Source organism: Zosterops lateralis (assembly GCF_965231275.1).
Source record: "Zosterops lateralis genome assembly, chromosome: 26".
In the NCBI taxonomy this organism is placed as follows: domain Eukaryota; kingdom Metazoa; phylum Chordata; class Aves; order Passeriformes; family Zosteropidae; genus Zosterops; species Zosterops lateralis.
The window spans coordinates 4,975,802-5,252,642 of NC_139786.1; the positions used below are offsets into that span (position 1 = coordinate 4,975,802).

A 276,841-nucleotide genomic window follows, 5' to 3' on the forward strand; every position below is an offset into this window, starting at 1 on the left:
TGTCCGGCCCGGGGAGCCGCTCCCGGCCCGTGAATTGGCCCTTTGTCGGTGTCTGTGGGCGGTTTCTGGCCGGGCCGGGCGCTCGGAGCATCCTCCCCGCCCGCCCCGCACAAGGCGCTCCTTGTGCCCGCAGCTGCCCCGGGGCCGGGACACGGAACATGGACCATCGCTGCCTCCCGGGGCGGTGCCGGGGGGGTCTGACCTCGGGCTGCGGGAAACGGGCCCGGCTCAGCCATCCCGGGGTGCCCAAGGCCCGGGGGCGGCCGGGGCCAGTAGGAGCCGCAGGGCAGAGCCAGGACGGGCATTTCCCACCGCAGCACGGGCTGCACCCCCAGCTCTGCCCCCACTTGGCCAAAATTCCTCCCAAATGATTTCAACTGCCTCCGGTGCTGCTCCATCTGAGGATGATCCCACTGGGGGTGAGGGATGGAGGGTCCAGGACAGTCAGACACTGGGCTGCCTCTCACCACGGCAGGAACGAGCAGAGTTTCCCCGTGTGCAGCTTCCTGCAAAGTGAGGAGAAAAGGCTGGGTCAGTCCCAGGATAATACAAACAGGGTTCCCCCAGTTCCCTGGAATTAGGAGGGAACGGAGCAGGAGCAGCCACAGGGGCAGAGCTGGGAGGCTGCAGCATTGGCTAATTAATCCTGGCTGGGGGCTACTGAGCCCAGAGCCCCCCACTCCTGCTCCTCTTCCTCCTCCTGCACCGGGTTTGTCTCCAAATTTGGGGAGTTTCCTTCCAGGAGGAAAGACAGAGCTGTGGCTGAAAGCCAGAGCATTGACCAGCTGCTGCAGGGGAGGCAGAGCCAGATCCCAGCCCCAGCCAGGAGGGTGGGAAGGATGCTCAGCCCCAGCCAGGAGGGTGGGAAGGATGCTCAGCCCCAGCCAGGGGGGTGGGAAGGATGCTCAGCCCCAGCCAGGAGGGTGGGAAGGATGCTCAGCCCCAGCCAGGAGGGTGGGAAGGATGCTCAGCCCCAGCCAGGAGGGTGGGAAGGATGCTCAGCCCCAGCCAGGGGGGTGGGAAGGATGCTCAGCCCCAGCCAGGAGGGTTAACACATGCTGGTTATTCACCAAGGGGCACCTGGCATCCTTTGGAAAATCCAATTTCATTCCTCGGCGCCTGCTCCTGGCAAAAGAAAGAAAACATTCATTAGTTTTGGTGATTTTGCAAAGGTTAATGGTGAATTTAATGTGAATTTTCAAGTTTCTCTGGTGGCTGCAGGATGCAGGACCTCCCACATCAGCCCCTGCAATGGCAGGAATGCAGCTCAGAGCAGGACAAACCTGGCTTTGAGCAGCCTGGGAAGGTCTCCCTGTCACTTGTTGTGGATCAACACCAGAGCCTGCAATTAAAACCTCCCAGTGATGCAGGACGTGTGGGAGCATCTGATCCAACCCACACTGGAGGGGAAAACACGACTTAAAATAACCCTCAGAAAACACTGGGAATAGATAAATACAGGCTGGAAGTGTGAGAGCAGAACATTCACAGAGATGGCCGGGAATCTCCTTGGGGGAGTTTGTGCACAGCTCAGAGGAGCTGGATGGCTCCAGGGGCTCCAGGGGAATTTGAAATGTGCCCCTTTGCTCACAGCAAAATGCCACCGTGCTCGGCTGGTTCTGGTCAAAAAGCAGCGGCCTGGGACTTCTGAGAGGTTTTTCTTCTCCCCTTTCTTGAGGACATTCTGCAGTGAAGTGATTTTTAACCCGGTGAGACATTAACCACCAAATGCTGCAGGACATTTCTGTGTGACACGGAACTGCAGCGGCTCAAGCGTGTCCCAGGGCGCAGCTGAGGCTATTGTGCTAAAATCCATTAGACAAGAACTTTCTTTTTATCCAGTGAGAAAACGAGCGCCTGGTGGGAGGCAGAGAGAGAGGAGAGGGGCGGGAATATCCCGAATTAGAGCGATGGCAGCGGGGCCCTGCGCCTCTCCCACACTCCCATCTAGCGGCAGCCTCGGCTCGGAGCGCTCCTGCCGCGCCGCCCTCCTCATCCTCATCCTCATCCTCATCCTCATCCTCATCCTCATCCTCATCCTCATCCTCATCCTCATCCTCATCCTCATCCTCATCCTCATCCTCATCCTCATCCTCCCCATTCACCGCCCGCTCCACGCCCCAGTTAATACAAGAGATGCCCAGCGATCATTGAAATGATTTTATTACTAAAATATTTTTACATTTCGTAAGGGTAACGAGCCTGCTTCTGCTCCTCCTGCAAAAGGACAAGCAGAGCAGCAGCTGCAGGAACTGTGCTTGTCCCAGGGCTTGGCAGCAGGCAGATGTTGTCACACCATCCAGATGTTTGCATCCAGTCTTGTTTGGGCTGCATTTGGAGACTGGGATCTCTATAATCCAACAGCTGCACCAGGAACAGAGTTTTAGAAAAACCCTTTTACAAAACCTACTTGCCCTGGTCTCCAATAAACTCCACAGTGGGTGCAGGAACAGGTCACACTTTAATTCCCCATTGGAAGCAGCAGGACAAGGCCTGTGCTGAGTTTTCCCTGTGAAGACACATCTCTGCTCTCACTCAGGAGGGGCAGGAGCAGATCCCACAGCCCTGGGGGGGATCCTGCAGATCCTGGGGGGTCCCAGAAGATCCTTCAGCCCTGGGGGGGATCCAGCAGATCCTGGGGGGTCCCAGCAGATCCCACAGCCCTGGGGGGATCCAGCAGATCCTGGGGGGGTCTCAGCAGATCCCACAGCCCTGGGGGGATCCAGCAGATCCTGGGGGGTCTCAGCAGATCCCACAGCCCTGGGGGGATCCAGCAGATCCTGGGGGGTCTCAGCAGATCCCACAGCCCTGGGGGGGATCCAGCAGATCCTGGGGGGTCCCAGCAGATCCCACAGCCCTGGGGGGATCCAGCAGATCCTGGGGGGTCTCAGCAGATCCCACAGCCCTGGGGGGATCCAGCAGATCCCCCAGGAGGGCCCAGGGTCCCAGGGGGGCTGTGACCTGCACTCACAGGAGGATGCAGCACCCACAGGGGTCTCTTCATTTCCTGCTCTTTGGAACTTCATGAAACCAACAGGTATTAAAAAACCACAAGGAACAAACGCAAAATGAAACAAATTCACCCCTTCAGCTGATCAGGGACCACCAGCCAAAACCTGCTTTGAAACCAAGATCATCCTCCAAGCCAGACAGAGCTTGGAATGAAACCAGACTTGTGCAGGTCAGAGTCACTGGACAAGGAAATATTTGCAGGAATAGAACCTTTAAAAAGCCAAGAGAAATCCCAAGAGCGGCCTCTGTCCTTTGAGAGGGGAACATCACACCCAGAACACGGAGGGGGCACCTCAGGAAAACCCCTAAGCCACCAGGGTGGGAGAGGAACTCCCAGAACGTGGAGCAAACCCAAAGGCTGTAAAGAGTAACAAAAACACAGAAACAAAAATGAAAATGTACTAAAATTTAATCATTCATAAAAGCTGTAATTTAATCTGTGACAGTAAAACACAAGAAGCAATATTAGAGTTGGTTTAGTATATTATATATTTTTGCTTTTAAAGCCATAGAAATCAGTTATCCCAGTTTTTTTCCTATAAAAGACCCATTTTTCCAAAGCATTATGCACAAACATTTTTAATTAGAATACAATGGCTGAATGAAAATAATGATATTCCGTAACTTTTAAATATAAAATGAAGTCAATGACTCAAAAAGTTATTTGTTGCAGTGAGTTCAAAGGGAAATTTTGGATAATATATATCTATAGTTATAGATATAAAATATAACAGCGGAACATTTTTAGTGCTTGATGGGGAAAAATTATGATAAAATGGTCAATATGAATTTTAATTATAGTAGCAATCTCTAACATTTGAAATGCATCCATGCTCCTTGGGATAATCATATGCTAGAGTCAATTATATTTATTTTCACATCTGTTAATTGCTATTGCAAAGGAGGAGGAATATTGGCTTAAATTTCCAAGAGATATACACAGAGCAACTGCTTTTTCTGGGGACTGTGTGCAAACCATTTCTCAGATCTAAATTCTTCCCGCAGTATATAAAAAACAGGAGAAGCTTCTTCCGATATGTTTCTCATTTCCATAAGGTTCTGAAGTTGGGAAATGCTGGCACTTTCCATGTAGGCAACAGTTCTTCATTCCTGCAATCTGGAGAAAGTAAAACAAAACACAAACAGAAGATGATGGAGGGACATTTCTCACTCTGGTGATGGGATCCATGACCCCAAGGGCCCGTGCCCACAGCAGCACAAGGGCTCCCTCTTCCCAGAATTCAGGGCTGGTTCCAGGTACAGAAAAGCAGGAGATTGTGGAAAGTGGAACTCTCCAAGTGTTGTGTTTTATCAGGGCCACAGAGCAGTGCCAGACAACTGCCACCCTCCTGTCCCTGCCTGATACCACCAGTGCCCACAGCCCCCACAGCCTCCAGAGCCTCCAGAGCTCACCCTGGAGCAGCAGCCCAGGGCAGGGGATTTATTTCATCTTTTCTGTTTGGGGATAATAAAACTCCTCTCAAGGCTGAGCAGTCAGAGACCTCCCGAGCCATGATCCAGCTGTGGCCATCAGGCCTTCACTCAGAGGGGCTTTAGGAGGTGCTGGAGGGTGGGAGGAGAAGGGCTCAAGGTCCCTGCCAGCCCAACCCCTGCCATGGCCCTGTGGCTCCAGGGGGCTGAGCACAGCAACTCCTGCAGCAGGTCCCAGAGCTCCAGTGCTGCTGCACACGGGAGGGAGGGACAGGGCACAGATTGTTTCCTCCCAGGCTGGGGAATCCCAATTTCATCCTGCCTGAGCAGGAGGATCACCTGAGCAACAGGAAAAGCCACTTAAGGCTCTTCAGTTCCCTTTCCCAAAGCCATTGTTCCCCACTGCCCTGAGCTGTTATTTTCTGGCACGCAAAGCCCGGGTTAAGAGCCTCATCCATCAGGGCAGCCCAGAACAGCCTGTGAAGTGCCCTGACCCTCCTGAGCCACACCTGGGCAGCCTCAGGGCCAAGGAGAGCCGGGCTCCAGGCCTGGCAGAGTCCCTGTCCTCAGGAATTCAGCCCTCAGAGCCCTCAGGGCCAGGAGGTTCTCTGCAGAGCTGCAGGGCAGGGGCAGCTGGGCTGCTCTGCTCCAGCAGCAGGACACAGCACAGGCTCTGGGGGCCCCAGGAACCCTCTGGGGGGTGACAAAGACAGGTGGCAGAGCTGGGCCATCTCCTAGCGCCCTCCTCTGCCTCCAAATTTCTGTCCCAAACCTGGAGCCACAGAGCTGCTGTTTCCTCCCAGGAGCAGGACAGAGCAGCTGTGAGCACACAGAGTTCCCTGCCAAGATACACAGGAAGGTTATTTATAGCTGTGTCCAGCCTTGGAGTGGTTTTTTGGTTGGTTTGGGGGTTTTTATGCTTGTTTTTGTTTGTTTGTTTGTTTTGGTGGGCAGATTTTTATTTCTGTGCCACTGAAACCCATGTCCCACCCAAAGCAATCTGGAATTGCCCCCAAAGCTCCCAGCACGGGGCCAGCAGTGGCAGCAGCAACACCAACATTTATCAGAGGATAAAAAGGAAGGAGAAATGAGCTCAGAGCTCACAGGCCAGAGGGAGAACCCAGAGGAGTCAAAACAAATCTCCAGGAGGAGCAGCAGAGGGAAGGGGGCTCTGTCAGGAGCTGCTCTGCTCACCTGGCCCAGGCAGGAGTCACACACCTCTTACCTGGCTCAGAGCTGCTGCATGGTGGGAGTCTAAAGCAGCAGACATGATTTCTTTTTAGGCTTCTTCTTTTCCACTGGTGTTTTTCTATTTATCTGTCTGACCAGGTCATAAAAGATCTGCAAATGTAAAACACAAGCTGAAAAATCCAAGTGATAAAACACAAGCTGTCAAAGCTGAGGCAGGCTGGGGAGTTGACAATTCTTTCCTGGTGGCTGCGGTTGTGTAAATTCAATTAAATTGCTTGAATTTATTACATGTTTCTCAAGCAGCTGCTAGTGGAAGAAGAAACCCAAAGCTCCCATCAGTGTGCAGAACATAAGAGAGCTGGAATTTCAGTTTATCAGCACCAAAGCCTTCAGAAGAGCACAGCAATGAAATGGCAACAATTTCCCTGCTTTGAAAAAGTGGGAGAAAACTCAGGATTAATGAAGGATTTTCTAAGACAGGGATAAATATCCTCCAGGATCACCCTGGCAGTGGTGCCCAGGGCTGGGGCTGCCTGCAGAGCCTTGGAGTGTCCCCTGCAGGGAGGGGACACCAGCCGTGTCCCTGCTGTCCCTCCCAACAGCTGAACTCTAACATTTCCACCAGGGGACCTTCCCAGGGCCCTCGGCTCCTCTCTCAGCTGTGCAGCTTTTGGGAACTCTGCTGCTGGGAGTTGTTTTCCCAGAAAGGCTCAACCCATTTATAGCAAAATGAGCTTTGCAAAAATGCTTGGAGCTGGGTCACAGCATTGAGGAGAAATATTTCAACCTTCAGAGGGCTCCACCCTTGTCCTTGTTTATTTTTTCCCCTTCCTGGAGTGGCTGACAGCTCACAAATTCTTGTTGATTCCAAAGAAATTCCAAAGACAAAGGAACAGTTTATAACACACTGTAACAACTGAAATTTAAGATTTTCTTTTCTCTTGAGTTAGATTATTTAGCTGCTAGTACTGACTGTGAGTACAGACGTCTGCAACAAGGTTTCAGGAATGCCACCATCCCTAAAAAGAGTCAGGGTGCTCCAAGAGCATCCCAGAGGTCACCAGAAGGACACTCCTGATTCACTCTGGATTAAAAGCTTATCATCTGAAAGGTCTGATTCACATTCAGCAAATGCATGGAGGAGTTTATCACTCTTTACTTAGATTTTAACCAATTTAGAAACCCCAAAAGCAGTGAGAAAGCAGGAATAGGCCCCAAAAGAATGAAATGCTCCCCCAGGCCAGGAGCCAGCGGGACAAACTCCCAATGCCGGGACAAACTCCCAATGCACTGAGCTGCTCATTCACAGTTTCTCTCTTTGATTTCCTCAGCTTTTGTACTTTCCACAACTAGGAAATACCAACTGGCAGGAAAGCAGAAACTCAGCTCCCACATAACCACGTTCTTCTCTCTGCTGTGACCTCCCTGGAGGCTGCAGATGCAGGGGCAGGGGGAGACCCCCAGGTGAGGGATGAGGGGTGCCCCACCAGGCTCTGCCCCCACAGAACCCCCTTCCCACGGGGTGAGGGTCAGTCTGTACACCCCAAATGTGGGAATGCACCAGCCCAGGATCTGCCACACTCCTGGGGACCTGCTGGGTGACTGAGCTGCTCCTCCTTGCCTCATCACCAGCCCAGACACACAAACAAATCCCTGCTGGCAGCAGCTCTGCTGGGTGCTGAGCACTGCACCAGGCTAATCCCAGCCAGAGCAGCTGCAATTCCCAGAGCCTGGAGCTCCCTTCCCTCTCCAGCAGCCCCGTGCAGCACATCCTGCTGCCTGCCAGGCCAGCCCTGGGCCCGGGCCAGGATCCTGCTGCTCCTGCTTATCACACCCCCTAAACGGTCCCACTTATCAGCTGGCACCAGCCCAGCCCTGCTGCACGGGGTCACCTCGGCTTTTGTGCCTGGAAACTTGGCCTCTGGCACAGGCAGATAATTCCCAGCACAGAATGAAAACTTGGTGCCTGATGTGGAGCAGAGCTCCCTCAGCACCACCCCAGGGCCCCAGGCAGCAGCAGAAGGCACCCCAGAGCAAAGGGGGTCTCATTAAACTCGGGGAACTGCTCAGATCTGGGTTTGGGCATGGTTTTAGCCAGCTGGGGGCTTACTGAGGGCTGTGATGAGGCATCTGCAGCCAGAAATGCAAACGCTTCAAAAGCAGCAGCCAGGCCTACACAAGACAAGGAGTACAATGGGGCATCACCCATGTTTGGAATGGCAGCAGTGATCTGGACAAAATATTCCCTCCAGGTAAAGTTCATCTAAGCTGAGAGTCACCCAGCCCACTGGGCCTGCTCAGGACCCTCTGCTGCCCCTGGCCCCTGAGAGAGGCTCCAGAAACACCTGCCTGGGAGTCACCCCACCTTTGCAGAGACAAGGAAGAAAATCTCCTTAAAGCAGACAGAAAATACCCAAATCCACAACACGGCAACCCCTGCCCAGGCTGGGAATGCCGGATCATCCTGAACCTCCCCACTCAGACACACAGGCTGGTTTAGTGTCCTGTTCATGCTGGGACACGGGAGCAGGGGGTGCTTACCTCGTTTACGTTGATTTTGGACTTTGCAGACGATTCTAGAAAGGCACAGTTACACCACTGTCGTGCTAAGTTCTGCCCCTGCTCTTTGCCCACCACTCGTTCTTCCTCCAGGTCACATTTATTGCCAACCAGAATCATGGGAACCTGCAGAGGAGCAGCAGGAGGAGAGATCCATCAGCAAGTTCATGGATAGAGAGCTCTGTGCTGCTGTGGCTCTCAAACTGAGGAGGGGGAAATAAATATGAAAAATGCAGCACAAAAAATGCAGCATGAAAACTGCAATATAAAAAATGCAGCACAAAGTATGAAAACCAATAAACATCAGGAGACAATGATGAAGTGGCACCTGCCCCTCTCCAGTGCCTGTCACAGCTGTGGCCCTCCAAGATGTCCCCAAGAGGTACAAAAGGAGGTATCCCAGGCTGGGAGCACCCTGGGGTGGTGCCAGCTGTCCCTGCCCAGGGATGAGCTTTAAGGACCCTTCTCATCCAAACCACTCTGGGATTCTGTAACACCTTCAACAAGGGAATAGAAACCACCCCAAAACCTCTCCTAACAACCCCAAGTCTCAGCTGCAGGTGACGGGGTGGCCCCAGAGGCCCCCCAGCCCCATTTCCCCTGGCAGAGCTCAGGGCACAGCTGGTTCTGTCCCCCTGGTGAGCTGTGACAGCTCAGGGGATGGCACTGCTGAGGGCGGAGCAGGACCTGCCACAGCCCAGCACCATTTCCTGTTTCCCTCACACTGCGGAGAACCACAAAAAAACCCCTAAAGAGCTGCTGATCAGGGTGTGCATCCGCTCTGTTTCCTCAAACATTTAATTCTTTGAGCAGAAATTGAGTCCTTTCCAGCTGGAAAATAAATCACTGCCCGCTTCATTTGGTAATTCACTACACACTGTGTGTTTTTAATCTACGTCAGTGTTAATATTTGTGGCCTCTTCCTGACTCAACTACACTCAAGATTAATTTTTTGCTTTAAAACTCCCAGCCATGACCATTAGAAAATGATCATATTTTTATTTTTGAGACATAAATTTTCCTTATTACATCAGGAACCTGAAGTCACAGTACAGATGAAGCAAATGCAAAAATAGCTCGTTTGAAATCAGATCTACATGATATTTACAACTCTGTCTAAGCTGATAGAGTTGTAAATATCCTGTTCTTTACAGTTTTCTAGATAATTAACAGATATTTTCTCATACTGAAACATGAAAATGCGTTTTGAAAATGTTCAGCAAAAAACTAAAGTGTATGAGGCTGAGAAACAATAGAGCAAAAAGTGATACTGAGATGAGTAAGCAGCACAGGTTTGCAAGACATGAAACCCTGTGTAAGGTTATTTCAAAAGGTATTAATGGTTTATCCAAAAATGGAGCTCGGTGAGCAACAACCTTTGATCATTTACTGTTAGAAGACTGGAATTTAAACTCTTGCAGATAGATATAATGTAATGATTTCTGTACTGGGACTTTAGACACGTTCTGATACGAAAGACAGAAAGGAGCACTTTTTCCAACTCACCAAAAGCGGCTTAAACATTCAAACTGTTCTCAAGCTTGGATTCAACACGTAACACACAAAATAAATAAATGTATTTTAACAAAGCAGTGAGATCCTGAAGTCCAGAGGAAAGCAGCAGTGTCTGCTGAGGGCTGAAGCTGCCCAGCTCAGGCACAAACTCCTCCTGTGAGCACTGTGAGCTCCCAGCACAGGGCCCTGCCAGCAGGGATTGACCCCAGAGCAATCCCTGCCCCAAGGAAAAGAGTTTGGCACAAATAGAAGCTCAGCTTGTTAAAGCAAGGAGGGGACAGGAGCACTGCAGCCAGGAGAGCAGCACAGGACAGGACCAGGCTCCAGGGGATGATAGTCTGGGCCTGCCCCATCTCCTGTCAGACAAACTCCCCACAGCTGACTCTTCCTCATTTTAAAAAGAGCTTTAAACAACCAAAACAAGAACCCAGACTCTAGCAGGCCCTCCATGGTTTAGCTCATGCCACTGTGTGACCTCCTTGGGTGACAGATTTTTGCCGAGTGAGTTGAGGAGCTGCTCCAGGGCTGCAGAGAACTCCCAGCTGAGCCCTGGAAATGCCACAGCTTTGAACCTCAACTTCCCCTTCACACCTTTGGAATAACCCCTGGCAGTCCCCAGTGCAAGGCAGCTGCAGAGCCACCAAGAATATCCTTACCCTCCTTTTTCCTTAACTCTGAGGGAAATAAAGCACAGCTAAAGCACTGAGAAAGAAGAAAATGCAAATCCTGGAAAGGAGTTTAAAGGGAAAAAAGTTAACTGATGTTGTTTTCAATCAACTCCCACCATTTCAAGACTGTGGCTTCCAGGACATGGGAAAATCTGTTTTTGTGATGCCCCTTGGCAGATGCTGTGCCTCAAACAACACTGAAAACTACAAGGCTCTGAAAACTCACACCACAGTACCCAGGAACATCTTTGAAAGTAGCTTTGTTTGTAAACATACAGGCATTTGAGAGCAAACACTTCTTATCCATTGGCAGAAATAAAAACAAACATATTCTACTCACATCTTCAGTGTCCTTAACCCGTAAAATCTGTTCCCTCAGGTCCTGTAGGTCGTTAAACGTGGACTGTGCTGTAATAGAATATACTAGTGCAAACCCCTGCCCGTTCTTCATGTACAGATCCCTCATGGCTGTGAATTGCTCCTGCAAGCAGATATTTTTTAAAGTAATTAGCTGGTGAATGCAGCTAATGAATAGTTCCAAAGGAATACTTCTATTGTACTGGAGACAAGAATTCAGTGCCACACAGCATGGATTTACATATTTACCCTGCACAGAAACCCACTGAAGCATGGAAATTGAATAAAAGCATTAACACTTCTTCCCTTTGGGTTTTTTTTTTTTTCCCTTAATAAAGGGCTTCTTGAAAAAATGGGGAAAAGATGAAGGGCAGCAATAAAACCATCTCTGCAGACAGACTGAAATGCCAGAGCAGGGCTGGACAACTGTGCCAGCAGGGACAGGACCTTCACCAGACCCACACAGCAACAATTTCTGCTCCTGCTGGTGAGAATTTCCAACTTCCAGGGAGCAGCACCTGCCTGGGCTGTGCTGGCAGCCCCCAGAGGGTTTGTTTGCTCGGGGACAAGGCAGGTGACATCCCCAGCAGGAGGACAGTGCCAGGGAGGTGCAGGGGAGGCTCCTGGCAGTGCAGGGTTTGCTGAGCTCCCCACACAGCTGAGGGCACTGGCAGGGAAAGCAGCTCCTGTGCCTGGCACAGGCTGCAGGCTGTGGCCTTGTGTCCACTTGCAAAGGTCACGTTTAAAATCCTCCCACAGCAGAATGTTGGGATGGGGATGGCACAGGGGACACCGAGCTCTGTGTCCCAGCACTGACAGAGCTCACAGGCCACTGGCACTCACCACGCTGGGCTGGGGTTATTGAACAAAATCCTCCCATTTAAATTACTGCAGCTGATTTACTGCTTTTGCTGGGGCAGGATTAGCATTCTCAACAAAGGAACTGCAATTAGATAAAGAAATGCCACTTACTGTCCCTGCTGTGTCGAGGATCTCCAGCATACACTGTTGACAGTCTACTTCCACTTGCTGGGGAAAAAGGGGAACAAACAGCTCAGAATGAATTGTCTGCAGTGGGACAGGCAAGAGGGATCTCAGCTCAGTTTGCACTTGTGCACAAAGGGCTCTCAGCAGAGCAGCACCTGCACTCCCCCAGGGCTGAGCAGCACTGCTGTTAGAGGATTAATTGTGCCCCAGGCCAGGCATTTGGGGCAGCTCACATGCTCCAGGACTCCCTTCATTAGCAAGGCTTAAATGAGCAGCTCACTGTAAACATCTCAACTTAAGTGAGATTGTAAATATCTCGACTTAATCCACTCTTACAAATCAAAGCACCTTAAAACTTTAATATTTCTTTGCTGCTGGGAGAGAAGGGAATAAGGAAGAGAAGAAAATGTAAAATATTTCAGGATCCTCACAGTGAGATTTTGCAAGTCTTCCACTCACCGAGAAATGTCTTGGATCTAACAAGGGCAATTCTAGGCAAGTCAAGTAAATTTAACAGCAGAACTCATGCTACAATTTAATTTAATTATCACAGGCACAAATGTCACAAGTTCTCAGTGTATGTTTTGGTGCCTTTCACGCTGGTGACATTTCTGCTAATCCGTGGAACAATGGGTCACTTGACATCCACCCAGGGAAGAAAGCAGCTCTGTGCCTGGGATTACGTAACAGCCCAGGGATCCTGCAAGGACTCCTGCTCACAGCCCCAGCCCTGCGTCCAAAAGAGCCCCAAGAACTTCATATTTATTCTCTGTGGGACTTGAAAGAAATAAAAATGATGGTGTTTTACCTTTCTGTATGAATCTTCTATTGTTGGGTCATATTTTTCAACAAAAATTCCCTGAACGAACTGTACAGTCTGGGGAGGAAGGAAAGAAGAAAAAGCTAAGTCAGCTGAACACAACCAGCAACATTCACCAAGAAGCACTTTAGGAAAAAGTAACAACAGTAAAACTTCCCTGCTGTTAAAAGTCAATAGTGAGGACCAAAGAAAAAGACAAAATTTCAATTTAGAAATTAAAATTTGTGTATTTTCTGTTAAAATCACATTATTCAATCATGTCCTCAAAACTTTTTTGCACGTCAACTGTTTGCTTGCTTATTTCAGAAAAGATGATACACTCAAAAATGCCTTTACCCCATTGCCTGTGACCTTAGAAGGGTAAAAATCACCAAATATGGAAGCCTTGAGATGTCAGCAGAAGCACTGACAACCTGTGCAGTGTGGAAAATCCACATTTCAGACCAGACCAGCCACTGCAGGGCAGGGAGTGCAGCCTGCAGCCACTCCCTGTGCACAAACCACTGAAGGAGGAGCCCTCACTCCATTCACAGGGGAAGGTTTCCTTCCCTGCACTTATTCACAGTAAATCTGCTCAGCAATTCCCACCGAGCTGTCACAGGGATGGGGACAGCCCTGACAGCCCAGCTCTGTGTCCTGGCTCCTCCCAGGACAGAGCTTTCCTTCCCCTCTGGGAGGCAAAGCTCCTTTTCCCTTTTCAGCCACAATAATCTGCAGTAAAACAGCACAGGAAGGTCTGAAGATTCGGGTGATATTTGTAAAATAAGGTGGTGTTCGTTTGTGAAACTGAGAGCTGAGATCCCAGCACATACTTTTGTCCCTTGAAAATCAACAAACACACCAAATATCTTTTACCAACTGAACCTTTCACAAGTTCTATATACAAATTCTGCAAATTTGTGAGGAAAGTCTGAGAAGCCACAACTCCTTCATTTCAAAATCGTTCTGTATCACTAAATTAGTGCACTTTACACTCTAATGAACGAAGTCTCTGCTCCTCCAGTATTTTCTTGTCACACTGAACAGTGTCCCAGCCTGCTTGAGTAACAGATCTCAGCAAACCCTTCCAGTAAGACCCCCATGAACGTGGCTCACAGAGTTACACCAACACTAAACTCAGCAGGCAGCACTGGAAGGCACAGATTGGGTTTTAGGATTGTTCCTGTGGATTTCAGCACGGTCAGGTTCGCACAGCTGCTCCCCACAGAGGCCCAGAGAAGGCAGCTCTTGGCCAGAGGCTCACACATGAGCACTGTCACATCTGTCCCCTCTTTGGGGAACTCTGGGAAGCAGAAGTGTGAGAATCTGACAAACCCCTGCTGACATGGGACACTCTTGATCTCTGATGGGCTTTATTTTCATTTGTTACAGGTGAAAAGAAAGGGAGAGGCTACAAATCTGAGTGTGTTTTTGGATTATGTGTAGATCCAAGACTTTTAGAATTTTCCCTCTGTTTGGGTTGTGCAGCCCACATTCAGTTCCCAGCTCTCTGTAAGACTTTGCACCGCTGGGCACCGTTGGAAATCGTGTCACCCACTGCCACTGCAGGGGAGTTCTGGCCTCAGAAATGGGATAAAACTGCTGCACAGGAAACGAAAGTTGCTAAACAACTGTGGCTTTACAACTGTGAAGGTTTTCTGCTACTCCATCACTGTTACAGAAGCACCATCAGCCCTGTGCTGGCACAGAAGAGTTAAAACAAGGAGGATCTGCAGTGGAACAACCCCATATTGTCATCGAGTGCAAACAGAGCTGGAAATGAACACCAGGCTCTTTGTTGCACAGGTCAGTTTATACAGTTGGAAGAATGAAATTTAAAGTGACCCCCATATTATTTGAAATCCCACCTTGTGACTTCTCCTTGCTAACGCTTGTAAATAAGCACACAGACTCTTTGAGAGCTGAATATTATCCACTCCTGGCTGCTAACTGGTACTCACTGTGTGCTCCTATAAACATCATGGATCTATGCTGCATCTGAATTACCAGATGTGCTGACTTAGCAGCCAGCCGTCAAAAAGAATTTAACTTTTGTTTACCAGACTGTTTGAGTATTTGCATTTCAGCTGTTAAAAAGGTCAGTGATGGTGCTGACTCAGACTTCCAATCGCAAAGAAGGAAATTCAAGTGTGTCAGATGCTGAGTAATTTTTATTTACAGCGTACTACTAAGTGCCCTGTTTCACCTAGTGAGTCTCTCAGTGTTACATAAGAAAATTAAGATAATCAGGGAAGTGCTGGTGGAAAAAGTTAATACAGATTGCTTAAATTGCTGTGGAAGAACAGAGCTTGTAAAAAAAAAATTACACCTTGTAAACATCTTGTAGTGATTAGGATGGCATTGCTGAAAGAGTGCATCGAATTTGATATACAGCTGAATAATCCCTCCTCCTGTTCACTGGGGTTCTGAGGTGATTTACCAGGATTATTACCTGCTTGTAGCAGCAGAATAAACAACGAGGCAGGGCAGGAAAGGCTGCTCAGCCATTATCATGTCTGTGACAAGGAACACTGCAGTTCCTTGTTGTAGATAACTCCACACTTGACCAGTTCTTTGCCTCTCTGTTGGAGAGAGCTGCTTGACTGGTGAGTGATAAATGGGTGACACAAGTCTCCCTCTCAGTGCTCTGCTATCAACTCTGCTGTGTAAACCCCTCCTTAGGAACAAGACAAGCACTTAAGGAGTGCAAAGTGTCATCAGCCTGCTCCTCCCTCTCTGCACAGGCTGCAGATGGATTCTCAGCATGGTGTTTTGAGCACTCAGGATGGAAAACAGGTGGCTTTTGAGGTGGGCCAGGCTGAACCCCCTAATTCTGTGTCTGATTCCAGCCAGACTCCTCCTGCTGTGCCAGTGCTGGTTGGGCTTTTAACACTCACACAGATATTGAGCCACGTACACCACCACACCCATGCAGGAAGCAGACATGACACACTAACTACCAGCAATTAATCACCTCTCCAAAACCATGACACCCCTACACTCAGCAGAGTCACAGTGGCTACGTGGAGGTCCTGGCGCATATTAAAATCAACACCAATTCCCCAAAGCATCAGTAACCTGGTCTGCAGGGAGCCAGGCAGGTGGAGGGCTGGGAATGGGCTCCACAGTTGCTTCCCCAAACTCACCAGAGCAGACTTGCCCACACCTCCTGAACCAAGGACCACCAGCTTGTACTCACGCATGGTGTGGGCTGTTCAGAGAGCGACCACCTGCAGGGCAGGAGAAAAGGCAGCAGTTAGAACACACAGCTGTGTGAAACACTGAACTGAACTGAAACAGCAGCACTCCCCCCTCACCCAACCCTCCCCAGAACGAGAATGCCTTTATTGACAGCTCTGGGTTTCATTTCACCACCTCAACACTCAGGTTGAGGAGGCCACTCCAACAGCCCAGGTTACAGGAAATGGCCAAAGCTGGATCCTGGCAGTGCTGGGAGAGGAAGAGGATGGACACGCCATGGGACAAACACCATGGGACAAACACAGAGCCTGCCCCAGCTGTGCCGGGCACCACGAGCTGTCACTGCCTGTCCTCTGCTTCCTCAGCATTTCATGGCACAAACCAGAGCACGAGACAAGAAAATTAGATCAGAAAGAAGCAAGTCAAGAGGTTTCCTTCTTCTCCCCTCCACCCCCAGCAGGGAGGGATTTAGGTCAGTGTTTTCTCTCTGGAAAAGGTCAGGCTCAGCACACGGCTGCCAAGGCAGAGCTCTGCTCGCCCAGCACAGACTCTGCCTTTTTATGGAAATCTTGCAACTCCCTCCAGTCACTACGCAGCACCAGAAAACTTCTCGTTCTCCTCGAGATTCCCTGACAAATAAGGCCAATGACAAGGCTGGTGATAAACACTTTTCAGGGTGTTTACATTAGCAGCCAGGCTGGGCTGTCCCGCTCCCAAACAATGAGCTCAGCACGAATCCCCCCTTCCGCAGGGCCGCGCTTCCTTCCCAAGTAAGGCTGCACACACCAGGGCTGGGAGCCTGGGCAGCCTCCACTCCTCCCAGGCATTTCAAACTATCCTTTGCCACAGGATTTATGGGCTCGCTGGCCACAGCCTTCAAAAATAAGAATGTCTTCCAAGGGGTTCGATAGAGAAATGCATCACCTTGTGGATTGCCATGAACATGCCTGCGAGGAACAGGGGTTGTATTTTTAGCTTTGCAACGTGGACAACTCCCTGACAATCTGTCCCAAGTTTATGTAATCATTGAATCGGGACAGGATCTCTTCTGTCACTTCAGCTCCCAAGGGGAAGGTGTAAAGCAGAGGCAAGAGGAGTCCCATGTGCTGCTGCTCACCCATCACTGGTCTGAGCTGAACCCACTGCCCAACAGGGAGCTGGGGACCCTCCCCAAACATCCCCCCTCAGCCTCAGCCTGTTCCCTGGGCTGAATGTCACCCAGGTCTGGCTTTAAATAAGAATCTGAAAATCCCACGTGCAGCTGGAGAGAGACACACAAATTTCTGTGCTCAGTTTAGCACAAGTTTAAACTCATTTTTAAGCCAGAATAACAGAAATAAAGGACTTGCCTGTGCTGAGGCTCTCTGCAGTTACACAGCCAAGCTGCCCTGCCCTCATCCAGGCCTTGGAGAGGGAGGAAGGCTCAAACAACCAGTGCAGCTCATCATTTTAAGCACCTGGAGGAGGCTTTTCTTCAACTCTTGAAACCCATAGGAGCTGCAGTTGCCTAACTGCAAATTGTGAAATCCAGTCAAACTGAAAGGGGTTTTCCAGAAACTGCCTAAAAGCAGAGCAGGCGATGTCTGTGCACTCCAGGACACTGACAACAGTTCTGGCTAAATTCTGGGAACTGTAACCTCTCCTGCTTGAACATTTCCCTGAGAAGTAACATTCACTTCCTTTCTTTCAAAAATCGTAACTTTTAATAGGAAGGAGAGGGGAATTCCAATTAACAATTATTTTCCCCTTGATAATCCCTAGAATTAAAAGTTGATGCATTTTTTATAAAGCATAAATGCAACTCATTGATCCAGCTTGTCTTCATTTTCCTACAGTCCCACAGTCAATTCCACTGAAGAAAACTCAGAATGCAATCAACCTAAGGGTTAAATTTAGCTGTGAACTATTTCACTTCTTATTTATAGTAGAAAATACTTGTGGGAAAGTTTAAGCTGGGAGCAGTACAAGACTAACTTCTCATTTCTTCTCTACAGTATTTGCTGATTTTTTTTTTTTCAGGTGCAACAGGAAACCAAGATCCTGAAAGGCACGAGTCTTATTACTGTAAACCCCACATGCCTTAATTATCTTGTAGCTCTTTCACAAGTATATTAATGTTATCTGTTTATACAACATGAATAGAGTGCTCAAGAAATTACTATGCTGCATCCCAGCCAACTTTTCATTTGGCAACTGTTGAAGCCCACCTAAATACAGGCAGACACAGCAGCATTCATTTCCATCCAGAGCTCTCTGGAGTGGAATCACATGCTGTGAAACAACGGCTCCATTTCCAAACAGAATTAAATTATGGGTGTTAAGTGTTCCTTTAGAGTCAAGAGAAGAGTATGATCACCAAAGAAGTGTAAAAAAAATTTACTATAAATGTTTTGAACTGGTTTCATTAGCTCTGAATGCTGTGGTGCAGAAATAAAGCAAAAGCTGAGTGTGTCTCCCATGTCTCCTCTCCCCAGGCACGGCCACGGAGCTCCAGCAGGACAAGCAGGGGCACAGAGCACGAGCCACACTCCCAGCACTGCCCTGAGCTGCAGCTCCCTCTGCCCGTTCCATCACTCTCCAAACCACCTGCACCACCTACAGGGTAATAAATCATAGGGTTCTTTCACCTATGATCACAAAAAACCCTTTGCTTCTACACCATCAAACACCTGATATGTCAGAGTTCTGTGCTCCTCAACAGGAGCATCTCTTCTCTGCTGCTGTCACCAGCACTGCCCAGGAGGAGACAGAAATGGACATTGATCCACCCACAGCAGCAGCCCCAAGCTGCTCAGCTCCTTCCTGCCCTGGGACAGATGGAGAGGTGCCAAAAGCTGCAGGATATTTGTGTCAATAGGCAAAGGCAGCGCAGGCAGAGGATCCTGCAAAGGACCACAGGTGGATGCAAACACAGCAGAAGCTCCAACCTGAAACGTGGCTCCCACTCACCTGCACCTTTGCTCAGCCAAGCCCTGGTGCACTCTCTAAAGTGCAAAGTCCTCCTTACCCTGGTGCAGCCCAGGGGCTGGATCAGGGCAGGGAGAAGCAAAACTTGAGGGTATTTCCCAAGCAGCGGAAGCAGCGGGGCAGAGCTGGGGGAGGTGTGGGGACAAGGGCTGAGGCCCTTCAGGACAGAAACCTGATGCAAAAACGAGCTGCCTCTGTTTCAAAAGTTTCAGCAGCTTATCAAGAAGTTCATAATTTCAGTGGTGGCGAGAGAGAAGCATGAACCAAAATAAGCAAACACAGCACTGAAGGAGAGTGAGTGCAAGAACTTATCAATTACCCACTCTAATGATCACAGAAATTTCAAATAGAATATGAGAACACTAAAAAATTCTTACCTTGGCATAAAAGATCTCTCATCAGTGTTAGCAGCTCTACTGAAGGTTCTTCCAGGCTCCCCCAAAGGAACTGAAAAAAGAATTTAAAAAGGAGTTAGTTTTTTTTCAAGTGTCAGGATTTGTGAAGCATCTCTGTAGTGCCTAAGCCAAAGCACCCTGTTCCTGTGGACTTCTACCCAGAATGCCCCAAGAAAGACTTCACTGACAAAAGACAAGCTCTAACTACGTTTGAGGTACATCAAGTTCTTAATTAATTTTAGAAGATGAAAACAGTAGAGAAAGTCCTACCAGGAACATGGGAGAAAGACTGAGAGCAGCCCAATGTCCTGATGATGTTACAGTTGGGAAAACCATCCCAAGCAGCACTGCCATGGTAAAATCCAATGCAACACCTACACAGTGCAATTATTTTAGGGAATCCATCAGGATTTTGGCAGGGCGGGCAAAAACAAGATGAGCTTTGAGGTCCCTTCCAACTCAAACCATTCTGGGACTCTGTGACAGTCTGGAGAGCAGAACAACTCCCAGCAGCACTATCTCCCCGCCCCAGGAACCTGCTGGCTCCTTGCCCATGAGTTTTAGAAAAGCTCTAACATCTCCAGTACCCCAGTCCTTTGTTCAGTACCACTGAACAGCAGCAGTACTGAGACTTCAGACAGTAATCACAGCACTGGCTACACCCTGCTGCTCTGACAGGCAAAGGGTCCTGCCTTCTGTAAGTTCAGCACTTTATCCTTTCAAGGGATAAAAAAAGAATCAATTATTCCTCTGGAATCATGGGAAGTTTAAATGAAAACCCAGTGTGCTAGGTTTTTGAAAATATTTCTTTTTAGCAGTTCTGGAGTCACCTTGGAGTCACAGAAATCAAAACTGTTTCGAAACAGATAATGGAAGCTCTCCTAATCCTTGTCAAATACTTTTGCAAGTATAAGAGAAAGTGAGTCTAGAGGGCAGGGTTAGATGGGATATTGGGAAGAAATCCTTCCCTGGGAGGGTGGGCAGGCCCTGGCACAGAGCAGCTGTGGCTGCCCCAGGATCTCTGGCAGTACCCAAGGCCAGGCTGGACATTGGAGCAGCCTGGGACAGTGGGAGGTGTCCCTGCCATGGCAGGGGTGGCACTGGATGGGCTTTGAAGTCCCGTCCACCCCAAAGCATCCCAGGATTTTTCCCAGTGCAGCCCCAGGGCTGCAGACAGACCATGGCTCAGCAGCACTGGCTGCACTTGCACCCAGAGAGCAGAGCACGAGTTTAAATGAGGGCGAGAGAAAAGGAACAGAAAGAAGTGAGGCACAGAAAGGAGCAGCACAGAAACCACAGCATCAGTTCCTAGAGACAATGTGAGGTGGCCTCTCGAGGTGCAGCTTCTACAGCCACTGCACTGAGCCTCGGGGGTTTTGCTCTGTGCTCTGCCCCAGGAAGACACAATGGGACAGAGGAACCCTGGCTGAGAGGAGAGGGGCAGGGAGCAAGGACCACTCACCTGGCTTTAAGGAAGAAAAAGGAGAATAACTCTTTGCCTGCTCATCCCTCACACCTCCCTTTCTCTCATTTTCACCAGCGGAAACTGGAATATTGAACATTTCCAAGGGAAAAGAGGTGTCAGCACTGTGCACACTTGGGAGAGAGGCACAGATGTCTCTGGGAACTCCAGTACCTCCACTCAAGGCTGGCTGTGCCACTCCTGTGGCCATGCCCTCCCCATTTCCCCAATGAGAGGCAGATTCTTGGGATGCTGCAGCCACACGTCCAGGTTATTTTTATCCTGGCAGTCAAATACTGAATCGTGGCTACTATAAACAAACCTGTTTAATTTCCAACTTGTAAATGTTCTCCGTGCCAGTTTTTTTCACTTACTATAAACTAGGCCATGGAAAGGAGTGGATTTTCTTTTTTTAAAAGTGTCAACTAAACATTGCTCAACACTCCACCAAAACCCCTCCATTACTCAGAGCCGTGTTGGCAAAACAAACCCAAACCCAGCACTTCTGCAAGGGGAAGATTTACAGCGATCAAAACCACACTTAAACTGACAGATTTCCTCCACGGTACTGAAAGAATCCAAACAAACAGAGAAAAGGATCCAGCAGGGAAGGCTGGGAACACCAGGATCTCCAAGGATCTCCCCTTGGCTTGAGCCAGCCCAGCGACAGCTCCACTCAGCACCTGCTCCCTGGGCTGCTCCACACCATCTTCAGAGATATTCAATTACTCAATGAAGTCCAAAGCACATGAAACACTTCCCTAATGCTCATCAAAGCTGTCATCAATTACGCAATGGCTCCACGAGCTGTGCTGGGAACAGGGATGTGCATCCCAAATGAAAGGGGGTTTGGCTGGAAATCCCACAGCTCATTAGCAGATACAGCCCCTGAACAGCAGCAAGACAAACACTGTCATAGATTACCCTGTTAGTTAGCAAGGAGTCTGTTTAATTAATAAAAATCACTGCCATGGACTCACTCATTCACAAAACAAGCCCTCTCTCCAAGGCAGCCAAACTCCCTGGCTTCAGGGTACAGGGAAAACTTCCTCCACCTTTCCTGAGGCCAACACCAGAAAAATGAGAGGGAAGAGAAAAACAAAAGACTTAAAAGACCAGACTAAGCAAAATGCAAGATTTCGATGTGACTTCAAAAGCAGTTTGACAAACTTCCGTTCACAGCCTCTGCAGTTATTTTCTCTACTCGTTATCACTGTGGTATCTGACACTAAAGCAAGTGTTTTAGATATTAACATTACATAAGAGGTAACATTTTATAATTTGTGCCAGGAGCCTCAGCCTCAGTTTTGTAATTTTAACACCAAAATCATTATTTCCACTGACTGCTTTCAGCATCAAATCAAATACCAATCAAGGCAACGAATGTGTAATTAGCTATGCACAAGCCTGCTGTAGGATGAGTCATGACCCCACTGTGGTGCACTCCTGATGCTGGAACATACATGCTGTCCCTTGTCCAAACCATCAGTAATCCAAATCAAAATATATTTTCCTTTTGTTTTTCAGGTAACAACCCCAAAAAGACACAGCAAGAAGCACGCACAGAAAATAAAGCTGGTGACAAGCCAAGTAACCAAACAGGTATGTGAAAATACAGAAAAATTACACTGGCCAGAGGTGCTATCTGAAAAGTTCCATCAGAAAAGGCAGGAGAGCAGCCTTCCAATCTTGCCTGCATTCTCAAAATGTATGGATGTGTGCTCCTCAGAGCCGCATCCCAGGCAGCACCTCCTGTCCCACTGAGCATCCTCCACGGTGCACTGGCTGCTCCTGAGCCACGGCCAAGGCCAGGAAAGCCAAGAGTAAAGTCCTGAGCCCTCCCCACTCCAGTGTTGTGCTGAGCTGGAGCTTTCAGCAAATTAACTGCAGCCCACACAAACAAGGGAGAGAAACAAACTTCTTGGAAAACAGCAATAATTCTGTCATTGGAAATAGTCATTTTGTGCACAAACGCTCTGGGATTGATCCTCCTCAGCCTGTAATCTTTTGTGCAATCAGCTTCACGCTGAACCTGCAATTTCAAATAACATAATGTTAACTTCTATGGAAGTGACTGGCTAATTATTCATTGGGAATTGCTTTGCTATAGAAGCCCTCCAGGCAAGGAACAAGGGCTCTGGGCAGCTAAAGCCTGCCATGCTGAAATGGCTAATTTATTTTTTGTCCTATTGGTCTGCACTTGCAGAAAGTTGCTAGGGACATGTGCCAGCCAGACAAAGGCAGGGGAAAGGAAGCCAGCAGCACAACTCAAAGACCAACACACACTGCATCCCCAAATTAGAACAAAGCTCTACGTCAGTGGCTGGAGTTGGCAGCCTCCCCTCCGGCCGGACTGCGGCACTCTGCAAATTCGTACCAACGAGCCCGAGCTGCAGGCAGGACACAGCCACCCCAGCTGAGCACAGCCAGGGCAAAACACACTCTGCTCCATTAAAACATCTGAAACACTTTGATAGGAGGGACTGTGAGGTCACAGGTCCTCCCAAGCAACACCACGGCCCATTCGCCATTTCTCCTTTTCCCATCTAGCCCTGTTGGAGTAGCTTAGGAGAGGGCTTTGCACCATTCAGGAATTCCCCACAGCTTTTTTTGGGGAAAAAAATGAAAAAAGTATTTCCTTTCCTCCTTCCTCATCAGCCATTTAGACACAGCAGCCGTTCAGGGGACTTCCTCTATTTGCTGCCTATCACATCCACAACTTGCCACTGATTTTTAAGCCCTATAAAGTTTTTCATTCCTCTCCATTTCCTCCAGTGGAAAAAATACCCTGACCTTTTCTAAAACAGATTAAATTCCAGACAGACCCGAGGAGGCTCAATCGTAGCAAAAGACCAGCTCCACTCTACTTGGTAGGAATAATTTGTTGTGCTGATAGTAGCTTGGCAACGTTCGCCACTAGTCTTCCTGGTTTATATAATTAAGAGTAAATAAGTGACATGAGGTAGATAGATTGCCACTGAAATTTCAGCTTGCGCTTTAATTATTTCATTTCTGCAGTAGCAGTGACCAGAAATTGGCAATAAAGCCCAGTTTGAGCTTACTTGGTCTCCAGCGTAAAAAAATTTAATGGCGAGACGAAGCTTCCAGGCCACTAAGGGTTCTGTGAAACTTCTCAATAAAATTGAAGAGGTTTAAACTCTCTTCCCATGCATTTCAAACTGATGTTGGGTAGGTTAAGATCAGGTATGGGGAAGAAAGTCTTTACTCAAAGGGTAGGGAGGCCCTGGCATTCCCATCCTGGCACAGGGGAAGGTGTCCCTGCCATGGCAGGGGTGGCACTGGGTGAGCTTTAAGGTCCTTTCAACCAAAACCATTCTCTGATTCACACCCTCCAGTGATAAATCCTAAGCCTAATACCAAGCCTCTAAACATGGGGCACATCCCACTCTTCAGGAGACTGGGCTAACTCACCAATTCCAGAAAATACTGAGATTCTGCAGATCTCCCTGGCAGGGCTGCAATAACCCGTGTGAGTGTTTGCACACTGGATGTGACCATGCAGCCCGTTCTAAAGGTCAGCTCTGCACGCACAGCCCAGAGACTTTCACTCGCCTGGTGTGTGTGTGTGGCAGCCACGAGCAACCAAACCCCCCCTGATCCCACGCAACTGCCGCTCATTAAACGCCTCTTTTAACAACGATTTTCAGAATGAAAAGCCCCACTGACCATATGGCCACTTATTAATACTACATTTGTTTATCAGTTTAAATAAACCCCCCGCAGCAATGAGTATCCGTGTAATGAGGACTTAAACACAGCTCACAACGGATGTGTTTCAGCCCTGCCAAGTAGGACTGCACCTCCTGAATGCTTTTCATGGCAGATTTTGAGGCTTGATAGGAACCTGAATAGCAGTAAGTGCACAGAATTAACTTCAAACAGAGGGGAAAGTAACAGTTTCATTACGTTTCGTAAAGAAATTAAGTTATTTAATGTGGTGCTTAATCCTTCAGTATTTAGCTCAGCCCCTTAATGCTGCTTCCTGGAAACTTGGGGCAGAGTGGGGGTGGAAACTGAATTTTCTTCTACAGCGAAAATGAAACTTCCTTCTGCGTGAAGGTTTTAACTGAAGGAATATTCAAACAGTTATTAACACTTCAGTGGCAGAGTGAGAGCTTCGAGGCCAGTGGGGTTTTAACCAAACCACTGCCAGACCTGGCCTCTGCACCGGGGCCTCTCTGAAGATTTTTAATCCTCCTGAACCTGCTTAAAAGGGCAAAACCCCTTTGACAATTCCTCCTGGAATTTCCTTTATGGTGAATAAAAGGTGACATTAAAGGAAACAGCTCTGATGGTTTAATCAGTTTTATACGAGCCGTTACAGCATTTATAGGTCAAGCTTGATTACAACCAAAATAGACAATTATAGAGCTGCCTTTGAAGGGCAGGGAGCCCAAGGCCAGGGGCAGCTGCAGCCCTGCTCGCAGCAGAGGGGCTGCTTTGACTCACACGGAAGGGAGAGCACATCCTACCCCTGAGCAGCACTGCCAGCAGCCAGGCCTTCCCCTCCGCCTCATCAGCACCATTCAAACTGCAACAAAAAAAACAGTCTTATATTTAGGACGCGTCTTTGAAATGATAAGACGTAGGGCAAAAGGGAAATAATCATTTCTCCTGCGTTAGTATGTAAATTTGTCAAACACACGGCCCGGGGACAGGCGGTTCTGCACTCTGGGCAGGACCTGAGAACACAGCACACTCCACTTGAGTGTTAATTGCCAGCTCCCACAACTTCTGTGCCTTCCCACCAAAGTCAAAACTCCCACTCATCTGGTTTTTTCTGGAGTAAATCTGCAAATACAGCAGCAGCCCAAGCCCTGCCCTCAGCACAGTACTACCCTCACCGGTTTTAAAAAGTTCCTGAATCTATTTCAACTTCTGCCCACAGAGCTGCAGTGGATGCGAACTCGAACAGGACCAGGGCAGTTCCAGCATCCCAGCTCTGGAACTCAGCTTCATTCTTCTGACACCTCCTCGGCCACCCAGCTCAAGTTTGCTCTGCTGCTACATGGACTTGGACTCGATATTGTGTTTATGACAAGGGTTTGGGCAAACAGTTCATTTAACAGAGGCTGCAAAGCACTGAAATTACAGAAAAAAGGACAAGAGCCACTTTCTCAGAATCACACCACCGAGGAAAGTGCCCTGGAGCACTACAACATCTGTTGGATCATTTCAAATGGGATTCCTGAAAAAGCTTTGACTGCATTCTAGTGATCAATATGCCAATGCAGTGTATTCACCAAACAAGGCAAAGCCACAATAATATGGTAATCTCCACAACTTCGTAAGTGATCTGATGAGTTAAAAGCCCTAAAAGCATAAATATTTAATGAGAAAGGAGGTCTGGAACCACTTCAGTCTGTATCTTTAATCCTAATGTTATTTTCAGCTACAATTAGTGTTATAATCTAAAGCAGAAAGCAACAATTGGCTAAATTTATTTTATCTTCACCCATATTTACTTCATAAATCCAACAAGATTTCTGTTCTTCAGGCCTGATACCCAGTAGCTGTTCCTCAGCACAGGACTAACAAACACATCAAATCTCAGGGTAAAGCAAGATGTGCTGGAATGAGACTGTTACACAAAAAAAAGAGAGTTGCACCAGAAATAGCCTTACCCAGTGACCTATGAGTTACTTTTAACTATCACGTGGTGAGTGGCATATAAAAAGATATTATTCTGCATGTCAGCTGTCTGTAATGAAAGTTTTCCTCTCCTCAGCTGCCCCTCCCTACAACTTCAAATTTATTTGCATGAGAGAAAAGAATATTACATAAAAATACAACATGAAAGGCACTGCAACCAATCCATCCAGCTGAAGTGCTCCTCCCACGTCCTCCGTGCTTTCCAGATTAAGGGTCTATTTCCAGCTGAAGATGTGAGAAATGCCTGATTCCACACAGATTCTTCCCTTGGACAAAAAGCTGCAGCAGCTTTCCATCCTTGCAGAGGCAGAGCAGCCCCAGCTGCAGCCAGCGATGCTCAGACCCATCACCAGCAGCCTGCACTGCCCTGAGCTCACACGCAATACCCCCATTTAAACATGACAAGTTCACATTTTTTCACTATTACAACACTGCAGAACACAACATCACATCGAATCCAGCAAATATTTCGACTAAAAAAAAAAAAAAAAAACAACAAACCAAACCCTCCAAAACATTCCAGCCGGCCTTGAATCCGCAGTCACTGACAAGTGAAATGCAAGTGTCTGTTTTCCTGCAATGCTCCAGCAAGCAGCAGTTATGCAACACAGCCCATTGACACACACACTCCTAGTTGCAGTACATTCCCAAAAAGCAGGGTTTTGACAAAGCCACAATCACCTGTTACAGAAATGCTCATCCTGCTCCTTACACTGAGCATATTTCTGAGTGTTTTTTGCCTCACTGAAGTGATGAATAAAGATTTGTTTCAGCAGCCCCAACACAGCCACTGCTGTGGGCACATCCAGACCTCCTGCTTCAGTGTCCCAGATGGATTTAACTATTTTCCATCTTATCAATATTCAAAATAAATAACAAACCACAATGCCTCGGGCCACCTGCTCAACAGGCCTGCCATTGCCTGGCTCCCCACATTTTAAGTTAAACAAAGTCAAATAGGTGAAACAGCCAAGCCAACCACCTGCAGCCACGGGCTGTGAGCAGCCCTGGGGATTCCTTTTCGGCTGTTTGTCCTGTTACCTGCTTCCTCCCCCATATAAAAGCCCTGTGCAGGGTCAGACTTCCCCCTCAGACTGATGATTTTGTTCAAAAGAAAGTGACCAGCAGTTTTCAAACCACACCAACTCTTCTTCTGTCAGCATCTCGGTTTCTCCACCAGAAAAAAAACCCAATCTGTGCCTTTGCCTGGGTTCAGGTCAAGGCAGTGCAGCTGCGGTGAGGAAGTGCCTGTTCAGGTATAGCAGGTCTTTCCCAACTCCCAATTCCTGCCGGAGCACTCGCAGCAGGGAGCACAACACACATCAAAACATCAAAACACCGTCTTTATGTGGCCACGGCGGGGTTCGGCACAGCCACCCGACCTGCTCCAGCAGCTGACACGGTGAGAAAGAGCCCCAGCCCTGCCCTGGGCTCTGCTGCCACAGGAGAAACCGAAACAGGCACTTCTGAGCTCACCTTCACCCAGGTGTGCTGCCTGCCATGAGGCTTTGGGCACAGCCTGCCAATACTGCGGTTACAGACCCCAAAGTGACTGGAGATGCACATGAGGGACGGGTCCTGGTGTCCCATCTCCTCCCACACACATCCCAAAGGATCTTCCCACAGCACATGAATGCAATTTAAGTACAAACACACCATTTCTGATCAGGAATGTAACGCTCAGTGGCTGCTCCTTGAGCACCACCCTTCTTCCCACAGCATCATCATTTTAATATCGTTAAATGGATTAAACCTTAATTATTGCAGTATTTGCAAGGGAAGAAGTGATCTCTCAGTAACCTGTTCCTGTCCCTCTGCAGATCAAAACTTGTTTCATAGCAAATCTGGGAGTGAAATGGCATTAGAGGTGCAGCACCAAGTGCTTCAGTGCAGAAAGCAGATACCAAGAGCTGAGCAGGCCCAGGTGTGCCCTGACTGATGCTCTGCTGTCACTGGAGCCCCTTTTCTTCAGAGGGGAGCTCAGAAAACAAGCATTAATTAACAAAATTATGCTATCACAGGAAATAACAGGAAGCTTCTAATAATGAGCCATTTATCTCCGAAGGCTTTCAGTCAGACATGTCAAACCAGCTCACAGAGGATGTCAACAGTCACAGCAACAAGCACAGCCAGCTGAAAAACAACCAGCAGAGACCCTCAAGCTGTTGCAGCAGAAAGGCAGCTCCATGTAACTCTCATATATGCAGGCTGGTCCTTGCAAATAACAACCTGGTACCACTGAGGACAGAGACCAAATGTCACCCACTGGGTGTTATTCTGGCAGGCAGAACAAGGCACGGGTCACCTGTGGCTGTCCAGGCAGACAGGGTCACCACATCACCCCTGCTGCAGCACAAGGCTGAGGGACACTGCCCTGGCTCAGATGTGTCAGCAACTGCAGGTTCTTGTTCTCTCCTCAACTCCTTCCCTCTACCAGCAGTGGTACTGGCACAATTAAAGTCCATCATCTTCACACTTACTTTAATCCTTTATCTTCTGGTGTAACAGCTCAACAAGTCTTCACTTAACCAACACAGATGGTTTTTCACTCTAATGTTCGTGCTGGAGGCACTAAACTGCATCCCTTGGATTCCCACAGGGTTCTTGCTTCCAAGAGCTTCTGAATGCTCAACAATAAAGGTTCAACAATGGGAAAGCAAAGGAGTTCAGTCTCTGCTCTGCCTTCCTCACCCCACAGGACATGAGGAACCCACTACTGCTCCAACTGCAGGATAAAACCACTAAGAGAAATTCTCACCCACAAAAACTGGGCTCCCTCCCTGGCCTGACTACTGCCATCCATCACCTGCACAGGGAGCACTGGCATAAACTCATCTCCATAACTCAGTGCTCTATTTCACCATTGCCACTCACTGAAACATCCTGAGCCTGATTCCACCTTCCAGGACCTGCAGGGAGCCCACGGGAAGGGTGGAGAGGGGCTGTTTACATCCCACACAAGTTTTAACATCGGAGCAAGACAGGCTGGACCAAGTAAGAGAGCTCAGCAAGATGAACAGCTCTTCCAGAGAACTTTGGGACATCCTTACTTATCTCTGCCATTAAGTGTCATGTTTCCAGCAGCAGCACCTTTCCTGAAGTGCAAACACAAATGCCTACAGGAAAATTTGACCCTGGGATTTAGAAGCACCCTTTTAAGAAGGTGCTGCTTCCATCAAAATTCTGTTTAATTTCCAATTAACTATTAATTAAAAGAGTAAAAGAAAATCAGTAACAACTTCAGAGCTCAACATAAAATGAATTGAGGCTATACTTTAACCACCATCCTCACTACCTCATCTTCAAAAAATAACCCAACATCCCCCCAAATCAAGGCCAAAAAATCCAAACATCACCCTAGGACTGGACTAAGTTTTAAAAGTTGTCTCTCATGAATCTGTTTCTGCAGAATTAAATACACAAAACTATAAGAAATGATTGATGTTCAACAATAATGTGGCTCATCAGAAATTAAAAGAAAGTGATAAAATAGGAAATCTCCCATATCACCCTAACCCCCAAAAGTTTTGATCAGGATCCACAGCCAGAGCCAGCTGAGCTGATTTTGGCAAGGTTGAAAGTAACACTGGATCAAGGATAATCCTGAACTTCAAACAGCTACACATAAAAAACACTTCAAATGTAAAGCCTAAAGGTTTGAACTTACGTATGTTCAAAAGATTCACTTTGTTTTCTCTGGGAAAACAGATAACACGTTCCTGTTGTCAGAGCATTAGGATTCCTCTTGAAGACGATTTTTTTAAGTCTGCAAAGCTGCACAGAAGCAATCTGTTCTCTAAACACTGAGCACAAGTTCAAAGTGCCACCGAGTGCGCTGTGCACGTGCAGGGTACAAGAAAAAGCACTGCAATATAAAGTACAAACAAATGCTTGGAGTTGTTTATGCCCGGGACGATGATTCAATATACAATTAAAACTTTAATGTTCAAGTACCTCCACATGTTACACTCCTGCCATTTAATTACTTTTCAGTTTTTTTTAAGAACAGTCCTCAGACTGGCTGAGCAGCCACGATATGTATCACTAATAACCCATGTCTGTATATTTGCAGCTTATGGTTTCAAATATAAACTGTCCTGATGCTCAGTGTAAACACGAGTCTCCAAATAAAAGCATTAACCTGTCACTGGCCTTGTGCTGTGCGAGTAATTCAGCCTGTTTGGCAGGAGATCCTCTCAAAACCTTCAGCAAAGCTCCTTACCCTAAAAACAGCCACGCCACAGCAGGACACGTGATGGCAGCCAGCGCTCAGCTCCCTGGGGTGACAATGACACTGCCAGGCCCGGGCTGCCACCAAGGGAGGCTTCCTCAGCCCTGCAGCCTCCTGGGCATCCCCACACACAGCCTGGGAGCAGGAGCTGCTTTGGAGGGGGATAACTCAGCTCCCTGAGAGGATCCAGGGAAGGCACACGCCGCGCTGCAAACACTGCGCATGAAAACAGATTATTTTTAGAAGCGGTGCGAGCACAGCACTTCCTGCCGGCTCCACCTTGAAGAACGGCAGACGCTCTGTCACCCTCCATTCCAAAACCAGGATTTCACAACTTCTGCTACCTGCCACAACACAGAGAGAGGCAAGGGACAATCTGCCGAGAACGGCAAGTGACAATTTCCCAGTTTGTAACTTGGCACTGAGAACTTCTGTTGGAGTATGTTGCCAGTCTTCACTCACGTCAATAAATCGATGCTTTTTTTCCTGCCACGGGGATGAACAGAACATTAAATGTTTTTATTTATGACACTGATTTTTTCCATAGCAACCGGATGTGAACATGGCATTCCCAGCGTAATGAAGTCACTATAGCAACGTGATAATGATGTCAGAATAATCAGACAGCATTTCATACTTGTGAAATACATCGCTTCTGTGAATTCAGAAACTTGCAGAGACCACAAAAGCAAGGGGGCTCCATCTGGAACTTCCCTTTAACTGGCATGGTTTTGGATAACTTCTCATTAAAGGCACAGAGCTTTGCTAACGCACCATTTTCTGTTTCTTCAAGCTTCATCCATTACTTCCCGAACGTCTCAGAAATTCCCACATTGAAACCCTTCCAGATCCGAGGATCCGCTACACCAGGGAGAATTACTGACACACCATTCCAGCATGGAAAAGGCAATGACACAAATCACAACACTGAAACATTTCACAGCAGACAGGCACTGTCAACTGAACAGACGCTTTCCTCAACTCTTCAGAGAATCTGGTGTCTCTCTTTACGTGGAGCAACACAACTACTCAGAGAGAATTCCAACAGCAACAGAAATTACAGAGTGCTGATACAATACTCCGAAGGCAGACAGGCGTTTTCAAGTCAGACAACTATTTTAAGAAATATTATCTCCCCTGTTAAGCTACTGAAAGGAAAAAACCCAGTTTTTATGGTTTGCCCTTCCTGTTTGCAGCTCTTTCCAAGCTGTGAGCAAAGCAAGACCCAGTTCCAGCTCTGTGTCAGTGGGAATTGACTCGCTGTGTCCAAACCCCAACCCTCCCACTGAGGCAGCTTCACAGGAACCCCTGCACCAAACCCACACCTTCTGCACCTCAAATATCGCAAGCAAAGACACCAATTAACGAGAAGTAGCCAAACACCAAAGTTTCCTTACGCAGAGAAGAGTTTCTCTTTAAAGCGACCGAAGGAAGTGCAAGAAACCCTTTCAGAGCTGAGGTGGTCTGAGACAACCAGTCCTTGGGAGAGGAGGGTGGGGATGGGCCGGAGGATGAGGATACACCGGAGGATGAGGAGGGGCCGGAGGATGAAGATACACCAGAGGATGGGGATGGGCCAGCCCGCTGCTCCACGTGGCCCACATGGGGCTCCCCCTCGCCTTGTCCCACCTGCCCAAACCTCCTGCTCCATCCGGGCTGGCGAAGCGGCACGGCTACTGAAGCCTGGCCCTCGTCCTGCCCGTCCCTGTCCCTCGTCCCGCCTGTCCCTGTCCCAGCGCACCCTCCGTGCCTCCCCTCGCTGTCCCTTTTCCCCGGGCCCCGCACAAGCCCCGCTGCCCGTTGCCCGTTGCCCGGTGCGGGGAGCAGCGCGCTCGGCCCGGCCCGGCCCGCACACACCGGCCCCGGGAACACCGCAGGGATCCCGCTCATCCCCGGGCCCGGCCACAGCCCCGGCCGCGCAGCCCGCCCGGTGCGGCACAAGATGGATGTCCGGCGGGGCCGGGACGGGACGGGCCGGGCCGGTAACGGGGACAGGGCCGGGCCCGAGCCGCCTCCCCTCGCCGCCGGCCGGGCCGCGGGCACGGAGGGCACGGAGCTCCCGGCTCGGCCCCGCCGCCCCCGCCCGGCCCCGCCGGACTCCGGGCCGGCCCCTGCCCCGCTCCGCCCGCCCCGCGGCCTCGCCAGGCCCCGCCGGAGCCGCCGCTTCCCCCGCCGCTCCCCGGCCCGGCCCGGCCCGGCCCCCGCCGCTCTCCCCGCTCACCGCCGCCCCCGGGCCGCCTCCCGCCGCCGCTCGGCTCCCCCGCCGCGGGCTCGGGGCTCGGCTGCCGCCGCTGCTGCTGCTCCTGCTGCTGCTGCTCCGCTCTGCTCTGCGCCGCTCCGCTCCGCCCTCCGCGGCCCGGCCCGGGGAGGAGCCAGCGGGGCGGGCGGGGAGGGACCAACGGGGCCCGAAAAGTTCCGGGAGGGCCGGGCCGGGTGAGGGGAGCCCGGCGGGGCCGGGCCGTGTCGGGGCCGGGCCGGGTGAGGGGAGCCCGGCGGGGCTGGGCCGGGTAAGGCCGGGTTCCCGCGGGGCCTGCCCGGGGCCGGGCCTCTCCTGCCGGGGCTGGAGCATCGGGAGCAGCTGGGAAAGGGGCTCAGCCTGGAGAAAAGGGGGCTCAGGGGGAATTTCTGGCTCTGTACAGCTCTCCCTGACAGGAGGGGACAGCCGGGGATGGGTTTGGGATCTCATCCCGGGGAGCAGGGACAGGAGGAGAGGGAAGGGCCCCAGGCCGGGCAGGGCGGACACCGGGGGGTTCCCCATGGCAGGGTGGGCACCGAGCGGTGACTGCGCTGGGGATGTTTCCGTACGGGGATGATGATGATGTGCTGTCACACGGGATGATGATGGTGGGGCTGTCACACGGGATGATGGTGGGGCTGTCGCACGGGATGATGATGGTGGGGCTGTCGCACGGGACAGGACCAGAGTCACCCAGAGGTCCCCAAGCACCACCACAGCACAGGCTCAGCACCAGCCCCGCATCGCCTTCACCCCTTAAAGACCTCTGCCTGAAACACAGCGCTTCAGAGTGTGTGGCGTTTTGTTTAGAAAAGCATGAAAAAAAAGAACTGTAACGCTGAAGGGAAGACACGTGTAATTGACAAGAAACTGGCAAAAGCGGGAAGAGGAAATGACACTGAGGGTGTTTTTGTCTCTGAGGGTTTGTAAAAGCCGGTGGGGATCAGGTCACAGGTGCAGAGCAGTCACTGCCAGGGTCTCTGATCTGGGAGATCACTTCATCAGCCCCAACTTAAACCATCATTCAGCTCTAAACTACACACTCCAGAAAAGCTAATGTCAGCGGTCAATAAGTTTCAGGGGCTTTTTTTTTCCTGGTTAAGAATGTATAATTACCCGAGGAGGAGCTGTAGTTGCTGCCATGATTGCAGTGCCCAGCTCTCCATGGGATGCAGAGGGATCTCTCGTGTTCCCAAGCACTGACACCTCTTTACACAGGCAGGGACAGGACAGGACTGCAGCCTCTGTCCCTGGGGATGCTCCTGCTGAGGCTGCAGAGGACGGTGCCAGCAACACACCCACAGGCCTCCCCACACTCCTCTATCACACTTACAAAACTTCAGGGACACGAGCAGATTTATTGAGGTTTGAGGCTACAGCAACAATATTTTAGCAGCCATGCTGCCTTTCATCCAGAATTCCAATAAAAAAATACTAAATATTACTTGTCTGGCTGTTCAGATGAGAAAAGAAAGATTAAATGACTTATCCAAAATCCCCAGCAACTGAGTGGCCAGGAGACACACAGAGCTGAGTCCCCACTCACCCTCTGTAATTGAAACTGCTCCAGTTCTCCCTCTCACAGCTTTGTGTGTGCAGCAGAAATAAACACACAGCGCAGAATTTTGCTTCCAGGTACAACTTGTGGCGGCTGATAGTGATCTTTAAATCCCTGTTTTTATGGCTTAAGAAGTGTCTCCTTCCCTGGGGACCACCGTGCTGGGAGAGCAGGTGAATCACTGCTTGATTTGAATGGCTGGAGGCAGGGAGATGTCAGCAGAGGATTTCCACACTTTCTGTCTCTGCAGGACTTGGCAGTGAGAGGATCAGTCGCAGTGGGACGGTCGGGGTGGCAAAAGCATCTGCCTTGAAGGATGCTCAGCACCCGTGGTTGAGCAACTTGTTTCTTCAGAGTACAAATGTTCCTGTGAAATCTGTGAACTTAGGAAGTCACTAGCTCAATGTTTAAAAACATGAGTCTGTGTCTGGAAAACAGGCAAGGGCAAAATATCAGCAGCAGGCTTCTATTTAAAAGGCTGTGCAAAAATATATTCCTATGGGCAGAAACTGCAAGGGGTGCAATTCCTTTAACAGGCTCGGTGTATATGGAAATGTTTGAGCGTTCTGCAAGGCTTTACTCCAAATTTCCTTTGAAATTAAAGCTTTAACAAACTTTGTCCCAGATATCAACGTACTTGCAGCTTTTCCCACTGAGCACTGACTGAAGAGTTTTATTGTATCCAAGGAATCACACACGTATCTATTTCATGGGTTGTGGACCATCTTCCAAGTTTGAGAACAGTGAGGGTCCAGGCACACTGAGGGCCTGACTCAGCAGGACTGAACTCCTGTTTGATGTGTGTTCTGGGAGGGTTGACTTTCCCTCCCATTTTCTGCAGGTTTGAGTGGAAGCTGGTAACATTTATTGCTGAGTCAGACTTTGCAAGTACACAAGATGAGATCTGGATGGATGGGAACCTGGTATGAAATGATGAGAAGGGGAGAAGCAGGTCCAAGTTCAGCTGAAATCAGAGGCACTTTTCCCGGTGACTCCGGCAGGGAATAAATCTGGGTGTCTGTTTCTCCCAGCCCCAAATCCTGCCCTCCTTCAGGCAGGAGGGTGCAGCCCCTCAGCCAGAGCTGTTTCACTCCTGCTGCTGCTCCTTGTCTCTGGTGCAGCAGTGGATTGCTTGTCAGCAAAGCCAGTCTGTCAGCAGGGTGCCACATCCCATGTCCACACCTTGTCTCTCCCCCAGCATTTCCCCATCTCTAACAAACCCCATTATTGCAGGGACAGCCCTGACACCTGCCTGGAGGGCTGGAACCTGCTGACAACCCCAAACCAGGGGTTTCTACTCCACACCAACTCAGCAATAACACAAGGTTATGAGGCAAAGAGAATCGATTCTCTGCATCCTGTCACACACAGGACACAGCCTGTGATGTCCTGGACACAGCCCAGGAAATCCAGTGACCTTTCACACTGCAGTTTTATTTAAAAATGGTGTCATTTATCACAGCCCATCTATTGATACAAAACAGGAGTTGCCACAATAACAACTTTCCCAAACTCTGCAGTCTAAATCCATTAATATTAAATTATGCCAAGATTTCACTCCTCCTTTCCTGCGATATGGCAGCAGTGAAAGACTGGAAGGAAAACATTTATTTATCCCAGAACCTGCAACAGGATTGCAAATTTTCACCTGCTTTTGCAGCTGAGTTGTAGTGGTTGCACTGAATCTTCTGCAGGCAAATTAATATGAAGCAGAATCCCTCAGGACTTCTTTCATTCCAAAATAATAATTGCCCAATTGGATAAATTATCACAAGTTCAGCTGATGTAAATATGTAGCTAAGGCCCATTTGTTGATTTAATGAAATTCAGAAACAATTTGTGATTGCATAATGACCTTGGATTCCTGACTGATAGAATCAGAGGGCTGGAGAGTAAATGAAAGTGGGTTTGACACCATGCAGGCTAATAACACATTATCCTTTCGCTCTGGCTGTCAGAAGGAAAGGTGCTGACTGCATCCTGCTCCTGAACTTAAACTGCACAAGAAAGGAGCTGGTGCTCTCTACACTAACAATAATCATTCTTTAAACTCTAGTCAGGGGAGAATGAAGAAAAAAAAAATGCTCATTCCAAAGAGCTCAACACAAGCCTTTGAAGTGCAAGCATAATATTTTCTTTACAGATGAGATCGCAGTGTATCATTATGAATAATGACTTAATGATGTAATTAACAGTGAGCACCCACATGGCTGCCAGCAGCTGCCCTGGCTGCGGGTCACCGAGCTCACACCTCACCTCCCACGCTGTCCTTGCCAAGGACCTGACCATGAGGGATCATTTAACACAGCCCAGCACCCCAAACTCTGCAGGGGCAGGAGAGCTCCAGGCCCTGAGCCTGTTCCCTGAGAAGCCCATCCTGCTCCCGGTGCATCCCTGGGTTGTTCCATGCCCACAGTCTGGCTGGGTGAAGCTCCCAGGTAATTAGGCAGATGAGCCGGGAGCTGTGGGAGCTGGGGAGGGATGGCTGATCCCGAGCAGGGCTCTGCCAAAGCTCCAGCGGGTCTCCAGAGGGGAAGCCTGGACTGGGTTTTCCATCCACCACAGCCCTGGGGCAGCAATGCTCCTCCCCCAGCTCATCCAGTGTCCTTAAAGTGCCTGAAATCCCAGGAGAGGCTGGATCCCAGTGCAAACACGGAGGTGTTTTCCAGGTTTGAGCACGAAGGGTGTGAGCACAGGGACTGCAGAAAGGGGGAGGAGGCAGGAACAAGGCTTCCCCCACCAAAAACACCAGCAAGCCTGGCCTTTCCTTCTTTGTGACTGTCATTCTGAAAGGGACACGGGATGGGCGTTTTTCTGCAGCTTTCCAAACATTTCCTACCTTGTGAGCACGCCAGAAAAGCCCAGGGTCAGTCTGGTGTCTGCAGCTCTGCAGAGTCAGGAGAAAGGCTGACACTGAGAGGGGTTTCTGGTTCAAGGGGTTTATAAATACCATCAGAGGCTGAGGAACTCACTGGGGAAGGAAGCACAAATCCTGCTTCCCGTGCTCAGCCGCGGCGGGGAGCTGCCAATTATCATCACAGGGATTCCCATGTCTCAGTCCAACAGCAGCACAATGGGCTGCTCCGACTCTTGGCTTTCTTCAAGCAACAATTGCCTTGTCCAAAGCTGTAGCAGCCTGGAATTCCCTACCAGAGGAGCCTGTGAAGGAAAGGATGCTCGGAGAGCTAAACATGAGCTGAGCCAGCAGCCTGGGCACCTCTCCTGGCTTCAATCCCAGGTGCTGGAGCTGTGTTTGGGTGAGTGTCCCCCGCAATGTGCCACCTGTGCATGTCCCCACTCACAGCCAGCCTGGCCGTGGCACAGAGCTGCTCCCAGCAGTTTGCTGGGGCTGCTTCAGGATGGGAGGGGTGAATTTGTCTTTGCTGGGACACACGATGGGACATGGTCCCAGCTTAGGGTGGGGTCTGACCCAGCAGCTCCTCGTGCTGAGAGTTTGTAGGACACTTCACAAATGCCCTGGGTAGGGATGGTGGCACCTCCACAGAGACCCCAGAACACAGCCCAGGGCCTGGCTCTGCCCTCACTGACCCCATCCAGTTTGCAATGTGGCTTGGGCACAGCTGCTGGATTTGCACAAGAAAAAGCCAAAGCAGAGGGGGCTGGAGTGACCTCTGCACAGCCACAGCCAGGAGAGCCCAGACTCAGGAAGGAAAAACTGGGGCAGCTGAGCTCAACATGAGCAATAAGAAGTGTGATTCTCTCAGTGACAAACTGTGGTCCCTGCTCACAGGCAGCTGCAATCACACATTTTCTATTTACCCAGCCCTTCCTGTGCGCAGGCACCCGCTCACCCCGTGGCCAGGCAGTGCCTCCTGTCCCCGGGTACCAAAACCTCCTCCACAGCTGCTTTCACCCATTGCTGGGGCAGATGCAGCTGCCATTTTCCTCCTTCTATTTTGTAAAATTCAGGCAGTAGAGTATGGGGAAGTTGGGGGAAAGGAAGGAAAAGAACAAAGATAAAATGAAAGTTAAAATGTAACTGCCACAGGAAGTCACAGACATCCTTTGGAGGTTTGGTGGAACCCACACAATGAGACAAACATTGCCTTGAAATGAAATGCCATATATATATTGAAATGAGAGAATGTCTAATGCAGTAAGTATTCCTTCCCATGTTTTCTTTCATGGGGTTTAAACACTTGTTTTCTTTAAGCATAGTCACACAATGACTGTACTGCAGCCAAGGGGCAATTTTCCATTAGCAGGTAAAAGCACCAATCCAGGTATTTGTCTGTCACCTCCTGGGAGCCCTGTAAGATCCACGGAGTATCTTCATCACCTGTCCCTGCCCTCTCCCAGCTGATAACTGGTTCCATTCAGGGTCAGTATCCAGGATCTGACGCTCCTGGTGCCCTCAGCCCAGCCCCAGGCCAGCAGCACACACTGGCACAGGGCTGCAGGACAGGGTTTATAGAGACATCAGAGGTGATAATGAACTGCCCTGTACCTGGAGAAGAGATGTGTGTCTCCAATTACTGCTGCTCTGCTGTCCTAAGTGGACTTTCTGATCCCACAGCCTTAGAGACCCTCCAGCCCCTTCACTCCTCCTTCTTCCAGGGGTTAGCAGGAGCTTGTCCTAAACCAGCTGTGTCAGAGGCAGTTCCTCACCTCCCTTTCATAGCTGCTCCACTGTAATTATGATCACAGTAACACTTTTGACAGCACTCTTTGTTTTCTGATTGCTTCCTGAGCACAAGTGAATAACCCTGGCTTTGAGCCTCTTTCTGGGGAAGAGCAGGTATTTTCCTTTGGGAAGGCTGAAAAGGGGAAAGAAAAGCTGGCCAGGAGGGAGCACGAGGCACCTGTGTGTCCTCACAGCCAGTGCTGAGCTCCCCCTCCCAGCACAGTCACCCTGGGTTCCTTTGGGCAGCAGTGAGTGTCACAGACATCATGCAAGGCCGTGGATCCAGCTCTGCACTCAGCTGTCGCCTCCTTAGTGCATCATGAGTCACTTCCACTCCTATGACTCAGAAACTTTGACTGGAAGCTGCCTGAGGAAGGCCTGGATGTGCCGTGTCTCTCCCACCCTGCCCTGTTTCCCCCCTGGGCTGGGGGCTGTGGTGGCACTGCCTCCCCAGGGCCGGGCAGGTCACCCCGGGACACCTCGGGGCACACACGGATCTCCTCGTGCCCCCCAAGGCCGTGGGAGGTGGGAGCTCCCCAAAGCTGAGCTCTGCTGTCTGTGTGTGGCTGCAGCTCCACTGAAAACCCCAGTGACACCCTGAAAACGTTTGGCTTTGGTGCTTTGGTTCCCAACACTTCCCCCTGTTGCCCTTTGCAAAGAAAGTGTTTGCATAAATAACAGCAGATGAGTTTGAAAATAGCTCGTGTCCCCGGCCGAGTTCAGCGGTGATAGTGAGCAGAGATAAATCCTGGCACCTGCAGTGAGAAATGCCCCAGCCGGGTCTGCCGGGAGCCCCCGGCCCGGCCACAGGGGGCTGCGGGCTGAAGTGGTCTCAGCATTCCTGCAGGGACTGGGGAAAAGCTGAGCCACTGACAGCACAGCAATGACCGGGGCAGGGTGGGGACAAGAGGGACAAGCTGCCGGGTGTGAGGGCAGCTCCAGCCGTGGCTCCCCGCGGACACACGGCTGGGTGTGGGACCGATCCTGCCCCGCTCGGTGGGAGGGCAGGGCTGCAGCTCCCGGGGCTGTTTTCCCGAGGAACAGGCACGCCAGGGATCAGGGTGTTTATCTGCCAGATCTCGCTTTTACCCTCGACAGGCAAAAAGTGTCCCAGGAGCTGCTGTCCCGTTTGATAAGGCAGGATGGGAGCCGAGCTCCTGTGCTGATGGGGGCTGGCGCTTAAGGTTGCCTTAATGACAGAAACCTCCACTTGTCTTTCCAGAGTTACAGGAACCGCAGAGGTATCAGAGCATTTAATCGCTTGTTTTACTGCCTGCGCTGTGTGTTGTGGTGAGGAGCTGCATTCCTGACTGACGGCTGCTCCTGACGGCTCCTGTCACCGCCGTGCTGCGCTCAGTGCTCTGTGCCCTGTGCCCTGTGCTCTGTGCCCTGTGCTCTGTGCTCTGTGCTCTGTGCTCTGTGCCCTGTGCTCTGTGCCCTGTGCCCTGTGCTCTGAGCTCTGTTCCCTGTGCCCTGTGCTCTGTGCCCTGTGCCCTGTGCTCTGTGCCCTGTGCTCTGTGCTCTGTGCTCTGTGCCCTGTGCTCTGTGCCCTGTGCCCTGTGCCCTGTGCCCTGCTCTCTGTGCCCTGTGCCCTGTGCTCTGTGCCCTGTGCTCTGTGCTCTGTGCTCTGTGCCCTGTGCTCTGTGCCCTGTGCCCTGTGCCCTGTGCCCTGCTCTCTGTGCTCTGTGCTCTGTGCCCTGTGCTCTGTGCCCTGTGCTCTGTGCCCTGTGCCCTGTGCCCTGCTCTCTGTGCTCTGTGCTCTGTGCCCTGTGCCCCGTGCCCTGTGCTCTGTGCCCTGTGCCCTGTGCCCTGTGCCCTGTGCCCTGCTCTCTGTGCCCTGTGCCCTGTGCTCTGTGCTCTGTGCTCTGTGCCCTGTGCTCTGTGCTCTGTGCCCTGTGCTCTGTGCTCTGTGCTCTGTGCTCTGTGCTCTGCTCTCTGTGCTCTGTGCCCTGAGCCCTGTGCCCTGTGCTCTGTGCTTTGTGCCCTGAGCCCTGTGCCCTGTGCTCTGTGCCCCGTGCTCTGTGCCCTGTGCTCTGTGCTTTGTGCCCTGAGCCCTGTGCCCTGTGCTCTGTGCCCTGTGCCCCGTGCCCTGTGCCCTGTACCCTGTGCCCCGTGCTCTGTGCCCTGTGCCCTGTGCCCTGTGCCCCGTGCCCTGTGCCCTGTGCCCTGTGCTCTGTGCCCACAGCTCTGCCCCATCCCTGGGCGGGACAATGGGGAGCACAGCACGGGCTCCATCCACGGGTGGGATGAAGGGCAGCTCAGCCCGGGCTGCAGCCACTCCCGGCCGGGCTGGTCGAGGGCCACAGGCTGCTCTCCACTCTCCTGAGATTTCCACACGCGCTGCCGGCTCTGCTGGGACAGCCGGGGGGCTCTGTGTGTGCTGGGGAGGGGGTCACTCATTCCCCTGCCAGCCGTGCCAGCCCTGCCCTGCTCACAGGGGTCCTGCTGTGCTGTCCCTGCTGTCCCTGCCCTGTCCCTGCTCTGTCCCTGCCCTCTCCCTGCTGTCCCTGCTGTCCCTGCCCTGTCCCTGCCCTGTCCCTGCCCTGTCCCTGCTGTCCCTGCCCTGTCCCTGCCCTGTCCCTGCTGTCCCTGCTCTCTCCCTGCCCTGTCCCTGCTCTCTCCCTGCACTCTCTCGGCTCCAGCCCCGCATGGAAACCTTGAGCTTGCAGAGTTTTCCCTTCCCGGCTGCCAGATCAGCAAATCCCAACTCAGCAGTTTCGTCCCACACGTGTTTGGATCGGAGTGGAAGTGACGAGGAGCTGAGGAGATGGAAACAATAACAAACAAAAACACTTTATCTGCCCTGTCCTTCCAGGGCTGCCTTTCCCAGGCTGCTGCTCCAGCCAAACCCGCAGGGCCGGTGCCAGCCCAGAGGGGCAGCCCAGCCCCTGGCAGGGCTCACAAGGGCAGGGCTGGTCTCCTCTCACACCACCAGCAGGGCTCTGCTGTTACTGTTGATTTACCCGGGAACACGCTCAGTTTAAATTCCCTTCCACTGCAGTGTTGTGATCCCTTCAGACAAATCTGAGGGGCAAACTCCAGGTACATTGCTGGAAGGTTCCAAAGTTTGCAGGAGTATTTAAGAATACTTTATTTCCCCCAAATCAGGGCAGCCATCCTGGCGATAAGTGGCATTAACAAAACGGTTTCCTACAGCAATGAGAGCTCTGTGTGTGTTTTGTTGTAAGGAAAAATAAATTCCTTTTTTTTCACTAAGGAACCAAAAAACATCTCTGAGTTAATTGTAGAACAAAAGAGGCCTTGATTTCTGCCATCCATCATGGAAAAGGTTGGATCCAAATATACATACATGAAAAATAAAAAGGTATAAACAGTGCTTCCTTCCTAAAGAGCTTCCCTGGCAAACCTGGGCTGTGCTGGCCCCCAGAGCCTGCAGCTCATCTTCCTGTTGGTGGAGCTGAGCTCCTGGGGACACTCCTGGCTCCTCTCAGGACCACTTCCCTGGAAAATGGTTTGTTTTCAGTCCATCTTTGATCAAAGAAAGGCCCAAAGGCTTTCCTTCCTGGCCACACACTTTGTGTGTGAGTGTCCTTGGTGCTGTCGCAGTGTGAGGTGGGACCTGAGCCTTCCTCCTTCCTGCTCGGCCCCAAGGAACATCAGCAACCCCTGAACTTCCCTGCAGAGCCCAGGCCACGGGCACCAAGCAGCTGTGGAAGCCTGTGTGGGATCAGCTGGGGATTGGTGATGCTCTTGTACACTACAACGACACAGACTTTGAGTTTTAGAAGGTTGAAAATTGCTTTTTTATTTTTGGGATGTGTCTCTCTTATACACTCTTTTACACAGACCAATCTGATTGGTGACAAAAAGACAAACCCCTTCACTCACATTGGTCAGAGCAGAGGGACATCAAGAAGAAGTTCCTTCTAGGAAAAAGAATGAATAACAAAGTTATAAAAACATTTCTCCTGTTTACAGAAAATTCCCTGGGAAAAGAATTTCAGAAAACCAAAACACCTCAGGCACAGAACCAGGGCTACAGTTTGGGACCCCTCACCTCTCTGGTTTGGAGCCCTCAGCTCCTTCCCCCTCCCCTCCAAGGCGCTTCATTTGTTCATTTGGAATTATTGTTCCTCAGGGGAAAGGCTCTGCCTCCACCTCGGAGAGGATTAGAGCAGCCACAGGACCAAATCCCTCTGTTCATTACACCGGGTAAAGCTGCAGTAAATAAATCCTGTTAAGCCATTGGGGCCACTCTGGGCTTACCCAGACAGAAACGGCAACACTATAAATAAGATCCTGGTTTGATTAGGGAAATAAAGGCAGGAAAAAAGCACTTAGAAGATATCCAGAGGAAATACAAGCTCCCCCCACCCCAGTCATGCTGACAATGATGAATAAGTCCGTGAATGGCAGTCAGAGAGTGAGTCATGATTCATAAATAAATTACAGCAAGATGTTCTTAGAATATCCTGAGCTGGGAGGGACCCACAAGGATCAGCAATCCAGCTCCTGGCCCTGCACAGGATAACCCAAAATCTCAGGATTCTTAGGAAATATCTTGGGAATATTCATTTAATCTGGGATATCTGTAGTCTGAGATACCATTAAACACTCAAAATTCAGAGTAATTCTGTGACCCTGTATCAAGCACATATTTATTGTAGTTGATGGAGCCTCACATTTCTGGCAGTGTCTACTCAACCCTTGTTGGAGACAAATTGATTTGGAGAAGCTGCTCAATGGGTTTTACACCCTGTGCTCCCAAGACCTGGGGACAAGCAGGGCAGTGGCTGCTGCCTGTGCCAGGTGACTTGTCCCCTCCTGAGGATGCTCCTCAGTGAGATAATGGCACTTTCCTCCCTTTCTTTTCAGAGAAAAGCTGCTTTTGCAGTGCTTTGCAGTTAAATGATTTGCTGGTGTGCAAAAATAAGAGTTGGGAAGGGAGCTCAGGGCCTTGGCTTTGTTGTTTCACCTCGTCCTGCCTCCCCCAGCCTTGCTGTACTGAGATGCAAAATTATCAGCGGAAGAGTTTATAAAATGTCACAACAGTTTCTCTCCTGTCAGGCAGACAATTTGTGTAAATAGAGCCTCTCCAAAGAACCTCCTGCCAGCTCAAACCTCCCTTTCATCTCCCCAGGATTTATTGTCTGCCATTTTCATGGAATTTTAAAACAGCCTCTAATGAAGAGCGGGCATGGAAAGTTCTGTGCTGTGCAGAGGAGTCTCCAATGGATCTGCTGTCACCTCCCCGGGCCTGGCAGCAGAGGCTGTGAAACACAACCCGAGGTGATTTCCTCTCCTCACAGGCAGGAGGTGACTCTCCACACCGCTGGGTGATGTCTCTGCATCGCTCTGAACAGGCTGGGAAGGCAGGTCTGGGAATAAAATATCCCAAAAAGCTGCATTTCCTTGGTCAGTGAGAAGAGCTGGTGTGACACTGCTCATCCCCTGCCCTGGCTGAGGAGGGACAGGGACAGTCTGGGGCAGGAGGAACTGGATAACCCAGGGCTGGCTGTTCCCAGGGCTCATCCCTGTGTGCAGGAGTGCAGCTGCCATCAAACTGGGCTGCTGTGCCAGCTGCCATCAAACTGGGCTCCTGTGCCAGCTGCCCTGCCCGGGCTGCAGAGCACCCACTGCACAGCCACACCCAGAGAAAACCAAAAACCTCCACTTATAACAGAATTCATTTTTAAAACACACAGAAATATGATTTGTTGAAGCCCCTGTCCCAGTGCTCCTGCCCTGTCTGTACCTGGAATTCCAGTGCTCCTGCCCTGTCTGTACCTGGAATTCCAGAGGTGGAAAGTGGGAGCAGTTTCGGGAGCTGCGGCTGCCGCATCCCGCCCGTCTGCCCAGCAAAGCCACCGGGCCCTACTGGTTTGGCAGCCCCAGCTTCTCCTACACCAGCCCTGCGCTGCCCGACGAGCTCGGCAGGACCAGCAAACACTCGGCAGGACCAGCAAACACTCGGCAGGACCAGCAAACACAGCTCACTGCTGGATTTCAGGGGTTTGAAACCCAAAGGCTCAGGAGAATCCCAGCCCAGCACAGTTGAAGCTCAGGGAATGTGGTGTGGAAGGGAGGAAGAGCTTTCCAGATCTGATTCTCCTCTGACAATGTGCTCTTGACAGCAGTTGAAGTCATCTTTGGAACCAGCCCTGCATTCTGAGGACAAGTGAACTTTGCCTTTCAGCACAGCTCTGTGTGTGCCAGAGGAGGGGTTTCTTCAGGTTTTTGCATCTGTGAGAAACACCAGCAGTGGTTTTCCAACATCACTGTGCCTCCATTGGAGGGGAAGGGGAAAAAATCCCAACTGGGGAGTTTCAGAGGGAAACCAAAAGGGTCCTGCTCCTGTCCAGCCCTTCCCAGCTCTGTGCAGACCACATTAATCCTCCTTTTACCGTGGCTGGGGACACTGAGGCACAGGGACAGGACTGTCCCCCGCACCAGGCTGCATCCTCTCACTCTGGGTCATAATTCACCAGCCCACAATCTCTGTGTCACAGCAGATGTGATTCTGCTCCACATTCACATCCTCTCTCTGCTTTGCTTTCACTTCCTTCCCCGGCAGGGAAGAGCCAGGACAGAACTCACCACTCATCACCCCTTGGTTTATGGGTAGCTTGGGGGTTTTTTTTCCTACAAAGTAAACATGAAATTTTGAAATCCAGAAAAAGCCCCCTCCACAGCTCCTGGCACAGGAGCAGAAGCTGCTGGGATGTAACATCAGAGGGGACACTGATGTCCCAGAGCCCCCCTGGGCTGCCAGGCAGGAGAATTTGCCTTCGAGGAGCTGCTCTGTCCTCCCTGCGAGGCTTTTACAGCCCCACCACAACAAAGGCAGACTCGCACGATAAGATCATTGTTGTGGGATAGTTTTTTCTTTCCTGTGTGTCACTTAGAAATAATTTTTCTCTAGCAAATTTGTTCTCCTCCCCTCCACCCCCGAAGTGAAAAGGGAATCTGTGCTCAAAGCCGCAGCTGAGATTGCAGAGACCTTCCCTTCCTGATCCTTATCTCACCAGGATGTAGGAGGATCCCTCGGGGATGGCTGGAAGCCTTTCGCCGGAGCCATCCAAGGAACGAGCACAGCCTTTAAATGGCAAAACCATCAGGGCTCGGGGCGCGGGATCCGAGAGCCTTTAACCCTCTCTCGCTGTGCCATCCCCGGGGTCCGTCACACAATCCCGACCTGCTCCTGGATTCAGCCCCTCCTCCGGCTCCTCAGCACCTGAAAACACACCTTGGGGACCCCGACCTGCCCCAAAGCCCAGCCCCGCCCGCCCCTCTCCCGGGGCTGCCCCACCCCGGGCGGCTCCCGAGCCCCCGCTGCGGCCCGGCCTCGCTGCGGGGAGGGTCTAATGGGGTTTAATGGCTTTGCCAGCTGGGAAAACCTCCGGCCCCGCGTTTCCTGAGCCTGCGGCCGAAGGAGAGCCCTGGGAGGAGGATGCAGGGCCCGGGGAAGGGATGCGGCACCCAGGGCACCCCAGGGCGCAGGGAAAGCCGAGCGGGGCAGGGACAGCAAAGGGCACAGGCCCGTCCTCCTGTGCTGACAGAGCCTCGCTGTGCCGTGTTTGGGACAGGAAACAGATGCTGCCTGGTGAGGAAACACCTGAGGAGTATCAGAGCACCTTGTGCCTGCCCCGGCAGGAACCTGCTGAGAACGGGGGGGACCGGGAGGAACCTCCCCCCCGGATTTGACCGCAGCTGGGCTCGGTGGCATCGCCCTGGGACACGGTGTCCCCACGGAAAAACACCTGCCCTTGGAGGAAAAGGGATGGGCAGATGCAGAGCTGTTAACTCTGAGTCCTGCTGCAAATCCCCCCTTGCACAGGGGCTGCTCCAGCTCCAGCTCCAGCTCCATCCTCCAGCTCCATCCTCCAGCTCCAGCTCCAGCCCCAGCTCCAGCTGTCCAGTCTGGTCCGCTCCGGTCCGGGCGGGCAGGGCGCTCTCACAGGGTGCAGCCTCTGCTCCAGCCCCCGCCCTCTGCCTTTACAACTTGGTTTTCTTTCTCGTGATCCTGCTCAGATTTGATCGGGAATTAATTTTCCCCGAGTCAGGTCTACTTTGCCCAAGTTGGTGATGGCAGAGTGACCTCACCCTGTCCTCACCTTCGCCCGGAAGCCTTTGGTTTTTGAATTCAGCTCTCTTAAACACCCCTGAGCCGCCTCAGTGTTGATAATGATGAACTAGACTGATAAGACTTTGCAGCAAACTGTTGTTGACATTTTGCACTTCTAAAACGCCTTGAAAGAGGAACCTGTAGAACTATTTCTTTATAAGTTGCTGGTAAGAAGGACTGTGACAGCTTTCCCACGTTTTCCCGTCAGAACAGCTTCCCAAGGCACTTTGGTGACTGGAGGCTGCTGAAGGGGTGCAGTGAGCTCCAGGAGGGGTCTCCAGGGAGGGGAACGGCTCCTGGCTGCTGAGATATCAGTGCTGAGGATATGGAATAGCACAGAGGTTTGGATGCTGGAGAATCTCTGGAGGAGGCAAGCAGACACTGCAGATCCCACGCGTGCCCATCGATGCCCACATTTCCTTCCGCAGCTGCAGGCGGGGCAGGAGCAGCTGCAGCAGCTCAGGATGCCAAACAGCAGCCTGGCCCTGGGCAGCCTGGCCCTGAGCAGCCTGGACGGGATCTACATCGGCATCGAGTGCCTGGTGGCTTTGTTTGCCACGCTGGGCAACGTCCTGGTGATGTGGGTGGTGAGGCTGAACGCGGCGTTCCAGAACACGACGCTCTATTTCATCGCCTCCCTGGCGCTGGCCGACGTCGCCGTGGGGCTGCTGGTGGTGCCCTTGGCCATCGTGGTGAGCCTGGGCATCGCCCTGCCTGCCCACAGCTGCCTCTTCATGTGCTGCCTGATGCTGGTGTTCACCAACGCCTCCATCCTGTCCCTGCTGGCCATTGCCATCGACAGGTACCTGCGGGTCAAGCTGACCACAAGGTGAGGCCGCCCCACTCTGGGCCTGATATTTCTGGGGCTGAGAGATTTTAGCCTGCTAGCAGCTGCTGACTTTTTCCCAAGGAGAAATTTCTCCAGAAAGCTTCTTCTCAAAACAGTCTTGGCAAACAACTCTCATTTCTCAAAACAATCTTTCTCCAGGTGGGGTTTTGCTGTTTCTCTGGTTTAACCAATGGGATCAGAGAGGTGTCGTTCCTATTCACCCCAATCATGTTCAGTCTGTATGGGAACACCTTATAAAAGGTAGTAAGAATTAGACAAAAAAGCCATTTTTCTATTCTCTTTGTCTTCTGAAATATTTGGAGTATCTCATCTTTCTTTTGTGTCCTACAGTGACACCCCACCTCTGCCCAGGTTCTGCCTCACCTCCTCTGCCCTCCATTCTAACCTTTAATTATTTGGATGCTTGTGCCTCAAAGCTCACCTGAGATGAGTTTTCCAGAGATCCAGGGGTGCTTGTGAACAGCTCACTGTCCTGAGGTGTCATCACTGATAAGAGTCTGAGCACAGGATGTGTCTGTGGGCAAACTGCTGATTTTCATCACTCTGGTTAATTGCACAGGATGCTGATGTTTTATAGGGTTTCTTTTTTTTAGATTTCTGAGACCTGTCTTTCAAATAAAATTCCTTTTTCACATATTTGCTGAAGATACAGAAGTAGTAACAAACTTATTAACAGTTAACTGAAATTACTCACTGTTTACATTTAAATGAGAAGTACACAGGCTAGAAAAGCAAAGCATAACCTCAAGCATCCAAGAAGTCATATTTTATAATGACCTATGAAGCTGGAGAATGAGTTTGAGTTTTAGCCCTACAAATGGCATAAACCAAATAAAAAGAGGAAGAAACACCCAAGGAAGCAAAGAAATGAGATAGGAGTTCCAGAAGCAGCAAAGCAATATCCTGATAAGAAGAGAACTAAGATCATAATGAAACAAGAAACAAAATAGATTAGACATCCAATTTTAAACAAGGGAACTTAAGCACAGTTCTTACTGATGCCCAAAGTAACTGTTACAAATGAAGAGTTGGGGCTTGTCCCAAGATAAAATTTGGCTTCCCCACCAAAAAAAAAAAGTTAACTCTTCATTTTCTAACAATGATCCTGCAGTTCCTGAACAAGTACCTGTCCCTTAGCTACTTTAAAACACTTCTCTTTAACACGACCTGGCTCTCTTCCCCTACAGGTATAAAATAATCACTACAGAGAGGAGAGTCTGGTGGGCGCTGGGGCTGTGCTGGTCCCTGTCCCTGCTGGGAGGGCTCATCCCCATGTTTGGCTGGAACAAGGCTGACCCCAGGAGCTCCCTCAGGTGCCGGTTCATGGCCGTGATGAGGATGGATTACATGGTGTATTTCTGTTTCTTCACGTGCACCCTGGTGCCCCTGCTCATCATGTGTGCCCTGTACGCCGAGATCTTCCACATCATCCGCACAAAGCTCAGCCAAGGCACTGCGAGAGGGGCCGGGGCTTTCTATGGCCAGGAGTTGAAGGCAGCCAAATCTCTCGCACTTGTTCTCCTCCTGTTCGCAATCTCCTGGCTGCCTCTGTGCATCATAAACTGCATCCTCTATTTTCACCCTGACTCTCACATCCCCTCACCTTTGATCTACTTGGCAATCCTCTTATCCCATGCCAATTCTGCCATGAACCCCATTGTCTATGCCTACAAGATAAAGAAGTTCAAAACCACGTACCTTTTGATTTTAAGGACTTATATCCTGTGCAAAAAACCAGACCCAGCTCCTACAGAGCAAACAACAGACCCACAGTCATGAATAAAGGCTGAAGCTGCCAGTGGGTACCAGACCATGGATAAACCACCTGGCTTTGCTAAGAAACTCTTGGGAAACTGCAGCAACCCCTGGATCTGAGGCTGCTCTAAAGCTGTATGTGAATATATGTCTTGATGTAATATAATTTTTAAACACAGAAGATGGAAATTTTGCCTAGTTGGGGGTTTGGGGTTTTTTTAACATGAGGATTGGCTGAGGTGATTGAAAACCAGGATGTGTTCTTTGCTGTTCATAATCCAGCAGCTCATGAGCTCACTGACTGTTCTCACACCATTTGTCTTGTCTGTCCATTCAAACTAAACTTGAGTCTGGTCAGCTTGTTCTTCAGCCGGTGTTGTCACATTTTCATGAGTAATAATAAATAGTAGATGGGTTTTACATTAATTTGTCCTCCTGTGACAATCAAAAACCCTGCCCAGTTTCAGTCTGTCCTACCTGGGGTGGCACAGGAGTTGCAGCAATTGTTACACCACAGCTGACACAGCCCGTATTTGGGGAACATGGGTCAAACTGAAAAGAGGCTGTTAAAGGCCAGGCTCTTTTCTTCTCCATCTTTGAATAATAAAAGTGGCCTAGAAGAAGCAGAAAAGGGAGTGCATCATCCTGTTCCTTGTCTTAGAGAGTGCTGGCATCTGCTCCTCCTGCTGAGATCAGGCATCTCATTTCTTATCTGAGCTAACCCTTGTCCCAGGCCAAAGCTCTGCGCAGTTACACAGCTCAGCTCCATCAATAAACAAGCCAAAGGAAGCCACACCACAATAAGGAGACACTCCCCTGTTCTCTCTATTAGAGCTTGAAGGAGCTGTCATGACTGAGGTGAGAGCAGAGAACAGCAAAACAAAAACACAAGTGGTTCTGCTGATCCCGTGCAAGTCTGTAGCAGCAGCAGCCCTTCTGTGGTCAAACCCACAGCACCAAATTTTCAGAGCATCAGAGCGTCTGGTCGCACGTTTCCGTGGTCCCTCGAGGTTCCAGAGCTGCCGGGAGGAGGAGGAGGAGGCAGGAAAGCCCAGAGCAGGAGGTAGCACAGCCCAGAGGAGGAGGAAGGAGAGCCAAGTGGAGGAGGAAGGAGAGCCAAGTGGAGGAGGAAGGAGAGCCCAGAGGAGGAAGCAGCACAGCCCGGTGGAAGGGGCAGCACAGCCCGGAGGAGCAGGCAGCACAGCCCGGTACAGGAGGCAGCACAGCCCAGGGCAGGAGGCAGCACAGCCCGGTGCAGGGGGCAGCGCAGCCCGGTGGAAGGGGCAGCACAGCCTGGTGGAAGGGGCAGCACAGCCTGGTGGAAAAGGCAGCACAGCCCGGTGGAAAAGGCAGCACAGCCCGGTGGAAGGGGCAGCACAGCCCGGTGCAGGGGGCAGCACAGCCCGGTACAGGAGGCAGCACAGCCCGGTGGAAGGGGCAGCACAGCCTGGTGCAGGGGGCAGCACAGCCCGGTACAGGAGGCAGCACAGCCCGGTGGAAGGGGCAGCACAGCCCAGTACAAGGAGCCCCGCGGGGCCGGCACAGCCGGAGCCCTGCCCGGTAGGCGCGGCTGGAACGCCCCGCAGCAGCAGCAGCAGCACAAGGAGCTCAGCCCGTCCCATCCCCGGCTTGGTGCTGCCATCGGGCGGCACCTCCAGCCCTGCTCCTCCAGAGCTCTGACACAGCCACCGTGGTAAATTCTCCCCGTTCATGAAAAGGGAACGATTTTGCACTGTACTTAGAACACTGTGGGTAATAACGAGTGAATGAACATTTCCAGAGATTTTGGCTGTCACACTGTGATTGTGCATTTCTTTTATGGGACCCAACCAGGAGAGATTTGCATACAAACATTTCATTATCATCACTTCAATAACAGAAAATAACTAAGCAGTGCACTTGGCAATCAAAAAAAGAAAAAAAAAAAAAAGGAAAATATTGGAGTTGGTGACAGAAAAGGGTAACACAAGGGCACAGATGTGGATAGATGCAAAATAAACATTTTCTTTCTCAATTCTCTCTGGTAGTTCTCACAAACAGAAACTTTACAAGGGCAGGAAAATTTCTGCGGATGAGGAAATCCTGTATAGAGGCTCTCCATTTGCCCACAGCCGTTGGCAGCCAGTTTGGAACAGGAGACAATTTCCCACCATAACTACAAAAAGAGCTGCGTTACAGAGGGCACGGGGGCATTCCCAGGGCAGGCCCTGGTGGAACATCCTTGTGCCTTTTGATGTCCAGAAAGTGGGAACATTTTTATTTCATTTGGAACTTCCCCATCACACAGGCAGTGGAGTGTGGCCCCGCTGGAAGACCAGAGTGCTGTAGGTCACTTCATTCTGGGGGTGTGAGAGAAGCCACAGACATTAGAGAGTGCACAAGCACTGCAGCTCAGCAGGAATTTCCCACTTCTAACTCATCCTCAACACTCCATACCATAAGCAGCCTGTCCCTGCATGGGGGAAATTGGTAAATGCTGGTTCATCCCACTGCCCAGTCTGGCTCAAGGTTCTGGCTCAAGTCTCCTTCACTGGCTTCTAAAGAATTAATATCACAGAGGGAAACTCCAGAAATGCTTCCCCTTTAAAAGATTTCTCCCAACCTGCCTAGTCAGTGGTTTAGATAAGCCTCAGAACTCCTGAAGTTCCTTCTCAAAAGAACTGCTGAGTAACAGTCGAGTCTCAAAGGTGACTTTTCTCCCTCCCTCCCCAAATTTATATTTACCACAGTCAATAATGTGAAATATCTCCATAAAGCATTACAAATGACAGTTGTGACATTTACCTGGCTGTTCCTAAAAGATTCCTCAGCTGCCATATGGGAGAAAGTTTCCTCTTGTAAATTTTGGTGGGCTCTCTTATAACCTAGGAAGGAAAGGGATCCCAGTCTCAGCTCTTGCCCTGTGTTTGGGGACATCAATGCAGGGGAGGCTGCACAGGGGTGACAGACAGGTGATGGGTGACCTCTGGCACAGCAAAGTGGCAGTTTGGGCTGCCCAATCTCTGCCCACCTGTTGGAAATGGCCAGGATGAAAGGGACTGAGGAACTCAGTGCAGCCAGGACTAGGATGAGAAAAGCTCAGAACCAACAAAATCCCCCACAACTCATCAGTGGCAAAGTTAATTCTCTCCTGAAAACACCAGTGGGATGATTCATGAGGAGTTACTGCCAGGGATGGGCTGTTCATCAACACAGAATTATTCGAGGCAGACATTATTTGAGCCACTTTCTAAGTAACTTCTGCAGTCACCATCACTCTGATGTTACACCCTTGACTGCGTCACTCACTTTTCCTGAAGAGGAAGATGATTGCAAAAACCAGGACAGACAGGAGGATGCCAGAAATGAAGGCCAGCGACATGTACAGTATTTCATGGCTGTTGATACACAGAAAATCCTGTCAGAATCCCCAGTTTCAACAGAGAGATTGAAGCATCAGTAGTGCTCAAATTCACCAAACTTTATGGAGTGTAACATTTATCCCCAATGAGACTGACGTCTGTATCTGCATTGAGCATCTCTAGGAATCACCCATCCAGTGCACAGGCTAGGAAATTCTAACCAAATTTTAACCCCCCAAGATGTTAAATATGTGATGTATAACCCTTCCCTTGCAGAAGGAGGCTGCAGTCTCAGGGAACTCTGGGTTTGAACTCAGGAAATAAAGGTGCAGCATTTACTCATTGATCCGGCATCTGACTTCTGCATCTTCGAAATGAGGGGTGTGGACAGTGGCAGGGACAGTGCTGGGGACAGTGGTGGTAGTGGAAATGCGTTCTGAGTCAACTGCAACAGAAAAAAAAATCATAAGCTTGTTTCAAAATGTGCAAATTTCTGCGGTAGTACTACCAGCAAGTAGAACCACATGGGGGGCTGTGTCTGTATGGTCTGTCTGAAAGTGGAACCACCAGACAGGAAAATGCTGCTGTTCAGAGGATGTCTGTGCTAGGCAGTTCTTCCCCAAACAGCCCCAGTGCTGAACCTCCCCCAGAGCAGCCCCTGGGCCATCACCTCTGTCAGCAACACTGCAGCAAAGGAAATTCCTTAAAAAAATAAAATACCTGTATCTGATTTTGAGGAGGAGCCTCCCATTCTCTCAGAGCATTAACTGACAGGAAGAGAAGCTGAAAGAAAGGGACAAGAGTTATAAACATATACACATAAGCAAAAACAAACCTCTCATCCTCTTCTAACTTAAAAGACTTGATTTATTTTTATCCATTTATTGGAAATCTTATAAGTGGCCCAAAGCCACTCAAACCTGGCAGTTCCTCAGCATCAACCCCTCTCCAGTGTCTTGTTCCTGAACACGAGTTCACTGCTCCCTGATGGGCCTTCTCCACCAGAAAACGGAGGATATTTAATAACTAAAAAGCAACTACAGGATTATTTTTTGCAGCAGCTAAAAGCCTACAAACATTTCCATAATCAGAAGCAGCTTTGAAAAGTTCCTTGATGTTTAAGTTAAATTGACTTTTCCCACCAAAAGAGGAACAGTAACATTCTTCTCAAATTTGGGTGTGAAATCTTAGATAGGGATTCTTAAAGATATTGTACTACAGAATCCCCACAATGGCATTTCTCACCACATGCTTTGCAAACTGCAGATTATGAATAATGCAAAAATATTACAACATGAAAATAAACACCCTGTTCTCTGCTGCTGCCACTTTTCCAACTGCATCCCATTGTTGCCACATTCCAGAGGAGTCAAACCATGAAACCTCCCAGTTTTCCCACACCAAACCTCACAGGGTGCCGTGTTTGCAGTAACAAAAGAAACGAGAAATGATACAGAGCTCCATCTTACCTCCCACCATAGAAATGCTGCTGGAAAACTCCCCAAGTGTCAGCACACCAGTTTAACCACTTGCTTTGTGAGAATAATTTGTCACACGAGCCAAAAGCTCACATGTCAATCTGATGTGGGTTTACACAATTGTGGAAGTTAAGCAACTTCACTTTTTTTTATTTAAATTGACAAAAAACAGGAAACCGTGAAAGACACCTGCATTCTCTGGAACCGATATTCTATAAAAAAGCAGATTCAGTTTATGTCGGCTTGAAGGAAGGTTCTTGCCTCTAAAGAACACTTTGGTGAACTGGTGCACCAGAAGTGTAAGAAAACCCCACTTTTGGTGGTGTTTCTTAACCCCACTGAGAAATGGGATTGCAGGTACCCCGCAGGCTGCCCACTTGGGTTTATGGACTACATAAATCACACCTCAGCACACAAAGGAGGAGTTTATTTGTGTGTGTGCTTTGCTGGGACTTTTGAGTTTTAGTAACTCCTTCAGGGAAAGCCTCCTAAACAGAAAACAAAGGGACTTAGGAAAGTCCAGAAAATCTCCTCTGGAATAAATTCACCCATTTCTGTGTTTTTAAACTGAGAAACAGCTGAGGGCAAGCTTTTGAGGGGATTTTGACACATTTCCTGTCCAATGACTTCTCCCAGAACCCAAACCCTTTCAACACTACACGAGGCTTTATGGTGAAAGAGCATTTCCAGCTCCTTTAGAGAACAAGAACATTCACCCAGAGCCCCTCCATGCACAGGGCCAAGTGAATGGGAACACAAATCATCCTGATTTTAGACCATGTGTTAAAGGACAGCAGGTGTCTGGGGTTGCTATCACTCAGAATTTAACACAGGGATCAGTTTCAGCACCAGAAGTTTTCTCTGTGAAGTTCTGTATCTTTGGAAGTGTCTGTGACCAAACAGGGGATCCAACAGGATCTCACACACTGTGGATTCAACTCATCCCCCCATAAACCAGCTGTAGTGGTTGGTGTGACCATCCAGTGACTTCAAACACAAACAGGCAGGGACTGTTGGTAGTGAGAGACAGCAGAGGGGTTTTTTTTGTCTGTTTAATGATATTTTAGAGTCATACAGTTTCCAAGAGGAGGTATTGGGGCCCATCAGTGGGCTCAGACTGCTCACACGGCTGCGTGGGCGCTCTTGGACAGCGCCTTCAGGTCCAGGATGCACTTGGCAATACTTTCCTTTTGCTGCAAGAGATAGGAAACAGCCTTCAGGAGACATTTCAACAAGCAAAACAGACATTTAAGTGCATTTTAGATAAATCTTTTTAGACCTATAAATTACTGATTAAGGGGGATGCAATTATAGCCCATGAAGTCGGAGATTCAGATCCAATAAAGCACAGATGTGGATGCTGAATGTGAGAAATCAGGCAGCAGCGCAGTGTCTGTGGGAGACTAAGTCACAGATTTCTCATTCTGGCCTGAGAAGTTGGAAGGAGGAATTTAAACAGTCCTTGGAGAAAGTAAAACAGTCCTTGCAGGTGTTGTCTCCCTGTTGTTTACTTGCAAGAAATGATTGAGGGGTGTTGTTCCTGACTGTCCAATGATGGTAATGTATTGGTTTGCTGTTCAATCAAGTTTTACTCAATTGGAACCGTCTATAAAAGATTTCAAAGAGTAAAGATCGCTCTCACTTGCTAATAAGCCTGAGAGCCTGTGTGTCATTTTCTACTGCTGTTTCTACTCAGATCCACACACAGATCCATGGAACCCCAGAAGGGACCTCAAAGCTCTCCCACCCCTGGCCAAGGTTTACCCATCACTTCGTGAGCCAGGATCCCTGAACAGCAAACCTTTGTGCAGGCTAAAACATAAAGCAGGTAAACCCCAGCGAGTACCTGCTGAGGTGTGATGCTCTGAACAACGTTCTTCTCCACCCACTGGATCATGTGTTCCTGCTCCTTCTGCCTCTTCAAGGTCTGCATGGCCACCTGGTAGTCCAGCCTCTTCTTCACCTCATTGTACACCATCAGCAAGCGCTCCCGGTAGTTGGTTTCCAGCAGCATTGCAATGTTGTTCTGCACACAGAGCAGGAGACAAGAGGTTCATGCCTGGCAGCAGAGTGTGTTCTGTGCCCCGGCAGGGCAGGCTGTGTGCCCCAGCAGAGTGTGTTCTGTGCCCCGGCAGGGCAGGCTGTGTGCCCCAGCAGAGTGTGTTCTGTGCCCTGGCAGGGCAGGCTGTGTGCCCCAGTGCCCCAGCAGTGTGTTCTGTGCCCCAGCAGGGCAGGCTGTGTGCCCCAGTGCCCCAGCAGTGTGTTCTGTGCCCCAGCAGGGCAGGCTGTGTGCCCCAGTGCCCCAGCAGTGTGTTCTGTGCCCCAGCAGGGCAGACTCTGTGCCCCAGTGCCCCAGAAGAGTGTGTTCTGTGCCCCAGCAGGGCAGGCTCTGTGCCCCAGTGCCCCAGCAGAGTGCGTTCTGTGCCCCAGCAGGGCAGGCTGCCCTGGGCTGGGCAGCAGGGCCCTGCTCACCCGCTTGGCATCGAAGAGGTACGTGCGACCCTCCACCCGCCACTGCTCCTTCTTCTCCTCATCGATGGCCTTCTGCAGAGACTCTATGGCCTCGTTCTTCATGGCCAACGCTGAGGCCATCTTCTCCTGCGGGAAGGAAACAACTCCATGCTTCAGAATCAGAGCCAGATGCAAGGAAAACAAATGATCTGCGATTAATCCTGAAATGCTGCACTGAGCTGTGAGAAATGTCTGTGAACTGCCCTGTGCCAGGGCTGAGGTTATGGTAACAGAGAAGAATGAGGGCTCACAATCATCCGTGGAATCCCAGACTGGTGTGGGTTGGAAAGGAACTTAAATCCCATCCAATCCCACCCCTGCCACAGGCAGGGACACCTCCCACTGTCCCAGGCTGCTCCCAGCCCTGTCCAACCTGGCCTGGGGCACTGCCAGGGATCCAGGGGCAGCCACAGCTTCTCCTTCCCCTGTGCCAGGGCCTCCCCACCCTACAGGGAACAATTCCTTCCCAACACTCCAGCTAACCCTGTCCCCTGCCAGTTTGAAGCAATTTGTACTTGAACAGAACCATTCCTTACTAATGATTGCAAAGCCCAATTACAGTTTCTTCATTACCTCATTGAGTTTGTCAGCAAAAGCTGCGACATTCGGCCCAAACTTCTTGATGGCATAAACAATGACTGACAGGATGCAGGCAGCTGCTGCTGTCTCGTGGTTAACAACGTAGATCTCCTTGGAAAGAAAGTAGAGCAGGAGGCCAGTACCCAACATGTAGGGCCCTACAGGGAAAATAAAGCAGCATTACTTGTATAAGGCATAACAAGGCTCAGGAAACTCAAGTACCTAAGAGGGAGCTACTTTAAAGGTCAGGGAGAAGTGTTCTGTTTCACCAGGACAACAAGCAGAGCCGCAATCCCACCTGGGAAAGGTATCACAAGGAATCTCACTAGGAGTGGAAGCAGCTTGCACCTGACATTGTCCCTGCTGCTTCTGCTTGTTCAGAATCACGCAGAATTCCCTGTTTAAATGTTCTAAGGACCAACAGGCAAACAAATCTTTTATAAAATCAAGCTCATGGAATTTTTTCAACCATTAGGTGTCTAACTTTAAAGCCAGAAGTCCTGCACTGGCTTGTTCTTCTCAACTTGCACATACAAAATATTAATTTTCAATACTATTTTACCTTTCCAGCAGCCAGAACCTGTGAACAGAACTACATAAACATAGCTAAAAATGGTAAAAGTCTGTATTAACCTGTAACTCCTGTTTTAGGGTAGAGAAACTGGAAAAACTCCTCAGGGATCACACCATGGCGAACTTCTCCTCCCTTCTCAGGCAGAGGTGGCACAGGAGCCAAACTCTGCTGAGTTGTGTGCAGTGGTCTTGTGGTGTGTAACACCCTGTGAACAAGGAGAACAATTCAATTATGATTCTTATTTTAAAAATAGACAGAGCCAGTCTCCCAAAGCACCATTAGAAGAGGCTCAAATACATTTCCAATTAAATAAGAAGGTAACTGGTGAGGTTCAGGCACAGGGTGCCCAGAGAAGTTTGGCTGCCCCGTCCCTGGCAGTGTCCAAGGGCAGGCTGGACCTGCTCTAGGAAAGGTGTCCTTGTCCACGGCAGGCGGTGGACCTGGATGAGCTTTTAGGTCCTGTCCAACCCAAACTACTCCGTGATTCGAAAAAGGTGGCACTTACTGGACACACCTCTTCCAGGAAGTGGGTGGGACTAGATAACCTCCAGAAACTCCTTCCCACAGTCCCTATTTTATACTCCCACAATATGAATGAGGAAAATAAAAGACAAAACCCCAGAACGATGCTGTTTAAGCACAAATCCCGGCCGGTGTCCCCCGGTACTCACCCCACGGCGACGGGCGGCGGCAGCGCCCTCAGCGCGGCGGGGGCTGAGGGGACAAGAGGGCAGAGAGCGCGTCAGGGCAGAGCTCGGCCAGCACCCCCCACAGCCACCCCGCTCCCCCCCAGAGAAGCGGCATTCCCCGCGGCTCACCGGCGCGGAGGACGAGGCGGGAGAGCATGGCAGGGCAGGGCTGTGCAGGGCGGGGAATGCCGTGAGGAGCGGCGGTGGGAACCCTCGTCCCGCTGGGTGACCGCCGCCGGCGGGCGCTGAGATGGCGGCGCGGCTCTCGCGAGAGCGCGGGGAAGGCGGGCGGGGGGCGGGCGCTCTCGCGAGAGGAGGCGGCGGCGGGAGACACGTGGGGGCGCCGCCGGCCCCGCCGCCGCCGCCATGGAGGAGCCGCTGCCGCCGCCGCCGCTGCCGCTGCCCCAGGCGGCCCCGCCGCCCGCCCCGCCCGACACCGCGGCGCCCGCGGCCTCGCTGGATGGGGATTCCGCGGCCGAGGCCGCCCCCGAGTGGAACATCCCGCCCAACGCGCCCGCCTGCATGGAGCGGCACCTGGAGCGCGCGCAGTACCGCGCAGGTAGCGGGGCGGCAGCGTGAGGGGCCCGGCGGGGCCCGGGGGCCTGGGGCGCGCCCCGGGGGCCCCCGCGCTTCTCCCCGCGCCTCCCTTCGTGTCTCTCCCGCAGACGGGGCCCTGCTGCTGGGCGCCTCCGGGCTGAACGGGCGCTGCTGGACCGGCTCGCTGTGGGTGTTCGCCGAGCCCCGGCGCGCCCCCAGCGAGGGTTTCTGCACGGCCGGCGTGCAGACCGAGGCGGGCATCGCCGACCTGTGCTGGCTGGCGGACAGGGGCATCCTGGTGGCCTCCGACTCCGGTAAGCGATGGGCATGTCCCGTATCCTTCACTGGGTGTGTCTGTCCCCTCTGCTGAGCTGAGTGTCCCCCCAGTTCCCTCCTCTGAGGTGCGTGGCCCCTTCCCCTTCTCATAGGTGGGTGTTCCCCTGCATCCCCCAGGTGCAGTGGAGCTGTGGGAGCTGGAGGAGGACGAGAGCCTCATCGTGAACAAGTTCTGTAAATACGAGCACGATGACATCGTGACGTCGGTGTCTGTCCTGGCTGGCAGCAGCCAGGCTGTCAGCGGGGGCCGGGATTTCTGGTGAGTGTCCCCAGAGCACACACAGCGTGTGCCCGGGCTGTGCTGGGCGCTCACCGCTCGCTCTTGTCCGCAGCGTGAAGGTCTGGGACATCCCGGAGCAAACGGTGCTGCACTCCTACAGAGGTGAGTGCCAACCCACCCTCTCTGTCCTTTATAAGCCCCTTTACATCCCACTTTGACCCTTTCCCCCTGACCCCTTGTCTGGCTCCCTCAAGCCCTCACAAGGACTTGTGGCCATGGTTGGATTGGGCAGCTCATCACTTTGGTAGGGAGCAGTTGGCTCCTGCTGAGCAGAAGTTATCCCGTGTCTGGGCATAACTGTTAAACTGCTGTGCCTCTGGAGGTCCTTGGGAATACGTGGGGAAGTTGGATACAATCTTTGAGGCTCTTTATCCTTTTGTGCTTTTGGTAGCTCACTCCGATGCAGTGACATGTGTGGCTTCCTGTCCTGGTAAGGACACTGTGTTCCTGTCCTGTGCTGAGGTAAAGCTCACTCTATTGTCTAAATCCACCCCATTACGCTGAGATTTAACTTTAGGTATTTATGGTTTAATGTAGTTAGAAACCACCTCTTGTGTTGCAGCCTGGCTACCTGTGTTATTGCAGTGTTCTAGTCTGATAAATTTATAATCAGTTTACCAAACTGATTCCTACAGGTTGGTATCAGATTTTGGGAGCTCTTAGTCCTGTCCTGGGGATGACTGGAGGCTGCACTTAATGACAACATCATTTTAAACCAGAGGAAAAGGCAGGGTCATTTTCCCTGTGAGTCAACAGTGAACCTGAATTTATGCCACAAAGAAATTGTAAAATTCTTCTCATTCCTTTTGGATTTGTAGGACAACAGAATTTTACTCTGGGACACCAGATGCCCCAAACCAGCTACCCGAATTGGTACGTCTCTGTGTGTGCAGTCACTGCTTCTGCATGAGCTTGTCTTGGAAGAAATAAATTATTTTATGCTTGACTTCTAACTCCAAATTTAGTGATGTGCTTGTTAAAACCTAAGGAGGTCTAACACTGTCACAGAAGTTCAATAAATTTAAAACACTTGTCTTGATGCAGTAGCAGTGCTAAATGAGATGGATGAGGAATATTTTTGTGCTGTCTCCTTCCACACTCACCCCAGTTTCTTTCCTTGCAGTTTGCAGTGCCTGTAATTACCTCCCTACCTCAATCATGTGGCATCCACAGAAAAGTGACATCTTTGTCTTGGGTAAGAATCTGGACTCTCACTAGGCAAATCAAGGTCCTTATTTTCCCAGGACTGTTTTTGCAGGTGACTTCAATCCCCCTGTCTCTCAGGTGATGAAAGTGGAACAGTTGCACTGGTGGACACAAAGAATCCTGACTCTGCCCTCAGCAGCACTGTGCACACCCGAGGCATCACAGGCTTTGCCTTCTCTGCACACAGGTATGAATGATTCTGGCACAGAATGTGGGGCTGCATCCTCTTAAAAGCCTTAGTTATTTTTGAGTAAAACCCATTAGAGTGCCAGTTTTTGCCTTCTTATCAAGGAGATTGTAGCAGAGAATAGAATAAACCAAGCAATGTCTCACTCCTGACATGTGGGAATGTCCACGAAAAGAATTCAGCAGTTCCAGAATTACTGACCCACACTGAGAGGATTTTTCTAATTACAGTCACCTCTGATTAAAGAAGGATCACTTCCTTTCAGACTGTGATAGAATATTTTCACTCAGTGTACTGGCACTCTGCCAAATGCTGATGAAAACATTTTTGTCAGATTTTTGTGAGTTAATTCACTGTATCCTGGGTCAGGACCACTTGGGATCCTGCTGTTCACAAGTTTATCCCTAAAAACTCTTGTATTTGCTTGTTCTAACTGTGCTCTCATCTCTCTCTAGTTCACCCTTACTGGCTTCCATCAGTGAAGACTGTTCAGTTGCTGTTCTTGACTCAGACCTCTCAGAGGTGTAAGTACAGACAGAATGTACTCACTGCTGTTGTCTTCTTGAGTTAATTATTAATACAGAGGATGGTTTGGGGTGGAGGGGCCCTCAAAGCCCATCCAGTGCCACCCCTGCCCTGGGCAGGGACACTTTCCACTGTCCCAGGCTGCTCCAAGCCCTGTCCAGCCTGGACTGGGACACTTCCAGAGATCCAGGGGCAGCCACAGCTTCTCTGGGCAACCTGGGGTTAAAAATGTTCCTAAGCAGAGGAGCATCATCCTAACAAACCAGCAGTTAGGGGTTGCAGCGGCCCACATCTCTCTAATGATGGCTCATGGAGTCTTGGTGTTTTGCAGGTTCAGAAACCGTTCTCATCGAGACTTTGTAAAAGGCTTGTCCTGGTCTCCTTCAGACGATGCCTTGCTCACTACAGTTGGATGGGATCATCAGGTTTTACATCACACTGTTCCTCTACCAGCTGGTGAAGCTTCTGGAATCAACTGTGTAAAAGAATAGTTTTATAAACTCGTGGTCCAAGTTCCTTGCTGGCATCACTTTGATTCTGCTGAAGTCGCAGGTGTGTGAGCTGGACTGGGGTCTCTTTTCTGCCTCGAAGCTCATGGCTAAGAAGGTTCCTGTAGAAATTTTGAATTAGGTGTAAGTTAGTTACAAAACAAGCTTTACCTTCTCCTCAGGAGTGGCTTCTCCTGTAATAAAAGACTTTGGTTTTACTCAGAAAAAAATTGACTTCAGACACAGAGGAGACTTGGAAAGACAGAGACTTAGGTGTAATGAAAAAAGAAATAAAGTCAAAAAGACTTGATTCTTTGCTCAGTTCTCTAGACTACCCATGGAATTAATAGAAGCTTCTGGGGGAGGTGAGCAACATGCCTGTTGTTGGGTAGATGTGAGAGCCTCACCCTTGAGCAAATTTCTTTGCTCTCCAAGTCAGATGGAATGAAAAGACCTGTTGGGATTCAAGGGCTAGAAAGGTTCCAGTGTTGTCCTTAATGCAGCCTGTGATGGAGAGGATTCAGCCTCAGTACCAGTGTGGAGCCTCTGGTGAGCACTGGTTGTGCACTGGTATAAAATCCCAGTGCTGGGTGTCAGGATGTAGAGTGAGGATCCCAGGTGGAGCCCTGCAGTAAAACCTTTGGGATGGTGCTGGAATCCTTGGGATGGTGCTGGAATCCTGGGATGCCCAGCATGAGCTGGGCCCCAAGGGCAGTTCAGAACCCTGTCAGGGGCTGGCAGCCAGGAGGGAGCAGGTGCTGTGCTCTTTGACACCACAGTTCATCTCCTCTGTGCTGAAGGCAACTTACTCAAGGATAAGACCTGTGAACAAAAGGTTTATGTGAGGGAAAAACTGGACTAAGGACTTCAGTTGTCATTTGCTTGCTCCTGTACCAGACTCTGCTTAGTGATAACCCAGATCCACGCACTTGTGACAAGTGACTTCTTGTGCTGGCACTGAGGGGACAGGACATTCCCCTACCCCCCAAACCAGGCTCCATAGAACCTGTAGAGGTGTTTTTGTCAAATACCACATACATTTCTAACTGAGCTGTTTCCCTGGAACATGTTTACCTGGAACGTGGACAGAGTCACTGCTGTGCATGCATTGCTGCTGCTCTAGGTATGGCTTGGTCTGGCCTTAATTCCTAGGCAGAATTAAGCCAGTCCTGATTGATGAAACAAAAATACCATTGAAATGAATGTTACCCCCGGTTCTTTAGCATGATAGCAGCACTTAAATGTACACTGCTTCCAGTTTCTATCTCTGCATACACATAGGTTTAGTTGTGCAAAGCCCACAGTTAATTTTTAGGCAGGCTAGGCTTTCCCAGGCTCTGTACTTTTCTCATACCCTTTGTAAACCTCACTTGCTGCTTTTTAAATTCCAGTGTCGTACAGGTGTTCACAGCAACTTCCTGTTCTAGAGCAGTGTATGACCAGAAATGGTAAATGGTTATAAAAACTGACACATTTCCTCAGAAATATCCCTTGAACCACAAAGTTCCCTGTTAGGGACCTGTGATGCTGTACTGAAACAGGTCTTGTGCTGGTTCTGAAAAAGTTGTCTTGGAAGATGGTTTTCATTTGTAACTGGGTTTAAGTTTCACTGGGCCACTTCTGTAGCACTCAAGAGCCAGCTGAGATATCCACACAGTTCAAGTTGTGATTTCAGTCCCTGATATTAAAACTGTTCTTAAATAAATGTTCACCGTATTCCTGTTCAATGCCAGGGTACTGCAGTTCTTCAGCACCGGTGCAAGGCAGGCTCTGGGTCCTGCGGCTTTTCACGAAGCTTTTCTTTCCAAAACTCTGAACTTGGGGTTCCATCGTGCACAGCTAAAAAGAGAAGTTCAAATGTCAGACCTTAAACCACAGTAGGTTCCTCATATTGCCACACCTGAGCAAAATACAAGAGTCCATGGCAAAAGACTAACGGTGGATGGTGAAGCCTGTAGGGAGAGAGGTCATTGGTGATGTATTAACACTTTTTTTACAATTAAAGACTAAACAACCCTCAATGCTTCAGCTTCTGGCAGGTGTTTTTGGTGCCACAGGATGGCAGCAGCTGCCTTTGACAAGGGCAAGGCGGTGCTGCCCCAGCTCTGCACGTTGCCTTAAGGAGTATCTGCTTTTGGGGTTTCCAGCACTGCACTTGGGGATTTTCACTCTCAGAAGAGGAGCACAGAAGAGCAGCAGTTCAGGAGTCACTGCTGGGGTGCAGCTTGCCTCAGAGTTGTACGAGTGTGGGCAAGGCTGCAGTGAAGTCCCAGGGACACGTGGGCAGCAACACCAGCAATCCCACATCAATCCTTGCTGGCTCTGCAGGTCCTGCCAAGGGATGGAGAGAGTTCTCTGGGGTCTGTGGCTTGCTCAGCTGTCCCTGCACCACACACCATTCAGGTTTGGGGACACTTAGGGACATCTACTGTGGATCCAGTAAAAGCTTCAAGGCACACATTGCACTCCTTCCTCACCCAGAGCTGCTTCTGTAGCCAGAGTTGGATGAAGGAGGTGAGAATGCAAATCAGTTTAATTCTGAGTGGAGCAAAGCAGCTGCTCTGCAGACAAGCCTTTTATGTTGCTGCTTGCATTGCTCACACTGTGCTTGCAGTTTTGGGCACAGCATTCGAGTTGGGACTTGTAACAGGTATGAGAGTTTCGCCCCTAATGAACAGCTCCAGCCCAAGGACTATTTATAGAAGCTGCTCCAGCTCCTCTGCCATCCTGCCCAACCAGCTGGGTGTGAGTGACAGAGCTGCTGGGGCTCAGCTGCCCCTTCATACCTTCATTGGGCTTCTAAAACACTGAAATGGCCACAGGCTTTGATTGAGTGCTCAGAGAAATTGGACCAAGCCCTGGGTAAACTGAAATGAAATTCATTTCCCCATCCTTTCAAGGACGTGCAAAATTCTCAATCCTGCAGCAGACAGACCACGTAAGCAACAACAACAACAACAAACAAAACCAAAAACAAAACAAACAAACAAACAAACAAACAAAAAAAGTCAGACCACACATGTAATAAAACATCCAGAAATGTTTAATGCAAGAAGGTTGACGTTCAATGGCACTCATAAATAAGAGACTTTGTTCAATACTTTACAGCTAAAGCTCTGTTACACTTCCCAAGCAGGAACTTGTGAGGAAGAGGCAGCTGCAGGGGATAATTTAAGTTGTATCACGACTTGAATTACCACACTGCATCAGAGAGGGTGAAGTGAGAATAATTCCAGACTCAGGCTCCAGGACTGCTCTCAGCACTGGGCTGAGGCCCGGTGCTTTGCTCCATTAACACCCCTCATTTTGTTTCTTCTTACTCTTGCTAAACTTGTATAGTGAAGGAGCTGGGAGGAGCAGGACCAGGAACCTGAGGACAGTTTATCCATGTACCTGGCAGAGTTACCTGCCCCAGGAACAGGGAGGGGGCTCCTCTCCACCCCTGCAGTCCTCACTCGTGACAGATCTCACCCTGTCCCCAAGTGCTTTGGCTGCCAACAGCTCTGACAGTGGTTCCTTTGTCACAACGGCCCCAGAATCAATGGTGAGCTGTTACTGAAATACCAGAATTTGCTGAATGCATTCAAAAGAAGCAGGGGTAGTGCAAAGTGTCTGAAGAATAGAAGTGTTCCACTGCTGAAAACCCGCATGCTAACCAGTCCTACAACTGGGAGCAGAGTCCAATCTGATTTAGTGAGAGCTCAGGCCCCTGTGCAGTCCCAGGATGGTGTTCTTGAATGAAGAATGGCTATTTTATAAAGCTGACTTACATTATCATTCTTATAATACTAAATTAAAACAACTATGTCTGCTAGAAATGGGACACTCCATGGTGTCGAAGATCATATTTCAACTACACCTGAATTGTGGGTCTGGGTGAAGTAGTAAATGTGACATTTAAAGCAGGTGCCAACATTGGAGTGTCACTTTTTTTCTCTAAGAAGAAAGAAAAAAACCCACTTGTGTTGGGGAGATTCCAATTTGGAAAAATTCTTGAGGTGGAAAATTGCACACATACCCCCTGCCCTCCCCACTTCTGAGCAAAGTCAGTATCAAAAGCTAAAACTGTCCAACCAGCCTTAAAACTGTTTTTGAGAGCTCATTCGCAATTATAGCTTATTATTTTGAAAAAAACCCAAAACAGTATCAGGAAGAAAAAAAAAAGCATTAGGCTGCAATGTTATCAAAGAGACTTCTTTGTTTCCTTTCAAGTTAAACTAGTGAAACTTCATCCAATACCAAAACATGACCCTGAAGCCCCTCAAGGAGGATCACAGATTTACTTCTACACATGGATGAGAATGCTCAGGATGCTCCTTGCATGGAGAAAATTCCATGTTTTGGGGCAGGTGGTATTCCACACTTAAATGTCCTTATAGTTACTCCATAACTTTTCTCCCTACTTTTTTTTTTTTTTTTTTTTAAAAACCCACACAGATATTTAAAGCCTATTATTTCAATATTGGCTGGGGTGAGCAATGGAAATCTTCCAAGTCACTGCGACTTACTGGCATAAAAATGCCCTTTGAATTAGTTATTAGGCTGATTATTGTATTTGCATTTTCATTTTATTCACAGCAAAGTAAAGTTCAGAATACTTTAAAGCTGCTGCAATGTCTGAAAGGGCTGTTAAATTATTAGGTAAAGCTGGAAATAATACAAAACAGAGAATGTCAATGGCATGACTCGAATATCAAGATAACTTTTGAGAATTCCACTGTGAATGGAAGTTTATCCCTGATTTTGAGCTGAATTGTAGAGCAAGATCTGCTTGCAGGACACATCCAGGCGTGTGCCAGGCAGAGTAAGCCGGAGTGGAACCAGTGGTATTTTTAGCATTGAAAATAGAAAGTGCTTTCCACAAAAACAGACTCATGTCTCAAAGTGCTTTTAGTTTGTCAGTGATTAGGAAAATATTCTCTACACGTTTTTTACAGTTATCTTACAGTGATTTTCAGCAGATTTACTTAGGAGGAAGATTCTGTTTCTAGTTTCAGGAGGTTGGCTATTCACAACTCAGGTCAGCTGTCGTGAGGCCCCACTGCTCATTCTGGAAGCTCTTTGAGGCTACTCACAGCTCCCACCACCAGCAGGAAGCAGGGGCAGGTCTGCACATCCAGCACCTGGAACAGCACTGAGGGGAACAATGGGAGCCAGCTCCCTCTGGGGTGTCCCTGCAGACACCCCACCAGCATAAATACACGCTGAAATTCAGCTTCTGGGTCCCCAGGTCACACTCATGGAAGCCAAGTCTCAGCAGAACAGTTAATAAGGACACTTTGGGGCTCACATGGGTGTGAAGTGGCAAGAGACCCCTCGGGGAGAGCACCAGCAGCACCTGGGCGAGTCGCTGGCACCCACCAGCCCAAGGAAAAGGATTGCTCCATGTCCTACATCCCCAAAGTGCTTTACAGCCATCCAGCCAGGCCTCACAGCCTCCTTCCACGAGGAATAATTACCAACAGAATCATTTACAGTGACCAAAAGGCACAGCAAAGCAAGGCCCCTGCTCCCGAAGCTGCTCCTGGAGAAGGGTCAGAGCCCAGCTCAGCAGGACAGGCACTGACTGGGTTTAAGGCAGAATTAATTTGCTCCAAACTCTTGAAGGACAGAAAGGGTCAGGATCTAGGCATCCTAAACTCTCCTCCTATCCCACTGGCCTCACATTCTTATTTTAATCCCTGGCATTTAGTTATACACTGCTTTGCTTCCATTGTGCACATCTCTCACTTGGTTTCTCTCTGCTCCCAAACATGCTAGAGTTAAACCAATTAAAAAACAAACTGAAATCAATCTTTCCAGTGGTGATGCTCTTTAGAGAGAGCTGAGGATGCTCTTTGACTTTCCTAGATGGCCTAACAGGCTGCAATTCTGAAAATAATCCAGGAGGGAAAATGGGAAAAAGGGAAACCACGTTTGCTCATGTAACAAGGCAGTGGCCTCTGCAGTAACTACTCTCCATGACAGTCTTTTGAGAAAAGTCCAAGTCTCAGGCTCATTCCCCACCTTCTATGTCAGCAGTTTGAAGCAAGTGCACTTTCAGGCTGGGTTGGGACCATCCCTGGTGCCTGTGGAGAAGGAAAGGACCGACCCAGGCACCTTCCTGCCCCTTCCCAGCGGGACCCCGGCGGGGCAGCCCCAAGGCCCGGCTACCGGTGGCTCTGGTAGGCGTAGGAGATGGGCTGGCGCGTCCCAGGCCTGACTGTGAAGGTGTTGGAGGGTCCCCCGTAGTGTGCAGGCCTGCAGGGAGAACAGAGGGCAAGTCACTGAAAGCCCTTGGCATTCAGTCAGTACGGCAATGATGTGTTTTATCGCTTCCTGTCTCCACTCAGGGAGGTGGGGAGGGGAGGGAGATGGGCACTGAGGTCACAGCCGGCACCAGGGAGGAGCCAGGGAACAGTCACTGCCCTCGGACTGTGGCAGCAGCAGGAGCCAGGAGCGAGCAGGAGCCAAGGGGCAGCGACTCCTCTGCAGCCCCAGTGCTGCTCTGGGGCCAAGGGACACCGAGGGCAGGGCGGGGTGGGCTCAGTGGGGCACGTACCTGCTGGCTGTCAGCACGCTGGCCGGAGAGAAGTCCCCGTTCTGCCCCTTGTACTTGCTCTCAGCCCCGGCGCCGCCGTAGGCCAGGGGCTTCCCAGCAGCGTCCGTGGACGGCCGCCGGCCCTGGGCACCCGAGGGGCCGTTCCTGTGGGCAGAGCCCAGGCGGCGAGAGCCCTCCCCGGCCGTGGAGCTGAACCCCCCGGGGCCGTAGGAGGACAGGGTGCCCGAGGCCCGGGGGGCTGCGGCGGCCCGGGGGTAGGAGCTGTCGGGCTCGGACATGTACAGGCGCTTCTTGATCAGCGGGCGTGGGGTGGGGCCGTGGCTGGGGAAACTCGTGGAGCTGCCGTAATCCGAGTACTGCGGTGTGAAGTCGCCGTTCCTCCAGCTTTTCTCCAAGGGCAGAGGAGCTGCTGGCTCCTGGCCGCCCCCGTAGCTGCGGCTGTAGCCAGACCACCTGAAGTATCGCGGCTCCCCCGAGCCCCGGCTGCTGTCAGGGACACTGGGGCATTTGCGGCTCTCCTCCCGACTGGGGAGGGGCCCCGTGTCCACATCGTTGCTGAATTCGGGGGGTGGGGGGATAATCCCGAAGTCCAGCGCCGTGTCCCCGTTCTCCTCCTCCCTGGGCCCTCCGAGGCGGGCCGGGCAGGGCTGCCCCGAGTCCAGCAGGCCCCGGAGCAGGCTGGAGGCCGCGGCCCGCCGGGGCCCGGGGGGCTGCGCCTCGCCCGCCGCCCGCAGGGCCCGGCCCTGCTCCGAGGAGCTGGAGAAGGAGGGCGGCTTGTTCCAGCCGGGCCCCGCCGCGCTGGCCGCAGCCGGCCGAGGCACCACGGTGAAGGAGCAGGGCTTGGACTCGTGGCGGATGAAGCTGGTACACGTGGTGTCCGACGAGGCGCTGCTGAGTTTCAGGGGCGGCTTCGCCCTCAGTGCGGCCGCCCCGTCCGCGGCCTGGCGGCCCCGCTGTGCGCGCTGCCGGGCCGCCAGCAGCAGCGCCATGGGCGAGCCCCGCTCCACACGCTCCCCCGTCACAGGGTGGATCAGAACCTCCTCCTCCTCCTGCCCCGCTCCCGACGTGTCCGGGGGGCTCCTGGCCGAGCTCCTGGGGCAGGGGGGTTCAGCCGAGCCTGGGGCACAGGGAGGCTCGGCCGAGCCCGCCCCAGCCCGGTGCACTTTGTACTGGAAGACGGCCGGGCCGGGCTGTGGGGCCGGGCCGGGCTGTGGGGCCGGGCCGGGCTGTGGGGCCGAGCTGAGCTGTGGGGCCGGGCCGGGCTGTGGGGCCGGGCCGGGCTGTGGGGCCGGGCTGGGCTGTGGTGCTGGGCTGAGCTGTGGGGCCGAGCCGGGCTGTGGGGCCGGGCCGGGCTGTGGGGCCGGGCCGGGCTGTGGGGCCGGGCCGGGCTGTGGGGCCAGGCCGGGCTGTGGGGCCGGGCTGAGCTGTGGGGCCGGGCCGGGCTGTGGGGCCGGGCTCTGTGCGGGGGACACAGCCGGTGAGGAGGGGGTGGCAGCAGGGGGCTCCTCTGCCGGGCCCTGAGGTGGGTCTGGGGGACTCACGCTGCTGTTGAGGGACCCAGGAGCAGGGCTGACATCCTCAGTGACCTTTCCAGCAGCAGCAGCAGGATGATCCTTGTGATCTGTCTCAGCCTTCTCCACAGCTGCCACCGGGGCTGGGAGCGGGCTGGGCACCGGTTTTGGCACCACCGAGTCATTCGTGTCAGGGAGGCTCTTCCTCACCTGTGGGGTGCTGATGCCATTCTCCACACCCTGCTTCTGGCTGCTGAGCCCCGGGGCAGGTTTCCCCTCTTTCTTCAGGGACAGCACAGCCTCCAGCTCATTCCTGATGGTCATCACACTGCGGGGCTGCGTGCCAGGGCTGCTCTCCGGGGCGGTGACTGCAATGCTGGGAGAGCCCCCATTGCTGCTGCGGGGGCTGCTGGGCACCTCTTTCTTTCCACTCTCCCCTCCCTTGGATAACCCCATGTCCTTCCTGGTGAGTTGGGGCTCGCTGAGCCTCGGCTCATGGCTGCCAGCACGGCTGGGAGTGCTGTCCATGGGCTGGGGAGCACCCGGCCTCTCCAGCGGCCTCTCCTCCCGGCGTGGGGAGCGCAGCAGCGCCGACAGCTCGTCCCGCAGCTTGTTCAGGTTGTTGGCATCCTTCCAGTCATCCTCGGGGGTCGGGTAGTCCGGAGGAGGGAGGTCCAGGTCGTTCGCAGTGAGAGGTTCAGATTTTGGAGGGGAGTCTCTCCCGGCTGTTTTCAGCTGGGGAATCTTCTCCCCCTCGGAGCCTGGCAGTGGGGACCAGCGGCCAGCAGGATTTGCCCCTTGGCTGAGGCCTGGGCCCGGCTTGGGGCTCAGTGCAGGGGGTCCAGCCGGCTTCCCATCGCCCTGTCTGAGCCCGGAATTTCTCTGCTCGGTTTCTCCCAGCCGCGCCTTGGCCGCGGGTCTGATGGTGAAGCAGGGTGGGAGCGGTGGCCGGGCGTGGGGCTGCCTGGGGACAGGCTCCTGCCGGCTGGGCTGTCCTTCCTGCACTGGGATGGACGAGGTGCGCGCAGGGGCCGGCGGCGGCACCTTGAACGACCTGGGGAAGGTGAGGTGGGGCTCAGGCTTGGGCTGCAGGCTCTCCTTGGGGCTGGGGGCTGCAGGCACCCCGGCCTCGGCAGGGCAGAGCGGCCCCTCGGCATCCGCCTGCCTCGTGTTCAGCACCGTCTCAGATTTCCACTTGGAGATGCCGGGGGCGAAGGGCGCGGGGTCCCGGGTGCCTGGCGGGGCTGGTGGGATGAAGTCTGGAGGAGCCGGAGTGCCGGGCGGGGACAGGGCAGAGGCGGGAGGCGGCGGGGCTGCCATGGCTGGAGGTGGTGGCACCACCTCGGGTGGTGACAGTGACACTGCCTCGGGTGGCGGTGGTGGTGGCACCATCTCAGGTGGCGGTGGGGGCGGCGGTGGTGGCAGCATTTCAGGGGGTGGAGGGACTGGTGAGGCCAGAGGGGGTGGCACAGGAGCTGCCGGAGGGGGTGGTGGGGGTACCGATGGCGGTGGGGGGATGTCTTCATCCAGGTCATCGCCATCGAGGGCCTGTGGGCGCAGGTCCCCCACCGAGCTGTACATCCGATAATTGCCATTGAGCTGGGAGCCAGAGCCTGCAAGAGCAGCGAGAGCACAGCCTGTGAGCCCCCCTCCATCAGTGCTGGCCTGTGCCAGTGGCCTGCACAGGGAGCCAGCCCCTTGCCAGGCTTGTCTAAAACTTCCTGAGCTGTAATAGCCACTCTGCCTCACCCCTTAGGAATTAATTAATTTTCAATGACTTCAAAATCTAATTAATAGCAGGCTCTATTTTAGCATGAAAATATATGAGCAGACTGTCTGCTCCAGAGCTCGGTACACACACACACATTTCCTGCCCTGAGGGCTTGCTGAGCACTTTGTGCTGGCCAGGGCTCCACAGAGAACATCTCTTACCAGGAGCTGCCTTTTCCTCAAAGTCTTTTGGCACCGACGGCGTTGGCACAGCCACCCCATGGGATTCTTGGGCGTTCTGCAAGGGTTGAGAAAACAAGAGCTGTCAGTCTTACACCCAGGGATCAGAGCAAAGGACTGACAAGCAGCTGGTAATTTGTCCACACAAGCCCTGATGGGATCCAGGGCAGTGTCCCTGATATGGAGGTCTCTCTGGAAGCTGCTGTTGACAGGGTAACAGGGTTTGAGGGGATGACTGAAGTGATCAAGGCTGCCCAGGCCATGAACACAATTCCCACGAGAGCTGGAGAGGAGTTCAGCTAATTCACATTCCCCTCAGGGCTCACTGGTTCCTCATCGTTCATGTACCAGTGGACTGAGCAGCTCCCCTGGGTTTGGTGGGTGTTTTCCTGCAGCCAGCACTGCCACAGTCACGTACGCACCGCACTGAGGTCACAGACAGACCTCCAGCTTTTTGGGAAACTGGCACCGGCATATCTGAGCACTCTGGGGAAAACTGCTCCCTGTGTGGTTTGTGTTCCACTCACAATTACTCCCTTCACGCTCATGCTGAGAACTCAGCAGTGCCTTCAGCTGGTACAGGACCAGCAATTTAGCAGCCTACACATCTGGGAGGACGCCTGAAGGGAAGGCACTGCAGGTAATTACAGCCACCCAGCGTGAGACATTGGGGCAGGCTGACTCACCTGGAGCGCTGGCCGGGGCTCTGCCAGCAGCACAAAGCCTCTGCTGTCCCTGTGACTCAGGCTGGGGTGGCTCCCGGGGGCTGGGGTGGCTCAGGGACACACCTGGGCACCCATGTGCAGGGCACAGCCGCTGCTGAGCCGGGCACGGCCAGGGGGGACCAGCACGGCCGGGCTGTCACACACCAGCCGCGAGGGTGGCAGGGTCTGGGGGCAGCCTGGGGTGCCTCAATGTCACAGAGATACAAAGCTCTGAGGGAGCATCCAACGAGCGACACGACATGGGCAGCGGCCAGGGACACACCGTCCATTCCCAGGCTCCACATCCACCCTGCTGCATTCCTGCTCAGCCCAGGCAGCCGTTTGCGCTGTTAACAGCCCTTGACAAAGGAAATGTTATCCTGCCATCAGCCTGCGCCTCTCCCCGAGCCATTTCCTGCGCACAAAAGCCTGGATAATGATTGAGCCCCTGCCCTTTGCCTTTAACTGCCGTTATCACCATTTCTACATCAGATTGCTACGGAATTCCAAAGTCTCCTGGATCAGAGGTCAGTTGGATTTGTTCATGCAGCCCCATCCAGGCTCAGACAGAACATTACAGTTACACACGGCCCTGTCTGGGGAGCTCAGGAGCTGCTGGGGCGGGGCTGATTCAACAGCAGCACCTGGGCTCCTGTGGAAGAGCCCTGGAATTCTTTGGCCAAAATAATATGGAAATACACATATTTCACTTGCTGCATCCATCACCCTGCAGATGACCAAAGATCCCCTAGAACCACAAGAGAATGAGCTGGTTACTGGTGACCCAGGAGTGAGGGAACCCAGAGCCCTGGGAGTGCACAAGGAGCAGACAGCTCCGTGCTGATGGAGAAACCAAAGGCTGCCAAGGCATGAGGGCAGATCCTGAACTTCATCTGAGAGCCAGAGGGAAGACAAAGGCCAAGAGAGGCACTTCAAGAGCTGATAGTTCAATTGTCCAGAACAATTTAGATACCAAAACCACAAAGAAAGAACCTCGGCAGTTCCCATTTGCTATGGAAATCCATTGCTGCTGGTTTCCGGAGCACCCCAGGGGACCTGCTCGCTCCCAAGGAAACTGAGATGTCTGAGCTCCAATAGCAGCATATGCATCACCTGTTTGGAGGGGAGGGAAAGGGACTGGCAGTCAGAAGAGCTATGCAAAGCTGGAGGACACAGTCTGCACTTCATAAAGGAGCAGCAATTTTGGATGTGTCATTTCAAACTGGGCAAGCCTGTTCATCACCAAATCTTCTGCGGTGGTTGCTAATGCTCAGCATCTCCCAAAAACCACCCGTCCCCACGTCATGGGCTGGCTTCTGAAATGGAAAGCATCCCCAGCACGCTGCCAGTCTGCAGAGATGGTTGGGAAGATCGTTCCTGGTGTTTGCTCGGGGTGTGGCCAGCCCAGAAAACCTCCAGCTGATTCAGAGCAGGCTCTGGGTGCTGTGCCAGGAACCTGCATTTCCAGTTTGTGGTACCTGAATCACATTTGTGCCTGCTGAGGATCCCGTGGGGGGAAGCTTTCACTGTAACCACCAGGAATCACTTTTCATCCCTGAACAGTCAGATGTCCCCAGTGAAGGGAGCCTGCCTGTCCCCATGGTCCTCCCTGGGCTTTCAGGAGCCCACCCAGGAAATGGCCAAGGTTTGAGGCTGCCCATTATAAAAGCCACCCCAAAATACAACTGCTGAGCACCCTGGGGTCTCAGAGAGGCCAAGGATTTCTCTGAATATGAAGCTCTGCTCCCAAACTCCCAGTTTGTGAGCTGGGGCAGTGTGGTGGTTTGCTGAAGGAATTTATTTCCCCAGGATGCCAAAGCTCTCCCTGCACCTGCAGTGGGCAGGGGGCCGTGGGGGGACCCCTCTCACAGTGATTGCTGTGATTGCTGTGGGGCAGCCCAGGGCCGGGCGGGCCGGGGGAAGGAAGCTGCTCCTGTGGGAAGAGCTGCCAGGTGCAGAGGCACAGGAGCTGCGGGGCAGGGCGTGTGCATCCTCCTGACTCACTGCGAGCTGCTCCCTCTGGGTGGGGGGAAAGGGTTAAGGCAGGAGCTGCAGAACAGCCCCGTGCAGGTGTGTACCTGGTGCAGGTATGTGCGTGGCAGCAGAAGAGTCTGTGCCAGATCAAATCATGATCAAACCTCACCAAAAGAGTGCAAACATCCAACACAGAGCGATCCTTCAGAATGCTGCCTTTTCCAACTAACTGCATTAGTGAAAGCTGTTACTGTCAGAGAGGCCCAGGTTTGTGAGGGAACCTCACAAAGGAAAAAGAGCCCCAGGGCGAGCTGTGCCTCTTTGGGCAGCAGCAGCACCAGGGCTTGGGTGACAGCCCTTAGGATCTGTCCCGGGGACATTCCTGCTGTTAATCCCTGTACCACACACACTTCCATTAGCAGAGATCACCTCCTTGTCAAGACCAAAGGATTTAAGCATTTTATTGTCTTCACTGATTTGGTGACCTGCGGGTGTCACTTCAATTTAACCACCGACATCTCCAGAGCCTCTCTGAGCACCCTGCTTTAGTGGAAGGGGGTGGAATAAGATGAGCTTTAAGGTCCCCTCCAACCCAGACCCTGGGATTCTGTGAATCCTGAGCCTCACTGTGCTCTTCAGGGAATGAGACCTCTGGGAAGTGCTGCACAGGGTTCCTCAAAGCCAGCCACAAGCAAACATGGCTTTGGGAGTTACAGCCACCTCCAGGCCCTCTGCTCTGGCTGTTTTGGCCCTTGCTGCTCCAGGCCCTGCTCCCAGCTGCTGCTGCAGCACTGGTAGCTCTGTGAGGAATGTTTTTTTCATACAGAGATTGAAAAGAATCATCCCCTGCACACCCACAGCATCACCTCATTCCTCTGCTGCAGCAGCTTCAGCACTGCTGGCTCCAGCAACACACCTGATGCTGGGACAGATCCTGCCAGCAGTGGTGAGATAAACTGCAGTGCAAGCCTGATCTACCATCTCTGTGCTCAGCAGTTATTTTTAATTGAAAATACAAGTCTGACAGTGCTCACGCCTCTCCCCCAAGTGCCTCATCTGTGCCCCACACCAGCCCCAAACTCAGATCACCTCCTAATGCCTCGTACCCAGAGTCATTACAGAGTGGTTTTGCTGTTCATTTCTGTCTCCCTTGGGTGGGGGCTGAGAGCAGCAGCCAGCCTGGCTGGCTCTGGGGCCCAGTTCCAGCCCAGCAGTGACTCGGGCACTCACCAGGGGCAGGAACGTCAGCAGCGGCCGGACCCTCGGACGGGGTTTGAGTGTGGCTGTGCCAGAGTCTGTCACTGTCCCAAAGCGATTGTCACCGTAATACACCTCGATCACATCACCTGCAGGGAGAGAACACTGTTAGCAGCAGCACTGACCTTGGGCACTGGTGAAAACAACACTGAACATCGTGGGAGTTTAAAGAGACCTGTGGAGAATTTGCTGCACCCCAGGAGTGGGCAAAGCCCAGCAGATCCTGAGGGAAACCTGGGTGTCCTGGAGGTGAGTGGAAGACAGGGAGAGAAGGGTCCCCTGTGTGCAGGACAGGCACTCACAACACTGTCACACACCTGCAGAGCACGGAGAGCCTTCCCTGAGCTCCAGAGGATGGAACTGAAGCAGCTCAGAAGGAACAGGATGCAATCCTGGCTGATCTGAGCAGCTGGAATTGAGGGGGAGGCAGCAGCAGAACTGACCAGGAGGAGGGACAGCTTCTGCCCTGCCAAGCACTCTGTGGGCAGAGCACTGACATCCCACAGAGGTAATTCCTGGTGCTTCATAACACTTCCACACTCCAGCCTGCTTTAGGTGACTACCCACCAAATACTGCCGTGGAGGGAGGGAGACAGCAGGGCAGGAAGTCACAGAGCCTGGTGTGACAGGCAGGAGAAGCCATCAAGAATTCCTGGTTCCCAGCCTTGTGCTTTCACCTTGAGCCACACCTCTTGGGCTAGTTTATTTCTGACAGTGAATAAAGCTCATAAAATTAATTTAATTACGTTCTTTGTGTCTGATTAGCAGCATGAATTAACAAGCAGAAATACTGAAGCACGTAAACCCCACCTTGGCTGGAAGGAGATACACAAATAACTTGTAGCCAAGGAGACCGACATTAAAGAAAATCTGAGAGTTTGAGGAAGGAGGGGGAAGCAACAAAATGGCTGTGATTGAAGGGAAAGCTGCAGGAGTGTTCACAACAACAGACTTTGATAGTAAGGAAGGGAGGAGAAGAAGAAGGATGGGCAGAAATCAGGAGGAAGCTCCCAAGGAAACAGCCGTACACCAAGTCTGGTGAAAAAGGAGGAGGGCAAATGCCTCTGTGTGCATCCCACAGAAGGAAAGCACTTCCATGAACATCTGGAATGAAGAACCTGACCACACCAGGGGCTGGGCATGAGGCAGCACAGCCTCTGCTGAGGGGCTGGAGGCAGATGAATTCCACACGACCTTCAAACACACCACAGAGTCCAGAAGCACGTCAGCTTTTCCCTTCTCCCACCCACTACTCCCAGGTTACCCCAGGGTAGCTCCAGGAGTATCTGCCCTGCTACCACTGATTGATATTGATATCACCATTGCCTGATTCCAGGCAATCACAGCTTCCCCTCCCTCACACCAAACTTCTCCCACTACATCTCATATATTCTAAAATACTACTTGGAATACATTCTAACTTCCAGTATACGTTCTTTAATCTGCTATAAAGGATCACTACAGGTGATTCTTTACACAAAGGACATTTTCTCCAGCTTTCAAATCACCAATCAGCCTGTGCTTCAGCCAGCCTGGTCCTACCAAGACTTTACCACTTCCTTGCCTGGGAGGGGCCCAAGCACTCAGGAGGAGCTGCTGGAGTCCCAGGGAGGACAGAGGTGCCAGCAAATTGCCCGGAAGTTTTCAAGGCCAGGCTGGATGGGACTTGGAGCAGCCTGACCCAGTGGAAGGTGTCCCTGCCCATGACAGGGAGTGGAATGAGATGAGTTTTAAGGTCCCTTTCCACCCAAACCACTCTGTGATTCTCTGATGATTAATTTTGTGGGTGACCCTGCATTCAGTGAGTAAAGAGCAGGAATTAAGGCCAAGACAACAGGAGAGTTTGGACTCAGCATGAGCAGCGACAGAGTAGTTCTGAGACTTGAAACGTGAGTTTTATATTTAACAAGTCACTAGGTAAACCCAGCGAGAAACTGGATTAAAGATCACAAGGACTTTGATCCTAGATTACTAAGCATTGCTACCCTGAATGCTTTAATTAAAGGAAAATGAAGTGCTTGTAGTTGTGTTTTCTTTGCTAGATAAACAGGACTTGCCTGCTGGGAGCCCATCACCAGCAAGACCTGAGCTCTGCCAGCCTCGTTTCCTGGAAGGAGGGATCAGGAAATGCACCCTTGGAAGCTGTGGGAAGCAGCTGGCTCAAAGCACTGGCCTTGCTTCGGCCACTTTTTGACATTCAGCCTGTCCTGGAGACATTTGTGTTTGCTCAGCCATGGGAAATTAAATAAACAATTTGCCACGCATGTAATGGAACGTCTTCCTCCCCGGGGGTTGCATCACCTGGAGGAGGTGCAGCAGGTTTGAGCCGGGGTATCCACAGCTCCCAGGAGGAGGAGGAGGTGGCATCAGTCACTATATTCAGGAATCTCTGAGTCAGGGACATGCAAACCTACACCCAATTCCACATTGCTTAACTTGTGTTTACTCTGTGTGAGAAACCAAGGTGGGGATCGGCAGTGGACTCCTCCTGGCACGGAGCTCTGCAGGAAACGTCCCAGAAACCGGGCCAGGACCGTGCTGTGTACAACAGAGCTGTCCCTGGAGCTGCTGTCCCCGGAGCTGCTGTCCCCGGAGCTGCTGTCCCCTCCTCACCTGCCCCACACACCGCTGTGAAGGCGACCCCTCTGCTGTGTCACACTGCTGGTGTCACACACTGCTGGTGTCACACACTGCTGTGTCACACTGCTGGTGTCACACACTGCTGGTGTCACACACTGCTGGTGTCACACACTGCTGGTGTCACACTGCCGTGTCACGGTGCCACTGCCACACTGCTGGTGTCACACTGCCGGTGTCACACACTGCCAGTGTCACACTGCCACTGCACCCTCCACAAGCCAAATCCGGGGCAGAGATGCCACGAGGATGCCAAGGAGTGATCCAACAGCTGCTCCTCAGGCTCGGCTTTCAGGATTCCCGGCTTTCTTTCCCCGTGCAGTCCGACCCACACCTGAGCAGAAAGCTCCTGTACTGCCACTGCAGAACTGCAGCCACGGAAATCAGGCTTGTAATAAGCAGACACAGCAACTTCTTTTCTTTTCTTTTTTGTTTTTAATCCAAACCACATCAGAGAGAAGCTTGAATCCTCCTCAGATTTACGACAGTTAGAAATCAGCAATTTTCCTTCTAGGTTGCAGAGTTGCACGAAACTCCCTGTCACATTCTCATTTTATCTTGGTTTCAGCAGCTTGGCCTTTGGGGTGTAACCACCTCGCAGTTGCTTTCAGTGACAATACTTCACCCTGCACAGCTCAGCAGGCAGCACTTCCATTTTGTTAATCTTGGAAGTTTGTTGGGCTCTTCCAGCCACCAAACTTCGTCCACAAACTGCTATCGTCTATCTACCTGGCTCCATTACTATTAATTTGGCTCCCTCCTACATGAGCCTCCAGGGCACCGTATTGCAATTAAAACCACAAAGAAACACAAATAAATCCCGAGGAATATGCAACCCTCAGCTCCCTCCCCGCTCGCAGCCCTGCGAGAAACAGGTTTAGGAGTAAATAACTCCAACCTGGGAAGGCGCGGATCAAACATGGCGTGGGAAAGCGCGACGGGAAGCAATAAAACAGATTCACAGCCACTCATCAGGCTCTTTTAGCAGAGTTTACCCTGCCCTGAGCGGCCGAGGTGCGGACCCGCTCGGGGCACAGCTTTGGGAGCGGCGCCGCCGCATCCCGGTGTCACCGAGCGCCCCCCGAGCCCATCCCAGCCTTGTCCCCCCGGTGCCACCCCCGAGCCCATCCCAGCCTTGTCCCCTCGGTGTCACCGAGCGCCCCCCGAGCCCATCCCAGCCTTGTCCCCCCGGGCCCGCCCGGTGCCGGCCCCGCACGGCCCGCGGTGTCACTGACCGGTGCCACCCGCGCTGTCCGAGGTCACCTCCTGCGTGAAGATCCAGGGCGGGTTGGTGGCGAACAGGGACGTGGCGGTGGGGCTGGAGTGGCGCTTTCCGAAGAGGCGGCTGAAGGTGCCCTGCACCGAGTGCGGCTGGTGCTTCTTCATGGTGGCCGAGCCGGGCGCTGCCGCCGCGCTCCGGGCCGGGCATCCCCCGGCACCGGCGGGGGACGGCACCGAGCGGCCCCGGAGGGGCGGGGACAACCCCACCCCCGGGCCCGCCCTCTGCCAGGTGCTGCTGCTCCGGGATCACCGCAGGTACGGGCAACCCTCGGCTGGGAGAGCCCCCGAGCGGCCTGAACCGCAGCGGGACAGTCCCGGTGCTGCTGGGGCTGCACAGACACCCCAAACCCTGCCTGTCTGACCCTCTGTCCGAGCGCTGCTGGCCCTGCACAGACACCCCAAACCCTGCCTGTCTGACCCCTCTGTCCGAGCGCTGCTGGGGCTGCACAGACACCCCAACCCCAGCAGTGTCTGACCCTCTGTCCGAGCGCTGCTGGGGCTGCACAGACACCCCAAACCTGCCTGTGTCTGACCCTCTGTCCAAGCGCTGCTGGCCCTGCACAGACACCCCAACCCCAGCAGTGTCTGACCCTCTGTCCGAGCGCTGCTGGGGCTGCACAGACACCCCAAACCTGCCTGTGTCTGACCCTCTGTCCAAGCGCTGCTGGCCCTGCACAGACACCCCAAACCCTGCCTGTCTGACCCCTCTGTCCGAGCACTGCTGGCCCTGCACAGACACCCCAACCCCAGCTGTGTCTGACCCCTCTGTCCGAGCGCCGCTGGGGCTGCACAGACACCCCAACCCCAGCTGTGTCTGACCCTCTGCCCGAGAGCCGCTGGGGCTGCAGAGCCTCTCCAGTGCCCAGCCGCGCCCTTCCTGAGGAGCCTTTCCCTGATATCCAGCCCTGACTGGGCTCCGGCCATTCCTCCGGCCCTGCAGAGCTTTGCTCTTTCCCTCCCTGCCGTGTTTATCTGTCCCGTCACCTTCACCCCAAAACAGCCGGTGGCACCGGGGTGCCTGCAGGGTCTGGGTGCTTTTCATGCAAAACCTTGAGAGCGATGGGACTTGACCCCAAAGCATTTCTATTTTCAGGCACAAAAGCAAATTTCAGGCACTGGTAACGATTTTTTGGGCCATGCAAGTGAAAATTGAGAGTTAATGAGTAACGTTGGCTACTAATAAATGCGGGGAAATCTGGAGAACTTTAAACCCAAAATAGTTGTCAGAACATTAACTCTGAAACACGGCTTCCAGCTTCAGGTTAAGATCTTACACCTCTTTCTATCTCTGCCGAGTTTTGAGAGTCAGAACAATAGAGATTTGTTATCAGTGCTAAGTATCACTTATTTAATCACTTTGAAATGATGCTTTTCTCGTGAAAAGCATCTTCCTGATTGCTTTAAAGAACAAATTAAAGCAACACATTAAATCCCCTGTGAAGAATGAGAAGTGAGCACTGTCATGATGTTCCAAAAGGGGAGTCTCATCGTGGCACAGATGATGGGGCAACACTTTAAAAAAAGTGAATTATAGACGGGAACTGGGGAAGGGAAAGGAGAATGGAAATGTTAAACTTCAATGCCGAGGCTGTGGTAGAGGAGCTCTAGTCACTGCCAGCAGTTCAGAATCACAGAAATACAGAGTCACAGAATCACAGGGTCACAGGATCACACGATCACAGAAACACAGAATCAGAGAAACGCAGAATAACAGGATCAGAAAACACAGGATAACAGAAACACAGAAAAGCAGGATCACAGAATCACAGGATAACAGAAACACATGGTCTCAGAACCACAGAAACTCAAAATCACAGAAACACAGGATCACAGAATCAAAAAAACCCAGGAACACAAGATCTCAGAATCACAGATCACAGGGTCACTGGATTGTTGGAATAAATCAGCTGAGACTCCATTTACTTCATCCTGAAAGGCAATTCCTTATTTACAAAGCTCACATTTATTGGAAATATCAGAAGCTGTTCTTCATTGCAGCTGTTTTAGTTGGAGTCATTTTATATCTTAAAACAAAACAACAATATATCTTACAATGTAAAAGAGTAATTTTTGACTGTCTTAGGCTGCAATGCAAGATGTAACTGGGATTATGTATTCTATCACCATCTGTTCAAACCATGTGAAGCAATGTCTTTATCTCTTCCAGGACCCCTCCCTCCTAACTCCGGGGTGGGGATCGTCTGTTAATGGGCCAGTTGTTAAAACCAAGTGGGGCAGTTTCCTTTATCTCTTGCACTATCCTCCCTCCAGGCGATATCTCCTGTTAATGGGCCATCAATGCTTGCTCATCCCATTGTGAGATGCTCCGCCCAGGGGGAGGAGCCAAGCATTCCTACCTGGATAAAAGCTGAGCTGTGGAGCAGCAGAGCAGCCTGTTTCCACTGGATTCCCAGAGGAAAGCTGCTCCCTTCTACAGGGTCACTGCACCAACGGAAGACTGCAGCCACCATTGCATTGGACTGCTCCCAGCACCCTGATCAACAGGGGATATTCTGACCTTGTCTGCTAGAGGAGAAACACCTTCGTTCCATCAGCTGATTATTTCTGAACTTGGAAGAACTGCTGCAGATAGAATTCAAGGTTATAGGACTCAGTTAAGTACTTCAAATTAACTGCAGCAGATAATCTTGGGAAGAGGGGAGAGCGGCAGGATGGACGTGGGGAAGGTGATGGCAGCGGCTCCACAGCAGCAGTGGCAGAGGGACATGGGCAGCACCATGGCAGGGGAAGTCCAGAAGCATTCTGTGCACACACTTGTGCTCAGGTCTGTGAAGAGAACCTGTGATATGTTTGTAGCTGACTATGCCAAGCCTATCCCACTGGATGAAGAAAGCCACAGGGTGAAAAGGGCAGTCAAGCTGCGCACGGACTACGGAGCAGTGCTGCACATGGCCACACTCGAAGAGAACTTGAGAGAAAAAGGAGGCCCCAGCACACCGTGGGATCCCCATGGACACAAACAGCATCCTGGAAACCAAGGACGAGCAGCTGAGTATTTGATAACTGCTACACAACCATGCCCATCTGGACCAGGTGTGCCTTGGACAGCATATTGTATGGAGTGGAGGATGCCAAGTGAATCTGCAGTACAGTCCTCAGCTGTAGCACCTCCTGCTTCCCAGGAAATGGATGCAAACTGGACAGCTGCTGGTGTGGGGGACATTTACAGGCACCCTGGAGTATCTGAGCGTTCCCAGCCTGCTGGTATGTCTGTGCCTATGGGGGAAGCTGGTGGATACAGAAATTCTGCATTCACGCCAAAGGAGGCTCTGACCATGCCCAAACCTCAGTGGCATCCACCTTGGAAACTGCACAGAGTTATCAGTGGTCATGTGGGCTGGGTGAGATGTGTTGCAGTGGAACCAGGAAATCAGTGGTTTGCTACTGGCTCTGCTGACAGAACCATCAAGATTTGGGACCTTGCTAGTGGCAAATTGAAATTGTCTTTGACGGGACACATCGGTGCTGTACGAGGGGTGATAGTCAGTGCAAGAAGTCCATACCTCTTTTCTTGTGGAGAATGCACAGAAGTGAAATGCTGGGATCTTGAATACAATAAGGTTATCAGACATTACCATGGTCATCTAAGTGCTGTCTATGGCTTAGACTTGCATCCAACAATCGATGTGCTGGTGACATGTGGCAGAGATTCCACAGCACGAGTTTGGGATATAAGGACAAAAGGCAGTGTGCACACACTGCTTGGACACACAGATTCAGTAGCAGCTGTGAAGTGCCAAGCTGCAGAACCACAAATTATTACAGGCAGTCATGATTCCACCATACGGCTCTGGGACTTGGTGGCAGCAAAAACTCGTGTTACTTTAACAAATCACAAGAAATCTTCAAGAGCAGTAGTGCTACATCCGAGATACTACACATTTGCATCTGGTTCTCCAGATAATATTAAGCAGTGGAAATTCCCAGATGGAAGCTTCATTCAGAACCTCTCTGGTCACAATGCTATTATAAACACACTGGCTGTAAATTCCGATGGTGTTCTGGTCTCGGGAGCCTGGGATGGTTCTATGCACTTTTGGGACTGGAGAACTGGATACAATTTCCAGAGGGTACGGGCAGCTGCACAGCCAGGTTCTTTGCACAGTGATTCAGGAATATTTGCTTGTGCTTTTGACCAGTCAGGAAGCAGACTGCTAACAGCTGAAGCTGATAAAACCATCAAGATATACAAAGAAGATGATACTGCGAATGAAGAAACACATCCTGTCATCTGGGAACAAAAAATTCACAAGAGAAAGCAATTTTAGTGGAACATCCGCACTATTTGTTGCTATTTCAGTATGATTTATAATAAATTTCATTTCTCTTTACAAAAACAATAATGATTTCATAAGCCTTTATTTTATAATTTCTCTACCTGTTTATGGCACAAGATCTGTTCAAAGAGGTTTGAAAAGATGCCTGAAATTACTGAGTCTGACCTGTGTCATTTAAAGAAAATTCCCTGGCACCTCTCGAAAGCAGAAATCAGGTGGAAGGAAGAACGCATTATCTGCTGGGAAGACAAAGGACACAGTATCTCTCTACAAAACAGGCAAGACAAAAGTGCTCACTGATACCCAGTCCTTGAGCGAAAAAATGGAGTAGCACACACACAGACAGTCATGGAAAAGGGAAGGAGAAGAGGAACTATTTGAAGAAGCGAAGCCAATAAAACCCTGTGGGATGGGAGAGCCTGGGCTCGTGCACAGAGCTGTCCCACAAAATCTCCTTACAGGAACGAGGCTTCAGAGGGGCTTCAGCACTGCCCTGTGGGAGCAGGAGGGGTGACTCAGCTCCCTGACACTGCCCCGGGCTGTCCCTGAGCCCCGGGGCTGGGGGTGCCACAGCCCGGCCCTGCCACCCCACCAGCCACACTCCTGCCTCGCCCTGGGTGGCCAGAGCAGGAAAACATCACCCTCACAACATGAAGGGATTTTGAGGTGAATGTATTACCCCACTGAACACAAGCAGCTCAATAATTCTGGCAGGGCTCCTGTGCACGCTCCCAGTTGTTTGTTCCAAATGAAAGATGTTTGTTCTTTACCTTCCACCTCCCAGCAAAGCGCAGACCTCCCTTCAGGAGGAGAGGAAAAGCTCAGAGCAGCATGAGGAGCAGGCTGGGTGTGCTGCTGGGCACGGTGGCTCCTGTGAAGTGCAAACTCCAGAGACACAGGGAAGTTGTCAGGCTGGGTGGCTGGGCTGTATTTTTAAGGAAGGACAACTGTCACTCCTGAGTGATCGAGGCCACACAGCAAAAGGAACTGGTGGGCTGGGCTGGGCACAAAGCTCAGAAAAGTGTTTGGAAGATCTCCAGCACATTTTATGGCATAGAAAGAGCCATGTGAGCACTGCTGTGATGTAACACACCGCAGTGTGAGGCTGCCTTTGATCCCAATTCGGGTAAACACCCCAGAACAATCTGCTTTCGCATCAGGGTGAGGAGCTGCACCCTCAGATGTGGATAGTTCCTGCTGCACTCGCAGGTGTGAGAAGGGTTTGTGCAGTGAGGGCAGCGACCTGCAGGAGGGAGGGATGGGAGGAAAAACCCTCAGGTGTGTCTGCAGAGCAGCAAACAGCTCCCAGGGACAGAGAACCAGCTAGTGGCAGTGGGGCAGGGGCCCAGGCTGCAGCTGGGGTGGCAGGGCCAGCACAGTGTCCTGCAGAGCCTGGCTGTGCCCCAGCTGCACCGGCAGCACCGGAGGCTCCCAGGGTTGCAAATCCTGGTCCCCATGTCCCCTCAGCAACCCCTGCCCTGCTCAGCCCCCCACCTCTGTGACACCCAGCACCCCGGTGACACTCTGTGGTCACAGTGGCCCCTGTGGTCACAATGACCCCCAGAGCTCAGACATCCAGCCCTGCCCACGCCCACAGTGCTGTCTCCTGCCTCCACCCCACACAGAGTCACACTCCAGGGCCTCCTCCACTGAGGAAACCTCACAGGTGTGTGTCCAGGGTCACAGCTGGGCAGGAGGGACACTGTCTCAGCGTGTCCCCTTCCTGTGGGCTGCAGATCCTTGCCCTGAGGGTGACCAGCCCGACAAAGTCCCAGTGATGTCAGTGAGATTCTTGATCCCATCCCTGCTGTGCAAATCCCACTGCTGCCGTCAGCCGGCTTTGCCCCCGTGGTGCTGCGAGATCAGAGCAGAACACACGTGGCGGTCCTGGGTGGCTCCTGGGATGGATCCTGGGGTGGCTCCGGGGCACAGGCGAGGAGCTGCCAGCATGGGGACAGCCCCTGAGCAGGGGCAGGGTGGGCAGTGCTGCCATGGGGACAGTCCCTGAGCAGGGGCAGGATGGGCAGTGCTGACATGGGGACAATCCCTGAGCAGGGGCAGGATGGGCAGTGCTGACATGGGGACAGTCCCTGAGCAGGGGCAGGATGGGCAGTGCTGACATGGGGACAGTCCCTGAGCAGGGGCAGGATGGGCAGTGCTGACATGGGGACAATCCCTGAGCAGGGGCAGGATGGGCAGTGCTGACATGGGGACAGTCCCTGAGCAGGGGCAGGATGGGCAGTGCTGACATGGGGACAGTCCCTGAGCAGGGGCAGGATGGGCAGTGCTCTACCAGGCTCCAGGAGCTGCCCAGTGAGCTCCTCCCAAGGGAACATCACTGAACCCTTCCCTGATTACCGAGCCAGCCTTTCCCTGGGACCCAGCAGAGGGATTTGCTGAAGCAGACATCAGGCAGTTTGGGAGGGATTAGGGATCTCTCCACGTAGGAACGGGTGCAATAGGATTATGTGTGACTCTTCATTCAAGCACGGAGTGCTGGCAGTGCCATAAATAGCACCAGGACCTTAAGCTGGTGCTTCCCCTCCAAGGCAGGGATCACGCAGGCAGGTGCCTTCACCCGGGCAGGGAGGAGGTACCTGCAGAGCTCCAGGTGCCCCAGAGAGGAGCAGGAGCCGTGGAGCTCAAAGCAGCAGCAGAGCCCAGAGCTCAGCACGCCCTGGTTTGGTGCCTGCCCATCACTGCAGTGACTGCTCAGGGCTCCAGCCAACCTTGCTCATCTTGAAGACATCTGCATGACTTAGCAATTGGGCTGCCAAGGCAGCTCCAGCCTCCCCTCCACGCCCCAAATACAGGGAATTAATGACTTTAGTGCTCCTTCTGGGTGGGTGCAGAGGCATCAGCACAGTCCTGTGTGTACTTGTCTCTTCCAAAGTGAGGGTGGCCAGGAGCTGCCAGCAAACACCTGTGTGAAAAACAGCAGTTTCTGAATAATCTAAGTCCAGAGCAGGGGGGCACAACCTCACTGAAATGGCTGTGGCAGTACAAGATCTGCTTTTCAGGAGTCAAAATTCCATTATTTTATCCCCTGGGGAAAAATGGGCTGATGTTTCCTTGTGGCAGCAACTGCTGAAATGACCCCTGTGTGCTGAGGTCCAGCCTGTCACGCTTTTGGCATCTGCCCTGGAGAAATGAGTAACAAAAAGAGGTGGTGAACCTGAAGGGATGTGGTGATTACCCTCAAAGGCTTTAAGGAGATTTCTAAACAATCTGCAGGCATTCCCCTTCTAATAGATTTAGAAGCGCGGGAACAGAAATAGCACCAAGTACGTCAAGGAAAGTAGGAAACATCTTTACAAGGTTAAAAATAAGCAAAGAGCAAAGCATTTATTTAGGACAGGCAGGAGGAGGGTGGCTAATTGCTGAGGGAAGAGCCAATTTCCATTGACACGGAGGTGTCGTCAATGAAAACAAGATAACTGAGTCATGCTTAGGTAACAGCAGCAGAAATATCTCTGCAATCAAGCACAGCCCTGGGTCACAGGTCACCCCTGTGTGTCTTGGGGGTCACGTCCACCCTGTCCTCTACAAAGGGTTCTTGCAGATGCTCAGTCCAAATGGGCTCTTTCCCTGGTCCTGGTGCCCTGCGTGGGGCCTGCACATTTCTGGGGGGAAAACCCACTTGGAGATTGGCTGAGAGCAATTCCCAGAGCAGGAGGAGGCTCAGGGAGCTGTGGGGTCCCTGCAGAGGGACCCAGAGCTGCTGAGCTGCTGCTCCAAAGGACAGTGTCAGGTTCTGCCATCACTGCTATGTCCTCTCGGATCAGACTGTGTTGAACAATCTGGTTTTCAAGGCTGCTTTGCCATGGCTGTGGCTGGTAACAGCTTTACCAGGGGCGTGTGGTGCCGGCATTTATCAGCGTTGTAATCCAGAATAAAGAGACGATCAAATCCTTTGTATCATTCGTATTTTCTCAGCTTTTGCTTAAAGTCACTTCCATATTTCCAGAGCATCATTTGAATTTAAATTCATTTCCCTTTAAGAAATTTAAATTCATTTCCACCTCAGATTTTTGGCTAAGGATGTGCAAACCCCTGGCTCCTCAGCACTGACACTGCCCTGAGTGCCCTTGCACCTTCCCAGGCTCTCCTGGAGGGGATGCTGAGCAGTGGGGACAATTGCCACCCATTTTTCTTGCTCTTTTTCTCCACAGATGGATAAACCACCAGAAACCCCGGGCAAAGACGACACCAGAACTGAGGGAATGGAGGAGACCAAGGCAACACCAGAGCTCACCAACCCGCCCCCAGGCTGGAGGAACCAGCCGCCCCCGGCTGCTGCCCTGAGCTCTCGCTTTGTGCCGGTGATCGCCCACCCCGCGGGCCGCCCCCTGGGCTCGCTGGAGTTCGTGTTCTACCGGCGCGAGTGGCCCAACTCGCTGGCCCCGTTCTGCACGGCGCAGAAGGCGGTTTGCGGCTGCCGCTTCCAGGAGAGCGCCCGGCACGGGCGGCACCGCCTGGACCTGCAGAGCAGCGAGCCCGGCAAGTGGAGACCCTTCTGCCGCCGCAAGCCATAGACAGCACAGCACGGGCAATAAAGCCCCGAGACAGCGCCCGGGTGGCTTTAAATAGTATTGCTTTCCAAGGTTTGAATCTTTGCAGTGAAGATTCTCACGCAGCTTAATGTAAACTATGTGTGTTTTTAAAACTTAGCTGTTTGTTTACATATTTCTTCTCTGGGAGAAGAAATGTGATTGATAGTAGTGTTCACCAGTGAGGCCAGAGAGGTAGGGACCTGTGTATAGCTAATCCTTTGCCTTCTGACCAAAGTTTATATAAAATAAATTCAGAAAATAAAGATAGAGCTTTCCCTGCCTAACCTTGTGCTGCCTGCCTCGTTCCTGGTGTGTCCTGAACAGCGACAGCTGTGAGACATTAATTTTGAAGAATTAAGGACTTTAGTTAAACAAGATATTGCTGAGGTAAGATAGATAAGCTTCCTTTTGTTAACAGAAGCTGGATTTAAGGAACTGATGAATCATGAGGCCTGTCAAAAAAAGTCAGAGTGAAGAAGACCCATCTTACTTCATCATTTTGAGACCCCACCCCATAAAAAGGACCACCGACCCATTTCAAAAACAAAGTACTCATGCTTAATGGCTATTTGGCTAATTACCATACAAAGGGGGAATGGGCTGTACCAGATTTATGAATATGCATTTGTGTTTTGGGTATTCCATACTCCTGTACATAAAAAGACCCTGTGATCATCTGTGGATTGCAGTGTGTATTTGGGAGTGGCACACTGCCCAGTGTCATAATAAACATACACTTTCTAACTTTAAACTGTTAGCGAGTCTTTGTCTGTCATAGTTGGATATTGGTATTAGATCAATATCCGTATTTTTAATAATTCAGCTGCAGTGTCCCATCAGAGTGTGAGACACGGCCAGCAGTGAGTGCTGGGCTCAGGGAGGGGTGGGGAGGCTCTGCCACTGCTCCCCAGGAAAATATGCAGAGTGGATTTTGCTGTAAAAAGCCTGTCCAACTTGTCCTGTCAGGTGCTGCCAGCTGCCCTGGGTGTCACAGCACAGGGCACCCAGTGAGTGCCCACCCAGCCCAGCTCACTGGGCCGGAGCTCAGGGCAGCACTGAGGGCTCACCTTGCACAACAGGGGCCTGCCAGGGAGCACAGAATTAGCACATCCAATTAGTGTTCCTCAGCTTAATTCCTTTTCCGTAAGTGTTTTATGATTGTGTAATGCTGCTTTTTTTAGCAGAGTTTTTTCCTAATTTACTGTGGTGCAGAGGCAATACTGGGCTCTGTTAGTTGTTAGATAACTGCAGTTGTTAGATATAAACTGTGTGTTATGGATAAACTCTCTGTGGGACAGACCCTGGAGTCACATCCATTCACTTCTAGCCGAGGATCTGGCCCATGATGCTTTCTGAGGGCATTTTATTCCTGAGTACTTCTCAGAATGCTGTGTGTCCAAGTCAAAACAACATTGGATTTGGTTGTATTTACATGGGGAATTTTTCATGGTAATCCATCATAAGTGGAAATCGAAGCTGCATTTAACTCCACTGGTGTGAGATGAGTTTGTAATGCAGCAGCCAGGACAGCCTGCCGGGGTGGGCAGAGTGTGGGACAATATTGAGGAAAAACCACTCAATTAGCAGGACCAAAACAGGACACAGAACCCCTGGAGCTGGGGGAGAGGGCCCTTCCCCTTCCTCCTGTCTGCAATTAAAGCACTTAAACCCTTACCATTCAAAGCAATTATGTTTCTATATTTGTCTCCTCACACCAAATTTACCCTCCTGGTGCGTCTCTTCCAGAAGCTGAAGAGGCACTTCCCCCTCCCTGAATTCCAGGCTCTAGAGCCCCTCTGGAATCCTCTGGCAGAGTGAGGTGAAGGGACAGCAAAAAGCAATAACAGCACAGGGAATTCAGAGTGGTTTTCTCTCATTCTTCTCACTCTGGTTCTGGTGCAAACGTTGTTGCTCATGTGACACCAGCCCCCCCCCAAAAAAAAAAAAAAAAGGTAAGTGAAGTGGATTAAGAGATTAGCTCATCACAGAGAAAATTCCACCCTCCTAATCTCCTACTGGGCTTGTAATCTGCAAGACTTCCCCATTTTACCCCTTTTCTATTTTAACCCCGAACTCTTAATGCCTGGCAGGAGGCAACCACCACTCATTGGCTGGGGAGGGATTTGCTGGGTACTTAAATGTCACCGTCCTGTCCAAAGAGGGTTTTGTGCTTTTGGATTCTCCCGGGAAGACGAGTCTCCCGTGTCCATCACCACTGGAATCTGTACAGCACCAGGCACTGCGGCTTTTCCTGATGCCCTGACCCCTGCAGTGCTGGGCACCTCTGGACTCTGAAGGCAAGAAGCAGAATTGTGAGATTTTTTTTTTTTCCCCCTAAATTTCACAAACTCTCCGTTTTTGGCTGCAAAGGGACCAACACTTGGCGTGGAGATGGGGAACATGGATGGGAAAACCGTGGAGGAGCTGAGCACCACTGAGTGCCACCAGTGGTATAAGAAGTTCATGACAGAGTGTCCTTCTGGCCAGCTCACCCTCTACGAGTTCAAACAGTTTTTTGGCTTGAAGAACCTGAGTCCGGCAGCGAACAAATACGTTGAGCAAATGTTTGAGACGTTTGACTTTAATAAGGTAAATATTGTCCTTCCCACTCGGCCGTGCTCTGATCCCGTGTGCTGGGGCTGGGTGGGTGTGAGAGAGAAACTGCTCTGAGTATGCACAGCCCGATTGACTGCGGCCTCATAAATTGTAGAATCAGTTCTGGAACGTGAAAAATGCCAGCATAAACTCTTCACCCACTGCCTGCTCTGCGAGGAGGCAGAGAATTCTCCCAGAACTGATATTTTCCTTTTCAAACAGTGGGGTTTTATCTGGCAGTCTTTGATCCCTTTAAAATGAAGTGCCCTTTAATGGTTAGACACTGGATGTTGTGACAGTCGCTGTGAGGACAAGGGCTGCATTCATGAGTCCCCAGCACGGGCCGGGGCTGTTGGCATTGCTTGGAACTGTCAATGGATTGCACTGGCATTGATTTTATTCCATGGGGTAAGGAGCTCGGGCTCCCTGTGGAGAGGCTTTGAGCCCAGGCTGTGCCTGTGCTGGACCCCAGGGCGGGGCAGTCCTGGAGCAGAGATTTGGGAATGCAGTCCCAGAACAGATATTTGGGATTGCAGTCCTGGAACAGGGATTTGGGAATGCAGTCCTGGAGCAGGGATTTGGGAATGCTGCTCTCCCAGCTCAGGAGCTGTGCCAGGGAAGCAGATGGATGCTGTGTTTCCAACAGGAAGCTGCATCCTCCTCTACTTGCAAATGACCTGAAATTGCACCTCCTTCGAGATGAGGAGTTTATTTTATGGCAACCCAAAGGGCTTAGTGGCACTAATCCCATTGACAAAAATGCAAATCAGGCCCTAAATCCTTCAGGTCTTGGGTTTGTGCCTTGGCCTTTCCCTTGCTCACTGCCCCGTGTTTGAATGTGTGCCTGAAAAGGGAATTGATGCACAGGAAATCCTGCTGGGAATGGGGTTTAGGAGCTATTTGTACCTAATCTGGCTCCTGCAGCAGCGGGATAAAGCAGATCATCTCCTCTGGAACCGGCCCTGGGGCGGTGCCTTCGTTCATTGACAAAACCCTGGCGTATGCTCTGCCCCTGGTTTGTGGAGGGAATCATGGAATCCCTGAGGTTGGGAAGGGCCCCTGAGATCACTGAGCCCTGCTGCTAACCCAGCTGGTGTCCCCAGAGCCACATCCACTTCAGGGCAGTGCCCCAAACCTCAGCAAGAACCATTTCCCTTCAAACCACCATGGGAACGCGCTGTGATGGACAGGAGGCATTTCAACAACCTTCTGGAAGCTGTGAGCACCACGGGCAGGGTCTGGGGGCAGTTTGGTGGCTGTGAGCTGATGCCAGCAGCTTTGCAGTGGTGCCACCACCCTGGCTCCAGCTGGACTCTTGAACACCGTGGTGTGAGCTGGGGTGGGCAAACACTCGGGAGGAAAGTCAAAGATAAAAGTGTTTGTGCTCCAGATGTGGAGCAGGTACAGGAATGGCACAGGGACAGAGAAATGCCTTCCCAGCCTGAGATGTCAGCAGCGTGCTGGGGAGACTCCTGAATTTACTCCTCTCCTGGAAATGAGACCCCCTGGCAGGAGAAAGGAGCTGTAGGTGTGTGCAGGCAGGATGGGGTTGGGTAATTTATCAGGGTTCATCTGCATAAACCTCTCTGGCCTCTGAGTTCCCGCTGCTTTGGGCTGGTAATTAATGCCTGGTGTGTTAATTCCCTGAGCACAGGCCAGCTCTCAGTCCCCAAGCCAGATCCACCCACCCAGTCCGTGTCTTCCCAACATGTAACGGTCCAAGGCGGGACTTGATGATCTTGGAGGCCTATCCCAGGTGAAATGATTTTATAATTCTATGATTCTACAGCATTTTTGCACAGATTCAGATGGAACCTTGGTTTTCACCACTGCCCTCCATGAGCCCCTGGTCTCAGGTGGAGGGACCAGGCCAAGAAAATCCTTTCCTGCCTGACTCTCTGCTTTTAATCTCACCTTAGCTTCTAACCTTCTGCTTTTAGGATGGCTACATAGATTTTATGGAGTATGTGGCAGCTCTGAGCCTGGTGCTGAAGGGGAAGGTGGATCAGAAGCTGAGGTGGTATTTCAAGCTCTACGATGTGGACGGGAACGGCTGCATCGACCGGGCTGAGCTGCTGAACATCATCAAAGTGAGTGGGCTCAGCTCTTCCCTTCCTGCCACAGATGGGTACTGGGTGCAGGGACACAGAGAGGCTGGCACAGGAACTCCAGCCCAGTGAATTCCATGGTCGATTAGCAGGCGCTGCCCAAACCTGCTGCTGCCCAAACCCGCTGCTGTCCTCTGCCAGTGCTCCCAGCTGGTGCCTCCCACACCCCTGGGACACACAGCAGCCCCTGGTCCTCCCCTGGCAGCTTGCTTAACCCTGGTCACTGAAACTGGGGCTAAGATAAGGATTTGAATTTAATCTAAGGGTTTTCAGAGGTGAATGGCTTCTGGCTTATCCCAGGATGCCCATTAAATCTTGTAAAGCATTGATGGCCTTTTTAGGTGATTTTAATCTCCAGCTTTTTAGACAGGACTTACTCCTTTCCACGCCTAACTGCCTGAAAACAAGTTTTAGCCCCAGAAAGAGTTTGGCCTTTCATGTCTGGTCATTTGGCCGCTTGTTCTGATGGACACACAGACCTGCAGAGCACCCAGTAAGTGCCTGTGCCCCTTGTTCCCTCCAGGCCATCCGATCCATCAACCGCTGCCAGGAGAAGATGACGGCGGAGGAGTTCACAGACATGGTGTTCAACAAGATCGATATCAACGGAGATGGTGAGGCCCCTCCTCGGGCAGGGCCCTGCTCCTGCCTTCCCCTTTCCTGCACTCCAGGCTGCCAGAGCACTCCCTGCTGCTGGATGTCCCAAAACCCCAGGACAGGAGAGCTGGCAGGGGGTGACTCCGTGTGAAGGTGGAGCTGCCCATCCCCTCTGGGCTGCCCGAGGGGACCCTGCCCACAGCCCCTCTTGGGTGGGAACTGAGCTGGGCTTTGGGGCACAACAGCCAGTGCTGAGACCTCCATTTCAGGGGCTGTGCCTGAAATCCTGGGGGCCTCGGGCAGGGAGGAGTGAGACTGTGGGGTTTAATAGAGTGAAGCTGTGGGGTTTAACTGAGCTGTGGGGTTTAACAGAGTGAAGCTGTGGGGTTTAACTGAGCTGTGGGGTTTAACAGAGTGAAGCTGTGGGGTTTAACTGAGCTGTGGGGTTTAACTGAGCTATGGGGTTTAACAGAACTGTGGGGTTTAACAGGGCGAGGCTGTGAGGTTTAACAGAGCAAGGCTGTGGGGTTTAACAAAGCAAGGTTGTGGGGTTTAACAGAGCTGTGGGGTTTAACAAAGCAAGGTTGTGGGGTTTAACAGAGCTGTGGGGTTCAACAGAGCTTTGTGAACACTCTCTGCAGGCGAGCTGTCCCTGGAGGAGTTCATGGAGGGCGTGCAGAAGGACGAGATGCTGCTGGACATCCTCACCCGCAGCCTGGACCTGACACACATCGTGAGGCTGATCCAGAACGATGGCAAGAACCCGCACGAGGGGGAGCAGGATGCCCAGGCTGCCCAATAGCTCCTGAAACGCCTCCCCTCGGCCTCCCCCAGCACTGTCACCTCAATGGGGCTGTGGGGCTGCAGCTCCCACTGACAGACTGTCCTGGGACTGTTCCTGGGCAGCGGGAGGAGAGGCCTCTGCAGGGACAGGCTGCACAGCTGGGCTGTCCCACATGGACCCGGGGTGGCCTCGGGGCCTCTGGACGCTGCTGCTGAGCTCAGAGAGGGGACAGCAGTGCTCCCCGGGCAGGGGAACAGCACGAGGCTGTGCAGCTCAAGAACACACCCAGAACACCCCAAAATTCCCACCGAGGCTGTGGCCAACATCCCCTCAGCGGGGTCCAACCAGGGGCTGCCCAGGACCTGGCCCCGGTGAGAGGGGTCCTGGAAAAGCAGATCCAAACCTTCTCCTTCCATTTGTATTTCCAGAGCAAGAGGTCACCAGTTCTGGTCACTCCATCCTTCATTTGTTACTATTTGGTCAGCAGTGATTAGTGATAATGTGAGTTAAAACACACGTTTTTATGAGCTAGAAGAAGGGGAGGGGTGAATGCAGTGGCTTTTCTTTGTTTAAAAGCATTAAAAACATTGAATGGTGCCTTTTTTAAACAACCCCCTGGACTGTGAGGAAATGTTTCTCCCTGAAGCACCTGGAAGGAAGGAAGTGCTTCCAGATAAGCAGAACCAGCAATGCAGTAACCTGAGAGGGAGAAGCTTTGTAGGACTATTCCTGCATGTTTTACCATCTGGAAAACGAGCACCAGGAGGTCTTGACCCCCACGACTGTGCGGGTTTTGGAGGGGGGAGCTGCTACAGAAGGGAGAGACAGCTCAGAGGACTCCTGACAGCCCCATCACCTCCAGTGGGATCAGGGCAGTGCCCCGGGGGTTTCAGCCCCAGGTTCCCTTTTCAGGGCAGGGCTGCCGGCCCCCAACGCACAAGGGCGGCTGCGGGAGCAGCCCCACCCCAAAGAGCCCGAGCTGAGCGGGGCTGAGCCTGGGCCGCTCCTGCAGGGAGGTTCCTCACTCTGCAGGGAGGTTCCTCACCCACGGGAGCAGCCCCAGGCGTGGTGAGGCAACACAGGACACCAGGGAGGATTTCTTGCCCAGCTGAGAGTTTTGTTATTTGGCACTGGGTGTTTTCAGTTCTGACCATTTTTTGCTGTGCATCTTTTTTGTTTGACAGAGTTTTACCTGGAAGCTTTTGTACTTCCACTCCTATGGTGAACTAATAAAGATGTTTTACAATATTATTTCAAGTCATGCTTCTTCTCTCTTCCAATCAATCCTGTTTCCAGCGGGGCAGATTTAGTGGCTCACTCACACAAGTACAGAAACAGCTGCTCTGGGGTTGTTGTCAGGCTCACAAACCACAGCCCTGGACAGGAGCCCTGGATGGGCCAACCTTGTCCACTCACAGCATTGCAAGAGGGAGCAGCTGCAACCCCTCATTAGAGGTGGGCTGAGCTGTTTACTCCCAGTATAACTCTCCTTCTTGCAGCAAAACCAACACCCCCGCACACGACCAGCACAAAACTCAGAGTCCTTTGGCTCTGCACCAGCCCGAGGAGGGAGCTGAGCTCAGCGTGGGCTCCCTGGGCACAGACGCCGGCAGCCCTGCCCGAGCTCCCCTCAGCCTCTGCTCTGCACCCACGGAGCAGCGAGAAGCAGCTTTGACCAGCCAGATTCCTGTTTATAAAGGCAAAGTTATTCCAAAAGGACTGTCCCCATCCCTGTCCCCATCCCAGTCCCGTCTCTGTTCCCATCCCGGTTTTGGGGACCCCTCTGTCCCCATCCCAGTCCCATCTCTGTTCCCATCCCACTCCCATCCCTGTTTCCATCCCGGTTTTTGGGACCCCCCCGGTGTCCGCGCGCTCCCGCCGTGTCCGCCCGTCCCGCAGCGCCCTCTGCCGGCCGCACGGGGAGCAGCGGGAACGCGCCGGGACCGGCCCCGGGACCCCAAACCCGAGAGAACCCCCAAAACAGCCCCGGGACCCCAAACCCGAGGGAATCCCCCCAGATACGCAAGGGTTTCCCAAGGCCCCTTTTCCCGGGTTTCGGCTGCTCTGCCGCAGCTCCCGCAGCGCTCCTCAGACCCCAGAACATCCTTTAGCTCAGGATCTTCAAGGGTGAAGCACTCGAGACACTTTCTAAACTTCTGAGGTGCACTTAACCTTGAAAGAAAGAAAGAAGAAGAAAGGGAAGGAGAAAGGAAAGGAAAGGAAAGGAAAGGAAAGGAAAGGAAAGGAAAGGAAAGGAAAGGAAAGGAAAGGAAAGGAAAGGAAAGGAAAGGAAAGGAAAGGAAAGGAAAGGAAAGGAAAGGAAAGGACGAAGGAAAGAAAGGAAGGAAAGAGACGAAAAGAGAGGAAAAGAAGGAAAAGGAAGAGAAAGGAAAATAATTTTGCCGTGGCACAGCTGAGCACAGGAGCTGTATGAAAACCACCAGAGGCAGTCCCTGCAGTGACCAGCGCGGGGCTGAGGAGGTCACTGTGCCTTTCCACAGGACACTTTGGAAGGGAACCTGCCCACAGGAGCTTCGGGAATGACCTGGACACAAACTCTGCCCCGGGCAGCCCCGGGGGAGCCGCCCCTGCCCCAAGCTGAGCGCAGGGCTGGGAGCAGGGCTGAGAGCAGGGCTGAGCGCAGGGCTGAGCACAGGGCTGAGAGCAGGGCTGAGAGCAGGGCTGAGCACAGGGCTGGGAGCAGGGCTGAGAGCAGGGCTGAGAGCAGGGCTGAGAGCAGGGCTGAGCACAGGGCTGAGCACAGGGCTGAGCGCAGGGCTGAGCGCAGGGCTGAGCACAGGGCTGAGCACAGGGCTGAGCGCAGGGCTGAGCACAGGGCTGAGCGCAGGGCTGAGCGCAGGGCTGAGCGCAGGGCTGAGCACAGGGCTGGGAGCAGGGCTGAGCACAGGGCTGAGAGCAGGGCTGAGCACAGGGCTGAGCGCAGGGCTGGCTGCAGGGATCCCCTCTCCTCCTCCCCTGCCCTTCCTGCTGCTCAGCGCCTTCTGCAGGGATGCAGCTCCCGGAGTGTTTGAGGCTGTGATGCCTCCTGTTCCCTCCTCCCCTCAACAACAGCCTCAGCTCCATCTTCCCAGGCTGGTTATCCCCCGTTGGGTCCCGCCCAGGCGCAGGGGCCTCCAGCACGGAGCAGATGGTCGCCCAGAAAAGCACGGGGCCTTTGCCTTCTCCGAGCCATCCTGTTTCCCAGTTTAGAGCAGAAAGAAATCCGATCAGTCAAATCCAATTCGAGCTGGGCCCTAAGTCTGGAAAACGGATTATGCAAAATACCTGACATCAAGAGCCTTGCTGTGAATGTTGAAGGGAGTTTGGGAGGAGATCAGGGTGTTTATAGCCAGGGCTTTAAAATATCCCCCGGGCCAAAGCACCTTGCGATTTCTTGACCAAAGATTACACAATTGATAAGAGGAGCGATTTTCCATTGGGTTGTGCCAGCTCTGACACAAACACATCCCCTGCTCCTCCACCCCCCATCTGCCCGTCCTGGGCCCTCGGGGTCCTGCTCCAGTCCTGGCAGGTCACAGCGGGGCCATCCATTGCAGCACTCAGCTCGCTTGATTTTAAGCATCTATTTTTTTTATTTATTTTTTTTTTTTTTTTTTTTTTTTTTTTTTTTAGTTAGACTCCCATGGTTTTTGCTGTCATCACACGGAAGTTAAACAGAAGAGGCTCCTTCCCTACTCTGCCTCTGCAACAGCATCGTCACCTCTGCCTTATCTCTGTCTTACCCAACTCCTCCCCTAAATTCAATATATCAGACTCACAGCTACAGTTTCAGTCAGATACTCAGGTGCTTACACAGCTCTTCACCTAATTAACTGATAAATACGAGGAAAGAAAGGGTTTTAATAAATATTTCTTTATTCAATTGGCGTTTTACAAAACTTCCACCGACATCTGTACAAGTGCTCACCAGGGGAGGGGCTGCTGGCCTGGGGGGCCCCAAACAGCCCCTGCAGGGCCTGGGCTGACCAGGCGAGCAGAACTGGAGAATTTGAAGCATTTCAGTGAACCAGCAAAATGCAATTCTACGGACTAAACAGCCTCTCTAAATCCATGCAAGGAGCAGGGTGTGTGTGTTACCTTGGTGGAGATACTGAAATATAAAGGATTCTGAGAGATTTGTATCCTCCAATGCAAATATTTTTTCACAAGCTGGAAAATCAATAAAAGTGAATGTTTTCATCCAGGCTCTCAAGTCAGAAGTCAGATTTTTCTTTCAGATCTGGGGCTGATGAACTATTGACTAGGGAGAGTTTTGAGCAGCTGCCTCAGAGCAGCAGAAAGCACAAGCCTAATCAGCTCTGATAAGTCAGCACACGACAAACTGCTCGGTATTTACAGAGAACTCATAGAAAAGCTATTTCAAAGTGGAAATGTGCACGATCTGAACTCTAGCACCGATTGTGTCTAATCCTGGACACTTCCCTGTGGAATTTAAACACTGGGTAAACTGACAAGACCACAAACCAGCAAACTAATCAGCTAATGACAGTTACTACAGTCCTAATTAAAGGCCACAAAAAAGGGGTTGTAAATCTTTTCATTGGTATGACCTGGCCCACTGATCCCATGGGAAAATGAAAATGGAACAGACAAACTTGTGTTATTTTCCTGGGGAGTTTTTTCCTTGTAAATGAGCCAGTAAATCCAGTAAAGGTGAACCAAAATATTGATTCAACCTAAATTCTTTTCCCACATACACTTATGTAGAAACATGGGTTAGAACAGCAGAGCTCAGCCTGCAACTTGTGTAAATTTTACATCTGTAGTCTGGGGCTAAATTAAGTCCAGTGTAAAACCACTGTACTGGAATTTTTGTCACCTTTTCCACTTTTCAAGGCCAGTTTGGACAGGGCTTAGAGCAACCTGATGTGGTGTCCCTGCCCAGGGCAGGGGGGCTGGAAATCGAGGAGATTTAAGGTTTCTCCCAACCCAAACCATCCATGATTTCTGATTCTGTGGCCCTGCCACTGGAGCAGCACAAATCCTCTCATTGCAGAGACACTGCCAAGCAAAACTCTGCTCTTCCCTCATCTCTGCTCCCACACTAAACTTTCCCCAGTGCAGTGAAAATCCCAGAGCTCCCAGAGCTCATCCACTCTTTGCAGAGCAGGAAAAGCCATTCCAGAGTGATGATTCCATAAGAACCAGGGGCTCAAAGGGAGCGGAGTCACACCTGGGCCGTTCTGTCCTCTGAGAGGGGCTGTGAAGTGTCAGCCTTTGGAGCCAGCACCTCTCAGCCCCTCAGGCCTCTGAGCAGGGAGAAGGAGCAGCCTCTGGTCCCCAGGAGGGAGAGGAAGGAGCTGCTGCTCCTCCTGCCCATCCCTCACCTTGTTTCCCTCAGCTCTGTGTGTTGTCCTGGCCGCTGCTCTGGTCCAATTCTCATTTTTGGTGCTTCTATGTTGATCTGCAGGAATCTGACACGAGCAGCAGCAAAGGCTACAGAACCCACACAGAGACCCCCTGAAGACCCAAGAGCAGCCAGAGAGAGCCCGGTGCTGGTCTGAGGGGCTGCAGCTCTGCAGGAACGAGCCCTCCAGCAGCACTCTGCACTGGAGGCTGCACCACTGGCTGCATCCCTCCCTTCCCAGCCCCAAACCCTGCTCAGGATCTGCTGCAGGAAGCCACAGAAAGTTTGTTCCTTGGGGCGTAACCAAAAAGCAGAGCTGGCAAACACAGTGTTGAGTACACAGCAAGACTTATTCATGGGCCAGAAATAGTCCCTGGGTACCAGCAGTGCTCAGCACGCGGGTTTTACATCGAGAGACTCCTTAAACCACTCAAGTTTTCATCTGGATGCTGAGATGGAATTAAAAAGGAAAGTCACTACCAGGCTAGAGGAAGGGTCACACTCGGGGGTCAGCATCACGATTTCAGCTGTGTCAAACCCGGGCTTGGTCAGAACAAAGCACTCTTTCTCCTCTGCTCTGTGATCCATCCCCCGGGGTTCACGTCCATTTGCAGCATCTTCATCACCCACTTGTCCTTCCTGGCTCCATCAATGAACTCGTCAAGAGACAACTGCCCTGTGGGGGAGAGCGGGGACACCAGATGGGCACTCAGAACCCGAGAGATAAGAGAGGAGGAGGAGGCAGGAGGCAATTCCATCTGTGTGTGATAAGATGCTAATCAGACACGATCTTAGGGAATGTTCCCAGCTCTGCCGGGCAAGGGGCTGTGACCAGCGCGTTCCCACCAGCCCCATCCCTACAGGAGACTCCAGGGGCTCACCCAGGCTCCTCCAGTCATGTCCTGCAAGTCCCAGTCTAACCGGCACCAGTGTCTTTACTGAGCTCTTTGTGCTGGGACTGGGGCCTGCCCTCTGCCTGCTGGGGGCTCTCAGTGGTGGGATCTGAGTGACACCAAAATCCAGCCCCAGCAGTGACTCCTCGGTGTTTTATATTAAAATAACAACGAAAAAGATTTCACCCTGCTCCACCAAGATGCTTTTGACTCTGTGGAACAGACAACCAAATTCAGCGTGTCCATTGTGAGTCAGACAGTAGAGCCAAGTGATCTCTGGGCAGGCACATCGCAGGCAGCCAGCCCAGCTCAGGGGAGCTCTCAGCAGGCAGGAATGCAGCCTGTGCCATCCACCACTCACCATCCCCGTTCTCATCCACCAGCTGGAATATCCTGTCCACCACCTCCTCTGGTGTCAGCAGCGGGGTCCTGTCCTCCACGTCTGACCAGCACACCTTCTTCAGCCTGTAGATAGACTGAAGGGTCATCACAAATTAGGAAAAGGACTGGAGAATGGAAAGCACTGAACTCTGTTATCGTGCCCTCACTATGAAGGTCTTTTTCAAAGCCTGGGAGTTTAACCTTTCTGGAAAGATCTGCCCCTTAACAGCCTCAGATGTGGAGTGGAACCTCTGACCTTACGCCTACACTCGCTGCACGTTAATGACCTCATTTGCTGTGGGGAGCTGCTGCCCTCCTGTTCTCCTTACACACACTCAGGGCTCCTTTGCAGAGAACAGAGCAAGAGTTTCACAGATGGGAAAAATCATAAACCTTGAGTGTGGTTTTTTGCTCACACCCAAAGCCAGGCACATCTGCTCTAACCCAGCCTCTCTCCAGGCTGCACATCAAGCCTGTCTTAGCTCATATTTTGACCCACAGTTTGTGCTCCCCTTTGCCACAGGAAAGGGTCAGACTTTATCTACTCCTCCCGTGGCACCACCTGTCCACTGTTACCTGCACTGCGTAGGCTGAAAGGTTTTGTGTGAAGTCTTCCAAGAGAGAGGATTAGCAGTGGCCTCACCGTTCTGGGCAATTCTGGGCTGACCTCAAAACTCTAATGGGACATGGCCCAGACAGGCTGCCCTGCTGTCACACCTGCTGTCACCAGCTGCTCACCTTGCCAGCCAGGACAGGGGCAGTTCCTGCCACTGCACCTTCCTGAGGTGCTCGGGGGGGACGAGCAGTGGTTTCAGCCTCCTGAGCACTGCTGGGCAGGGGAACAGCCCCTGTGGTGCTGCAGCACAGCCACCAAGATATTTCACTTCAGGGGAGAGCTCAGGTGCTGGAGCCTGGCTGTCTGCTCTGCCCCACAGCATCCTTGGGGTTGGAAAAGCCCTTTAGGATCATCCAACCCAGCACTGCCAAGGCCACCCCTAACCCCTGTCCCCAAGGGGCACATCTACACAATTTTATATCCCTGCAGGGATGGGGATTCCTGTGTCAGGGCTGGACAGTTTCAGTAAAGAAATTTTTTCTAATAATCATCTAAACCTCCCCTGCTGCAGCTCGAGGTGATTTCCCCTCATTTTGTTACTTGGGGGGAGAGCAGCTCCCACCTTGCCAAGCAAAGCCTGGAATCACTGAGGCCTCTGCTCTGCCCCCACACAGCCATGGTCAAACCCAGTGCAGGACAGCAGAAACCCCCACAGGCACCAGCACAAGGGAATCCGGGCACTGATTGGCACCTCTGAGGGCATTGTCACCAGCCACCCAGCCAGGGCACGGCCCCAGGGAGGGCATGGGGGGGAATTCTCCTCCCCAGGCCAGCACAGGGAACCCGGGTGAGGAGAGGTTGAAAGGAAAGGCAGAGCAGAGCTCCAGGATCCCCAGCAGCCAGAGGCTGCATCTCTGGGCAGCAGCATTGCCCTCAGTCACCCAGGAGGCTCCAGACCCTTTCACCAAGATCGGGCATTTTCACTTCATCACATCCACAGCAGCTTTGAAACGTGATTATCACAAACCCCACACGCCTCATCACATTGCCAAAGAGCAGGGATTGCTTAAAAAGGGGATTGGGCAATGCCCACTTACCTCAACGATTTCCAGCAGCTCAGGTTTATCTATGCAGCCATTCCCATCCTTGTCATACACTTTGAACGTCCACCTCAGCTTGTGTTCCAGTTTCCCTCGTAAAACGAGATTCAAGGCAGCCACATATTCCAGAAAATCAATGGTGTTATCCTGTGGCAACAGAGAAACAGCAGCTGGATGACACTTGGCTGGGTAGAAAGTTGATAGAAAAGTGCTTTACAGCTTCCAGAAAACCTGTGTTAAAACTGCCAGAAGGGTAATGCAGGGGACAGGTGTTAGTTTGGCACTCTGAGGGAGGTTTGTAGCAGTTCAAGACCGGCAGCAGCACAGCCACACCCCTGTGCACCCAGCCTGGGCTCCTCCTCACCAGCATCCCTTAAAACCAGATTCCCTGGCTTGATAGGAAAACTCCTATTAATTAGGAATGAGATTTCATCTTTTATGCACAGTTTGCTCTGCTACCTTTTCTCCACAGCTTTCATAATGGAATTTGGGACCTGGACCTTTCATTTTTTTGCAGGAATTTGGGTTTTTGCAACTTGGAATTCTGAGACAAGCTTGACCTGCCAACATCTTCCATGGCCTTTAAACTCCTTTCCCACAAACTGACTTTTGCTGCCACTTCCATGTGATTTTGACCCTATTTTCAAAGGGAGCTTAAGGGAGGTGAGTTGATCAGAGATGAACAACCTGAGTCCCCTTTTCCTGCATTGATACAAGGAACAAACATCCCCACAGCTGGAACATGATCAAGGGCTTCAGGAGAAGAATAATTGAACCATTTGGCTGCTCGGCCAAGGCAGCTGAGCAGCCAAAGCAGGGAATGCAGGAACTGTGACTAAACCAGAAAACCCACTTTCCCCAGGTGTCTCATGACAAATATGGCAAAGGGAATCAAGACCACACTGTCTGAATTGTTCAGCATTCCTCTGCCTTCGGAAAGCAAAGCTGAAATCAATATTTTATTACAAACCACCTGCTCGTGCTAGATACAGACACTTCCTCCAACACAGAACAAGCCTGAGTAGGATTTTCCTGCACTGTAATTTCCCCTCTATCTCAACAGAGAAATATTTTTGCCGTGTGGGAGCCTTGGCTGTTTGAGGGTCTCAAAGTGTGGCTGCCTAAGTTTCAACTTTTTAATCCCCCCTTAGTCCCTTCAGGGGACATTCTGACCTTACTTTAGGCAGAGACTTGAGGGGATAAATCCAGGCCAGCCTGCGCTCCTTGTCCTGCCCTCGCTCCACCTCAGGGAAGGGTGGGCACAACCCAAACACGTCCCCACTGCAGGAGACAGATTGGGAAATTGTGACACAAATAACTGTAAAACCCCCTCAGCACTTACCCCGTTCTTGTCAAAAGCCCTGAACATGTTCTCCACATACTCTGCTGCTTCCCGGTTGTCCTGGACCCCGAAGAACCGCTTGAACTCGTGCATGAAGAGGGTCCCGCTGGGACATTCCACCACAAATTTCTTATACCATTCCTGCAGCTCTGCAACGTCGATCTCTCCTTGCTCCCCTTCAGCATTGGTGAACTGCTGTCCCATTCTCCTCCAGAAATCAGGATTAAAAGCAGAAGGGAAAGAAGAAAAGCCCTGCCAAAGTCCTTGGTTCTTTTTCTTCTCGCTGTCTCGTGCCTTTCTCTGATGTTAACGCTGTGTCTTGCTATTGTCACCTTCCCTTTTCTGTGCTTTATTTTCTTGTTCCTCCTCCCCTGCCCAGCTCCTGGCAGCTCCGTGCACTCCCTGGGAGATCTGAGAGTGGCTCCTCTGCCCCAGAGCATTGAGCCCTGGGCAGGGATAAAAATAACTAAAGATCATTAGGAGATTCCCACCCATGAGCCCCAGAGACCTTCAGATGTTCTGAGCTGTGCCCTATTTAGGAGCAAACTCCAGGCCTCAGGGTCTTTCTACACATTAATACCTCCCTGTCAAAGGATTTGGGAGCAGAGGTTCCCTTTACACACAACACACAGCCCCATCCTCTGTCCTGTAGAGTTTTCTAGGGAAAAAAAGGGGATTATAGGGAAGGAACATTAATCATTGCAAAGCTGGCTTGTATTACCTGCCTATGGGGGCTGCTCAGGGCTTCAGTGAAATGGGGCACAGGAAAAGCAACAACTACAGAGACAGAATCCTGAGAAAACAGGAATCCTGAGAAAACACTGCCATTAAAAAACCTGCTGATGGATTAAATTAATTGAATGCCTACTGTGGGCTGTGAGGCAATTAGTGAAGACACCTAGATACACATATTCCTCTTATTGTCACATCCCCATCTTAAAGCTTTAAGCTAAAAAGAACAGGAATTGTTATTTATGTATTTTTAGAGCACATTTTCCTTATTCCCTTCCCCTCTTTGTGTCCATGGAAATTCTCCCTTGAACCTCATTTATTGCTTTGATTTGGGTTTTTTTTGTGCTCAGCACCACTCAGAGCTATGGCTCAGCCCCTGCTCTCAGCACACACGGAACACTTTCCTTCTCCTGAGGAACCACCAGGATTGTGTTTTCTTCACACCAAACCCGCTGTTCTGAACCCAGCCATTATCTGTGTCACTGGAAAGAATGACCTGAGCTATAAATGGGCCCAAGCCAGCCCAATATCTTCATTAAGAGGATTGGAGCAGCGTTAATAGGAAACCATAGATTCTCTTACCCTAATGCCAAGGCCCAGATGGATTTAAGCTGCTCACTTTTTTGGGGACATTTTTTGGTGTTGGTTAGGTAAGAAGAGCCTCTCTCGTGGAAGAATACTGGCTAAGAACCAGGCAGAAATTTGAATTTGATATTGCAGAACAGTAGAGCAATTCATGCTGCACTGTAAGAGTGAGATTTGGTCTGAATCCCCTCACAGCTGCAAGTAACTCAGCAGTGGTACTGTGTATATTTATATATATATTTATATATATATATTTATATATATATATAGATATTTATATATTTATACTTACATTTATATTTATACACATAGAGATTTGCAGGAGTATAATTCAACCTTACACTTTTACATGTAAGGATACCCAGGCAAGGTTTGGTTTCATTTAAAAGAAGAGCAAAGAGAGGAAAGAGACAACACAGCAGGAGCCTGGAGATGGATGGGAAGGGCCAGAGAAGTTGCCAGAAAATTTAAGACTGTTCTATTTCAGTTCAAGCATTTTAATTTAATGATGTTCTTGTCTATCCTCGTGCCCAGAAGAATGTAACACAATAATGAACCCAACCCTTGCTTTTAGGAGTGCTTCAGCTGAGCTTCAGCCCCTGACTCGGAGATGCCTTGTCCACAGCAGAGCAGCTCCAGGGCTGCCCACCAGAAAAATAACAGTAAATCCATCCCTCCCTCTTCTCTTCTTCACTAGAGAAAGAAGACTTTGGTAGCCACAATCATGTTTATAAATTATTTTATATAATTTTTGGAATTATCTTGGCTGGTGAGGCCAGGAGTTCTCCCTGGCCCAGGCCACAGAGGTGCTGGCAGGACAGGGTGGGAAGAATTATTCCCTTTTTCCTGCAGCACATTTGGGGAGTTTGGGATGTGCTGGGGTGAAGCCTCTCCACCATTTTGTGCTGCTCTCCTGCACGGAGCTGCCTGCTGGAATGTGAGTGCTGAGAGCACACAGCAAGACTCCACATGCCCAGGACATTGTCTTGACTCATTGCATAATTTTGTTTTGCCTTATGGGAACTTGGTGATCTGTTCCCAGGAGAGAAAATGGTTCCTTTTTGTTTTGATGACTGCAATCTTCTCCAGCTGGGAACAAAGGGCTGCAGGAGACCTGGAGTACAAAGCCCAGCTGCTGCTGTGGCAGGTATCATGACATGCAATCGTGTTGATAAAACAGTGATATTAATTTGGCACTGAAATAAAGTAAATCCCATAGCTCCTGGTATGAAAATTCGTCTGCACATCCTCTGTGTGCTCTGCAGACTGCACTGAAAGAGCTGCTGTCTCTCAGCCAGCAGGATGTCACTTCACAAGGGACAGTTTATTAGCAAAACAATCTCTTCATTTGATTAAAAAAAAATGCAGAGAGAAGCAAATATAGGCAGAGAGAAGTAAATATAAAAAAGAATAATTTCTAGAAAACACTGCAGTGTAGAGACTGGTGCTGTCTGTCTGCCTGAAGGAGCAGGATCCATGTGTCAGAGTGAACACTTTGGATGATCAGTTTCAGACAGGTAACACCTGGTTGCACATCCTGCCTAATGAGTTATCCCTGGGTGATCACCTCTGCAGCTCCAAAGCCGAGTTTCCCAGCCAAGAGCATGGAAAAATTCAGTTTATTTCCCATCAGCTGCCTAGCCCAACGTGCTGCCACACGCTCCAGCACAGGCTGGTAGAAACTCGAGGGAAAAAAAAGAACCAAAACCAAACCACCAAACCCTGCAGAGGGCTGGGAAGACTCATTTGTTTGGCATCTGTGTCAATGCTGAGGAGGCAGCAGAGGCTGTGGCAGAGGCACCAGGTGCTGGCAGGCACACAGGGACACTGCAGGCAGGACTGGACCCTCCTCCCAGGCTGGAGCAGTCCTCACCCAGCTGCTTTGCCACATTGCTCCATTTTTTCAATCCCCCGGCCCTGAGCTGCCCCAGGAACCCTCCTGTGGGTTGGGCATCTCGAGTGTCCTTCCAGTGGTTCGGGAAGGGTAAATCCCTGCCCAGGCAGCTCCCAGCAGTGCACAGACAGCCAAGGCAGCAGAGTGTGGGCAGCAGCACCGCTGGTGTCTCCTTCCTCAGCTCCCCAGCATCCCAGCATGGACAAAGCCAACCCAAAGCATCCTCACACTCCCCTGCGGTGGGAGGGAGATGTGGACAGCAGGAATGCAGCGAGGATGAACGGAGGCTTTTGTGCTGACCCATCTGAGGAGAGATCAAAGATCCTCCAGAGCTTGGTCTGGAGTTCAGCCCAATATCTCCTTGTGTCTCTTGCCAGTTGCTCCCAAAATTGTCCTACCACTGCCTGCTTTTCTACAGCAGGAATAACAGGGGTGTTTTGTGCCAGGAGCAGCTGTCCCTTGATCCACACGCCAGGAATGGTCAGGTACCGCTACGGAAACCCATCTCACCCAACACAGAGAGCACTGACCTCGGAGGGTCATATCTTGTCCTCTGCTCACTGCCAGAAAGATTTTCTTATGTGCTAACAACCTCCTGCACATTTCCTCTGAGTGAAATTCCATGCTGAATGAAGCCTGAAATATTTACCTTGCACTCGGCATCCAGCAAGGCAAACTTCCCCTGAAAAATGGTGAATTGTTTTGTCTCTGTGTGAAGATCTCCAAGATTTTGTCTAGTTCCAAACCCCTGGCTGGGACTGAGTTATGGGTGTAAATCAGCCTTCCCAAAGTCAGGGTTCAGCATTTCCCATAGTGTTCAGGGTGAGAAGGAGAAGGGAAATTCCCATATTTTTTCTAGTTCATTGAAACTGAATGGTGAAGTATTGTATGATCCTTGAAACCAAGATTCACCACTGAGTCACGTCTCTCCACCTACGAGGAAAATAAATAAGACGCGAGGCTGGAGGGCAGGAGGCTGCGGAGGGACCCGGGAGAAGCTGCTGAGCCCCTTCCCAGGGGTAGGTGTGACCCCAGAGCGGGGATGGAGGCAGGGAAAAGGGATGTTTTTATGCTTTTCAGACTAAAAAATGTGTGCCTGTGGATTTAATCAGAGCTGACTTCAGGGTTTCATCCTGTGCTATCATTGACTGGATATGGATTCTATGGATGGATGGATGTAGGACAAGAGCAAATGCACTCAGGTTGTGCCAGGGGAGGTTTAGATCGGATATTTGGGAGATTTTCTTCCCTGAAAGGATGGACAAGCATTGGAACAGGCTGCTGGGGAAGTGGCAGAGCCACTGTCCCTGGAAGGGTTCAAAACCCCAGGGATGTGGTGCAGGGGACACGGTTTAGTGGTGGACCTGGCAGTGCTGGGTTAATGTTTGGGCTCGATGATCTTGGAGGTCTTTTCCAGCCTTAATTATGCTGTGATTCTATGACTCAGCTGAATACGCTTTGAACTGTGAAAAAACCCAGGAACTTAATGTCTTCCTCCCAAAATATTCCATTTAAAAGGCAAAGATATCCCGCTGCAAAGCAAACTTCCTTTCCTAAATACTCCATTTACCAGAGGGGAAAAAATATCCCGTTTGGAAGTTTCCTAAATGTTCCATTAGACAGGAAAAGGGAGGCGGCAGAAGGGCCGGGGGTGCGGGGTGCTCCGTGCGGGGGTTGGGGGAGATCTGCGGGAGCGACGGGGAGCGGAGCGGGTGAGGCAGGTGGGGGGGGAAGGTGAGAGGGGCGGGCCGAGGCAGGTGAGGCGGGGCAGGTGAGGGGGGCGGGCCGGGTGAGGCAGGTGAGGCGGGGCAGGTGAGGGGGGCGGGGCAGGTGAGGCGGGGCAGGTGAGGGGGCGGGGCAGGGCAGGTGAGGCGGGGCAGGTGAGAGGGGCGGGCTGGGGCAGGTGAGGCGGGGCAGGTGAGAGGGGCGGGCTGGGGCAGGTGAGGCGGGGCAGGTGAGAGGGGCGGGCTGGGGCAGGTGAGGGGGGCAGGTGAGGGGGGCGGGCTGGGGCAGGTGAGGGGGGCAGGTGAGGCGGGGCAGGTGAGGGGGGCGGGGCAGGTGAGGCGGGGCAGGTGAGGGGGGCGGGCTGGGGCAGGTGAGGCGGGGCAGGTGAGAGGGGCGGGCTGGGGCAGGTGAGAGGGGCGGACCAGGTGAGAGGGGCGGACCAGGTGAGGCGGGGCAGGTGAGGGGGGCGGGCTGGGGCAGGTGAGGCGGGGCAGGTGAGGGGGGCGGGCGCTGGCTCAGCGCGGCCGCCGCTGCCCGAGCGCCGCTGCCCCACGCGCGGGCCCCGCGGGGCGGCCCCGAGCCCCCGCGGGACGGACCCGCCCCAGCCCCACGGACGGACAGACGGGCGGACGGACGGACACACGGACGGGGTGAGCTGTGCGGGGAGCGGGGATCGGGCCGGACCGGCCCCGGAGCCGCCCGGGCCGGGAGCTGCCGGGCGCGGCCCCGTCCCTGTCCCGTCCCGCGGGGGCTCCGGGCGGAGCGGGGCCGGGCCGGGCCGGGGCGGGGGCTCGGGGCACTCGCGGGGCTCCGTGCGGGGCTCCGGAGGCTGCAGCGCCCGGCCCCGCTGGAAGGGCGGCTGTTCTGGGGCGCCGTGCGGCTCCGGGCGGGCAGAGCTGGCTGGAAATGCCGATTTACCGCTCCGTGCCCTCGGCTCCGCCGGCCGCGCTGGGCTGGCCGGCCCCGGGCTGCGCCTTTCAGTCGGTGTAAAGCGGGGCCTAAAGTCAGGGCAAGGCTGACCCCCACCCCTTCATCCCCCGCGGCCATCGAGTGGCAGCTGTTACCCCCAAACCCCGCACTGTGTGTAACGACTCTGTTGCCCCTTCCAGTTTTCGGGGCCGCCCGGCCGTGCCGGGGCTGAGGTGGCCGGATTGGGGTGCGCAGACCGGGAATTCAAAGGGTTAATGGTGCTCAGGTGTGTCGGGGCAGCGCGGGGGGTGGGAGGCAGGAGAAGTGCAGAGCTCTGAAATGGGGGAGCCCCGGGTTCCTGGTGCAGGGAGCTGATTCAGGGTCCCAGGGAAATTCGGCCCGTTTCTCTGTGGGAAAGTTTGTTTGCCTTTGAAGAAATGAATACAGGTCCATGAAATGCAGGATAACAGAGTCAAACAGGTACCGAGCACGGAGCACGGTCTGTGGGTTCACAGCACTGAACCCTGAGAAGATCCTTCCATCCTCAGAGGCTTTGAGGGATGAGGTGGAGCAGGAACACTGAATGTATTTGGGTGTGGAACGAAAGCATCTGTGCAGCAGGGCTGAGTTGGGCCTCAGGATGGTTTTCCTGGTGCTCCATGTGCTGTTGGATTGTGTGGCACCTCAGCAGGGCCCTGAGTGTCACCAGGGCTCACTGGGGCTGTCCCTGACCTTGGTCACTCCTCCGCAGCCCAGGGGCTGCAGGCTGTCTGCTCCTTCCTGAGTTTGGGTTGTTCTTGTCGGGCTGAACGTCTCCAAGGAGAAATACTAATAATTAGGGCACAGGGAGTAATTACATCACTGACCAGAGATGCATTAGCAGCACAGGGACTTCTGTGGAAAAGAAATCCCTAATTATCCCTACACACCACCCAAACTGAGTGGGAATGAAGGGAGCTGGATAGTCGCTGTGTTTGTGCACTGAGAGAGGGCCAAGCCTGCCTTGGCACAGCCGTGAACGTGCACAGACATTCCCCAGGTGTCTGGCATTTAGGGGAACCCACCGGATCGAAGTTGAAGGTTGTAAGAGGCTGACTCACCGTCTGAGCTCAGCAATGGGATTCAAGTTGATTTGCTCTTAGTTATTGTGTCAACAAGTCATTGGTGATAAAAGGTCATAAAGCATTGTGGTGTGCAGCACTGACAGACGCTGTCTGCGGGCCCAGGGACAATCCCAGGCAGCACCCACCTTGTGACCCCCTGTGTGCCGGGAGAGGGGCACAAACCTCCTCTTCGGGGGGTTTGAATTTTACCGTGTGTGCACAGCACACGTTATTAGCAGGGACTGCTTGTAAGGTTAAGTGTAAAAAAGATTGTGGAAACTAGCTGCAGTAAGGGTCCTTCAAAATAACACCTTTTTTTCCTTTTCAAGAGGAATCAGTATCTGATTTTGGTCTCAATTCTAAGTCCAGGATTAACCTGGACTTTGTGTCTTAGCAAGCACACCTCTGAAGGTTTAATTCTGACAGCATTTGCAACATGGAGAAGCAACAGAGCAGAGTTTCAGGAGCACTAAAATAATTCTGATGATTGCTTCCTGATTTTTTGCAGCTCCTGGGAAACAGTCTGGTAATGTGCCCACACATTTTCAAACTATTATTTAAAGATGGTTTGCAGTTGAAGCTGAACATTTTCTTTGCAGAAAAGATAAACAGATAAACTGAGTTGTGTTTGGATTAATTTTGTGTGAGCACTTGCATCTGAATGGGATCTGCAGGTATTTGAACAAATCAAACCTGTTCCTAGACTAGTTCTTGGATAGGATTTTTTTAATCTTCTCCATCTCTGCTACCAGACACATTTTGCAACTCCTCCAGCAATATTCAGGGCTTATGGCAAAGGTTTTACTTGTCCTGTAACTGCTTTATTAAAGGGAATATTTGTAATTTCTCACCTCTGTTTCAGGATTTACCAATGAATATGGGAGATACACCTGCCGTGCAGAAATCCCCTCCCAAAATCTAAAGATACTGAATGTTGCCTCTTCTTAGAGAGGGACAGGCATTAATTTTGTTTGTTTGGCTTTGTTCTACACAAGGAAAACAGTGTTGGCTGGCTGCAATTGTATGAGCAACACAAGGCTACTTAACAAAAACATTAAGTAAACAGCACTCGATTTTTAGCAGCGGCGCAGGCAGGCCTGCAGTTCATGTCCTTCTGGATAAACATCCTGGTTATTACAGGTCAGTGCTGTTTGCCAATGATTATGCTGCATTCAGGGCATTCATGGAAAAGCCATAAAATGACTTTCAGAGTCTGTGTCTGTGGTGAAGCAGCCCCTGTGCCTCAGCCTGGCCCCTGCACCTCGGCTGGGCTAAAGCCTCCCAGTCAGGGTGAGCCTTTCTCCTCCTCGGTGTGAGTGTGACAGGGCTGAAGGAGCAGAGATCACATCAGCCCCTTCTCCAAGGTGTACGTGGAGGCTTTGGAAACTCTGCTGCCTGTTCTTGCTGTGGCTTGTTCGTGGCTTTATCTCCTGCTCAGGGTTTACAGCCCAGGTCTGCTCTGGGCTCGCCTTCCGTGTGCTCAGTGAGCACAAATAACACACTCTGGAACACCGAATGTGAGCTGTTGTCCTTGTAACAGTTCCTGGGCCCTGCTTAGGGAGGTGTGTGTGGCTCTTCCCGGCAGAGGAGTCACCCGGCTGAATCGGAATTGGTGGTTTCAGGGTGCAGTGCCATAAATGTAACAGCAGTTACACAGCACAGGGCCCTTTCTCGCTAAATTAATTCAGTTTCTTTGAAGCAAATGAGGCTGAGGTAAGCTCTAGCAGTGGCTCTGCTGTCCCCCCCTGCAGACCATGGCCCTCCACCCGCGGAGGGTGCGCCTGAAGCCGTGGCTGGTGGCCCAGGTGGACAGTGGGATGTACCCCGGGCTGATCTGGCTGAACCGCGAGGCCAAGCGCTTCCAGATCCCCTGGAAACACGCGACCCGGCACAGCCCCCAGCACGAGGAGGAGAACACCATCTTCAAGGTGAGCCAGAGGAGAGGGCGGGCATCCCACGGCTCTGGAACAGACACAAAGGGCTGGATTGTTGGCCCAGGGGCTGGACAGGCATCTCGGGAGCTATTTGCAGGCACATTCTATTTATCTGACCTCAGAAAAAGCCACTTTGTGCACCTGGATGCCAAGCTTGGCACTGCTTGAGATGGTGTTGAGTTCTTTAACCCTTTCCCACCACCAAAGGGTGGATGCTGTGGGACCCGTGGTCTCTGGAGGATGAAGGCTGTTGGCTTCATCTGCTCAGGCTGGGATGTCATCACTGGCTTGCTCTTGGCAGCAAACCATGAAATGCTGTTACATAAGTCTTAAGAGGTCCACCACAAGCTCATCACAAGCACTCATCGCTGCTGTCCCTAATATTCTTATCCCAAGGGATTCACTGTAACTCCCTGCACTCCTTTGAGGAATTTCTGACCTCTGTGTTGGAGGAATCTTGGACCAATAATCAGATTTTGGGGTGAGAGGGAGAGGCCAGCTGGATGTCTGTGGCTGCCCTTCCACTCCATTTTAACCAAGTCCATTCCTCCTGCATGGGCTCCCGGTCTAAAATGACTTCTGGTGTTGAATCCACAAAAATTTCTAACCCAGAATTGTGAAAATTCTTTTGGAATTTGGATTTGCATCTTTTTCTCCACTTTCTTTTAATGGGAAAAAACTATTAGAGTGGGAATTTCCTTTTTTTTCTGTTGTTGTTGTTGTTATCACGAGAGCTCTAATTAAGACTTCTGCAAGAGAAGGATTTTACGGTGGATTTGTTTGGAAGTTTGGTTTCCAATAAAAAGCTGCTCTGTGAGGAGGGCTGGACTGAGCTGGCTGTACTTTGTCCCCAGGCATGGGCCGTGGAAACAGGAAAGTACCAGGAAGGAGTGGACGAGCCAGACCCTGCAAAGTGGAAAGCCCAGCTCCGATGTGCACTTAACAAGAGCCGGGAGTTTAATTTGATGTACGATGGCACCAAGGAGGTGCCCATGAACCCAATCAAAATTTATGAAGTGTGCGACATCCCGCAGTCGCAGGGATCAATCATTAATCCAGGTGAGGGCCTTGCTGACACGTGCTGGCTCCTGGGCAGGCGTGGCTCCAAGGGAGCCCCTGCCCTCTCTGCATTAACTCTCTCTGCCCTTGTGCAGCAGGAGCACCTGCCAGCTGAAGCCTGTGCTTAAACTAAAAGGACTTTAAACCATGCTGTAGTACTAAAATTAATAAAGCTGTGCGCAGCTGTATGTTTTCCTGCTAAACAGTCCAATACTGGCAATACTGTGTCTTACTTCATCAATACTTTAACCTTTGCTTTCTAAAATTAGATATTAAACTGAAATTAGTGTGTTGTATGGATCAGATTTATCCTTTTTTACTGAAATTTGACAAATACACAAATTGATATCCAATATGAAGATGATATTTTTTCAGTGTTTCGTGCTGATCATCCACCCACAAGAATGTGTTTGTTTGCAGGTTCCACTGGCTCAGCTCCGTGGGATGAAAAGGATAATGATCTTGATGATGAAGAGGAGGAAGAATTGAATCAATCTCAGCATGTCCCAATTCAAGAGACATTTCCATTTCTTAATATCAATGGTAGGTGGCACAAAATAATGTATTAGTGAAGGTATTTGTTTGTAAATTGCTGCATGCTTGATTTATAAAATCTTGATTTATTGAAGAGTTGTTGCCTTTTTGTAGATTCTCCGATGGCTCCAGCCAGTGCAGAAAACTGCAGCTCTGAAACTGTGTGGCCAAAGAACGAACCTCTGGATATGGAAATGCCTCCAACAGCACTGCAGCACGACTTCTTCAGCAGCCCTGAGCTCTGGATCAGCTCTCTGCCAAGTACGTGCATGGGCTTGTAACAGTGCTTCTGCTTTTGTACTTTAAAACCCCACAGAAAATAGTGTTTTGCCTTTTTTTCCTGTGGCTGTTTGTGGGTGAGTGAGGAGAACTTGTGTAGTTTAAACAGAACTGTGTGAGGTTTAAGCATCCCCCATGAGGGCGGCAAGGCTTGTGTGGTGTCCCTGGTGCTGATGCTCCAGGAAAAGCCACACTGATGGTTGGTTTCTCTCTCAGTGACAGACCTAGAAATCAAATTTGAATATCGAGGGAAGGAGACTGGGCCCACGACGACCGTGAGCAACCCGCAGGGCTGCAGACTTTTCTATGGAGAGCTGGGTCCTATGCCAGACCAGGAGGAGCTCTTTGGGCCCATCAGTTTGGAGCAAGTCAAGTTTCCAGGGACAGAGCAGATCACCAATGAGAGGCAGAAGATCTTCACGAGCCGGCTGCTGGACGTTATGGACAGGGGACTGATCCTGGAGGTCAGCGGCCACGCCATCTATGCCGTGCGGCTGTGCCAGTGCAAGGTGTACTGGTCTGGGCCCTGTGCTCCCTCCTCCACCACCCCAAATCTCATCGAGAGGCAAAAGAAGGTTAAACTCTTCTGTCTGGAAACGTTCCTGAGCGGTAGGTAACTTCTGCTTCTGGAAGAGAGATTTGGACGTTGGTCGTGGCACTGTTGGACAGGGTGGGCTGCACTGGATGCACCAGGTGTGGAGAGTGGGTCAGGGCCACTGCTCCCCGACTTCAGGGGAGCTTGGAGCGGGTGTGTGGCAGGAGAAAGGCACTGTACGCTCATTTAATGCTCTGAGAGACATCAGAGGGCTTTGCTTTTAAAGAAAGCACTTCACGTGCAAGGAATGAGCTGTAACTGTGTGAGAGGTGGCAGAGGACAGTGTGTAGGTAAGGCTGGGGGTGATGCAATGAGGTGGGATGTCGTGGGTGTTTCCAGCCTAAAGAGGACAACCCTGCAGCACCCTGCTTTTCTTCCTAGAGCTGATTGCCCATCAGAAGGGACAAATTGAGAAACAGCCACCATACGAGATCTACTTCTGTTTTGGAGAGGAGTGGCCCGATGGAAAACCCAGGGAGAGGAAACTCATCGTGGTGCAGGTGGGGCTCTGGGGTGACATGTGCCAGCCTTCTTGGGTTTGGGATCAATTTCCAGGGATGCTGAGACCTGTTCTTTTCTGCTGTGGCTTCTGACACCAAGAAAACTCCAGTAAAATTGGTGGTTTGGGAGAGCAAACACAAATGTGACATATACTGAACAGAATTGGTTTGTGAGTGTGTTTTAGAGTATCGTGGAAACCATCTCTGCATTCAGGACAGGGCTTCCTGCAGAGTAACAGGGACATTCCATGTGTTTTTAGGCTAAAAAGGGACTTATTCTTCAACAGGTCATCCCGGTTGTGGCCCGGATGATCTACGAGATGTTCTCCGGGGACTTCACGCGCTCCTTCGACAGCGGCAGCGTGCGGCTGCAGATCTCCACGCCCGACATCAAGGACAACATCGTGGCGCACCTGAAGCAGCTGTACCGGCTGCTGCAGAACCACCAGGAGGGCTGGCCCATGCAGGCCCCGGCCATGCACATGGCGCAGCCACTCCCGGCACAGTGACCCGCCCTCGCCTGCCTTCCTTCCTCGGGCTTTCTTACCTTGTACATATACACAAGTGTTTCTTAACTTAGGGCCTTGCCTGAATCAATAAAATTTGTAAATCTTCTCATCTGATTCCACAATTGCAGCAGTCTGTGGTGCTTTCGTTTTGGAAGTGGCTCAGAATAGATGGGATTACAGGAATACTTGTAACTCCTTCACCCTTTTCAGCTGTTTGCTTAAGCAACCCCTCTGTATAAACCAGATTTTCAATTCTGTAATATTTTTTAATCTGCTATAACACACTGTATATAAACACTTGATCATTAAAAGGAGAGAAAGAAAATAATCTGTGCTCTATTAAACCTGCCTAGACAATATCACCTCGTCTATTTTTTTTCTCTTTAACTGGGCTCTAGCAGCAACCTTGAAGGATGATACTCCTTACAGTGTGGGGTTTTTATGGGGATGCATATACAGAGGCAGTGAAAATACATCTATAACAGAATGGGGGTGGAAGGGACCTCTGGAGCTCCTCCTGGGGGCTGGTAAGAATTGTTTAGATCTGTACAAGCCTGAGCATTCAGTGCTGGTACCCTGCTTTGTGCCAGGCTGCGGGCGCTGCCCCGGCCCGGCTCCCGGCCCTTCTCGCGGCTGTGCCGCTGCCCCGGCCCGGTTCTGGGCCCTTCTCCCAGCCCTTCTCCTGGCCAGGGCCCTTCTCCCGGCTGTTCCCGGCCCTTCTCCCGGCCCCGCCCGGCAGGAGGCGGCTCCTCGGGGCCGGGCGGAGTTGGGGCCCGCCCCGGAACCGCGGGCGCGGGGCGGGTTCCGCCGATGGCCGCGGGGCCGGTGGCGGTGCCGCTGCTGGTGGCGGCGGCCCGGGAGGCGCTGGGGGCCAGGCCCGGGGCCAGGCCCGGGCGGAGGCGGCGGCTGCCCGCGGCCCGAGCCCTGCAGGCGGCCGGGGAGGTGCTGGCGGTGGCGGCCGGGCTGAAGCCGGCGCTGCTGTGGGACTGCGGGGCCGCGGGCCCGGCCGAGCTGCGGCGGTACCTGTGCAGGCTGCGGGAGGCCGGGCTGGCCCCGGGCCGGCTCCACGTGCTGGCCGTGGGCGGCTCGGCGCTGGTGCTGCGGCCGGGGCCGGCCCTCAGGCGGGTCGGGGCGGTGCTCGGGGCCCGGCCCGTTCCGCTGGTGGACGTGTCCGCGGGCCCGCGGGGCCCGGCGCTCTGTGCCCCGGAGCAGGCCCGGGCCGTGCGCCGCCACCTCTCCGCCCTCCTGGGCCACCTGCGGGACGCCCAGGCCGCCGGCCCTGAGCCCGTGACCGCCAGCGAGGTCGTCCCCGGCGACTGGAACCTGTGCACCGTGGCCGGGGTGCTGCTGGGCTACCCCGCCGTGTACACCTTCGCCCAGGGCGCCGAGAACTGCCTGGCGCTGACCCCGCTCAGGGTGTTCACGGCCCGGGCCTCCTGCCCGCGGATAAAGGACGGGCTCAGCGTGCAGATCTGCTCGTTCAGCGTGCCGGAGAGCCTGTGTGCCCAGCTCAGCGACGTGCTGGATACCTGGGGCCAGGAGCTCAGGGAGGCTTTCAGTGCTCAGAGCGATTTTGTGGATCTCTGCATTTCCAGCGAGGTCGTGTCTCTTCCAGCGGTTGCCTTGTAAAACACGAGTGTACTCAGACATTTCATCCTTCTCGCTCATCAGGGACCGAGGCAGAAGATCCAGTTCCCGGTGTGGGTTGTCCCCTGCATCTCTCGTGGTCCTTGAGCACTCAGGGCTGAATTGTGACGGTCACCGCAGGCTGGTGGCAAAACCAAATACACGTTCTTTAAAAAAAGGAGTGTATGGACATGTGTGTTCCCAGCTGCTCTGCTGCCTCACTCCTGCCTTCCTGCACATCACACCCTGCAAAGTCAATGTGTATTTATTTGCAGTGGGCAGCTGAAGATTAATAAATGATTTGGACACCACAGTGCTTTGAATCAGTGAAGTTTATTGTAGGCTCCATGTGTGTTTACGACGTGTTTGTTATGTGTATATTACATATATATTTCAGGTGTATTTCCCATTGGAGGAGGTGTCATGGCCTGTGTGTCTGAGCCTGCACATGAATGAGGGGCAAGTGCTGCTGTAAAACCTGCACGGTGCAGCTGCTAAAGGGACTTTAAACCCCTGTCTCTGGTGAATTCATGTGGTGCTGGTAGCGAAAGGGAAATCATCTCCTGTGGCTGTGGGGATGCTCAGCCACAAGGGAGGCTGCAGGAGTGGGACAGAACAGGGCCTGGTGGGTGTGAGAATTGCTCAGGACACAGCAGGGGACTGTGCTAAAGAGCCCCCCTGAGCTGGGTTTCTTTGTCAGGTTAGAGTAAAGATGGCCCAGGACGAGTACCTCCCATTTAGGGAGAGCAATAAATACAGGAGGAGAACTTGAGGGCACAAACCCCAGGCAGGCTGGATGCCGAGGGCACGGGATGCCCTGTCCCTCTCACCACGGCAAGTGGTGGCCAGAGGGGCTTTGCCCCTCAGAGCCTCAGGGACTGGGCAGTGCAGCCTCCAGCAGGAACAGAGAAATAAATGAAAGCAGCCGAGGGAAGGGGTGATGTCTCCGTGTTCATTGTCTGGAGTGAAGCCAGCTCAGGATACAAACCCAATGTGCACACACAAAAGAGCAGACAGTAAGCTGAGGTCAGGTTGGTTTTGGTGAAGCAGAGGTCAGTTCCTGCAGTGAAGTCAGTCATCACGGAGCTCCTTCACAGGCTGGAACTCAGCAGGAAGGTGGCGATGGCCACTGCTGCCACTGCCACCAGGAGAGGGATCCAGGGGCCGCGCTGTCTCTGCCAGGAGAAGCTTGTGTTACAAGGAGGGTGCTGGGGGATGCCACTTCTCATCCCAGCCCAGCAAACATGTCATTCATCCCTCTGCATGGCACAGAGGAGGGGGGAATCTGTGTAGCAATGTGTCTGTATAACACAGGCCATTCTGGTGCACCAGCCAAACTGGTGCTGAGTAATATTACCAAACCACCTGCAGTTTTGTTTTTAGAGCTCTAAGGAATTTGCCAAGGTTACTGAGAAAACAACAGGATCAAAAAAAAGAAAAGAGCCTGAGAAACTGTCTGCAAAAACTGTAAATCCTGGACAGGGGGAGCACAAGGTGAGGATGGACATTGAGCAGTTGGATGTCCTGGAGGATGTGCCTGCCTCAGGGAGAAGCAGCTCGGCCAACCCAGAGATGCCCAGGTGGACAGCAGACCTATAGAATCTGTATCTGCCATGCAATGTGAACAATAAACAGCTTCTGTTGGGATCATATTGGTTCTGTTACTCAGTGCCCCATTTCCCCCTGCCCTGGGGGATGCCGCTTCTCATCTCAGCCCAGCAAACGTGTCATTCATCCCTCTGCATGGCACAGAGGAGGGAGGATCTGTCCCAGGCCCATGGCAGTGCTGGGGTGGGAATGGGTGTAGCCCTGGTTCCGTGCCTGAGATGTTTTAGTTTTCTGAAATTCTTTTCCCAGAGAATTTTCTGTAAACAGGAAAGATGTTTTTGTAACTGTACTGTGTTATTAATTCCTTTTCCTAAGAGGGACTTCTTCTTGATGTCCTTTTGCTCTGACCAATGTGAGTGAAGAAGTTTGCCTTTTTGTCACCAATTGAATTGGTCTGTGTGAAGTAGTATAAAAGGGAGACACATCCCAAAAATAAAAAAAAAATAATTTTCAACCTTCTGAAGCTCGAAGTCTGTGTTGTTACAGTGTAAAACAGCACCAGACGGGGCTCCCACCTGTGCCTGGCTGCCGTGGGAGCGGTTGAGCTCGTCCCGGCACTGGCGCAGCCGGGCCAGGCAGGACTGGTACTCCTCACTCAGCGCCTCCAGCTCCCTCCGCAGCTCCGAGCACTGCGAGCACAGCGAGGGGCTCTCAGCAGGGCGGGTCCCCTCGGCTCTGTGCACACCCAGGCTGGCCGGGCTGCTGCAGTGGCTGCAGAGCTTCAGCTGCACCCGGGCATGGCCCAGCTCTGCTGCCTGAGCATCCTCGTGTACCTGCAGGGACAGAGCACAGCTCAGAGTTACTGCAGCGTGGTGCTGGGGCAGTGCCTGCCTGCCACCATCCCACTCCTGCCTGGCTTTGCACAGCCACAGCACGGGGGGAAAGGAGCATCAATGATTTTTATGACTGCAACAATGTGGAGGTCAGGAAGATGTGGAATGCAGACTCCTGTCAGGGTTTGCCCCTCAATCTGAAATTCCTTCTGCATTTCACTGATCCTGACAGCAATTCCTGACAGTCCTTTTAACCCTCTGAGAGGTGGGACACGTAGGACAGATGCCTTGGCTGTGCTGCACAACCCCAAAACTCAGGGATGGTATCTTTTCCTGATCACCCAGATGGAGTGACAGTATCTCCCTGACATTTGGATGAACAGAGCATAAGGCAGCAGCTGTGGAAGGAGCTGCCTGTGCCCAGAGGCTTCAGGAAAAAATGAAGGCACCTGGGTGTCTTGTCCCCCCCTCTTCCTGTGTCTGTCTTTATAAACCTCTCCTAGGAGCTTGTGGGTGATACCTGATGGTGCCCTCAGCCCTGTGGGTTAGTGTGATAAGCTCCTCTCCTGTGTGGCTCTCAGCTCTACTACAGTAAGTTATAGATTACTTTTTCTATAAGTCCTTTTTAGTAAATCCTTGCTGGCTGAACACTGCTATAAGAATTGAGGGTTGGCAGAAGGCTGGTTTGATGGTAAAGTGTGTGAAAAAGGCTCTAAAGCCTTGGCTGCTTGGGGTTTTTTGCAGCCCAGATGAAAAGGCATTCCTTGTGTTAGCAGGCCCTTCCTGTTATTTTTGTTGTAATTGTTGCAAGCATTTTCTTTTTCTCCTCTCCTTCCTTTATGCTCAGGGGCTTAAAGTGTGGCTTTGGCTTTTCCCTGTGAGGCTGCTGAGGCTCTCCTGTCTGTGAGAGCAGGAGTTGGGTTTGTGCAGGGAGAGCTCTGCTCCTGCAGCCAAGGCTGCTGCAGCCCTGTCTTTGTGTCTAGGCGCTTCACTGGGGCTTCAGGCAAGGGCGGTATCAGGATAAAAATTTAGGGCAGATAATCCTTGCAGGAGCTTTGGTGCTGGTGTTTCTGCTGGATCTCTCACACCAGCAACAACTGAGTGACTTCCTCACCTCGTTCTCCTTTGCTGTGAGCTGGGATGTCCTTTTCTGCATCTCATCCTTCAGACTTTCTGTTCCCTCCTCCTCGGGGAGCTCTAACAGAGCGTTTTGTTTTTCCTTGGCAGGAGTGGGAGGTGGGGTCTGTGTAGTGAAAACCTGGTCTAGAAAACAGTCAGGCTTCTGATGAGAAACAGCTCCAGGCTCTGGGTTGGCTTTAGCTCTTGTTTACTCAGCACAGTTTAAGGATAATATTTGTGTGCTATGCAGAAAGCAGAAGACACAGGAGCTGAGTTTGTTATCACAGGCCTGTCTCTGCTGTAGCTACAAGTTCATCACCTTAAGAGCAATGTTTCTAGGCAGTTGCCAGAAATGGAGGGGAGGGGGAGTTAAAATGCTGGTTTTATTACTTTCTTTTTGTTAAGCACAGCTGTAATTGCAGTTATAAACTGGAATGTGTTTTGTTTGGAAAAAATATGGTGTAGCCACTGAAGTAGAACTCGCAGTGAAATCCATTTATTTTGTAAAGTGTTTGCCATCATAAATACATTTATGTTTTAATGTTAGCTAGCAAAACCACTCATTCTGTGTAGCTCTAAAATAACCCTTTTTTCTAAACCACTGTAGACTTTTCCTAGGGTCAGGGCTATGCTCCTGTGTCCAGGGAGTGCTACGTGGGGGTTACAAAGTTTGCTGACCTTTCCTTTGCACCGTCACCTCCTGGCTCTTCCCTTGGTTGTTCTGGTTGTGGATCAAGCCTGGGAACACAAAAAGCAACATTATGGTCGACAGCCCTAAAGGAGGTCTCTAACTTTGTGCATTTCTGTGTTACTTACTCTGCAAATGGCTGATTGTTTCCTCCAGTGTTGCCTTCTGCTCTTGTTCTTTTTGCAATTTATCTGAAATAAGGATTGAAGGAAATCAGGGTTGGTGTAAATCTCTGCATCTTTATGCGAGGGTGGTACTTTTCTGTTCTCCACATGTGCAGAGTGGAGCAGATGTTGCCTGCCCTGGACTTTCTTCTCTGAAGGGATGTGATTTTTAGCTGTTTATTGCCCTTTCTTTTTTGGCAGTTTTTTCTCTCGTGCCTTGTGTTCAAGTAATTTACGGTTTATTTTAAAGCTGCTCATGCAAGACCTGTTACAAGATTAGAACTGCAACCCACTTTCTCTTCCTTAATTATGTTTGCAATAGGCATGTGTGAGTTTGAAATAACGCGTGTGAGTTTCCTGGCCCGTGTCTGCAGTGGTGCTTTAGGACACGCTCAGCTCCCGGGCTGCCAGGGGGGAAAGGTCCCGATTCGAGCTGAGGACACACTTCAGGTATTTATTTCTTTTCAGCTCTCCCATTACATCCTTTCCTCTAGCGAAGCCACTTCTCTGAACTCTTCAGTCCAGTCAGGAACAACTTTTGGAGGCCTTTGGCACTCAGAAGTGGCAAGCCGAGGTGTGCAGCACATCGGGAGCGAGCAGCCCTGAGCACGGTGGCTTTGGGAGCACTTCCCTTGTCCCCTCCGTGTTTTTGGAGGCAGAGCCCGCCCCGTTCCCGGCCCGGGTACCTTGGATGTGTCGGATGCGGCCGGCCTGGCGGTCGTTGTCGCTGCGCAGGGCGCTGGCCGTGTGCAGCAGCTCCGTGCGCTCCTCCCGCAGCGCCCGCACCTCCCGGCTCAGCCGCTCGCTCTGCGCGTCCGCCCGCTGGGCGAGGGGCACACGGTCACAGCCTGCTCGGCCTCGGGAGCCCATCCCAGCCCATCCCGGCCTGCCCCCGACCGCCTTCCACCGGCCCCGGGGGCTCCGAGCCCCGTCCGGCCTCGGCCACTCCGGGATGGGGCAGCCGCGGCTGCTCTGGGCCCCGCAAAATCCCTCATTGCAGAGGGAGCTGCTCCTGCGGGGAGCCCGCCTACCTGGAGCTCGCTCTGCAAAGCCTGGAAACTGTTTTCGAGCTCGGTGTGCGCTGCGGTCACCCTGGTCAGTTCGGCTTTGAGGGTGGCGTCGTGCTCCTTCCAGAAGGCCAGGTCCTCCCGTGTCTCTGCCAGGCTTCTCTGGGGGGGACAGCAGGGACCCGGGGGTGACCCAGGGAATGGTGCCAGCCTGCCCTGGGTGACACCAGCCGGGCCCTGCTGGCTCCTCCAGCACCAGGACACACAAACCCGTGTAGGGCTGATGCCACCTGATGGTCAGAGCCAACACGGGAACACATTCCTGTGCTTGGGATAAAACTCACTCGTTTTCCTGTAAATACCAGTTATCCTCTGGGTCAAAGTGATTTGCTACCTCTTGGGGAAAACCTATTTTCATATAAATGAGCAACTGCAGAAAAAACAGCTCTGGAGGCCTGGTGCCCTCTGTGTGTGTGTGCAGAGCAGGGGATGGTGGGGGGAAAGGGATGGCAATTCAGGCTGACAGACCACAGTACAATTCCCCAGCTGTGAGCTGTCTCTGACTTGATGTGCAGCTCCTTCAGTGAGCGTAAGTTGCATTGAAGCTGCTTTGGGCTTTGCTGAGTAGCTAAAACTTCATATTTTTTTTATCTTTTCTGCTAATGGTAAGCCTGTAATCACCTTTCCCTGACATGTGGGTTTTCTTTGTCACAGTTGGACTAGATTAAAGCCAAGCCAGCTGTAAGACATGTTGCTCACCTGAGAGCTTTGCAGCTGCTGTTCTGTTTGGAGTTTGTCCTCCAGCATCTTTTGAAGAGCCTCTTTTGCCTTCTGCTCATAGGTCTGTTTCTGGTCCTCCATCTCTATCAGGATCTTCTTCACACACTCCTTTGAGTAACTCTTTAAAGAAAGGAAGCTTGAAGTGCTTATCTGTCAGATTCCTGACCTTGCTAAACCTGAGCATTAGCAAACACGGAGTGTGTAAGTGCTACTGCTAAAGTGCTGTGAAGCATTGCTTCAGCCAAGAGTTAAAGTCCTTTTTGGATAAGTATCTAATCAGATTGATGTAGAAACTGAGACCTGATCCATTTACACGGCTTGGTTTTTGTTTTCCTGCCTTTCCTCACCTGTGTTTGTCAGTGAATCAGACATTACCTGGGTGCAGGCGTGCAGCTGATTCTCCAGCACCCGTAGTTTACACCTCAGCTTGTCTTCGTTCAGCTGACCCTGGGGAAAAAGCAATTGAAGTGAGATGTGAAATCATGAGCTGCACAATGTGCTCCTGATGTTTTTTGTTGGGTTTTGATTCATTTTCTCCCTTCATCTGTAATCAGATCAAAGTCTCTTCAGTGCTCAGAGCTCAAGTAAACCTGCCCAGCCTCAGAATAAATGGGATATGGGGGAAGTAAAACTTTTATGGATTGAAAGCCTGTCCTGAGGCAGCTTCTCTGGTTACTGAGTGCAGGTGCTGGCAGTGACATGACAAGTTTGGAGCGAGGGGATTTGGGGTTGTTCTGGCTGGCTTTGGCAGGAATGCAGCTGCTGCCTGTCCCCACGGATCCCCTCCTCTCTGCTTGTGCTCCCTCCAGCTCCAGCTGCTGGAAAGGTCTTGTCTTGCTCTTTTCTTTAGAAAATAGGTTGGGTCTGTGTTGCAACATCTGCAGTTGGGCAGGGGGATGGAGGGCAGGGGTGATGATTCATTTTCCTCCTCATCATCTCTCGGTGTTAGTCAGGCTGCTCAGGCTTTGTGGAAGCAGAGTGCATGCAAATTCAGATAACATTTCTAGCAAAGAGTTCACGTAGGCTGTTTTTCCACCAGCAATACTGAGAGCACCAATATCCTCTCTGCCCACTGCTGCTTGAAGTCACGACTCTTAAAAAGAAACTCCTTGATGTTCCAGGAATAGCTGACAGACCCAAGCAAAACCAGACTCCCTGGTGTCTCAGCACTGTTTAAATTTGCACAGAAGCACGTTTACAGTCACAAAGATGAAATCTTCCCTGTTCGGTTGTTGGTGCAAAGAACTAAAAGCTCTTAGCAAGTAGGTGGAATTTTGAAAAGCAATTTTAGATGTGCAATATCCTGCCTGGTTTTCCTCAGCTCTCCTCCTCTGCTGTCTGCACAGGTTCCAGCTGCTGTGCAGATGTGGCTGTGCCATGTTTGAGGCAATCAGGCCCGTCCTGGGCTTTGCAGCAGAAGTCATGGAAGGGTTTGGGTTGGAAGGGGCCTTAATCACAACAGAGACCCACTGAGCATCATCCTGTTCGTCTGGCAGCATTTCTGCATCAGCTGAGCAAGTTTCACAGCTGGGGAGGATTTCAGGCACAGACCCGGGGTAGGAAGGTCTCTCTGACCTCCAAGTGAAGTTGTGGGAGGGGGAAGGAACCAAATGCTTTTTCCCAGACACCCTCATCCTCCTGCAGAGCCTTCCCTTGCCCCATGGAGCCACAACCAGCCATGAACAGCACCTCAGGAATGACCCTGTGGCCATTCCAAGAGTCACTGCCACATCATCCACAGGCATTCAACAGCTCATCTTTGATATCCAAACTGTTAGACAGGGTTAAAAATGCTGCTGCAACAAACATTTGGCACCTCACCTGAGGCTGGGAAGGGGCAGCCAACCCTCACTTTCCATCCATCCCTCCCTTTGCCAGCACCCCCTGGAGAAACACCCCGGCCCCACCTGCCTCGTGGAATCCCCTCTGAGCAGCGGCATCTGCCTGTTGGCTCCAGCACTGAGGGGAGTTTTAGGCTGATGAAAGGCTGAATTTAGGCTGATGAAAAGCTGATTTTAGGTTGATGAACAGCGGCGTGCCGGAGGCAGCAGCAAAGTCTCTCCTGCAGCAGGGGCAGCGAGCAGCAAGGGGCACCCACCTGTTTGTAATCTGAGGTTTCGTGGCCACTTCCTGCGAGTTGTGGCTGGGTGTTTTTTCCTGCTCACATATTGAAGGAGCGAGCACAGGCGGAAGTTTCTGAGCACAGGATGTCTGACACGAGTTTTGTATCCCCTCGCCCAATCACTCTCTTCTCTGCCCCAACAGAGCTTTCAAACCACTTTTTTATTTTAATGCCACAATGGCATGAATTATTTGATTTCATGATCCCATAAGAAAGCCTTGCTGTTGATCTGAAAGCAAAGTGCATTTTGCAAGAATCTCTTGGGGCACAAAAGTGAAAAATTTAGGCCAAGTTTCCCCTTTTCTCCTGAGTATGTCCCACCCCTCCCTAAGCAGAGAGGTGACAGCAAGGCAGGGGAGGTGATGAGGGGTTCTGCAGCTCTCTGGTACCTGCCAGGATTTCTCTGATGCCTGAAGCAGAGTAGACAAAAGCTCCTGTAAAATCACCATCTTCTGCTTGAGCAGCAGCTCCCGGTGCAGGGCCTCCTGTGGGCAAGGGGGACATGGTCAGTGGGGGACAGCCCAGAGCCCCCCAGGCCCTGCAGGTCTCTTGACTTTTTTGGCCGTGTTAAAATTGGGCTTTTAGCAATATTAACACTAATTTAAAAAGTATTATTCTTGATAAAAACCAGCTGTCCCAGTGGGTGCTGAGCACTGTTTGGTACCTACCTTCAGGTAGTTGGAGAGCTGTACCATTTCCTGGAAGGGAAAGGGCAAATGTTTTAAAATAGGGTTGTTTCAGTCTATAAACATGTAATGAACTTGCTACAAAAATCTAAATATTTTCAAATGAAAGTGATTAAACAGCCGATATTTGGGTGGAGAAGGAGAGCCTGCTGGGGTCCATTGGGTTAGTTTTTACAGGGAAGTGGAAATATTTCCACAGCAGTTTAACTTTCAGGATTTCCAGGCTCATCATCACCTGTGCTTTCCTTACCTTATTAAAAACTGCTACTCCCCAGCTGAAATGAAAAACAAAGTGTGTTACTGAGGTGTCAGGGAGGGTCTTCAGCCTGGCCACCCCCTCCCCAGCTGGGCTGTGAGTCTGTGCATCAAACCTTGTCCCTTTTGGAGGGGGAGCACTTTCGGGCTTGGGGAGCTGCTGCCCTGTGGGAATTCCCAGGGACAGGGCAGGAGCTGCTTACTCTGTCTGCTGGCTCGAGTCTCTCACTGCTGAGCTTGGCTCTGGGAGGGTCTGGGTTCCTGTGGAAGCAAAGTAAGAGGGTGTCAGTGATCCCCCTGAGGGGCTGTGGATGTTTTTTGTGAGGGTGTCCATCTCTGCTCCCATTTTCCCAGTTTAGACAGTGTCCAGTGACAGCTCAGTGGGTAGAAGAGGCAAAGAAATGTCCTGCTCTGGTGGACAGAGAAGCAGCATGGAATTGTCCTGCAGTGAGGTCACTCCCCTGGCTGATCCTGGGACAGCAGCAGGGCAGCCCTGGGGCAGAGCAGCTGCTCAGCAGCACTGGTGGTCAAGCTGTGGGTGGTTTTATCCATCCCCAGGGTAAATATTCCTAATTCCTGCAGTCTGCAGGGAAAACTCAGACTGGACTGGGGAGCTGCCAGCTGATCCCAAACAGCTCCATGGAGACGCGAAGGTGGGAAGGGAACGTTGTGTTGGGGAAATCTGAGCATCCCTCACGTACCTTGGGTGTTGAGAGAGTCCCCTGGTCCCCGGGGGGTGCTGAGGCTCAGCAGGGGCTGAGCAGGGGGGAATGTGGGGCAGCTCCTCGGGTGCTGGAACGAGAGGGCAGCTGGAGTCAGTGTCTCCCCAAAACAGGCTGAGGGCTGTAGGTGAGGGGCAGCAAGGAGATACCAAAGAGCCATGGCAAATCCACAGGGATCTGCTGCTGTGGCAAATCCACAGGGATCTGCTGCTGTGGCTGCAGCAGCTGCAGAGCTTTGTGGCAAAGTGGGGAGCAGCCTGAGTGTTGGGATGGGGGAACAACACCCCCAGAATGACAAGGTGAGCAGGAGCTGGGCCCTGGTGTGGGTCTCTGCTGCCTCAGAGCAGAGGTGCCAGTTCTGCTTCCCCGGGCTGGGGCCTCGTTGGCCCTGCCAGCTCAGCAGCTCAGGCCTCTGCATGTCAGTGCTTGTTGCAGATTCCTGGGGCTGGAGCTGCTGAACCAAGTAGCAGCAGGAGGTGGGTGATTGCTCTGCTCACTCTGGTGCTGAGCAGGTTGCTTGAGGTGTGTCTGTGTAAATCACCTCATACTCTGCTGTCTCTGCTCACACAGCTTTGTGAGTCCCCAGGCTGTACCAGGGAATTTTGCACAGAAATACATTTACAGTGAGATCTGTTTGGCTCTGCCTGGGGTGTTTTGCACCCCTCCAAAGGTGTTTTTGAAGGCAGGGAGTCCTTTGGATTCCTACGTGCCACAGGGTGGGTAATGAGTGCCAGGGAGTCTCCTGCCTCCTCCACCCTTCCTGCACACAGCGCAGGTGATGGAGGGAGGCCAGGTGGATGCAGCTCACTTTTCAAGGGTAAAAATAATTTCTGTAAGTGTAAAACTGCAGCCTGGCAGCAAAACTGTGGAGTTGTACTGGGAGAAATGGCAGAAAAATCTCCACGTGTTTCAGAGCTTGGCAAACGGGAGAGGAGCAGGGGGGGTGACTGTGTTTGTAGGGAAATGCACATTTTTGTCTGCACACTCTGCATTTTGGCTGTGCTTTGACTTGGATGCTGGTGCTCTGGTGGTGGCTGGAGCAGGGCAGGCGTTACCCGGAGCGGGCTGAGCTCTGAGCCCCAGGGGAGGTGTTACCTGGACCGGGCTGAGCTCTGAGCCCCAGGGGAGGTGTTACCTGGACCGGGCTGAGCTCTGAGCCCCAGGGGAGCTGTTACCTGGAGCGGGCTGAGCTCTGAGCAGGGCAGGCGTTACCTGGAGCGGGCTGAGCTCTGAGCCCCAGGGGAGGCGTTACCTGAAGGATGCTTGGGCTGGGCTCCACCCGCGAGAAAGGCTCCGGAGGGGTTCGTGCCTCGGGCTGCTGTCCCGGCAGGGTCCCCCCGGGCTCGGCCGCCAGGTTTCTCCTCCTGAGGAACTCTGCCTGCCGGGGGCTGTGCGAAGGGCGCGGGGCGGGCCGGGCGGGGCGGCGGCAGGTGGTGACATTGTTCCTGCAGCGGAGCCGCTCCCGAGCCTCCTGCCGCCGCTCGCTCCGCTCCTCGTAGCTCTCCCCGGGCCGCCGCCCCGGCCGGGCCCTCCTGGGCATGCTGGCCCCGGCCCCGCGGGGGCTCTGCCCTGTGAAACCAGGGAAAACACGGGGCCTGAGTGAAAATCAGCTGTTTCTAGGGTTTGATGGTGGTGGGGTATCGGGCAGTGCTTCTGGAGTGCCGTTTACGTGCAGAATGCTTCCATGCTTTATAGTTTATATTAAAATTTGCTCTGTAATTCTTCTAACTGTCCTTGTGGTAGCTGTGGGATGCTCAAAGGTGGTTCCTGGTGCTATCTTTTACTGTAGAGGCCTCCTTTGAGGGCGAGCAGCATTTTTGGGGTGGGCAGCTCTTGCCCTGGCTGGGGAAGGTGCCCACTGCTCCAAATGCTGAGCGTTTTTCAACTCTTTTTGCTCCATTTTAGAAAAGGCCCGGTTGTGTGTCCTGCTCAGTCTCCACTCATCCATCTCTTCCCATCAGGAAAAGCTCAGCCCTCTCCCACCTGTGCTGCCTCTGGCCTGCCCAGCCTGTCCCAGGGCCGTAAAAGCCTCAGTTCACCAAAAATGCACTGCAAAGCAGGATAAAGCTTAGAGGAACACAGTCCATTACTCACCCCGGGCTGAGCAAACCGTTGAGGCTTTCTTGACAAGCTAATTCTCTATTTCCTCCTTCTGCTACCCCAAATTACCCTCTCTAATTAAACATGTCCTCTATCTTTGCTTTCCGAGCTGTTACACTTCTTCCTTCAAGGGAAAGCAGAAAAACCCCTGTGCTCCTTGCTGGCTCACGTTACACTTTCCCAGGGCAAGTTTTGTAGGCTGGAAAGAAAGGAGAAAGGTGCCTGGTGCTGCTTTTAGCCTGTGCTCCCCTCCAGCCCCAGCAGCCCGGCGCTGGGGGTGCTCCAGCACTTACCTGGTGCCAGGGTCCTGTCCTGCCCCTCGGGTGCCGTGCCGAGCCGGGTGTTGTCGGGCAGGAACACGCCCCAGCTGCCCTCCTCATGCCACCCACCTCATCTTGTGCTCTCCTTTTCTCGCTGTCAAACAGGAAACGGTGCAGCTGCGGCCGAGCCCCGGTTCCTGTGTGTGCTCAAGGCTTATCTCGGGAGCCCCAGTGTCCAGCCTGGCCCTAGGCAGAGGCAGCAGTTATCTGTTGGGGCATCCCCCTTTGCCGCTCTGTGACTCAGAGGCTGAGCCCTGGCTCGTGGAACTGCTCGTGGCACTTGGGGACGGAGTTTCCCCGCGCGGCTTTGGGGCAGAGAAATCCAGCCTTGGGGAAGTACAGTAATGCTATTATTGTAAGGCTTCTCGCAGATTGGAAAGAGGGGAAAAAAGCGTGTTTTGGCAGCTGAGGAGAGGTCAGGAATGGCAGAAATTCATTAAGGTCTTTAGAGAAGTGAAAGCTTCGTTAATGCAAATCGGGAGGAGGTCGGTTTAGCCAGCTGGGCGCTGATAAGGGCGCCGGGTACTGATAAGGGCTCCCGGCTTGTGCACGTGGAGAAGGAACACCCGGAAGAGCAGAGATCTCAAAGTAACACTGGATTTATTTTTACAAAGACCGGTGTGGAAGGGAGGTGTGACAGCCAATCCCCAGATTCAGAGACTCTCTGGTGGCTTTGGGTGGTTTGTCCTGCTTGGCCCAAACCCTGTTTCTGGGCCCAGGCTCAGCTCAGCTGCCTCGGTGCCTTTCCAGAGGGAACAGTTTCTGCAGGTTGAGCAGGAATCCTGCTGCTGAGCAGGACACTGGCAGCAGACGCTGCTGCAGGACTTCTCTGAAGCGCCTCCCAGTTGGAAAAATCCCTTTACCAGAGTCCATGACTAAAAAGGACATTTTTGTGCTGCGTTACACACTCCTGGAGCTGTCACACTCCTGGCCCAGGCTGTCAGCACAGGGATGCCCCGGTGGTGTGGAAAGGGTCACCCAAGCAGCTGGGTTAACCCCAGATCCGCCCTGCTTGGCCCCAGGTGTCCCGGCACAGCTCAGGAATTACGTTCTCCGGACGTTTTCCAGGCGGTAGCTGCCGCGGATGAGGGAGTCGAGGAGCTCGGGGGCGATGCTGCGGAGGAGGAGCATGGTGCCCACGGGCCGGGCCGGGTACAGCACCTCCCGCCGGCGCAGCGCTCCCGCCCGGATGATCTCCAGGGCACACTCCTCCTTGGGGGCCGGCGTGTCCGGGATGACGTGGGACACGGCGCTCACGGCGCTCTCTGGAGGGGACAGGGATGTGTCGGGTGGGGACACGGCCACAGGCACCATCAGCTCGCTCAGGGTGTCTGGGGCATCCTCAAACCGACACACTCTGGGGATCAGAGCTGCTTAACGAGGCTTAGAACTGTGAAAATAACAATTATAACAATCCTTCCCTTTCCTTTCTCCCTCTCGAGTGGCCACAGGACCTCCCCTGAGTTCACTGTATGGTGGCAGAGGCCTCAGGCCACACCTTTCTCAGAGTTGGAGTCCTGCTTCTTCCACAGGTGCACAGACACTGCAGGGGCAGGGCAGGGCCAGGGGTGGGTGCTGGGCTCAGCCGGGCTGTACCTGCAGTGGGCTGAGCTTACCTGTGTTGATGTAGCCCAGGATGCAGAGTGTGATGGAAACGTTGACCTTGTCTATGATGAATTCCTGCCTCAGGGAGCTGAAAAATCCTTCTAAGGCGAACTTGGTTGCGGAATAGGGAGCAGTGAAAGGCCCAGCAATTCTACCTGGAGCAGAGACACAATGCTGGGGTGCAGGTGCTGGGCAGGCACAGCTCTCCCTTCCTCCTGCCCTGCCCTGCCAGTAGCTACAGTGTTGGGATTTAGGGTGTTGGAATAAGCTGTTATGGATGCTTGAGGGAAATAAACACACGGAGGAATGTTTAAAATGTGACACAGGGCACTTTGTGCCTTCCAGTGCAGCTGACACTGCTCCTGTATCCCTGCAGAGGTGCCCACATGTTGCAAATGTGTGTTCAATCCATGGCCATGCCTGTGAAATCACCTGCACTGCAGCCTGTGAGGGTGATCAGAGGGTGCCAAGAGACTGACAGGACAAAATATAAATTGCCCAGAGGGTTTGAATTGTGCACCAACGATCTAAATCATGTGCTGACGCTGAGTCCCAGCTCTCTGCTTGTGGCCCTTACTCTGCCTTTTGGAGAAGAGCCTGGGCAGGGATCCCTGGCAGGCAGAGGAGGGGCTGTGGGCAGGGCCCCTCTGAGCTCACCTGCTACGGATGACACCACCACGATGCTGCCCTCGCTCTCCTTCAGCATGGGCAGGGCAGCCGTGGCCAGGGCCACGTAGCTGACAAAGTTGGTCTCCATGAGTTTCCGGACGTGCTCCACGTCCCCGTTGAAGTAGGTGAAGCTGCTCTGGCCGATGTGGTTCAGGATGAGCATGTCCAGGCCACCTGGGGGCAGAGCAGGTTCGCCATCGCCTGGAAGCAGGCGGCTCCTGCAGGCCGGGCTGTGCTGTGGGGCGGGGAGGGGCACAGCACCTACCCCAGGTGTTCCCAGCCTCCCTGACCACCTCCTCGGGCAAGCTGGGGCTGTCCATGGAGCCGCTGATGTAGCGGGCGGAGGCAGCGCCCAGCTCCAGGCATTTCTCCACGACCTGGGGGGACAGAGCGGGGTTGGGGGGTCTGCCCTGCATGGACCCCCCACCCCAGGCTGTTCCTGCCCTGGGCCACACAGGGTTCATGCTGAGGAGGCCCGGGGGTGGATCTGGAGGGCACCAGGTGTGCCCAGGCCGAGGTGAATATCCACATCCAGCCCAGCGTGCCCTGCTCGCCATTTACCTTCTGCAGCTTGGCCTCTGTCCGTGCAGTGAGCAGCAGGTGGGCCTCCATCCGTGCCAGGTGATAGGCCATCTGCTCCCCGATGCCGCTGCTGGCTCCCGTCACGATCACCCGCTTCCCCCGCAGCATCTCTGCACAGGAGGGTGCAGAGCTCAGGGCTGGCACAGCCCTGCCTGCCCCTCTGCACCTGGGCACTGAGGCCCCTCTCTGTCCCTGCAGCTCCTCTCTGTCCCTGTGGCCCCTCTCTGTCCCTGGGGCCCCTCTCTGTCCCTGGGGCCCCTCTCTGTCCCTGCGGCCCCTCTCTGTCCCTGCAGCTCCTCTCTGTCCCTGCAGCTCCTCTCTGTCCCTGCAGCCCCTCTCTGTCCCTGTGGCCCCTCTCTATCCCTCCCAGCCTTTTCAGTCCCTGCTGGAGTCTGATCCCTGGTCCCAGTTTGGTGGGAAGCACATGTGAGGCTTGAACTGTGCACCCACCCTGCCCAGAGACAGTGAGAGCTGACCAAAAAGGTCTGGGTGTTTAAAAGGATTGGATGTCTAAAGTGGGAAAATGGTTTATTTCCTGAATAAGTCATTTACAGAGGTCAGACACTGTGTCCCAGCTGTCCAGGAGTTTTCCCTGTGCTCTGACCCCTTGCCCAGGGGCTCTCTGCCCTCCCGGCCCTCCTGCTCTGACTCTGCCAGGCCATTCCAGGTTCCTGTGCACACTCTGCCCTCCTGGCAGCAGCCTTGCTGTGCTTGCAAAGCCTCTTTCCCCCAGGACTTACCTTCATTGAAGTTCTCGGGTGTTGAATAAAAATAAAAGGCCAGTGCTGCTCCCAACAAAGGGATGAATATCTTCAGGAGCAATCCCATCCCTTTGCAGAGGTGAAGGTGGCTGGAGGTTGCAAATGGGGCCGGGAAGTTTTGAGCTGGTTCTTATCTCACACAAGTTTGCTGGTATCTGTTGGACCTTTTCTTTGCCCTGCCGGTGATTTAGCAAACATTAACCTAATGAAGCGTGTGGCTTTGGACTTTAGGCTGTGCCTTTGCACCCTTGGCCTGCCAGGACTGTCAGGAGTGCTTTTTGAAGGGAAGGCACTGAACACTTCCAGCTCCACAGAGCGGTGGGTGGGTGTCGCCCCTGATTTTCTTGCTTTCAAGTGTTTGAACCTTTGCAGCACCGTTCTCACGCTGCTTCATGTAAACAGTATTGTATTCTTGAAATTTATCAGTATGTTTTGCATAGTTGTTCTCTGAGAGAGAACTTAACTAATGGTCATATTGACCAATGGAGTCAGGAGGTTGTGACCTCCTTGGGCCAATCTGGGCCCTCTGTACAAAATGTATATAAGCTTTTGGAGTCAGATAATAAAGAGCCTTCCATGTTTGACCTGCTGCTGCCTGCTGTCCTCTGGGAGGGTCCACACCACGTCACAACTTGTTACCTCTCTAAGGGCAGGGGTAACAGGTGGGTGGTTTGGGGGCTGGGACAGCAGTGTCCCTTCAGAGCAGAGAGCTGTGGGATGAGTGGACATCCCTCTCTCCCCACTCCACATCTAAACCAGGATGAACCTTTCCCTTCCTCGCTGGCTGCCACAGGGATTTACTGATCAGCACTCTTTCTGTGGTGCAGCTTCAGAGCAATATCTGGAGAGAGCAGGGCTGGCAAAGGTTCAATTTCCCAGCCATTACTGATGATGGTTTATCCTCTGGGATATCACCATGGGGATAATACTGGCAGTTTGTTGGGTGGCTCTTACCCCTAAAAAAAATCTGTGTTGAGGAATCCGTGGGTTGCAAACGACAGCAAAAGACACAAGAGAATGAACAGGAAAGAGCTTCAGCTTTCCCAGTTGTGTGATGCTGCTCAGTGTCTGCTGGCCAAACGGCTTTGAGAGTGATTTTCTGAAAGTTTAAAGGGCAGAGCCCACTCTGTGTGTGCTGGTTTGTGTAGGCGATCTTGGAGTAAGGAGAAGTGAAATTAGGAAGGGAATTGTTCCCTGTGAGGGTGGGGAGGCCCTGGCACGGAGTGCCCAGAGCAGCTCTGGCTGCCCCTGGATCCCTGGCAGTGTCCAGCGGAGCTGTGCCCATGGACAGCTGAGAAAGGCGATAAAACCCTGCCGAGCACACGCAGAGATGTCCAGTTAATACACTTTATTTAACAATTAGCTTAATAACCAGCGTTCCGCGGCCGCTGCGCTCCCCGCTCTGTCCCTGCGGGTGCCGCCAGCGCATCCCCGGGAGGCGGCGGCGATGCCGGGCGGGACATCCCTGTGGCCGGGGACCCTCTCGGTGGCCGGGGCTCAGTGCGGCGGGCGGGGGGCTCCGGGGGGCGCGGGCAGGCGGTAGCGGCTCCGCACCAGGTAATCGAGGAGCTCGGCGGCGCAGTCCCGCAGCAGCAGCGGCAGCCGCGTGGAGCTGTAGCGGTAGTAGAGCTCCCTCCGGCGCAGCGCCGCGCCCTTGAGGATCTCCAGCGCGCACTCGTCCCGCGGCGCCGGCCGCTCCCGCAGCACCTCCGCGGCGGCGCGCACTGCGCGCTCTGCGGGCCGGGTCAGCGCCGGGGGACACCGCGGGGCGAGGGGACCCCGGGGGGTTAGGGGGGATCGGGGATCCCCAGGGGATCAGGGGGCATCGAGGACCCCGAGGGGCGCCCCGGGGGATGAGGGCAGAGCGGGCACCCGAGCGGGTGCTGGGCTGTGCCGGCCCGTGTGCCGGGCCCGGCTTTGTGCGCCATGGGGAAATCAGTGACTCTCGAGGCTGGTTTTGGTGGCGGGGAGGGGGCGTCCCCCGGGGACACTGCGGCTGGGTGGGGGCAGAGGGCCAGGGGCAGGAGGAGGAGCCGGATGGGGACACCCAGCCCCGGGCAGGTACAGAACAGCGCTGCTCTTACCGGTGTCGATGAAGCCGAGGATGCAGAGCGTGATGGAAACGTTAATGTTCTGAATGGCGAATTCCTGCCTCAGGGAGCTGAAAAATCCATCCAGGGCAAACTTAGTCGCAGAGTAGGGGACGGTAAAGGGAAACCCGACTTTACCTGGACACAGAGTGAAGTTCTGTGTTAGCACACGAGGCTGCTCTGCCTCAGCCTCTCTTTTGCCCTTCATCAGAGACAGTCTTTTACCCAAAGGGAGTTTACAGTCAGTGGAGTGTCATCCTGGCACCTGAACAGCAGCCTTACAAATGATCTTGTTGGGTCCCAGCTCTTAAGGCCAAAGCCATGGCTCACATCTCTGCTCAGGGCATGGGCAACCCACAGGAACCACGAAACCCTCAGAGGGGAGAGATGGAGCAAAGTTGAAACTCTTGTCCCTGGCCACTGAGCTGATCACCAGAGCACTGACCAACACAGCAGCCATGGGGTTTAATTGCAGTGCTGGTCAAAAAAACAAAACGGGGGGATTGGATTGAGCAGGAAACAAATTCCATCAAGAGAACCCCAAACCCATCTGGATTTGGGTGTTGGTGCTGGTTTTGGTGGGGTTTTAGTGTTAAGTTGTTATGGCTCCTGTGGGATGCCTGGTGTCTCTGTGTGCTGCCAATCAGCCCCGGTGCCTTTTGGTGAGTCCCCTGTCACCAGGCTGGTGCCACTGCCCACTCACCTGCCATGGATGAGACCACCACGATGCTGCCCTCGCTCTCCTTCAGCATGGGCAGGGCTGACGTGGTCATGGCCACGTAGCTGAGGAAGTTGATTTCCAGCAGCTTTCGGACGTGCTCAACATCCCCATCAAAAAAGCCAAAGTAGGATGCACCGACGTGGTTAAGAATCAGCATGTCAAGACCTCCTGCAAGCAGAAAAATGGGCATTAGTGCTGGGGAGGGGGAGAGGGCTGCAACCAGAAAAACATTTCTAGGAGCAGAAGAAGTGTAATCCAAGGAAATCAGGTTTTTGGGTCAGAGCTGTGGCCTGTTATCTCTGGAGCAGGGATACAGCCTGGATGGTGGCTGCCAGTAAATATTTTGTTGTGATATATTTTTTTTAGTTCAAAACGCAAATACCACATCCCAAGGGAGATCACCCCTGAATTGTCTGTGGGCTGGGGAGGGAGAGGGAGTGCTCCACATGGAGCTGGACTGGTGCATTTCTGAGCCGTGACCCATGGCCACAATGGCCAGGGCTGCTGGGTCTGTCAGACCCTGGCACTGGGCTGATGAAATTCAGGGCTGTGACACTGCAACAGGATGTCAGGAGGCCACAGAGCTGAAATCGAGAGCGCAGTTCAGTTTGAGAGGCAGCACTGCAGGCAGAGGAGCAGGGCTGCAGAGGGCAGAGTTAGGGGACAATTTTTCCCGTCTCGCCCCATCTCTCCCACTTTTTTTCCCACATGGCAAAGAGAGGGCCAGGCCGAGATTCTGGCACCGTGCAGAGCAGGATGCAGACGTACCCAGGGAGGTCTGGGCCTCCCTCACCACGTGCTGGGCGAAGGCTGTGTCCTCCATGGTGCCGCTGACAAACCGCGCCGAGGCCGCTCCCAGCTCCAGGCACCGCCGCACCACCTGCACGGCAGCACAGTCAGCAGCCCCCTCCCTGCCCCCGCAGCCCCCTGTGCTGTGATAGTGGCTGTCTGAGCTCCCTGTGATGTGTCCCCACCTTAAACTGGCGGTTTGCAGTTGTGGGAGTGTGTTTGGAGCCTTGTGAGCTTCAAAGGGAGCCTGGAAAATGATGCCTTGTGTGATGTGAGCGCGTTACCCGGGGCAGTCTGGCTCCTTCTGCTGGGCTGGAATTGCACGTGTGCAGGGGAGCAGGAGCCTGCCCGGCACTGCCGTGGAATGAGGGTGTGTGGGGATGTGTGTTCAGCTCAGAGCGTGGAGTGTGGGGTGCTGTGTCTGCAGGAGAGGATTGCTGTGCCTGTGCAGAGCACACAGGGTGCTGTGGCCATGCCTGGCTGGGACATGGGACTGTCACTGTGCCCAGCTGGGACCTGTGAGTGTCCCTGTGTCCGGCTGGGACCTGTGACTGTCACTGTGAGTGTCCCTGTACCTGGCTGGGACCTGCGAGTGTCCCTGTGCCCGGCTGGGACCTGTGAGTGTCCCTGTGCCCAGCTAGGACCTGTGAGTGTCCCTGTGTCTGGCTGGGACCTGTGACTGTCAGTGTGAGTGTCCCTGTGTCTGGCTGGAACCTGTGACTGTCACTGTGAGTGTCCCTGTACCTGGCTGGGACCTGTGAGTGTCCCTGTGTCCACCTGGGACCTGTGACTGTCACTGTGAGTGTCACTGTTCCCGACTGGGACCTGTGCTGCTGTGGATGTTCCCGTGGCTGTGACAGGAATCCCCTCCCCGTGTCTGTGTGAGCCCTGCCATGAACACGAGAGTGCCCCGGTAGCCATTTACGTTCTGCAGCCTGGCCTCTGTCCGTGCCGTGATGAGGATGTGGGATCCCATCCGTGCCAGGTGATAGGCAATCTGCTCCCCGATGCCCGTGCTGGCTCCCGTCACGATCACCCGCTTCCCCCTCAGCATCTCTGCAATGGAGGCACAGCCATTTCAGTTAGCCAAATGTTATTAGCAAAACCCCCTTAAAACTAAACTAAAAAAAAAAAAAAAAAAATCACTGATTGCCCTTCAGAACCAGCAGTTAATTAGAAGGTAAAGGAGACTGAGAGTGCAAAGCATCCGGCACCAGCAGGGCTCTCCCTGGTGAGGGAGAAAAAGCTTTTTCTCATGGAAAAAGCTGTGGAGCTGCTGCAGAATGCAGTGACACAGGGACAGTGCTGGACTCTTCCAGCAGCTTTTTCCACAAGCCAGGGCACAATTTATCAACGCCCCGACTATTCTGTAATAAAAACAATCCACTGAGTGCCTGCTCCAGACTTAAACTCTACCACTTACAAGCCTCATTTATAAACTCTTTTCCTGCACTCAGGAAAATGCAGCACTCGGTGCCCTCTGCCTCTTGCCCCCTGCTTCACCTGCTCCCTCGGGAGGTTTTCCTGCACAGTCCTTGTTCAGTTTGGTTTCAAATCTTTGTTAAAGCAACTTTCCAGCATCCGCCACCACACAAAGGCTCGGCCGTGGCTTGGTCCGAGCCCTGTCCAGTTTCTACACAAAACACCCAAATGTGGCTTTTTTGTAGTTTTTTTTTCCTTAAAGACAGATTCACTTTGGATACTTACCCGGTTTGAAAGTGTCCCTCGCAGAATAGAACCAGAAGGCCAAAACCAATCCCAGAAGGGGAATGAGAATCTTTTGCAACCGACCCATCCCACTGTGGAGTCAGGAAATACAGCATGAGAGAGAAGGAAGGAACAAAGAACCCTCTGCAGAGCTGCTCCTCAGGGAAGCAGCAATGTGACCCTTTAAAAACCTGTCAGCGGAGGAGCTGCAGCTTCCAAAGCCGTGGAAAATCACGGGTGGGTGGATGGATAAGCCAAGCAAAGCCTTTGGTTTGCTCCCTGCTGCTCGGCCTGGCCAGCGGGGCTGTTTGGGTTCTGCCCACCTCTTTTCATATTTCCTGTCCTACGTTAAAATGCAGAATTTTGCACAACACCCTGGAAGAGGTGTGTCTTTGCTGAGCAGCATCAAGTTTCACTTGGAGAACATCAGAGGGAGCCCAGTGCAGGTGGTTAAACATTGTCCTTTATTCCTGCAGGCCCTGATGGGATGTGGGGATACCCACAGCTGGTCCTGTGCTCCCCAGGCCACGGCTGCTCTGTGCCCCAAAGCAGCTCCTGCCCCTGGGGTGCTGCTGGCAGCAGCGGCTCAGCAGCACACTGCACCCCAAACAGCCCCAGGACTGCTCTGCTGAGGCAGGGCTGAGTTTTTAATCTCTTTTGTCTTGTCTGTGAGCAGATGAGGGGAGCAGGGGCTGAGCTGGACCCATCTGTGGGGCACAGCCACCTCAGCCCCAAGGAGCACAGGGAGCTTTGCAGGGAGACACTGGATGTGTTTTCTGCAGAGAAATCAGTGGCCCTGCTGCTGTGGTTCCTCCTTTGGGCTTTGCAAGAGCTTTGTTCTGACTTTTAGATAAATATGATCTTGAGGAAAACCCACAGAACATCCTGTAGCTCCCTGAGCCTTGGCAGCAGCAAATTCAGTGCTGTAGATCTTGTGCCATAGGGATAAAACACATCCCAGCTTTGGTGTGGCCCTGGGATCTCCATCCCACAGTACCAGTGACGGGGAAATGCTGTGGGAGCTCCTGGATCTGCCCTGCCGGAGCCTCAGCCTTCTCTGCTGGGACAAATCTGTGTTTGCAGGACAGGAGCCTCATCTGCAGGGCAGCAGCTCCCCTGAGCTCTGATTTCTGTGGGCACAGCACTCTGCTTGTGTCTCTCTAGCAGAACCAGACAGAATTGCTTAATGTTTTTCCCCCCTCATATTATATCTTTAAAATACATGGTGTGCCTGGTAGGGCAGTGTTGCTCCCTGGCCTTGCTACTGCTTTGTGGGTGTCTTTTTCCTTTTCTGCCTTTCCACTCCAGTCTCAACTTTCCCTCTGATAAGGAGCACTCAGCCCACACTTGGTCAGATAACACCAGTGCAGCCACTCTGCTTTTCCTGCCTCCCTTTGCTTGGAACTGGGGTTGTGATTGTAGGACAACCATTTTGTTCCTTGGCTATGGAAAAGGAAAGAAAATGAAGTAATTGACCATATCTCGGCTGGGATCTTGTCTGCGGCCGGCAGGGAGAGAGGCTCTTTTCAGGATATTTTAGTTTATGTGGCATTAGTAAAGCAATAACCAGCGACCTTTGTGCACCATCTGCACGTGTGGCAGGAAAGGGATTGTGCTCTTTGCCCCGTGGTGGCACCAGGGGACGTGGGGATGGAGGCACTGAGGGGTCCCAGGGCCAACCCTGGCCTGCCTTGCTGGTGCTGATGAGAATTTTGGGGTTGGGTTGGGGTTTTGCAAAGCAGCTGATAATCGAGGACTGAAATATGGAATATTTTGGTCACAACAGAGTGCGGTTTTGCTGTAGAAGCGTTTTCAGGGCTGTTTGGTGTGTGGAAGGCAGCAGGGATGGGGTTGTGGTGGGATCTGGCCCCTCTGTGCTGCCCACAGGGTTTGCTCCCATCCCTGCCAGGGTGCTGCTGCTCCTCACTCCCACTCGCGGCTTTTTCTGGCTTTGTTTTCCTGCATGCAACGTAAGAACTTGTTTTTGACTTTTTCCCGGGGGCGGGGAGAGGGGGGCAGGAAAGGGCTGCCCGGGAAGGGTTTTCTGAGCCCGGCTGCTCCTGAAACCCCTGGCTGGGGTGGCCCTGGGTGATTTCCCTGCCGTGTCTGAGCTGTGCTTTCCCAGGGATGCTCCCACTCTTCTCTTCTCTTCTCTTCTCTTCTCTTCTCTTCTCTTCTCTTCTCTTCTCTTCTCTTCTCTTCTCTTCTCTTCTCTTCTCTTCTCTTCTCTTCTCTTCTCTTCTCTTCTCTTCTCTTCTCTTCTCTTCTCTTCTCTTCTCTTCTCTTCTCTTCTCTTCTCGCGGGGGTTTCTCCACTCGGCGCTGCCGGGAGGAAACGAATGTGGGAAGGGAACTTGGAAACTTGTTCTGACAACAAACCGGGAGAGGGGAGCTCGGGGAGCCCCTGCTGGGAGCGTTCCCGGGCACGGCTGAGGCTCGGGCAGGTCTGTGCAGGCAGCTCCAGCACTCAAAAAACACTTGGCAGGAATTTGGATACCGCTTTTTTTTCCCCCCGTTTTTTGAGTAATATTTGGCTTTTTGAAATAATTTTCAAATCTTGGTCAAATGCAGAGGATTTTCCTTTTTTTTCCCCCCTTCCCCTCTTGATTTTTTTAATCTTATAGACATTAAAATATTATTTTTCCTCCCCAGCTGTCCCAGTGCCCTTTGCCATGAACACAGCTCTAATTCCTTTCTTTACAGACAGATATAAAGGGCTGCCCTCAGTTCTACTTCTCTGCTTGCACATCCTGCAGAACCCCATTGCTGTCCCCACTGGAAATGCACTGCCAGTCCCGAGGGAGATGAGAGGATTGTGGGATGGGTTTGGTTTGGTTTGACATCACATTTCTACATGCTGCTGGGTTAGAGAAAATCTTGAAATGTTTAAGTCATTTCCAAGCCCTGAATTTTTGTTTTTTCCATCTGTGACCAAATTGGGAATTGCTGCCTTGAAATTTCATTGTTGGAACTGTGGCTGCTCTGAGCCTTGGCTGCTGTCCATGTTCCCAGTGCCCTTGGAGCTGAGGCTGATATTCTTATCTGCACCCCTAAATTTAGCCTGACAGCCCCTGGAATATCCTGTGTCCACACTGCAAATAGCAAGTGAGGACTCTCTGAAGACATCCAGCTCCTGCCTTTGAAGTGGCTGAGCTGTGAGGGGAGGGCTGCTGCTCCCTGGGATGAGGGGCTGGATGACTTCAGCTCCAGGCTGAAATCAGATCTTTGGAAAGATGGGCACAGACAAAGACTCACCAGATTTTGTGCCAGCTGCATTTTTCCTGAGGATTTAATGTACCAGGAAAGTGTCACGCTTACAGGTTGGAATAAACCAGATTCAGACAAGTCTGAGAACAACAGAAATCAACCTCATGTGAACCCAGCAATGTAACTCAGCCCTGGGCTAACCTGTGGCTCTTCCCAAGAATTTGTCCCTCAGGATCTGGGTTTAACTTACCCTTAAATGCTCCATCTGCTCTCCCCAGTGCTCCCTGGTTCCTGTGTGCATTATCCCACCTGCTTTCTCTCTGCTCTGTCTCAGTGTTTACAATTCAGTGTTGTCTTTGCAATTTGCCCGGGGGCTGAGGGGATGGTGCTGTGTGCTCTGGGCTGTGGGGATGCTGTGTGCTGTTTGCTGTGCCTGTGTTGCACTTGATTGTGCTGGGATGCAGCTGTGGTGGCCTGCAAACAGCCTGTGCTGCACTTGTGCTGGGATGCAGCTGTGGTGGCCTGCAAACAGCCTGTGCTGCAGCTTCTGCTGGGGTTTAAAGATGAGCAAGTCTTGCTGCAGCCTTTCTCTCTGCTGCATTGGGCTGGTCTGTCCCTGGTCACTGCTGGAGTGGTGCCCAACGGGTCACCCCAGCCTTGTGCACCCTGAATTTATTGTGTGCTTTAAACGAGACTTTTTGCGGTCCTTGTGGTAAAATCAGTGATTAATACTGGTGTAATTGCCCCCTGTGCAGAGAGGCAGCGCTGCCTGGAGTCCCTGCAATCCCCTGGGGAAGGGCAGCAGGCAGGGCTGACCCCAGGCTGGCCCGGCAGGGTGAGCCGTGTCTGGTGACCATCGCAGGCTGCAGGGCACAGCCCGTCCTCTGCAGGGCCCGTCCCCAGGGTGGCTGCCCGAGCAGGGCTGTGCTTTAGCTGTCTAATCCCGTTAGCTGTCTTAGCAGCAGCTATTTTGACTGTTCACAACCCTCTTTGCTTTAAGCTCATAACCCCGGGGCTGGAGCAGGGGAAGAGCAGGGCAGGCAGACCTGCAGTGGTGGTGAGGGGCCGGCCTGGGGGGGCTCACCGCGACCCCCCGCTCACCTCGGGGCTCAGGAGCTCCCTCTCCTCCCTTCCCCAGTGCCCCTTTCCCCCTGGAAGAGGCAGAGGAGCGCTGACCTGGGCACTGAGGGGTGATCAGCAGCTGCCCCGGCCGGGGCTGTGACTCTCACCTCGGTTTAACCCGGGTGAGTGCCGGGCTCTGGCTGGTGCCCGATGCAGGACACACCAGACCTGGGAGCGCCTCCATCCCTGATGCAGCCACAGGACACAGCTCCCGGCTTTGTCCGTGCACCAGGTGTGCCACAGGGAATTCCAGCCCAGCCCAGCCTGCCCCGCCCCTGCGGCTCTGCTGAAAATATAAAACCTCTTTAAAGGCTGGAATGGGCAGGACAGTGACACTCCTCAGATGATGGCTCCCCTCAGGCCTGAATTCTTCTGTTTTCCCATGAAACTTCCACTGGTATCAGTGAGGAGTGGGATTGTTCAGACTTGCCAGAGACAAAAGGGTTTGTTACAGACTAAATGAAGCAATTCTCAAAGGCTATTTAGATTAAAGTACACTTTTAATTGGGGAAAAGGTACTTTAAAGTTGATGTAAAGCTTGAGCAGAGTTTTTTGTGCAGATGCTGGGTAGGATTCTTTCTCCACTGTTTGTTTTGGTACCAGAAATCATTGTCCACAAAATGAATTGTGGGTTATGTATTATGAAAATACATAATCGCGAACTTCAGCCACATTCTGATATTTTCAGGTCCTGATCTGACCTTGTGCAGCTCTGGGAGGAGCTGTGCCCTGGGCACTGAGGTCTGGCAGGGGTTTTTCATTCTCCATGATCAAGTGTTTGGCTCAATTGTTTTGTTTTTAGCTGGAGAGTGGCACAGTGCTGGTGCATCTCCCAGTTGGTGTGCGAGGTTTGTGTCCTGCTGCTCCTCCTGCCCTGCAGGTGTCTTTGAGCAGGTAAAGGAGGATTTTCTGCCCTGCTCAGGACTGGCAAGGCCTCTTTGCCTGCCCTCCCCTCTGAAGTGTGGCCAGGATCACTCAGCTGTGGCTGGCTGGACACTTTATTTGACTGACATGACACAGTCCCAAATGCAACAGATTCTTGCTAAGCCCCAGAACATTTTTAAATAGGTGAAAGTCCTCTAATGATCCTGGCAGTGCTCTGAGTAGAGGCTGAAGCCTGGAACAGTTTCCACACCCTCCAGACTGACTGTGCCATGCCCGGATTTTTCCATCTGTGGCACCCTGTGACACTGGAGCCAATATTACCCTGCACAATCAGGTGTCTGTGGTGGCTTTGTGAAAGATCCCAGCAAAGGCAGAAAGGTTTTGGTTTTGCTTTTCAGATTTTTAGCTGTGCAGCAGCTGGAGCCTGTTGGGAGGTTTGCCAGATGGTGGGGGGGGTTGATTTATATTAAACCAGCTCTGTGCACACATGGCCATGGCAGGGACAAATCTGTGCCATTGAACCCGGATAACCCCTGAGGCACGGCCACACCTCCAGCTCGGGGCATGTGGCACCCGTGTGACACAAGTGCCACCTCCTCCTCCCGGCTGGGAACGAGCAGCTGCCAGAAGGACAGACAGACAGACCCCAGAGCAGCCCCAGTGGGCTTTATGGGGAGGGGACAGCCCCCTCCTCCACTGTCCCCTGCCCCACCCCTGCCCCTCAAAATGACCCAGGGCTGTGAGCAAAACCTCTGTGAAAATCAGCACCAGAGGCCTTTGAAAATAAACGCAGCAAGAAGAGAGCGCCGGTACCATATAAAATATTTATTGATCTTGCAAAATGCTGTAAAATGCGTCCGTAAGAAAAAATAAGAAACCGTGCTGTGCGTCGTGCACAGGTTTATACCAACAAAAGGTATTTTTCCCCACTGCTGCACAGCAGCAAATATAACCCTTCCCCTGTGGCGAGTCTCCTTCAGCCGAGCCTTCTCTCCGTGCTGGAACCCCCGGGCCGGGCGGAGTCTGTGCGGGCTCGGCCGGCCTTAGGACGCGTGGTGCCGGGTCACCAGAGCCCTCTGCAGCGCCGGCGGCTCCTTGCCCTTGTCCAGCACCAAATCCTCCCGTTTCTGCGGCACCCGCTGCTGCCGGGACGCCGCCGGCTTGTTCTTGTCCTCCTCCTCGTCCTCTAGCCTGCCCTCGGAGCTGAAGGGGCTGCACACGGTCTCCACCAGCCCGATGACCACCCCGAAGAAGGCCAGCACGCTGCCCAGCATGTACAGCTTGACCATCTTCCTGTTGGGCTTCTGGCTCAGCATTTCTTTGGCGAAGGGGATCAGCTCATGCATGGTTTCCATTTTTTCGTTTTGCAGCAGCAGCAGAAAGTTGAGGTGTCAGTTCTGGAGGAGGAGAGAGAGGGACGTGAGTTAAAATGCAGCTGCTGCGGTGGCAGAGCGCTCCGGGCCCCCTGAGCCCCCCGGCTGTGCTTTAAATGGGGATGGGAGAGTTTTGCTGAAGGTTTGCTTCAGGAAAACGCAGCTACGTTGTCCCCGCGGTGCCCCAGCACAGAGCAGACCCTCCCCAGGACAGAGGCACCCTCAGCAGGCTGCGCTGAGGGGCGCACACCGCTGCTTTTGGGGCCAGAGGCGTCCCCATCCCACGGCATCCCCCACCCCCGGGCATCCCCCATCCAGGGCATCCCCCACGGTATCCCATCCTCTCTCAGCCCTTACCGGCGGTGCTGTGCTGTGCTGTGCTGTGCTGTGCTGTGCTGTGCTGTGCTGTGCTGTGCGGTGCTGTGCTGTGCTGTGCGGTGAGCGCTGCGCTGTTGCTGCGGGGCTGTGCCGGGGCTGTTGTCGCTGTCGCGGCCGCTCCGCTGCAGCTGCTGCCCGGGGCCGGCGCCGCCGCCTTTTATCGCTGGCGGGGCGGGCGGGGGCCGGGCCGGGAGCGGGGCCGGAGCTCGGGCCAGCCTGTCCCCCCCCGCGCCGCTTGGCAGCTCCTGCCCCTAATCCGGCCAGATGGAAAAAAAAAAAACCAACCCGCTTTTTTTTTTTTTTTTTTTTTTTTTTTTTTTTTAATGAACCCTTTCCTCCCCACCTTTGTAAAAAAATAAAAAAATATTTTTTTTTTCTTTTTATCTCCTCCTTCCATTCCTCATTCTATTTCTTTTTCCTTCCATTTCTCCTTGTGTTTTCCCATCCCTCATTCCATTTCTCACCTTTCTCTTAAAAAAAAAGTCTGGTTTTACCCCCTCCAAAAAAAAAAACAAGTTCTTTCAACTAGAAACCATTCTCCCCGAACTAGAGATCTGATGTCTACCTTGCTGTGCAGCTTCTGCAATATTTAATATGTTCATAGAAGCTTTGCTGATGGTCTGGGAGGGAGGGACAGGGTCTGTATCCATAGTTCCTAAAAGAAGGCAGCGGTTGGGTCCAGGGCTTGGGGCCGTGCGCGGCCAATTCAGCGAAGTGTCCCTGCCTTGGTGCCCGTTCTCGTGAGGAAATGGGGGAGAAAATGCCCCGGGGAAGCACCGGGCCGGTGTCACCCCGGCCGAGTGTGAAGTGTTTGTGGGAGGTTCCTACAGGTGCCCCATGGCAAAGGGAACCATTAGCAGGTGATCCTGCAACCCCCGAGCTCCTGGGAGTGAGAGAACTTTTGGAAACTCCAAAGCTGGAGAAAGTTACATCAACGTAAAACCCACTCTTCCCTTTTCCTGCACTTGATGCTGAATCTCTGTCACCCCCTCGGTGTCACTCCCTCGGTGTCACCCCTGCGTGTCACCCCTTCGGTGTCACCCCCTGGGTGTCACTCCTTCGGTGTCACCCCCTCAGTGTCACCCCCTCGGTGTCACCCCCTCGGTGTCACCCCTGGGTGTCACCCCCTGTGGCACCTGCAGGACGGGGCTGTTCCCATCCCGGGCAGAAGCAGGGCTGTCGCTCTGCCTGCCTGGACCGCAGCCAGGGAGTGTTGCACCAATAACCCCCGGCATTACTGATGATGCAAGAACGATTGCATCACCATCATCATCGCCACCATCATCTGCTGCGGCTGCAGGGCCCATCAGAGCCCAGACATTGCTCTGGCCGCAGGAATCCTGTGGATTCCATGCACATCTCAGAGAGCTGCTAAAGCCATGAGAAGTTGTTGGGATTTACAGCAGGTGATGCACTCTGGGATGGATTTTTTGGCTGATCCGTGGGGCTGAGATGATGGGAATTGCTCTGCCAGTGTAGAAATCACAATACAAGCTGATGTTGTAGTTTTAGGGAGAGGCTGGTTCCTGTGGAAGGAGGAGAAGCTCAGAGGGATCCTCCAAGGGATGCTGTGAAGGAGGTGGGATCCCCGGAGAGGCACAGCCCAGGGGGTGGGCAGGCAGCCCCCAGAGCACCTGGAGGTGAAGGGAGCTTGTCCCCAAGGCAGGGAGGGAAGGAGGGGGTTCCCTTAGCCCTGCCCATGAACACGGGCCCTGTGGCACGGGGGGTGTGTGTGATGCCCCTGGGCCGGGTTTGCCTCAGCCCACGCCGGGGGAACCTCTCTGTGACATAAATAACTGGGGATGGGAATGGCTGGTGCTGTGTCTGCCCTTCCTGCCCCTGCAGCCCTGCAGGTGACAATGTCCTCTCTCCCTTCCTCCCTTCCTTCCCTCCTCCTGCCCAGGTTTTGATCCCTCACACATTGCTCCGTTTCCTGCCCATGAGATTGTGAGCACTGCTGAGCCACCCTAAAAAGGGACACGGTCCTTGAGCAGGTCGGGTTTTCCCCTTCTCGCTGAGCTGTGCCTGGGGGGGTGTGTGGGGCACTGAGTCAGCCCTGGCTGCTCACATCCCTCACATCCCGCACGTCCCGGGGCGGTGGAGCTGCCCCTGCCCCCGCGGCAGCCCCGCGCTCCAAGGAAACGCTGCTGCTCAAAACTTGGCCTTTTTTTTTTTTTTTTTTTTTTTTTTTTTTTTTCCTCAAGTTTTGAGTCTGCTTAGGAAACTGTATTGCAAGACTGGCTGTAAAAGTTGCTAAAGACTTGTCTATCCCTCCTCAGCGTCTGGGGTTTTTTTACTTTAAATAAAGGGTCCTTATCTTCTCTGCCAACTTGGCAGCCGAGGTTCCAGCTGATTCCTGCTGTTCGGGCTGTGTGGGGTGGTTTTTTTTTTTTTTTTCTTTTTTTTTTTCTTTTTTTTTTTGTCCCTCTTCTGCAACGCTCAACAAAATGGCCATTGGAGAAAAGACAGCTGGAGGAGACAGCGGCCAGACGGGGGAAGGTCAAGGTCAGGGCTCCTCCCCCGGCTCTTTGGGGGTCACGGTGCTGACCCCTCCCAGGGACAGGGGGGGGCTGCCCTGGCCCTGCTCACCCCGGCCCCCGACACAAAGGTCACTGTGAACTGTTGGAATCGTGACTTTTCACCTAAAAAAGTGATTTTTGGTTGGTTTTAGGTTTTTTTTTCAGGCAGGGTTTTTGTTGCCTGCTGAACCTTACGTTAGCAAGTGTTTTCCTGAGCGTTGGGAAGGATATTTTTGTTCATTGGGAAGGATATTTTTGTTCATTAAATACTGATGGAGATGTCCATGCACTCCCAAAGTACCGAGAGCTGGAGCTTTTGGGATAACACAGAGCTCAGGGTAATTTTGAGCATTAACCAATCAGCTGATAATCACCTCTGGCAAACGCTCCTCATAGCAGCGCTCAGATTGTGTTGATCTAATTGAACAACATTTAATTCAATTTTGGTTTAGATTTCAGTAACAAAGTCTACGCAAGCTCGTTGTGTGGACATTTAAATTGAATTAACCGTGGATAAGACGATTAATGATTAACACTAAATTAGACTAATTTTAGCTGTTGTAAATCTCATTTAGGAGAGTCTGCACGAGGCCGTTGTCGGGTTTAATCGCAACTTTGATTAAAGCAGGCTTTGTGGCCGGGGGAGCTGCACGAGTTTAACGTCATGGGAGAGAAGAGCTCTGCCTCAACTTCCAGAGCAACGTCAGCAGCCTCGGCTTAACCCAAATCCTGCAGGGAGGGGAGGCTGGGATGTGTGGCAGGGAGGGGATGATGCTGCTCAGCTCACAGAAATCTGCCTGGAGTGGCCCTGCAGGAGAGTGTAGGTGATGCTGAGCTGCAGCCGCTGCTGCCCTGGGGTTCCTCTCCAAAGCCGGGTATGAAAAACAGAGTTCACTTTCCTGGTAAATTTTAAGAAATAGGTTTAATAATAATAATAATAAAAAAGACAATTAGGAAACAGATTAAGTAAAAAGGAAATACGGCCGGCCGGATGTACAACTTGTTATTTCAGAGGCCTTCTTTAAATACTTTTTTATTGCATTAGTTTTGTTGAATAGTTGTATTTTTTAATAAACTTTTTTATATTTCAGGAACTGTTTTGCATGGTCCCTCCTTGGGTTTGCCTTTTTAGAGCATGAGTGTTTTTTGGTTGTGTTTTTAGCTTGGGTCTCGGTTTATACTTTTTTAAAATGGTAGATGCTGATAGTTGGTGTATTAATAGCAGGGTGTGCTTTTTATGTTTACTGGATGTTATTCTGGCCAAGCAGACAGTTTAAACATCCTGTATCAATAGCAGAGTCTTCTTTACATGTTCACTGGATGATACCTTGACTAAACAGACACTTCAAGTAACTACTACATTAACTACTACCACTGTGCTTCATTTTCTCTATCAATAGCAGAAATAAACACTTATATCCTCACTACAAAGTTATTTATCATATAGCACACATCTTGATAAAAGCCAATTTATAACATACACTTGTAACACGGGTCTGCTGCTGGCAGGGCTGGCTCTGCACCGGGATAACCTTGGGATGCTCTGGGGACGGGAGCAGCGGGAGCGTTGTCCTGGCTGCGGGAGGAGCTGGAGCGAGGAGCTGCTGGCCCTGGCAGGCCCCGGGTGGCTCAGCTCGGGTTTCACTGTCCCGGGGCTGGCACACTCCGCCCTGGCCCGGCCAGGGGCACGGCAGGCGCTGCCCACGCTGCAGGAGCGTGCCGGAGCCTCGGGGAGGAGGAGAAGTGCCCTGGAAGGGGCTGGGAGGGAGAGGGAGCTGCCCCTCCTGCCAGAACAGCCCCATAGGAAGCTCCAGGAAATTTTCAGGACGTCTGATCCATGCGGGCACAAGCTGCTGGAGGTGGTGTCGCCCTGAAACGCTCGAGGGAATGAGGAGAGAAAAAGGAAAGGAAACCCTAAAGCCCAGCAAGGCACGTTAAAGGTCTGTCCTATCGAAAAGGAATAAAATAATGCAGATTTGGTTCCATTAGCCCGGCTGTGCCTGCTGGGCTGGGCCCAGAGGAGCCTCCCCCAGGCTGTGATGGACACAGGGTGAGGACAGCTCTGGCCACGTGGCCAGGCCGTGGTGACCTGGTCACTGTGGTGACCTGCTCTGCTGCGTGTCTGAGGAGTGTCTGCTGCCCTGGACTGGTCACACAGACACAGGCACAGGGACTGGGACAGGGCACAGAGACACAGGGACAGGGCACACAGGGACTGGGACAGGGCACACAGGTACAGGCACAGGCACAGGGACAGGGCACACATGGGCTGGGACAGGGCACACAGGCACAGGGACTGGGACAGGGCACACAGGGACTGGGCTGCTTGGTGCCCAATCCTGTCCTGTTTTGTGGAAAGGACCTTGAGACAGACCCCTGGGCACCCTGTGGGTGCCAGCTGCTGGGATGTGGCACAGCCCTGCCTTCGGTGGGCCTGGCAGCAGCATGAGAACAGGCCAGAGCTGCTGCCTCATGTCCCACATGGCCCTGAGGGGACAAGGGTCGGGCACTGCTGGCTGTGTCTGTGACCGGTGTGAGCTCTGTGGCTGTGCCCAGCCCTCAGCCCAGCCAGGGAGGGCAGCAAAGGTGGAACAGACCCTGTTTTACCTGGGCAGCTCAAACCTGTGCACAGCCAGGGCCTTGTTCCAGTTCCAGCATTTGGGGGAGGCCTGAGCTGGCAGCCAGGAGCAGCAAACAGTGTGTCCTTCATGTCCTTCGTGTCACACACAGGGACAATCTGTGGCTCCTGAATGCCCCATTAATTTAAATTTCTGTGCTGGGTGTTGCAGGGGGAGGCTGTGGGGGGGTTGCTGGCTGGCACCAGGGGTGCAGAGACCCTTCCATTCCACTGCCTGGAAAAGCCAAAACCCTCCGGGGGTGGGGGGGCTGGACGTTTTCCCAATGGAATATTTTCCCATTTAGAAAACGGGGACGTGACAAAAATAACACTGCAAGGATAATTTTATCAAGGCCCCTGTGGGAAGTGGGTACAGTGCCAGCCTGTGCCCTGCCAGCTCTGCACCGTGTCCCTGCATGCCTGTGGGCCTGTCCAGCCCAGCCCCTCCTGCTCCACGAGGGATACTGGGCATACTGGGGGATACTGGGGGATTCTGTGCCGGCCCATTATGGGCCAGGACACAGGGAATTCCCTGGGGTGGGGAAAGGAGCTGGGGAAAAAGGAAAATCCAGTTTAAGGGAATATCCTGAGCCTTTGCTTTTCTGTACGAGTGGTGTTGAAGGGAACTGAAAGGTGCCTGTGCTCGGGTGGGGTTGGTCTCTTTCTCCAGGCAGCACTGACAGAACAAGAGAACACAGCCTTAAGGGAAATACAGGCTGGATATCAGGAAAAAGTTTTTTACAGAAAGGGTGATAAAGTGCTGGGATGGTCTGCCCAGGGAGGTGGTGGAGTCACCATCCCTGGAGGTGTTTAAAGCAGACTGGATGTGGCACTGGTGCCATGGTTTAGTTGAGGTGTTGGGACTGGATTGGACTTGATGATCCTGGAGGTCTCTTCCAACCTGGTGACTCTGATTCAGATTTGGGACACCTGCTCTGCCCCAGCACTGGGCTGTGTGTGGAGCAGGGCCTGAGCTCAGTGCTGGGCACAGCCCTCAGGGCAGAGCTGTCCCCTCCCATGTCCCAGTGCCCACAGCTGGCACTGCCCAGGGGCTGCAGGGGGAGCCTGGGCTCACAGGGCTGCTGCACTTTGGACCCAGCTCCCAGAGTTATTGGAATTTAAACCTAAAGTGGGTCAGTGGCGTTTTGGTTCAAAGTTTTGTTTGCTTTCAGAGCAGGTTTTCAGAACATGAATTGGAATTTTCATCAGGAATTCCTGAAACGCTTTTAAAGGAGGTCATGGCAATTAGCAAAGCCACCGATTTTAATCATCTCTGCTGGAATAAGGAGGTGGTTTGCTGGTCAGGTTTGAATTAAAATGGGAAATGAAAAGATTAGGTGGAGGAAAAGCTCTTTTATTACTGATATCATTAATCTTGCAACTGAGAGAGTTGTCAAAAAGTTAAAAGTTAAAACATGAGACTTAATTTCTTACCCCTGACAAAACCCTCTCAAGTTTTCCTCTTCCTCAGCAGCTTCAGTGCTTCCAGCTCCATGTCCCAGGACTCTTCCAGGTTTTTCCCATGAAGGTTTTGAGCACCAGACAGGACTCAGGCTGTGCCTGCCTGGTGAAGGGAGGTTTCATCCCAGCTCTGGGAAGTCGGGGGCTGGAGGGGGCTGTGAGTTTGGGCTCTGCCCTCCCCTGTAGCCCTGGTTTTGTTCCTGAGGTTTTTGGTTTTCTGAAATTCTTTTCCCAGGGAATTTTCTGTGAACAGGAGAAGTGGTTTTGTAAACTGTATCTGTGTTATTTATTTGTTTTCCTAGGTGGTACTTCTTGATGTCCCTCTGCTCTGACCAATGTGAGTGAAGAGGTTTATCTTTGTGCCACCAATCCAATTTGTCTGTGTGAAATAGTATAAAAGGGAGACACATCCCAAAAATAAATAAATAAAAAAAAATAATTTTCAGCTTTCTGAAGCTTGGAGTCTGTGTTGTTGTGGTGTAAAACAACATCACTCCCTGTGCCAAGACCCTGCTCAGCACACACAAATCATCCCTCTGCCTGGTTTATTCCATTGCAAAGCAGCTGCTGGTGCAGCAAAGGTGCTTTCAGCCTTCCTGCCCCTGCGAGCACTGCCGGGCTGGGGCAGAGATGCTGCAGCCCGGGGCTCAGGCTGCCCTGCCCCTGTGGCTGTCCCTGGGCACGGGGAGGCAGCAGCTGGTGCTGATCCGTTCCGGAGAAGAGGCTTTCTGCAGGGTAATGTCCCCTGTCAGGGCAGGGATGTCCCATGACTCAGAGCACCATTTCCTGCAGGAGTTAATGGTGTTTGTTTTCCAGGGAATGTCTGGCCCAGCCCTCTGAGGCACAGATGAGCTGGAGAGGAACTCCAGCCCGGTGAGCATCCCCCTGTCTGTCCCACTGATCCGGGACTGCTCCAGTGCTCACCTTTTATTTGCATTTTTACCCTCAGTTCCAATCTCCATTTGTAACATTCCCTCCCTGGCACCCAGGACAACGCTGGACAAGGCAGCCTGGAGCTGTTCCAGCCTTCTGACTCCTGTCAGGGCCCTGGGCTCCCCGGGACCCCCCGGCCCTGAGCACCCGCCCCTTCACAGCTGATATTTTCCTTTCCCGTTTTCATTGGTTTGCAGTTGATATCCTGCGAACGAGCCTTTTCCTCGGTTTTGTTCTTGTTTGAACTTGTGGAGCCCGGGACTGCAGGTGATGTTTTACCTTGCTCTGGCAAGTCTGCGGTCGGTGGGAGCGCTTTGCACACACGAGGTTACACCGAGGGGCTGTGTCGGCAGCTCGGGGCACGTCTCATCCCTCTCCTTCTCTTTTAGACATTCCAGGGTTTTTTTTCTCTCTTCCCTTGTGCCGCCAGCCGGGCAGGGGAGGAGGAATGCGGCGTTACTGCATTGCTGAGCCCCAGCAGGGCAGGCACGCCCAGGTGAGCCACACCTCAGCCCGGCTTTACACACTGTGGCCTCAGGGACAATATTTCTCTTTTTTTTCCAGCTCTGTGTGTGTAGCCCTGCTGGTCCTGTGTCACCCAGGGTGGGGCGGGGAGGTGGGTGACACCAACAGCAAAACAACGGGAAGGGAGACCTGGAGCCACCTGAAGGGCCCTGCTGAGCCCCTCAGAGCATGGGAGAGGAGGTGGCTTTGGGGTTATTCCACTGAAGTAAATGGAAAAGGCTCGGTAAAGAAATTTTTCAGAGGATGAAAAGCTGTTGTAGCTGAAATTCAGCGTGTGAGCAGTGCTGGGGTTGTGGTGGCTGCGCTCTCAGCTGCCTTTGCCCAGCACTCCTCACTTCAAACAGGTTTCTAAAAGTTTCTTACTTTGCTGCCACAGTAAAATACTAATGAAGTTATGCTGCTGTTTCCATTGGTGCTTTAAAGGACCGAGCTGAGGTGCCGGCAGTGGCACTGCCCTGTCAGCTGGGGCCAAACAAACCCTGCCCGGGCGGTGGGGGGCACTGGGGTGAGGGCTGAGCCCAGCAGCGGCTCCGGGGCTCCACCGCAGCCCCAGGGGGGTTAAACGAGCCCCAGCCGGGCTTTTCTCCGGGTTTTCCCCCAGGTTTTCCCCCGGGCTTTTCGCCCGCCCTGCCGTGCCCGGGGCACTGTGTGCGCTGTGCCCGTCCGGGAGCTGTCATGAGTTATGCGCTCACAGAACTGGGTGTGGATGTCTGGGGATCCCTGAATCACTCCTTTATCATCACCCCTGCACCCACAGGCACCTCTCCGCAGGTGAGGCAGCCGCGTTAAAAGCCGGCGGGGCTCAGGCGGCGCTCCCAGCGCTGTCACCGCTGCCGGGGGGACACGGGGACACCGCCGGGGACAGGCCAGGTGAGCTCTCGGTGTGCCGGCAGCGTTTCCTGCCCTGGGCTGTCCCACGGGGCTCCTTTCCCCGCTGGAGACGCTCACAGGAGGTTTTTTATGGATTTCTCCTCTTCCTGGAATGAGACTTCGGGGCACGGCGCGAGGGGTTTGAGTCTGGGACAGACTCTGGGGGTGAGGGTGGGGCTGGAGCACGGAGAGAGCCTGGAGGGGTGGCCGGGGCTGTGGGGGGTGTGCACACTGCATCCCTTCCCTCCAGCCCCGCATTCCTGCCCGCCACCAGCGCGGCTGGGACAGGGGCTCATCGCGTTAGAGGCAAATTCACTTTGGGCATCTGATTTTCCTCTTCATTAGTCTTGATTTCCACACACCTCCCCCACCCATGTTAGTCTGTGTAGATTAAATAAAAGTATCTCCCTGTAGAGTGAGGAGGAAGGAGGACCTGGACTGAGCTTTTGAACTGACATTTTCTGCTCTTTTCAGTTTCACTGAGAGCTCTTCCCCAGGTGTGTCTGTGGCCGGATGGAGCCTCGCTGCCAGCTGTGGCCGTGGGCAGTGCTTGTGCTGCTGGGTAAGGCTCCCAGAGGAACGGGGCTCCCGCTGGCTGAATAGCACCGCTGCTGATGGGAGCTTTGTGCCAGCAGAGAGCCTGGGTTTGATCACAGCGCTGGGGGATGGCAGGAGGCTGCTGCTCTCTGTCCTGAGCTGCAGGGCTGGATGTGGGGACAGGGGACATCAACCTGGGCTGGATGTGGGGACAGGGGACATCAACCTGGGCTGGATGTGGGGACAGGAGACATCAACCTGGGCTGGATCTAGGGACAGGGGACATCAACCTGGGCTGGATGTGGGGACAGGAGACATCAACCTGGGCTGGATGTGGGGACAGGGGACACCACCAGGGCTGCCTCTGGGGACAGGGGACATCACTGAGGATGGCTCTGGGGACAGGGGACATCAGTGTGGGCTGGATGTGGGGACAGGGGACACCAACATGGGCGGGCTCTGGGGACAGGGGACACCACCAGGGCTGGCTAGTTTGATGGGCAAGGCACAGAGCATCTCTACAGCCCAAAACCTGGGGCCAGGGCAAGGAAGTGTTTTGGAAGTAACTCTCAGTACAAAACACTATTATTAAAGAATAAAGGTCCCTCAGGGGTGAAATCCCCTTCTCTGTGCTGGCCCCTGCACTGGGAGGGTTATCCCAAGCGTGGCTGGTTTGGTGCAGCAGCACACAGCTCCTGTTCTGTGAGGCTGGTTGGTGTCTGTGCCCCCCTGACACAGCCCTGATCCCTTTTCCCACTGTTCCAGCTGCCCCACGGCTCCTGGGAGCGCAGAGAGCCTGTTCCCAGGGGGCCTGTTACCCTCCCCCCGGGGACCTGCTGCTGGGACGGGCCCCTCACCTGAGAGCCTCCTCCACCTGCGGCCTCAGCAAGCCCGAGACGTACTGCACCCCCCACGGACAGGTACAGCCCCTGCTCCTGACCCCCCCTGAGGCACGGGAATGCCTTCATCCATCCCATCCTCCCCATCCCTGCTGGCAGGTACAGCCCCTGCTCCTGACCCCCACTGAGGCACAGGAGTGCCTTCATCCATCCCATCCTCCCCATCCCTGCTGGCAGGTACAGCCCCTGCTCCTGACCCCCCCTGAGGCACAGAAATGCCTTCATCCATCCCATCCTCCCCATCCCTGCTGGCAGGTACAGCCCCTGCTCCTGACCCCCCCTGAGGCACAGAAATGCCTTCATCCATCCCATCCTCCCCTCCCTCTGGCAGGGATGTGTTCAGGCTCTGAGCTGGGCTGGTGGGAGTTGTCCCTGCCCGTGGCAGGGGGTGTAATGGGATGAGATTTAAGGTCCTTTCCAACCCAAACCATCCCGTGATCCTGGGATGTGTCCCCTCCCGGCCCTGCTGGGCCATTGCAGCACCTGCAGAGTCTCCTGGAGCTTTTCTCTGCCACCCTCAGGGGTGAGGGCCTGGGCATGAGGGCAGGGACCGGGTGTGGGCAGCAGAGCTCTGGTGTGGAGCATTGTGGGCAAAATACCCCAAACTCTCCTACTCGGGATGTTTTAGTTATAAATTAAACTCATGTTATACTTGTCATGAATGGGAACGTTTCAGGTCTGTCACAAAGACCTGGAAAAGCTGCTAAAGTGAACAACAGTTTCCAGTGCCTGGCTGTGTGCGGGGGCAGGAGATCCTGCTGGGGGATAATGCTTCATCCAGCTGCAGATTCCCAGATTCCACAACCAGAGGGAGAGTTTAGGGATAAATCTGCCCGAGCAGAGCTGAGAGCCGCAGGGGTGATGTGTCCCTGCTGTGAGCACTTCCTACAGCCTTCCTGTGGCTGCTGTTAACCCCGAAAGCGCCTGGGGAGGAGCCCCGAGGGCTCCGTGCAGGACAGGCAGGAAAGGTTTTGGAAGAGCTGCTGCAGAGGAAAGGAGGTGGCAGCGCTCCAGTGGGGCAGTGATTTCTGCACTAAGCCCAGCTCCAGTGAGTCAGCCTGCTTTTAACTGCTCTGCAGACTGAAGGCCAGATGAGGCTGTGAGTGGGTTTGTTGTGGAGCCAGTGATGTTCTGACTGGGCTGGAGAGGTTTCCACTGTCCCTGAGCTCAGGGAGGGGGCAGCTCCCGGCCCAGAGGGGTGTGAGCAGCAAATCCTCCTGGATGCTGGGCTGGCTGCAGCATCTCTCCTCCCTCAGGGCCTGTCCCGGGCTGACAGTCACAGTCAGGCATTTCCTCTCCCTTTTTCTGGAGCTCCTCTGCTCCCAGGGATCAGGATTTGTGCTCACCACACAAATAAGGCCTTGCTGCTTCCCATGGCTTTATTAGTTTTTCCTTCCAAATTTCTGCTTATAGATGAGGAAAATTGCTCATTAATGCGCCTCATTAATGTGCCTCTTAATTTAACAATGACTTTTGGCAGTGACTTTTATTTGAAAATGGGGCATGGGGGCCTTGTGCTTGGGAAGTGAGTGTGGACAAAACCTTGATTAAGCTGCTCATCCTAACAGCAGCTGGAATGGGCTGGTTACCCCCCGTGCCTGACCAGGGGAGCTCTTTCAAAGGGCATCACTCTGATCCTCTGCATCATTTGTAATCTTTGAAGTGGAGCCTGGACATCTCTGCTGGCTGTGCTTCCCCTGGAGCAGGGGTGGGCTGGGTGCAGGATTGGGGAGTGAAGGCAGGGAACAAGGCTGCAGTGGTCTCTTCCAGGCTACAAATCCCCAAACTACTTGGTTTTCATATCCCTCATCCCTTGCCTTACAATACCAGGGTTAAAGGGGATGTGGAATAATTAACATTATGTTGAGTTGAATTCTCCAGTTCCAGCTCTGGGAATGTCTTCACTTCCTTACATTTTGCTCCTTTCCTTTATTGAAATGAGAGATTCAGAGTTACGGAGAGCAAATCCCCTGATTTCTGTTCTGCAGCTGTAACTGCTGATGGAGGTTTGATTGTACCAACTCTTAACTCGGGAGAAATCCCCACGGCTTCAGCATTTCCTAACTTTTCCCTCCCTTTCTCTACTTCCCTAATTTAAGCAAAACTGGACCTTGTTCCCGTCCTATAAAAAGAAAGCACGTTTAATTTATAGACTCCTAGGAGTCTTTTTTTGGTTACAAGCTTTGCTCTTGTTCAGTTGCCAAATAGGTACAAATCTGGAGGTGGTTTTGCAACCTCAGCAGAGGGCATGGGACGAGGGGTGGCTGTCACTGCTGCGGTGCCCGGGGCTGCCAGCGCTGCCTGCCGGCCCCAGGGGCCTCTTTTGTAACTCTGGTGGTCACTCATCAACCTCAGCCTCTGCTCCATTGTCTGCCCCGGCTCCAGATCCCTCTAACCTTTATACTTTGCACTCCTGATTGCTCCATCCCCGCGCGGGGGCTCAGCCCGGTGAAAGCCAAAAAGGACACTCAGCACTGCCATTTATAGCTCAGGGCAGGGACCGGAGCAGCGATGGGAGGTGGGACCGGGCAGGCCAATGGCCCGGCCTGGAAACCACCCAGTGCCGCAGGCGGCTGGGGAGGGAAATGAAATAAAATAGGAAAAGAAGCGAGGGTGGGTTTGGAGTCTGGGAGGTGCTGAGGAAAGGATCGGCGTGAAGGGCTGTGATGGGCTGAGGTGTGATTCGAGCCTCAGTTAACACTTCTCTTCCTTTAACCGTAGAATATTTGGAAATATATATGTTATATATGTAAATATAAATGTATGCAGAGCACTGAGGAGCTCCCACTGGTACCCCCAGCCAAGGGGAGGCACAGAGTGGCTTTGACAGACACCTTGAGCATCCCTGTGAGATCCTGAGCCAGAGAACAGGGGGAGGAGGCAGGACAGGAGCAGGGCTGTGTCCCTGTGCTGGTGCTTCTGGAGCAGCTTGGGGGATGTGACTGTGAGTCCTCACCCCCCAGCCCTGGCAGATATTGATATTTAAAATTGATATTTTGGTATTTAAAATGCTGTTCGCATGGGGTTTTCTGCCTTCCCTCACCTGATCTTTATGGGCACTTGGTGGATGTGAAGGGCGGGCAGTCACCTCTGTCAGCCCTGGTGTCTGGAGCCATCCACGGGGGATGAGAGGAGAGGTTCCAGAGGAGCCTGTGGGAGGCAGGGGAGGGGGATGTGAGCCCGTGTGAGCTCCTGGCACAGCACAGGGCTCCCTCCTGCTGATGGATGGTGCCAGCTGCCTGGCAGGGCTGCTCTGCAGCATCTCTGGAGCCTCAGCACCGACTCCTCTTTGGCTGCTTCCAGAAATACCATCCAATGTCTGCCAGGAGGGAAGTGCCAGACAGATCTGGAGCCCTGCTGGGGCTGGCTGTGCTTACATCTGCCGGGCCACCTGCCTGAGTCCTTCAGGGAGCTGGGAGCCCTCCCCAGCAGAGCTGTTCCTCCTCCCTGCTCACTTTAATTCCAGCCCCACAGAGAGCTTTTCACGGGGACAACACACCCACAAAACCATGGAATAGCTGTGGTTGGATGGGACCAAAACATGGCTCTTCATTTTGGGTTTTCTTGTCAAGTCAGGGCTTTGCACTGAATAGTTTGTGCTCCTGAGGGGTTGAAGGTAAGGCAGCAAGCACAGGCTGCTGCTCAGGGCTTATCTCACTCAGGCATTTGGGCACACCCTGCTCTTGGCTGTAGGGATGTGCCCCTACCTGCCCAAGAAAAACCCTATTTCCCATTATTTTTCCCTCCTCCCTTTGCTATATCTCATTTTTTTGGCCTCAGGGCTGCAGATTGACACATGCTGGGAGACACCTCGTCAGTGCCTCGCAGCAGGACGTGTGTGGGGTGTGGGATAAGCTGGTGCAGTTTGGGGTTTGCAGCCTGTCAAACGATCCTGGCAGATTTGAGATGAAATTTTGCTGATGTGATAACAGATGGGGTGAGGAAAACAGCACCCACGTGCTTGCTTTTAAGGGAAAGGTACTTCATTTCCTTAAACCTCATTGCTGGGTTTGTCCAGCTCGTGGCTTTCCCCCATCTCTGCTGCCCCCTCTGAAAAACCAAGCTGGGGGCAGAGCCCTCTCTCTGTGTTTTGAGCATCACCCCAGAGCTCCTTTTCGGTGTCATTTCCAACCAGCTGGGTAAGGAAGTGACATTTTTGTCATGGCAGAGAGAACCTCAGGCCCAGGCTGGGATTTTGAGGCTGTGAACTGGACTCAGTGATCCCTTTCAACTCCATGATTCCGTGACAGATCTGTGCTCCAAAACTGAATCCCAGGCCAGTCTAGTGAACACCAGCTGCTCACTGTGAAGTTTAGCCACAGTGACAGAGCCATGGGAACTTCTGCTGCCTTTTCCCATGGCAAATGTATGGATTTCTCCACAGGCATGGCAAGCCCTGCCCCAGGAGGCTGGCACAGCCCTGTCCTGCAGATAACAGTGCTGGAGTAGAGAGCTGTCCTGCAGAAAATGGCTTGGAATTGGGAATTACATCTCTTGGCTTGGCAGGTGTCTTTGTCCCCCAGGTACCTTATGGCTGCTGCCCCCCCCCCATTGTTTAATAACCCCAAATCTCTGCACGAATTCCCAGATTGCTCCCAGATAAAAGTGGAATGGTGATTGCTGTCCCTGTGGAACTTTGGCTGTGCAAGAGCTGCCTGGTGGGAGGCTGAGTGCCAGGAGCCCGAGTGACACGGTGCTCTCTCCCTGCCACCAGCCAGGTCAGGTGTGGGACCCCCGAGGTCCCCACAGCTATGAGAGGTCTCTGCTCCAAGCTCAGCTTCCCTTTCTGCTGAGGAGTAAGTGCAGTTTATTTCGGGTTGTGCTCCTGTGCCAGGAGGTTTTTATTTCAAGGGCTCTCTGCTCATGTTAAAATGGCAGCAGGAGCTCCTGAAATAACTTTGGGGCCATCAGGTTAAACCTGAGAGAGGTTGGCTGCCCCTGCACGAGCTGAGAGGCTGCTCAGGAGCTGGGTCACGAGCTCGGGCAGGAGGAGAGCAGCACAAACCTGCTCAGCTGCCACACTCGGGCATTTTCAAATTGTTCTTAATGGATTTTTCCCCCCTTCCATTTATTTCTGAGGCATGACTTTATCTATTTTGAGCACAGTAGTTTTCCCTCTCACACAACTGTGCTGTGGACTATCTCTCAAAAGCCTGGAATGGATTTCCCTGAATCCCAGAACCTCCATAAGCCACACTTTGGTTGACTCTGGAGTAGCTTGGAGGCACAGAGGGTGAGAAGTGATTTCCTTGCTGACCCTCTTTTACCTTCCTAAAAGGGCCCTGGCAGCCCCCACCCCTTCCCAAACACAGCCCAGTGCTCTGCCTGGCAGTGAGGGGAGGACGTGCTGGGAGGCAGCACTGCCCAGGGGTGACTGACCCAGAATAGACCCCAAAATCTCCCTTGTCATTTATCACGTAGAGCTGCAGCCCTCGTGTGATCCTGGCCCAGCTCCCAGGGATCCACTGAGCCTGGGTAAGAAAAAAAAAAAAATTTAAAAAAAAAAAAAAAAAAAGGGAAAGAGCTGGGAAAAGGTATGTGCTGGTGAATCTCTCCTCGTTTTGGGCTGTCATTTTTGGTAATTCCCTCTGTCCCGAGGAACTTTGAGACACATAGTCACAGTTGGTAAGAGCAAATCCTGCTGTTGTGCAATAGAGGCCTTTCACAATTTACTCTGAGGATGTGAAATGAATTTGGCTTCCAGTGTTAATTTTAGTCTTAATTAAAAAACTAAGGAAATTTTTTTTTTTTGCACCTAGCACAGCCCTGGGCTGCCTGGGAAGGGTTTTTCTCACACAGCTGAAGCTTCATTTTGACTTAGCACCATGTTTGGAATGGGGCTGCAGCTGCATGGTGGCTGCTGCAGAGCACCGCTGTCCCCAGCTGTGTCAATGAGCTCATAAGTATGCACCAGTCACTCCTAATGAATAATTTAGCCGAGATTAACCTTTCCCCTTGCAGGAAACCTTCCTTCCTCCTTTGCTAAGCACAGTCAGAACTGGTGGGAAGTTTAATCACCGTTGGCAATTGTTCAGTAGATTATTTCTGTGGATAATTCCTGCAGCTCCCTGACAATTTGCTGCTCCTGGCCATTATCTGAGATGAGTTCTGCCTAGTCTTGATTAAATTATTTGTGATTCTCACTGGTAGAGCCAGGGAAATTGCATGATTATACATTCTCAGTGCTATGTTTGCTTACTTTGTGATATTGTTATAAATATTGTAGTTTGCCAACTCCTGTGCTGGGGTATTTATAGACAGAGAACATAAAGATTGTGGAAAATATGGAAACAAGTGAGGATCTCACTGAGCACCCAGCTGGGGAAGGGTTCCCAGGCTGGGACACAGCAGACTCAGCTCTGGGCTGTGGTAGGAATGAAACCACAGGTTAATTTTTGCAAACCATGGATTAATTTCTAAAGGGGAAACCAGAAGCTGTGGTGTCACCATGGCCAGTGGCTGCCAGCTCCTGCTGCCCTCCTGAGCACAGACCTGTCCCTTCCCTGTGAAGGGCCCTATTTTGGGTTTGGGCTGGATTTGACTCCTCTGTTTTAGGCATCCCGTGGAAAGTTTTAGCACAGAGGTGGCTGTGAAGTGCTACTTGTCACTCCATGTCCCTGCTCAGTCACTGAAAGCTGATTCCCACTGTGTGCCAGCCTGCCTGTGCTCTGGTGTCACCCGAAGCCACTGCAGCCCCTGGCAGCCCTGCAGAGGGTATCTCATTGCCTTCCCTGTGCCAGCTGTGCCCCTGCCAGACCCAGACCTGCTCTGCACCCAGGGTGACCCTTCTGAGCCATCAGGGCTGGCTCCTGCCATCTCTGCTGATCCTCCCTGAACCCCCAGGCTCCGGGCTGTGTCTGTGTGACAGACGTGTCCCACTGCTCCATTTGGGAGCTCTTCTGCTGCTCTGACAGCTCAGGATCCCACACGGTTTGGGTTCAGGAGATGATGCAGTTCAGTGCCCTGTCATGGGACACCTCCCACTGTCCCCGGGTGCTCTAAGCTCCATCCAACCTGGCCTTGGACACTTCCAGGCATAGGGCAGCCACAATTTCTCTGGATAACCTGGTTTCCACCAGCCTGGGGGTGCTGAGCCCATAATTTCATGCCCTGAGCAGCATCATTCCCCTCCCAGTGGTCTCTGCAGTCCCTGGCGTTTGCTCCACTCCAAATGCTTCAGTCCCCCCGTGTGCCCTGGGGATGCTGCTGTGGGCTCTGGCACCATCTCCTACTTCCCCATCTCCTAATTCTCCATCTCCTAATTAGTTCCTCATCTCCTAATTAATTCCCCATCCCCCAGGCCCTGCCCTTCCCCACGCTGGCCTCACCCGGCTGTCTCCATCCCACTTTCCTGGTGGTCCTCGCCCAACCTGCTCGCCCACCCCGTGCCTGCCTCTCCCCCTGGCTGCTGTCCAGCCCTTCCCCTCTGCCGCCTCTCGCTCCATCTCTTTCCTGCCCCTCTCTGAGCTGGCTCAGGAGCCCCGCGGTGGCGGCTGCTGGTGCCTGCAGGGAGCGTTGCCTGGTTGGTGACATTTTGGGTATTTGTTTGCTCCCGGGGGACGGTTTTCTCCCGTCCCCTCATTTCCCCGCGCTAAATCTCTGTTTACTCCTTGGGTCACTTGCTCAAGTGAAGGGCTGAACTTTGAGCCACTCGACTTCCCACCCCCTGGCTTCTCACCCACTGTTTGCTCCCGCTCTGCTCCTCGGGGAGAGCCCTTGGACAGGAGAGAAAGGCCCTTGTGTTCACCAGACAGCCCCTCGGCAGTGTGGAAAGGGCAAACCAGTCCTGAAAAGCTGCAAAGGGCTTTCTATCAAGTGTTGGTGCTGTGGAAACCAGAGGGGGTTGCTTAAAAAAACCGCAGTGATGGTGACTCGCCAAAAATCTGTGTTAGCCAAAAGCACTTTGGGTTTAGTTTTTAGTCCATAAAACCTTGAGTTGTGGTTTTTAACAAGGTGTGGAGGGCAGCACTTGAGGCCTGTGTGTCATCAGTCTTGCTGATCGTGGTCCTTCAGCTCTCCCTAAATGAGCTGTGCTGATGCTCTTTGGTCCTTAAATGAATCCACCCTGCCTTTCCTCCTCACCCCCTGTGCCTTTCCCTCCGGGATGGGATGCTGGGGATGGTCACTCCTGCTGTCCTTTCCTTTGCAGTGGAGCATGAAGTGCTGCAGGTGTGACTCGAGGCTGCCCCACAGCTACAGCGGGCACCGCGTGGAGAACGTCCTGTCCTCGGCCGGCCGCGCGCGCTGGTGGCAGTCCCAGAACGGTGAGGGCTCCCAGGGTCACCGGGACACAAACTGCTGCCAGTAACCCCCTGAGGGGCACAGGGAGTGGTGTTGAGTTCTGTGAATGGGGAGGAAAGGAGGAAATGGCTGGTTATTTTCCCCATGTCCCCGGTGTGTCCCTGTGACAGTGCCGCTCTGTGCCCGCAGGTGTGGAGCGCGTGTCCCTGCAGCTGGACCTGGAGCAGATGTTCCAGCTGGACAGTGTCGTGCTGCACTTCAGGGTTGGTGTCTGTGGGAGCTGGCGAGGTGTCACACCGTGGTGTCACCCCGTGTATCTGTCCCTGCCCTGCAGTGCCAGCCCTGTCTGTCCCTGCCTCAAGGTGTCACCCTGTGTGTCTCTCCCTGCCCCAAGGTGTCATGCCGTGGTGTCACACCATAGTGTCACCCCGTGGTGCTCACCTGTGTGTCTGTCCCCGCCCTGTGGTATCACCCCATGTGTCTGTCCCTGCCCTGTGGTGTCACCCTGTGTGTCTCTCCGTGCCCCAAGGTGTCATGCCGTGGTGTCACACCATAGTGTCACCCCGTGGTGCTCACCTGTGTATCTGTCCCTGCCCCGAGGTGTCACCCCGAGGTGTCACCCTGCGGTGCCAGCCCCGTGTCTGTCCCTGTCCCCTCCCGCAGTCGCCGCCCGCAGCGATGCTGATGGAGCGCTCGCAGGACGGCGGCAGGACGTGGCAGGTGTTGCAGTACCTGGCCTCCGACTGCGCCGCCGCCTTCCCCCGCGTGCCCCGCGGTCCCCCCGAGAGCTGGCAGGACCCCCGGTGCCAGGAGCTGCAGGGACACCCCCTGCACGGGGGCACGGTACGGACCGGGGATTCCCGGTGTGGTTGTGGGGTTGGGGTGGGTGATGCTGCAGAAACACTGCGGGGCTGGAAGCCTGGTACACCTGGTGAGAGGCTGGAAGCTTTGTGCATCTGGTGAGGGGACCTGGAAGCCTCATACACCTGGTGAGGGGTGGGGACCGTGGCAGCCAGCACTGCTGAGGGCAGTCCTTGGGAAAGTTCCTACTGCTCTGGCAGGAAAGCCTTTGCTGCTCTGTGATGGGCGAGGTGTGTGTTGGGCTTCCTGCAGCTCTTAAGGCTGTCCCTGTGTTTAGTGACGTTGTGCAGAGGCAAGTCCAGAGCACACAGTGCCCAGAGCAGAGAGCAGCTCCAGTTCCCTGCTGTTTAACCTGGTTTTTTCCCCTCTAAGGTGAAATTCAGTGTCCGAGACCTGGGCTCTACAATCAGCTCCTCTTACAGCCAAGCCATTGAGAGTGAGTGATGGGCCTCCTCCAGAGCTGAGAGGGGAGAGGGGAATGAGGCTCCTCGTGGTTCTCTCTGCAGTGATAGAAAGTGCTGAGCTGGGGTAACCCCTGGGGAACCCTGAGCTGCACGTCTGGGCTGTCAAGGAGCAGCATTTGGTCTTTGCTGATGGCTCAGCTGCTGCACTTTGTGCCAGTTTCTCCTTCCCTTGCTCCAAGCCCTCCCCACCAATTACAAGGAGCTTCTGCTGCCCCTCACACCCATCCCTATTCCCCCCAGATCTGGGGCCCTTCACCAACCTGCGCATCAACTTCACGGAGCTGCCCCACATCCCACGCCAGGGGTACCACGCCCCCAGCACCTTCTACGCCGTGACAGAGATGCAGGTGCTGGGGAGCTGCTTCTGCCACGGCCATGCCGAGCACTGTGCCCCTGCTGGGGACCAGCACAGCACGGTGAGCTCGGGGTGCCAGGGGCTGGGCACCACTGGGATGGCTTTGCCAGGGGCTGGAAACCAGTGGGATGGCTCTGTCAGACTCCTGGGCACCACTGGGATTGGGATGCCAGGGGCTGGGCACCACTAGGATGGCTCTGCTTGGGGGGCCAGGGGCTGGAAATTACTGGGATTGGGCTGCCAGGGGTTGGACACCACTGGGATGGCTCTGCCAGGGGCCTGGGCACCACTGGGACGGGGGTGCCAAGGGCCTGGACACCACTGGGATGGCTCTGCTTGGAGTGCCAGGGCCTGGGCACCACTGGGATTGGGGTGCCAAGGGCCTGGACACCGCTGGGATGGCTCCACTGCCTGCCTGGGGTGCTCCTTGGGACACCTTGGCCACAGTGACCAAAAATGGGCTGTGGGAAGCTCTTTGATGGGCATGACCTGGATAGGCACGAGGAGGGTGAGGCTCTGTCCTGAGGTGCTGTTCCCAGGGTGGGTGATGCCCTGTCTGTGCAGCAGGTCCCCGCTCACTGCGTGTGCCAGCACAACACGGCCGGGCCCCACTGCGAGCGCTGCGCTGCCCTGTTCAACGCCCGGCCCTGGGCCCCCGCCGAGGACAGCCACCCGCACGAGTGCCAGCGTACGGCAACTGCCCCTGCCCCAAATCCTGCCCTGCCCATGCCCCTGCCCCAAATCCTGCCCTGCCCATGCCCCTGCCCCAAATCCTGCCCCAAATCCTGCCCTGCCAGTGCCCCTGCCCCAAATCCTGCCCCGCCTGAGCCTCCCGCCCCAAATCCTGCCCTGCCAACGTACAACCAGTGCCCCCTGCCCCAAATCTTGCCCCTGCCCTCCAGCCAAATCCTGGCCCACCAAAGCCCCTACCCCCGGCCCTGGGCCCCCGCTGAGAACAGCCACCCCCTCGAGTGCCAGCGTACAGCCAGCCCCCCTGCCCCAAATCCTACCCCTGCCCCCAGCCCCAAATCCTGCTCTGCCAGAGCCCCCAGCCCCAAATCCTGCCCTGCCAGAGCCCTGAACCCCTGCCCTGGGGCTCTGCTGATGACAGCCATCCCCACGAGTGCCAGCATATGGCCAGTGCCCCCTCCGTGCCCCCCACCCCAAATCCTGCCCCGGCAGAACCCTCAGCCCCAAATCCTGCCCCGCCTGAGCCCCCTGCCCCAAATCCTGCCCCGCCAGAACTCCCTGTCCCAAATCCTGCCCCCCCTCAGCCCTCAGCCCCAAATCATGCCCCACCTGAGGTCCCCTGCTCCACCAGAGCCCACAGCCCCTGCCCTGGGCCCTCGCTGAGGACAGCCACCCCCACGAGTGCCAGAGTACAACCAGTGTCCCTCGCCCCAAATCCTGCCCCGTGAGAGCCCCTAGCCCCAAATCCTGCCCCTGCCCCCCACCCCAAATCCTGCCCAGCCAGAGCCTCCAGCTCCAAATCCTGCCCCACCAGAGCCTCCAGCCCCAAATCCTGCCCCACCAGAGCCCCCAGCCCTTGCCCTGGGCCCCTGCTAAGGACAGTCACCCCCACAAATGCCAGTGCTCCCCACCCCAAATCCTGCCCTGCCAGAGGCCTGACCCCCTGCCCTGGGGCTCTGTGGGTCTGGGTCGTGTCTCAGCACCTTTGCCTCTTGTGGGCTGCACCAGTGCCCAGCCCCTGTGGGGTTGTTACCGGGTGTCACCGTGTCACACAGGAGCCTTGGGCACCCTCTAGTGCCAATGCTGCTGCCGCCAGAGGGGTTTGCACAATGCCATCTCCAACTGAGCCCTTTTCTGGGTTTTTTTAGGATGTGACTGCAATGGTCACTCGTCCTCGTGTCACTTTGACCCCGAGCTGTACCGGGCCAGCGGCGGGGTCAGCGGGGGGGTGTGTGACAACTGCCAGCACAACACCGAGGGCAACAACTGCGAGCGCTGCAAAACCAACTACTTCCGCAACCCGCGGCAGGAGCTGAGCCACCCCGAGGCCTGTCTGCGTGAGTGACACCCCAAAACCCCCCTGAGCCCCTTCCCCAGGACCTGCCCCCCTCAGCTGGGACCTTTCTTGCCCGTTGGCAGCCTGTGAGTGTGACCCGGATGGCACTGTGCCCGGCTCTGCCTGTGACCCGGGGACAGGGCGCTGTGTCTGCAAGGACAACGTGCAGGGCCACCGCTGCCACCTCTGCAAGCCAGGCTTTGCCCAGCTGGCCGGGGCCAACCCTGCTGGGTGCCGCAGTGAGTACCCCTGGGACCCCCCCTGCCCCTGGGGTGTCCCCTCCAAAAGGAGCCCGGGTCCTGCCCAGCAGCGGTTTGGGGTTTTCAAGCCAAGGGCCCATTTTGTGAAGGTTTATAAAAGCTCCTTGTTCAGTCTGGGGGTGGCTTCAGGTGCAGGTTTAACAAAAAGCACAGGGCAGGTGGGGGTTGGGGTGGCGCAGCCATACCCTGAGTGCCCCCAGGGCTCAGGGGGTGATGCCATGCAGGGAGCAGGGCAGCTGTGGGTCAGGGCACTGTCCCCAGGGCTCAGGGGGTGATGCCATGCAGGGAGCAGGGCAGCTGTGGGTCAGGGCACTGTCCCCAGGGCTCAGGGGGTGATGCCATGCAGGGAGCAGGGCAGCTGTGGGTCAGGGCACTGTCCCCAGGGCTCAGGGGGTGAGGCCATGCAGGGAGCAGGGCAGCTGTGGGTCAGGGCACTCCTGTCCCCTGGGCTGGGGGATGCTGAGGCTCCTCGGGCTCCAATTCCTGCTGCAGCATTTTGGGGGGGGGGCTGTCAGAACCAGATGCGGATCTCCCGAGCTCAGGTGGGAAGGAACAGAGGGAGAGCCCCTCTCGGGGTGGCTGCGGCTCCTCCGGGAGGCTGCTCCCATCACAGCCAGGCTCTCCCTGTTGCAGGATGCGCCTGTAATGTCCTGGGGACGCGGCAGGACACGGTGCCCTGTGACGGTGACAGCGGGAGCTGCTCCTGCCTGCCCAACGTGGTGGGCAGCGACTGCGGGCAGTGCGCGGCCGGGCACTGGGGGCTGGGCAGCGGGCAGGGCTGCCGGCCCTGTGCCTGCCACCCCCGCGGCTCCCGCAGCCCCCAGTGCAACCAGGTACCCGCCGGGCAGCCTCGGGGTTGCTCCTCTTCCTGCAGCAGCGTTTCCTTTCCTTTTCCCTGTGTTTTTTCCTCTCCTGACTCCACGTAGCTGCTGTGAGGGGCTCTCGGGGGTTGAGCTGCACAGACCAGGGTGTCAGAGCCATGGGGTCAGTGTCCCCTCTCTGGGGACCTGTCAGAATATCAAATCCATCTCCTTTGTCCTGCCCCATCCTTAGGAACATCCACAAAAAGAGCTGCGTGTTCCCCAGTGCATCCCACTCCTATTTTCCTTCTCCTGATTCTTAGAAAACACCACGACAGACTATTCAGGAGAATGAAAGAAGGTGGTAATTACTGAGGCAAGATTAAGTCACTTTAACAAGCCTGATATTTATCAAGGAAGTCCTAATAAGACATCTTCATAGAGGCGAGGGAAGTTAATTATGCTCATTTGTCAATGAAAAGCATGTGTGCCACTTCAGGCTTAAGAGCCAACTGGGAAAATTAAATGTAAAAAAACCCCAAACCATGACAAATTCTAAGAGCCTCAGATAGGTTCCAAACGAGCTCAGCGTGGGGAGGAGACCTGAGACATCGAAGCAGCTGCTCGTGGGCGGTTGCTTTGTTTTTGAAACAAGGCTGAACACCCTCCTCGTGGTGCTGGGGCTGTTTGGAGCCTGTTTGCATCCTGTGCCTGAGCTGCAGCCTGGCACGGGCACCTCGGGTGTGCACCGGGCACAGGCTGAGAGGAGGAAATGCCCTGTGTGCTGGTTTTGGTGGCCAGGAGCAGCACGGGGAGAGCTCTGCCAGGAAGGTGCCCAGCACTGGGTGTTCCTGACGTGATCCCCTCTCAGTTCACAGGACAGTGCCCGTGCAGGGACGGCTACACAGGACAGACGTGCTCGGCCCTGGGGCAGCAGCAGTGCCCCCCCAGGCACTACAGAGATTCACAGGGAGGGTGCACAGGTACTGCTGTGGTTTCGTCAGGATTTCCCGTGTCAGATCAGGGATTACCTGGGAAAAGGAGCAGCTGGCCCATGTCCTGACATCCCTGTTCCCATGCTGTTTGGTAAGAGAGATTTCCTCTCTGGAGCAGCCTCCCAGTTCATTGCCAGTATCCACCAGTGCCCTCCCAGCAGCCTTGGGTGAACCACGCTGGGCTGGCCCTGTAGGGTCAGGGGCTGTGCCAGCTCCTGAGGGCTCTGCCTGTGCCACCTTTGTCCCAACTGGGGAGGGGATGGATATCAGGCTGGGTTGGGACCTCATTAACCCTAATTAAGGGGCTGGTTTTATACTGATGTAAAATTATTCACCACCACCTTCTCTCTCCCTCCCCCTTTGCTGTCCCAGAGTGCGACTGTGACTTCCAGGGCACGGAGGAGCCGGGCTGTGACAGGGCCACGGGCCGCTGCCTGTGCCGCGCCGGTGTCACCGGGCCCCGCTGTGACCAGTGCCAGCAGGGCCACTGCGGCCCCTACCCCGGCTGCCACCTGTGCCACCCCTGCTTCCACACCCACAGCGGGGACATCGAGCGCCTGCGGCAGCGCCAGGCCGGCCTGGCCAACGCCACGGCCCTGCTGCCCCCGGGCACGGGGGGCTCCCAGCTGGGCCCCCGCCTGGCACAGGCACAGGGAAACCTGCAGCAGGCACAGGGTGTCCTCAGCCACCCTGCTGTCACACAGCAGGGCCTGGCACAGCTGGGCAGCACACTCGCTGCCATCAGGTGAGGGACGGTGCTGGCCGTGCGGAGTGTCCCTGATCCACGGGGGGCTGCTGGGGTTTCCCTGGGAGCTGCTTGCACGAGTTCTGCTTTGTTTCTGTCCCTGCCACGCTTGGCTCTGCTCACGAGGGGAGCAGGGAAGCAGCAGAGCAGCACTTCCATGTGTGCCTGTCCCCTGCACAATGTCCCCAAGGCAGGAGGAGCGTGGGCAGCCTGCGGGGTGGCACTCTCAGGGCTGTGTGGTGACACTCTCAGGGCTGCCTGGTGACTCTCAGGGCTGTGTGGTGACACTCTCAGGGCTGCCTGGTAGCTCTCAGGGCTGCGTGGTGGCACACTCAGAGCTGCATGGTGGCTCTCAGGGCTGCGTGGTGGCACACTCAGTCTGGTGGCATTCAGGGCTGCATGGTGGCACTTAGGCATGCACACTCTCAGGGCTGCGTGGTGCAACTCTCAGGGCTGTGTGGTGAAATTCTCAGGGCTGCCCTGTGGCATTCAGGGCTGCGTGGTGGCACTCAGGGCACATGCAGCATCCCTGCTCCCTGGGTGGGCACAGCCCTGCTGTGGAGGGGCTGCAGCCCAGCTCCTCTCTCTGCAAACCTGCAAGGCCCTGGTGTGTCCTTGGCCATCTCTGGGCTCAGCAGTGCCCCTTTGCCAGGTGCTGGCATTGCCCCAGCACAGGTGGCCCTCTCAGCCCTGCTCTCTGCCTGCAGGTGCTTTTCTTTCTACCTAATTCACATTTTTTTCTTTTTCTCTCCCAGGGAGCAGGTCCAAGGCATAAATCCCAACCTCCATTTCCTGGGTGACACTGCCTCCCTACTGAGGGAGCTCGAATCCCTCAACAGCAGCTTGGTTTCCACCAACTCCCAGTACCAGAGCAAGAGGAGCCAGTTTGAGAGCAGCCGCAGCACAGACCTGTCAGGTACAGCTCTGCAGCTGCAACATCTCATCATTGCAGTCATTCAGCATGACTGCCTGGGGTTTCCCCCTGGCTGGGTGGATGAGAAGGGGTTTTTAACCTGCTGTCACCCTCAGAACAGCACACAGATCTCCCCTCCAGTGAGGGGGATGGTTCCTGTGCAGCCTGGTCCAGGCCCTGGGCTGTCACACTGCTGTTGGGGTGTTTGCTGTGCTGTTCTGGGGCTGGCAGCTCATTCTGTGCTCCTGTTCCCCACCAGCACAGTGTCTGCTGCCAGGGAGGGGTGGGAAGGGGACAGCCCTGCTGGGGGGTGTCCCTGAATGCAGGAGGCACCGGGAGAATGGAGGCTGTGCACAGATGGAGGGGATGGAGGGTGGGGAGGAGAGCCAGGGGCCTGTCAGGCACTGGCGAGGGGAAGAGCTAATTGAGCCCTATGACGATGCTGGTGCTGCCACGAGTTTCTGCTCCAGCTCCTGGTCCTGCTGTCCCCTCCCTGCTGTCCCCTCCCTGCTGTCCTCTCCCTGCCACAGCAGACAGCACAGGGATGTGCCAGCCGTGCCCAGTGGCACCAGGACAGTTCCTTCTGCACCTCTGTCCTCTCAGAGCTCCATGTCCTGGCCTGCCTCCTTCCAGCCTGTGCTGGGGGTGAATCATGGGGCTGCTGAGGAGCTGGGAAAAGGGTCTGAAATCTGCCCTGCCCTGCCAAAACCCATGCCTGCCTCTCAGCCTTTTAACCCCAACGCTGAGTTCAGTCCTGCAGGAGACCCAGGCTGGCTGAGGGAACGGCCGAAAGGTGTTTTGTAACGACAGGGAGGTTTTGGTGATGCCCTGGTGACTAATCCCTGCCTGCGCCCTCTCCTGTGCACACCGCGGGGCAGAGGCTGTGCCTCCCCGAGGGGCCGCGCCACGTTTCTGAGTCATTTGTGCCTTTTATCATTCCCGCAGGAGCCTTCCAGACCATCCGCTCTGCCTACCAGAGCTCCAGCAGCGCCAGCAGCCTGGCCGCGGGTGCCCCGGCGCTGCTGGCCCGGGCCAGGGAGAGCCGCCGGAGCGCCGCGGGGCTGCAGGGGGACCTGGCCGGGGACACGGCCAAGCTGCTGGCCCTCAAGGGCGAGCTGGCCTCAGCCCCCGACCTCACCCCCGTCATCAACCAGGTGAAGATGCAGAGCAGGTTTTTTTCAGCTCCCCACGGGGTGTGTGTGGCTTTCAGGGGGTCTCATCCTGCAGCCCTGCATCGCCCCAGGCACAGCAGGGCCGGGGCTCTGTCCAGGCACACTCGGCTGGAGAATTGGCTGGGGGGATCAGGGATCCCCAGGCCCTGCCCTGCACCCCTCCCAGCCGTGTGCTTTTCCCTCCGGGGACTCTTCTCCTGTCACTTCTTGTGTCTCCAAGACCCACTTGATTTCTGGATGAGGTTTCTCTCATTTCTCCTTCGCTGCTTTATTGCCATGGAGATCCATTCCGGTGTCTGTTGCTGTGGAGACCACCAGGCTCCCCTCTCTGCTGCCGGGGGCACCGGCGCGTTCTGAGCCACCAGCCTGGCCTGGCTGTGCTGGTCCCCTGCTGCAGGGACAGTCTGGGGATAACCCTGCCAGGTGCCAGAGTCCCAACTGCTGCTGCTCTCCAGGGGCTCCCCACCCTGCTCTCCCCCAAAGCAAACAGAGCACTGGGGTTGTTCTGCAGAGAGGTTGCTCCACACAGATGTGCAGTTACTCACTGTGAGCCATTGGGGCTTGGCTCCTGTTTCTGCCCCAGCTTGGGCTGGTGAGGCCGTGCTGACCTGGTGTCACTGGCTCAGGTGACAGCTCTGGCTGCCCTTCTCTGACATCTCCAGCGCTTCGGGCTGTGCCACCTGTGTCACCTGTGTGCCACCTGTGTCACTGTGCCACCTGTGTCATTGCCAACCTGCTGGGCTCCCTCCTGTGCCCACACAGCTCCTGCAGCACAGGCTCAGCAGTTCCCATCTCCAGTGCTTTGGGGTGTTTCCCCTGTGTCACTGTGCCACCTGTGTCACTGCCAGCCTGCTGGGCTCCTTCCTGTGCCCACAGAGCTCCTGAAGTGTGAGCTCAGGTGGGCTACCTGTGTCACTGTGCCATCTGTGTCACTGCCAGCCTGCTGGGCTCTCTCCTGTATCCACACAGCTCCTGCAGCACAGGCTCAGCAGTTCCCAGCTCCCTTGGCAGGGCCTGCCATCCCTGTTTCTGTGTTTGCCTCCCCGTGGGCACCCAGATGTGTCCAGCCTGACTCCAGCTGTTCTCTCCCTGCCCAGGTGTGCGGAGGGGCCCGAGTGGAGCCGTGCACCCCTGCCCGCTGCCAGGGGCTGCTGTGCCCTCAGGACAACAGCTCTGTCTGTGGGGCTGGCCAGCCCTGCCACGGCCTCTTCCCTCTGGCCAGAGGGGCCCTAGCTGCGGCCGGGCAGGTGACCAAGGAGTTCAGCAGCCTGAGCGCCCGGCTCCAGGACACGGCACAGCTGGTGAGTGTGGGCACTGCCTGTCCCCTCAGACCTCTGCTCACCACAGCACAGAGTGAGGAATACCTACCTTGAACTCTGCTTAAGGCTTGATCCCATGGGCAGCTTCAGAAACCCAGGAATTTTGGAGTGGGAGGCTCCCTGTGTGTGCGCGGGTCCTGCCTCCACGGCACAAGGAAGCCTGTCTCCCTCCTGGGCTGTGATCAGTATGGCAGAAGGGCTGGGAATATGGAAATGGAATATGGAAAACTCTCAGATTCTGCAGGTTTGATGCATTTGATACAATCAGAGAGAGTTCATGTGTTAGAGCTCTTGAAGCTTCTCTCTGTGCCTTGCAAAGAGAAAGTGACCTTTCAAAGTAATTCAAAATCCATTTCAAAGCTGTTTTTAAAAGCTAAATGGTGCTGTCCCTCTTTGAGAGCTTCCTTTGCAGATCCAACCCTCAGCCTCTAATATTTACAGTCCTTTAGAGCCCTGGCCCAGTGAGAACAGGGAACAGCACCGTGCCTGGCCTGGGTCAGAGCTGGGGCAGGGCTGTGGGCTCTAGCTGGGGCAGAGCTGGGGCAGGGCTGTGGGCTCTGGCTGGGGCAGAGCTGGGACAGAGCTGGGACAGAGCTGGGACAGAGCTGGGGCAGGGCTGTGGGCTCTGGCTGGGGCAGAGCTGGGGCAGGGCTGTGGGCTGTGGCTGAGGCAGAGCTGGGGCAGAGCTGGGGCAGGGCTGTGGGCTCTGGCTGGGGCAGAGCTGGGACAGAGCTGGGACAGAGTTGGGACAGAGCTGGGGCAGGGCTGTGGGCTCTGGCTGGGGCAGAGCTGGGGCAGGGCTGTGGGCTGTGGCTGAGGCAGAGCTGGGACAGAGCTGGGGCAGGGCTGTGGGCTCTGGCTGGGGCAGAGCTGGGACAGAGCTGGGACAGAGTTGGGACAGAGCTGGGGCAGGGCTGTGGGCTCTGGCTGGGGCAGAGGCACCACCAGGGCATTGCTGTGTGCAGATTGAGACCACGGAGCTGTCGGCCAGTCAGATCCAGAGCAGCGTGAGGCGGCTGGCGGAGCAGCTGGGTGTCAGCAGGACGCAGATCCAGGGCGACGTGCGGCGCCTGCGGCAGCTCCTGCAGCGCCTGCGGAGCTTCCTGGCAGGTACCTCTGGGGTGCAGCTGCTCGGTGCATTGTTTGTGGGATCAGAGCATCATCGAGCTTGGAAAAGGCCACCAAGGTCACGCAGTCCCAGCTGTGTCCGATCCCCACCTTGTCACCAGCCCAGAGCACTGAGTGACACATCCAGGCATTCCCTGGACATTCCAGGGATGAGGTTTTGCAGACAGCAGTGACCTGAGGCAGAGAGGTTTTCTGGCCACGTCCACTGATGCAGAAAGACAGACAGACAGATGACCCTCCTCTGGAGCAGGCTGTTAATCAGATGAGAATTCCTTGTTGTCCTACAAACTGATGGGATGACTTATTGTTCACAGACAGATTGTAATAACATAATGAGCCTCCTGAGCATTAGCTGAATAAGAAAATCAGGTCATTTGGTGCTGCCTGGTGTTAATGATGAGTGAAGATATTTCTGAGCTAATCGCTGGGCTAATGTCCCTTGAGGTCTGCCTGCTTCTGATTTACTAACTTTTATTTCTGAAATGAAAAAAGGCTTGTCTTGAAACACACCCTCATCTGCTCAGTGAGGGCTGCCTGACTGCTCTGGGCTCAGCCATGGCATTATCATTGCCAAATTCAAGGTATCATTTCAGCTGTTTCCTGGAAGTTCTGCTGGTGTGAATGAGAAGTGCATGGAATTCAAGGAGATTAATTCAGAAGGGATCCTGGCTGGAATGCGCTGTCTAGAATGAGGAGATGTGTGTGAGATGTGCATGGGTGTCTGCCTTCCTCCTCCCTGCACTCCCACCTTCCCTGACGCTGCCTGTGTGCTGTCTGTGCAGACAAGGACACGGATCCTGCCTCCATCCAGGAAATCAGTGAGTCAGTTCTGTCCCTGCGCCTCCCCACGGACGCTGCTGCAGTCCGCAGGAGGATGACCGAGATCCAAAAGCTGGCGGCGGAGCTGCAGTGCCCTGAGGACATCCTTGCCCAGACAGCCCAGGACATCGCCAGGGCCAAGAGGCTGCAGCAGGAGGCAGAGCAGGCCAGGTCGGTGGGGGTTCAAGGCCCTCAGCTGGGGTGGAACTGGTGGCTTTCAGCTGGGTTCAAGTCTTGCTCTGCCCGAGCTGCCCTGACTTGCACAATCTGAAGTTTTAGGCCAGGATCTTCTGTGTCCATCCAGTGCCTAAAAAATGAGTCTGCAATCTCCAGGCACCTCCCTGGGGCCCCAGTGTGAATAAATCTCCCAAGAATAGTTCCTGTTATAGATACCAGGACAAGAAGGGCTTTATCAGAAGCAGTGGAGGCTTTTCTCTTATCTTGAGTGCCTGTGCTGGGAGATGACAGCGTTGCCCTGGTATTAGCTGATATTGGTGACCTACATCCTAATTGCACAAGAGAGCACAGGGAGAGTCAAGGGGCTCTTTGTTTTCTGGGTGAAAGTTGGGAGGATTATTCCACGGCCCCTTAAAAAGTAATTACAGGGTATCCTTGCCAATTTGGAGCATCCGCTTTGTCACAAGTTGACTTGCAGCAATACCCCAGTGAGAAGGTCAGCAGGATAAATCTGTAAACTCCTTGGCAGTGTCTGACACCTGCTTAACCCGCTGGAAGTGATGAGGCAGGGGAGCCTGGCGTTCTCCAGAGCTCTGTTACCCGGCCTGAGCAGTCCCACTGTGAGCAGAAAACTGTTCATTGGAACTGCCTCCATGGTTACTGCTTTCCCTTTGATACCTTGTCATGCACCGTGAAATAAACGTTTCTGACTAGTTTGAAGGAAGGTGTTTCTCTCCCCTCCTTAGTTTGTGTCCTCATCTCGAGGCTGTGAAGTGGAACTGATGTTTCTCTCACAAGGAAACCTGCTGGAGTCCAGACATGTGGGTTTTGGGGTGGGAGATTGCAGCTTTCCCAGCAGCCATCCTCTCTTGCTTCTTGATTTTACCTCTGTTCCCTGGACCTCCAGTCTGTGCCCTTATCCACCCTCACTCCTGGCTGTTTCCCACCTTTCCGCAGGAACCGGGCGAATGCCGTGGAGGGCAGCGTGGAGGAGGTGGTGGGGACCCTGCAGAGAGCCAACACCCTGCTGCTGGAGGCCCAGGGGCACCTCAGGGGCTCGGGCTCCTCGCTGCGCTTCATCCAGGAGCGTGTGGATGAGGTGAGGGATGCCCAGGCCCCAGCCTGAGTCCCTGTCCCTGTGTGTGTCCTGCAGGCAGCAGGGCTGGTCCCTGCACAGGGGGAGTTTGGGGTGACTGCTCTACTGACGGGGTGTTGATTGATAGAGAGGCGGGAAGACTGACTCGGTGATCAGAATTTGATTTTACTCAGGTTTTCCAAAAGCTTATATACCATTTCAGGAAAGTTAATAATTTTCCACTACAATGGAAAAGTTAAAAGATCATACAGACAACTCATACATTTACAACAACTTTTGCTTGCAGAGGGTTGACTGAATCTCTTCTCTTCCCATAGGCAGGCTTAATCCCATCTCCTGCAATCTTCAGAGCTCTGTTTGTTCCTGCCATGGCATCTTGATTATCAAACATGCTAATTTGGTCTGTTTTACTCTTTGTCCTGTGTATTCCCACAATGGGGGTCCCTGTGCCCACAGATCGAGGCAGTCCTGGGGCCAGCTGAGAGGAGCGTGGTGGCCGTGGGGGCCGGGCTGGCCGGGCTGGCCCAGCGGCTGCAGCAGCTGCAGAGCGGAGCTGACCAGAACCTCCTGCGGGCTGGGGACATGAGGGACATGGCGGGGACAGCGGCACAGAGGGCCAGCAGTGCCCAGCAGGTACGAACTGAGGGCTGGGGCTGTGCCCAGCGCAGCACAGCACTGTGGGCCTGATATTTCTGGGGCTGAGAGATTTCAGCCTGCTGGCAGCTGCTAACTTTTTCCCCAAGGAGAAATTTCTCCAGAAAGCTTCTTCTTAAAACAATCTTGGCAAACAACTCTCCTTTCTCAAAACAATCTTTCTCCAGGTGATGTTTTGCTGTCTCTCTAGTTTAACCAATGGGATCAGAGAGGTGTCGTTCCTATTCACCCCAATCATGTTAAGTCTGTATGGGAACACCTTATAAAAGGTAGTGAGAATTAGAAAATGAATCTTTTTTTTCTATGCTCTTTTCTGTCACAATAGGACACAAATTAAAAGTGTTTGACTCCAAGCAGGAGGCAGTAGAAATCAGAAGGTTGATTTACAATTTATTCAGCTCTTTTATAACACACTGTTATTGGTTCATAGGGCTGACACCTCTCCCATTGGCTCAGTAAGAGAAATAGCAAACAACACCTGTTGTTATGGGAAAGGAATATTGTTTACACAAGGTTGTTTTGGGAAAAAGAAAACTGTTGAAAAGTTTCCCTTGGGAAGAGCTCAGCAATTCTCAGGCTCAGAACATATCAGGTCCACACTTTGCCTTCTGAAATATTTGGAGTTTCTCATCTTTCTTTTGTGTCCTACAATGACACAGCACAGCACTGCACTGCCAGCTGTGCCCCGGCTCTGGAGACATTCCTGTACAGGTCACGGCTGTCACATCACAGCATCATCCTGCTGCTGGATTTCTCCAGAGTTGTTCCCAGTCCTAACACCCTTTGCTGGGAACTCATTTCTGGTCTGTCCTGCCTGAGGCAGAGCAGCTCGTGGAGCTGTCTATCAGCTTTGGAGTGCATCACAAGCTGTTTGGTGACAGGGACAAAGCTCTGGTGCATTATCCATTGAATATCCAAACAGGGTTCAACTCTGGAAATCCTCCCTCTCCACAGCCTGCTGGATCTTACCTGCAGTGTTTGCTTTTCCCCAGGCTTTTGCACGGGTGAAGGAGCTGTACTCGGAGCTGCAGGGCAGGATGGGGCAGGGCCTGGAGCTGGGGGAGCAGGGCAGGAGGGTGCAGAGCATCGGCCGCGAGGCACAGGCTCTCTTCCAGGAGACCATGGGCATCATGCTCAGGATGGAAGGTAAGGCTCTCACAATGTCGTCGTGCCCTGGGGAAGAGCTTGGATTGCTGTGGTGTGAGGGGAGGGATTGATGAGGGAGACAACCATGCACTTTGGGCAGGGAGAGGGTGGGGTTTGGGCTGTAGCTGGTGGTGCTGTGCCAGGAAATTGAGGATTTTCCAGGGTGCCACCATGAAGGGAAGGCCTGCCTGCAGTGCCACTGTGCTCCCCTTTTTCTCCACACCCTCACTTCTGCTTGTTGGCATTCAAAACTAATGGGGGTGGTGTTTTGTGGGGTTGTTTAGAGGGTGGGGAGCACAGGGAGTGCAGGATCTTGGTTTTTTTGCCCTGTCAGAGCTGTGCAGGAGTGAGGTGGAGGCTCAGCCCAACCTCACCACGTAACCCTCCCCTTCCCTGCCCTCTCTCCTCAGCTTTAGAGTCGGAAATCCAGGAAGGCAACAAGGCTCTGGTGTCCAGGATGTCCCGGCTGTCGGGGCTGGAGGAGCAGGTGGGAAGGATCCGGGACACCATCAAGAGGAAAGTTGCCTATTACGACAGCTGCTCATGAGCAGCCCCCGTGCCCCGGGGCATGGCTGCCTCCTCTGCACACACAGACTGCTGCACTCACTCCCATCTGCCAGCTGGAGTTCTCCTGTGCCCAATATCCCTATTTTTAGCAAGTTAATTTTCTATACCTCTGGAAAACAGCTGCACTGGACCGAAGGAGCAGCCCCATGGAGAGGGTTGGACTGGCTGAAGCTGCCCAGTGGTTGGAGGAGAAAGGGGGAGAGACATCAGGCTCCCATGGCAAATAAACACATCCCCAGGTTGTTATTTCCAGAGGGCTTTATAAAGCAGGACATTATTTTTTTTCTTCTTTTAGCCAATTCAAGCTCTTTAAGCTGAATTTCACTGTTCAAATTAAAGCCCTCCTGTGGGGTCTTCTAAAGCTTTTTATCTGTGCTGCAGTTAATTCTTCAAACATGCCGTGGCTTCAGTACTTCCCTCTGAGATCTTCCTTCAAATAAGCACATCAGAGAAATGGAGAATTTTATCTGTCTCTGTACAACATACCTATATTTATGCAAATCAGACAAACACAGGCTCATAGTGGAAGGTGAAGTCAGATGTCTTGTTTGATTCTCTGCCACAATCTGCTTTCTATTTACCACAGAACATTTTGCCAGAAAAACACCAGCGGGAGCAGGTCTGGGATGCACAGGGAAAGCTTTAGCAGGGACTTAACAGACCATTCCCACATCAGATTTCTATGAATAACCAGGAGGCACTCTACAAAACAAATCTCAGCTTTATTAAGCAAGTGTTCATTGTGCAGTTACAGCCTTGGAAGCAGAGCTCAGACCTTGCTGTGTTATTGTCAGACACGGGGAGGTTTCTAGTAGGTTCTCTCTCCTGTTGCAGCTGCAGTGAGGGCTGAGCAGCTGAACTCCAGAGTGCCAAAGCCTGGGACTAACCAAGCCCGAGGAGAGGGTGAGGGTTGTAAAACCAACTGAGCTGCCACGGGAGTAAAGCTCTGCACGGCTTTGGTTTGTGGCGTTGCTGTTGTGCATGTGTGCATCGACAACTAAACAGGTACAGAAAACAAGCTCACAGCACGATGATGCCCTATGATAATGTACACTGGGTGCGGGAGCAGGAGCCTCAGACCTTCCCTGGCCTCCTCCCGGCTGTAAAGATCCCGAAACAGCCCGAGCTCCGTGCAGTGCTGGATCTGGCACCGCAGTGCCCCTGTCCCCAGCTGGGCACTGCTCTGAGAGCTGCCGGCGGGGCAGAGCCTCCTTTCCTGCTCGCACTGGCGGCGTCTGGCTCTGGAGTGCAGAAAAAAGAGCCCTTTTGGTTCTGCAAGAGAGAGAATTCAGGGTGAGGACTGGGCTTTGTTTCACTGCAGAACGCGCTGTTAATGAGGCGCGGTGCGGGCGAGGGACAGTGAGATCCCTTTGTGGGCTCTTACAAACGGTAAGATTTTTTCCCCAAAATCCCCTTTTTGGGCTCTTACAAAGGGTTATCACAGCCCTGATCCTTGGAATGGGTCTCTCTGGAGTCTGTGGTGGCTCTAACTCGCGTTTGTCTCTGCTGTTAATCCTTTGTGCATCGCGGTCCTGTTCAAACCACCCTCATCAGCAGGGGCTGGCACAGGACATGAGAGGAGCTCGCTTGATGTCACTTTTGAGGAGAGCTCTGCCAGCAGGAGCTGACCTTTGGGACATTCCTTAGAGCATGATCCAACAGCCAAGCTTCTCACTGCTTACACACAGAGTGGTGCAAATGATCACAGGATCGAGCCAAGCTCTGGTCAAACAGCTCCAAACTCACATTGTTTTACTCTGCTTTACAAAATGAGCATCTCTGGGCTCTGCTCACAAAGACATCCCAGCCTGGCTGGGCCAAGTCTGGGAAAGACGTGCTGCCTGTGCTGAGCCTGGCCCTGCAGCTCCTGTCAGCCTTCTGCTCATGGCCACAGCTGGGACACAGCTGGACAGCCCTGACCCAGCTGAGGGACAGGCTGGCAGCAGCGTTTTTCCTAGTGAATAGCTTGAAATCATTCTAGAGTTTGGTATGATAAACCCGTGCTTGGCTTCCTCTCTCCCGTTCCTGGGCAACCTCATTGTGATGTAAAAGTTGGATTCAGTGGCCTGGCCCTGATGGGAGCTGAGAGCTGAGTCACTGCTGGAGAGGTGCTTTGGTGAGAGGCTTTTTCTCTTGCAAAAAAAACCCTGGGTTTGTTTATTTCCTGTACAAGCACTGTGCTATTTGTGCCTTTCCCCTTTGCCTGCCCTAATTGGATTAATTAAGGGTAGATGATGATTGGATTGCAGGGCACTCACCTCTGACCTCATGGCTGCCTCCATCACATGACCAAACAAACTCCAGTTTGCCCAGTGCCACAGTGAGACGAGTGTTTACTGGTTTTCACTGGGACAAGAACCTCTGACTTGAAATGACTGGTTGGGGATGGGTGAAAGGGAACAGAAAGAAGAGAAATACCAATTATTTAGGATGATTCTGTAGGGGAATTGGGGTGTCAACATACAGAACGTCAGCTGTGAGAGCAGAGCAAGGCTGGCTGCAGGCTCTCAGCACCTTGAAGCACTGATAACTCTTCTGGAAAAGCAGTGTGCTCCAGCCCATGGGCAGCTGTGCCAGCCAGCCTGGGCACCCTGCTCACCCCGTGCTGGGACACACAGAGAGCTGGGCTGGGCACAGCTTCCAGCCAAACAAAGCATTGCCTCATCCCTCCCCTTCTCCCTCACCTGCCCACAGCTCCTGTGCCAGGCCCCTCCCTCCAGGAATGGTCATTCCCACACAATTCGCTGGAATTTAATGGGCGTGACCTGGGTACCTACTGGGACTTTGAAGACTTTTTGAGCAGCGCAGTCTCGGAGCACGAGGATGCCTTTGTCTCCTTTGTCTTTGTCTCATGGCCCACGCAGGAGGGGCTGCAGCCACAGGAGCTCCTGCCCGGGGGGCTGTGGGTGTCTGGCAGGGCCAGGCTGCTGTCCCCAGGCTGGGGTCCCATTTCTGGGGGGCTGTGGGTGTCTGGCAGGACCAGGCTGCTGTCCCCAGGCTGGGGTCCCATTTCTGGGGGGCTGTGGGTGTCTGGCAGGACCAGGCTGCTGTCCCCAGGCTGGGGTCCCTCCTCTGGTGGGCTTGGCAGGTTTTCCTCCCCCATTCCTGTGTCCTGCTCTGGCTCGGTGGGTTTGGGTGGGTTTGGGTGCCCCTGTGCTGTGTCCTTGTCATCTCCTGGCGCTGCTGGCAGGGGGGTCCCCATGGGGCTGCTGGGCCTGGGGGGCTCTGAGGTGTCTGTGACAGGGACAGAGCCCTCGGCTGCCCCGTGGCCGCTCATGTGCAGCTTCCTCATGTGGTGCACGACGGCTGCAGCATTGAAGGCTTGCTGGGGAAGGAGACAAAACCCTGGTGAGCAGCTGGTGGTGCCAGGACACGCTGTCCCCCCACCCAGGTGACACCAGCACAGCACTGTCAGCACTGGCTGTTTGGGGTGGGCACATCCCTGTCACCCTGATTTTCAGCCTTCTGATCTTGTTTACATAATTCTACTGGAGTTTCTCATGCATGTAACATAAACAAAGTAGATTGTTTATGTATTCCTCTCTGTGATGGACTGCTGGTTTGACCACTGGGGCCAGAGGGGTGTTCCTCTCGTCCTCCAATCCTTGATCAAATTCCAAATCCTATTTAAACCCCAAATCGTAATAAACTTCCTCTTTCTCTGCTCGCTCTCAACATGACAAGTGAGTGTCATTCTTTCATGTTGTAACTGTGACACATCCCTGCCATAAACATCGAGTGCGAGCTGCTGATGGTTTGGGGTTCACAGCTGCTTCCAGCCAAGAAAAATGGGGAAGAGCTGGGAATGACCCCCTGCCCTCTGCTCTCCCTGCAGCCCCATGTTTGTGGTGAATGTCCCACATTGAATATTTGAATATTGCTTTGAATATTGCTCCAAACACCCTGTAAACATTGACTGTGGGCAATTCCAGGTTTGGAGGATCCAGGTTTGGAGGATCCAGGTTTGGAGGATCCAGATTTTGGGTGCTCACCCCCCCCAGCTGAAGCCCTGCTCGGTGCTGGCTGACAGCAACTGGTGTTTGTTGGTGAAATGGCTGTGGACTCCCAGCAGCAGCCACTTACCCTCCACTTGCTCTTTGCAAAGTTTTTCTGGATCTGAGCGCTGACAGATGGGTAGATGTCACGGTGAAGGGCTGTATTTCCATTAATCCTGCAGATGGGAAGAGGAGAAAATGGGCTCGTAGGCAGATGGCATTTGTAAGGCATTCCACATTCTGGAGGCGCTGAACTGCTTTGTACGTTCAATCAGCAATAATTAAACCCAGAGGAAAAACAGCAACAAAATGTAACACAAACACACACTTCAAAGCCTGGGAAGGCTCAGGGTGGGACTTCTCCTCTGCCTCTGTTTGTGGAGGCAAATATGCACAAATTGCATCTTTAATTATTCATCCTTTGCTTTCTTTGCACACAAGAAGGAGCCAATGAGGGGGAGGCAGTGACGTTAGTGACAGGGTGGGGGACACTGCTGCTCCTGGGGACATTCCTGGGGACACTGCTGTTCCTGGGGACATTCCTGGGGACACTGCTGTTCCTGGGGACACTGCTGGGGACACTCTTCATCTGGGGACAGTTCTTTTCCTGTGGAAACTCCTGCTCCTGGGGACACTCCTGGGGACACTTCTGTACCTAGGGACACTCCTGCACCCTGGGACACTCCTGTTCATGGGAACACGCCTGTTCATGGGAACACTCCTGTTCTGGGGACACGCCTGTTCTGGGGACACTCCTGCTCCTGGGGTCACTCTCCTGCTCCTGGGGTACTCTCCTGCTCCTGGGGACATTCCTGCTCCCAGGGACTCTCCTGTCCCCTCTCCCACGGAGCACATGGAGCACAGAGTGGGACCTGGGGGCTGCAGAGTCCCCATGGCCCCCCAGCCTCACCAGGGGTGCCTCAGGGCCTCCTCACAAGTGAACCTGGCGCTGGGGTTCTTCTCCAGCAGGTGTCGGATGAAGTCCTTGGCTGCTTGGGAAAAGGGGAAAAGCAGAGAAAAAAGGTTATTGTCTCCTTCTTCCCACAGCTGATCCCAACAGAACACGGGAAATGCTGCTGGATGAACACCATAGAGGAGATGGGGTTGGTGTCACTGCACCAGGGCAGGTTCAGGTTGGATACTGGGGAAAATTCCCTCACTGGAAGTGATCAGACAGTGGAAGGGGCTGGCTGGTGGAGTCACCATCCCTGGAAGGGCTCAAGAAATGAGTAGATGGTGCTGGGTGATATGATTTGCTGGGCGTGGTGAGATCCAGCCAAAGGCTGGACTTGATCTTGAAGATCTTTTCCAACCTCAACAATTCTGTGATTACTCCAGTAAAGGAAGATTCTTATAGTGACAGGCTCCAGATGAAAAAATATCAACTCTGGATGTACCAAGCTTCACTCTTAGATTGTGTGAATTGGAGCATAATTATTCACCTAAAAAAACAACTCTAAAAACCATGAGGTGCAAACTGAGCAGATTTAGAGGTTGCCCTGAAGAGCTCTTACATCCCTGCCCTTTTTATTTCCTTCGTTTTTCTTGCAGGAAGGGCTGTGATGTTTGTTATTAAACCCCAGCTCACCCCCTGCCAGGTCTGTTTGTTTGTTTAAAAGATTGATGTTGGAATAAGCCGTGAGGATGGCGCCTGCAGTGAGCTGTGCACGGGGGAGCAGCTTGGGCTGGGGAAGTGGTGGTTGACAGGACAGAGGAAAAAAATGGGGAAAAAGCACCTAAGAGTCTCCCTTCTTACAGAATCACAGAATGGTGTGGGTGGGAAGGAGCCTTAGAGCTGATCCCTGTCCTGAGCAGGGACATCTCCCACTGTCCCAGGTGGCTCCAAGCCCCGTCCAGCCCGGCCTTGGACACTTCCCAGGGAGATCTAAGCTCGCTCAGGGCTCAGTAATAATTTGTGAAAATCAGATTTACATTAACCACGGCCTCAGCTGAGGGTGCTGCATTCCAGGCAGGCTCCAAACACTCCCCTCCCTGCCAGGGCAGCTTTGCTTTGGCATCATCCCCCTGCTCTGAGGACATGGAGCCTCTGACCGTTCCCACATCTGAGGGTTTGCTGCTGTCAGTGACTCAGGTCAGGGCTGCAGCCCTCCCGTCCCTGCTGGGGCAGCACAGGGGGTTCAGGGGCTTGGCTGCTCTGGGGATTTGGGGTGGGAGCCTGCAGGAGGGCGTGTGGGGCTCCCCAGCCCTGGAGCTTTGGGGATTTGGGGCGGGAGCCTGCAGGAGGGCATCCCCAGCCCCGGAGCTTCACCTGACTCGGAGATATCGTCCCAAAACGGAGACTCAAACTCGTAGTAACCTTCCTTAATCTTTTCAAAGAGTTTGGATTCAGTCTCTTCATAGAAAGGAGGGTACCCACAGAGCCTGGAACAGAGCAGAGAGCAGAGACCCTTCAGCGCCACCCCAGAATGGGCACAGGCTCCTCCGGAGGCCACACAGTGAGGAGGGACAGCAGGGACAGGGGAGCTGTCTGCCCACTCCGCTGTCCCTCTCTGCTCGGGGGATCAGCAAAGCTGCACAAAAGAGTTAAAACCGTCACTGTAGCAGCGAGGGGACAAAGCCACAGCTGGTACCGAGCTGAGCAGTGTGGGAGGAAACGAAACAAAAAGTACCCGGGAAGATGGAATGGTATTTGTAGGGATCTGGAGAAAAAAACAAAGCATGGGATGAGGCACAGAACAGAGCAAATGTGATTCCTTTCATCTCCCCTCCTGCTCTTGATTCCCTTTAATTTCTGCGTTTAGGAGGCATTCAGTGCTGTGCTGCACAGGCAAAGGGAGGTCTGGGGTCGCCCCCGCCCCGCAGAGCCCCGGGGGAGTTGGGAAGCTCCGGGAAAAGCAGCGGGATGAGCTGCTGGTACTCACAGGATGTAGGTGATGACCCCGATGGACCAGCAGTCCACGGCTTTGCTGTAGGGCTTCTGGGCCAGCACCTCGGGGGCTGCAGGACAGCAAAAGCAAAGGGGAATTGTGAGCGATAATGAATTATCCAGCACTGGGAGAAGCAGGAGTTTCAGGCAGTGACAGCCCCACTTCCCAGCTGAATTGGTCTGCGGTTTTTCGTATCTTTTTTGTGCCATTATATAGAAAGAACCACAGGCAATCTCTGCCTGCATGCTGAGGTTTAACCAGACCCAATGCAGTCTGGTGAGAATTAAACAAAATCTCATTGTGTTAAAGTATTTTTTATAATTTTTTCAATAAATATATTGCCCTCAAAATTACCCTTTTCTTTGCATTTTTGAAATATTGAATTTTTTCTGTCCCTACACCCATTTATAAGGTCTGTGCAGTGCATCTGTGAGCCCCATGTTGTTACCAACATACTGATGTATTTCTTTCCCTTCTTCCAGGCAATGTCCTGGATGTGCACAACCTTTTTTTTTCCCCAGGAAATCCACCAGCACAAGGCCACTCCTGCCCCTTGGCTCACCTACATATCCTGGAGTGCCACAGGCCGTGGACATGATCCCGTTCTGCTCCATTTTGGACAAGCCGAAATCCGTGATCATGATTTTGGAGTTCTCCTCGGGGGTGAGGTACAGGAGGTTCTCGGGCTGTGAACAGGGGGTGGGGGTGGTCAGAGGGTGGAATTTGGGGAAGGAAAAGAGCCAAGAGATGTTACTCTTGCCCTTAGAGGGGCAACACGTTGTGACGTGGGAGCGGACCCTCACAGGGGACAGCAGGCAGCAGGAGGTCAAACATGGAAGGCTCTTTATTATCTGACTCTAAAAGCTTATATACATTTTGTACAGAGGGCCCAGATTGGCCCAAGGAGGTTACAACCTCCTGACCCCATTGGTCACTATGACCATCAGTTAAATTCTCTCTCAGAGAACAAGAATGCAAAACATACAGATAAATTCTAAGAATACAATATTGTTTACATGAAGCAGCGCGAGAAGCTGCTGCAAAGACTCAAACACTTGAAAGCAAGAAATGCAGGGGTGACAAAGAGGAGCAGGGGGAGGCGGGGCAGGGCAGGTGAGGTGTCCCCAGGTGAGGGGGACAGGGCTCACCTTCAGGTCGCGGTGCACAATGCCGTTCTCGTGCAGGTATTTCACAGCTGTCAGCACCTGGTGGATCACCAGGCTGGCGTCCTTCTCCGTGTAAACGCCCCTCTCCAGGATCCTGTCAAACAGCTCTCCCCCGGACACCCTGCGCAGACAGAGGGCAGCTTAGGAAGAGAAAAGGACTGGGAAAAACATAAAGTTTTTGTGTCAGGTCTGCTGAGTTTGTGGTGCTCTCACAGCAGTTTGTGGCAGGCTGATGGGTGCTCCTGGTTGCAGTTCCAGTGAGGATTGCTGGCACACCTGGGCACTTTGGGTGAGGCTGTGGGCAAGCCCTGGTAGGGCTGAGCTGCAGGTGCCCAGCCCTGCTCAGGCTCCACTCCACAAGTGTTTTCAGGGTTTTGTTTTTTACTGAATTTGCAGTAAAGCAGCAGCAGCAGCCGGGTGCTCAGAGCTCTTCCTCTGCTGCTGACACGGTGCCCATTCCATTTCTAGAAATCCTGCGTGGCACAGCTTTAATTAGAAATACTTCTGTCTCTGCCCTGCTAAACTGTGAGGAATTCATTTGCATAAATAGATCCAAACCGTGGTTCAGAAAGTTGCTGTTAGAGTGGGGCTGGGCCAAGGGGACACGAGGAGTGTCTGGGGTGGTTCCAACCTCGGCACTGAGGGTGTTTGGATGGATCTTTGGGGGGCTCTGGCGTGCTGAAATCCCACACATCACCCTGCTCCTGCCCTGCCCTTCCCCTGTGGCCCCAAGGAAATGGCCCTGCTGGTACTCACAGCTGCATCACCAGGTAGAAGTGGGTTGTGCTCTCGTAAATATCTTCTAAAGTCACGATGTTTTCGTGCTTTATTCTGCAAAGGGAGATGTGGGTCAGAAACAAATCCTGGCAAGGGCAGAAGGGGCTTCTGAGGTGGAAAACCTCACAGTCATCTTGCTTTAATCACCAGGGAGAGTTCACTGGGTGTTCTGGGGCTGCTGTCCCTCCCCCTGTGTGGCACAGGATCACTGCTGCCCATCCAATTCCTTTTGGAGCCCCAGGCACCATCAGAGGGGGGACCAGACCCTTTATTTGAAGCACCCAGCACATCAGGAACGCTCCCTGGAGCCTCACACTCACTTTTTCAGCACTGCTATTTCGTTCTCCAAGCTGCTGTCCCTGTTGAGAGGAGACTTCTTGATGCATTTCAGAGCAAAGAGCTTGCCAGTGCTCTTCTGCTTCACCAGGAAAACTTCTGAGAAGGCGCCTCTGCAGAGAGGGGGAGAAGCTGCATTTCAGAGGGGGCTGAGAAATACCAGGGGAAAGCAGCGTGATGGAAACTTTACATGGATGCTGATTCTAAAGCTGGACCTGTCCTGGAGCAGCCCCAGACTGAGGATGTTCAAGGCAAGGTTCAATGTAAATAGAACCCCACAGGATGTTCAAGGCAAGGTTTTGCAATGTAAATAGAAGCCCCCAGAAAATAGAAATTTTTCTTTTCTGTAGAGAAAAATGTTAATTCTGCACAGTCCCAGCAGGGAGCTGCAGTCTGGGTTGGTGTCACCCAACATTCTGCAGGTCTAAAATGCAAAACAGCAGGAGGACCCCAGTTAATGTTTAAATTCAGCCTCTGATTGTTCTGCCTGCAGAGGCTGCTGCTCCCTGTGTCCCCTGGTGACAAAGTGACAGTGAGTGTCTGCTCACCCTGAGCAGCAGGAGCAGGTATTTATAACCTGCCTAAACCCCAATCCTGTTAGAGCTTTGTCCTGGGGAGCTGAGCACGGGGCTGGGGCAGTGACAGTGACACGGGGCCAGGTCAGTGCTCGCTAATCCTCATCAAACCACAGCTCCTTAATTGGGGGTCATTAAATGGGACTTGCTCTGAGTCTGCAAAACCCTGCAGGGAGCTGAGGGCAGGGCAGGGCAGGGCAGTGCTGTGGACCCTGGAGGTGAGTGACAAAAACGCTGAGGTGGTTTTAAGTCCCAGATCTTCATTTCAGTTCTCCAGAGAGCTGAAGCGATACATGTGGAAAAAAAAAAAAATCCCAATTTCTAATGCTAATTTTTCCTATTAAAGCAATAGTAGGAAATGAACAACCTACAAATCAGCTGCTGGGGCATCTGTTCTACATCTCTGTCCCAAACAGTTTATAATAATTATACCCCTTATTAAAAATGATGAATCAACAAGTGGGCTCAGAGAGAACAAAGCTTTTTCTAACCTCATTCCTTTAGTGAAAGCTGCTGGATAATTCAATTAATCTCTGAGGCTGATAAGGCACAGAATTTGGAGTAGCTGCTTCTTTAGGAGCTTTGTCGTGGGCTCGGAAGTCACAGAAAATTTGTCCATGACAGAACTCGCTGGTGGAGGTAATTCAATTCCTCCCCCACCACCCTGGAAATGTTTTGTTGTCTCATCCCCATGAATAGGCAAATCAAGCTGTTAACAGCACAGGGGAAGGATTGTACAACTCCAACATCCTTGTTTTTGTTTCGTTCCCCAACTGAGTCAGGGTTCCTGAGCTAAATATACAACCTGTTATTGTAATTCCTCTGCCTGCGCCAGCCCCTGACCTTGCAGCAGCAGGAGGGGGGCAAAAACCTTCCCGTGCAAGGCTCCCTGAGGGGCAGAGGGGCTGCAGGGGAGGGCAGGGGGCACCTGGGGCTGTGCCTGGGGCTCTTTGGGAAGGGTGAGCCAGGAATGGGATCAGCAGCAGCAGCACCCTGGGCACCCCCTGCCATGTCCCTGTCCCAGAGGGAAGAGGAACAGGCTCCCTGGGACATTTTTCCAGGGCCAGGAGGGTCTGGGGAGCTGGGTCTGGCTGCTCCTGGCCCGGGGACAGCGCGATACTCACGATCCCAGGGCCTCCATGAAGATGAAGGTTTTGCGGATGTTGCTGGTCTGCTTCTTCCAGGAGCCGCTGTCTTCCTCCTCCTTGCGCCCCATCTCCTCCAGAGTGGAAGCAGGGAACGCTGGCAGGGCAGGGGCAGAGCTCACTGGAGTGGTGTGGGTTGGTGGGCAGCCCAGGCTCCCCAGGGACAGGCAGAATTAGGTCTGGGAGGTGTGAAATGCTCCACAAACCCCTCAGCACTCGTAATGAGTGGAGGGACGCTGGAAGGTGAGAAGGGAACCTGGAGACAAGGGAAAAATAGATATAAAAATAGATATAAAATAGATATAAAAGTGATCCTGGGCAGCAGGGGCATGGGGAGCATCCCTGGGTGTGTGCAGCATCCCCCTCCCCAGAGCCAAAGGCCGTGGGACACAGCTGAGCCTGCAGAAGACAAAGCAAAAGGTTTTCATGCGTTTTTTATCCCTTTGGAAAAGGCAGAAGTATTAAAGCAGAGAAAAAGCTGAAAGGTCTTTTTTCATGAGAGACAGCTTAGATATTGGATTCCTACTGAACCTACTTTATCTCCCTAATTAGCACGTTTGCAGGGTTTTCAGCTCCTTGACACAATTTTTAAAGGTTAATTTAACGTTATTGGAACCAAAATTGACTCAATTGTAAACAGTTGAAGGCTTCAGTCCATAAAATCACCAAAGGCCTGGTGAACTTGACCTTTATTTACTTTCTGGTTTCTGATGCCTGAAAGCTCCTAGAAATACAGCTCCTTCCAGAACCCAGCCTTGTCGTGCTGTTTGAAATCAGGGAATTCATTCACAGAGATGCTGATCAATCAGTAGAAGCCTTTCTGCCAATTATTTTAAGTCCCTAATTAATTGTTTTTTCTTTGCAGTCATCTGCCCATCCCAAATCTGCAGATCTGGAATATCACAGGAAGAGAATTAGACAGAGACATCCAGCTGGTGATGGCAGGTGGATTTTAACCACTTGAAATAAATATCAGACCTGGCAGGGTGGTGCTGAGTGACAGGGAGAGCTGAGAGGAACTCTCCATTCCTCTCCCAGGCTGATGTCAACCAGAGAATATGAGGTGAAAAAAGAGGAAAAAAAAAATAATCCAAGTAGGTCAGGCTGGCCCTGGGGACAAGTGGCATTTTGGGCTCCTGTGCTGAAGCACGTCCTGGTTGGGAGCAGCTCCATGGGACAGAGGGAACAGGGCAGAGAAACTCTCCTGCACTGGGCAGAGGTGACTGTCCCCACCACTGGGGTGATGCACACTCACTTCTGAGAATTTGGCCCAGTCAAGGGTTAAATTTGGCCAGTCCTGGCTCATCTCAGCTCCATTCCTGGAGTATTTTTATGTTTAATCCCTTGTGAATTCAACAAGTTCCCTCTTTTAAAGGGGATTTTGCTCCCGAGGGAAGGTGGTCTCATGTTCTCCTGTGAATCCCCTGCTGGTCCCAGAGCTGCTCCTGCTGTCCCTGGCTGTGGGCAGTGCTGGGGACAGCAGCCCTCACCCCCTAACAGGGATTTGATTTCCTGCTTTCTCAGCTCCTCTGTGCCATCACCAGCAAAGTCATTTCCTGTGAGGAACGGGAGTTGCTGCTCTGAGAGCAAAATAATGGAAAGTTTGAGTTCCTCAGATATAAAGCTGCACATGGCAGGGGGGTGGAAGGGAAGGATCTTTGAGGTTCCTTCTAACCCAAACCATCCTGTGTTTCCAGAGGTGCTCAGGGATGGGACTTGCCCCCTTTGCTCCTGTTGGATCACATCCTTCCCCATGGATTTTCCTCTTTTGGTACCAGGGGAAGAGTTTGCCAAGGGCTTGGTGCAGGACACAGTGGCCTCAGTCCAGCCACGATTATGGGATCAGGAGAATGAGAATCCCCTGAGTCTCTGGGAGCTCACCTTTGTCTCTCACTCTGCTTAAATCACCTGTTGCACTCCTCAGCAGCTGGTCACAATGCAATGCTTGATGGATTTGCTCTTTGCCTTTCCTTATTTATTCGAGCTCTGGTGCAACAGTCCCAAAACCCCAGAATGGTTTGGGTTAAAGGGACCTTAAAGCTCACCCATTGCCACCCCTGCCATGGCAGGGACACCTCCCACTGTCCCAGGCTGCTCCAGCCTGGCTTTGGGCACTGTCAGGGATCCAGGGGCAGCCACAGCTGCTCTGGGCGCCCTGTGCCCTTCCCAGTGCCTTCACCTTTCCCAATGTTTTCCCCCAAACCTGGTTTATGGATGGACTCACTCAGCTGGAGAAACCTCCCACAGGAGTGAGAACGTGTCAGAAGTTGGGCAAACTCCTGGTGCTGGGACTGGCAGCTTTTCCTGCCCTGCTCTGTGTCCCTCTGCACCCTCCCACCCCTGTCCTGCCCTCCTTCCCCTGCCAGCTCCACTCCAGGTGTGCCTGGGGACAGCTCCCAGCCCCAGCAGTGGGATGCACACAGGGGGCACCTGGAATTCCCATTATTTTAACCCCTGATCCCGAGCAGGGGCTGTGGTGCCCTTTTGCCCGTTCACTCCTGGCAGTGCCGCCCCCCGGTGTGCCACGGTTGCATAATGAGGTTGAAAAGCTCATTAACTAAAGCAGGTGAGAACCTCTGGAGCTGAGGATGAAGAGCACAACAACACGGCTTCTATTTGTGCAGCTTCCCCAGCAGAACAAATACAGCAGCACGCAGGGCTTCAGCTGAGTTTATATTGTAGATAGAAGATAATAAACAAGTTTGATATTAATGTCTGGCCTTTGGGCTCTCCGACAGCCTGAGCCAACCAAGTGCTCTGCTCTGTCTGATCCTGCACTGCTCGGAGTGCAGGGGATGTTATTGTGACCTTGCTCAAATCTTTCCTGAGGAAATTTGTTCTGCTTCCACATCTCGCAGCAACAAATCCATCTGCAGGCAGCCCCTGCTCCTGAATGGATGCTCTGCATTAGCAGGATGATTGTAAGTCATGATTAATGCTCTCGTGACAAACTTCCATGTGCAGGGGGAACAGGCAGGCGGCTTTGGGGGGTTGCCTTTGGAATTAGAAGTTTATAGGGGAAAAAAAAAGGAGAATAATTGAAAGGGCTTTGATTTTAAAAAAGAAATACAGCAAAGCAAGCAAATCTGCATGTGAATGGACGGATGAATGAATGAATGGAATGCCAGGGCAGCCTCCCTGTGCCAGGGACAAAAGAACAAGAAACTGAAACCACGAGCTCGCCATTAAAAACAAACCCACGTCAAAGCTCCCATATTCCCCCCACCACGCCATCCATTCCCAGGCAACTTGGGGAACACTTGCAAGATCTCCATTTTCCTCATAAACATCCCAGATTCCCTAAAACCCGTTGGACGTAAAATGTCAGAGACAGCTTTCCATGAAATCGCTGGACACAACACGAGTGCCGGAGGGGAGAACCCCTCTGGCATTTCCCTGTCACCGCATAAAACCCATTTAAAAGCAAAGCAGGTGAGCGGGGGTCCCACCTGCTTCCCTGCAGGAGCAGCAGCAGCAAATGGCTCGTGAGGAAAGAATATTTCGCTTACCCAAGTCAGCACAGACAAAGCAACTCCTGTTGGTGCTGGCGCCTGGCTCCGGCTCTGCGGGGATTAGAGCCCCACGAGGAGGAGGAGGAGGAGGAGGAGATGGAGGGAGTCACCGAGGGCTGATGCAGCGGGGCTGGGGGTCCCGGGTGCCGGCAGGGATGGAGCTGGGTGTGCAGCACAGCTCCTCTCCTCGCCGCTGCTGCTCATCCATCCCCGGGCGCGATGCAAATGGGATCTGCCTTCCTCAAACCACTCCTCGGGCTTTGGAAACCGCCCCGTTCCGCTCGGGATGGAGCTGGGGGCTCTGTGGGGCTGCTCTGGGACAGGCTCCCCCAGCAGCAGCTCCAGCACTGCCAGGGGATGCTCCTCTCCCTCCTCAAACGGCTCAGGGGATGCTCCTCTCCCTCTTTAAACGGTTCAAGGGATGCTCCTCTCCCCCTTTAAACAGCTCAGGGGATGCTCCTCTCCCTCTTTAAACGGTTCAAGGGATGCTCCTCTCCCCCTTTAAACAGCTCAGGGGATGCTCCTCTCCCTCTTTAAACGGCTATGGGGATGGTCCTATCCCTCTTTAAATGCCTCAGGGGATGCTCCTCTCCCTCCTCTCCCTCTTTAAACGGCTCAAACCCACGGAGAACACTCACTGAGCAGAGGTTAATCTCCATGCCCCAAATTCGGGCTATTTTACCCCACACAATGGCTCCGTTTTGACTTTCAGAACCTCCCTGTGAGTGCCTGCTCCATATGAATAGAGGAAATATTAATAATTCTTTGAGTCTTTTCTACAGTGCGGGGTGTTTTAGAGCTGGCAATAACAACTTTACTGACTGCGTCCTCAGTTGATTTACACTGCCATCTAGAATAATGCATGGAAAAAAGTCCACATCATTGTGAAGTTTAGTTTTATGTTGGGGATAAATCAGCTGCGAGGCAATACTTGGAAATCACATTCTTTTTCTCAGCATTTTTCCCCTCAGTCCCTTGGTTCCAAGGCAGAGGCTCCTTGGTGTTGTTCCTTTCTTTGCTGCTCGGGCTCCATCTCTGGGAATTCCATGGGGATATTTTGGTCAGGACTCCTGGATTTGGGATTGAATGTGCAGGTTTCCCCTAGTGTGAGGTTTTGGTGGAATTTCCATGGATTTTCCCTGGAAATCCGCTGTAAGGCCCTACCTGTGGAGTGAGGGGGAGCCAGCCCCACTGCTGGGGGAGACCCCAGGGTCAGAGGGGTGGGAGAGGCTTGATTAGGGGGCTCTTGTGGGGTTTATTTGGCTTATTAGAGGGATTTATTAGGGGGGAGTTTATTGGGGAGGTTACTAGAGAGGTTTACTAGGGGGGTTTATTTGGGTTTATTAGGGGAGTTTACTGGAGGGTTTATTACGGGGGCTTTGGGAGGTTTATTGGGGGGTTTATTGGGAGGGTTTATTAGGGGATTTTTGGGGGTGTTTATTAGGGGGGCTTATTAGGGGAGTTTATTGGGGTTTATTAGGAGATTTATTGGGGGGGTTGGGAGATTTATTGGTGGCTTTATCAGAGGGGTTTATTAGGGAGGGTTTTGGGGGCCTCATTAGAGAAGTATGTTGGGGGTTTATTGGGGGAGTTTTTGGGGTTTATTAGGGGTTTAATAGGGGTTTTGGGGGGTTTACCAGGGGTTTCATAGCCATCCTGGGATGGTTTGGGGGAGTTCAAGGCAGGGCTGAGGAGCAGGGGAAGCTCTGCCCGGGCTCCAGCCCTGGGGCTGTTGGCAGGGGAGGTGACAGTGACAGTGACAGTGCTGGGTGCCCACACCTGGCCTTGCTCTTGCAGAACTCCCTGTAAACGTGTCACAAATCCACAGCCAGAGCCCCACGGCAGCAGGGCCCTGCTGGGGATGGCCAGCAGCTGGAGCAGGAAAAAACATTCCTGAAAAAAAAAAAAAAAAGGAAGGAGAGCAGAGAGAGCAGAGCTCTTCAGCTGCAGCGTTCCCACATGGCCCGAGTTCAGAGCTTGGCCTTCAGAAGCACTCAGAGAAAAACACCAACAACCTGCAGGAGTGAGGGAAGGGCTCCCCCGAGGGCTCTGCTGAGCAGGAATCGATGGAGATGGTGGCTCCTGACCTTGCCTGGTGGAAATCTGGGACAGCAGCAACCCAGTTCAGGGACTTGTGCTGAGCTCTCCATGGGCTGGAGCTAAAATAGCTAAAATACCTTTATTAACCAAAGGCAGCAGGGAAAGCAGCACTGCTGGCTCTGCTGGAGTGAATCAGAGTGAGGGGGTGTGAGGAAACTGCAGAGTGTTCACAGCACAGCAGCCCCTCTGCACGGTGCTGTTATCCCATCCCTGGGGAGAAACACCTGGAACACGCCTGGGAGGTCTTGCAAAGAATGAGGAAAGAAAAAAATATATCTCCTGATATCTCCTGAGTGTAATAAAAAAGATGGAGAGGGAGTTTTTACAGAGAGAGACAAGGAGGAGTGGTTTTAAAGTAAAAGAGGGGAGATTTAGGGTGGATGTTGGGAGGGAACTCCTCCCTGTGAGGTGCCCAGAGCAGCTGTGGCTGCCCCTGGATCCCTGGGAGTGTCCAAGGCCAGGCTGGACAGGGCTTGGGGCAGCCTGGGATGGTGGAATTGGAAATGGATAATCTTTAACATGTTAATTGAATGATCAATTAACATTTAAATAATCCCTTCCTACCCACACCCTCTCACAGAGGGGAGCAGGACCTGTGTCATGGGGGATTTCCCTGCCAGGACCTGTGTGCCCAGGGGTGCTCCAGGTGGAGATTTTGGGTCAGGACACCCTGACTGTGAACACACACTCAGTAAATACAGAGAGCAGGGCTGGCAGTTTGGGATTTCCTGTGGCCTGGGCCAGGGGCTGTAAACCTCAGGGCTGGCAGTCCCCCTTGGGGACGGGGGCTCCTGGTGGCTGTGGCAGCGCTGGGGAATGGTTGGATTTGATATTCCCAAGAGTTTTTTCCCAACTTAAAGCTTTCTGTGTCGGTGGCAGTGCTGGGGGTTGGTTGGACTCGATATTCCCGAGGGTTTTTCCCAGTCTAAACCTTTTTGTGCCTGTGGCAGTGCTGGGGATGGTTGGGTTTGATATTCCCAAGAGTTTTTTCCCAAGTTAAAGCTTTCTGTGTCGGTGGCAGTGCTGGGGGTTGGTTGGACTCGATATTCCCAAGGGGTTTTCTCAGTCTAAACCCTTCTGTGTCTGTGGCAGTGCTGGGGGTTGGTTGGATTTGATGTTCCCGAGGTTTTTCCCAGTCTAAACCTTTCTGTGGCTGTACCCGGTGTCTGGGCCAGCCCCGCTGAGCTGCAGCCTCCCAGGAGCTCTGGTGCCAGCAGAGAGCACTGCAGCACAGCCGATGCAGCCACCTGGCCTTGGAGCAAAAGGAAAGACGGGAGGAAAAGTCCTTATTTAAAGGAAAGTTGAAAAACCACGAGTGATGCAGTTGAGATTTGGAGCAGTTGGCCAGGGGAGGTTATTGTAGCAGAACTCCTTGAAATAATGTGCAGTTCAGGAACAAATTCCTCTCAGTCCAGGAGCTTTCCTTTTTTTATTATTTGCTTTCCTCTGTTGCCCTAAACCAGGGGCTCTGTAAAGCGGGGAGGCTCCTTCACTCATGGCAGGACTGGGGATGAGCTGAGGTGGGTCTGGATGCTGATTCTTTGAGTCCACATTGGCTCAATTGGAAAGAGCTGCTCTTTTCCCCAGGCTTTATTTTTAAACACTCAGTGGATAAACTGGTGAATGAGTTGCCCAAGGAACTCAGGCTCAGGTTCTGCACATTCTCCTTAACCTGGGAATTCTGGTCCTGGAAACTACATGGTAACCATTCATTAAAAATGGCAAAGAATCATGTAATTAGCTCCTGATGAGCAGTGCTGTTAATTACCCTGTTCAGTGCCTCATTTACTGCACAGCTTCATTATCTATCCCTAAATAATCCCATCCATCTCTTGTATCTCCATCATCTCCATAGAAAATTGACTTTCTGCGACACATCCCTACCCCTGTGCCTACCACCATCCCCAAATTTACCCACCAGGCAGCCTCTGGGGGTTTGGGGCTGCATTTCTCCAGCCTGAGTGACATTTGCTCTGAGAGTCCACACCAGGAGAGGCTGGTTGGGCACCCTTGGCCATCCTGTGTGGAATTCCAGCCTCACATTCCCGACACACGCAGTCCCTGCCACACTGAGCTGACAGTTCATACCCAGAGCTGACTGAGAGGAAGCCAATTAGGAACCCAAAGGGGCCTTTCATTAGCCTTTGGAAAAATCCAGTGCTAATTACACAGGTTTGAATGGATGTTTACTCAAGGGGTTAATGATGCATCCATGAAGAACAAAACTTCATTGAGAGCATCTGGGGGGGGCTCAGGGGCTGTGGCTGGGGAGCTGGGGCAGTTCATCCCCTGGAGAGGCTCACAGGGAGGGCCCAGCCCTGCTTGGGGGGGTGGCAGAGCTGCTGTGGGAGCAGCCAGGGCAGCCCTGGTGTCACCCTGAGCTTTTCCAGTCTTCTGATGTTTGCATTTTTGTAGTGGAGTTTCTCACAGACGTTCATGTAAACACAGTGATGTTTACATTCCTCTTTTGAGGAGGGACAATTGATGGACTTCTAGTTTGACCAGTGTGGTTGAAGAAGTGTCAACCTCATTTGTCCAATCTGTGGTCATTGTCCAAAATCTATATAAATTGAAAGACAAAAATAAACTTCCCTGTTTTTGCTCTGACGACCTGACTGCATGTGTGTCCTTCATTTTGTGTCCTCTAGTGACAGCCCAGAGATCTGCTGGCCTTTATTCCATGTCCTCCTGACACTGTTTTACACCACAACGACACAGACTCTGACTTTGGAAGGCTGAAAATGACTCCTTTATTTTTGGGATGTGTCTCCCTTTTATACTATTTCACACAGACCAATTGGATTGGTGACACAAAGACAAACCTCTTCACTCCCATTGGTCAGACCAGAGGGACATCAAGGAGAAGTCCCTCCTGGGGAAAGGAATGAATAACAAAGGTACAGCTACAAAAACATTTATCCTGTTTACAGAAAATTCTCTGGGAAAAGAATTTCAGAAAACCCAAACACCTCAGGCACAGAGCCAGGGCTACATCCTCCCCTCTGGGCTGCTGTGCCTGCACCAAGGGCAGCTCCCAGCACTTGGGATTCCCTGGAGACCTCACCTGGGGCCAGGAGCACGGTGGGAATGGAACCTCAGCACCTCCAGAGCCTCCAGGGAGGCGCCTGCTCTGCCTGGGGCCCGGACACCTCCCTGCTCTGGGCTCCCACAGGGACAAGCTTCAATACTTCAATTGTCAAAGAAGGCAACAGGAGCAATGGAACTCAGAATTTCCAGAGCCATTCCTTTTACACCTTGTGATTGCTGTTAAACCCAGACCTATTAAGGCATTCCCAGCAAAAAGAAATCTTTCAGGATGCTGAAATCTGCCTGGAAAGACTTTTCCAGGGGCAGTTTTTCTTTGTCAGCTTATTACTGTGAGCAGGAAATAATCAAGGAGATAACTGTGCTGTAGAATTTGGTTTGGGGAAGGATCCAGTTAGATTTCTCTGGGCTTGTCTCATACAAGATTATGCATGTTTCTGTTCAGGGTTTTTCCTCCCGGGCCACACAGCAGCTTTAAATCACTTTTTCTGTTTTATCTGTGATTATAGGCTTAAGAACATGAGGAAAAGGCCCCTCCTGTAAGTGATACACCAACACTGTCTTGAGCTCTGGTGCTTCTCAGTGGGTTCTGAAGAATTTGGGACAAGGAGGAGAGGATCCCTGGTCCCTGGGGAGCAGGAGCAGAGCAGCAGGACTCAGGGCTGGCTCCTGCAGGAGCACAAGGGTTTGTTTTCCTTTCCGGGTGATGACAAGAGAGGAAACAAGAGCTGAACTTCACATCTGCTCCCAAGGCTCCTCTTACTCCCTGCAAGTAGCCAAAACATATCAGGAGTTGGGCAGACAACACGTCGGAGGGATTTGTGCTTTTTTTTCATCAGCTTTCGAGGAGAGTGGAAGGGAGATGACAAAACATTTCATGAGCAGCCACAGAGTCCATCCCCCGGCATGTGGGAGGGCTGGGAAAGGCAGGAGCTGCCTGACTTTGGGAATTGCACTCCAGGAGCCCTGACTGGGGCTCTGGAACATCATCCCCACATGATGCTGTTTTACACCACAATGACACAGACTCCGAGCTTCAGAAGGCTGAAAATGACTCCTTTAGTTTTGGGATGTGTCTCCCATTTATACTATTTTACACAGACCAATTGGATTGGTGACACAAAGACAAACCTCTTCACTCCCATTGGTCAGAGCAGAGGGACAGCAAGAAGTCCCTCCTAGGAAAAGGAATGAATAACATAAGTACAGTTACAAAAACATTTCTCCTGTTTACAGAAAATTCCCTAAAATTTTTTTTTCAAAAACCAAAACACCTCAGGCGTGGAACTAGGGCTACACCCACATCTCTCCTGTGTCACTGTAGGACATGAAAGAAAGATGAGAGACTCCAAATATTTCAGAAGGCAAAGAGCATAGAAAAAAGGCTTTTTTGTCTAATTCTTACTACCTTTTATAAGGTGTTCCCGTACAGACTGAACATGATTGGGGTGAATAGGAACGACACCTCTCTGATCCCATTGGTTAAACCAGAGAAACAGCAAAACAACACCTGGAGAAAGATTGTTTTGAGAAAGGAGAGTTGTTTGCCAAGGTTGTTTTGAGAAGAAGCTTTTTTGAGAATTTTTTCTTGGGAAAAAGTCAGCAGCTGCTAGCAGGCTGAAATCTCTCAGCCCCAGAAATATCAGGCCCACAGTGCTGAGTCCTGGCTGACTACCAGCCCTGGGGGAGGTTCTCTGGGTCACCTGCAGGGGACAAATGGGAGCTGTGGAGAAGAGCAGAGATCTCTGTGGAGAGCCCAGAGCCCCTTCCAGCATCTGAGGGAACCAGAGAGGGACCTTTCACCAGGAACTGCAGGGGCAGCACGAGGGGAATGGCTTCACACTCAACAGAGGGGAATTTGGGTTGGATATGGGGAAGAAACCCTTTCCTGGGAGGGTGGGGAGGCCCTGGCACAGAACAGCTGTTGTTGCCCTGATTTTCAGCCTTCTGATTTTTTTTCATTCTTGAACTGGAGAGTTCTCACGATTGTACATAAACAAAGTAGATTGTTTATGTATTCTTCTCTGTGATGGACTGCAGGTTTGACCACTGGGGTCAGAGGGGTGTTCCTCTCATCTTCCAATCCTTGACCAAAATCCTAAAAACTATAGAAGTTGGGATTCCCAAAATAAAATCCTTCTTTTTCTCGCTCTCATGCTGACAGGTAAGTGTGACTCTTTTCCTGTCCTGCTTGTGACAAGCTGTGGCCGCCCCATCCCTGGCAGTGCCCAAGGCCAGGCTGGACAGGGTTTGGAGCAGCCTGGGATGGTGGGAAGGGTCCCTGGCCATGCTCCCCCCATCCCACAGCAGCACAAGGTGTGGAGAGGACTCTGTGCTGCTCTCTCTGCACAAACCCTCCACAGGCTTTGCTGCTGCTCTGCCTCTCCCCAGGGGAATTGGATTTCCCCAGGGCTGAGTCCTGCTCAGCCACAGCGGCCTTTGGAGCCCACAAACCTCAGGCTGGCTGTAAAATATTTCCTCCCTGAGAAGAGGATTGGCCACAGGATGGTTTTTGGCTGAGGGGAGGATGAGGGAAGGTTTCCTGGGGTGCTGTGGGGACAGTGCAGAGCCTGGGCTGGCCCCGTGCTCATCCCCAGCCCCTGCAGCACATCCTGCCCCTGAAATCCTGGTTATCAGCAAAAGTTCATTGGGACATTAATGATCTCGGGGGCTCCGTGTTTGTTTGCTCCTCTCCCCATGCTGCACAAACCCACACTCGCTCTTCCCCTCAGGAAAAACAAATTAAAAAAGCAGGAAGAGAAAACTAGACCATTTTCCCCGAGGCCACAGAATTTCTCAGATATCCATTTCAAGGTGTTTATTGCAGCCTTTCATCCCCCTCCCCAACTGCTGAGCCTGAATTCCCTGCCTGGCAACAGAGGGGGATACCAATTTATTTTTAGCAATTTGTTTGCTTTGATGGAGCCCTTAAACACCACCCTGCTTTTCAGGGCTGGAATCACCTCGGGGGCTGGCAAGGTGGGCTGAACTCTGCACAGCAAATTCAGCAGAGGAGTGATGGTGTTTTACACCTCAACGACATAGACTCTGATTTCAGAAGACTGAAAATGACTCCTTTATTTTTGGGATGTGTCTCCCTTTTATACTATTTCACACAGACCAATTGGATTGGTGACACAAAGACAAACCTCTTCACTCCCATTGGTCAGAGCAGAGGGACAGCAAGAAGTCCCTCCCAGGGAAAAGGGATGTAAACAAAGTTACAGTTACAAAAACATTTCTCCTGTTTACAGAAAATTCTCTGGGAAAATAATTTCAGAAAACTAAAACACCTCAGGCACAAACCAGGGCTACAGAGAAGCTCCTGTGCTGGGGAACCATCCCAGCTCCATAAAAAGTGTTGGATTTCTCACCTGGGGCCTGGCCTGTGTTAGAACCTGAGCTCTGAGTTATCAATCTGATTTTACACCCAGGTCCCCTCAGTGGGGGCTGGAGGAGTGTCCTTACCCTGACTTCCCCATGGATTCCACAGAAGTCATGGAAATGCTTCAAACAGCCCCAAAATGGGCACGTCACCCCTGTGTGCACACGCCCTGCACACAATTTGTTCATTCTTTGCTAAAATCACCCTTCGAGGCACAGAGAGCTGCTTGAGACCCTCCTTTGGTGTGTCCTCACAAATGGCTTTTAATAATGAAGTGTAATGGAGGAGCTCTGATTGGATTCCTCACTCAGATAGTTAATTATGTATTTCTAAATAAGTTACAAAATGTGTTCCTTTGGACTCAATTCCTTTTGCTTTATCCAAACTAAAATGCACTGTTCTCCAGAGAGTTCTTGTTTGAGAATTGACTGAAGATAATTATTTGAGATAATTAAGATCACTGAGCAAAGTAATTTAATTTTCTTCCCTGCCTCTCCCTCCCTCCAAGAAATGTAAATGTCTGTGGAGCATCTGATCGATAAAAGAACCTTTCCAAAGGTTAACTTGGCCAAGTGTGTGGTTGAGCTGGGAGAGACCAGCATGGAGAGAAATCCAGCAGAGATGTTTGTAAAAGTACTGAAATTTCCAGCTGAATTATTCCCCCACCAAGATTTCTTTTTTTTGAGTTTGTTTTTGATTTGTGTGTTTTGGTGCCTTTTTTTTAATGCTAGTTGTTGTTGTTGTTGTTGTTGTTGTTGTGGTGGTGGTGGTGGTGGTGGTGGTGGTGTGTTTGGTTTGGTTTGTTTGGTTTTTTTTGTTTTGTTTTTAATTCTTCATCTTGGCCAAGAGCAGAGCAGAGACAAAGAGCTGAACATCTCTGGCCAAATGGTTCTATAGAAATCTGCTCTGGGCAGACCCAGCAGGTGAAGGAGATGCAGATGATGATGAGGGGAAGGTGAATTGTGTTCAAATGGGGAGTTCACTGAGCAAACCTCCTTTGGAAAAGCCTGTGCTGGGACAGCAGCAGAGAAGTTGAAGTTGGGGCTTATGGAGGACTGGATAACCTGCGTGAGAAAAGGTATTTGAGGCTTTTACTTTCTTTTTCCATCTTGCTTTTTTGCTTTTGTATTCTCTCTGAACACCTGGTTGCTGCACAGGCAGAGGGGATGGTTAGGGGGTCTGCCCTCCCAGTGCCCCACAGGGGTTGTGCAGGGGGTTGGGGATATTTCTACAAAACCCATCTCTTCCTGTTCCCTTTCCCTGTAACCTGCAAGTGGAGAAAGTGCTCACCTCTCATCACAGACAAGCCAAAAATAGCAATGCTCAGCCTTAAGCAGCTTTTGGGATTTCAGCTTGGTGCAGTCCTGGCTGCTGGGCTGTGCCCCAGGCTCTGAGCTGCTCTCCAGGGGGTCTCACCTGGGGCTGCAGGAGGGGCTGGGGAGCAGCACCAGCCCTGCCCAGGGTCAGCTGTGGGCACGGAGACACCTCTCACTGCTGCAGACACCTGGCTGAGAGTGTGCTTCTAAATATTGAATACTAAATCCTAAATACTGAGTACTGAGTATTGAATACTGAGCACTGAATACTAGATATTGAATGTTAAATATTGAATACTGGACACTGAGTATTAAATACTAGATACTGAATACTAGATATTGAACACTAAATACTGAGTACTGAGTACTGAATACTAGATGCTGAATATAAAATACTAGATCTTAAATACTAGATACTGAACACTAAATACTGAGTACTGAATACTAGATACTAAATACTGAATATTAGGTACTAAATACTGAATACTACATACTAGATACTGAATATGAAATACTGAATACTGAATACTAAACCCTGGGGTCTGTGTTCATGTAAAATCCTCCCAAACCCCCCTCAGCCCCAGGAGGGCAGAATCCCTGCTCCTGTGTTTCCCTGACACTCCTCATGCTCTCCTGGCAGTGGTTGCTGCAGGTTTGGGGGAAGCAGAAGCTCGGGGTGTGTCAGAGGCTGTGGGAAGGGCAGGGCTGGACAGAGCATCCCTGAGTGCCTGCAGAGTGTTTGGGAGCAGTGCCTGCTCCCCACAGCACCGGCCTGGGAATTTCCCAAAGCTGAACCTGGGTTTTTTTTAGCCCAAATCCACTTGCTAATGGTTGCACACTTTTCTGAAGGCTTCCCGTGGTGTGCTCATTATCATTTCTGTTTTACAAGGGCCACTCACCAACAGCACAAACACTTCAGTGCCCTGTCAGTGCTCGGCTTTGAAGCTGCTGGGGAGGTGAATTCCAAAGATCTGCTGTCTTAATTAGTACAAGAGGTTACAGAGATGTTAATACCTGATCTTGCAGGGCTGCCAGAAAGGATTAAAGGTTGTGGAATCAGATGCCTGTGAAGCAGAGGGTTCTGGATGCTGTGGGGTTTCTCCCTGAGCTCCCATTCACGGGCTGTGGCTTCCCTTTCCTGGCTGAACGAGCTCCTGGTGCTGGGCTGTGCCTGGGACAGGGATGGGAACAGCCAGGAGGGTCAGAATTCCAGGCCAGAATCCCCCCAGCTCTGCAGGCAGGTGCTTCTGGCTCCTTCAGGGTATCTGTGTGTGACAAGCTATGCTCAACCCATCTCAAGGAGGCGAAAATCTTGCAGCAATTAATTAACTTATTGTATTTCATGATGTTTGCTGTGCCTCCTTGGCACCCAGAGGATCCCGGCTCTTTGATGCGGAGGGTGTGATTTATTGGGCAATTACACATCCCCACACCATCACTCATGCTGGGAAAGAGGTGCTGTGATCTCATCAGTCTGGAGAAACGTGGCATGGAAGGGCTTTTATCAAATGGAGGGGGGCTGATGGATGGAGGAGTCAGGCAAGTATTGATTCCAGCCAATATATTATTTTCTACATTAATATCGTGCAGACAGTGGCAGATAGAGACCCTGCACTGGTCCTGGTGCTCCCTCCACCATGAGGAATTGCCCTCCTGTGCAGGTCCATTGCAGTGAGGGATGGTTCTCTGGGATGTTCCATGACTTCTGAGGGAAACGTTTGTTCTTTAATTATGAAAAGAAAGAGGCAAAATGCACAATTGTTTTTCTTGTGCTATCAGGCAGAAACAACGTGAGGGGAATCCTCTGGGGATGTGCAGCTCCCTGTGGGTGCTGCTGTGTCTTGGGATGGCTCAGGGGCCCTGCTCAGCTCTTTCCTGGGGTGGCTGTGGGGCTGTTGGGAGTGAGCACAGCCAGGGCAGCCCGTGGTTGTTTTGTCTCTCCAAGTTTCAGCAGCTCCCATGAGTTCCTCCAGGTGCTGTAAAAGCAGCAGTGAGTGGCTGGGGCAGCCACTTGGAGATAAACATCACTGCAGATTGTGGTGGCTGGGAAAAGTGAGCTCAGGAGAAGATTTTCAGCCTTGGTTTGGTTCAGTCCTGGTGCCTGTCCTGACTCAGACCCAGACATGCCAGGACGTGGCTTTTCCCTCTGTCACTGTTTCCTGCAGTTTCAAGGTCATGCCTGGGAGTTGAGCAGAGCTCTGCTGTGTGTGACTGATGTGCTCCCCCTGCTATCTGCTCTGCCGTGTAATCCTGCCTGTATTAATGGAGCACCACAGCTCTGCCCATATTCATCAGCACCAGATGGTGATAAGAAGGACTCGTGGTTTAAAAATTACCGTCCTCCTTTTCTTCCCCACCAGCAACAGGAAGGGGAGGATTAATCTTAGACTAAAAGTCTTTGGTTCTTGGCTGGCTCAGAAGTCATTAGGAGATAACCAGGAACGAGACTGAGCTAAGAGCTTGTGGTGACTGATGACAGAGTGAAGAATCTGCAGAATTTTGGGCTCGGTTGGGCTTTGTCCAAGGTCCTGCTGTCCAGACAGGGGAGATTTTCACCTGAGTTTCTGTATCAGAGGGATGGAGAGGGGGAACTTGAGCTGCTTAAATCAAAAATAAGGGAGGTTTTCTGGGAGTTCTGTCTGTCCGTCCGGGGACAGGACGGGGCAGCCCCAGGATGATCCCAGGAGGATCCAGGTGCAGCCGGGCCCCGCTGGGATGCAGGAAAGGCATCCCCAGCTCGGGGGCCGCAGGGTCGCTGTATTCTCGCCGGTCCCCACTGGAGGTCACTGGAACATTGTTTACCATTGTCCCCTGCAACAAAGGAGCTGCCGAACTGACGTTCGGCGAAATTAACGTTCGAAAAATTCAGAGATTTTTATCAGGTTCACGTATGAAAATAAATCTCCAAATTGCTCATAATCCCTGTGTGTAATGGGTATTTTATAAACACTTCTTGTGCCCCGAGGAGACATCAACAGAGGCTTTATTTTGCTAAAGTGTGACTCAACTGCCAGGAATTTTGAGCAAAGCTCCTCTAATGGGCTCTCTGCGCCCCAGCTCTCTTTGTCATACCCTGATGGATGTGTCAGAAGTTCTGAAACACACCTGAAGCCATTCCGTGGTTACCAGCAGGAAACCTAAAAGTCGCCGTGGCCAGTCACGGCATTGTGTTTGTGCTGTTAAAAACGCAGGGGAGAGGATGAGCAGCTCCGGTTTTGCAAAGGTTGTTTTGTAAAAATTAGTTCAGATCATGGAAGAAAATTTTTTTAATTTCCTTTTCCCCCTGTCCTGGTGCAGGCAGCTGTCCCTGCCCACTCAGAGTTTTGGGAAGGCTGCTCAGATCCCTGCAGCCCCCAGGCATGAGCCGCCCTCAGCTCTTGGTGCTGGAGCAAGAGCAGCTGATGAAGGAACCCGAGCTAATTATCAGCAATAAGAAAAGTTTGGCAACTCGTCACAGACTCATCAGTACAAACCAAAGCTGCTTCTCAACCCGTCTATCAAAGTGCAGTTGCTGTTAATGATAGACTGAATAATAATTAGTATTAACTAAAAGGATCCCTCTCTGTTTCCCAGCGATATTTAAAGCCAAGCAACAGACTCCTGGCTCTGGGTGAGATCCAGGTTCGATATAGCTCTGGGATTTACATTTCAGTCTTTGGATGTGAAGTGAATTTGTGCGATGTCTCAGCTTGTGGCGGCCCCGGTGCCGTTTGCCGGGAGTGCAGCCGGGGCTGGGGGAGCGTGGGAGGAGCTGGGGATTTCCATGGCACATGTGGGAGCTCCCTGGGAATGTGTTCCCACACAGAGCTGAGGGATCTGCTGGAGCTGGGCACAGACAGACAGGCAGGAGCTGGAGGGATCTCGGGGTGCAGCACTCGGAATCAGAACCAGAATCACCAGGCTGGAAGAACCTCCAGGATCATCAAGTCCAGCCCAACCCGAACCTCAACTAAACCAAGTGCCACATCCAGTCTGCTCTAAACACCTCCAGGGATGGTGACTCCACCACCTCCCCGGGCAGACCTTTCCAGTACTTTATCACCCTTTCTGCAAAAAGCTTTTTCCTGATATCCAGCCTGTATTTCCCTTGGCTCAGCCTGAGGCTGTGTCCTCTCCTTCTGGGAGTCACTCGGCACTGATGTTTCCATTAGAGAATCAGGAGTTCATGGGATCATCAATCCCACAGGGGTTTGGCCTGGTTAAAGATTGTTTTGTCCATCCCCTGCCATGGGCAGGGACGCCTTCCGCTGCCCCAGGGTGCTCCAAGCCCAGTCCAGGCTGTGGAAGGGCTGTGGGAGGCTGCTGGGGTTTGAAGGACCTCTCACAGACCAAAAATGCTCAAATTGCTCTGCTGGCCTCCCTGGGGGGTCTGTCTGAAGTGAAAGTGAAGTTGAGATCCCCCTGCCCCAGGCCAGGGAACTGCTCTGAGCCCTGCAGGAGCTCCCTGGGGCTCTGCCAGGGACACTCCAGCACAGGGACCCTTGACTGTGTTTGGTGAGGCGCTCTCTGAGCCCAGGGATGCTTCACCTCACACAGGGGCTCAGCCCTGAGCTGGGAGCTTTGATTAACACATCCCAGTGATGAGGGGCTCGGGGGAATGAGAATGTCCCTGGCTGGGAGCTCTGCGTGCTGCTGAAATGTAGGATTTGTGCTTGCACTGAGCTCTGTGCATCCCCACAGGGCAGGAGATGCTGGTTCTGGGTGTTCAATCCAGGATTTGTGTTAGCACTGAGCTCTGTGCATCCCCACAGGGCAGGAGATGCTGGTTCTGGGTGTTCAATCCAGGATTTGTGTTAGCACTGAGCTCTGTGCATCCTCACAGGGCAGGAGATGCTGGTTCTGGGTGTCCAATCCAGGATTTGTGCTTGCACCGAGCTCTGTGCATCCTCATGGGGCAGGAGATGCTGGTTCTGGGTGTCCAGTCCTAGAGATGATGGTGCTGCCCTCCTCAGAAGCTTTTGGCAGATGTGGGGGACAAGGAAAGTGGGTTGGTGTGAGCTGCCAATAGCAGGTTATCCAAAAATGTGCCCCGAACCATCCCTTTGTTGGTCCCAGAGGTTTCACAGGGCCCCGTGGGATGTGCAGGTGTCTGAGGCAGCCTGGAGAGGAGCCTGGCCTGGGTCTGGAGCTCAACTGCTGCTTCATTTCAAAGCTTATCCTTAAATGTTTGCTCCAAAGCCCTGGAGCCCCAAGAAAAGAAGATGCAAATAACTTGACTCTTTTCCCATGGAAGCAATTAAGGAACTGTGTTAATAAGAAATGAAGTTGTTTGTAAATTTTAATGGTTTAAAAGATGCCCCAGGGAAATCACAGACAAATAGGAGCTGTTTGGTGCAGGCCCTGTTGAGCCAAGCTCCACCTCCGTGGTGGATGTGATCAATTAAAAATTATCAGGAGAAAATGACACATTCTTTTTCATTTTATGCCTTTGGCCAGATGGATTTTCTAACATAATGATTTGGGCTAGGAGGGGAGCGCTGCTTTATTTCCTCTGCATTTAATAAAAAAAAAAAAAATAGCCCCAAAGAAAAAAAAAACAACAAAAAACAAAAAACAAAAAACAAAAAACAAAACAAAAACAAAAAACAAACAAAAAAAAAACCCAACCAAACAAAAACAAACAAAACAAAACCAAAGCAACCTCTACCAAACCCCAAAGACAACCCCATGAAAATGTCTCAAAATATGGGGGGGGGGGTGTTGTGGTTGTTTTTTTTTTTTTTTTTTTTTTTAATTCTGTGACTGCAAAGCTCATCCCATCACTCTGAGCCCTCTGGACCATGAGCACTGGCAGCATTGTCACTGCTGGGGTTTGGACACTGCCCAGGAGCTCTCCTGAGCTCTGGGCTCCATCCTGCCTGGGAAATGCCAGCCAGCAGTGGGGACAACTGTGCAGAGACGGTGTTTGGGGCAGGGAGAATTTACCAGGGCTGGTTTGGGGCAGTGAGAGCTGAGCAGGGCTGGTGTTTGGGTCAGTGACTGCTGGGCAGAGACAGTGCTTGGGGCAGGCAGAGCTGGGCAGGGCTGGTTTGGGGCTGGGAGAGGTGACCAGGGCTGGTTTGGGGCAGTGACTGCTGACCAGGGCTGGTTTGGGGCAGGGAGAGCTGGGCAGGGCTGGTTTGGGGCTGGGAGAGGTGACCAGAGCTGGTTTGGGGCAGAGAGAGCTGGGCAGGGCTGATTTGGGGCAGGGAGAATTTACCTGGGCTGGTGTTAGGGTCAGTGACTGCTGGGCAGGGCTGATTTGGGATATGGAGAGCTGGGCAGGGCTGGTTTGGGGCAGGGAGAGGTGACCAGGGCTGGTTTGGGGCAGTGAACACTGACCAGGGCTGGTTTGGGGCAGTGACCGGGTGACCCCTGGCACTGGTGGCGGTGTCGCACTGAGGGTCCCCAGAGGGCGGAGCGGATTCAGGAGGAATCCCGGGCTGTGCCGCTGCTCCAGGAGAGCCCGGGATGAGCGAACACATCCCTGGGGCTGTGACAGCCCCTCCCGCCGCCCCGCCTGTGATTAGCGCAATTTGTTTCCCCCGGAATTCCTGTAAGGCTTGACAAGACACCAAAGTTCTGGGGAGTTACACAAAGGCCTCCTTTGCATATTAAAGACTCTGTGTTGTCACTTGACTAAATTTGGGAGCAACATCCAGCACTGTGAGTGTCATTAGAGCTGAGCTGAATTCCAGCGCTCATTACGGGCTGCTGTGACAAAGAGGTGCAGGGAGGGCTGGAAAGTGGCGCTGTGCTTTTTCCCCAAAGCCCTGTCGAGCCTCATTTTCCCTCTTTCCATCTCCAGCACTCTCAATCCCTTGATAATAAATGCAGCTCACATAGGAACTACCCCCCGGACTGATTTCTTTCCACTGCAAGAAGTGATTTAAAAGAAGACGAAAAAAGACATTGAATGTGTTCATTATTGATAATCTTAAAGATTTACTGCGGGCTTTCAGAAAAGCTGCTGCCTTAAAGCAAACTGCTTTTATCTCCTTTTTGTTTGCTTAGTTGGCTTTTGTGGGTTTTGTGTCTTTTCCTTCACTAGCTCATGTAGGTAGAAGCTTGAATTATTTTATTTTATTTTTTTTCCTGAGGGGGAATTTGCCAGCCCCTGGCAGCGGTGGGAAAGCTCAGTGGGAGCTGCAGGAGGAGGTTCCTGGCTGGTGCAGGGCTGTGTGGGCTGCAGCCCACCTGCCTTGGGGGCCGTGGCTACTGACAGCTGCAGGTTTTTGCCCATTTGGGGGAAGATCAGGGTGTTCAGCACAGCAGCGCCGTGCCCGGATCTCTGCAGAGAGCTGGGACCCTGCCCTGAGGCACTGGAGCTCCTTAGAGCATTTGGGAATAGAAATTAATGGTAAATATTTAGAAAACAAGCAAAAAAAAGCCCCGCATTGAGCAGATTTCCCCATTACTCCGCCAGCAATTGCAGCTGTTTGCAGGCTCTTCCTCCTGAGCCTGGACTCTGCTCTTGTTCTGCTCTCCTGGGGATGGATCCATGGGACGGGATGGGATGGGATGGGGTGGGATCCATGGGATGGGGTGGGATGGGATGGGATGGGATGGGATGGGTGATGTTGTCCCATCCTGGCATTTGCCCCTGCACCAGGAGATTCCCCAGATGTCCAGAGCGTGAGTAGCTGCATTTCACCCCCAGAGGTCACTCCACAGAAAATGCCAGAACACGGGGGATCAGAAAACACAAAGCAAAGACATGTGCTCCAACCCTGTCATCAGCTCAGAGGCGTTTAACATCGTCCTTCACCAATCAGAATAATTAAACAGCCTCATTATTTTAAATATTCATTGAGTCCAGATTCCATGTTTGGCTTTCTTGGTCAATTTGGTTCTTGCTAATCTGGGGGAAGGAAAGAATGTTCTCTAGTGCTTAATTTGCATTAAAAACACTATAATTTGTAAGTAAATTGGAAAGCTTTTAAGTGAAGAGGGAACATCAGTGACTTGACAGTCAAAGCTCTCCTTTGTTTTTCAAGCATAATGTTCCAGAAAGATGCTCTTCCTTTCTTGGAATTACATGGCAGTGAGAATGAAGCCTTGTAATTGTTCATTAATCCACGGTCATTAGCAGACTCGGGGAAGGAGGCACCAGAAATGAAAAAAAACAAATCCAAAGCAGTGCTCGACCAGAAAAGCGATTTTAAATTTCTGAAGTTGCTGCAGGAGGGTAAATCCTCAGGAGAGCTGTTGCTGCAGAAGGCTGGGGGAGCGCAGGAATGCTGCTGCCTCTCTCCAAAGGGTTTTCCAGAGGAAATCCTCTCCCTGCCCGCTCCTCTGCTGAGCCAGCCTGGATCTGCAGCCTCGTTCCTTGGCTCTGAGTGTTTTCCTTTGCATTCTCCCAGTGCCGAGACCTTTCCCCTTCCCGGTGAGCTGAGAAGGGCCCCAAGGAGCGGGAGCTGAATCCTGGCCCCAGGGTGGCTGTAAAGGATATAAAGATCTGTCAGGGTAAAGATCAGCCTCGGCAGGAGACTTTCCTTCTTATTGACCAACTGTCGCCTGACGGACACAAAAGAAAGACACTCACACCGTCCAGTTGTGAGAACGAGAAAGAAGAAGCAAGTTTATTTTGGGTTTTGGGTTTAAATAGGGTTTGGACTTTGACCAGCCATTGGGGGACGAGGTTGACACCTCTCTGACCCCCCTGGTCAAACCAGAAGTCCATCAGTTTGTCCTTCCCACCAGAAGGAATGCATGGTTTACAAAAGGTCACTCTGTGTTTATGTTACAATGTGTGAGACTCTTCAGTACAGAAATGTAAAACATCAGAAGGCTGAAAAATCAGAGCGACAACCAACTGGCACAAAGAACCCAACTGAACCACTTTGGTTTTTAAGAGACACCCAAGGAGCCAGGGTCTACTTTTCTTCCCTTTTTTGGAGTGTCTGATTATGTGGATGTTCCTTAAAACCCCCCTTTGCTCTCTTGTGTTCAAGATGTTGCTTTCTTTGTTGCTTCCACCTCTTGATTTAGGAGGAGGAGGAGGGGAGAGGAGGGATAAAGGCAGCAGAGGAGCTGATTTCAATGCAAATCTATTGTTCATAATTGCAGTTTTAAAATCTTCTCAACCTTCAGCTGAACAATGATAAAAGAATAATGGCTGTGAATTATTAGCTGTTCCACTTCCCTTCAAAATAGTTCCTGCACTGTTGTGATACTTGGCTGTATTTATTATTGCACTTCTTTTTCCTTTTGTAATGAGCTTGTGCTTCCTGTGGCCTTCATTTTCCCTTCAGACCTCTGCTCATTCTGCATCTGTATTTTTGTTAGGGATATACAGGGCTAAAATCAATTAAAAATCTCTTCCATGCTTCCAGAGCAATTAGATCCATTTCCCCATTATTCTGTTTCCAGGCCTGCCTGGTTAAGGTAACAAATATCAATATAAAAATGGAGCAAGGCGGTGAAATTGGAGAGTTTTGTACTGCTCTGCTGGAGGTGTTTGCACACAGGTGGGCTCGATTCTCAGCTGAGAAGTTCCTCGTGGCTCTGAAATCCAAATTTCTGCCAGCTACAGTGAGCACAGAGAGCAGCTGGGCTGGGGGACAATGTTTTACCCCCTTTCGCAGCATTATTCCCCCCTTTGTGCAGCATTTCACCCCTTTGTGCAGCATTTCACCCCTTTGTGCAGCATTTCATCCCATTTGTGAAGAATTTTACCCCCTTTGTGCAGCATTTCATCCCATTTGTGCAGCATTTCACCCCCTTATTTCTGATTTCTGCACAGACATGGCCCCAGGTATGGGATGAAGGGTATCCATCCCCAGGGATTCTCACCTTATGTATGCAAATATCTGAGAGTCTGGATAAACTCTCAATGCAGCGGGAATCCTTCATTTTTATTTGATTTTTTTTTTTTTTTGGAAGCGTTTCGAGATTTAAAGGCGGCTATGAAAACCTCTCAGAAGGAAAAAGGAGAGATTTGAATTGCAGTAAATAATAACAGAGAGAGCTGAGGCTCCTAAATCTGCTTTAAACCCCCAAAGCCCCAGGCTTTGCTTTCTGCAGGCTCAGTGTTGAGCACCTTCCCCTGCCCAAGTGATGGTTGTGTTTATCTGCTGTGGCACAGGATGGGGATGGATCTGCCTGCACCTGCCCAAGATCACATTTTATCCCCTAATTCCTGATGGATCTGTTGGCTGGGAGTGGGTGAGCAAAGGTGGCTTCGTGCTGGGAGGGATTTATGAGCGTGGACACCAAGCCCAACATCTCATTATGCTAATTAATGTCCTGTGTGACAGTGTGGGGCCCCGGCAGGAGCTGCTGGGTCTGGAATCGGGGAGTGCCCAGCCCTGACTCAGCCCCTGGTGCAGAGACACGTCCTGGGAGCAGAACAGATTGAGAGGATTCATTAACCCAGGAGGAGCGCGGGGTTATTCTGGGTATTCCATCTCCGTGCCTGGAGGGAGCCCTTGGGGAGGTAAATTTGGAGCTGCTCCATGTGAACCATGGAATTATGGCACAGGGTATCCAGCGCTGCCTGGTTTAGGTGGGGAAATTCTCCCTTTCTTCCCCCTAAAAAGGCATTGTGGGTTTTCTTCTGGAAGTACCGCAGGAGGAGAACACGGAGTTTTCCCCAGCAAGGAGAGGCGTTCTTGAGAACGACATTGAGGACAGAGACGTGTCATTAATGAGTCATTAGCGTCGCTAATAACTCCAGAGTGGCATTAAGGACAGAGTTAATGACACGCAGGTGAAGGGAGCTCTCTGAGACGCTTTCAGCACTTCCCAAAGGAGCAGAGGAAAGTCTCATCCCCATCCCGAGGCAGCCCCAGACTGCTCAGGGATCAATAGGGAGGTAATTTATCCATATGTGGAGCAGGATCCTCTTCTGGAACCCCATGGTTCAGCTTGTTCTCCTCACTGAACCCTTCAACCAGCCCGGGATGGGGTTAGGGTTGTGGGAAAGGGACAAAAGCCTGGCTCATCCCAGAGGGAGGATCCCACACCCAGGAAATCCCAGATTCTCTGCTGGAAGCTGCTGCTGACATCTGTTATCCACAGCTCTGGAATGTTGCGTTGGGTTCTGAGGACAAACACGGGGCGGTCGAGGGTTTGATTGCTTTTCCTCAGCTGCCTGAGGAGTGTCAGAACCTATTGGGTTTGACAATGCACCTCAATTAGGCCTTAAAATCAGTCCTACACGCTCTGTGAAACAGGAGGAGTGTGTGGATTCCTCGGAGGACTGAGCTGCTCGATTTCAGCTTAAGGATGATGTTTCTCCACAAGGGAGTCACCAGTCACAATAATTACATTGCTGTCTTCTCATAATATGATTTATTTAGATGTTGCCGTATGAATTAATTCTCTCTAATTGCTGCTCTTCTCACTCTAAATCAAGGTTTCTTGCTTTCTGGAGAGTAGTGAACATGATCCTACACTGAAGTAATTAGTCCAATTAGAAAGGAAAGCAGATGTGGAAAACCAATTACTTCCAGGGATGTGTCTGCTCCTCTGTAGTCCAAATGCTGTTCAATCAAAATGTAACAGTAGTTTAGTAAAACATTGTTTTATTCATAAACTCCATCCACTGGTGAGATTCCACCTGCTCTTTTGGAGGAGCCACTTTGAGGCTGGGGAGATTCTCCAGACCTTCTCCTGGTTTACACAGCTCCAGGGAGAGAACAAAGTGGTCAGCAGAAGATCATTGTGTCCTGATCCAAGTCATTGAAGAGCTGCTGCTGAAAGAGAAGGCAGAAGAGGAATTGTGAATTCTGGTGTGTGTGAGCAGGGATTGTTCCAATTGCAAGCAAGAGCAGCGAGGTTCCCCCAGTCCCTCCTGCTCAGAGGAGCTGTTAAATCAGCACTTGTGTGTCACCTGATGGACACAAAAGAAGGACACTCACACTGTCCAGTTGTGAGACGAGAAAGAAGGAAGTTTATTTTGGATTTAGGGTTTAAATAGGGTTTGGACTTTGACCAGAAGTTGGGGGATAAGATTGACACCTCTCTGACTCCACTGGTCAAGACAGAAGTCCATGAATTTGTCCTTCCCACTGGAAAGGAATGCTCAATTTACAAACATCACTCTTTGTTTATGTTAAAATTCGTGAGAAAGCTCCAGTCCAAGAATATAAACATCAGAAGGCTGAAAAATCAGGGTGACACTTGTGCCTGGCCCAGAGTGTTGTGAGGAGCTCCCATGTTTCTCACAGAGAACAGACTGCAGAGATTTAGCCTGGCAGTTCACAAAGCTTTGTTCTGATGGGGATTTCCACAGGAAGGCAGGACCTGGTGAGGCCGGGACAGGATCTGTGCTCCCCCTGTGCCTGCCCGAGTATGGCAGCAGGATTTGGGTGAGGTTCTTTGCTAGGGGACATGCAAAGAATGACACTCATGCACTCGGTTTGTCAGAGCAAAAAAGAGGTGGTTTATTTTTCACTTGTGTTTATATAGATTCCAGACAATGACCAGAGATTGGACAATGAGGTTGACACCTCTCTGACCCCACTGGCCAAACTAGAAGTCCATCAATTGTCCTTCCTCCAGAGAGGTATGCAAACATCAAGAACAGTTTCTTAAACAAGAAGGACAGTTGTCATAACATTGCTTGAATGTTTCTGTGAGAAACTCCAGTACAAAAATGCAAACATCAGAAGGCTGAAAAAGATCAGGGCAACATTTGGGATCCAGAAGATGCTCCTGGTCAGCAGAGAGAAGGAACTGACCAAACCCCGAGTGTGGGACGGGGAATCTCAGCACAGGTCTCTGTAATGAACTTTGCAGTGCTGCTGATGGAGAGAGAGGTGGCTGTGCCCCCAGCAGGGCCAGAGCTGGGCACACATGGCTCCTGTGCCACTTGAAGCCTCCTCGGGGTTTGAGTTCTGAGTTCTGCACTAAAATACCTGCAGAGGAGTTTTGCATTGGAGACTCACCCATCTATTTCCCTCTATCTGCTGCACGGCAGACAAGTGTTCTCATAATTGGGCCATTAAAGGAGGTGTTGAAATGTTACTAATTGTCAAAGGCAATTAAGTATGGCAACATGTCACAGGTAAATTAACGAGGCTCCAGGTGTTGTGAGCAAATTGCAGTTCTGTGTGTGTAAAACAATCCCAGCCTGCTGCCTGTCTGTGGAGTTTTGGTGTGCTCTGATTTGGGGCTTTTGTATTCACTAAAATACTCATTTTGCTGGTGAGAAGTCCAAGAAAGATGCTCAGAGTTCCTGCAGACGCTTCTGACGGCGAGCAGAGATCACTGTGGTCCCTTCTCTCTCTCGCAGGGACACCTGCAGTGACCCCAAAGTGCTGCTGAAAACCTCCAGAACCCCGACAGGAACCCTGTGGGTTTGTTTCTGTCACTCTGTCCCCATCCCTCCATCCCTCCCTGCCCGGGGATGCTCGCAGGGGTGGTGGCACTGTCACACGGGCCCGTCATTACCACCCTTTGTTCCTTTTCTCCTCCCCGCCGGCAGATCTGGGATTGTGTGCATGTGCACACGTGTGTTTGAGGGTGGGTGGAACCCTAATTGTATATTATTAAAATATTATGATTTTTTCCCTCCCTCCCTCCAAGCTGCGGCACCTCCCCGATGTCGGGTGCAGCTGGCGCCCACTGGCACTTGCAAGGTTGTCCTCCAGGTGCTGCATCAGAAATCTTTTGACACAGTGTCAGTAATTAAGTGTACAATTAAGAGAATGTCTGCAATTAAGTTCAATCAGTCAGTCAATCAAATCTACATTTGTAAAGGGTTTCTAAAGGGCCTCTCATCCAAACCTCCCCTCTGCTTCTGAGCTCCCAGAAGTTAACATCAGACACGGCAGCGTTTATTTGAAGCAGCTCAAAGGGCTGAAAGGTTTATGTGGAAATGCTGTTTGAGGCCTGGCTGTGTCCTGAATAAAAACTGGCTTTAAGTGAGGCTTTTAGGCACAACACTGAAATGTAACCATTAAAAGCCCCTGAAAACTCGTGGCTTTTCCAGCAGTGTGTCTCCCTGGGCTTAGCAGTGTAATTCCTCACCTCGTTTCCTTTGGGGAATATTCAAAAGGACATATATACGGCTGGAATGAGCCAGCCTGGTTTTGTGCTGTATCAGGCGCCTTTCAGCTCCTGACAGTTCAGTTTTTTCACTTCCAGGAGGCTGCAGTGGGTGAGCACTCGCTGCTTTTCTGGTGCCCACTCAGTGAAGCTGGAGTGGGAGCCCTGCCCTGCTCTGCTTGGGGGTTATTTGGGATTATTTTCCCCCAATATACCAGGGGTCCTGTGGACCCGATATTTTCTGAGCCTGAGAATTGCTGAGTTCTTTCCAAGGGAAACTTTTCAACAGTTTTCTTTTTCCCAAAACAACCTTGTGTAAACAATGTTCATTTCCCATCACAACAGGTGTTGTTTGCTATTTCTGTTCCTGAGCCAATGGGAGAGGTGTCAGCCCTATGGACCAATAACATGCCTTTAGCACAGTGTGTTATAAAAGGGCTGAATGAATTGTAAATAAACCTTCTGATTTCTCCTGCCTTCTGACTGGAGTCAAGCATCTTTATTTCGTGTCCTATTGCAACAGATTACCTGTACTTGAAGGCTTTAATGCACCTCAATGCAGCAAAGGACCTGCACTCTCAACCTCCCAAAGAAATGTGCCCCAAATCCACTCCTTTCACTGCATTCTCCAGCTCTCCCTCACCAAGCTGCAGGGACAGAAACCACCCAGGGTTTGGTGCTCACAAGGAGCAGCAGGAGAGGGCCCCGAGTGTGAAGTGCCCCAGAGCAGCAGCAGACACTCCTGGCTGGCACCTGTTGGCTGCTGGGCCCTGATCTCATCCCTGTCCCCTGAGAGGAACCTTCCCTTGTCTGAGCTGCCAGATCTCTATCACCAGCTGCTCTCCAAGGTCTGGGAACGTTCAGTCTCTAGACTGCAGATCCTGCTCCAAAGAGTGACTGGAGGGTTTTTTTCTTGTCTCTCTGGTGCTACATCAGTGTGAGCAGCAAGCCGTGGTTGCTTTGATAACGAGCTTGCATTTACACAGCACCTGTCAGCTCTGAAGGGAGCTCTGCTAACTCAGCCCGAGCTGACAGAGCCTTGTCCACAGCTCTGCACAGCTCTGCCACTCGGCTGCTGTCTCATTATGTGCCTCGCTTTAATGTATGGAAAGCTGTTACCCGAAATGTCCTTCATATAGGGGGGGAAAAAAAGAACAAATGGATCGGTAATGTGTGACTTGTAGTGCTGTAAACATTCCCCTGCACTCGTTAATACCCGGCTTTATTTGTGTGTTCATCCCCCAGCCCCTCCTGCCCTGCTGGGGGAGGCTGGGGGGTTGAGGCCGGGCAGGGAGGGGAGGATGGAAGGGTGGGAAGGCAAATTGTGCTGCAGTGGATCTTCAGCAGCAGCAGCACAAATTCTGCCCTCCAGACCCCGGGCAAAGCAGGACCCCTTTTATTGCCTTTACCTGGTAAATACACAAAGTTGTGTGTTTTCATCCACTCGTGCTTGGCGTGTGAGATTTACCCTGGTGCACTTGGACTCCTGGTTTTGCTAAAAGGGTAATGAAGAGAAAAAAAACAAACCTCCAAATTCTTCCCAGTGTTCTCATCACCCAGAACTCCAAAGAATGGCTTGTTGAGCTCTGGGATGTTCTGAGGGAAAATCCTTCAGGGAAAGGTGTTTAAGGGCCAGGTTGCACGGGGCTCTGAGCAGCCTGGGGTGGTGGAAGGGGCTGGAATGGGACAACCTTGAAGATCCCATCCAAACCAAACCATTCTATGAAAAGCTTCCACAACTGGCTTTGGTTGTGATTAATTTCAAGATATGCAGTATTAGATGGATAAGGAAATACAGAAAACTGAACCAGGGCTGGCCAGACTCCCATCTGCAAATCTGTTCTGCACTGGCCTGTAGTTGGAATGATTTAGTTTGAACTCAAGTGTAACTCCAACACTGAGCAGGGAAACCTGATTTTGTGAGATATTCAGCACAGGAACGGGCCTGAGGAGGAACACCAGGAACTTTGACACCTGCCAGGTGGGAGAGCTCAGCCCCAGGGCAGGTGGGAGCTGCTGGCTGTGGCTTTGCAGAGAGCAAAACCTCCTGTGCTTGTAGGAAAAACCATCAGCATGTGGTTCCTGACTGCTTTTCCAATCAGTCAGAGAGAAGGGGCAGGCAGCTGAGAATTATACAGGACAATAAATTCTTGAAATCTGCTACTAAATCTATCAAGGCAAATAATACATCCTGATGGGAGGAAGACATTATTTGTTTTTTTGTTTTAAATTTGCCAGATCTCATTTTTTTTTGCATTTGTCTCAGGGAGGTGAGGACTTTGAAAAGGCAATTACAACTGGTGAATGATTAGCGGTAGATGTGACACATTTATGCATCAAATATGTTTAACTGCATTAACCTTCAAGGAATTTACACTGACACCTTGAAAGATCTATCCCGTGCTCAGCCTGAAAAATCTGAGTTCTGCCTCAACTTCCATCTTATTTACATTAATTTTATTACAAAATAAATGGGTCTAAAATATTAACGGAGTTTTCACAGGTTCTGAAGGTGGTATGGCAGGGGAGTTGGAGGGAAGCAGGCATGACTGGGGATTCTGTAGGGAGAGATTTTTGAGGGAAGGCAGCAGTGCAAGGGCCCTGAAATGAGATTATTTTCTGGTTTCTTCCCTGGCTGTCCCATCCTGGAGGGAAGATGACTGAAAGGGATGAGGTTACACAGCTCATTTATCCACTTTAGAGTTTAATTTCCTGCTAATAAGGTATTTAAACCTCCCAGAAAGCAGCTTGTGGTCTTTGTAGACTTTTAATCTTTACACATTATGCAGAAAGGAAGTACACGCTCGCAGAGGGCTCTTACTGGGGATTTTCGGGAAATATTCCGGTTATTAAAGAGCTCCTTGTGCTGCTCCTGTCCATCTCTGTGCCTGGTGGTTTCCCAGCCCTGCAGCAGCAGCAGCAGCTCCTCTGTGCTGGTTCAGCTCCATGTCTCTTGAGCTTCACTCCACTGAAATCTGGTTTGCTACGAGACAGACTCCGGTGGAATGAAGGACAACAGAACCCATGGATGGTCCTCGCTTCCCTCGGGAACACGCGGGTGAGGTTTGGGGTGCTCAGGTGCCTTTAGGGCAGCCCTGTGGGGCTGGGGCCGTGTGTGATGTGTGAACTTGGTACTTGGAGGGGTTCTCTGGGCTGAAATTCTCCTTTTCCTTCCCCCCAGCCACATCCCTGCTCTTCACCTCTGTAATTCTAGCCTGGAACAAAGCAGCCGCTGTGGACACTTTGTCCTGTTAATTGTGGGAACAACTGACCCAAGGATGTGGCAACTCTCCATCCATTGAAGGCCTTTCAGCCACCAGGAGCTTCTGCAAATTAAATGCTCAATGTGTTTTTTTTGTTTTTTTGTTTTTTTTTTTTTTTTTTTTTTTGTTTTTTTTTTTTTTTGTCTTTTATGGCTTTTAGGAAGGGAGAGGCGACCAGATAATGGCCAGGGATCCTTCTGGCCCTTAAAGCCTGACTTTGCAAACCCCAAGGAACGCCTGGAGGCGATTTTGCTCAGAGTCCTGGACCTTTTTACAGACCTCTGGCCATACTGGGAGTGTGTTAAGGTACCACATCCCTTTATCTGAGATAGGAGAGAGATAATCCCATTAATCCCGGCCCTACAGGATGTGGAATTGGGGTTTGCTCCCCTCGGGTGCCTCATGAAGCCCGAGCAGGGCACGGAACTCATCCCTTGGCACTGCCAGGCTGCCCCTGCTCGTCCCTTCTGGGAGATGGATCATGGATTTTCATAGGATTTCATGAAGTTTTAAATAGTTAAAAACCCTCTAAAAGCTGCACAGTCTCTTCCTGAGAGCTTCCCATCTGTGAAAGAGACAAAAATAATGAAAATTAAGACTGTTAGGAATATTCCCCCGTCAAAGTCCAACCCAGCCCTACATCTGTGCAGTAAAGATATTTCTGGGATTCCTGCAAAGGAATCTGATTTTAGGTTTAAATATTTTACTTTATGGATATGTCCTGGTTTTATCTATAAAATTAATAAATCAGGATATAATGCTTATCCTTACATAAAGCATTACATGTTGCTTCTCCTCGAATGAACTGCAAATCTACATCAAACACACAAATCCCACAAATGAAATGGAAATTCTCCACATCCCAGCGAGGAATTGCAAATGGTGTTTCCAGTCTGGGTGGCTTTGCCAAAAAAAGTCCCAGCTCCTTCCTCCTCAATGCCTGGGAAAACCAGGGATTTCAGAAGGGTCCAGTTCTGACTTTTGGCAAGTCTCCCACGCATTTGGAAAACTTCAGATCTCAATTTTTAATTTGCTTGCACTTCGCATCTTGGGAAAAGAGAGGTTTAGGGTGCAAAACTTGCCTTGAAGGTGAACTGAAATGTTTGCCTGCAGTTAAATTTAAAAAAAATAAAAATACCCCCTAAAACCCGCCAACCCCCCAAAAAACCCAACAAGAACAAAAAAACCCCAAAAAACCAAAAAAAACCAACCAAAAACCAACCAACCAACAACCAAACAAAAAAAAACGCCCAAAAAACCAATTCTAAAACCAACCAAAAACCCAACCCACAAACCCCAGTGCGGAGGTGCTGATGGAGGATTTAACAGAACAAATAGTTCGGGGTGTTTCTCTCATTTTTCAATCCGAACGTGCTGCTCGCAGCCTCTCCCCGGCTGTGTCGGGGCTTGTCCGCAGCTCTGGGGTAAGCCCTGAGAAAGGATGGCCCAGGCAGGAACCCAGCAACCGAAATTCCTCTGTGCAACCCTGCCTTATTTCAAACGCCTTTTATCGGGCAGGTTCGGACGGGCTCAGCCCCGGGGCATTAACCCCTGCGAGCCCAGCCCAGGAACAGCTGCATCTTCCTTCGGGAGCAGCTCACAGCGTTACATCCAGGTGCTTATCAGAGAAATCTCACATTAAATCGATGGTAATAAAAAACCTGAAATACGAGCTCCACCTCCAACAGCTCCCCTCAATCCTCAACAACCAATTTAAAGTGTGGGAAGTTGGGTTTTTCAAATTTTAATGAGGTACCCCTTGATTTTTTGCTAGGGAAGAAGGGTTGAGGGTCAGGCTGCAGCTTCACCTGAACAGCAGCAAAGGTCTGCTGCATCCTCCGAAGGGGCAAACCTTTAACTAAAGGTCAGGTAAAATTGCGCTGGACTTCCCTGAACTTTAAAATGAGCAAACATTTCTCGATTCCTTTGTCTGTGGGGACCCGAGCGGTCAAGGCAGATGCTCTGAGCATCGTGTGCACTGACTCCAGGGATGGCAAACTCTGGAAATTCAGTGCCGTGCCCTACGTGCTCTGAAAAGAGCCAGGAGCTCTCCATCCTGGAGAGAAAACACAAAATAATTTCTGTCCCTGTAATTTACCCAGCCCAGTCCAGGGGTTTTGTCCATCAGGAACCTTTGGGCTGCTCCCGCTCATTCAGGGTGTTCCATTTTTCCATTTGTTCCTGCCTTTCTCGGGCGTTGCCCTCACACTTTCCCAAACGTTTTGCTTGCAGTTGGCTGCTATTTCTCTCCAAAGGGAAATTTCTCTGGGTTTTGAGGGTTTTTTCTTTACCCCATAAGAATCAGTTACATTTGAAATTGGCTTCACCCCTGTGCGTTGCACGTGGAGAAGAACCTGATGGTTCAGCAGCTGCTGAAGCCAAAGCTCCTGATTCTGTCTTGGGAAATTGAGAAAAGGCCTTTGGACACTTGATGGAACACAAGAGCCAACACAAACAGGACACCCACAGAAAGGGGGAAATGCAGCCTGAGCCCCCTGATCCCAGAGGTCAGGAGAGGGCTCACACAAAGCGAGCTTCAGCATCCCATAATGCCACATCACAATGACTTTGGGACCTCAAAGACCTTGGCAAACTCAAACTAAAGTGAATTAAAATAAGGCAAATTACCTTATTTGTGTCCATAAGGCAAGTTACCAAGGGTAACTTGGTATTTCAAATATTTCACTTCTTAGGACACTGCTGGATAGGGAACGAATTTAAGTGTTTCACATAGAAAACCAAGAGAAGAATCAACTGATTGAAACAAAGTAAAATCCTTACAAGTGCTGGCCTGGAGAGCAGCTCAGATCTGGTGTTGGCTGCACCAGTGCAAGTGCAGAGTGAGTGCACAGGTCCTGATTGAATCTGACTGTTCTTAAACCGACCTCCACGTGCTTGCTGGTTTGGGAAATATTTCCCCATGCACCATCAACTGCTGCTTTCAATATCTTTACTATGACTTAAAATATCCCCAGGAAGTGTTGAGAAAGTTCTCCTTTTCCCTTTTAGAAGGCACGTCCTGCCCTCCGCTTCCCACGGGCAGCTGCGTTGGTGCCTGTCGGGAACGAGCTGCCGCAGGAGTGGATGAATTAGAACACCTGGTTAGGGCATCCTGTGCCTCCATCCCCCATGGCATGGCCACCTCCGCACAGGTGATGTGGTGTCCCCAACCCCTCCGGACACGTGGGAACGGTCACTCACTCACCTGCCTCAGCCGAGCTCGTCCTAATCCCATCCCGCGGCCGCTCCACTCAACTCCAACCAAAACAACAAAAACAGGCTGAGGACACGAGAGACTCAACTGGAACAGTGGGCGATAAGGAAACTGGGGGGTTCGTTCTTTCTTTGGAGCAGAATCCCGGGGGCGGGGGCCCGGGACAGCGCGGCCCCAGCCCCTCCCGGCGGCCGCAGGTGCGGCTTTATCCCCGCGCTCACCTGCGGCCGCAGCCAATGGAGCTCCGGGCTCCTCCCTGCCCGGCCCGCCCCGCGCTCACAAAACCTCCCGAACGGCCCCAAAACACTCCAGACTCCACCGCCCCTCATCCTGCTTCGAAACCCGGCCTTAGTCCAAAGTTTAGCATCTCCAAAGTTAAACGTGTTCAAGTTAAACATCTTCAAAGAGTCCACTTTAATTTTTGCCCCGATTGCCTTATTTTAAAAACTTGCCTTTCCATACAAAAAAATATTTAATTTTGCTTTTCCAAAGATGCTAAAGAAATGGGAAATATGTTGGCTCTTGAGTGCCTTGTGAGTAGTAAGATAGGGACTGTGATGTAATCCCTGTAAACTCGGAATTCAGGTGAAAACAACCTGCCATAGGGGCGTAAACTTGTAAAGAATTTGGGGAGGAGAACCCTGGGAAGTGCAGGGATGCTCTGTCCAGGGGCCTGGTTTTAATTCCAACTCTAAAGGAATTCCATTTATAGCAGGACTCGCTCTGTGCATTCTGTGGGTCTCTCCAGCCTCTTCCTTTGCTTGCCCCTTTACCTCTGCCCTCCTTTGGCAGGGGGTGACCAGGCCTGGCTGGCACTGGAGCTGCCCTGCAGGGTGGGGACAGCCCTGCAGGATGGCACAGCTCTGCAGGATGGGGACAGCCCTGCAGGATGGCACAGCCCTGCAGGATGGGGACAGCCCTGCAGGATGGCACAGCCCTGCAGGATGGGGACAGCTCTGCAGGATGGGCACAGCCCTGCAGGGTGGGGACAGCCCTGCAGGATGGCACAGCTCTGCAGGATGGGCACAGCTCTGCAGGATGGAGACAGCTCTGCAGGATAGCACAGCTGTGCAGGGTGGGGACAGCTCTGCAGGATGAGGACAGCTCTGTAGGATGGCACAGCTCTGCAGGATGGGGACAGCCCTGCAAGATGGGCACAGCCCTGCAGGGTGGGGACAGTCCTGCAGGGTGGGGACAGCTCTGCAGGATGGGGACAGCTCTGCAGGGTGGGGACAGCTCTGTAGGATGGCACAGCTCTGCAGGATGGGCACAGCCCTGCAAGATGGGCACAGCCCTGCAGGGTGGGGACAGTCCTGCAGGATGGGGACAGCTCTGCAGGGTGGGGACAGCTCTGTAGGATGGCACAGCTGTGCAGGGTGGGGACAGCTCTGCAGGATGGGGACAGCTCTGCAGGGTGGGGACAGCTCTGTAGGATGGCACAGCTGTGCAGGGTGGGCACAGCCCTGCAGGATAGCACAGCTCTGCAGGATGGGCACAGCTCTGTAGGATGGCACAGCTCTGCAGGATGGGGACAGCCCTGCAGGATGGAGACAGCCCTGCAGGATAGCACAGCTCTGCAGGATGGGCACAGCCCTGCAGGATAGCACAGCTCTGCAGGGTGGGCACAGCTCTGCAGGGTGGGCACAGCTCTGTAGGATGGCACAGCCCTTTAGGATGGGCACAGGACACTTTCCTGCCAGCCCCCAGCTCGTTCCTGTGCCAGAGCTCAGCAGGCCGGGCTCCCTGTGCCCGTGCTTTGCATTTAGCAAAAATACCCTGGGAGGCCGAGCTCTTCTGGATCTTCTAGGTCTGCTCATCTGCACAAATGGAAATATTCCACTTGGTTTGCCTTTCCAGCGGAGTAGGGTGGAAATACCTAAATAACAAAAAATTGAAATCTCACTGCTGGTTTTGTTTTCTTTTCATAGTGCTGACAGCTTACTCCCATTCCTCCACACTGTTCTCCATTAAGGACTGCACGCAAGTCCTGATTTTTCTTTTGTTTATTGGGTAAATTGGAGTTTCCAAAGCCCGGCTGCTTTAGCAGTGGCACAGGTCACAAGGTTTGCTGCTTCAATTTGGGCTGTACTGAATTGCCCTGAGCAGCAGTTTCCAGCACAACTGCCCACAGTTAGGAATTCAAGTCTCTGATTTTTGCCCACACATTTCAAGCACAAAGGTGAACACATCAGTCTACAAATGTGGCTCCTGCAGTACCTTTAGAGAAAAAGGAAGTCAGTGTTTTTCATGTGAGAAATAAGAACTGAAGGTTATCACTGTTATTTTCTCAGGGCTCTGTGAAACCAGGAGCCAAACTTGCCACAATTTTCACTCTGCACAGTTTGAAGCCGGGCCTGTTGTCCTTTCAGATACAAATCTGTCCTTTTATTTGTTTTATCTCCTACTGGAAAATAACAAATACCTTTAAAGTTTACAGCTGCTACTGTCAAGGACAGACAGGGAGGGACTGGCTGGGGCTCGGGGAGCTGCAGGAATGTCCTGTTGTTCCATAATACCCAATTATGTCAACTACCCCTTCCTTTAAACTTTCAACACGTCCCCGTTAGGTGGGAAAAGCTGCCAGCACATCATAAAAGTGCTGCTGCAAAGCCCAGCCCTGCTGATGGAAACGTGTCAGGGGATGGAGGCTCTGCCCTGCAGGCTCTGCAGGCACATTCCACCCCTTGGCTCCCCAGAGCAAACCTGTGTGGTCTTGAAGCTTTGTCAGCTCTGACCTCTAAATTTGTCCCATAAATGGGATCAGTTTACTGGGTCTGAAGGTCTGAGACATCAAACACAGCCCAGGGAAGCTCAGGGCCACATCTCCTGCAACTGCCCACTGTAAATTCAGTCCACAAGCAGCTGTGGAAGAATTACTCAGGGGGGGTTTTTGCACTGATTTCCTCAAAAGTTTATGATTGTGAAAAAAGTATTTATAAAGCAGCTGTTTCCATAGGAGTGAGGACTAAACAGAGCCTCAGACTGGGCATTCCCGCTGTCCCCAGCATCCCTGCTGTCCCCATCCCAGAGGAAGGAACTTGGGAGCGATGCTGGGTCCCGGTTTGATTTCCCTGCTTTCCCTGCCTGTGCTCAGCACGCCCAGCCCTGCCTGCCCCTCTCCCTGGGCACTGCTCACTCTCCCACACCATGAAAGGCAAAGCAGCCCGGGACGTTTCTGAAGTGGAGCCAGAACTCGCTGTTTGATCCTGGGGAGGCCCTTCCCGCCTGTGCTGCTCTCGGCAGGGCCGGGGTGACTGCGGGCTGTGTCTGTGGGAGCAGAGCTCCAGCCTTTCCCAGCCAGTCCCTCCCCTCAGCTGCTCCTCTCTCTGCTCTGGGAATACCAACAAACAGACTTCCAGCTTGGAGGCTTTGGAATCTTTTTGTCCAAGTGGTGGAGTCCCCATCTCTGGAACTGTTCTAAAACTGGATGTGGCTCTCGAGGACAAGGTTTAGTGGTGGTGCTGGGCTGATGTTGGACTTGTTGCTCTTAATGGTCCTTTTCAACCTTAACGATTCCATGATTCACTCTGTGATTCACCGGCCAAACCCCGAGGTGATAAAGCAGGGAAAAGGAGGCAGCAGCCTTTAAGTGCAGCTAAAATGGGCTCTTTGCTCTTTCAGTCACTGGAAAAACAACAGCCCCCAAGCAGTGCCGGTGTGATGCAGGTTTGTGGTGGAGATAAATTTTTGGGGTTTTTTTTTGAACAACTGGAAAAGTGAATAAATTGGAGCGTTCAGGCAGTGCCAAGCCCGGGGCTGGTGCAGGTGGCAGGATGCAGTCCTGCTGCTCAAGTGAGCAAATCTGGAGATGGAGCTCCTTGAGAAGACAATGAGGAGTCTCTGTGCCAACTCCTCCTCCCTTGGTGGATGGTGGTGGCTGTGGATTCGTGCCCCAGCTCCCAGGGCTGGGCAGGGCCCCTGCCCCGTGGGTCGAGCTCTGCAGGGCTCCTCTGGGGAGGAGGGGACTCAGCAGCTGCTGCCCCATCTCTGCTCAAGCTTTCCAAAGGGGCTGGCACAGGGGAAGGGCTTAAACAACCTTCAAACGAAATAATTCGGGATTGATTTATACCTTAATTGTACAGCAGTATCCCAAGGCTCTGGAGGGAGCCAGGCCTGCTCTGCCTTTGAAGATCAGACACAGTGGCTGTGTTTTAATTACTGGAGGGTTACCTGTGCTTTCTGTGTCTGCAAGAGGTCAGGAACTGAGATTTATGGTAATTCCTGGATTTCTGCTGTGGACTAGAACTTTAGAAGACAAATTCCCCCAGCCACAGAGTCATTGATCAGACCTACAATCCTAACAGAGTGTTTGGCTGGGGCAGCTCGTTGCTGTCAGTGAGCTTTACCTGTAAAGTCTGTCTAAACCTTATTAACAAAGATATTTGTGCAGAGATGGATCTTCCAGACCCACCTGCTGCAGGCACCAGGCAAAATCAGCTCTGCAGTCCCCAGTGAGGGCAGGATTAAACCCTCTCTGCGCCCACCCTCGGCTCTAGGAGCCGGCTTTGATGGTGAGGAGGCAGAATGAATCACCCCGCTGACAAAACTAATGCAACAGTAATTTAAAAATAAACCTTTTAAGCTGATGTATGTGGTCTAAAGCCACCAGAGCATTGCTAAGGAGTGTGTTTTTCAGTTTTATGTTTGCAAAAGAGGAAAAGAAAAAAAGGTAAGTGAAAAGTCTCAGCATCTGCCCTCACAGGGAATGAACTTTTAAGCAGAAGAGATGAAATTTCTGATTCCTCTGTGAATTTTAATGCCCTGAAAGAAACATTTAGCATTGCTTTAGCTTGCAGATCGCTGGGGGTCTCTGCCTCTGTGCACAGCTGGGGTTCAGGAGCCCTGTTTACCTCGTCCTGGGCTGGAATTTTGCTTCCCATGCTCCCAAGCAAAGGAAAAAAACAATGGCAGAAGTTCAGGGCTGAGGAGGGAATGCACAAGGCAGCTGATATAACTGAGTCACAGATAAATGTCTGCAGAGATCTGTGTTATTTATACTGCAAAAATGTACAGGGAAATGAAATGACACAGAAACCTCTTTCCTGGAAAATGTGGGGCTGATATTCCTCCCTCTGCTCTGGAGTTTAAAACAATGCTAATTTAGGTTCTGCAGTCACAGGCATTTTGAAGAACTCTTGCAGGTGGAGGCATAGAGGATAATTTGTTTTCCAAGGAATCTGTGGACCCCCACACTTGGATTTGCTTTCCTGGTGGAGCACAGATGTGAGGGAGTGCGAGCTTTGCTCTGCCCTCTGTCCTGAGGGGTTTGCCAGCCTTTAGTGACAGATTCCCTGCACTGGAGGAAAATGTCCCTCCTTCAGCTTTCAGGGAAGCAGCAGGACAAAGCAGGGTCATTCCCCGCTCAGGCTGGAGCATCTGGGGGAAACTTTGGGTTTCCTGTGAAATGTTGAGTGTGGCTGCCCTGGGGTTGTGCAATCGCTGCTCCTGAGTGTGTGTGTGATCCCAAATACACCAGCAGAGCTTCTGGCTCCCTCCTCATAACAGTGCAAGTGCTGACAAAGCTGAGTTTTAAAAGGTAGTAGTGCAAAATTCGGGCTTAATTTGGATAAGTATCCTTGGCTTCTGGAGGCTTTTTCATACTGTTCTGGCCTTGCTTGAATCCACTTCCTGATAATGCTGAGAAGTGGGGATTTGCTTTTTCGTGATGTGATTTATTTTGTGATGAGTGAAGCTGAAAATGCTGAGCACTTTGCTTTCAGTTTTGGGGTTCTTTTTGTATTTTTACTGCCCAGAGATCTGGGACAGAGAAGGATGTCCCTGGCCAGGGCAGGGAGCTGGGCTGGGATCAGATTTAAGGTCCCTTCCAACCCAAACCACTCTGATTCCATAACACAGATCCCGGCCCAGCCCAGCCCCTCCCTGACCCTTCCCCGTGCCCCCAGTGCCCATCCCGGGCTCCGCTCCCTGCCCAGCCTGCGGGGATGCTCCTGGTGGGTCAGAGCCCTTGCTGCCAGCTCCGGAGCTGTTCCAGCACGCCCGGGGCTCCTGCGAGGCTCTGTCACCTCATTCCTGGCCTTTGTGGCGGCTCAGCGCGGGCTGGGAGCAGCCCGAGCCCTTCCCTGCCCGACAAGAAGGAACACGCCGGCTTATCTGAGCAGCAATTCCAGCCGGGGCCGGGCCACGCCTTTGGGAACGCTCCCTGCCTCAGCCTCCTGCAGCTCGGTGCTGCCTCGACTTGTCGGGGATGCTCTCGAGGCTGACAGTGCCTCTGCGAGCTCTCCTGCCCGCCAGTGCCCGCTCAAATCCAAAGAAAACAACTTCAGCTTTGAGTGGAGTCTGGCTGGGGTCGGCTGGTGCCACGCTCAGGCTCCTGCAGAGCTGGGGCCATCCAGGCTAGCCCTGGATATCAAATATTTGTGTGCACGGGCCTTGGTTTTTGGTGGGGTGTGTTAAAGTAACACCCACAGCCTTTTTTTTATATGGGGTTCAGAGAAATAATTTTTAATTTGAGGCTTCATTCCTTTTGCCAAGTGAGCACTGGCTGAGTTCAGGAACGTGCACAGGGCAGAGGCTTGACACGCTCTGGAATCTGAAGCTTTGAAGGGAACAACCCATAAATTCTGTTTCTGTGTCTGTAAGTGACACCTCCAAAGCAAATCACCTTCTCTGGGGGAGGCCTTTGAAGCTGCAGTCAAAGAGAGGCCCCATGTGCTGCATCCTCCTGGAACATCCCACCTGGAACAGCCCACCTGGAACAGCCCACCTGGAGGAGGTGAAGGCCAGCCCGGGGCTGTTCTGTGGGGTCAGGGGATGTGCAGTTCAGGAGGGCCTTGGGGTGTCATAGGGAGCCCCTACAGCTCCTTTGCCCTTTCTGTGGTGGGAACAGGAGCAGCTCTCTGTGCATTAAAATCAGAGATGGATCATTTCAGTCCTTCTGCAGAATGGCTGCAGCTCTGGGCTCTGTGCAGACTGGGGGCAGAGGGGGCTCGGGGATGTGAGGCTTTAGTCAAGCAGGACATGGAAGGGTTCAGAGCAGTGTTCAAAGTCGATGTCTCGGGTGGAAGTCCCCGGGGTGAGGCACAGCCAGCACTGCTGGAGTTATTTTGGTTATATTTAGTTTACGAGGGTGGTGTTTGCCAGGGCAGTGACATCCCCAGGGGCAGCGAGTTCTGAGCCTGCCCCACTCCCCAGGAGACAAAATCGGGTTAGAAACAGCACCAGGGTAACACCAGAGCCAGCCTGGAGTGACGGGGACAATAAAAACCTCCTGGCAAGGTCGGAAGTGTGTGGTTGAGGCCGTGGTTGAGGCTGTGGTTGTGTCACAGCTGCCCCAGGGGCTGCTGGCCCCTCTCCAGCCTTTCCCCTCTGCCCTGGCCTGGTGTGGGATGCAGAGCTCCAGGGCCCACCAACAGTGCCGACCTCAGGAGCTCTGACCACACCTCGGGTGAAAGAAAATGAAGAGCTGCGAGCTCCTGTGCAGATGCCGGGCTGTTCCTACCTGCCAGCAGCAGCCACGCCAAAGCCATAAAGCAGCTGCTGTGCTCCGATGTTCTCCTGCATTATTTACTGCAGCAATGTGCATTCCCAGGCTCTCCTGTCTGAGGTGCCATCTCGGCTCGGATTTTTGATGGTGACAATTATAATGAGATGGAGGAGGAGGAGGAGAGGCAGCTCAATTTTGATTTGGATCCTTCTGCCTTTTTAAAAATTGAAGATTTCTAACTCTCAGCAAAATCTCTGCCACAGGAGACCTTGTTTTACATTCTGGCTTTTTGAAGACATGATGTAGAAGGGCTTTCTGCAGAATCCCAGTCTGGCATTGTTCTGTTAATGATTGAGTGAGGAGGAGTTTGGTTGCCTTCCCTGATGTTATCTTGTATTTTCACGTACTGAGAGGGCATTTTTAGATGTGTAAGAAACCAGTGTTAAATATAAACATGGATGCTACTTTAGGGAATCTGTCTCATTCAGCCAAGACTGAAAGCTGTTTCACAGTTAAATATATATTTTTGTTTGTTTTTTACTTCAGTTCATGAACAGTGGAAAAGCCTGTACTAACTGCTCTAGAGATGAGTGATTTATCTCGACTTGAATGGGCAGAAAGTGATTTTGCAGACATCCTCAGTTCCTAGGAAAAAACCACTCACTCTCATCCAAGCTGAGAAAAACACAGAACTCCTCCTTTGCTGCTGAAAGCCGAACCAGAGCACCCAGGGCTGTCCTGCCCTGGCCCTGTCCTGCCTTGATGGCTGTCTGTCCTCAAGGCACTTCTGGGAAACCAGAGGTCAGACACAATCCCTGTGTTGTGACTGGGAGGGGGCTGGAACCAGTGTGTGCCCAGACCATTCTGTGACTCCATTCTCTGGCCGTGGCTGGGAGAGGCTCTGGTGGCAGGACGGGCACTGGTCCCTCCTGTGTGAGTGTGTGTGCCAGAGTGGCTGCAGAACTTCAGCTGACACCTCCCTGCCCTGGCTGAGCTCCTCTAGTTGAGTCCAGTTTGAGGGGATTATCCCAGATCTCTTCCAGAATGAGGAAGTGGAAAATCAACCTGGAAGTCTGGGGAATTTACATACCCAGCCTCTGCCTGGGGCTTCTGAACCTTTGGACACTGTCATTGACTGCCCCAGCAGCACAAGCTGGGGGATGATTGGAGGCAGCCTGGGAAGTCTGGTTTTCCTCCTGAGTTCCAAGAGGGGGAAATGTTTTAAGGGGTTCACGCTCATTTGTATTTTAAAGCTTCTTACTGTGAAGTGCAAGACTAGGGGCTACGTTTTCAGCTGACATAAATCTCCCTGGCTGCATGCAGATAAACTGATTTACGCTGGCTGAAGATCTGGCCCTGGATGGAGGAGATGGAAGCAGGTGGATGTAATTTCTCTGAATTTCCACTCAAGCTGCACCCGCCTGGAGCAGCAGGAATTGAACAGCACTTTCCCTAAGAGTAAAAAAGTTATTAACTCCATATTTGTGTTGCTGCTTCGCTGCCCTCCCTCGTCTCGATCATCACACGTAGCCATGGGCTGTCTCTGGCAATGACTCTGTCTCCCCAATAAAATTAAAAATCACTTTTGTTTCATATCTTTTTAATCAGATGTGTCCTTTTTAATAAAGGGCTCTGCTCTTTAAGGGGTGATGCGCTGATGAGCAGCAGGCTTGGAGGTTATTGCGTTTCCCTGATTTGAATTTCTCTTTCTGCATTTCAGCTGTAAAAATAAAGCTAAATCCAACTCCCCAAAGCCTCTGCACATGCAGCACAAGCAGAGTTTTGCTGCCTCCTCCCAACTCTGGGGTGACATTGATACCCAATGTCAGTGGATGTGTGGCCATTGTACACTTTGGTCTAAGAACAGATTTTATTCCTGAATGTCCAATATAGGAAAGAAGAGAGGCAGAGTAAAAAAGACAAAGGTGAAACTCCAGGAATTTGCTGAGTGGTAATTTTACACAAATAATTTATGCAGATTTCCTGAATTGTTCCAGGCTTGAAGAATCAAACAAACCCAAAATGCCTCTCTATGTTTAGTTTCTTACATTGATTCATTTATTCCTGGGATTGTTTCAAACACAGACCTGAAGTAACTTTATGAGCCAGATTTTTTTTTTCCCCAGAAGTGAACAGGCAAGATAATTAAACCTGAGGAATTCAGGAGGCTTTGGAAGCAGCAGGTTTCTCTCCTGCCCCACAATGGTGTAATTTGGATTTCCGGGGGATGACACTTCCAGGTGGTCAGCATCCCCCACCTGCAGGGGACATTCCCAGAGCCCCATGGGCCAGGCTGGGCTGGGATGGTGTGGGGTGCTCAGCAAACGTTGTGAGATGCTTGAACCCTTCCCAAATCGAGCTCTGTGCTCCCCCCAGCTCTCCCAGCCCTGAGAAGTCTGTGAGGGATAAAAGCTCCTTTAATTCATTCCAGTGGCTCCACTGCTCCTCGTGCGCTGCGGTTTTGGGGTTTTCCAGCACAGAAAGCATAACTGGGGGCTGTGTTTTCAGGGCTGGCAGAGCAAAGGCAATACAGTTGCAGGATTTTTGCATAATTCTGATCCTGAGGCTTTCCTGGGCCGGGTGGTTGTTGTACAAGTCAGAACAGCACCAGGCTCTGCTCTCCCAAATCCACCCCGGAGCTGCCGGGCTGGGCTGGGGCTCTGGGGCTCTGCAGCTTCTGCCTTCCTGCTGCTGTGGAATGTCCTCACAGAAATCTCAGAATCCAGGTGTGCAGGAAGGCAAGTTCAAAGCAAAAAATAACCAAAAATAACCATCAGTGACTTCAACAGATTTTCTTTTGCTGATCAGCCTCCTATGGCGAGTCTGGAAGTTCTGTGAGACTGATCCTGGCAAGAATATTTGCAGTTAACTAAAAAAGATCTGCTGCAGTCAGTGCTATCTATGGCACTTTGGTGGATTTTGCCTCTGAATGCCCATCCTGCACCCAAATCTTAGAGCTGAGAAATTCTTCCTAATCAGAGCAGCCCCGGTTTTGCAGCACTCACTCCCCCTTTGCTGCAGGCACACAAATTGCTGCTTCAATACTTGCAGAAGCTGAGCACCAGGCTCTGACGGGACAAAAATGCAGCACAGAAAGATGGAAAAGGCTCCTACATGGATTAAACTCACCATTTACAGGGTGTGGAAATTATTTTAAACCAACCCCTGCAGTTCTGAACAGAAACATGTTGGTATTTTCAGAGGTCGAGAGTGTCAGCTTTGCAGGGCACTGTGAGCAGGGGCAGGGTCATTCCACGGTTCCTCTTGTCCAGGTAAAAGCTCTGTTGTCCTGTTTAAGCCTCATGGGATGGGCTGGTGGGGCTGGAGCAGAAGGTGCTGCCAAGCTCAGCAGCTCTCCCTGAACTGAACTGTGGCAGAGCTGTGCACTAAATGCTCATTTTAGCACTTTTGGACCCAGAATTTTTGTCAGATCATCCTTTCAGCCAAGTGCCACCACCTCTGGAGAGTCCCTGCTGGGGAAATAAGTTGTCTTTATCATGGACCAAGGCAAGTAAATAGGAAGAGAAGTTAACATTACATTTCTGTGCAGGTTTAAGACATTTATGGGCATTTGTCTTCTGGATTCGCCCATGGCCTCTCTGTTGTGGCTTTTCATGCTCTTCCTCCCACTGCTTTCCTGTGCTGGAGCCCTGAGAGGAGTCCAGGTGTGTGAGGTTCCCTGGTTGGGGTTCAGAAATTCCTACCCTGGGGTGGAGGGGGAGGGAAGAAGGAGGAGAAGAAACAGAAGAGAAATGAGAAAAAATCAAGTAGGCTCCAGCACCTGCCATGTAATGATGGGTTCTGGAGATAAGGCTGTTTTAAGGCGCATTCCAGACGTGTGGGTCCTGCCCAGACACAGCACAGAAGAAAAAGAAGACTTAAAACAACAGGCAGCTCCTCCTCCTCCCCCCCGTCAGGTGTGCACACAGCCACAGGAGCAGGCGGCCCCAAGGAAAGCTCCCTCCCTGCCGCTGTGTTCCTACAATTCCCATCCAAAGCCCCCTCGGAGCGCACAGGCACCTCCAGCCCCTCGATCATGTCGATGCCTGTCACTGGGGTTAAATCCAGCGCCAAGTCAAACAGAGCAGCACCCGGAGAAGCTGCTGGAAAATGCCCCATCCCCTCCAGTGGTCCTTGTCTTCCTTAGAAAGGGAAATTGTGAACGATCGCGCGTCTCTGCCTGGAAAAGGAGAGATTTTCCCTGTGGGAGGAATCAGGGCAGGGCCAGGCTGTAATGCTGCACCCCATGGAGCAGTTGTGGGAACCCCGATCCTGGTCAGTGCTGCTCTGTGCTGGGAGATTCCAGCTGGGATTTGGAGCACAGGGAGAGCAGCACCACAGGTCTCCCTGTGCTCACCTCACTGGAATTATTCTTTCCCCCCTCCATTGCCTTTATGCTGGAGGGTTCGGGGCCCCAAGGGAGACAGGAATGAGGCCTTTGTGTGTTTTTTGGAGGTGTTGTGGCACTGGAAATGTCCCTCTCCTCTCGGGGCTGTGCAGAGTGGGGATGGAAAGTTGTGATCACCGGGATTTGCCCCAGTGAAAACCGAAGGGAGAGTGGGAGATTGTAACTCAGGAAAATGCCGGGGTGATGAAAGTGAAATCACTCAGTAAAAATGGGCTGTAAAGCTCCTCAATCCCAGCCGCTCTTGTCAGGCTATTTCTAAGCAAATTTTCTATCTGTTGCACTGTTAAAATACTGTGTCAGGTTCGGATGCAAATGGGAACATAACTCTGCAAGATGGAAGCTTTATCCGAACCTGAGGTTTTTTAGGGGAATGTTTTTTTCGGAAAGGCAGCTATTTTTAGAACGTTAGAGATGGATGCTCCTTTCTGAAGGGCCCAGCTCCTGCTTGTCTTCAAATGAGGAGAAAACCCCCCTTCTTTTTCCATTAAAAAAGACAGGCAGGTAATACGTATTCCTGAAGTACTTTGCCTCTGCTCATCCTTCCACAGGAAGCCAAAATTCCCTCCCAAATTGTCTTTGTCTCTCATTTCCTCTCTCCCATTTCATATTTCAGATTTGGCCAACAATGGAGACGTTGGGATTTTATTAGAAATTGATGTGAAATTTAAATTAATGCCAAAATGGAAAATATATCTGTAAATATTTGAAGAGACCTGGGCTGAGAGAGGTTCCTTCCCCTTTGGGTCAAAGGCAGTGTTGGTGTACAAAAGTATTTTGGCACTTTGGAGCAGACAGTTTTAAACAGCCTTTAAAATATATATTCAAATCAATTCCAAGTGGGCTAAAGCCAACAGAAAGGTTCAAGTACCTTTTTTAGTCACTTTCCCAAATTTAGTTTCCTTATCTTAATGCACTGTGGAGCTTTCTGCCCCTTCAGTCCATTTGTATTCAACTCGGGGAAGTTTCCTGATAATTACTCAGCCCCATCTAATTCTCCAAGGTCCCAAAATGCAAAACAATTCTTCACAAGACAGAGATTGCTTCTTACAAGCTTTAACAGGAGGCGGGGGAAAAAAAGGCATTAAAATGATGTGATCTAAGATAGAGTTTCAGCGCTGAACTATTTCCTACAAGAATCCATTAACAGAGAGTGTTCAGGTATCAGGATTGCCTTGGAAGAGGCTTGGAGCTCCTGCCAAAGCCAAACCACCTTTGGCACCAACAAGGCAAGGCCACAGAGGATGAAAACGGACATTTTTTCCCTGAATTCAACATAATCCAGGCAAATTGACTGCACTAAAAGAACCTCTCCCTGTAGATGGGAAGCAGTTCAAACCCAGTGGGGTTCTGAATCCACAGGTGTCAGGAAGAGGCTTTGGTGTTTTATCCATGTGCTCACCTGGCATCCTTTCCCCCCAAACGTTTGTCCCTGGGGCCAGGAGTTGCAGGCACTTTCACCCAGCAGAAAGCTGATGTTCAGCTCTGTGGGGCTGACCCTCTGCAGTTCCCCTCCTTCGCCTTGCGTTATCCACCGGATGGATAAAAGGGCAAAGCTTCCCAGGGGAATGCCAGGGAGGGGAGGGAGAGCTGATGGCCCAGCCTGTGCTGATTTCATGGCACAGCTCAGGGGCTCCAGGGGCTCCTCTCACACCCTGAGGAGCAGCAGGGAGGTGGGAGGTAAAACCCCACTGCCCACACTCCCCACAGCGCTGGGTTCATGTGGAAATCTGCTGAGCTGAGCCAGGCTGGAGCATCTGCAGGAGCGGGAATGGGAAGGGCTGGAGGGGATTTGCCTGCAGGGTTATTTACATTTTCCGTGTGCTGACAAGCTCCTGCAGCCCAGGGCTGTGCTGGGCGCTGGGGAGATCTACTGCGAGTAAAGAGCAGAGTAAAGTAGGTGCAGGTCTGCCCAACCCCCAGAGCGCTGCAGGTGTCTGCAAGGCTGAGCCCTCCCCAGCTCCTGTTGCCTCCAAGAGCTTCCTTTTCCCCTGGAAATGGGACCAGAGGGAACAAAACAGGTCTGGTTTTAGGAGAGCCTGAGGGAAGCTGTGTGGATATCTGAATTAATGTTGTGAGTTCCCAGCAGCGGGAGGAGCTGGGAAGAGGAGGACATTTCCTGGGAAGTTTGAGCCCTGCAGTGCTGCACATTCCCTGAGCCCGTCCTGTGGGGCAGAGCTCCCAAGAGAGCTCAGGGAAGGTGAGCCAGTGCTCACACCTTGGGGAACGGTTCATCTCCAGCTCCTGCTGTCCTCCAGGACTTCATGGGTGGGAACCTTCATTTGTCACTGCAGAAAGGAGTCTCAATATTTTATGAAAGAAGCATTTTACCACAGGATTTTGGTGAATATCAGCATAATTTAGCCGTGATTTAACGGAACCTTTCATTGACTTTTTAAATTATGCCTCTCCATCACCTACCCTGTGGGTTTCCTTGCTTTTCATCTTGCAAATCCCATTACTTATTAATTTCCCCATAATACATAATAGAGGCAGAAAAGCATATAGCATCCCATTCAGCAGTGATTTACAAGTCTCTTAGTTCTGAAGCAACACAAGAAAGAGCAGACATTTTATGAGTTCCCTCTGTGTGTTTTCCTCAGAAAAACCAGATAAAGCCATGGACACAAACCTGGGGCTTCTTTGGCCATGATCTCATGGCTCCAGCTCTTGCAGCTCTGCAGAAGATGCAATCTAGAGGAGATTACAGCAGCACAGTCAGGGCAGAATTAGCAAGGAGATGGTGAGCAAGATTTACCTCCTCCTCATTATGATAATGGATGTAATATCCATGGAAATGCTGATGGGCTTTGCTCAGGGAGGAAGAACTGCAGGCAAAGACCAAACACACAAACCAGCATTATTTGCCCACATTCCCAACCAGGGTTTTGCTGGCATGTTCATCTTTCTACAGAGGCCCAGGAGGAACTTTGATTCCCTTGGTGTTTGCAGAAAATGACTTGCACATACCATGAATCAGAGGGGCTCATTTCGGAATGTAGAAACTATTACTCATCCTGCTCTGGCATGAATGAGCATCTGGCAGCATATTCTAAAATTCTGTGAAGACAACAGGAGGCAAAAGGAAAAAAAAATCGAGCTGGAGTGCACCTCTTGTCAGCTCAGCAGGCAGCAGATGAGAACTGGAAAGAGGCAGCACAAAGACAGATCTGCTGAGCTGAGCCTTTATGAGCTTTCTGTTTCCATCCATCCACTCCTTCCAGCTATTTTTTCTTTAGAGCAGGCTGGGGACCTTACAGAACACATGGAGGCAAATTCACCCAGTTAACTGTGCTCCAGGTCAGCCTGGGACACTGTGTTCCAGAGGTTTCCAGGCTGCAGCAGCCCAGGGAGGCAGAACTCTTGCTTGGTGCTCTGGGCCCAGGGAGATGGAGCTGGGTAAGCCTGAGATTTCTCAGATTTGCTGATGTGGGCTTAGACCTCTTTGGTATCAGTACCAATGTCCCGAGGAGGGAGAGTCCTGTATTCCCAGGAATGGCACAGGGCAGCACACAGCCAGGGAAGGAAGTGCTTACAGCCATCTTTTGAGGGAAACCCAAACCTGAGTCAGTAGCTGATCACAAAGGGAGAAGTTCCTCCCAGCAGAGGGGCTGTGAAGCTGTGGGGATATAAAGTCTCATTTCATCTTTTTGGGTTGTGTTCCCTGATCCTTTACAGGAGCTGCCTTGTCCCTGCTTCCTCAGTCCTGTGCAGAGCTGGGACTGGGACTGAGCAAACCATTGCGGGGTTCCTTCTCCTGCAAACGAGTATCCCAAATCCGTGTGAGCAGGGATGGAGCCGAGGGCCCTGGAGGAAGCAGAGCACTGTCCCCATTTGTCCTGCCATGACCTACCCTGCTGCCCCTTGCCTGAGCATCTACAGGTGCCACAGAGCTGCTCTGGGGATGCTGAGGAGCCCTGGGGTTACTGAAGGGTGTCTGAGGAGCCCTGGGGTGTCCCAACAGCCCCATCTCCCTGTGCTGTGTGGTCTGGGGCCGTGGCAGCCCCATGAGTGTTTTCCCTCCTGGGGAGCAGGGCTGGGGCCACGGCAGCCCTTTGTTTCTCCTCCTGAGCAGCAGCCCATGACAGTCCTGTGTGTTTCCCCTCCTGAGGAGCAGCAGTCCATCACAGTCCTGCGTGTTTCCCCTCCCGAGCAGCACCAGGCTGACAGGGCTGTGTGTGTTTCCTCTCATGAACAGCACCAGGCTGGCAGTCCTGTGTGTGTTTCCCCTCATGAGCAGCAGGCTGGCTGGGCTGTGTGTTTCTCCTCATGGGCAGCACCAGGGCTGGGGCCATCAGAGCCCTGTATTTCCCCTCTGGAGCAGCAGCAGCCCATCACAGCCCTGAGTGTTTCCCCTCATGAGCACCAGGCTGGCAGGTGTATGTGCTGTATGTGTTTCCCCTCACGAGGAGCTGCCCTGTGAGTGTTTCCCCTCCTGGGGAGCAGAGCTGGGGCCATGGCAGCCCTGTGTCTCCCTTCACGAGGAGCACCAGCAGCCCATGTCAGCCCTGTGTGTGTCTCCCCTCATGAACACCGGGCTGGCAGGACAGTGTGTGTCTCCCTTCACAAACATGGAGCTGGCAGGGCAGTGTGTGTCCCCTCACAAACACTGGGCTGGCAGGGCAGTGTCTCCCCTCACAAACATGGGGCTGGCAGGGCAGTGTGTGTCTCCCCTGGCAGGGCAGTGTGTGTCTCCCCTGGCAGGGCAGTGTGTCCCCTCACAAACACCAGGCTGGCAGGGCAGTGTGTCCCCTCACAAACATGGGGCTGGCAGGGCAGTGTCTCCCCTCACAAACATGGGGCTGGCAGGGCAGTGTGTCTCCCCTCACAAACACTGGGCTGGCAGGGCAGTGTGTCTCCCCTCAGGAACACCAGGCTGGCAGGGCAGTGTGTGTCCCCTCACAAACACCGGGCTGGCAGGGCTCTGTGTATCCCCTCACAAACACCGGGCTGGCAGGGCTCTGTGTATCCCCTCACAAACACCGGGCTGGCGGGGCAGTGTGTGTCTCCCCTGGCAGGGCAGTGTGTGTCTCCCCTCACACACACCGGGCTGGCAGGGCTCTGTGTATCCCCTCACAAACACCAGGCTGGCAGGGCAGTGTCTCCCCTCACACACACCGGGCTGGCAGGGCAGCATTTCCCCGGAATGTCGGGGCTGTCGGGGCCTGCCCGCACGCCGGGCCCCCCGCAGGCCGCAGGAATCCGCGCAGGCCGCGGCACGCCGGCCACGCTCAGCCCCTCCAGGTGCAGGCAGCTGCCGGTGCTGCTCTCACAGTTTAGTGTCACATTTTTTTCTCGTTATTGTTATTTCTTGCTGGGCTTTTTTTTCTGCTTTTCTCCCTGCTGGTTTTTTTTTTTTTTTTCCCTGCTGCTTTCCTACCGGCACGGTCTCTGCCAGGCTTCCCGGGACAGGCGCTCCTATGGGCAAGAGCACATTGTCAAAACAACCCCAGAGTTGTATTTTTGTCGCTCTCTCATTGTGGCAAAGCCTCCTTTTCCAAGGGAATTGTTTCCTCCTGTTCTCTTCCCCCAGGTATTCTGTGGAATTGATTTCTCCTCTTCTTTTACAGATGAGATATTCCAGGAACAATCAAACTCATACTGCTTCTGTCAAACTTAATCTAGGATACATTCATCTGGAATATAGCAGGGAACCTGATCCAGAAAACCTCAACTTCCTTTTTTATCGGGGAGCTCATAAAGCAGAAGGATGATGACAGGCTACTGAAATTTAAGCAACCAAGGGAAGGAAAGATATTTTATTCAACAGTTGGGATAAAATTTTATGTCCCAGAGATTTCAAGGAGCCCAAGCAGGGGAGATGAAGGAAGACTGATTTTCTTTCTCCTACGTAAATGGACAGGTCCGGGGGTGGTTTTTAAGTTGTGTCTGTATCAGAGGCACCTACACATTTCCTCTCCTAAAGCCAGACAGAAGTGTGACTCCTGGAAGAGCTGGGGTTACAACCCTTCCCCAGGCAGGGCTGGGGAACTCTGCTCCTCCTCACCGAGACAGAGCTGCTCCAGAGGCCTTTGTGGGACCAGCCTGGGTGTCTGCCTCAGGAGGAGGTGAATCACACCTTGCAAGTGCTGATTTCTCTCTCTTATCTCTCAGAGGAGCCTAAGGTGCCTAGTTCAGATCCAGACGTTTACACAGATGAATCACACCCTCAAGGCCATGGAGAAAATAATGAAAATCTGCAAGCCTGGGCCCAAATCACTCGAGTCATCTTGAATAATTCTATTATTTTACTGAATGGAATGATCCAATGTCTTTAAATTGCTTCATGCTTTACTGGTAGAAAATGAAGATAAATAAATTCTTGCCCAGAACAAACGCTCACTTTTTTTTTTTCCTGATACAGCACAGGCAATGGTGTTCCTTTCAGTAGGTCCCTTCCTTACATATCCTCTTTTTCCTAAATAAACACAGAATTCACCTCTGTGTGCAGCCTCCAGGTCTCCTCCTGCCTTCCTCTGAGCAGGAATCTCAGAGATTACCAGATCAGAGGCACTTTTAAACCATCTGTGCTTCATTCAGCATTTCCACAGGTGTTGATCTTTCCCAAGCCCTCAACAGCTTCTTCAGATTCTCCTGTCCTTTGAAATGCTCGTGCTCAAGAGGAAGATTCTTACCCAGAGAGCTCTCCTCCACCTGCGATATAATGATGGAGGTAACACCATGACAGGGAAAGCCTCATTCTCCCAGCAGGTCAGCCTCAGTGTGTTATCTCCTGGGAATTAAAATCCACAGTGCTGGATGTCCCCTTCCACATCCCTTCTTCAATTCATTTGTGGTGGAGTCATTTAAAAACGGGGAAAGGAGGGTAGAAAATGAGAGGATGGAAATTGTGAGTTTGGGAACAGGTCAGGATTGATGGAGCCTTTCCCATTTCCTCCTCGGTTATTTCTTCACTTGCTCCCTGTAACTGAATCACCCTGGAAATGCCTCCTGATCTCTCCAAGCAGGGACCATCCATTTTTTCTAGTGGAGCATTTTGCACAGAAAGCCCAGCTCTGATCGAGTGCTGCACTGGCTGCCATAACAATAAATTCCCATTACCAGAAGCAAGACGTGTTTTCTTATGCATCCCCTTTGCAGAAAGGCATAAACTGAATTTTGACTTCAAAGGAGACATCTTTGTTCAAAATGCAATGCTCAGAAATATTCTGCAGTCAATTATTTGCAATTAGAATGAAAAGAGAAACCCCCTTCCTCAAACCGCCTGTAATTACAAACGATCCTTTCATGAAGTATAAATCCAGTCATTAAGGAGTTTCAAAAGTTTTAATTCAGTGGGCAATTAAAAAGAAGAATGTCGGGTGTTGAGACAGAGAACAATGCCATGGTGAGCTTGAGGTCCTGAGGTATCAATGGAAGGAAGATTTTTCAATTGATCCTGGTGGTTTTAGGAGGCAATTCCTCAGCGTGCGATCGTTACCAGCCCTTAACAATGTCTCTGCTGAGCCATCGCTGCCCCTGGGGTGGGTAGGAGCAAACTGAGGGTCAGCCTTGGCCTGGCAGCCCCAAAATATCCTCCCCAAAGACCCGCTGTCACCAGCACCTGAGCTGGGTCCTGGTCCTGGGGCACAGGGCAGGGAAATCCCCACGGGATGGGGCCTGAGGGGACGTGGTGCCAGAGCTTTCCCAGGTGGAAGGTTCAGCTAAAAGTCCCGAGTTACTGAACAAGGATGTTCCAAGCACAACGTCCCTGTTTGCATCAGTGTCAGTTCTTGCCCTTTTCCCAGAAAATTCATAACGACATGTAAGTGGTGCCTGTAATCCAGGCTCCCAGGAATCGTTTCTGCATTTGGGCACATCCTCAGGATGGAGCCAGAATGGAAACCGTAGATCTTAATCCTCTCTCCCAGGCTGTGAAGTTGGAAGGAGGAAGGGAGTTTTTGGAACACTCATATTTTGAAATTGGGACTCAAATTTATTGCCTTCGTTGCTTAAAGGAGGCCTGTTCCTGTCTGGATATTTATTGTCCTTGGTGATGCCTTAGTGTGAGTTCCCTGGCAGCTGCTTTGGGAGGAGGTGTGAGGTGGATCCATAAGGTTCACAGATTTTTCCCACTCATGTGATAGGTATTTGTTGTTTGGCTGCGTGGTTCGGAATCCTGCATCCCGTATTCCCGACAATCTGTGCCCTGCATATGCTCCTGGGGATGTGATGTGGGGAGGTGCCTCCTGCGAGGGGTGAACAGAGAGCTGCCTTTCAACGTTATGGGAGCAGAAATGTGCTCAGAGGAGTGATGGTTCCAATGGAAAATCCTGAAAATCAAACCCCACTGAACATCCAGCCATGATCTGAGAGGGAGGGACATCGCAGCAACAGGAAAAGGAACCAGCAGCTTCACCATCTTGTTTGGGGTCCTGTGCCACTGCCTAAGGGGGTGAAAAAAATGCTTGAATGAAAAGAGGGAAAACAGAGCTCTGGAGTTTGCATTTCAACCACCTGATGGAAACACTTAACGCTGCTTTTGATTTGGTTCAGTCACAGATCGAGTGTGATAAGCCAGATCCAGGGATACTCAGGTGTGTGGCCATGAAGGAGGAGCTGTAATTTTTCTGCCCTGAGATCATCTCCTGCACTTTTCTGCAGGCACAGCATTAAAAAAAAAATACTGTTTTTTAAATTTTTTTTTCAGTGTCATTCAAGGTTTTATTTTTAGATGCTCCTTCAACCAGAAAGAGCCACACAGAATTCCCTCAGTGGTAACTGCCTGTTTTTCCCCAGAGCAGGGAATATCTGCGTGTCTCCAACATGCACAGAGTGTCACTCATTTCCAAATGTGGGGACAGCATTGGAATCACCTGGAATCTTATTGTCGGGGTACTGAACAATCCAAGTTTCCAGAACTTCCGATGGAGCTGCCCGTTTTTAGAGCATCTGGAGATTGGGACACACTCCTTTTCTTGCCTCATGTGCTCAAGGCTGTTTCAGATCGGGATATCTGGTGCCTCCTGACTCTGTTCTCGAGAAAGGTTCCCTTCTGGTGCTTGACTGATTTGGAGGAGAGTGCCCTAATGGGGCTTTGTTCGAGGAGCGCGCTGAAAACACGGGATCTTGTGTAAAATCTCTGTCTTTTCCTCATTTCCCTATTTGGCAATGCACTTTTCCCAGGTTTTCTACCTTTCCACCCTCCCCCACTGCCTCTCCCCTTCCCTAGCACAGGTAACCACACATTTTGATGGAGGTTTAATCTCCTTCCTTCCTTCCTTTGCAAACCTACCTCCTCCCATGCCCCAGGCGCTCTTGTCAACTCAAACGCATGGCAAATCAACCTGACAGTGGAGATCTCCCCTTGAGCAACAGCGCTGGGAGTTTGCTACTGCTGATCCTCAGATAGGGAGGGTGGGGTGCATTTTCCACATAAAACCCGGTCGCAGCTAAATGGAAGTAAATTTCCACTCCCCATTCCCTTTGTTTCCAGCTGGGGCTGTCAGCGAAGTGGATCCACAAGCCCGGGAGGATGCACAGGATGGGGACGCAGGCAGGTCAGAGCTGCAGGAACAGTCCTGGGGCTCTGTTTGTCACCTTGACGGGTCAGAGCTGCAGGGACAGTCCTGGGGCTCTATTTGTCACCTTGACGGGTCAGAGCTGCAAGGACAGTCCTGGGGCTCTGTTTGTCACCTTGACGGGTCAGAGCTGCAAGGACAGTCCTGGGGCTCTGTTTGTCACCTTGACGGGTCAGAGCTGCAGGGACAGTCCTGGGGCTCTGTTTGTCACCTTGACGGGTCAGAGCTGCAAGGACAGTCCTGGGGCTCTGTTTGTCACCTTCCCAGGCACTTTTCTGGGATGTTGAGTTGAGGAACTGGGGATACTCCAAACTGTTGAACTCAACTGCACAGACCAACTGTTACTTGTAATGCCCAAATGGACTGTGAGAGCGGTTCCACTTTGAGAAAGTGGAAAAAATGTCCAAGAGAACAACCTAAAAAGGCATGTAATTTTCTTTTTTACTCCTTTTCTTCATGTTAGAAGTGTAGGGAAGTCACAAGTGTGCTGCTGAGTCCTGCCAGAAACTCAGACCAGGACTGCTCTCTTGTTCTGCAGCACCTAAATCAGCTGCTGCACTGAGCTGGGACAAAGGGCTTGTCCTCTGCTCAAGAAAAAATCCCACATCTCCCTAAATCTTATAGGTACAATATTATGACTATTGCAAAGGGAAAAGCTGAAAACTGGCCCTAGCTTATGCTGCTTTTGCAGCACTTTTCAGGCTGGTGGGAGGAGGCAGCTCCTGGATTCTCATGAGAACAGAGCAGACACACCATGAAAATGCGAATGTCAACTTCCTGTCCTCAGCAGCCTGGCTGGTACCCTTCAGCTGGTGAGAGTCTTTACAGAACTATTTCCTAACTCAGCTAAAGTCAGAGAAACCCTTCTGATTTTGTGTTTGAGAACACAAAAGGATTTATTTTTCAAGACAGGCTTTGTTTTTCAGAACGTGTCACCAGCAGTGCATGGCTTCAGAAGAAATCACTCCTGTCGGTCGCAACAAAACAGATCAGAGACAGAAACAAGAGGCAGAGACAGAAAAGAAGAGGAGGCCACTCTGGATGGGTCTCTAGTACTAAACAGCACCATGTGAGTCTCTGAACCTCAAACAGCCTGAGCAGGCATTGCAAAATTTGCTGACATTGGGAGGCAGAGTGACTCCAAGTGCATAACCCCGCTGCCACTTGGGGATGTGGAGCTGCTCCCATTATCTGCATTCAGCCAGGAGCTGAGCACTTACCCTGCTTGATTTATTAGTTTTATAAAATGCAGAGTCTTTAATGTTCAGTGCTCGGAGCACACTGTAATTTTAGCTGCATTATTACAGTTGTTGACCAATGTATGAATTATCTTCAAAGGCTTGGAGTTCCTCTGAGCAAGTTTTCCCATTCCAAAGAGCGAGTCAAAGGAATCCAGGAAGGTCTGTTCTTTCAAGGAAAGACGTGTCACAGGTTGAATGTGCAGGAATGTTCTGGAAACACATTCAGCAGCAGCCCAGGAGAAAGCACAGGAGTTATTTTCTTTCTCAGAGCTGTGATCAGGCCAAGTCACAACACATCATTTTAGTGTCTCAGAAAGGAGTTCTTAGCCTCAAGATCCTGCAGTGGAAGCTGCTGAGAGAGGATCCACCACCAGCAGAGCCTTTGCTAAACTCCCTGGACTATGTGGGCTGAACTGGCAGCCCAGTGCAGGGTCTGTGTGAGCCAGCACAGGGACATTTGTGCTCCTTGTCCCTGCCTGGCCTCTCCCCCAGCACACTTTGCCTCCAGGAAGTGTCACAGGGAAAGCAATTCCCACCAGAATTACATGCATTTAAACTCATTTTTGGAAATTGCCTGGGCACAGCCTCCCGTAGAAATGAGATGGCACAGAACTGATTAAATAATGTTTATGCAAATACAAAAGTTGTCAGGGCGTTGTTTTCTGAGCCTTCAAGATCCAGCTTGTCAGAGGCTCCTGGCGCAGTGTCAGCTTTCCTGAGCTTGGCTGAGCCAGTAGGAGCTTGATTTGGGGTGGGCAATTGCCAGAGCCCTGCAGAAACCCTTCCCCAGTGAGGAGTTGAGGAGTGCATCCATCTCCTGACCTCAGCCCTCGTGGGGCCTCCAGGCTCCCCTCCCACACATCCTCAGGAGTGCCCTGGTGACATCCTCACCTCCAGCTCTCCCCTGCCCTGCTCCCCAGAGCTCCTGCTCAGACAGGAGCAGCTGCCCCACTTTGGTGTCACAGCAGTTCGGCCTATCCTGTGCTCAGGTTCAGTTTCTGGAGGAATATTGGCGTGGTTGGAGCTGGGATAATCAGGAAGTTACTGACAGGTGTTTGCAAGGGCCCTGGGATGCACAGATTCCTGCAGAGAGGCTTCAGAGGCTTTTGGATAAATGGGACGATACCAGGAATAGCTCCCAAAGATATTTCAGTGAATTTCTAAGCAGGTGAAAGATGTTGGGTTGAATGTTAGTGGAAACATTAACACATCCTGCCAGAACAGCTCTGCCACAGCCCAGTGCTTCTCCCCATTCCGTGCTCTTTGGTGCATTCTGGGCTTGCAGGCAGGTGACTCCCAGTTCACAAACAGCACCAGAGCCATGGGTGCCATTACTCATCAGAGGAAATATTTGTGCGACTGCTCAGATCTGAGCATGTATTTGCCTGTGTTTTGGTGGTGCTTTGTCAGGATCCTCTTTTCAACACCAGCCCGTTTGTGCAAGGGCTCCAGGAGAGGTTCAGGAGATGCTGGGACTCGTGGGGGCCACTGGAACCCATTCCAAGCCTTCACTTGAACAAATGTTTGCAGATCCTTTCCTGAAGTGTTTACCCAGTCCTGGCCTAAGCTTCATTAGCTCAGCAGATTCATTTCCCTGCTCCAGTACCTCTCTGGCCAGCTGGAACCAGGGGATGTTTTCCTGTGGCGTTTTCCAGGGGACCCTGGGGAAAGTCAGTCACTGGCTGATAAGAAACAGAGTAAAAATCTCCTGGTGTTGTCTGAGATGATGAGCCCCTCACAGGGGGAGACTTCTGGTGATTCTGCCAAGAGCAGTTGGCTCCTTTTGAAATGCAGTTGGAATTTACAGGGCTGAGTCAACTCCTGTAGGTTTTATATGGATTTTATTTTACATCCAATGCATTGCTGGTGGTGTAACAGACCTGCAGTGGCATCAGTGTGAGCAGAGGGACACTGGAAATGTCACAATGACAAATGGGAGGGTTTGTACAACGTGGTGGGATAAAAAGCAGCTCCTGCAAGTGAAGGGCTCATTGGGGATCACCCCGTGGGGCCATAAAGGGAATTAAACAGCGGGGAGCTCTTCACCTGCACTGCCCAGAGATCAGAGCTGGGGATTTCTGGTGCCACCTGGAAAACACAAGTCAGGAATCATCTCCAGAGCTGCTTTTTGCCATTTTTCAGTGGCTTTGCCTGAGGTGGCCACTGGGGAGGCAGAATGGGCCAGGGCTGGGAGCTGAGCTCACCACACTCCAGCGGCACAAATCCAGGGCTGCTAATGCTGGGTTTGGCTTTGCCAGGCTGAGGATGAGATCAGAATATTCCTGATGCCAGAACAGATAATGGGGTGGAATGGAGTCTGACTGTACCGAGGTTCTGATGGAAGGGCTCACCCACAGAACCCCAAATGTCCCTTCCTCAAGTGGATCTCCTGTAAACCCATTAAAGCAGCACAGGAGTGAGCAAAGATCTGCACAATCTTTGTGTGTTTTTACTGCTCTGAGAAGCACTTCTGTGATGCCAGGAGAATTTCATCTCACAAATTTTCTATGAAATGAAAAACGTGCATTTCAGGTGAATATTTGAATTAGTTCAGAACTGGATAAATCAGGAAAGTGCAGCATAGTTTGCGTTGCCATTTATATATGTGCTTTTTAAAATGAATCATTATGGTTTTGGCCAGTAGTGGAAACAGAAATAAATCCCGGGATGTGTTACTTTGTGCAGGTTGAACTCCTCAGTGGGAATCAGAGTTCAGGATTTAGCTGGGATGGTGCTGAATCTGCCAGGATGTGAATCTCCCGTCGTCTCTTCCCACTAAATACCCGGTTCAGATTTAGGCTTCCGGCTTTGGCCCCCGTGTGCCTTCCCAAAGCCCTTTCATCTCCTGGAATCTGGAGCCCGATGGCTCTGGGCGCTTTAATTAAGCGAAATGAAAGGTGATGATTTCCATAAATAGAAGAACTTCCAAGAGCAGCCCCGGGCCCAGCCCGGCCACCCACCCCGAGTGCCCCGAGAACCCACCCGGCACATCTGGGAGCCGAGCGGGGCTTGAACTTTCTCCCTGGAGATGGTGCTGATAGGGAAATGCAGCCGGAGCCTGCCAGGTGAGAGGGACCAGCGGGGATGGGAGCTTTGATCTCCCAGAGCCGGGCGCAGGAGGCTTCCCCAGCCCGGCTCCGGTGATGCTGAGCGGAGACAGACCCCTAGTGGAGCGCCAGCAGCTCCCCGAGCCTCGCTCCTTCCCGTTCATACTCATCTATTTGTTTATTTGAAGGAAGAGAAAGCGGGATCTGAGTGCTGATCCTTATCTGCCTGCTGCTTTCCTTTGGTCCCGGCTCGCCCCGAGCTGTTCTGGAGCTTTATCGTGGGAACCCTGCGCTGAAATCCGGGGATATTTGCATAGGAATAGAGATTCCTTTTCTAAAAACCTGATGGAACTCAGCCACCGAAATCCAGTTGTGCAAACTCACAACTTCATCTGTGCTGAGGAAAGGAGGTTAAAAATGGGTTAAAACAGAGAGAAATGGGTTCAGTTGGGAGCCAACAGAACTGTGAGATAATTGCAGAGGGAGTGCTCACCTGGAACTGTCCAGCAAAAGGCAACAGGGGAAGCTTCTTGTTGAGTTTGGTTGCCCCTGGTTCTGTCCCATCCAGCTCATCTGTCCCCAGAAAGGGACACCAAGACTTCTCTGCTCTCTAAGTGGAAAAATCCAATTTTCACATCAGCAGCTCTGAAACCCCAGCGTGAGGGTGAGATTTTGGGCAGCCAGCAGAGCATCCCTCCCTTCCTCCAAGCTGCCAAATGAAACTGTGCCACCTGTGCCACCCCGGAGCCACCCGGGCTGGCCTTGGCACTGCAGAGTTGGCCCTCAGAGCCCAGAATCCAGAATCCTGTGTTGATGGTGCTGAAGGCAACAACTGAATCTGGCACAGAGTGCTCCATCCTCATTGTGCAGAACCCCAGCTCCTCTCAGCCCCATGCTGCAGGGTGTTTTCTGAGCTGGCAGCTGCTTTGGACAGGGAGAACTCCCAGAGCTGGAGGGAGAAAAGCAGTAATAGAATAAATCAAGCCCAGAGCTGTGAAATCAGGGCTGCAATTAAAGCATCGTGGTGGCATCAAAATTCTGAATCTAAGACAAAATCAAAGCAGTTGGTAGCACAATTCCAGGACATTTATTTTGTTGCCAGTGGTTATTCCATGGTGCATTTTTCTTCAGTGAATTGAATCACAACTAATTGCACAGTAATCACCCAGGCCCCAAGTTCAGATAATATTGCCTTCCTAATACTTTGTAGAAATGCTGAATCCATTAACTATCTTCAAATGAGATTATTTTTTTTAATTAGCAGGATCTTAGCAAGCCATTACAGACACCATTCGTGCTGCCACACGGAAGTTTCCTGTTTGCTTAACACTACAAGGGGAAAATTATTTTCAATCAATTCCAGTGCTGATAGGGTTTGCAGTTTGCTTTCAAAGCCTGAGAATAAACAGAATTTTCTGACAGGTGGGCAGGCCTGTCTTTGCTCAAGTCATAATTTCTTTTCTGGTGTTTTTAGGAGGCATCAAGTTCCCTGCTGGTATCTCTTGATTTATCTCAGTGAGCTTTGGGTACGGGGAAACTGTTTGAGATCTGCCTTGGCTTTCCCTTGGTGCCTTTGCCTAAGAGGGAGCGTGGCACCAATTAGCTGGACTCCATTTCCTCCTGACAATTCCCCTTTCCAGAATTCCTCATGAGCCACATCAGCATTTCCTTCGGGTAACACCAATTGCAGGGCTCAGCCAGCAAAGGGACCGAGCCTTGCCCTCCCCATCCCACCCCGAGGAGAGACACTGGAATTATCTCTATGGCACCCCCAAAGTGCTGCCAAAGCAGCCAAAACCCAGGGAATGGGGAGCTGCAGGCAGGGTGGGATCAGTGGATGAGGAGTAAACAAAATGTTGTGCTGATGTGCTGTAGAAGAATGGATTTATAGGTTATGACATCCCTAAAATATCTTTATTTAATAATGAAAACTTCATTATCCAGCCCTCCGCCAAAGTGTTGCCATGGGCCTGCTGCAGGTCCCTGGGAAGATCTTTCATTTTGACAGAAGTTCTAAATTACAGCACTGGAGCTCTGATGGAGAGGAGGTTCCAGCCTGGCCTGCCTGTCCGGGGAAATGAGCACACGCTGCTGGCATGGCCTTGCTGAAACCTAATCACTGACACCATTAAAAACTAAATAACACAGAATTGTTTGGGGTTTTTTCTGTCTGAGCACTGGGGACAAATTAAGTGATAAACCTTGAGTGCTTACCAGAGTTTTATTATTTTATTAAAAAGTAATTCATCTTTATTACAGCCGAGGCTATTATGTTTCATCATTAAGGCAGCAACGCGTGGAGACCCTAAAGCTGATTTGGAGATCCAGCTCTCAGAACACAGGGCTTTGTTTGGAGCACAGTTGTTGGAGTATCTTCTGTGGGTCTGTGGCCTCCAGAAAGGTTTTGTCTATGAGGTTTTAGAGCTGGTGAGGTAAATCCAGGCTGTGCTCTGTGTGCTGGGGCTCCTGGGCTGGTGTCCATCCATCCAGGGGTGTCCAGGCTGTTGTTTGGATCAGATCCATGATCCTGGCCAGGGAGGTGCAATCCCAGCTGGGCTTCCTCTCCAACCACTCAAAACCAGTGGTTAAATCACTGGGAGAAAATTCCCACCTGGATCCCTCAGCAATCCAGACATGCAGTGTGGCCAGGGAAATCCATTTATTCTTTAATTCGTGTGGCTCTGTCAGAGTCCTCGTGCCACAGGCTGGGCTTGGCTTTGCATTTTGGTGTCAGGCAGAGCCAAACCCACAGTCCCACCCAATTCTGGGGCAGCAGGGAGCTGCAGGAAACCTGGCCAGACATGGATTTGTGGATTTGTGGATTTGTGGATTTGTGGATTTGTGGATTTGTGGGTGTGCAGGAGCACCTGGAGCTGGACAAGCTCCTTCAGGTGCCTGTGCAGGAAGGGAGGACAGGAGATGTTCAGAGGGATGATTTAAAAGCAAATCTGTTGGCACTGGGGCTTGTGTACACTGAGGTAAATGAGCTTCAGCCAATTTACTTAAAACTATCCAGGTAAAACCGCTTGTGTAAATGACTGAAATTAATTTAATGTCACTTAAACATTTTAATATAAATATTAGTCTGTTAAATATTGTAATATATTAACTTTATCCCTATGCAGACAGCCTCTGAATGTAAAACAAATACTTTTTAATCCACTTTGAAAATGTCCAGGCTGAGAATTTCAGCTCTATTAAACCACAGCAGTGGCAGCAAAGCAAATGCCAGGATAATTCCATTGACTTTTCTTCACTTTTATTCAGTTATTCCCATTTCTGACAGCCCTGCTTAGAGGCAAATTTGGACAACCAGAGAAGGAGCCAGGTGTGTGCTGTGGGACTGGGCCAGGACATGTTTGGGGTGTTTGTTGTGAGATCACTTCTGTCCCCCCCAAAAATACCAGTGGCAGTGGGGGATCAGCCTTAGAATCAACTGCACAGTTTGTGCAGCCCAGGGGAAAAGAGCTGCCAGCAATGCCCTGCTCAGCCTTTTCAAACACAACAATATCCCCACAATAAAACACAAATGCACTGAAAGGAACAGGCTGCTCCCAGTGTCTGCTTGATCAATGGGCTGTGAAGAGACTGAGGTGATAAACCGACTGTGCTCAGGGCTAATTTTATGCAATATAATACGTTCATAGGATTAGTCTATTTAAAAATAATTTTAATCAAACTTTTTAAAATGCAAAGCCATTCTGCACTACTCATTTTCAATATATGCCTTAAAACAGATGAGGGAGGCAGAACCAGATCCTTATTATCCATGCATAATTTAAACAATATCATCAACCCAGTATTGATTGCTGACTAATGTGCTTATTAATTAATAGATATCTTTGTGTTAAATACATTTTTCAGAGCTGTTCTGGGACTATTTAATAAGATAAATGGGGAGTTGCAGCACAGTACTTTGTCATTAGATGTAGAAGTTTTATCAGGAAGGTTGGAAAACCCTGCCTGGGGTGGCTCTTTGCAGGAAGGAGCCACACCATGGTCACATCCCAGACAGGGAGGTGCAGGGCTGGAATTGTGTTTCAGACATCAGCTTCTGCTTAGAAAGGAGAAAAAGCTCTCTCTATTTTCTGAATTAGCCCAGGGAAAGTCCTGGTGAGGAGGGGAGCTGGGAAGGGCCTCGCTCTGCTGCTCTGGTTTGAAGAAATCCCAGATTTACACGGGACACTGCAGAGTCTGTGCAGAGAGGGCATGAGCTGAGTGTGCAAAGAAACATCAAACCAGAGCCACCTCGAGCCACCCCTGGCTCCTGCCCTGCAGCTTTTGTGGCTCTGGGTGTCTGAATGTGCTGGGCACAGCCCGGCCAGCCCCAATCCCCTCTGCTGTGCCCACAGCCCCTGTTCTCCTTATCCCCTGGGTTTATTTGCCCCTGGCTGGACCCAAACACCTCCAGTCCCTTCATGGTGTGGATTCGTTCTTCTCTTCTTCCCCCCCAGAGCTGTTGGAACTCACTCTGACACTCCCTGTCCCTGGTAGGGAGGGGAACAGCTTCCCAGTTTGGAGCCCAGCCCCAGTTTGGAGCTCAGTCCCAGTTTGGAGCCCAATCCCAGTTTGGAGCTCAGTCCCAGTTTGGAGCCCAGTCCCAGTTTGAAGCCCAATCCCAGTTTGGAGCCCAGCCCCAGTTTGGAGCCCAATCCCAGTTTGGAGCTCAGTCCCAGTTTGGAACCCAGTCCCAGTTTGAAGCCCAATCCCAGTTTGGAGCCCAGCCCCAGTTTGAAGCCCAATCCTAGTTTGGAGCCCAATCCCAGTTTGGAGCTCAGTCCCAGTTTGGAGCCCAGTCCTGGTTTGGAGCCCAGTCCCAGTTTGAAGCCCAGCCCCAGTTCACTCTGTGCTCCCATCCCAGTGCCCAGACTGCCCTGCCCTGCCCGTGCCACCACATTTTACAACTCTTGGGGTCACTGAGCACAGCCACACTCCTGGTTCCCATTCCAGCCGTGCTGCCCTGCCCCTCTCAGCCTCTGGGATGAGCAGGGATGATTCCTGGGGCTGTGGCAAGCGTGATGGGAAGGGATTTCACACCACCAAGGATCAGCCTGTACATATTTAAAATAAATAGATGTGCGCATAAAAAAAATTACCCCTATTATTACCCAAGGAGGCAGTGGGAGTACCAGGGGAATGGCTAAAGTAACAAAACTTGACACCAGTGATAATAAAAGAGGGAACTAAAGCAAAGAGATCACCCCAGTCTGCTGGGCCTCGAGTGCTTAATCAAAACTGACTTCTACTACTGCAGCTGCAAAAGAAATGTTTCAGGCCTGCCATTAATTTCCATACAATAACCCTCTAATGGGGGAGTTGCTGGGAGAGGAGGGCGATCAATCTGCTCTAATGACACACCAGAGACTCGGGGAAAATGCAAACTTGGAGCAATTTCATGGCAGGTGCAACCTTGGAAAGTACGGCCATTTTTCCGAGTTAATTTGTTCCCCTGATATGTTTGAAATCCATATTTGTATTTTAAAGGTCTAAAATGCAGGATGATTAAAAAATACAAGCAGGTTTTTTGTAAGCTTTTCAAGTGTGGTAGGTGATACATTAATGCCCCTCCTTGGAGCTAGGACAGCTGGATATCTTCTGTCATGTGGTGCCAAAAAAGAAGGGAATGGGATTGTTTATTCCAGCTTTTCCTTTTTGTCTTTAGCCTTCCCACTTCCCTCCCCAGCCTGGTGCTCATTTGTCTCCCAGCTGAATTGATCCCTAATACTGTAGGAAGTAATAATAGTAATAATCGTGGTAACTGCTGGCAGTAATAGTTATTATTCTGATTATTGTTAGCACTTACAGTGCTCTGTAATGATAATGATTATTATTGCTACAAGTTTTAAAACACAGAAATGAGTTAACTCAGTTCCTGCTATGCTTTGGGTGCTGGCAGCCCTCAGACATCTGAAAATTCCAGCTGCAGATCGGAACAGGAATGAACATCCTGACCCAGCACAGAGCTCATTTCGCCCTCAGGGAAATGAGGACTCTCGTCCTCAGGGAATATTTGGGTCACATCTGTGGGGTTTGGCACTGTCCCAGTGGGGTGAGGCAGCTTTGGGGTGAATTCTGAGTCCCCTTTCCTTGGCAGAGGGAACACCCACGGATCTGGGGCCAGTGCAGGTGTCACCAGGAGTGTGACAGCCCAGCCCTGGGACCTGCTGCTCATCACTCCCTCCCTTGGGATCCCTGTCCTTGGAATTCCCTGTTCTCCTTTTCCCAGCTTTACTGGCAGGGGCTGGGCTGGGGAAGGGGCTCCTCCCCTTCTCCTCCTGCCCTTGGGGCTCTGGGGGTCCTGGCAGGACACAGGAGTTTCTGGGGGTCCTGGCAGAGGACAGAGGAGGCTCTGGGGGTCCTGGCAGGACACAGAGGGAGTTCTGGGAGTCCTGGCAGGGGGGAGAGGAGCTCTGGGGGGCCCTGAGGGGGCAGAGAGGGGTCTGGGGTCCAGGCCCCCCCAGCATCCCCATCCCTGCAGCCCCTCCCTCCTCTCACCTGCTGAAAGCCAACCCCACTTATCCTGATTACTCCATTGCCTTTCTCAGCACTTAAGAACTGCAGCCAGAATCTTAAAAGTATTGAATTTTCAAGGGGACTTTCAGCTGGAAAGTGCAGAGGCTTTGCATGAGAATGGATCCCTGCCCTGCTCAGCTGCCTTTGTCCTTCCCCCCGGTGCCCATCTGCATCCTCACATTTGTGCCTTTGTCATCGGCCCTCTGCAGTCAAAGGAAAATGTGGGCCTTTTTTTTTTTTTTTTTTTTTTAACATTAAAAGATGCTTTTTGACATTAAAAATGCTTTTTATACTCCTGCTGCGTTTATGGGATGCTCATGGCCTCTCTGCTGTGGGCATTGTTATGTTCTGGTTTAGATCTCATTTTAAAGACAAACCCTTCCCACCTGCCCCTGTGCAAAAATTCTGTTCCAGTTACCCCTGCAAACCTCTCAGGGGTGAATGTTTGGCTTTTTCCTGCTCCCCTCCTCAGCTCCCATTAGCATGCTTGAACCGATTAACAAAACCATCGATCGCCTAAATGAGATCGCAGGATTCCTGAACGTTCAGTGATGTCTTCTGAAGTTTGGGCTGCAGCCAATGCAGTGAAACTTCTGCTTCATCCTCAGTGCATCACCCAAATCAATGCATCGGGCTGCATTGGGATGCACTGGGATGCATTGGGCTGCATCGGGCTGCATTGGGCTGCATCGGGCTGCATTGGGATGCAGTGCTGCAGAACCCGGGGACAGAGCAAACACAGCAGGTCTGAGATGTGCTCTGAGCCTCCTCCCCTCAGGTATTGCCCTGATGGTCTCACACAGAACTCCAGGGCTCTGTGTTTCACCCCTCAGGATTTTTAAAGCTTGGCTCTGACTTTACTCTCCTGGAGGAGTTTAGAAACCCGGTTGGGCTCAGCTTGGCTCTGCTTTCTCCTGAGTGTTGGTGGCAAAATCTCTGCTCTGGAGCAGCTCTTCACTCCTCTGCCAGGTCCAAAGGGCAGAGTGAGAGGCAGACAGCTGGGGATTAAATCTCTTTTCATGCCGTGAAAAAAAAAAAAAGCTGTGGAACCTCATGTCTGAATGGGGTGAGGTTAGGAAAAAAATAACCTGGAAATAAGAGACACTTTTAAACAAGATCAAAGCTCTGGGGTAAATTCCCAAGGGAATAGAGCAGGAATTCATCATCCCTTCATTTCCAGCTGTTATCCACAGGCTGGGAAGGGCCGTGGCCTGGGCTGTGCTGAGGTGATGAACTGGGACCTCAGCCCTGTCTGGAACAGGATTTGGGTACAGAACTTGCTGCAGTTTTTGAAAAACCCATTAGGTGATAAAACTTGGTCGCTGTCTCTCTTGCTTTATCCCCAGCCCCAGCTTCATCAAATCACATTGGTTTTCTGCTGCAAAATCCAGATACCTCCACGTCAGACAGATTCCCTGTCAATACCTGACAGGCCAAGGCAGAGAACAATTTACATTAAGGAAAGAGAGCTGGGATTGAGCGGTGCTGGAGGGATAATGCAACGCTTTCCAATCACTTCAAGGTTTTTCCTTCCCCTGCCCTGTTTTCCCTGCCTCTCTGGTGATTTAGGACATGGATTTTTGCTCCTTGCCATCCTGTATTTATGTCTCTGTGCTGATGGTGATCTACAAAGCAAGGCACGTTCCTGCTGGAATTACAATTCCTGAAACTTCCCCGACCTCTGAGCGACCTGGGATAGGAGAGGGCTCCAACACAAATCTGGGATTCCCTTCACTGGAGAGCAAATAAACGAGGGCTGCCTCTGAAATCCAGGCTGGCTGAGCTCCTGGGGCATTTGCACCCCTGATGGCACAGCACAACCCTTTCCCCTTGTGCTGGGAGCTTTTATTCCCCACAGGATGCCAAACCTTCTCCCTGTCCATCCAAAGGCAAGGACCTGTAAAAGGCAATTCAATTTCACAGGCCATAAACTTATACATCCATTTCTTGCATTTCTCCCCTTTTTGTTTACGGTTTCAGAAAAATCTCTAAACCTGCAATCTCTCTCTATATATGTAATTTTTTGTTTGTTTCTTTGTTTGTTTGTGTTTTTTTTTGGCCTGTAAACACCCATAGTGCAAAGCTGGCTTCCAACCACTCGTTCACTGAGGAAAACTTCAGCAAAAACTGCCTGAGTTTGCAGAGTGGTTCTGTGGAGGTGGGTGGCAGGCAGGGAATTCGAGCTCTGTTCCCATCAGAGGCAGCTCATGGATACAGGCAGAGGAAGCAGCCTTGGGAATCCTCTTCCCATCAATTTTTATCACTGCTCAATAACTCTCTGAGCCATCCAACAGCAATAATGTTGGGTTTGAAGCAATGGTTTTATCCATGGGATGGGGTGGGCTTGAAAAAATCCAACTTTTCCCTCCTTCCCACAGCCAGGGCTGTTGTTTTCCCTTTGAGCAGCTCCTGTTTGCTCCTCTCTGTGCATAAACCACATTAAACACAGGCAAACACGGTGACATTTCAGAGAGATGCAAATGGAATAACTCATTTTGCCATCTGGACACAAGGCCTCACTCTAACAAGTCCATGTGACTCCGTGCTTTGCTCATATCATTACTCTTCACCTCTGCTCATAAACCTCCACCTAGAAAATAATGTAATTTAATTAGGCTGCGGAACGAGGCTGCCGCCGTCACACTCGGTTACACCAGAGCAGTTGGTAAATCCCATTGTCATTGGGGCTGGAAATAACAAATGTTCCATTAGAAGCCTCATCGTGGGTGCTTTGGGAGAGGGACTGCAGGGCCCTGGTTCTGTGCCTGAGGTGTTTTGGTTTTCTGAAATTATTTTCTTAGAGAATTTTCTGTAAACAAGAGAAATGTTTTTGTAACTGTAACTTTGTTATTCATTCCTTTCCCCAGGAGGGACTTCTTCTTGCTGTCCCTCTGCTCTGACCAATGGGAGTGAAGAGGTTTGTCTTTGTGTCACCAATCCAATTGGTCTTTGTGAAATAGTATAAAAGGGAGACACATCCCAAAAATAAAGGAGTCATTTTCAGCTTTCTGAAGTTCAGAGTCTGTGTCGTTGTGGTGTAAAACAGAATCAGACTGCAGGATCCCACAAATGTTCCATCAGCAGCCTCATCGTGGGTACTTTGGGACAGGGACTGTGGGGTCCTGGTGGGACATTGGGGACTGCAGTGGGGAGCCCAGGCCGAGGAGGGGGACATAGACTCCAAAGCCCTGGCAGGAATTGCTGATGGAATTCCTGTGGAAACGCAGAGAAAGGAGACAACGCTGTGGTCTGGGAAAGCTGCAGGAGGAGGGAGATCACAGCAGCGCTGGAATATCCCTCCTGTGTCCCTCCGTGTCCTGGGGAGGAGCCACCAGGTGACCTGAGGGGAGCAGGGGACAGCCACCAGCAGCCCAGCGGGTTTCAGACACACCCAGACAATTCTGACACGGGGAACACAGAGTTCTGAGTGAGCAGGACACTCCCTGCCGCCTCCACCATGCATTCTGCTTTTTCCTCCTCAACTCTCCATCTTCTCCATCTTCACCCAACACTCCCAGGGTTGCTTTTGGAGCCCTCCACCTTCCAGCTTTTCCATCCTGACCCACCACTTCCCGAGTTCTTTTGGAGCCCTCCACCTCTCCCAGTTTGCCCATGACCTGCAGGGTCGTGGCAGCTACCCCAAAACTGCAGCAGGACCACAGCTGGGTAATCCTTTCCCTTCAATGTTTCCACCATGAAAAAAGAGAAAGCAAAATCCTAAGGACACCTGAACCTTAAAAAACAAACAAACAAACAAACAAACAAACAAAAAAAAACCCAACAAAACCCAACCCCAGAACGCAAATAAAGTCATCCTGGTTTGGAGTTCACAAATATTTTGGAAGGCAAATGGATGGGAAGAGTTTAGCCTGCAAACACTTATTTGTCATGCAGCCTGACTGCTGCTTTTTGACATGCTTTGATCCTCTGCAGTTTTTTTGGCCCAGGCATTAGATAATGCTTTAGAAGCCATTAGAAAAAATGGTGACAATTGAAATGCTTTGAAAAATGACAGTTTGATAGTCTAATAATAGCCCCTACACTGATCTGGAGAAGGTTTTCTGTTCTGTTTTTTGTGATATTCATTATGTACAGTGCATTTCAAAACGTCCTTTCCTCCCCAGTAAACAATTTAACCCTTTCACGGCCTGCAGCCCTGGCAATGTGGAGCACAGATGGAGATCTGTGTGGATTTCCAGAGGCGTTTGCTCCACAAAGAGCTGCTGGAAGGTGCTGTGATGCTGAGAGGAGGGGAAATGGAGAAGATGACAATATCTATGTTCTTGGACTGTGCAGAGTGAGGGCCTCATTCCTGCAGTCTCTCCAAGAAGGTTTCCCATCAGGAGAAAACATCTCGGAGAGTGAGGTGGCGAGGAGCTCGCATTTCATTGCGAGAGCTTGTTTTTGCAAGATGTTATTTGGCAGCGATAAATGAGCAACTTTCAAGCCTCAGAAGTGATTAATTTCTCACTGGAGCTGTCTCTGAGCCTGTCACAGCCTGACAATCCTGACATAAGTGTCATTTATAATGTCACAAGTCTATTCCCCATAAATGTCATTACACAATTACTCCGAGGATGAGGAGAGCTTCACCGGGGGAAGAGCGTCTGGTATTAAGTCAATTACAGATCTTAATGTTATTGTTGGGTTGTCCCCCCTCACACAATTACTTTGTGTCTCACTCGTTCATTTTGTGCAAATTAGCAATTATTTATTGCAGTGATAGCACCAGGTAGGGCTGGTGCCACGAGAGCTCTGGCACAGCCCCTCTGGGGTTGATCTCCTGTGAGGATGAGGAGCTTTGGGGAGGATGAGGAGCTTTGGGGAGGATGAGGAGCTTTGACACCGAGCCCCTCTCTCCCCAGCACCCCCAGCTCCTCTCTGCCCCTCTCTGGAAGGCCCCACCATCTGGGGGAGGTGATAAATCCTGCGTGGGCTTTGATAACGAGGGCTGCTTTAATGAGGGGGCTTTTTGTGCCGCCGAACAAAAGCGGCTCTCTCTTGTCAGGAGGACAGAGGAGTTCAGCAAATTCCCCCGCGCTGCACCTCAATTATGCCTTAAAATTGGCATAAATGCAGCCTTCATTTAGTTCTAACAGGCTTTTCATCCTCCTTGGCCCAGGCACAAACAATTCCCGGGCTCGGTGCAGGGGGAGGTTTGGATTTGTTACACTCCAAGGTGTGGTGGGGGAGCTGGAGAGGAGCAGGCTCTGGGCACTGCCAGATCTCCATCTCTCCCGGGATGTCGTGGGACCCGAGCCCGTGGTTTGATTGGAGATCACCCAGATCCAGCTCCATTTCTGAGCTGGAATGAAGCTGGAAATGGGCAGGGATTGGTTCTGAGGGCTCGGAGCCTCTCCGGGCTGGCTTTGGCAGAGAGCAGCACTGTGGCACCACAATCTGACTCACAGACACGGAAATGTGGAAACAGGCCAGGAATTTCCATGATAATCCTCCAGATTTGCACCAAGACAACTGAGATGAGGATCAGGCCTTTTAAATTGCTCCCTTTGCCTGTTTGCTATTCTGGGAAGCTATTGTTCTCAAAGGGACATCTTTAAAGCAAAAGCTGGTAGAATAATTTATTTGCGAATAATTTATTCAGTGATTGATGGGAAAAGCTGCTGAATAAATAATTCACTGAATGCTAATGGAACATCAGAGATGGTCGAATAATGAAAATGTTTATTTGCAAATAATTTATTCAAAGAAAAATGCTGAAACGTATCGGCTCAATTATTCGTGGTGAATAATCCAGTCACTCAGGCAGCCCGGTGTGACATGTCAGAGATGCCTTTCCCAGCAAAAGGGCTCCAGGTACACGAGCCCTGTTTGTTTTGATCTGCTCTCCAGGAGATGAGGAGAGCTTGGGTGAGGAACTCCTCAAACTGAGCTCAGACTAAAGGCTGAGCCCAGGCTCTGCCCATGATGAGGGTTTTGCATCACCAGCCTCTCCCACCCCTCATTTATTGTCAATAACAGCAGCTCGAACCTGGAATCCTTTCTGAGCTTTGCACAGTTTATAAAAGCAGGGGCTGGGGAGAGAGTCCTGATCAAGGAATTATGGAATGTCCTGAGCTGGGAAGGACCCCCAGGGAGCAGAGTCCAGCCCATGGCCCTGCACAAACACACAAAATCCCACCCTGGGCATCCCTGGAGTGGTGTCCAGGCTCTCCTGGAGCTCTGGGGCTCTGCCCATCCCCTGGGCAGTGCCCAGCACCCTCTGGGGGAAGAACCTTTGCCCAATTTCCACCCTAAAGGTCCGGGGTGACATTTTAGACACAAGCTCTGGAAATTTCACTTCTAAACATGCACCAAAAGGAAACAAATCCAGCAGAGCTTTTGTCACTGATGTTTGGAGGGCCCAGGCTCGGGGGGCTCAGGCTGGGACCCCACACAGGGCAGGTCCTGCAGGTCCTGCAAGTCCTCAGCTGTTCCATTTGCCAGAGGAGACTTCTCCTGCTTCCCTGCAGCTGTACAGTGGGGCTCAGGTGCTCCTGGAAAATTGAAGTGATTTTGTGATGATACTGGAGCTAATACCAGAAAAATCTAAATTACATTTTAAAAGGAATCTACCCTTTTATCTTTTAACCTTAGGCCTCTCCCTCTCATGCAGAAAAATCAATCTTGACTAATCTACTGACCAAGTAAAAGTGAAAAGGGGAACCCATATAATCATGTACTTTATCTTCTTTAAATATTTTTTTACAGACGAGGAACTCATATAAACACCTACTTTATCTTCTTTAAGATATGTTTTACAGAGAAGCTCAGCAAAACATCCAAAGCTTCCTCATGGCTCTTAGGAGAAAACTCCATTGTCCTGAAAGAATCCATCACGACTCCTGAGGGAGTTTGGGGAGGAGCAGGAGCAGATCCCTCCCAGCTGCTGTCGGGGTGTTTAAGGGAATTCCACCTCACAGCTCTGCCTTCCCTGGCCCCGGGACTCCCAAAGCCTGCCTGGGCACACAACTGCAGGAATGGGCAACTGGGGGGTCAGTGGGAGCCCGGGGCCCGTGGACTGCTGGGGCTCGGAATCATTATTGGAATTTGTTATTTATCTGTTTCAAATGGCTGGCACTCATGGCAGGAAAAGTTCCTTCACCTGGGGTGTGGAAAGGAGCCACTGTGGGACACCAGGGCAAGGAAAGCTCTTCCCAAAGTCCTGTCTCAGAAATCTCCTTTTCCTCAGTTATTTTTCCTGTTTCTCTCCTCCAGTGGCTTTGCTTTGGGCAGGGTTTGTAACCAGGACAAACACGACCCCTGCAGTGGAACGCTGGACACTCTGCTCTCCCTGGATGGAGGGAGGATCTCTGGGACAATAAAAGGCTTTGCCTTTTATTTCTAAAAGTTTTCCAAACTTCTGATCAGATGTTGATCAGGCCTGGGGCCAGGTTTAGAGCTGTTGCATCTCTTGTCCAAAATGTTCTGCGTGTGCCTGGCTGGAAGCCAAGCCCTCACTTTCCATGAACGGCTCAGGGCTGCAATCCCAGGAGCAGCTCAGGTCGCCTGGCCCATCCCTCACTCCTTTATCATCTTGTTTTCCCCATTTCCTGCCGTGATCCGGGGGAGGAGGTGACGTTTCCAGGAGCAGGAGCAGTAAATCATGAACTCTGTGTGTGCATAATCCGGGTGTGTGGCCGGAATGCCAACGAGGGGAACGGCAGGAGAGACCCTGGAGCTTCCTGGGACAGGGGGCAGCAGAAAAGGAGCTTTCCCTTGGTACAGGGGTCCTTTGGCTCCTCTGAGGGGCTGAGGGAGCAGGCCCCTCCATCCATGGGGCAGAGGAGCAGGCAGAGGTCAGAGCCCTGCACAGGGAGAGGCTGCAGAGCTCCCGGGGGAGATGAGCTCACAGCAAAGTTTGGCAGGGCAGGAGTAATTAATAAATCCCCGGGGATGATGTGAGGATGTGATCACAGGGCTGGACCATCAGTGGCTGAGCTGCAGAGCCTTCAGCTCTGCTGGCACTGGGCTGGAGGGGCTGCTGAGCTCCCCGTACCCTCCCAGGGCTCTGATCCCAGGGATGCTCCAGCCCTGGAAGGGGCACAGGAGGAACCTGAGGCTGAGATTTGTCCCCACACAGGAGGGACCTGAGGTTGTGATTTGGCCTCACACAGGAGGGACCTGGGGCTGAGATTTGTTCCTGCAGGAGAGACCTGGGGCTGAGATTTGTTCCCGCAGGAGAGACCTGGGGCTGTGCTTTGACCCTACAAAGGGAAGGACCTAAGGCTGAGCTTTGGCCCCACACAGGAGGGATCTGGGGCTGAGGTCTGTCCCCACACGGGAGAGACCTGGGACTGAGGTTTATCCCCACATGAGGGGACCTGGGGCTGAGCTTTGGCCCCACACTGCCCCAAGAACCTGCAGCAAACTGGATTTTGGGGCCACATCTCCGTCCTCTTCATGCTGCCCTACCTGGATCTAAAAATACCAGGGCTGTGCTATGGCCCTGCTATTCCATTTCCTTTGTGATCACACCCAGCCACAGCAGAACCAGCTCAGCACTGGTTTATTCTCCGAATTTCTGGCTGTATTAGCACTGTCAGAATCCCTGATGTATCACCTTGCAGGGAGTCTAAAAGCTTGTCAGTGCCTTACTTTGCATTTTTGTTCTGGGTTCAAAAGCTGAAGGCACAGCTGAACTGGAATCTTTTCTCTGGGCTGCTGAAAGAAACGTAAGAGAAATCTCATTTTTAAAAAAGTATGAAAGGACCATAAAAATAAGCTTTTCACTAAGCTGATCAACTCGGGCTCTGTATAGCAAAAAGGATTCAGAATGAGTAGCTGATAATACAGGCTTTGGTTTGTGGGAAATGAATTAGAGATGGTATTTGAAAGGACTATTTCATTTAGGTGTTTTGGTGGCATAAACCCAGCTACTACAGTTAGAGTGCAGCAAGCTTAAATATTAGTTAAAAGTTAATTCATATTTTTAGCATATAATTTCTAATTAACTTGCAGTAGTTATCTTGTTAAATGTCAATTAAATCCGGGAGCATTTCTCACAGGTTTCCTGTATTCATAAAATGTAATTATACAGCCATTGCTCATGTAGCCCTTATTATTGGTATAATCTACAGCTAAATATATCTCTTACATACTAATTATACATCACTCAGTGCTGTATTGATAATCAGTAATTGATTTAGCACAAGCAATTGTCATGTTACCTCTTGAAATGTCAACCTGAAGTATTTGGAATTAAAAGTTCTGGACACGACTTGAGGCTGAGGCTGAGCTGTGCTGCCAGGAGGGTTCTGTGCTGGGGGACCTGGGCAGCTCCTGCTCAGGACCTGGGATGGGGCTCCTGGGGTGCCCAGGATTTGGGAGGGTGGCTCTGCTGCTGAGAAATGAGGACAAACTGGCTGGGAAGGAATTGGGCACAAAAATAAGGGAAGAGGCAGGAAAAGACTCAAACAGTTTATCCCCAAAAATCCTTCTGTTGAAATCACAGAAATCTCAGGATGGTTTGGGGTTGGAGGGACCTGAAAAATCATCTTATCCCACCCCTGCCATGGCAGGGACACCTTCCACTGTCCCAGGATGTCCCCAACCCTGCCAGCCTGGCCTGGGGCACTGCCAGGGATCCAGGGGCAGCCACAGCTTCTCCTTCCCCTGTGCCAGGGCCTGCCCACCCTCCCAGGGAACAATTCCTGACCAATATCCCACCCAAATTTCCCTTCTTTCAGTTTAAGGCCATTCCCTTTTTCCCATCCCAAGGTGTCCATGTTAAAGTTCACTTTCCCTCTTCTCCATCATCCACTGAAGGATTTCCATCCTTTCTGAATTCCTGCGGGTTTTTGTGCTGGTGCCAGAACAAAGGGCAAGGCTCTGGGTTCTCCTCAAGGAACACAATTCCTCCTGTGCCCAGCTGTGTTCCAATTCCTCCTCCTCCCAGCTGTGCTCTGCTGTGGGGCTGTGTGGGGACAGTGCGGTCACTGTGGCCTTGTCTTGTCACGTCCTGCCCAGCTCCAGGCTGACCTCCCTCTGCTCAGGCAGCATTAATTACAGCTCAACAATTAGCAGGAAGTACCTGAAACCCCAATTAACTGTGATCTATAACTGTGGTGGTCCAGATGAAAAAAAGGGAGGAAAAAAAAAAACAGAAAAAGGAAAAAAAAAAAAAAAACACCAAAGAGAAGCTGAGAAGGACTTAATTAGATTTGCACATTTGCTGCCCAGCAGTACCTTGGAGCAAATATTATTCCCAGTCTCTCCCAGTCTCCAGCCTGAGCCAGCTCTCCCTCCCCCCTCGCTGTCTGGGTGATATTTCCTGCTCCATCAGTGTGATTTGGAGTTTGGACCCTGTCCCTTGCCAGCTCGGGAAGTGTCTGTGTTGATGTTGATGTTATCCAAACAATGATCTCCCCTTCCCCTGTCACTTTGCATCGCCCTCTGCTCAGCTCAGCCTCAGCAAACGAGCAGCAGCCTCTGCCTTTCCCCCTTTGTGCTTCCCCCTCTTGCTGGAAGTGGTATTTAAATTAAACCATGCGTTGTGCTCCTTTCCCTTCGCTCCCGTGTTTCCTGAGGCAACCAATTTCATAGATCTGGGAAATGGAATCAATATGAAGGTGGATTGTCCTTAGGAGACCCTCTTAATATCCCAGGAGAGCAGGCTGGGTACTGCAGGATTAAGGAAAGGGAAAATTACTGAGGGCAGGGTTCTTTGGAGGGCTGTTTGTGTGCACATGGTGGACAAATATTGAGATGTGGAAAACAGGATCCAGGGGTTTGTGTGGCTTTAATTGAAACCATTTGTAATCCTCATTCTCTTAAATGACACTTTTTATCTTCCTTGGGATCGCATGGTGGGTTCTGCTGCACGCCGGGTTCATAAAATATACAAAAATTCCGTGTTCTTCGGAGAAAATTCATTTTGAGTGATGGGGCGGGGACGGCAATTCAAGTAATAACTCTGAGTGATATAAAAATGAACCCATTCTTCAGAGTATTAAAGCTCTGCAGAGCTCTGTGGCCACCACCAGCTCATTTCCATTTTGCATGAAAACAAATTCTCCAAAACTCAGTGAAAGACTTGCTTATTTCTGAGTGACTTTTCTTATTGATTCACTGGGGACAAAGTTTTCTGGCTCGCTCAGAGCGAGTGGGGGAATGTGTTTGCTCACAATCATCCCTTGGTGCTGCTGCTTTCATAACCAGAGTTCATTAGAAGTGAAAACTTAATTGAATGATGTCGGTTGGCCTTGGGGGAGCAGTCAGGAGGAGCAGGAATTCTCTTTCTGAGGGGACAATTCTGCTTCTCCCTGAGCTGGGGCAGCCTCCCCTGCCCAGTCCCTCTCCAGGGGTGCTCCCAACTCTTGGTTCCTCCCATTTTTCTGTTGATTCTCTCTTTGCATTCTCTTGGCCTCCTCTTTTCGACCTTGATTTTTTTCTTTTTCCGCTGCCAAACAGCTCCAGGAGCTGAGCTGGCCCTGCTGCAGAGCTGGAATTTCCCTCCTGCCAGGGCTGGCTGTCCCTGGGCTGTCCCTTGGTGTCACCAGCCAGGGGGATGGACTCCCCTCCTCCCTGCCATCTCCTTCTCAGAAATTTTGATCCAGAACAAGCAGCAGGATCCACATTTCCTGCAGAATCCTCAATATTGGGGATTTGCTGTGCTTTCAGTGGAACTCCTTGCAGTTTCCCTCGTGGTGAGAGTGGGAAGCAGGAGCACCCTGAGTCGTGATGAGCCTCCTCATTAGCTGCAATTAAAATTCTGCCCTCATTTCCTTTCGAAGTGCTCCAATGTTCCTGCAGGAGGCCTTTCCCCAGGGCTCTCCTGAGCAGCTCCTCAGGAATTTGGAATCCGGGTGGGAGAGGAGAAAAAGGGAGCTTGGCCAAGCCTGGAGGGAAGGGAAGGGAAATTGGAGAAAAGGGCTTGGAGTAGGAAGAGCAAAGAACAGCGAGGGTGAAGATGATGAAGATCAAGTATCCAAGATTAGAGCTCTAGGAGTTCTCTCTCTGTAGCATGTGGTGGAATTTTACCCCATTTGCAGTCTTGCATTTGCCTTTCTATTTTTTTTAATTTTTTTTTTAATATATGCTCATACATTTACCAAATTCTAGAAAGGAAAAAAAAATAGAACTGGAAGTTACATGGATTCAGTGTGCGTAACAAAAACGTGATGCCACATATTCCCTGTGAATATTTCAGGATAAAAAGGCAGAGAGAAATCAGATAAATGCATCAAAAGGAGTCAGCTGTCTGCCAAAGCTTGTTTTAAATATCAAATTAGAATATAATGGTATGCACAGTTTCCATATCAAATCAGGAGTTTATTGGCAGGGACGGGAAGGTGACGCAACTCTGAGTCCTCCCACACCCCTGGGTGAGGGATGGAAGAGTGTTGAATGGAATAAAAGCAATTTTGGGACCGGATGGAGGCTGAGAGGGACATTCCTGAGGTCCAGACAGGGGAGTGGCTCCTTGGGGTGCTGGTGGCTCTGGTCACTCCCAGGTGACATCTCCGAGCCATGGGCTGGCCCTGCCTCTGCCTCTGTGCCTCTGGCAGGGGACAGAGGGCTTGGATCAGCCTGAGGGTGTTTATTTGGGGGTCTCCTGGTGGCTCTGAACCCCTGGTCTGATGTCAGTGACTGCCCAGAAATGCTGAATTTGTTCCCCCCTCCCCAGCAGTGAGGAGTGTCAGAGCAGATGAGACAGCTCAGATATCCCATATTCCAATATCAGATATCCCATATTGCTGTTTTTAGGTAAAAATGCAGTAAGGGGAGCACCCCTGGGAGCAGGGATTGGGTGAATGTGGCTGATTTTGGAACCAGCACAGCTCAAAGCACGGCTGGAGTTTGGGGCTCCACCTGGGCCTGGGCTTTGGGCAGGGAGGGAAACCCAAAAGCACCAGGGAAGGCAGGAATGATCCAGAGGGATGTGACTGTCACCAGGAGCTGGGGCCACCCCCCCAGTGCTCTGGGGGTGTCCCCTGTGGGACATCCCTGGTGACCGACACACTGAGGGCCACTGGGAGCCACCCAGGGGGTTTTTGTGCCCTGGCATGAGCAGCTCAGGTTGTGATTTCTGAGAGTGAGGAGACAATTCCCATGGAAGAGGCAATTTCCAGGGGGTTCCCAGCACCAACCCTGCTTTAGGTGCAGTTCAAGGCTGCAGCTGCTTTGGACAGGAGGGGAAAGATGAAGAAAATTGAAATATTTCTTTGCAGGCTGAAGATCTATTGCTGTAATATTTCTGCTGCTCTGGTCTCTATTCCCTGCTGGCAGCCCCAGCTCCCCAGTAGCTCTGGGCTGTCTGTCAGAGCCTCTCTCCCTCACACACAGAATATTTGTTAACTCCAACGATTTGAGGCAAACAGGGAGGTGCTGTGCTGGAGAAGGGTTTTTCAGATAACTGCCTGAGGCACCAGACATTTTGGAATCAAAATCTGGAAAGCAGAGTCATTATTTCTGTTGTTTTAGTGCCTGCTTTTACTCTCTCTCTTATTGACAAATGTTCCTTAACCCATCTTGCTGTGGGTGGTTTTCTTCACATTTGCACTTTACAGAGCTGTTAAAAAAGGGAAGAAGAAAGAAAAAGACTTTATTTAACCATCTTGGCAGCGTGTCCCCCTTCATGCTCCCTCAGCCTTTGCTGTCCCTTTTTTGACTTCTGCTCTGTGGGCAGACACTCTGGAAGCTGCAGCTTTCCCTGGGAGATGGGAGTGGGAAGTGTCTGGGACAAAGTGGGGCAGGAGGGGAATTTCTCTTCATCTCCCCCTGGCAAAATGTCAAATCCCAGTGCTCACCTTGCTGCCACCTCGAGGGGCACAAATCTCCTCCCTGGAGGAATATTCCAGCTTTGGAAGGGGCTCCAGAGGGCAGGGGGGCACTCACCATCCCTGGGGGTGTCCAGAGAACCAGGGGAGGTGTGACGCTCCATGGTGAGGGCTGGCAGGGCCAAAGGTTGGACTCGATGATCTTGGAGTTCTTTTCCAGCCTTGAGGTTCCATGTTCATCCCCGTGGGGCTGTGATTTCAGTGACATCCCAGGGCTCAGGTCAGGGCCTGGGGGCTGTTAAAGCAAAGCACTCAGCTGGTGCTGCTCAGGGGTTTGGGTTCAGGGGTGGAAAACATGGAGCAAGTGAATAAAACATTGTGAAAAAACAGGGAGAGAAATAAAGAGGAGGCGACAGGGCTGGGACTGCACAAGTCCTTGGTCCCCAATGACCTCGGGGGGGGGTCTCAGGTGCCTGGAAGGAATTCATGGTTAGTCACGACAAAAAAACCCCCAACAAAACAAACAAACAAACAACGCCCCCCCCCCCCCCCCCCCAAAAAAAAAAAAGGCAAAAAAAAAAAAAAAAAAGCAAAAAAAAGCAAAAAAAAAAAAGCTGGAGCTGAGATCCCTCTGTGAGGGGCACACATCACAGGGAGTGTGAGCTCAGGGGACAGTGACAGAGAGCTCAGACCCCTCTGTGAGCCCCACAAATGGATGTGTGCGAGCTCAGGGTGTGTGTGCTCCTGCTGGGGACAGTGACAGTGACAGAGAACACTCCTGGGACCGGCTCTCCTCGCCTCAAGAGCAGGTCCTGGAGGCCGAGAGCTTTTCCGACAGAGGGAACATTTTTCAGCGGCGCTCCTGGGAGGGCACAGCCGAGATTTTGGTCAGACACAGCCGAGATTTTGGTCAGACACAGCAGAGTTTTTGGCTAGAACCCAGCTGAGATTTTGGTCAGACACAGCCAAAAATTTTGGTCAGACACAGCCGAAATTTTGGTCAGACACAGCAGAGATTTTGGTCAGACACAGCCGAGATTTTGGTTAGACACAGCAGAGATTTTGGTTAGACAGCCCTCCGGAGGCACCCGGCACCGCTGCAGCCACGGAGCGCAGGATTCAGGGATTCAGGGATTCAGGGATTCAGGGATTCAGGGATTCAGCCCTGCAGGGAGCAGCAGGAGGCTGCGCTGGGTTCGGTGGCTGCTGCACAAAGTGCGGGGCTGAGGGCCCTGAGCCGCTCCCTGCTCACCCCTGTCTCCTCTGGGATGGTTTTAGGGTGTGGGGGCAGTGGGAGCAGCCCCCGGGGCTGTCAGGAGGGGTTCGGGTTCAGACTTGCCAGAGAAATTGGGAAGGGGAGCAGCAGGAGAGCACAATGCTCAGCCTGACCAGGATTTGTGCACAGACCTCTAGGGAACATCAATTCTCTGCTCTCAAAAGGACAAAATTTCCCTCGTTGTTTCATTTATTTATTTATCGTTTATTTGCGTTTCGTTCTTTATTGGCAGACAGTTGGTAAATGTGAGCTGTACGTGTTTGTCTCCTCAGCAAAGCCTGAAAACCCGGGTTTAATCTATTGCAGAGGTGCTGTGGGTTGTCAGAGCTGAATACACTGACTGTCAACTCCCCCTCACAGCTTTTTAACCATCTGAAATGTAATCTGATAACAGAAACACTTCCAGGTCCTCAAGCCATCCCTTTCACTCAATAACTTCCAGATCAATCCGTGTACCAATATTATTAATTGCAGCATTTTATTTGCATGTTTAAACCTGTTTGATTAACCTGCCTTTTTGCACTGCAGAGCTCAGTGCCTGGACTGACAGATCCGCACAGGAAAATTAAGGATATAAACTTGTTTACAGAGATTAGATGGAATCTTTGCAGTTCTGCCGCAGCCTCCCCAGATGAGCTGCAGCCTGTAAAGACAAGGAAGATCTTTATCGGATTTCTCAGGCAGCCCTGACTCTGAACTCCCCTTAAATTCCCCCTGAGAGGCAGAGGCACAGATTTGGGGGCTCTGCTCAGAGCCCTGACCTCACTCACACAGGCAGGGGGAGAGTTTTAATTGCTGTGTTAACACCCAATAAACTGAGTGTGACATGTAAATATTGCAAGTGTCACAAGTTCCCAAAATCACAGCAGCAAATTTCTCTGCTTGTTTCCATCCTGGGCGAGGATGAGCAGGGTTTTTTTTTTTTTTTTTTTTTTTTTTTTTTTTTTTTTTTTTTTTTTTTTTTTTTGTTTCCAATTGGATTGCTGCTGTAATAGAAATATTACCCTGACAGCCAAGCTCGCTCTCCCACCTAATGCATTTTCAACTTTTTAATGCTGATTTCAGGCAATGTGGCTCCTGCAATTTGCACCCAGCTCTCAGGAAGTGATGCGTTATGAGAACATCTCGTGATGAGCTACCTGCAGCTCAGGACTTCTTTATTTAAAGCGTTTTTATTTTTACTCTTCAAGGCCTTTTTGCAGGTTGGGCGAGGGCAGAGCCTCCCCCAGGGCTCTCATGCTCTGTCCTGACTGAGGCTCTGTGGGTGCTGTGGGGTCACCCCAGAACATCCTGACCTGTATCAGGGTGTCTTTTTTGGGGTGCAGCCACAGCCTTTCTATATCCCAGTCAGCCTCTCCATAGAGAAACTGCTGGAGAAGGATTCAGGCAGCAATTCCAGCTCCCACATCCACACAGGTCACAAGGCTGGCTCAGCAGAGGGGCAGAGGGCTCCCAGCCCCAGAGCAATTCCAGCAGGTGTTTATTCCGTGTGCTGAAGGAGAATCCGGAGCCAGAGAGAGGGACCATGTGGTGTTTCTCAGTTATTCAGGGCCTGAGGTGGGACAGGGGGCAGGGCAGGGGGCAAGTGACCACAGGGAAGAGAGAACAGGACCCCAGGCCCCAAAGCCAATGGGGAAACAGGGAAAGGTGATACCATGGGGTGGGTGATGGACTTGCCAAACCCAGAGAGAAGATTGCACAGTGTCTGCAAGGAGCCATGGGGTGAAGCCTTTTGTACACCTGGGAGGGGGATCTTTAATCTTCCCTTTTCCAGGGCAGGGCAGTTGGAAATTCCTTTAATGGCACAAGGGGCTCCACACTGACCCCTCAGCCTTCCCTTGCCCCTTCTCACCCACCACGTTTGCATTGCTGCTGTTGGAAAAGCTGATCCCACCTCCCCACCAGGGGAAGTGACAGCAAAAAGCCAAAGTTCCAGGTGTGGAATCGCTGCAGGGCAGGAGCAGCACTCGGGTCCTTCACTGACAGGATTCTGCACCTGGTAACTCATCAAATGTTGGCTCTGTGCTGTACAGGGTGACGAGTGGAGCATCAGGGCTGGGGATGGCAGCTCTGCTCTGTGTTAAAGGAACGATCACCCTGCCTGCAGGTTTGATTTATTCCTTTTTTGGCTCCCAGATTGGCCTGGTGCTCACACTGGAAAGGAAACAGGAAACAAGAAACAAGTTGTACCTCTTGTCTTCCTCTTTCAGTTCCAATTAATCTGATTTGTGCTCAGCAAGAGCCATTCCCACTTGTACACACAATGCAGCAGCCTTGCAACTACAGTTCCTTCTACATAAATCAATCTCTGTTTAATTTTAGCCTGTACTGAATTTGACCAAACCCTCAGGAATTGGTTATAAAAGCTCTACAAGTGCAGCTTTTTATTTGGATCAATTCTGAGGGCTGTAGGCAGCTATTCTGTAGTGTAATCACTGCTCGTGGAAAGTGGAAATGGAATCCTTTATTGTTTATGATGCAAATCAGACAACAAATTCAGAATCATCTCTGCTGCCTGCATAGTTCCCACTTTTGGAAATTTAACTTGCAAGTTAAAAGCAGGAAAGTTTTCAGCACTGCCAGCAAGACTCTTATTTTAAAATATTCATTTTTAAATTATTTATCATTTAACATCCATATGGCTGTGGTGTAACAGGGGCTACATTATCTATGGACAGCTAATAACTCTAATTGGGCTTTAATGAGGAAAATGCTTTTTCTGTGTGTGCAGCCACGTGATCCTGAGCTGGTCCTCAGCCACAGGGAATGAAAATGAGGGAGTCCTTCAGCTCAGCCAGTGTGGACATCCCAAAGCTCACTGCAGGTCCCCAAAGCTCACTGCTCGCTGTGGTGTCCCTCACCCAGGGCTTGCTGTGACTCTCATAAACCCCCTGGAGCAGTCAGTGAAGGGGTGACAGGCCCTGCGCTGTTGGAAAACCAAGAATCCTCAATTTTATTAATAAATGGGGCAAGGCTTGGAATGGGAGGATCTTTAAGGTCCAGTCCAGCCCAAACCATCCTGTACTCCCATGAAATTCCACAACCCCACTCTTGCCTTACAGCTTTGGAGGAGTTTTGCATTTCTTGATGAAGCTGAGGCTGGGATTTAATTTTTTTTCCCCAAGTCTTCTCCTACCTGCTGGTGAATGAATCCCAAAAAGATTTCTGTCACTTTACAATGGGGAAGGAGACAGATTGCACCGTTACTCCAGCTTTCATTTTAATACCTGCCAATACCACTTTGCAAATCCTGGAGTGTAATGCTTAAAAAAAAAAAAAAAAAAAAAAAAAAAAAAAGAGAGAGAAGTGTAGCTAACATGAGGTTAAAAAATGTCTTTAGTGTGTAAAATATGAAGCTGGGTGACACATAGGCAGCTGCAGATGCACTAATTTGATTTCATGCCTTAGAATCAACTGTTCTCCTGCACTGAAAGGCACATTTACATCCATCTGGCAGAGCAGGTTCCTTGTCTTTCCAGAGCTCCTCCACTCTTGTCTCACCCCAGGTTTCCATCCCATGCTCTGCTCACAGGGATGAGTTTGCAGCAGATTTTTTTTTTTCCCAGCCCACCCGTGTTTTCCAAGAACTTACAACAAAAATCTATTTATTTTTTGTTCCTCCCTCCCCTTTATTTTCTCTCTGTTCTGAGTCTTGGGGTATTATTATGGGATTAGGAGACACAGAACACAGATCTGAGTGTTTGAGCTTTAATCCTCGTAAGCCAGAGCCTTACAAAGCTGGGCTTGTGACACTGGGAGCCCTGGACTTGTGACTCTGGGGACAACTGGGCTTGTGACACTGGCAACCACTGGGGTTGTGACACTGGAACCCAATGGCTTGTGACACTGGGAACCCCTGCATTTGTGACACTGGGAACAACTGGGCTTGTGACACTGGGATCACTGGGTTTGTTTGCGACACTGGAAC

The 276,841-nt window shown here is 52.0% G+C and overlaps 16 protein-coding genes across 23 annotated transcripts; 7 read left to right on the plus strand and 9 right to left on the minus strand.

Annotated features, from left to right (window-relative positions):
• Positions 1-3,403: 3,403 nt before the first annotated feature.
• On the minus strand, positions 3,404-32,740 carry RAP1A (RAP1A, member of RAS oncogene family). Its single transcript, XM_083878539.1, has 9 exons — positions 32,670-32,740; positions 19,065-19,134; positions 15,666-15,749; positions 12,529-12,597; positions 11,706-11,762; positions 10,717-10,857; positions 8,176-8,319; positions 5,669-5,784; positions 3,404-4,129 (listed from the first exon to the last, which is right to left on the minus strand). Exons 3-8 carry the CDS (start codon positions 15,720-15,722, stop codon positions 5,698-5,700), a joined length of 555 nt encoding a protein of 184 aa, XP_083734665.1. The 5' UTR covers positions 15,723-15,749; positions 19,065-19,134; positions 32,670-32,740; the 3' UTR covers positions 3,404-4,129; positions 5,669-5,697.
• Positions 32,741-47,437: 14,697 nt separating this feature from the next.
• Positions 47,438-49,921, plus strand: ADORA3 (adenosine A3 receptor; the record flags this gene model as incomplete). The annotated part of the gene is made up of 2 exons (XM_083878619.1): positions 47,438-47,802; positions 49,011-49,921. The coding sequence occupies 2 exons, from the start codon at positions 47,438-47,440 to the stop codon at positions 49,600-49,602; spliced, it is 957 nt and encodes a 318-aa protein (XP_083734745.1). The 3' UTR covers positions 49,603-49,921.
• A 1,213-nt stretch (positions 49,922-51,134) lies between these two features.
• LOC310919324 (transmembrane protein C1orf162 homolog) lies at positions 51,135-54,524 on the minus strand. The gene is made up of 6 exons (XM_083878635.1): positions 54,389-54,524; positions 53,640-53,702; positions 53,259-53,364; positions 52,867-52,955; positions 52,363-52,442; positions 51,135-51,917 (listed from the first exon to the last, which is right to left on the minus strand). The coding sequence occupies exons 2-6, from the start codon at positions 53,668-53,670 to the stop codon at positions 51,858-51,860; spliced, it is 366 nt and encodes a 121-aa protein (XP_083734761.1). The 5' UTR covers positions 53,671-53,702; positions 54,389-54,524; the 3' UTR covers positions 51,135-51,857.
• Positions 54,525-55,425: 901 nt separating this feature from the next.
• Positions 55,426-58,922, minus strand: ATP5PB (ATP synthase peripheral stalk-membrane subunit b). Its single transcript, XM_083878634.1, has 7 exons — positions 58,880-58,922; positions 58,733-58,775; positions 58,121-58,266; positions 57,482-57,645; positions 56,870-56,995; positions 56,244-56,423; positions 55,426-55,590 (listed from the first exon to the last, which is right to left on the minus strand). Exons 1-7 carry the CDS (start codon positions 58,905-58,907, stop codon positions 55,519-55,521), a joined length of 759 nt encoding a protein of 252 aa, XP_083734760.1. The 5' UTR covers positions 58,908-58,922; the 3' UTR covers positions 55,426-55,518.
• A 266-nt stretch (positions 58,923-59,188) lies between these two features.
• WDR77 (WD repeat domain 77) lies at positions 59,189-62,619 on the plus strand (the record flags this gene model as incomplete). The annotated part of the gene is made up of 10 exons (XM_083878295.1): positions 59,189-59,309; positions 59,416-59,601; positions 59,741-59,882; positions 59,956-60,005; positions 60,295-60,365; positions 60,722-60,776; positions 61,027-61,098; positions 61,188-61,296; positions 61,752-61,820; positions 62,153-62,619. Coding segments are annotated over 10 exons (1,035 nt in total), but the record flags the coding sequence as incomplete, so codon positions are not given.
• Positions 62,620-65,114: 2,495 nt separating this feature from the next.
• LOC310919209 (uncharacterized protein C6orf132) lies at positions 65,115-80,311 on the minus strand. The gene is made up of 6 exons (XM_083878445.1): positions 80,119-80,311; positions 76,220-76,335; positions 72,294-72,369; positions 70,323-71,974; positions 68,851-70,076; positions 65,115-68,549 (listed from the first exon to the last, which is right to left on the minus strand). Exons 1-6 carry the CDS (start codon positions 80,267-80,269, stop codon positions 68,459-68,461), a joined length of 3,312 nt encoding a protein of 1,103 aa, XP_083734571.1. The 5' UTR covers positions 80,270-80,311; the 3' UTR covers positions 65,115-68,458.
• Positions 80,312-80,372: 61 nt separating this feature from the next.
• LOC310919379 (pleiotropic regulator 1-like) lies at positions 80,373-84,453 on the plus strand (the record flags this gene model as incomplete). Its single annotated transcript, XM_083878718.1, has 2 exons — positions 80,373-80,419; positions 82,436-84,453. Exon 2 carries the CDS (start codon positions 82,837-82,839, stop codon positions 84,451-84,453), a length of 1,617 nt encoding a protein of 538 aa, XP_083734844.1. The 5' UTR covers positions 80,373-80,419; positions 82,436-82,836.
• Positions 84,454-91,406: 6,953 nt separating this feature from the next.
• On the plus strand, positions 91,407-95,117 carry GUCA1A (guanylate cyclase activator 1A; the record flags this gene model as incomplete). Its single annotated transcript, XM_083878583.1, has 4 exons — positions 91,407-91,604; positions 93,551-93,700; positions 94,242-94,332; positions 94,957-95,117. 4 exons carry the CDS (start codon positions 91,407-91,409, stop codon positions 95,115-95,117), a joined length of 600 nt encoding a protein of 199 aa, XP_083734709.1.
• A 5,898-nt stretch (positions 95,118-101,015) lies between these two features.
• On the minus strand, positions 101,016-104,943 carry GUCA1B (guanylate cyclase activator 1B; the record flags this gene model as incomplete). Its single annotated transcript, XM_083878503.1, has 4 exons — positions 101,016-101,143; positions 101,722-101,836; positions 103,395-103,544; positions 104,740-104,943. The coding sequence occupies 4 exons, from the start codon at positions 104,941-104,943 to the stop codon at positions 101,016-101,018; spliced, it is 597 nt and encodes a 198-aa protein (XP_083734629.1).
• A 5,046-nt stretch (positions 104,944-109,989) lies between these two features.
• Positions 109,990-117,456, plus strand: IRF6 (interferon regulatory factor 6). 6 transcript variants are annotated; one of them, XM_083878281.1, is made up of 8 exons: positions 109,990-110,008; positions 113,439-113,615; positions 114,476-114,680; positions 115,101-115,223; positions 115,329-115,475; positions 115,710-116,102; positions 116,470-116,588; positions 116,876-117,456. In XM_083878281.1, exons 2-8 carry the CDS (start codon positions 113,442-113,444, stop codon positions 117,095-117,097), a joined length of 1,383 nt encoding a protein of 460 aa, XP_083734407.1. In that variant the 5' UTR covers positions 109,990-110,008; positions 113,439-113,441; the 3' UTR covers positions 117,098-117,456. The 6 variants fall into 6 exon arrangements, with proteins under 6 accessions (XP_083734407.1, XP_083734406.1, XP_083734405.1 ...); XM_083878280.1 differs by lacking the exon at positions 109,990-110,008 and adding an exon at positions 110,083-110,100; XM_083878279.1 differs by lacking the exon at positions 109,990-110,008 and adding an exon at positions 110,106-110,118.
• Positions 117,457-117,907: 451 nt separating this feature from the next.
• On the plus strand, positions 117,908-118,730 carry LOC310919160 (UPF0739 protein C1orf74; the record flags this gene model as incomplete). The annotated part of the gene is made up of 1 exon (XM_083878360.1): positions 117,908-118,730. The coding sequence occupies one exon, from the start codon at positions 117,908-117,910 to the stop codon at positions 118,724-118,726; it is 819 nt and encodes a 272-aa protein (XP_083734486.1). The 3' UTR covers positions 118,727-118,730.
• Positions 118,731-119,761: 1,031 nt separating this feature from the next.
• On the minus strand, positions 119,762-131,536 carry TRAF3IP3 (TRAF3 interacting protein 3). Of its 3 annotated transcripts, none has more exons than XM_083878359.1 (16): positions 131,041-131,536; positions 129,900-130,216; positions 128,627-128,717; positions 128,129-128,186; positions 127,921-127,945; positions 127,653-127,682; positions 127,374-127,469; positions 125,238-125,309; positions 124,842-124,982; positions 124,107-124,244; positions 123,762-123,897; positions 123,040-123,102; positions 122,902-122,961; positions 122,219-122,367; positions 120,847-121,104; positions 119,762-119,898 (listed from the first exon to the last, which is right to left on the minus strand). In XM_083878359.1, the coding sequence occupies exons 2-16, from the start codon at positions 130,185-130,187 to the stop codon at positions 119,815-119,817; spliced, it is 1,689 nt and encodes a 562-aa protein (XP_083734485.1). In that variant the 5' UTR covers positions 130,188-130,216; positions 131,041-131,536; the 3' UTR covers positions 119,762-119,814. The 3 variants fall into 3 exon arrangements, with proteins under 3 accessions (XP_083734485.1, XP_083734483.1, XP_083734484.1); XM_083878357.1 differs by having other exon boundaries at positions 119,794-119,898; positions 120,787-121,104; XM_083878358.1 differs by lacking the exon at positions 119,762-119,898 and having other exon boundaries at positions 119,915-121,104.
• Positions 131,537-131,667: 131 nt separating this feature from the next.
• HSD11B1 (hydroxysteroid 11-beta dehydrogenase 1) lies at positions 131,668-140,290 on the minus strand. The gene is made up of 12 exons (XM_083878296.1): positions 140,183-140,290; positions 139,992-140,083; positions 139,210-139,340; positions 138,264-138,375; positions 137,478-137,663; positions 136,769-136,912; positions 136,239-136,417; positions 133,903-134,280; positions 133,607-133,718; positions 133,330-133,515; positions 132,684-132,827; positions 131,668-132,332 (listed from the first exon to the last, which is right to left on the minus strand). The coding sequence occupies exons 2-12, from the start codon at positions 140,077-140,079 to the stop codon at positions 132,112-132,114; spliced, it is 1,881 nt and encodes a 626-aa protein (XP_083734422.1). The 5' UTR covers positions 140,080-140,083; positions 140,183-140,290; the 3' UTR covers positions 131,668-132,111.
• Positions 140,291-146,014: 5,724 nt separating this feature from the next.
• On the minus strand, positions 146,015-147,027 carry G0S2 (G0/G1 switch 2). Its single transcript, XM_083878672.1, has 2 exons — positions 146,935-147,027; positions 146,015-146,601 (listed from the first exon to the last, which is right to left on the minus strand). The coding sequence occupies exon 2, from the start codon at positions 146,557-146,559 to the stop codon at positions 146,248-146,250; it is 312 nt and encodes a 103-aa protein (XP_083734798.1). The 5' UTR covers positions 146,560-146,601; positions 146,935-147,027; the 3' UTR covers positions 146,015-146,247.
• Positions 147,028-156,393: 9,366 nt separating this feature from the next.
• LAMB3 (laminin subunit beta 3) lies at positions 156,394-181,342 on the plus strand (the record flags this gene model as incomplete). The annotated part of the gene is made up of 22 exons (XM_083878297.1): positions 156,394-156,442; positions 157,183-157,337; positions 165,466-165,580; positions 165,747-165,820; positions 166,221-166,400; positions 166,791-166,854; positions 167,123-167,298; positions 167,802-167,925; positions 169,076-169,264; positions 169,347-169,502; positions 170,157-170,356; positions 171,195-171,306; positions 171,691-172,063; positions 172,819-172,979; positions 173,922-174,130; positions 175,246-175,449; positions 176,433-176,577; positions 177,378-177,585; positions 178,549-178,690; positions 179,144-179,320; positions 180,334-180,487; positions 180,898-181,342. The coding sequence occupies 22 exons, from the start codon at positions 156,394-156,396 to the stop codon at positions 181,032-181,034; spliced, it is 3,504 nt and encodes a 1,167-aa protein (XP_083734423.1). The 3' UTR covers positions 181,035-181,342.
• A 552-nt stretch (positions 181,343-181,894) lies between these two features.
• On the minus strand, positions 181,895-195,513 carry CAMK1G (calcium/calmodulin dependent protein kinase IG). The gene is made up of 13 exons (XM_083878429.1): positions 195,446-195,513; positions 191,916-192,192; positions 190,201-190,329; positions 189,860-189,934; positions 189,086-189,224; positions 188,500-188,623; positions 187,932-188,007; positions 187,319-187,431; positions 185,960-186,038; positions 185,138-185,225; positions 183,832-184,379; positions 183,313-183,429; positions 181,895-182,326 (listed from the first exon to the last, which is right to left on the minus strand). Exons 2-12 carry the CDS (start codon positions 192,005-192,007, stop codon positions 183,336-183,338), a joined length of 1,557 nt encoding a protein of 518 aa, XP_083734555.1. The 5' UTR covers positions 192,008-192,192; positions 195,446-195,513; the 3' UTR covers positions 181,895-182,326; positions 183,313-183,335.
• Positions 195,514-276,841: the final 81,328 nt, after the last annotated feature.

Coding starts and splice junctions, on each gene's coding strand:
- RAP1A (XM_083878539.1), bottom strand. CDS start 15,722: ATGCGTGAGTACAAGCTGGTGGTCCTTGGTTCAGGAGGTGTGGGCAAG. Junction 12,598..15,665: donor GTGTGGGCAAGTCTGCTCTG/GTGAGTTTGGGG, acceptor CTTCCTCCCCAG/ACTGTACAGTTCGTTCAGGG. Junction 5,785..8,175: donor CCAAAATCAACGTAAACGAG/GTAAGCACCCCC, acceptor TTACATTTGCAG/ATCTTTTATGACCTGGTCAG.
- LOC310919324 (XM_083878635.1), bottom strand. CDS start 53,670: ATGGGAGGCTCCTCCTCAAAATCAGATACAG. Junction 52,956..53,258: donor GTCAGATGCCGGATCAATGA/GTAAATGCTGCA, acceptor GTGTATCAACAG/CCATGAAATACTGTACATGT. Junction 52,443..52,866: donor CATCTTCCTCTTCAGGAAAA/GTGAGTGACGCA, acceptor TTTCCTTCCTAG/GTTATAAGAGAGCCCACCAA.
- ATP5PB (XM_083878634.1), bottom strand. CDS start 58,907: ATGCTCTCCCGCCTCGTCCTCCGCGCCG. Junction 57,646..58,120: donor CCCTAAAACAGGAGTTACAG/GTTAATACAGAC, acceptor TTTTCCCTGTAG/GGCCCTACATGTTGGGTACT. Junction 56,424..56,869: donor ACCTCTTCGATGCCAAGCGG/GTGAGCAGGGCC, acceptor CTCTGTGTGCAG/AACAACATTGCAATGCTGCT.
- LOC310919209 (XM_083878445.1), bottom strand. CDS start 80,269: ATGAAGAAGCACCAGCCGCACTCGGTGCAGGGCACCTTCAGCCGCCTC. Junction 72,370..76,219: donor TGCTGACGTTCCTGCCCCTG/GTGAGTGCCCGA, acceptor CAACCCTTGCAG/AACGCCCAAGAATCCCATGG. Junction 68,550..68,850: donor AGCGTGCTGACAGCCAGCAG/GTACGTGCCCCA, acceptor TTCTCCCTGCAG/GCCTGCACACTACGGGGGAC.
- IRF6 (XM_083878281.1), top strand. CDS start 113,442: ATGGCCCTCCACCCGCGGAGGGTGCGCCTGAAGCCGTGGCTGGTGGCC. Junction 113,616..114,475: donor AGGAGAACACCATCTTCAAG/GTGAGCCAGAGG, acceptor CTTTGTCCCCAG/GCATGGGCCGTGGAAACAGG. Junction 115,224..115,328: donor TCCATTTCTTAATATCAATG/GTAGGTGGCACA, acceptor GCCTTTTTGTAG/ATTCTCCGATGGCTCCAGCC.
- TRAF3IP3 (XM_083878357.1), bottom strand. CDS start 130,187: ATGCCCAGGAGGGCCCGGCCGGGGCGGCGGCCCGGGGAGAGCTACGAG. Junction 127,683..127,920: donor GAGTAGCAGTTTTTAATAAG/GTAAGGAAAGCA, acceptor TTTCCCTTCCAG/GAAATGGTACAGCTCTCCAA. Junction 121,105..122,218: donor TCACAGCAAAGGAGAACGAG/GTGAGGAAGTCA, acceptor CTGTCCCTGCAG/GTACACGAGGATGCTCAGGC.
- HSD11B1 (XM_083878296.1), bottom strand. CDS start 140,079: ATGGGTCGGTTGCAAAAGATTCTCATTCCCCTTCTGGGATTGGTTTTG. Junction 133,516..133,606: donor GGAGGCTGGGAACACCTGGG/GTAGGTGCTGTG, acceptor CTCTGCCCCCAG/GTGGCCTGGACATGCTCATC. Junction 132,828..133,329: donor GGTGGTGTCATCCGTAGCAG/GTGAGCTCAGAG, acceptor TCTCTGCTCCAG/GTAGAATTGCTGGGCCTTTC.
- G0S2 (XM_083878672.1), bottom strand. CDS start 146,559: ATGGAAACCATGCATGAGCTGATCCCCTTCGCCAAAGAAATGCTGAGC.
- CAMK1G (XM_083878429.1), bottom strand. CDS start 192,007: ATGGGGCGCAAGGAGGAGGAAGACAGCGGCTCCTGGAAGAAGCAGACC. Junction 187,432..187,931: donor GGGGTCATCACCTACATCCT/GTGAGTACCAGC, acceptor GCTCTGTTCCAG/GCTCTGTGGGTACCCTCCTT. Junction 183,430..183,831: donor AAAAAGTCTTCAAAGTCCCA/GTAGGTACCCAG, acceptor ATCCCCAACCAG/TCATTTCAAGTCAGAGGTTC.